The sequence below is a fragment of the Pyrgilauda ruficollis genome, unplaced genomic scaffold, assembly GCF_017590135.1.
Source record: "Pyrgilauda ruficollis isolate IOZ18807 unplaced genomic scaffold, ASM1759013v1 scaffold12, whole genome shotgun sequence".
NCBI classification, from domain to species: Eukaryota; Metazoa; Chordata; class Aves; order Passeriformes; family Passeridae; genus Pyrgilauda; species Pyrgilauda ruficollis.
In genome coordinates this window covers 1663984-1952341 of record NW_024510321.1, presented here as the reverse complement: position 1 = coordinate 1952341, position 288358 = coordinate 1663984, and the positions used below count along the sequence as shown (strand labels likewise).

The window sequence follows — 288358 nt, the reverse complement described above, 5'->3', positions numbered from 1 at the left end:
TAATTAGCAATACATAACATAGGCAAAAGAAATCAGTGAGGAAAGGGGTGCTGGGTAATTTATTTCCCACTTTTATTTCATTCCTGAAAGAAAATCCCTGAGCCAGGGGCGAGGAAGAGGGGACTGGGAGGCAAGGGCTGAGCCAGCCTTGCTGTGTCTGCAGCTTGCAGAAATAGGGCAGAGCTGTGCAAAGATTACTGGAGCAAGAACATCTTGCACAAAACAAAACACAGCAAAAAAAACAGGCTACAAAGCTTTCAGGAAGCAGCAGTCCTCCACCACGTCCTGTTTCCCAGTGAATGGATTCATTCCCAGCTCTCCACGTGGTAGCTTGGTGTGTGTTCATGTTATCATGGTCTGTTATCACCCTGCCTGCTTGGGCTGATGGATTTACCACCAGTGAAACAAATGTAGGGGGTAAAAAGGCCAATTAAAAGGACAGAAATGCTGAAGGGAATCTTCAAAATCAAACAGATCTACTGGGAGAGAATAAAGTGGGGGGATGCAGCATATGGAATCTAGCAAAAATAAGTTTGGTGTCCAGGCATTGTTTTAGGGAGATTATGTGCCGTGCTGCAGCAGGCTGGAAATGGCTTTTTATTTACAATAGTTGTCTTTTTTAATTGCTGTTTTTAGGCAGCTAAACTGAGCTGCTTTGCATTATAAAACCCCAGCAGGCACCTCCGTGTTTTCCATGTGGATGCTTTCACTCTGTGAGCTGAGCCCCTCAGAGCTGGGCAAGGAGAGAATCACAGAATTCATGGGATGTCCTGGGTTGGAGGGGACCTGGCCCTGCACAGGCACCCCCAGGAATCACTCCATGAGCCCTCCTCCTCTCCTCTTCCATGACCTTTTTGTGTGTGGAGCTCAAAACTCTTCACAAAAGGGAAATGTGGTGAGGGAACTGAAAGAGGACATTTGGTGTGACAGTGGCAGAGCCACGTCAGCATCCTCTGCCTGACAGGGTGAGGCAGAGTCCAGGAAAATGGTTCCACCCTGTGAACCCCCAGCTCCCAGGGAAGCCTGTTCCTGGGAGCTCTGGAGCAGCCTGCCTGGATTAGGCTGTGCCTACAAACAGCAGTGCTGATGCCCTCAGAAAGCCACAATAAATCCATGCTCCTGCCAGCCTGACTCAGCTCCTGGAGCATTAGGTGGCTGCTGGACATGTGCTGATTCAGGGCAAAGGGACACCTAAGCCACCTCACTGAAAAAAAAAAAAAAAAATTATATTCCTGTGCACAGCACAATTTTCTCAACTCTCATGCTGAAACTCTTAGCCTGAGCCAGGGCTGGAGGCAGGGATGGGTCCCATGGATGATGCCACCTGGATGATGCCACCTGGATGATGCCACCCCAATGGGGTTCATCTGTGTGGGTGCACGGCAGCTGGGTGCCCTCAGGGCTGGAGAAGTGTCCTTGTTCTGGACACAGCCACTCATCCTGGCTCTTTATCAGCAGCACCTTCCTGTGGCAGCACAGGTCAAAATGCTGGGGACACACTCTCAGAATTAGGAGGTTTTTAAAGAAAATGTTGTTAATTCATTCATTATTAATTAAAAAAATAGCACTGTAAAAAAAGGAGTTCAGTTTGTGTTGGGCACTGCGTATTTCGTGCAGTTTGTGTTTTCTGATTTCACATGTGTGTCACTTAGAAGTCAAACCAATTCCTCCTGATGTCATTATTCAGATTAAATGAGTCCACAACTGCTTCAAAGCATGGGATGGGGGGAACAGAAGGATGAGGGTGTGCCTCTGACATATCTGCTTTTGGGATTTTGTTGAGATCCAATGTTTCCCTTAGTTTTTCCCTTTCCAAAATCAGGCTGAAAAATTATACCTGTCTTTTACAGGAATTTAGCATCCTCAGGGGAAGGAAATACTATTATATTTGAAATCTTGGGAAACTCCAGTTTTCCATTTTTCACTCTGGATCATGGCCTGTCACAGAGGATGTTTTCACATTCTCTCTCTGTTTTGGTTCTGTTGGTTTTTGGTTAAGGATGTGGGGTGACACATTGACAGAGTTTGTTGAAGGAGAAGGCAGGAGAAAGGAGGCCTCAGGCAGAGGAGAAGGGAACAGCTCCCCTGACATCTGTGACCTTGTGCTGCTGCACCAGGTACATTTCCTGGGGATGAAATAATGGAATCACGGAATGGTTTGTGTTGGAAGGGACCTTAAAGCTGGTTGAGGTCACAGATTTTTCTATGGCCTCACTCAGAAGATCTGCAGGGGATGACAGGCCAGCAGCTCTGGAGCTCTGATGGAGCTCTCTCCCCTTGTCTTTGCTCCAGCACAAGAAACCCCTCTGAAGGGACGGGATTGCTTTGGATCAGGAGATGGAGGAGGTGGCTCCAAGCACACCTTGAGCCCCACCTGACCCACGTGGTGCTACCTGGCTGCTTCCCCTTGGCTCTGGATGGGATGAGAGGCAGCCAGGGGGGTGGTGGTGGGCAAATACTCATTCCTCAGAGTCAAATCTGAGCAGGTAAAGCTCCTCTGGAAGTGTGGGATACTCAGTGCTCTGCTGCTCACCCAGCTTTCACCCTGCTCTTCTTCCTCCCCTCACTCCCCATCTCTGGGGACATCGGATTCTCCACAGCCTGGGATTCTCCAAGCAGTTCTCATGGGAACTATCCTGCTCTCAAAGGACAAGTAAACATCCCAAGGCACTTCTGCTGGAGCAGAAGTTTGCTCTGGAGCCAAGGACCCTCTGGTTCCCACCACAGCAGCACCAGTTGTGTCCCACGGAGCACGAGAGGAGCTCTCCTGCTCAAACACTGCCCACCACAGCCTGTGCCCAGCTCCATCTCCATCCAGACAGGCCGTGCTGAATGCTGGAGACAGAACTGATGCTGAAGTCATACCCACAGATTGTCAGTGAGGTGATCCTCGGCCAAATTCCTCCTGAATTCCATGGGAAAAAATGTGCCTAGCTTGTCTCAAGGCAATCCTTACTACAGCGAAAAACCAGATTTCTTTTTAAAAGTCATCAGAGCTTGGATGTCTCTTCATTAACATGACTTTTACTTAGGTTTCACTCCATTGGTTTCAGTTTCACCTGTTCAATTCACTGTAAAACCTGGCCTTGTGGGCATCCTCGGTGACGCTGGGGGGACACGGGGGGCTGCAGGTGCCAGTGGTGTCCACGGCCTGTCCCCTCACCAGGGACGCTCACACTTGTCCCTTAGAGAAACCTCTCACTGCCAACAGCCTTCCAACCATCAGGAATTCTGCCAAAAACCAACAAATCCTTCCACTCAGACCGACGCTGAAAAGAAATTCCCGCTTACTTTCTACCTTTTATTATTTTTTTTTTTCTCATTCTACTCTCCACATCCTCCACATCCAAACTCACCCTTTCCTTCCAGCTCGGCGCTCCCTGGGGCTCAGGGATGAGGGAAGGGAAGAAGTGGGTCCGGGGAGCCTCCGTGTCCCTGCCTCGGCTCGGGGACACGGGCAGGGCTGGTGGCCGAGCGCCCCTCACCTGGGCAGTGCCGCAGGTGTGCGCTGGCATCGCCTCCTCCGGAGCATCCCGGGCCGAGGGGACCCGGCTGGACACGGTGTGGTGGCCGGGCTGACCTAAAGCAAACCTGACCTAAAGAGCAGCGAGAGCTTTGGGACGAAGGGTGAAATCAAACAAAGCAGCACCGGGCAGGGCAAGATGCCCAGGCACCGGCAAGGTGTCGGGGAGAGGAGGGGGATTTGTCCCCGAGGTGTTTTTCTTCTGCTCCGCTGTCTGGGTGGAAAGCTGGAAGGGTCCCCGGCTGGCGCTGCCTCCTGGGAATTGTAGTTCCCCCTCCCTGTGTTATGAGTAAAAAGTTATGTATTTTTTTTAAGGTTGCAGAGTTAAAACAAGTTGAACCAGTTGCTGTTAAGTTAGCTTCATGTTGCAGTCAACTATTGTTGAGAGTTCTTCTTCAATTACCTGTTAATGGTTGGTGATCAGCCTGGCTGGTTGCCAGGGAGTGACACCAAACCCTGCAAGTAGCAGGGGAAGGGTGTGACATCAGAGCTGGTATGCAGATGAGAATGCATTTCACCAAATTTTGCAATTTTCCAGGAAAAAAACCCCTAAAAACGTCGAGCCAACATAGAATTAAAAGACCTAAGTGATGTCTAAAAGTGAGGAACTTAGTCCAGTATCTGCAAGATCCTTTTTACTTCTCACCCTAACCTAAAGAGATGTTAACTAAAGAGAGGACCTGAAATGTTAGACCGAAAAAGTAGAATCTTGTAATGTCCCGTGAGGACAGAAGCCCCAGCTCTGCCTGCAGACCAGCGGACACAGCTGCATCATCATCATCATCATCATCATCATCCTCCGTGCCACTCCAGGGAGCAGCGGTGGTGTGAGAGCGACCCATTGATTTCTCCCCACCTGAGCTGATTCTTTTTAATAATGACATTAAAAAGGAGAAAGATCTCCTGCCCTATTTATTTCACCTGCATCCCGGGTCCCCATCCTGTCCTGCCTTGCCCTGGCAGCCACTGAGGCAGCTTCTGGACGTTTCCCTCTTGAGCGTGTTCCCTTATTTCTTGTTGGTCTGGGAAGGAAAATATCCTGCGGCACTACAAGAATCCTTCTTCCTTCCCAGGCTCCAGGAAGTTTCAGGAGAGGAGAGATGCATTCCAGGGAGTATTTATGTATCCAGAGAGGAAGGATGCATTATTCCAGAGAGTATTGCTGTGCCTGCAGCAGTTTGCAACTCCCCTAGGCAGAGTGGGGAGGGTTTGTGCCCATCAAGGATCCCCTTGATGCTCGGTGGATGTGACAAGGGGGGACAAGAGGAGTTTGGGGTAGTTTTAGCAGAGGGATGAGCACTGGCTGGGAGAGACTGAGCCTCAGCAGGACCCCGTGGAAAGCACCCAAACCATCTTGGGTCTGCCCTGCACAATGAGACTTTGAGGTTCAGTAGGAAGCTCTAGCCCAGGATGCTTCCCTGGGAAGGTTTTAGGAGCATGGGAATGAAGAAAAGCTGCTGCAACACGACTCTTCCCCAGAGCAGAGATTAGGGGCTGTGCCCTGTCTCTGAGGCTGGACAATAACACCCATTCCTGCATGCACCAGCACCTCCAAACCTCTCCTAAATATAATTCAAGGCTGCAAGCATGCTGTTCTTCTCCTCTTGGGAAACTGAGGCAGGAGATGGTGAGGTGTCTGGCTTGGATCACACAGGAAAATTCACAGGTTTTCTGGAGCTCAGGTTTACTCTATACACTGTTCATGCCTGGGCTAAAGTCTGCTGATGTATTTCCTACCCAGTACAACCAGCAGCGTGAGGCAGCAGCACCAGTTTGAGGGTGCACCTCCACTGCAGCTTGTACCCCAGTCCAGTGAAGAGAGAATTCATGCAAGTTCACTCTATGGCAGGACATGCACAGCAGAAGACAAACAGCCCTCATTCAGTTTGGCTTATTCAAACTGTTCTGCTTTGAAGCCCAAGAGTCCCCCAGCAGGTCCTGGACAGGCAGGAGAGACCATGGTGTAGGGCCACAGCAGAGCCCAGGTCATGCTCAGGACTCCTTGGGCAACATTTCCCTTTTCCATCCTTTCTTTTTCCATAATACCTCCCCACAAATCCTGCCTGGTGCCAGCCAGCAGCTCCAGCAGCCCATCTGGCACCATGGAGGGGGAAAGTTGGGACAGGACGTGGACAAGGACTCACCTGGAGCAGCTGAAGGGGTGGAGACTGTCTGTGTGACTTCACAGAATCACAGAATAATGAGGTTGGAAGAGACCTCTAGGATCATCGAGTCCAACCTATGCCCTGACACCTCAACTAGACTATAGCACCAAGTGCCATGTCCAGCCTTTTTAAAAACACATCCAGAGATGGTGATTCCACCACTTCCCTGGGAAGAGCATTCCAGTGCTTTATTATTCTTTCAGCGAAAATTTTTTTCCTGATATCCAATCTATAACTTCCCCGATATTAGCTCGAGACTGTGTCCTCTGTAACTTTGCTTCCAGAAGGTTCTGGAGGAAGGGGCCAGGATTGTGCCATCCCAGCTGTGTCCATTTGTCCACGGAGGCACAATTTAGCTTATTCCAAAGTGAACTCTTTCAGTAGGGCAGAGGACCTGCACCCTCAGAGCTCCTGTTCCTCCCCACTGATGTCTGCATTTCCCCAGCCCCAGCTCAGCCTTTCCTCAAAACAGACAAGATCTGCCTGATGTCCCTTTGGTTTCATGCAAAGCCCCAAAATCCGAGGAAAGAGAGATCAGATATTCCTTGTTATCATCCCAAGGTTTTGTTCCTGTGGTGAAACACAGACTCCAAGCGTTTTATGTTCATGCACAAAGTGTTTCCCACAGAAAACTGTGACAGTTTGACAGAGTTAGACTGTGTCCAAAACCATCTCTTTAAATCCAGTTTGGAAGTGGTGATGCCCCAGCCTGAAGTGTCTCCACTATCCCAGGGAAATCCACTTTGGAAGTGAAGCTGTGCCATCAGCTGCCTCTGCTATGCACCACTAGATGCCAGTGAAAGCCCTGCCTGGCTCTCCCACTTAGAAAACCTCACACTTGGGACAATTTGCTGTTACACTGTGGGGATTTTGTGATTTTTTTTTGGTTGTTTTTGTTGTTGTTTATTTTGTTTGTTGAGGTAATGCTTTGCTTTTGGTCTAATAAAGTCTCTTGAATTTAGACACTATGTATAAATAAATGTGTGAATGTGTTTTGCTCAGATCCTCTCTGTTTCTCTCTCCATTTCTCTCTCTGTTTCCCAAATATATATTATAAACTTGACTTTGTTTGCTCTTATTTAAATGGCAATTATTTTCCAATGTCTTCCCAGACCAGGCTCTCATCCCCAAATTCCTTTCCTCATAAACCCCCCTAATCCTCCAGGACTTTCACCAGCCAAATCCTCTCTCCACTGCATCATGATTTGATGTCCTGATATGAACAGTCATTCCAGGAAACACAGAGGTGCTGGCATGGCATGCCCAAGCCCTACCCTCTTTTGGGAGATCATTCCTCATATCAGGTCAGCAAAAGGCAAGACACAGGTCCAGTTTACTCATCTGGGATTAATAACCTGGAAGAACAGATCTGCACAGAGCTGGGATCAAGGAGTAGAAGCAAGTGGTTGCAGTGGTGCCTGTAACCAGCCTGCAGGTGTTTGGTGGGAAGGTGAAATGAATGAAACCAGGAGAGAAATCCTACATGGAGAAAGGGTAAAAAATAAATCTCACAACACTGTACACCTTGCACCTGCCAGTTCTGTGCTGCACTTCCCTGATGCAGAGATCAGCACAGGACTGAAATGATCTCACATTCTGCCTTACAGTGCCTGGAGTTCTGCACTTTGCAGGAAAGGATCTCTCCCATTTTACCCCCTGACATTTCCACAGGTCTGAACCCTTGAGCAGGCTCCAAGCTCTGAGTGGCTGGGGCTGTCCCATGGGCACTCAGAGTGAGCACAAGGATCAGCAGCTGCCCAGGATGAGGGAGTGTGTCCTGCCACCCTCTGATGGCAGCTCAGGAGCTCCTTTGGGCAGGCTGGGTGTTGGTCCATCCTTCTTCTCCTGTGCACCTCCACTCTCTGGAGCGCCTGGAGCTGGTTGCCATTGGAGACAAGATGCTGGAATTGGTGGAGAAAAGATCTGATCCAGGCTGGAGATTTCTGTGTTGTTTTTTCAGACAACCCCAAGCCCGTGTTTGACCTGCCAGCTGTATCTGACAAGGCTACAAAGGGGAAGTGAGAACTAAATTTAAGCCAAGCTGTCATATGCACCACTGCCTGATTAATTATACAATAGAATAAAAATGAAATTTGGCAAAATGAAGGAGGACGGGTAAACGAAACCTTCGCTTTTTCCTATTTAGAAGGAAATATTGCCACAGGTTTTATTAAAGATGCCACGATTAATCACATCAGGAGGCTTCAGAGCAAGAGGTGGGATGTTGTGCTGGGTACACACAATGCAGGAGGGATGGACAGTTGTGTGTGGGCAGATAAGGCAGCAGGGAGCCCAGTTATTTGTTCAGGTGAGCCTGTGATTGCTCCTGAGATTTGCAAACATGAGAGGTGCCAGCTGAGGCTGAGGGAGCCCCTCTCTGCCTTGTTCCACTAGGGATTGTTGTTGTTAATTTAGGAAACAGCTCTCACAGCAAGGCAAATGTGATGCAAGAGAATAAAGTGTTCAAAATTACAACTAATTTCCTATGCTATTCCAACCTCCTGCTTTTCTTTAATTGCTTTTGAGCATCTGATTAGCAAGGAAATCTCTTCTTTTTTTGGCCTGCATCTTTCAGAGCTTCATTATGCAGCCCAAGCCCACAGTTTCCCCTCCTGCCACAAAGAAAACAACTGCAGTGTCTGTGGCTGCTTCCATATCCATCATATTCATCTGATAAGAGTTCAAAATTAAGAACTGGTGTAAGCACAAATGGCCCCAGTGCTGATTTCTAGCCTGGCCAGATCACAGTGACTTATCTGCTTCCTACAGTCAATGGGCTTCTTGAACCTGAAGCTGGTTTTGTTTTCTTGGGGAGAGCTCCTGGTCACTCTGTCCTGCTCTGCCAGGAGGGAGAAGGAAGGATTCCTTCTCCCTGTGATGCCCCCAAATCAGAAACCCCTCCCACTGACAGATGTGTTTGCTTGGCAGAAAGATTTTTGAATGTAGAATCTGAAGAAGGAATAGAGATGGAAGCAAGTTGTGATATAGAAGAAAAGAATTGCTGAGCCAGTCCTACTGGATAACTAAAAAGGCAAAGGGTATGTGAGTTAGAAGCGGTTTTTATGGCTTAGAGCAGAGGATAAACCCACCTCAAACAAGACGTTTTTACCAAGCAAAAAAATTACACAGGCAAACAAGACTGCTGATGTTACAAGTAGAAAAAAGGTCTCAGAATTTTCCACTGCAAGAAAACTGAAAAACTTCTAGCTTAAACTGTAATTTACTAACTTAGTGATTGGAGAACAGTAACATGGATATGGTAATTATAGTAGTTATGATAGGCTATAGGTAAAAATATAGATTGGTTCTTGTGTATTAAGATGCTCAGCAAAGAAAAGTATATAATGCATTGTAACCAAAATTCAAGGGTCCCCAGGCCTGCCTGCAGCTGCAGCTGACAGCTGTAGGCACAGGCTCTGTCACCCACGACCCTGGACTGCTGTAACATCTTGGATGTAATCAACTGCATTTGGAAGAGCCCCTGGAGTCCTGCATCCCTCACTACAGCTCTGACACCCTCCGTGCCCTGCTCCCCCTGCCCCACGTGCTGGCACCACTGTGGGACTGACCAAACATCTCCAAGAGTTTGAAGTGGAGCAGGGAACTGGGATCCTGCAAGAACCTGGATACTTATCCCTGCACCAGTCACCCTTCATCCCCTGGTCCTGCTGTGGCTGGACCTTTCTACCCCAAAGCAGCTACCCCATTATGAGAAAACATAAAAACCTGCAGCTACCAGTGTCCAAACGACATGCACAAGGCTGAACAGACAGCACAGCCCAGCTGTGAGCAGAGCAGCCTTCCCAGGGCCTTTCCAACACAGCAGCTGCTGCCCAGTGCTCTTCCTTTCCCCGCAGCAAACCCCACAGGTCCTCCTGTGGTGGTTGTGAGGGTCCCCAGGATGAGGGAAGAGATGAATCTGACTCTATGCTCTCAGAAGGCTGATATTATATTATATTATATTATATTATATTATATTATATTATATTATATTATATTATATTATATTATATTATATTATATTATATTATATTATATTATATTATATTATATTACATTACATTACATTACATTACATTACATTATATTATATTATATTATATTATGCTATGCTAAAACTATACTAAACTATATAGAAAGGATACATCAGAAGGCTTAACAAGAATGAATAATAAAAACTTGTGACTGACTCAGACACTCTGACACAGCTGGATCATGATTGGTCATTAAGTAAAAACAATTCACATGGAACCAATCAAAGATGCACCTGCCACATTCCAAAGCAGCAAAACACAGGAGCAGCAATCAGATAATTACTGTTTTCATTCCTCTCTGAGGCTTCTCGGCTTCCCAAGAGAAAATCTTGGGCAAAGAGGATTTTTCAGAAAATATCACAGTGACATCCTCCCTGCCAAAAGCCACCTGCAATGAAGTTGTGGCTACCCAAGCAATGAGTCCTGCCTGTCATCTGCTGCCTTTCAGCCCCCCCATCCCACTGAAAGGCAGCCAAATGTGTATCCCTAGGACTGGCAGGTGTTTTCCAAGTCCAGAGAACGAAAGTGGAGTCTGGGCACGAGCCTGTCCTGTGCTGGTGCCTCAGTTTCCCTTGCTCTCAAAAATCCCTGCAGCCCAGCCAGGCTCCCTGGTAGTGAGAGCAGCTTCTGTTCAGCGCAGGAATTTCAAGGGTGTGAATCATCTGCTCTAAGTGAGACATCTGCCTTTGGCTGGGCTGGATCACACCTCTGCTCCCCTGAGCTGGTTTCTGCAGGCTGGGCTCTGGCTCAGGCAGGGATGTGCAGGAATTGCCATGCAAATCCTGATGTCAGGACCAAACCCCGATGTGCTGCTGCCTCCCCTCTTCTCCTGCCCCTTCCCAGCCCCTTTCCTCCCTGGGATGTGACAGTGGAGAGACTAAAGGCAAGAGACACGTGTGAATTCCCTCTCCAGGAGGCCAGGGAGGTGTTGTGCCCCCTCTGATGTCACAGGAGGGGACACAGCCCTGGGAGAGCTGCTGATCAATGTGTGACCAAATCCCCAGGGCTGCCCTGAGTGCCAGCCCTGCAAGAGAGCTGAGTCTGTGCACATCCCACCCACAGCCCTCATCTCCCTCTCCACACCCTCTGACAGGAAATGTGGTTTGTCCACTTTGGCTTTAAACTGAAACACAGCAGGGTTAGATTGGATATTGGGATGAAATTCTTCCCTGTGACGGTGCTGAGGCCCTGGCACAGAGTGCCCAGAGCAGCTGTGGCTGCCCCTGGATCCCTGGAAGTGTCCAAGGCCAGGCTGGATGGGGCTTGCAGAACCCTGGGAGAGTGGAAGCTGTCCCTGTCTATGGCAGAGAGATGATTTTTAAGGTCCCAATCCAACCTTTTCCATGATTTTGTGAACACCACGTGGGTGTTGCAGAAGGAGCTGTCTGGATGCTCCTTTAAATGGTGCATTCCAGGGATGGGGGAGCTGAGGTGTTTGTGATTGATTTTGTTGAAAAGGGGAATAAAATGCTGCTGGACACTGGGCCAGCTGGGCAAACTGGTGTGTCCAGGCTGCTTCAGGGTGGATCCCCTGCAGGGTATGTCCAGCTCCAGGGCAAGGAGCACTCACTTCTGGACGGGTGATAAAAGGCACTAAAATCTGGTCAAATACAAAGATAAAATCCTAAAGCAGCTCCATAGCCTTGATGCTTTGTGAGTTCTGAGAGATCAGAGAGTGTAAACCTTTGTGTTTGTGGCCAAACCTGCTTATACTGTAACCCTTTAGACACAGATTTTTGACCAAATCTGGGACTAAGCATCTTAGACTTCTCTGAGAAGTTTAGACATTATGGGAATGTCAGAAAAGCTTGTGACTCAACAGGAGGGACCATAACCCAACTTTAATCTGTAATAATCTCTTTAAAATAAAATAATTTGTAATCTAAACTATGTAGAGGATGGGGTAGCTCTTTAGATACTGCACTGGCAATACTTAGGTGCTGCATTAGCAATGAATCCAATGATAATTATCTAGATATGATAATCACTGTGTCCCATTCTCACTCCTGACTGAGGGCCTTCACTTGGCTGCTCTGCTGATCTTTCTCCTGCTTTGCCTTCTAGTGTAAAGAACATTTCCTTCCTCCTTGCTTTACTTCTTAGTTACAGCCTCCTTGTAGTAAAAATACACCCTGGGAGAGAAGCACCACTCACTTCTTTGGACAAAAGAAAAGAGTAACCCCAAGTTAAAACGCTCAGCCTGTGCTGAAAGGACAAGTTTTCTCTGGTGCAGAGCAATTATTGCTTCTTCTTTCAGCTCCTGTTTGGTTTGATCTCCCTGATCCCCTCTGTCACCCTCCTCAAGACTCATCCACTCTCCTCCACTTGAGAAAGGATTCTCAGGATCTCTATGTGTAAAGTCTACAAGACTGAATAAGGATAATAAATTCATTTTAGAGGGTAGAAACACTTACATTTTCAAAGTGGTTTTATCTGTCTGCAGAGGACCAACAAGCTGGTGGAGAAAATAAAACAAGCAAGATTTTTTATCAGTTTTAATGACTTCCTCAAAGGCCTAGAGTGTAGTTCACAGATTTATTTCTTTTAAATTATATGGAAAGCCATCTTTGTCCTTCAAAGCCCAGCTGATCTTATGTTTAGGCTGAGTTTTAGCCAACAAAGCCAGAAAACCCTTTGGATTCCCACCAAGAAGCCTTAAAACCCAAACTTGCAGGTGAAGAAATGGGGTGGAAATCCTTCCAGGAGGACATGGAAGGCAAATGGTTTGGGGAAAAAATGTCTATGAGCCCTTCAGCTCCAGGATATTTGTGGCTGATAATTCTCATGCTGCTGGTGATTCAGCCACCACCCTGAGACACCCAGAGCATGAATGGTCCTTGTGCAACCCCAAAGCTTCACATTGCTCCTGGTTCTGTGAGAGACCCAGCAGGGAAGGCTCTTGAAGCTGTTGATAAATATTTAAATATTTCATAAATACATATCTTGTCCAGGTGAGCAGTCCTGGTGAAGTGCCCACGTTCCCAGAGCTCACCAGCTGGCAGTGTGAGCTTGCAGCAGCCCCAGGGATTTGCTGGGTGTCTGGACTGGCTCAGGAGAGAAGAGATTTTTGACACTTAAAGCCTTGTTGTCTTGCTATCTTAAACTTCCTTTGGAGGTAGAGAAAATAAGTGGTATCCTGGTTCTTGTGTTTTAAACAATACTTCAGAGGAGAGGAAGCTTTAAAGGAGAGAGGACTGGGAATAGAAAAAGCTCCATTTCCCTCTTTTCCACTCAGCCAGGGTGGGTTGTGACATTCTGTCAGGCAGCTGGAGCTCCACATGGTATAAGAAACACCTTCACTCATCTCTTGTGCTTTCCCATTTTCTCTGGAGCATTTTCCTTTTCATTTGAAGCAAACCCTGAAGCAAGCACTGGCCTGCAAAATTAACAAACTCCTGCCACTCAAAACCCATCTTTTTCAAGAGCAGATGTCCTGGGTTAAGTGTGTATTTTACTGGCATCTGTCAGAGCTGGAGCAGTTCTCCTCTGTTCATGGGGCAGGCCCCTTAATGTCAAAATTATAACAATTGGGAGGAAGGGCGTTTACATTTTCCATTTCAAGGGAGGCTCCTGCCTTCCCTAGCAGATTCCTGTCTTTGCAAACCAAAACAGCAGAGTAAATGTGAGAATAGCCCAAGCAGCTTTGTTGTTTGAAGGGGTGATTTAATTTGCTGTGCAATTCAAAACTCTTGGAATCATCTGGTTTGAAACCATCAGAGTGGAGTGAGAAACTTGTTATCATCCAGTAAACAACAAGAGAAATAAGAGGGGCATTAGTGAAATTCTGCAGTGTGAGGCCTCACATTAAACCCACCTCGAATCCTGGGGACAGTTTTGGGACCCTCACAACAAGAAAGACTTTGAGGGGCTGGAGAGTGTCTTCAGAAGGAGAAGCTGGGGAAGGCTCTGGAGAGTGTCCTCAGAGCTGGGGAAGGCTCTGGAGCAGCAGGAGCAGCTGAGAGAACTGGGAAAGGGTCTCAGCCTGGAGAAAATGGGGATCAGGGGGGACAAGAAGGTGAAGCCAGATGGGGGTCAGTCTCTTCTCCTGTGTAACACAAGGTAGGACAAGAGGAAATGTCCTTAAGTCATGCACAGGGAGGTTTAGATCAGATATTTAATAGAATTTATCCACTAAATATGTGGTCAGGCATTGGAACTGACTGCCTATGGAGCTGGTGGAGTCACTGTCCCTGGAGGTGCTGAAGACACATGTGGATGTGGCACCTGGGAACAAGGTTTAGTGGTGGACTTGTCACTGCTGGGTGAATGGCTGGACTCCATGATCTCAGAGGTCTTTTCCAACCTCAGTGATTCCAAGATTTTATTGTAAAGGCACAGCCAGTATCAGCCTTACACTCAGAAAACCAGGATATGACACAAAACTCAGGGCAAGTTCCAGGGGTATTTCTTCTCCCTCTTTGAAGAGAAGCCTTATGGAGCACCTGAGGGCAGCACTGGCACCAGGCTCTGTCTGGCTTCCCTGGGAATCTGGTATTGCTCTGGGTTAGAGCAGAAATTCAGAAAAAATACTTCTTTTCCTACCTCTTCTCTCATTTCTTTCTTAGGCCATACACAGATTTACTTTGGGTCTGCACCCTGGGCTGTCCGTGGTGAGATCAAATTGTTCTCTAGGAAAACTGCATGAAGCCCAGCAGATGGATTATTCCTGTATTTAAAGAGATTTCACAGAGAATCACAGCCTGGCTGAGGCTGGAAGGGACTTCTGGAGGTCACCTGGCCCAACCTTCTGTCAAGCAGGGTCACCTAGAGCTGGTTGCCCAAGACCATGTCCAGCTGACTTTTGAATACCTCCAATTTCTGCAATTTTTAGTCCAAAAAAAATTGCATTTACACTCCAAAAGCTTTCCCAGCTTAAAAAAAAGAAATAAAATCCATTGTATTGTGGACTCCAGAAAGAACTGCTGCAACTCCCTGATACAAATGCTAATTGTGTGACAATAAGTCATTTAAAGTGACCCCAAGCACTCATCTCCCGCTCTGCAGGCTGAGTTAGTGGTTTGTGCTGCAGAGCTGGAAAGAGGAGGACTCTCCAGGCAGGCACAGTGCCTTTGCTGGGAGCCAAATGCCCCATTGTTGTCAGCCAGAGCTGCTCCTGTGCTCTGGGAAGCTGTCAGTCCCCTCTCTGCCCATCCCTGGTTATATAAACACAGCCAGTCGCTGGGGAGCAAAGTGCTGGGAGCAAACCAGGGGATTGCTCTCCTGTTGAAAGGAGCAGATGGTGCTTATTAATGGGAAAAGCACCATAAAAGAAATCTTTGAAGTGCCAGGGCTTTGTTTGTTCTGCTGTTGGAGTCAATGGAACTTGGATATGGGCTCCTGCTGGAGGGGAACCAGGCTCTCTCTGTTCTGAGAGTCTGCTCTTCCAGCCCCCCAAATTTGCTTAGGTCAGAGCTTCTCTGCTCTGGTATTTTGTGGGGTGTCTATGCTGTGTTTCAGGTTAGCACCAGTGTCTGCCCTGCTCCGGGCTGGGTCCTGACCCAGGGCATGGAGAATCCTCCTGCCAGGAACGTGCTCAGCCTCCAGTCCCAGAAAGGAAGGTGCTTCTCTTCCTGCCTGGCCCTGGGAGTGTTCCAGGCCAGGCTGGATGGGAACTGGAGTAACCTGGTCTAGTGGAAGCTGTCCCTGCCCATGGAAGGAGATGAAATTTAAGATTCCTTCCACCCAAACCATTCTGTGATTTTATGGTTCTATGGCCTGGAGTCAGCACAGCACGAGTTGAGCCTGCTTCTGCACGTGCCGTCCTTGGCAGCTGTGTCCGATCTGCTGGTGATGCTTTTAGCTTTTAAATTTTGAAGGGTTTAGCTTTTCTATTTCTCAGATTCTGTGCTGCTTTAGTGTATATTTCTGATCTGTGTATGAGGGGATGGTGAGCTCTCTGCACAGAGCAGAGAGACAAAACAATTCCTGCTCCAGCTGGGCACCAAGGACAAATGATCCAAATCTCAGCCCAAGAGCACAAACCCCGTGGGCTGGAGAGAGAAAAACAAGCAGGATGGGAGTGCGGGGGCTGAGCTGGAATTGGACAATGAAGTTTCCATCCACAATGAAGTTTCCATCCACTTTCCTAGATGGTCAATAAGGGAGGACAGGACATCTAGGCTACAGTGTTTTAATTCACTCTTGGAATGATTTTAAACAAGTTTTTTATTGTTGTTAGTGACCAGCTCTTTCTGAAAAGCTAAACAGAAATCAGTGACTCATCCTGGCTGGAAGCATCCCTCTCTTTTGTGTTCCTTTGGCACAATCCTGCTTAGAAAGCCACTGCATTTCTTCTGCCTGCATGAAGAAAGCTCTATCCAAATGAGCCAAACTTCAAATCCTTCTATGAAATGAAGTGCTCACATTATCCAGGGATGTCTAACACCTGCTTGGAAACCTCCAGGGATGAAGAAGCTCCAGCCTTCTCAGTCAATAAATCCTAGTGTTCATTCCAGAAGGAAGCAGAATTTATGCCACAGTCCTTCTAATGCTGGGTAATGAGCTCTTTGAGAGGGCTGCTGGATTGTGTCTATTTAGTAGAGCGTGTTTCAGCTTTGCAAAGTGGAAACGTGGTGTGTCTGAAACAAATGGGGCTGTTTATCCAACAGCAATCCACAGAGGTGGCACAATCCCAGCCAATCCAATGTGCTTGGAGATGATTTCCAAATTTTGGCTCCATATTTCTCCTGCCTGCTGCCTTGGCTCCTCCTCCCAACCCTGCTGCATCTTGCAGATCCAATTTTGGCTCCATATTTCTCCTGCCTGCTGCCTTGGCTCCTCCTCCCAGCCCTGCTGCATCTTGCAGATCCCAAAACCCTCCCAGCTCTGCTGCATCCTGCTGTGGAGAAGATCCCAAAACCCTCCCAGCTCTGCTGCATTCTGCTGTGGAGCAGATCCCAAAATTCTCCCAGCTCTGCTGCATTTTGCTGTGGAGCAGATCCCGAAAATCCCACCCATGCTGAGCAGGACATTGAGATTCATCTCATCTGAGCTAACTTCAGACATTTGAGGCAGTTTTGCTCGCTGCAGTCCCTCTGTTATCACTAAATGATGGGATTTAGCCCACCCCAAGGAAAAGGGGTGAAGTTGTCCTCTAGAGAATCCTATTTCTGTGGACATCTGCCTTAGATTGGACACCCAGTCCACCAAAAGGAGGGGAGATAAATCCTCTGCTTGGTCTGCAGAGAGTCTCCTTGATATCTGTGAGGTTGGTTTGGAACTGTGAGGTTTGGTTTAGAAATGTGGATTTGGCTCAGTGGATTAAAATAAATATTTCATGACTTCTGAGATGCTCTGCCCCAGCATCTTCCCACTTTTGCCCCAGGGGAGCACACGTCTCTAAAGGCTCTGTTTCATGTCTCTCTTTACTCTGGGGGTTTCAAGGCTGTGCAAAGGCAATAAAAAACTACATTTCAGCAACTAATTGGAATATTCTTCCACATTAGAGCAGGTGAACTTGCACTTGACAAAACCAGGCAAATTCTGTGTGATCCAAATATCCTCACAGATGGATATTTTCACTCAGGAGGCCACTCTGCTCACCAAGGGAGGTGCAGAAAAGAGCATTTCCCTCATCCAAGGGAGCACATTTGTGCTGGAAAGCTGTTTCTTCCAATAACTTGCAGGCTTTGACCTCTTTTTTGAGGAGAAACATCAGTCAGAAATAAAGATACTTGTCAGAATTTAGAATTCTTAGTATATTTTTATCAGTAGATGAAGATTTTTTTTTTCTCCAAAGCAAAGATAACAGGACCTGTGAAATCAGTCAGACTGGAGCTCGTGTCAGCTGTTCCTTAGAGATGCTGGTTGAACATTGCAAAGTTGAAACACTTGAGTTAAAACTCTTTCTAAAATAATGAAATCTGTTAAAAAGGATTTAAGGATAAGGGGGAAAAAAGTTTGCTCTGAATTTCTCTTTTGAAGAAAAAAAGTCTTTTGAAATTTGAGATTCGCTGTAATAATGTGATTTCAAGCAGTGCAACAGTGAGTGAAACAGAATAACTGAGGTTTTCAGAAATATCAGAAGTGTTTAGTCTCTGCACAGAGGAACTGAGTGTCCAGAGAGTGAGAAAAATCAAGGCTCTAGTAAAATAAAGCCAATATATAGGAAACACCTGTCCTTCCTCACAAAGCAGGCAGCTGAGTTAATCACTGTAGAGTAACTTGCTGTAAAAGCGAAAATAGTTTCTTTTACATCATGATTTATCTGGGCTGTTTTAGCTCATGTCTGAGCTGTGCCCACCCCAGACTGATCAGATCTCTGCTGCTTTCAGAAGGTCTGAAGGGGTTAACTCAGATGGAGGCCAGGTATTTATTTTTGACTGAATTTGACAGGTATTTACTGTCCAGATACTTATTTTTGAGTGAATATTCCTCCCTCCAGCTCTCCCAGCCTTTCTGCACTGGACATTTTGCACAGAAGCCCCTCATGTCTCTGCTCCTGACTTTGCAGGTCCCAGTTAACCATATTTGCTTGTTTCTTCTTTTCCTCCTGTTTTTTATTTGACCCACAGTGATTACAGGAATGTGGAAGGAGAATATTGCCAACTCTACTTCTGCCTTGTCTTGGAATCCCTTCGTTCACGTGCTAACAAAGCAAAAGTTGTGTCCCATGGTAATGGACATGTTTGTAAACTGACAGGGAGGAAAATGATGGGAATTTGAAAATTTGAAAATGGTAATTTGAAAATGATTGCTGGAGATGCAGGGAGGAGAGTGCTGTGCTAATCTTTCCAGAGGAGCTGTTCAGGTGATCTGTATTTGGTGATGATCAAGAAATGTGAAGCTTTTCCCCATTCTTTTCTCTGGGGGATGTGTGATCAACAAGGGGACTTTTCTAGCAAAGGGCAGTGCAAAATTCATTTCCACGGCACTAAAAAAAATTAAGAAGCTCCCAAACATGTGACATCTCAGTTCTTCTGGGTTATTTCATTCCATCTGGCCTCCTTCACACACCCTAGGTTCTCCCAGAATGATCCCTACCCAGTTTCCTCCTTCTCATTTCGAGCAGCATATGCCAGGCAGTTTGTGGGGAAAAGGCTGCTTGTGAAACTTGGTGGGTTCATGATCCACACCCCAAAGAGGTGATGATGGCAGCTGACATGCTCAACACAACAGAACCCATGAGGAACAATCCCTCCACAGGCTCCCCCACAAATCTCCAAGGAAATTTCTCAGCGCTGGTGATGTTTCTGCTGAGAGGGGAAGTTTTTTAGGGAAAATGTAGAACCACAGAATTATTAAAGTTGGAAAAGTCCTGTAAGATCGAGTCCATTAGCTAGCATTGCCAAGTCCACCACTAAACCAAGTCCCGAAGTGTAAGTCTTGGTTTGAAAAAACAGGTGTCTGCTAAGGAAGGCAGGAGCCTCCCTTGAAATGGAAAATGTAAACCCCCTCCCTCAAAATTGTTATAATTTTGGCATTAAAGCCTCTCAGGAACTGCCCCACCTCTGGCAGATGGCAATAGAATACACAGCCCCATTTCCAACCTAAGACAGTGCCACATTGGTGCACCTTATGAGCATTTCCAGGGGTGGTGATCCCACCATTTTCCATTCCCATCCACCTGCCAAGCTCTCATCTCCTCCTCTCTTCCTTCCTTAGAGCCCAGGCAGTGTGAGAGGCAAGGCCAGTCCATGGGAAGCTTTGTCGAGAGTAACTCCAGCTGGGCAGAGCAACTTCTGCAGCATCAATCTGTGCCCTAGCACTGGGGATTGCAGGTTGGAGATTAGAATCTCCTGCCAGTATCCAGTTTCAGGGTCTGTTGGGAGCCTCTGGAACGACTCTTGGAGCTTCCCAGCAGTGCCAGCCCTGGGTGACTAGTGCCAAGCAGTGACAGAATTGTGTCCCCTTCTCTGAAGGGTCTTGCCCTGGCCCTCCTTGAAGCTTTGTTAAGAAGGGGGTGAAGAGGAGCCATGAAACAGCTGAATCCCTGTTCCTTTGTCTAGTTGAGAGCTGTTCTTCTGTGCCAGAGCCATCCTCTGGAAGGTAGAAGGGTGTTTGCAGTGTCTGATGGGATTCTGATACTTACTGAGAAAAGTCAGAGAATTGTTCAAGAGAAAATCTGAAGTCCACCAGTCCAGGAGATGCCAGTGCCATAGTCAGCTTTGTGCTACAGGAGGCAGGGAAGAAGGCGTCACCAAGATATATTTTCCAGCAGTGTGGGCAGGCTGGAATATTGGGTCCAAAAAACCAAAGCAGATTTGCACAGTCTAAACACAGTCAGGATGCTCCAGATCCTTCAGCTTTTTCTTTGAATTCACAGAATGACCAGGTTGGAAGAGACCTTCAGGATCATCGAGTCCAACCCAATTATGCTCCGAGACTCTTCACTCCTTGCTTCCTGCAGCCATGCAGAGAAGGAAGTAATTTCATCTGTGCAGACAGCTCGGTGTAGCCAGCGGGAATCCATTCTTTTCTCTGCTGCTCATTGGAAATTAGCATTAATTGACGGTCATCAGCTGAGAAGTGCCTCTAATCAGTCAGCTCTTTACCAAGTTTTACATTCATTCATTCTAGAAATCAGCCTGCCATCGCCCATGGCAGTTGAATAAACAGGAGAATAACATCAAATTCAGCGCCTCTACTGCAAAAATCAAACCCACATCATCAGCTTCAGTTTTTTCTTTTTCTTTTTTTTTTCTTTTTTTTTTTCCAGCTATCCATGGGACTTTGTGGGTTCAGTCTTGAGATTTCATGCAAAGGCTTGACAAAAATCTTGCTTCAGAATGGGCCTTTAAAATGCCTAAAAGTGATGCTCAAATTTAATAGTCTAATTTTAACAGACGCCTTTGTATTAATTATCATCAGGAAATCACCATTTACCAGATTTTTACCACTGCCAAAGTTAAAAAATGTTCACAGGATGAGCTGAGCTCCCCAAACATGAGTTAGTTATCCCACATAATACAGGGAAAGCATGGAAAGCCCACTTTTCCTCTTGCAAAACCCTTGTGGTGTTGTGATAAGACAGAAAACTGCTCATTTTGGCAGGTTTTGCCTGTGAAATCCCCAGACAGAGAACACAACAGGAGCCAATTGACAGTTTCAGCAGGTTGTGTCGGCCTTGGCAGTGATGTTTGCAGAGAGGGTCAATCATTCCAGCTCCCAAACACACAGAAGGAGTTGAAAAACAAAAGAGTCGAAAAAGTGAATGCATTAGAAAGTTGAAAGGTTGAATTTTAGGGATGTTTGCAGTTATATGCAGGTTGTAAGGATCATCAGCCAAAAGTTTATGTGCTGTTCTCTGCAGCCAACAGCCCAATTTATAATTAATAGCAGAGGGTATTATTTAATGTGGTGTTTTTTTAGGGATGTATTTCTATTTTCTCTGATTTAGAAAAGGAAGACATGGTGAGTATAATTGCTTAAAGGGAAAGTTGAGACAAACACTCCCATAGGAAGACAACAAAAATTTAACCAGCTGCTTTCCGAGAAAATTTGAATATTTTGCATTCAGAGATCATTCACATTTCAACAGATGGATCACTGAAGAATTTTTTTTTTGGCAGAAATAAAGAACTCAATTGAAAGAAAAAGGACAGTGCTGCAGACACACTTTGCCTGTGGTTCCTGGTGAGCAGTGGCTCCCAGGCCAGCACATGTTGTTTTGAGGAGCCCTTTTCCTTCTCACCTTTGTCCCTGGGGTTTCCTTGTCCATTGCCTCTATTCCTTTATTCCCCTGGTGTTATTATTTATGTCTCTGCAGCACTCTCAGTTTGTAGATCCCTCTTTGTGAGAAACCATTTGGTTTGATATGTTTTTGGAGGAAGGGGAAAATACAAGTTTTGCTGTTTTGGCAGGGTGCCACTTCACAAGATTTCTTCCTTTTATCACTACTTCTTATTCGTGCCTGAAACGAGTGACAGAAACAGCTCCCTGACAGTAGGAGGGGAAAATTGTTAGGATGGAAACACAGTAAGCTTCTTTAAAAACACTGGTGCCTCTTTTGATATATATTTTACATACAAATGAGATCCACTGCTACAGGATTTACCCAGATGAGAGATCTGTGGTTTTAGGCAAACGGGATGTTTTGATGAAAAATGGAGATATTAAGAAGTGAGGGAGATGAGGAGAGGGGGTGGAATTACTTGGGGAAGGTTCCTGTGTTATCCTTTGAGGAGTCTGTGAGATGAGATGATGTGTTAGATTTCTGTGCCTTTGTAGTGTATTTTCATTATTTGTAGTTTATGACATGTGCCACAGGAAGGGAGGCAGATCTGAGTGGGAAACAATTGCTCTCCTTCCAGGAAGGACAGCTCACATGGGAAAAAAGAGAGAAGAGGAGAAAAGAGAAGAGGAGAGGAGAGGAGAGAAGAGAAGAGAAGAGAAGAGAAGAGAAGAGAAGAGAAGAGAAGAGAAGAGAAGAGAAGAGAAGAGAACTCACCAATATAATGCTGAAGCCATCAAGGGACAGAAGGGGAGCTCTAGCTCCTGGCTGGAGTCTTCTGCTTCCCTCATACCTCCATTTTATGGTGGGGACCTCAGAGTTCTTTCTAAAAAATCCTATTAAATCCCTTTTCCCACAACCCTGACCTGGTGCTGGCTTTTCTCTGGTCACCTCTGAGCCACCTATTCCATGTAGAAACAGAATGGGTTGGAAATCCTGTCTTGTGACCTACAGGTCTCCTGAGCCAAGGAATACTGAATCCTGGATAAAAGAGAGGGTTCTACTGACTCCTGGATAAAACAGAGGATATATAAAATAGATAAAATAGAGAATACTGATTCCTGGATAAAACAGAAAGTTCTGCTCATGAACCCTCCCATTGGGAACAGAAATCTTGGAAGGCTTTTCCTATCATCATCATTTTCCTATCATCCTATCATTGATGATAACTGGGAAGAAGACAAAATATTGTTTTCATGCACCTGGAGACAATCACTCATAAGTTTATATTTTCTGGATTAGAAATTCGTAAGGAGATCTCACTCATCCAAACCCAGGATGGGTAATTTGGGATCTAGAAGAGCCAGTTTCTCTCTGATGACCTCAAATGGGCCTGGAGGTGCCTGACTCAGGTGGTGAGTGGAGGTGGCTGCCTTTGGAGGTGACAGGACAGCTTGTGGGGGAGGCAAAGATATTTCAAAGATATTTCAAAGTCCAAACTCAGTTTATTCATGAATTAGGTGTCCAAGTGCCCATCCCAGGAGTGCAAGGGCTTGATTCGGTCAGCTTAATGAGAGCTGCTGGAGACTTCTAATGGTGTCTGCTGTGACCTCCTGGATCAGCCAGGATATTCTGAATTGTCTCATTTAACACCCAAAAATAAGGTTAGAGAGATCACCCCGAGGTTTCCATGGGCTGGGAAGGTGAACCATGGACATGACCACTGCACTCAGGTGACAGAAATCCATGCTGGTAATGAGCCACTCTGTCACTTTATTCTGCAGACTGTCACAATTTGTTGAGTTTTCCAGAGAAGGCACCATAAATGCTCCAGTGTGCTGGAGGTCATTGCTGGGCTGATCAGAATCTTGGTCATTAAAAGTAAGCAATAAACATAAAATTCACCAGGTTTCACACACATTTCTGCAGTGAGCAAGGGCTGAATGCCTCCCAGCATAATATTTCATCTGAAGAAATGGCACCTGAGTGTTTCTTCTCTTTCTCCTCAGCATCCTGCCTTTGGAATCACATTCTGCCTGGTCAGCCTGTTCCTCTCCTGGGCTTCTGACCAGCTGATCATGTGGAAAGAGTAAAGCTTAATTGCTCTGACCTTGACAAAAGTATAAAAGCACAGGAAGAAAGGGATGAAAAAGGAGCCACGTTCTTCACTTGTTACTGTCAATTCACAATAGTTAAAAATGAGCTGAATTAAATTATTGTATTTAAAATGAGGGTTTTTCTCTCTCAATAGAAACCTAAATGGAAGATATATTATTTTTCTTCTTCTTTTCTTTTTCCTAAAGCAGAGAACAATTTTATTCCTTCCCAAACAAAGAAGTCTTATTGTGCTCAATCCTAACTAGCAGAAAACATCTATTGTGCTACGTGATTGCAGGTATTATCCTTTGTGTTTAAAAGATACAGATATGCTGAAAAAAGCAACAAGCTTCTAATTTAACTCTTTCCTGAAACCAAGATCCTCCATGTCTCTGAAAAAAGGGATGAACATCATCTTGGTGCAGTCTGTTCACAGGCATGATGTGGATGGACATGTCCCACCTCCTGCTGACCTCCAAATGGTGTCTGGGAATTGTGTGGGAAAGGGCAAGCTGACCTGACTGATGGGGAATTGTAACTTGGAGTTTTCCAGGATTTTTCACCCCAGATTTAATTCCTCTGATATGTTCCCAGCTGGTGCTGCTTCTCAGCAAAGACTCTCATGAGTCGTGTGTGGTTTGGTAGAGCTCGTTGTGATTTACCCAAATGTGCTTGGCCAGTTTTGCAGAGGATATTGCCATTGAACTGCACTGTCATGCTCTTGGCAATCTACTCCACTTGGTTAATTTTTTTAAATTGCCTTTTCACATAAATTTAATTGCAACAGCAGGAGAGCAGCCCCAGAGCTGGGACATCCTGTCTCCCCTTCCAACCCAGGCAGTTTCATCCTAAACAGTGACATTGTTGGATTCACTCTTGGTTTTGGCTTGGACAGCCTATGAAGAGCATTTCAAAGAGTAATTTGTGTGCCATTAATATTCTATAAGATGACTCAGAGATGTAGAAGACTCAGCAGACAGCTGGAAACTGCAATTGCCAAGCAAGCAAGCAAGGTGCTTGTCACCTCTGCCAGTGCCAGTGGTGGTACAGTGGGTCCTGGAATCAGGGTTTATTTGGGCTGTGCTGATATTTAGGTTTTCTGAGTGTATTTAGTATAAAAATATCCCCATAAAATATAAATATTTTTGTACGTTCTGAATATATATAACACACTATATGTGGTAAGTAAGAACTAGAGAGACAAATTGTTACCAACACATCCATAAAACAACCAGAAATGATGAACACCTCATTATATCCCTCTTCTGGGATGAGACACGCTGCAGATGCACACTCTGCTGTCTTCTCCTCTGGGTCCCCTGCCCTTTGCAGCCAGAATTTGGAATGTGTGGCTTCCCAGCAGCTCCAGTCCCCTGATCTCTGCTCCCTAGAGGGGACAATTTGTGCAAGATGCACGCCTCACCTGCTCTGTTCTGCTTTTGAGCCTGTCCTCCCAATACAGAGACGTGGATACTGGGCAAATGCTTTTCCAGAGGAGCCTAGAAGCGTCCCTAGGAATTTTTCTCCTAGCAAGGTGACATTCCCTCCAGTTCTCTAAAGCAGCTCTGGAAATGTGAAAAGATAAGTTCTGCTGGGAGTCTTCCAGCAATTTTCCCAAAAGATCCAGCCTTTGGATCCTTTGGATCCCAGCTCCAAAGCCCTGATGGTGTGATGGTCTGAGAGGCAGTGATGACATTGCTACTGTAACACTATTTTTTTTTATTCCTGGAGAAGTTTTATACAGTCAAGTACTGTGTGTCTATAATTTTCCCATTTCACCTCATTTACCCACTTGCAATTTATCAGCTCCTGTCTTGCAGTCTTCCTGCCTCTGGGCTCTCCTCATTCCTGCATGATGCTTTCTTACCACAGCAAAGGAACCTTGGAAGGTGCAAGGGAAATAAATCAATCAATCCATGGCACCACATGGAGCACTCTCCAGTCCTGTGGCCATGTGTGCTGCTCTCACATTTTCACACCAGAGATTAGCACAATGTAAATGTGAGATACAAAAGCCTCATGCACAGTCACAGCTCTGAAAATCCAACCTGTGAACTAATGAACAGCCTGGGTTTTATTTGTCTGACTGGAGTACAATCACTTGAAGCACTAAGCTTGTGAGGGGAAGTACAACAGCATTTTTACTGCAGGGATCACTAATTACCCCACAGAAATGAGTGACCTTCTCTGGAGACCAACCCTTATCACTCTCTGTGTCTGATTAAGGTGAAGCCTGGTAGATGGAAGTGGAACTGGGAGGTCTGACCCAGACATCTGATATGCCAGCTTTAGCCTAATTGCACATGAAGTGATTAATTGAAGAACAGGGATTCCGTTTTACATTAGGGATTAAATTTTACCTAGGGACTTTTTCTTGCCTGCCAAAGAGATGCCTCCACAACCTGTACAAGCAGGTGAACATGGATTTCTTTTTCTCTGGCAAGGGAAATCTATTGCAGGAAGGTGGCAGAACACCTGAAAGCTTTGTGTCTCCAGAGGAGAAAAGAAAGAGACCCTCTAGGTCTGAATCTCAGGTCCCAGGGGCAATATGGGCTCAGCTTTTCCCAGGCTGACTTATTTTCCTTCATAATTCTGACTTTCTGGGTCTGGAGCTCAGGTACACAGATATTCTGGAGCACAGGACTGTGTCCATTTCCATGGATCTCAGTGTAATTGATCAATGTCTTCTTGGTGTTTCAAAGTATGTAAAGAGTGGCTGCAGAGATGGAGGTTCACTTTTTATAGGGAGCCACATGGAAAAGATGAGGGGTGATGGGTACAAGTTACTCCTGGGGAGATCCCAATTGGACACAAGAGGAAACTTTTTCCTAATAAGGACTATCAGCCACTGGAATAATATCTCTCAGGGAAGTGGTGGATTCTCAGCACTGGACACTTTTGTGATTCTTTTGGACAGGGTGCTGGGCTGTCTTATCTGGGTTGTGCTTTTCCCAGGAAATATTGGACCAAATGATCCTTGAGGTGCCTCCCAACCTGGTGTTTTATGATTCTGTCATGTGTAGGTTGGGATGAGCTGCTCAATTGTGGATTTCCTTGCTCTTTCACCCTTGTCCTGGGTGTGTCTAAGCTGTTCAGCCTTGTGCAGAGCTGCCTGGACGTGGCCTTAGTGACCTCTAGGGAGTTTTTGCTTTGTCTTTTCTCCTTTGATGCTTTCCAAGCTGATGGAAGAATCAAGCTAAGAAGAGCTTGTGGGAGATTCTACAGCAAAACAAAGTTCAGTCTAAAAATATCTTCAGCCTAAGGCTGGAGTATTTAATCCAGGTTTCAATGAACTCTCCCTGTGAGTTTCCCAGCCCCAGGCTGGTTTGCAGACAGAAGGGAAAGGGCTTTGTGTCCTCACACCTCCAAATGACTCATGAGACCAGCGACCACACCAGCTTCCCTCAGCACCTGCAGACAAGAGCAGCTCCAGCCATCAGAAAACCTGGTTATTTTTTGTTTGTTTCCCCAAGTTGCTGTTGCCTTCCTTCTGAGTCAACACTGACCCCAGACAAAAATAAACACAAAACATTTTGCTTTCTCCCCATCACTCAGACACATCACACTCCCAGACATCCATCCTTCCTTCCCTGGCAAGCATCCTGAATTCCATATGCACTTGGGACAGCAAGGAAGCCTTGTTTTTCTGCCAGATTTAGCAACTGGTTACAATCTGTGTGATTGCTCAAAATCACGTTGAGTTTTGAATGCTGAGTAGCAGCTTGGAGGCATTTGCTCCTGGAGGAAACATCCTGTGCACCCAACAGTTTGTTTACTTTCTATAGACTCACCAGTTAATTTAATCAAAGTTATTTCTACTTCCAACTCTTTTTTTTTTGGCCTATGAACCTTATTCCTGACAGCCCTTCTGTATTTCCCACTGCTAATTTTAGTCAGTGTTTTCCTAGGAAGGACTGGCTGTGCTAACAGAGGGTCAGCCCAGGCCAGGGACCCCTCACAGTGTCTGAATGCCAGTTTGGGGTTTGGGGGAAGCTCTTTACCTGTCCTAACAGGGTAAAGCCACAGCTCACAGCCCAGGCAATGTGACACCTTAGCTCAACTCAGGTTTAAAAGCTGTTTTGGCCAGAGATTTATTCCTTGATATTCTCCCTGGCTAAAGAGCAGCTATGGCTCCTGGATCTGCCACAAGGATAAAAAACCAGATGTTTGGCTTTGCCTCTTGGATTTTGCTCAGGCTCTGTGCACTGATCCCATGAACCAGCTGTGAACCTGTGGCTGGAGCAGGTTTGTGTAATTTGGTGGATAGAGGGGGAGAAAAAGCAGAAGGAGGTGAAAGAGGGAGGAGTTTGATGGGGTTTATCAACTGATGTGGTGAGCAAGATGGAAAGGGCTTCAGGGTGGCACTTATTTGTGGTCTGGTAAAGGGAAAATCCCTGGGGGTTCTACAGGTTCCAGGATTTTCAGCAATTCAAATGGGAATGTAGGAGGCTGCTCAGAAGGATGGACCCTGTGCATGAAGGGCAGGGGCAGGGAGGTGGTAGAGCAGATATTTGGCACCAAGCTGTGGAGCTCCAGTGAGGGAAAGCAACGCTGCTGTCCCAAATGATTGATGTATGGAGGCATTCTACCATGGCAGATGCACCAAATTCTACCTTTCCCTAAGGGGTCTGGGGTGGGGATATCTCGTGGAAAGCTTTAGGAGTCCCTCTGGCACAGCTGAGTGGTAGGAATTACCCCCAGGCACCAGACAGGGCATTCTGGGGATGCCTTTTACCATCTAGAGTTGAGTGGGGTTTTGTTTCTCCCTGGGACACCTGGCATTTGGAAGAGACTGGGGACCTGGGTGACACACCAGCCACAATCTAGCACCCTGTCTCAAACATGGGTACATTTTTCCAGGATGAAAATACAGGGGGACACATATTCTGAGTGAGGCATCCTATTGAGCTGGTGCTGTGCTAAAATCTGAGATGTATTTAGAGCACAGAGGGATGGGTACAAAGACACTGCTGAGATTTCTGAGAATTCTCTTTGAGAGCACCACCTCCAGACTGCAGGCTTTGGGGTTTTCAGTGGGTTACTCCTATCAAAGCAACCCCAAACCACATCACTCTTTTGATTGCACTTCTTGAGGGCATTTTGCTGCTGTGGAGTCAGCATGGATCTCACACACAGCCAAGGACTGCCAGTGCAAGGATGTGCCCTCTAGGCCTTGCTCAGAAAAGTGACAACAGAGCATTTGGCCAAGGACCAGGTTTTCTAACAAGTCAGAAATGTGCTGACAGCCACGGAGGTGAGACATATGGTCCCCCTTCCCTCCTTGTCTTCTCCAGTGTCACTTGGCTTTCTTGTGTATTATAAAATACTCGTTGCAATAATAAGGTCAGAGATGGGCTTTATGTCAGACTCTCTTCCTCCCCTGGTGCCACTTTTTTTGTTGTTGTTGTTCAAAGCACTTTGTGCTGGAAAATCCAGGGAAGGACAGGTGGAGTTCTCAGTGGCATTTATTTTGGCAGGGAGTTTCTCAGAAGTTTTGCTGCTGGATGGGTGAGAAAGCAATATCCCAGCAGGAGCTTATTAGTGGATTTCAGCTGTGTCAGTGTGAGGAATCACTTTGCTACCAACAGCCATCAAGCCCTGAAGGCTGGGATGGCAACTTTAGAAGTGTTCCTTCGTTGCAGCTGAGCACCCACCTGATTGTTCAGTGTCACAGGGCAGGGTGAGCTGCCAATTTGCTGCAACAATAATTAAAAAATACAAAACAAAACCTTGCAGAAAAGAGTTATGAACAGCATAAGGTTCTGTAAAGCAATGAGGTATTTTTGAGCATCCTTTTTTGAGCTGGTTTGACATTTTTAGTGGGATAACTGGCTCCTGATTGGACAGGGTGTGGGTGAAAGCTGCAGCAGGGATGAGATAATGCATTGCACAGCTTGTCAAATTTCCCCCTGATGCCTGAGTTGAGTCAGGATGGAGGAGTGTGGGGCTTCGTGTTTGGCTGGGCTTGTTTGCAAACACCTACTTGTGCGCTCTGAAACGCAATGAGAAAAACACTGGAGGAATTTTTGGGGGCTGAGAATCCAGGGAGCAGCTTGGATTCTCTTAAAGGGAACGGTGGGAAATGGCTCCAAGGGACACGGCGGCGCCTGTGCGCTCATTCTTGGGAAAGCTGCAGAGAACTGATTTACGAGGGTGTTTTGACATTGCAAACTCCTTGGAGAGCTCCTCAGCAGGCCTGAGAGGACGTGGAGAAGGAAATAGCTCTCTAGAACGGGGAAAAGCTGGAGCCAGCATGACCTGCAGGGGAGCTTGGATTAGGGGAGGGCTTGCAAAGGCAGAGGAGATGTCAGGGCCCAGGGGTGCAGGAGCAGGGACATCACAGCCATGCAGGGTGTACAGAGAGGGGGGACAGACAGACTGACCCTCCCCAGAACCAGCAGTGGCAGCTTCCAACCCACACAGGAAATTTCCCAGTGCTGCTTCGTGGGTAACAACAATCCCTCAGGAGAGCAGCGGGTGGCTCACGGAGCTCTCTAGTCTGCAGAGAGGAAAACTGTCCCCAGAGCTGTGGAATGTTGTCTTGGTGCTTTCTTGGGAATCTGGGGTCTGTTCATGAGTTTTTCAAGGTGTTTGGAGAGGATGCCAACTAAGATTATTCTTAAGGAGGATTTACAGGTGTCTTTTTGGAGAGGCTAAAAGGGGAGATGAGGGCTGGGACCAAGACGACCAATCCCTGCTTGAACTTGCAGAACTTTGGCTTCTATGTCTGCAAGAAAATGGGGAGAGAACAGAAGACTCCAGTCCCCACCAGTCCAATGCATCTGATGGCCCCTTGAGCACAGATTTTGCAAATCCAGCAATGATTTCAGACTCAGAAGTAGAATGGGACCTAGAGAGCTTCTCAGTGGGAATAGAAAGCTTCTCAAAGCTTTCATGGCACAAAACCAACCTGGGTAGGATGGATCTTTTCTCTGATTGCACTTCCTGGATTCTTTGAGCAGCTGCTGTCTCCTGGCAGATGTAAGAGAAGGATCAGGAGAAGAGAACTCTGCAGCACTGTGAGGTGAAACCAGGCTGAGCAGGGATTCCATGATTGTCCTGCTTTGCCCTGGGGTTTTCACAGAGGAAACAAACAGCCCCTGGATGGTGTCAGGAATGTGACATGTTCAGCTTGAGAAAGGGATGCTCATAAGGAATGGCCTGCTCTCACTGAGGCATTTCTGAAAGGACAGAGGAATGGCTGCTTTCTGTACACATCTGTAATTTGTGTTGAGCATTTTGCATTTTCACTTGGTGCTCAGCAGTTCAATGAATTTATTTGGGTCATTTTACCTTGATTCTTTTTAGAACCTGATATATTTTCCATTCTGTAGGTTAGCACTCACTCCAGACAGCTAAATGGATGATGTGTCTGCTGCATAAACCAGAGGAGCCAGTAAACCTTTTCCTCTGAAATTCTTCCTGTCTTTTCATATCTGAACATCAAGACAAACCCAGTCTTTAGCCTCAGTGGTTGACTGCCTCATCCCATTATTTCTACGTGCTTTCATTGGGATCGGCTCCTGGACATCTCTGAGGAAGATCCTTCCCTTGAGATTTCCAGGAAAGCACAACCTTGACTCAATCTTCCCTTGAGATTTCCAGGAAATCACAACCCTGACCCAGTCTTCCCTTGAGATTTCCAGGAAATCACAACCCTGACCCAGTCTTCCCTTGAGATTTCCAGGAAATCACAGCCTTGACCCATTCTTCTCTTCCCTTGAGATTTCCAGGAAAGCACAACCTTGACTCAATCTTCCCTTGAGATTTCCAGGAAATCGCAGCCTTGACCCATTCTTTCTTTGAGATTTCCAGGAGATGTCCATGTTCCTGCTGGGGCTTCAGCTGGTGTCCCAGCCCAGGCTGTTCAAAGGACTAAAGCACAGCACAACTCCTCCATAATTTCCTTTCATGGTCCCTGTTTCCTACCCTGTTCCCATTCACATGGAAGGATAACACATACCCTGTCTATTTTTGTACATCAGAACAAGGTGCTTGAACAAGCAGGATTTTCCACGCTGTGTTGGAGCTATTGCAAGCTACACAAATACTACTTCACTCCAAAAAAGCACTCACAGCTTGGGCAGGGATGGCCCCTGTGGGTGGGGAGTGAGTTTGCTAATTTTGGAAAGCTCCAGTTAAGAGCTACTTGTTGAATCCCAAATGTTTCTGCTGGGATTGCCAAGGGCTTGCCCTGCAAACTGTGGGTGTGCACGTGAGTTATATTGAACCAAAGCTTGCACAAAGTTAATCCTGGGCTGCTGATTCCTCCTCCACAGGGAAAATGTCATGGAAAATGCAGACATCCATCACTGTTGGAAGGTGCAATGGTGCCACTGCTCTGTAGATGTCCCTGAAATGGGTGTTGGGGGCTCTTGGGTTATTTCAGGCACGTTGGCTCTGTCTGCAACAGCTCCTTCCCTTGCAGCGAAGAGGATTCTCTTGTCAAAGCTGTTTGTCTCCTGCTGTTAATGAGTCAGGGAACAGTCTCAGAGGGTGGGATGGGCTTGTGTTGTGGGTTTACTTTTCTGCCTGAAACACAAAGATTAGGCCAGTGCCTATCACAAGGCCCAGGAACACAGATCCAAGATAGACATTCCTCTGTTGCCATGGCTGAGCATGGCTAGCAGACAGAAAGGTTGTTAAATGCTGGAATTAGAGAAATTTCTCTTGCTTTGACTCAGCTAGCAATGTCATATTAAATCCAGAATGGCAATTTGAAGATGGATCAAAGCCTTATGACAGCTACCAGCCTCTGATATAATACTTTTGTTGGAAAAAGTGATGGAAGAAGCACAGCTGGCAGATTGGTGGATAATGGATTTAAAATTGCACATACTGTCAGACCTAAAGAGACTGGGATTTTTGCTGAGAACTCTTGCCCTCTTTGTTTAGATCACAGTGTGTTGATGCTCCAGGGAGAATGTGTTTTCAGGAGCAGTTTCTCAGCTGCATCAAAGCACTCATAAACTGGAGATATTTAGCAGGACCTTTGATGCTTAGAGAGGCTGCCTAGAACGGAGGCTATACAGTGTTAAAGGAATAAAGTAGGGATTTATTAAAAAGGCCTTCAAAGGATACACCTTGGGCAGTACAAGAGCCTGGCCGTGGCTCTACCCAAGATGGACTCCAAGTCACGAGTTTTGGTCCATTTCCATATTGGAGTTAATTGTCCAATTACAGCTTCAGGTTTTGCAGTCCCATCCTCCCAGATTACTCTCCTCAATTCACTGTTTGTACTTTTTGGGCCTGAAGCTGCAGTGGTGTCCTTGGTTCTGGGGCTGGAAAAGGATTGTTTTGTGTGACTGAACTGTGAGGAGAACTTGCTAACACTTCATATGAAGTTCAGTTATACACCAATGCAGTACAGAATCTGGAAAATATGAAAGCTAAAACTTAAGGCATTGCCTTGAACTGTAAAAAAGAAGCCTTCAAGATTATTCTCTACCTTTTTACTGTATCCTGCAGTCAGCAAAACATTTTGATACAAGAAAATTGCTGTTACTCACAATTTTCTGGCTGTCCATGTGTAACAGCTGGGCTGTTTCAGACCAGGCCGTGCTGTGGTGGCGGCTGCTGCTTTTACCACAGGATTGTCCTCAATAAAAGTCTTGGATCCTCAGCTGGGTTTGGGGCAGGTTGTGTGGGCTGGGGAAAAAAAGATCAGGCAAGATTCATCTGACATCCTCAGGAGCCAGGCTGGGAGAGCGGGGAATGTTCAACTGGAGAGGAGAAGGCTCCAGGGGAACCTCAGAGCCTTTCCAGGGCCTAAAGGGAAAGATTTATAGGGACTGGGGACAAGGCATGGAGTGACAGGACAAGGACAACAGCTTCAAATGGAAAGAGGATAGGTTTGAGTAAATATCAGAAAGATTTTTACAGTCAGGGTTGTGAGGCCTTGGCACAGTTGCCCAGGGAAGCTGTGGCTGCCCCATCATCCAAGGCCAGGCCCCTGTGGCCCATTCAAGGCCAGGCTAGATGGGGCTGGATTAACCTGATCTCACTGAAGCTGTCTCTGCTCATTGAGAAGGGGTTGGACTCTGTGACCTTTAAAGGTCCCCTCCATCTCCAGTTATTCTGGCATTCAATGTCTCTGTGTAAACCCAGAGCAGTCCCCCTCAGCTCACTTATTACCATGAGAGAGGAACAGACACTTACAGAGGCCTAAAATTCTCTTTCAAATTCCTATTTTAAATGAGATAAGTCATGCTCTGGCCTCCTGATGGTATTAACTGGCTCTCCATGGGCCACAGAAGGAACACAGGGCAATTTAACAGAAGACACTTCTCTACCTGGGGTCAGTGCCAGAAGCTGGATGGGGTGGATGCTTGTGCAGGATTTCACTGCCAAAATGGACACAGAACTTGTGTCCAGAGTGGTAGAAATGACTGACCTCTGACAGAAAAGAAGCAGCTTTTCCAATTAAACCACTCAAGCTTGATGTCTCAGGTTGCAAGGTGTAGTTGGCTGTGTGTTCTATTTCCCACCTCCCGCCTTCCTTAGCAGACACCTGTCTTTTCAAACCAAGACACTTGATCATGAAAAAGAAGCCTTTTGCTGCTGATTCAGGCAGCCCCAGCCTTTCCCTGCCTGTCAGGGCTGCACGTGGTGCTGCAGCAGCAGGGCTCAGCTGATGGATGGTAACCCTGTGCTCTTTCTCTCAACCCACCTGACCTGCAAGGCAAAACCTGGGTCTGACCAAGCCAACACCCCATGGCTTGGTGTGCCTTGTCTCCAGGACTGGAATTTTATATTATTTTATTTATTTATTTAGTTAGTTAGTCAGTTACTTCTGGGTTTTTTTCTGGTCTTCTCCCAAGTAACACTCTGAGAGAAAACACTATTATCTGGAGAAAACACCATATTTTCTCCAGATAATGAATACCTTAATGTGACCTCACCTCCTTTACCTCCTTCTCACACAGAAATAATTTCTCTCTGTGAGACCAGGGACTGGGAAGTGGAGTGGTTGCAGTGCAGCAGATACTCCCAGACTGCCATGATTTTACATTGCATGGGCAAAATTGCTGTGGTGAAAGTGGGGAGAAGTGACTCTGCAGAAGATCAGCCTTGCTCAGACTCTGTATTTCAGTGTTTCCACACCAAATTCCCTCCATTCCCAGGGAATGCAGTTCTTCACTATTTGGAGTACGTGACTGTGACAGTCCAAAGCAGCGAGTGCCTCATCCAGGCAGAAACAGGTCCTTGAAATGCACAGAGTTCAAAAAACCAGCACAAGCCCCTCTCCTTGGAGAACCATGTTAGAGGTGGTGAGGTGCTTGGGGACAAGGACAAATCACCTAAGATCACAGATCCTACCAGATTTTGGCTCTTTGGGGCTAAGAAGGAAAGAAAAATGCCACGTGGAGGAGACTCAGAACATTTACTGCACGGACTCTGAAGTCCTGATTCAGTTGCCCAGACAGCATCTCCTGCTATTGGAGGTGTTTAAGGACATGGTTTAGCAGTGGACCTGGCACTGATAGGTTTTTTGAACCTCAATTATTCTCCAGTTTGATGATTCTTTGCCTCACCTGGGTTATCCCAGCTGGCTTTACCTGTCCCATCTCCCAGCTCCATGGAGAGATCTCCAGTACCCTGGGGTATTGTGGAAGCCCAGAGCACTGGGAATATTTCTGTGTCTGCTCTGGGGTGCCCTGACCCCCAGGGGAGCACTGACTCTGACCCTCATTCATGGAGAAAGTTTCCTGGACTTCAAGATAGACCAGAACCCACAAAAGTGTGAAATAGATTATAGAGAGCAGTGTGGGTGTGTCACTTGGTGAGACATTTAGGTTTTGGGATTTTTAGTGTGTTGTGGATGGGAGCAAGATGGAGGGCACAGGGTGCTGTCCTGGGCTTCTTCTTCATGCTGCTTCTTCTTCTTCTTCATGGGTTTGGGTGGCATTTTGTAATTGGGCAGAAAAGTCCACATTGGGGCTCTTTGGGATCAGTTATTGGGTTAAAAGGGAAAATAATCTAGGTGTCAGTTCTTAATTGGATAGTTTAGTCTTAAAAGACCTTGGAACAAGAGATTGTGGCCATTTTGTGCCTTCTAATGAAAAGCTGCCAAACTCACAGTAGTGAGACTGTTTTACTGATAAGAAATAATAAACACCTGAGTAAAACATAAAATACTGCCTCAAGTGCCTTCAATCCAGACCCAGAGAAACCAACAACTGGGACCCCAGAGGGTATTTCAGATCCAAAGAGTCTGCAGTTCCAGGAGGGAACTCAGCTCAGGCTAAGTCACCTGCAATACAGAGATCATCTCAGATTTCTCCACAGACACTGCTTTTCTCCAGTAAGACCAGAAATCTCAGAATCCTGGGATGAGGCAGGACACACCTCTAAATCTCAGTGTACTTTCTCTTCTATGACCTCAGTTCCAGTAGAAGCTGCCCTTTGATTAATCTGTCCAAAACATGATCTCTTGGGATGTTTTATTTCTTCATTTTTTATATATATTTTCAAAGAGCCTTGAGCACTCTCTATTTATAGACAGAAAAGTGCCTCAAGCACAAGGTACAGTCTCCAGTGGTGCTTTTTTATTCACAATAAATAACCTGCATTAATCAGAGATGAAATACAAGGTCACCTCTTTGTTCTGACTTTTTCTTCTTTAATTTGGCTTCACTCCACACTCTGTTGCTTCTTTCAAATAAAAAAAAAAGAGAAATATTAAAAAATAAGAGGTGCTTGAGTTTCTGTGGTGCTCACTTGTGTTACGCTTTGTCTCTTCTTGCTCAGGAGAAGGAATTATGCAGAGAGGAATTCCTGCAGTGGTACCTCCATCTCCTTGGCCTCACCAGGAACATTTAAAATCTTAGAATTCCAGAATTATTTGGGTTGGAAGAGACCTTAAGAAACATCCAGTTCCAATGCCCTGCCATGGCCAGGGACACCTTCCACTCTCCCAGGCTGCTCCAAGCCCTGTCCTACCTGGCATTTTCTTATGGCTTTTTCTTATCCCTGTAGGGGAAACCTGTGTGCTCTGTGTTTCATTGGTGCCTCAGGTAGATGGATATGCAGATAAGGGAGGAGGCAGCCCCAAAAGAGCACCAAATTGCTTTGTTTTGCTGGGGCATGGGGTGGAAGTACCAAAAAAAAAAAACCAAAAAAACCCCAAAACAAAACAAAACAAAAAAAAAAAAACAAACCAAGGACAAAGTGAGCATTTTTTTTTTGCTAGATCTCACTCTGGTCCTCTGTGTTCTTTAAATTAGAGCTGATTCCACAACCAAATTCCCCCATGGTTCACACCAGAGATATTTAGAAATAATGCTGTGGGTGTTCAGGGAATGTTTTGGGTGAATGCTGACATAAATCAGAGCAGCAGGACTCACTGGGGTTATAATGGGGTAAAACTGTTGAAGTGAAGAGTAATTATGAGAGTGACATTTGACTCTGGTGGGGACTTCCAGCTCCTGTTACAGTCTGGAAAGGCCTGTTTCACACTGGGAATGGTCCCAGGCACTGTCCAAGGGTCTCATTCCCTTAGCAGCACTCAGGCATCTCCTGTCCTTCAGGATCTCCTGAGGTATTCCTTGGCTGCTTCCTCTGGAAGTGAATGAAAAAGAAACTACAGATAATGAAGATTCTGAGTATTTTCTTTTCTATTGTATTTTGTTTCATATCATCTATCCCTCCAGAAGAAGAGATTTCTCCTCTCTCTTTAGTTAGTGGTTGCTTTACTCTTATTGTTTCCATTGAGGACAGATTTTTAAATTTTGTTTTTTAAAAAAACTTTTCCCCACGTAGAATGTCTGCATAAAATAAATATTGCAGTGTTCAAGTTGGCAAAATGAATTTTGTAGTGACAGTCTGATTCAGGAACTGATTTCCTCTAAAAGGATGATAATGATATCATTAGCAGTTTTCTCCTCCCACTTACACCACTCTGGATCCAAAAGGAGCTCCATGGAAAAAAACAATAGATGTGATTCATCATCACATTAGACCAAAATAAAAGTGAAGCCCCAGTGAAACAATCCAGGTTGGATTTAAGCAGGTTCAGAATGTGGATAATTTCTGTGCTGAGGGAATTCAGCACATATATAAAATAAGAGGGGAATAAAAGGGGAATTCATCTCACCTGTGCCTGGGAGAGGACAGGTGAGTTGTGGCCTCAGTGCCTGTTCCTCTCCCTTTTACTGAGTGAGAAGCTCAAAGGCTCATTCCTACATCCTGGACATCCCACGTGAGCTGGGATGGATCCTTTTATCCAGCACCAGAGGTTGTGTCCTCATTGTACCTTGAGCAGCTGTTGGAGTTTCTCATCTACAGGGCAAGACCTTCTCCAAAAATAACACAAAATGGGGTTAAAGTGACTGATTTTAGTTTATTCTATCCATGAAGTTCAAAAAGAAAGAGGAAATCAAGGCACTTGGGGGGTGGCACTAAGACCTTTTGAATGAAGACAGCAAGATCTGCACTTCAAATTTATTTAGAGTTTTATTTCAATATTAACCAGATTCTCCTGACCAAGCTTTAAATTATGACAGGGCTAATTTACAGAGTAACCATGGATTAAAAATGAGACCTTGAATTTTCTGATCAAACTCTAGAAAGTAGCAAGCACTTGAAAGAAGAACTGACTAATGGAACTCATTAGTTTTGTAAACTCTCAAAGGATAAAAGCTATGAATACCAAAAGTTAATTTGTTGTAACATTCCTGACATTGTCCATTTTTAAAATAAGAGGTGCTTGAGTTTCTGTGGTGCTCACTTGTGTTACGCTTTGTCTCTTCTTGCCCAGGAGAAGGAATTATGCAGAGAGGAATTCCTGCAGTGGTACCTCCATCTCCATGGCCTCACCAGGAACATTTAAAATCCTAGAATTCCAGAATTATTTGGGTTGGAAGAGACCTTAAGAAACATCCAGTTCCAATGCCCTGCCATGGCCAGGGACACCTTCCACTCTCCCAGGCTGCTCCAAGCCCTGTCCTACCTGGCATTTTCTTATGGCTTTTTCTTATCCCTGTAGGGGAAACCTGTGTGCTCTGTGTTTCATTGGTGCCTCAGGTAGATGGATATGCAGATAAGGGAGGAGGCAGCCCCAAAAGAGCACCAAATTGCTTTGGTCCATTTTTGTATGGTTTTATTTTTTTTTTTTCATCTTGAAAATCATTCTTGGTTCCAAAGTTTTTAATATTCATTAAAAACTATAAAAGTGATAAAGGCTTAGAAGAAAAAAAGTGATGAAAGTTTAGAAGACTAATACCAAAAAGAAATTTCTTTTTCCAACAAGTTCATGAACATTTTGCAGAATGTTTTCTTCCACTTTTTCCCTCCCTTTGAGGTGGTCCTGGTGAAGTTCACTTGTGCTATGATGCAATGACAGATTTCCAGTGAACTCTTGATGGACAGAGCTGCTGTAGCCATGGGGAGGGAAAGGATTTCAGGTTTTGTTTTCTCCCTTCTGATGTGGCTGAGAGTGAAATCCACCCTTTGTGGCAGCAGGAATAATTCTGCCATCAGCCTGAAATGATTTGTGTTTGGTCTGGTTCAGCCACAAAGTGGTGCCTGAGAGTGGAAAGGTCTGAATAAAAGCTGCTTGAGAAGATTCATGGTTTTTATCTCAAAGTGTCCACGTTTCTGATCTCTCCCATGTGCTAAGAACAAGGGCTGGAAGAAAATGTCTGAGATCTCATCCAGGGGTGAACTTTTGGCAAAGGAGAACTTTCCATAATAAGGATACACTTTTCAGGAAAAGCAAACATTGCTGGGAGCTTGTTAAAACCCTGGCATGAACTTCCTGCAGGAGCTCAGGTCTCCACAATTCTCACCCAGGCTGCTCCCAGCCTCGGGGATATGGAAGAGCTTTGAGGCTGCTTAAAAATCAAACACTGCTACCTGCACACCCCCTCTGCCAGGAATAGCACAAAGAAAAACAAGTGTGGAAAATGTTATTTCAATTAATGCCTCTTTCATCACTGTCACAGAATCCTGGAATGGTTTGGGTTGAGAGGGATCTCAAAGCTCATCCAGTTCCACCCCTGCCATGGGCAGGGACACCTCCCACTATCCCAGGGTGCTCCAAGCCCTGACCAGCCTGGCCTTGAGCTTCTGTGGGTAGATTATTAGAGTCTGAAAAACCTGCTGATGGATCCATTATATAGATATTTAAACATATATTCCTGATCAGTAGAGAAAGGAAAAAAATCTGGAAAAAGCTGGGATGTGAGGATCCTAGGTCTTTTCCATCTCAGACTTGGTGACCTGCTAAAAGCTCCTGATTGTTGTTTTGAAGTTTGAGAAGTATGAAGTGGCCATGAGTCAGTTACACTCACTGATTTCTCCAAAACACTACAAATAAAACATGCATCTGTGAAAAAGGCAGAAGAGAGGTTTTTAACTTTCCCATGTCTGACTCTAAAATGCCACTGCCTGTGCATTTACTAATTCATGTCAAACCTTGAATAATTCCCTTTTAATTTTATGCTGAGCACTAATGTGAGCAGCTAATTTTCTTTACTTACAGTGAATTTGTGCTGGAAAAATATGAGCTCATAATGGCTCTTGATCCAAGCTGTGTATGAATTAGCTAATAAACCACAACAAAAGACTGGAGATAAATCATGTTTGGCACCACGTGAAACTCTGCTTTGTTTACCTTCTTGTTCATGAAGGAGGCAATTAAATTCACTGAAAACTGCAAGATCTCTTCTGCAGCCTGTGGAAAAATGGCAAAAATTCTCTGGTGAGCCAGGGGATCTCATATGTAAAAGGCATTATTAAAGGGTATTAAAAAAGAATATTCAAAACACTGCCAGCCATGGGCAGGGACACCTTCCACCATCCCAGGGTGCTCCAAGCCCCATCCAGCCTGGCCTTGGACACTTCCAGGGATCCAGGGGCAGCCACAGCTTCTCTGGGAAAGCTGTGCCATGTTCTCCCCACCCTGAGAGGGAAGAATTTGTTCCCAATATCCCATCTAACCCTGCCCTCTGCCAGTTTGAAGCCATTCCCCCTCCTGTCACTACCTGCCCTGTCAGAAGTCCCTCTCTGGGATTCTTGTAACCCCTTCAGGTGATGAAAGGCTGCAGTGAGGTCTCTCCAGAGACTTCTCTTCTCCAGGCTGAACAATTCTGCCACCTTTTCCTCACAGGAGAGGTTTTCCCTGTGTGCAAGCTCTGGCTGGGCAGCCAGGAGCCATCCCCCACCCCCAGATTTCTCGCAGGGCTGAGCTCTCCCAGCACTGCTGGGGATGTCAGCACTGCCTGCTCCCATCTCCATCTCCACAGCAAGGAATTCCTTCCAGCTGCCCACCAGCCACGTGCCTGCCCCAGGGCTTATGGCACATCCCAGTCCCAAAGCTGAGTCAGGAAAGCCTCAGAGTTGCTTTTGATGGATTTTTCTTCCTTCAGCTCTGCAGCCAAGACCTGCAGTTCTGCAGTGAAAAACTCCTCTGTGACTTGGGAATGTTTTCCTTGGCTCTTGTGTGAGTTACAATTATTTTATAGCTTTTGCTGTCTCTATTTTTTTTTTTTCACCCCTCTCAGCTTAATCCTACTAGAAAACAGGGGATGTAGAAAACACACATGGCGATACCTCATCCTGGTTGTCCTTCTCAGTGAGGTGGATCCTGATGGAGAGGAGGGAGCTTCTCCTGCCCTTGGAGAGAGGTAGGAATTGAGGTGTTGGTACCTTCTCCTGCAGCAGATTTGAGATTTTTCCTTAGGGACAGAGGTCCAGGAATCCTGTGGAGGTGTCATAAAGCAAAAAGATATTTGGGAAACCCCCACCTTTTGAAAGCCTGTTTTGAATCCCACACACCAAATGCTCTCTGTGTGGAAACAGCTACATATTTGGCATCATCTCTGCAGAGTTTGAGGCGAGTCTTGCATCTCCCCATGGGATGCTGGAATTTGATCAGCCCTGCAGGGACACTCAGTGGCCATGGACAGCAGAGATCTCCTGGAGGGAGGATTGGCTGTGGGAGAGATAGAGAAAACTGCCCCATTAACAGAGAAGAACTGCCCCACCTCTAACAGGTGGCAATAGAATACACAGCCCCACTAACATCTTTCAACCTAAAAAAGTCTTCCACCTGATTCTGGATGCAGATGTTAATCTGGTCCTGGCAAACAAAATATCCCCATTTCAGCAGTGACACAGATGGGATGTATGTGCCTGCTCCAGTGGTACACACACTGTTGTGCCAATAAAACTGTCTGTGAGCAGCAAAATAACCGAGGTGAGACAGTTTGATTGTTCAGGTTGTTGATTCATTTCTCAACAACTGATGAATAACACCACCCAAAAAGATGCTGATGTGTGAGTGACAGGGAAAAGCATGTGATCCTCAGTTGCTGAACTAGGGACCAGGAGGTCTGATGAGTTTGGTTTTTAATTGGCTCTGACTGCCCAGCGTTTCAGCTCTGTGCTGCAGATGGGGCTGCTGCAATCACTTCCCAAGGAGCCTGTCCCATGTGAACCACAAACATCTCGTGGCTGGGAGCTGCTGTCACTGCAGAACGTGTGAGGAAGTGATTTATGGAAGGAGCTGTGGGGCTGCACAGGCTCAAGGCTTTCCTCCCAATCCCTGGGAGCACAGAGAGTTGGAGAGGCTGCAGATTGGAGCTGTTTGGTTTTACATCCCTGCCTTTATGAGTCCAGCAGGAGAGGGAACTGTGTGGTTCCCGAAGATTTATGATGTTGGCAGCTTTGACAAAATGTTTTTATGCAACTTTTTCTCTTTTTTTTTTGCTTTGCAAGCAACTTCCCAATGCTTGTCAGTGTTGAGCAAAGCAAGTATGTACACATATTGAAAGGCTGTGAACACCAAGAAGGGGAAAACCATGAGGATGAGAGAGGCAGCTGCTGTAAGCAGGTGAAGGTGAGCCTGGAGAACAGCACAAATGTGGAGAAATATTGCTGGGCACAGATATTTCTCAGTGAGTGTGTAAAACATGCAAAATGAGTAATTTTATTAAAAGGAGAAAATGCCCATCAGCAAAGCTGAAACAAAACCTTCAAGCAAACTTAATGGATGCTTGTGTTGAGCTACTTTGTGCAGACAATGCACCTTCATGCACAGGATGTAGCTCAGGACCAGTGAAATCATCACTCTCCTACTCCAAACCTGGGACTGAGCATTTTCCTTCTGGTGGAAGGTGTCCCTGCCCATGGCAGGGGCTGGAATGAGATGATCTATAACGTTCCTTCCAACCCAAACCATTCTGTGCTTCAGCGGATCTGTGATATTTGCAGAAGATATGTCAGAAATATGTCAAAGAAGTTCATATACACTGAAAAGCACACAAGCACGTGTGAGGGTGTTTATAAAGTCAGTTGAGTCTGACATGTTTTCAGCAGAAATCCACGGGTACAGCAGGTTTCAGATGTGGATTGAGTTGTGCAAACCTGTCAGTTTGTCATGGGGTTTTATGCATTTTGGTGTTTCACGTTGCAAAAAGAGCCCACACTGTGTGAGCTGCTCTGTGGACAGGCACTGAGGGACGTGTGCACCCTAAGGGGCAATTCTATGATTTGTGTTTGGGTTTTTTTCTCCAAAAGCTTATGCAGTCCTGTGGGAAATGCAAGCACAGAGAGCTCCCAAGGCCTTGAGCATACAAGCTCAGAGATGGAGATGGAGATAGAGATGGATAGAGATACAGTCTTTGACCTAAGACCTTAGGGAAGGCTTGGAGCTTTAGAATAGACTAGTGAAACAAACAAAATAAGAATAAAGATTGGTAGTTTAAGTTTAGCAAGTAGAAATATGCCTCATATAAGAAAATAAATAGGTTAAGCAAGATAGTATCTATTTATACTTGTACAGAACTATAAATTAATTAATTAATTAAAACAATTATACTTCTATAGAACTCTAGAACCATATAGTTCTATTATTAGACAATTAAAGTCTAACAATAGGACTTGTAGAGTTGGTAAAAAGTAGAAGATACAGCAATAAGTTTCTGTAGAGTTATGATTGGATAGAAAAAGACACATTGCAGCAAATTGTGTAAAATGTAGCAATCAGCAGTTGGTTGTGAAGATGATAGTGAGCTTTGTGGAAGCAGCTGATTGGATAAGAAATTTATACAAGACATTGTAACTAGAATTATGAGGGCTTCTGAAGTGATGGCTTTGGATGTAACAACCTTATAGCCTCACCCTTCCATGAGAGTGATTTTGCAGTAAACTATCTTTTAAATGCCTCATCAGTCGACCCCATCTTTCTGTATCCCAAACACGACGCTTTTGTTACAGAGAAGGATTCTTTAATCCTTAGACTTGACCTTTCTGAAGTGCCTGAGCACAGGTACCTGCTCAGGGCTCTGACCAACCTGACCTGGTTGAAGATGTCCCTGCTCAGTGCAGGGGGTTGGACCAGATCACCTTTAAAGGTCCCTTCCAACCCAAATTATCCTGTGATTCACACAACTGAGGCCAGTCCCTGCCTGGCTGCTGCACAGGAGCAGGGGTTGGAGGGAGACATAAACCCATGGCAACCTCAGATGTCCCCCAGCAGCAGCTGGGCTGCCCTGCTTTGCTGCACTCAGAGCCAGCGTTCCTGTCCTGCTAGGCACAGCAATCCCTGTTTCCCACTGCAGGGGATCCCTGCTGAGCCAGGATCCCTGGGCTGCCACTGCTGATCCATTGGCCCCTGGCTGAACTGCTGGGCTGAAGTCAGCAACCAGCAAAGGTCAGCATGAGTCAACCACCAAATCCCAGGCAAGCCATGCAGGATTTCTACTGTGGAAGTGCACTTTTAGGCTGGCTGTGGCTGGCCAGGGTCGGGATGAGCCGGGTTAACCACTATTCCAGCTCATTAGCACCGTGCCAGTGATGAACAGAGCCCTGCTGGACCCTGAGGGCACCCCTGCAGGGTGCTGGTGCTGCTCCCTGTGCCCCCACTGCAATTTGTCCTGCTGCCACCCCGGCAGGCTGAACCACTGGTTTGACACGTGCCAATCAGCAGAGTGCAATTAATTGGCTCAGCCTCTGACAGGAGCCCTTGCAGCCCTCGAGTGCAGAGGGGAGATGAGTCAGGAGGGTCATTTCACTGCCCCTGGACAGTGCTGAGCACACACAGCCCTCCTGGAGCCTGGCAGGCTCCTTAGCATCTGGGAAACTCATTGAAGCTGGAGGAGTTCTGTCACCCTGTTCTTCTGAGTTCTTCTAAGCCTTCTGATGTTTACATTCTTGTAACGAACTTTTTCACGCACTTTATGTAAATAATGAATTGTTTTGCTTTTTTTTTTCTGGAGGAGGAAGAAATTTGATGGACTGTTGGTTTGTCCAGTGTCATTGGAGAGGTGGCACTGTCACCCTCCAATCCACTGTCACTTTTGAAAATCTATAAATGTTGGAGTGAGAAATTAAACCTCCCTTCTTTTTACCTTAAAGATTCCAGTGTCCACATAATTTTATTTTGTGTCCTATAGCGACAGAGTTCTTCTTTAAAGCTTTGGCCCCTCAGAGCACAAGGTCACTATAGCACTGCTCTTTGGTAATTAAACCAACCAGAAGGATTTGCTTTCTCCTGCACTAATTAGCAAGTGGAGAAACTTAAGAAACCAGTGTAGAACCCAACAGGATTGTCCAGGTGATCCAGGATTTTGTTTTAATTACATATTTTACCATCAGTAAATTTATAGATATGATCTCTTTTCTAAAAGTTTCTCCTGAGATGCTTCCAGCTCTGTGGAAGACGTACATAAGCAAAGGAATGAAGTGAATTATTCTATGAAAATTTGAAGGATTTATGTGAAACCTTCACACTCATGAACCTACAACATCCTTTCCTTTTCCAGTATTCAGAGGATTGTAATCCCAAAATTGCTATTTTTTCTCCCCATGGACTAAGAGAAGAGCCTTGTGGTGGCTGTCTGCAGGAGCAGGTAGCAATGAAACCATGAGTCTGACCAGAGACCAGGGTGGCCAGAGCATGGCCTGTCCCTTCACAACCCCTCTCTGCCCAGCCCCCTGCCCCACACTGTCCTGAGTGACTCCATCTCAGCACTCAAACCACATTTCCCACCCCAGAGCCATTAGGGGTGGAAACACGACGTTCTCTCACTGCAGAGCACATCCCCAGGGGTGTGATGCTGTGCTGGAAGCTGGAGCTGTGGATTCCACACCCCGTGCTCAGGCCCCAGTCCTCTGGCTGTCCTGCACATGTTCAGTGGTGGAACCCAAACCCAATCCTAAACCACTGCATCCCAGTAACTGCAGCACAGCTGGCTCCACTGCAAGCTGGAACTGGGCATTTATTGCAAAGGAGAAGGGGAAAAAAGTATTTAAATAGTGTCAGAGGAAAGCAATTAGGCCAGATCCAAAGTCAGCTTACACTTGTGCCCCACTCCACTTGGCACACACATGATCTGCAGTGCTCAGCACTGCAAACATTTTCCTGGAAGAGCCTTGGAGAGTCTTGTTTCAAGCACTTGAATGCTCATAGTCGTTCATTTCCATAATGACTCACTGAACACGAGCAGCTTTGTTTTCCTCCTGCACAAGAAGCTATAAATCCAGAGTAATTTGATCCACTTTCTTCAAATGCACAGGGGGCCATGGACACACGTGTGCATGAACACACAGACAGACTCACACGTGCACAGATGCTGTCACTCCAACAGATCCACCACCATTTTCCTGGCACTGATGAGCTGAGACTGTTCCTGCTGATCCAAAAGCTGCATCTGAATCATCCCAGACTCGTGCCATAAATTATTATTTTGTTGAAAGGGACACATGGCTTTAAAAGGCATCACAAAGTAAAGAGGAGAGTTTTCCCTAAAGAATGTGACTTTATTCATCTTTGCCTTCCTGCCAGGAGACAGCAAAGGAAGAAGCTTCTTTTGAAGAGAGGAGACATGAGCCTGTTTCCAAAACCTCTGAGGTGCACATGGAAAAAAGGCCAAACTTTGATCATGTTCATTCTTCTCTTGTCTTAGAGGCATGACTGACAATACCAGTACTAGAAGGACAGCATAATCCAGGTTGTAAGGCACTCAGGAGGTCTCCAGTCCAAACCCCCTACTCACAGCAGGCTCAGAATGTTGCTCAGGGCTTTATCCATTTGGGTCTTGAAAAATCCTCAAAGAATCTCCCACCCTCACTGGGAAACCTCTCCCACTGCTTAACTGTCTTTATGAGGACAAACTTCCTCCTTTCTCCATCTTATCTGGCCCTTTTTTGTTACAGTTTGCTTGTTCCTCCTGTCTCAAACTATTGTGAAGGTCTTGGGTGTGTCAGCAACCTTGAGGTACTGGCAGGCTGTTGTTAGCTCCATCCAAAATCCTTTCCTCATTTTGAATCAGGTCCTTTTGCATCTCTGCACATGGAGAGTGCTCCAGACCTGAGCATCTTGGTGTCCCTGTGGCTGATCTTGCTTTAGTTTATTAATATCTCCTGTACTGGGGTCACCAATCTGGGCACAGCAACTGGCTGTGATCTAAGGAGTGCAAAGTAGAAGGGAATAATAATTTCCTTCAAAACATCTTCCATCAAAACAGAGCTTTGCTGCCAGGTCACACGCCTGGTTTGGGTTGATTTCAGCATCCATGAGCTCCCTGGATGCTTTTCCACACTGCTGCTCCTCAGCCAAGTCCTCACCTTCAGGAGAGGCCACACGTGGCCAAGGAACTCCCCTGTGATTTGGGGAACATCTCAGCAGCTCTGCTCACAGGTATCCTGGATAATCATCAAACCACTGATTCACTGTTAAAAGGCAACATCAACATCACTCAGTGCAAATTCAGAAATATTTATTTGTTTTCTTGACATGAAGGTGTGTGACTCACCTCCAGCATTTTTATCAAGGGCTACCCAGGGAAAATCTAAGTTCTTGCTTATCTGTTTTGCTCCCAGGTGTTTTTCTCCTGGGCTGATTTCCAAAGAGCTAAACTCAAATTAATCCATTTCTGAGCAGCCCCATGCCTTGGGATGTCATCAGCAGCTACTTTGGCTGCTGTTCCCAGGAAAGGTGAGCATTGTGTCATCCAGCTTGGATGTGCCAAATGCTGTTGGTGACAGATGTTAGCTGTTCACCTCTGGGACCAGACAGTGCAGCAGAGACAGGAGCAGCACAATTGCTGTCAGGGAAGTGAACTGTGAACTTCTTCCGAAGTCCTGGGGGTGAGAGCTTGCGGAGTCTAAAAGGTTATTTTAATTTTCTTCAAGCTGCAAATTTCCTTGGGTAGGTACCAAGTGCAGTGGGACTTACTAAGTCACAAATCAGATTTAACTGTCTTCACCTATTTATTGTCTTAAATGTTCATGGAATATGATTGTACGTGAAACTAGGGGCATTGCAGCAATAGCCCAAAACACTGGCACAAAGTGGGTGCCCTGGCACTGATACATTCCAGTGGTTCACTGAGGTAAACTCTAACCTCCAAAGGATCCCAAAATTAACCATTAGTTCACTGCTTCAGCTGCCAAGTTTCTTCTCTGCTCAGACCTGCTCCATGTCTGGATGTCTGCTACACTCCTGGCAGCACCAATAACCTGCAATTTCGGACAGAATCTGCTGCTTTGCAAATCCCTTTTTCATCCCAGCACGGCCCAGAGTCAGAGCAAACACAGAGATACTCACTGTACATGTTTCTAACCTGTAGGTGTGTCCCTCCCTTCAAACACAGGATGCCAGGGGCTGTGCATTGCTACTGGGATGAATAAAAGCACTGACCTGCTCCTCTCTCATCAGGCACTCAAATCTCCTTCCTCCCTCTGTTATCTCTTTGAGGCACATGAATCCAAATGAGTTAGAAGAGGGAAAAGTTACAAAATGCTGTTTATTTAAATTTGCTGTTCATTGCCAGCAAGCTCAAAGTTGAATATGACTGAACTGTTAGGACAGACATCCCTCCCCACCCCCCATAAGCAGGGGATTTATAACAGTGTTTTTTCCAAGAGATTTTCCAGCCCCTGAAAACTAGAGCAACATAAATCTGGAGGTTTAAATCAAGCTCGTGCTGAGAAGTCCCATAAAACATCTGAAGAAAATTCAGAGTAAGCTTGATAAAAGTGGAAAGAGCAATTACTCCAGCTCTGTTGAGATGCAGGTAATGGAGAATACATAACACAACATTTTTCTTACTGCCGTGGCAAAGCCCAGTGGAGAGAGTGCAGAGGGACAGGGATCCAGTATAAAACCACGAGCTGAGAAGGGAGGCAATTCTTCCTGCATTTAAATGCCCCCTTGTTAGGATTTTATCACGAGGTTGTTCTTCTTCTTTGCTCATTATCAAACAGGATTTCCTTCCCTGATCTTAGCTGCAAAACCACTCTCAAGACAGGTGTCTTCTTCCTTTCCAGAGTTAAAAAAAAAGATGCCTGGTTTTATTGAAACCAACCCAGAGTAGTGTTTATTATTGAAAATATACAGTATTCTTGAACATCACATAAAAAGCCTGGTAGATACAACTGCTCTATTTCAAAATGCTCAATAGATACCTTTGTGCAGCAGGCAGCATTATCCTTGGAACACAAACATCCTCTTGTCATCCTTATTATCTTTACAGTGCTTCCCTTTTGTGTTTTTTAAACCCAGAAGAGCTGTCCTTCCCCACCCTGATGCTCTGAGCTGAAAACAAATCACTTTCCAAAGGCTTTCCATTTACACTGTTCTGGAAGCGTGGGGCTAAGAGGAATAAGAGTATTTTGTAGAGCTACCTCGAGCTACTCCTGTCCTTTGAAAATCTGTGTAAGAGCAGGGCATGGCACTCACCAGGCAAAGTGCCCTGGTGGAACAGTCCAGTGATGCCGTGACAATTCCCAGTCTGTCCAAGAGGGAAATGGTGAAGGCAGATAATTTCAGGCTTTTCACACCACCTTTCAGGCGCTCTTTTTCTTGCTGCCACAAGTTCTCAAATGACAGTTTTGCACAGAAGAAACTTTTTTACAAAGAAAACAAGAAAAGGATGGGCTATTATACACCAAAACTGTTGAAATAATTGGGAATCAATGTACAAGGTGAGATGGGCAGTGTGTTCAAAATAGTCTTTGTTCACCACAATACAAAAAGGGGAATAAAAACAAAAAAAATGAAAGGAAGGAGAAAAAAAAAATTTAATTATTCCTGCCAGTGTGCTGTTTTAGACTTTGCACTGTGAACTTCCACAGGATGCAGTCAGGGTTGAACCTGTTCTTTCTTTGTTTTACCACCACCAGCTCCAAGAGGCTTTTTCCTGGTTGCCTCCAAGCAGCATCACGGACGTGGGAGATGAGAGACAGGATGGGGCCCTTCACTGGAAAGAGATCAGCGAGGCCAAAGGAGGAGAGTTTGCAGGAAGGGGCTGAGGGGTGGGAGTGAAGACAGGAGGGCTCCGAAGGCCACGGCGTGGTGGTGGTGTCCGTGGGGCGGTCACACGGCCGCGGTCTGTTTGATGCTGTGGAAGCTGATCCGCGTGGGGGACGTGGGGATGGACATGGCCCGTGCCACACGCACCCGCAGGGAGTGGTGGTCCTGCCAGCGGTGCCACCTCTTCCTGGCAGCAGAACGGACCTGGGGAGAAGCACAGGGGGGAAGGTGAAGGCACAATTTTGGGTGTAAAGGGATGCTGGACAGTGCTGGGACAATACTGTCACAGGTGATGCCTTAAGCCTCTAAAGGGGGGGAATGATGCCTTGAATTTTAGCTTTAATATTTCCCAGATTCTGTACTGTATTGGTATATAACTCTGAATTTCATATAGAGTGTTAGCAAGTTCTCTTCACAGTTTAGTCAGTTTTCCAGCCCCAGAACCAAGGACACTGCTGCAGCTTCAGGCCCAAATATACAAACAACTGTGAATTGAGGAGAGCAAACTGGAAGGATGGGACTGCAAAACCTGAAGCTATAATTGGACAATTAACCCCAACATGGAAATGGACCAAAACTTATAAAAGTGTAAAAACTCATGACCTTGCATCCATCTTGGGTCCATCCTGGGTAGAGCCACGGCCAGGCTCTTGTACTGCCCAAGGTGTATCCTTTGAAAGCCTTTTTAATAAATCCCTACTTTATTCCTCCAACTCTGTCTAGCCTCTGTTCCAGGTCAGCTTCTCAAGGCATCACAGGGACTGACTGAGATGCCTGAATGGGAGCTTTTCATTCATGGATATTCTCTTGAGTGCTTGACTCAAGGAAAAACATTTTACCCACCTCATGTCTCGTATCCGGTACCTTAAATACTCCACAGCATTTCAAACAGGCCTAAACATTCACAACTGAATCAAGCCCTCAGGATGGGTGGATGGATGGTGCATCCAAGGTCTGTCCAAGACCTGATGGAATTCTTGGAGAGCCCCATCCCAGGGGCCCCTGCTGCCCTTGTATGTGAAGAAGCACAGGGGATCTAACCAAGCTCTGGCACACCTGAGCCAGCCCTGTGAGCACCTCCAGCAGGCAGTGGAAGTTGCTCCACATCAGCAGAAGGTCAACCTCAAGCAGGTGCTAACCAATAGGTCAGATGAACCTTGAATTTTAGTGTTTTTTTTTTTTTTTTTTTTTTCCCCCGCATGGAGTACAGAAAGAGCCCAGGAACTCTGGCTCAAATATATACATAAACAAGCAAGAGAAAAACAGAAGAAAGGAACCCTAAACCTCAAACACAGTGGGAGGGAAGGCTTGAAATACTCCTAAAATAGACCAAATCCCTGCAAAATCCCTGGCAGGGAAGATTCAAAGTCAGAACCTGGCATGAAGCACTTGGACCAATTTCTGGATATTCTTGTCAATATCTGCTTACTGTAGAGAGGAAACCAATTCAAACCCCTAGCCCAGGGAGATAAATAAGCCTACAAAATTAGGTGAGAGGAATCTGGGCCCAGCTTCCTGGAGAGTCCAAAGTCTGGACTGTTCATGACACTTGGAAAGGATGCTGATGTTCTGCTGCCAACCTGGAATCTGGTGAACTTTGAAAGAAGCATTGTTACATAAAACTTCTATATCAAAGCCTCCTTTACCAAAACCTTTTTTTTTTTTTTACAAAGAGGGGTTACAAATAATGTAATATAGACATTACACCTCAACTACTGACCTATAGACCTCCTTCTGACCAAGAGGGAACCAGTCAGTGTGGTCAAAGGGGATGATTCATCTCCTTCTAAAGCAGGTGCCCAAAATAAGCCAGATATTTGTGGTCAGATGAAAAATACCTATTTCCTTTAATTGGTTATAAAATGAGTCTAGACAACAAGCTCTATTTAAGATGTCTGGATTATAAATTTAGGTAAGTTCACACAATATTGACATCTAACCACAGATATTTTTTAGTCTTTATAATGCACTTATTTTCACTGCATCTCCCCAGAAGTAAAGGATTGTTTTAAGCCCCATATTACCACGGACAAGGGGAACTCTGGGTATTATCAGCAGTGATGCTGTTGTGGAGGAAACCTCAAGGGCACCAGCTGCCATGGCAACTGCACAAGGCCTGGGAGGAGCTTTCAGAGCCTGGGAAGCCCACGCTGGCACAGGTTCTCAGCTCTCAGCACCTGGGTGAGGTCAATCAAAGCCACCCTGGGCCTGTCTGTCACCACCACTGGGGCTGCAGGCAAGGTGGAGTCGAAAAAAAATTGCCCAGAGATGAAGAATCACTGCTTTTCTTAATTTCTTTGAAAGCTTGGGGACTGTCTGCAGGGGCTCTGTGAGGTCTACTCAAAACACAAGGAACACACAGTCTCCAGCCCCACTTCGGAGCAGCTCAGATATTCTTTCTAAGGGTGCTCAGGTAAGTTGAAGAGCTCCAGGATTGGAGATGTTTCCAACCCAAACCACACCCTGTCAGTCCTAGGTGCTCCAGATGAACAGGGTGAAGGCCTGATGGTTAAAACAGAAGAATTCACAAGGAGGACACAGAAAAGGGGAAACTGCTCTCCTTCTCTTGGCTGGTTTAAATTTCCCCATTTCTGGGTGGGCTTTCAGAGCCCTGGGCTGTAGCACTGCCTGTGAGAAACTGAGCAAACAATCCCCTCCCAGCACAGCTTTGTCCGTGGAATACTGCAGCTTTACGAGTACCAGCCTGGAAAACAGTTTTGTAATTGTCTCTTTGTGCCTTTTCGGAGGAATCCTGAACCTGGAAATGTGACTTTTCTATCAGAGCCCTTCTAGAGGCAGAGATTGGGCAAATCAGAGCAGAGGATTTATTTCTTTGGTTGTGTTCTCAGCTACCTGTGATCTGTGCTACTGCCATGGTTGACATGGTGGTTTTAGGTCATAGCTTGGATTCAGTGATCTCAGAGGTCTTTTCCAACCTAACTGATGCTGTGATTCTGTGATTTATGACAAGCAGCTGCAGATTTCTAAGGTAAGGTGAGGAGAAAGCTACTCTGGGTTTCTTCTAATTTTCAATCAATTATTTGTTTCAATATAAGTAATAATGTTTTTTACACTTAGTAGGGGTCCGACAGAACCTAATGAAACAAAGAATATGAGGGAATAGAACTGGAGAAAGAGAAAACACCCAATAAAAGGGGAATTAAAGACAACACTGCCAGGAAGAACATGACCATCATGAATGATTTGGAGATGAGAATGAGAACAATGTGATTAAACAACAGTGCAGAGGATTTCTGGAAGAGCCTCTCATTATGGAGCAGTAGCTACAACACCTCTCCACCAGTTTCATGATGGGGTTTGGTCAGGTTATAAAATTAGTTGAATGGCACAGTTATATGAAACAACAGAGTCAAGATGGATGGACTCAATCACAAACTGCAGCAGCTTGGACTGCTGACCATCATCCCCTTCTCCCCAAATTGACCATCCTGGCTCACTGGGAAAACGGGAGGAACACTGGAAAGCCGTGCCACGGTGTGGTACTTTTCTGGGAATTCACTATTTGCAAACCTACCACGGTTCCACCTGCAGTGGCAGAGGGATCCTTGCCCCTGATTCTGGATGGGAGGGAGGATATAAAACACACCCAGAGGCAAATCCATGTGCCACAGTCCATGCAAGGGGGGCACCTCCCCTGACAGACTCACACCTAATCTTGGCAATTATCACAGAATCACTGAATAATTTGGGCTGGAAAAGACCTTAAAGTTCATTTTATTTCAGCCCCCTGTCACAGACAGGGACACCTTCCACAGGACCAGGGAAAAAGGTGAGAAGGAAGGCATGTTGTGGCAGTTTGGTGTTCCCCCTGGGATGCCCTTTTCAGCTGCAGTGCACCTGGAGCCCTGGGCTTTGTGGTTTTCAAAAGCCTAACCCGAGGCCTAACCCTCGCCCAAGGGTTTGTTCCAAGCCCCATCCAATAATTGGTCCCATTATTAATGCTTCCAGTACAGACAGTGGAGAAAGAGAGACAATTCCCTTGAGGATGGCACTCAGACATGTGGGATGAAAAAGTCCTTGCTCTTCTGGGTACAAACCCAGCCTAACTGAATGCTGGGCACCTCAGACCAAGGTTTACTAAGGTTTAAGTAACACATGAAGTGTCAGACCACTGTCATGGGAAACTGTCCCATGAAGACCTGAGATGCAGAGGGATGTTGCTTCTCAAATGCTCCTTTCTCCCCAGATGTCACCAAATAAGAGATACTGTTAGAGAAAATTTTCCTCCTTTCTTCTGCAGTGAAATTTTGTAGGTTGTTTTTTTTTTTTTTGTTGTTGTTGTTTGGGTTTTTTTTTTTGTTGTTGTTTTTTTCGTGTGTGATTTTTTGTTGTTGTGGGTTTTTTTTTTTTTTTTCCCTGAGCAACCAGTCTGAAGAGATACTTACGCAGCCAGTGAAGCCAGATTAGATTTATCATTTGTGCTTCAAGCCAATCAAGTCAAAAAGAGCCACCTGGAGATAAAGATGTGAGTCTGAACAAGCAGTTGGCTTTTGTGGTATGGTTTGAGACAGGATTAAAAAAAAAAACCAAACAAAAATGCTGTCTTCTTGTACAGCTGGAGCCATTCCTAATGGACTGGGCACATGGAAATGGGCTCTGCACTTTCGAAGGTGAGGGCAAAGCATTTTTTAATGACAGAATAATTAACTGCAATTAGTATGTGACCGGAGTGCAAGCAGAGAAGGTTAAGGTCAAATTTTTATCTTGTACTTGAACTCAGAAACAAGATGCTAGGTTAACTTTAGGGAAGAAAAGAAAAAACTGGCAGTGGCTAAAAGGCACCAAAAAAAGCTATAGCACAGTGGAAGAGTAAAAGAAAAAGAGAATGCAAAAATCAACTATCAAACATTGTTGTTAATCTCTGTAAGAGCAGCCTCCTCTATTTATCAAGCATTTCTAGAGTCAAGACCATGTCCCAGAGTCAGCATTAGCACATTTATGACCTGAAACTGCCCAAGGATGCTCCAGGCTGTCATCAGTGGTTAGAGCTCCACAAGGAATCCTGGGAACACAAATTATCAGCCTCACCTCTGTGCAACTTTATTTGCTTGAGAGGAACAAAATTTCCCTTGCTCTGAGCACACAGTGGGTGCCTGTGTTGACCCTTGGTCTGTCTTTTCCTTGCAAATCCTTTTTCAGAATGACCCTTTTCAGCTCTTTCTGCTTTGTGTAGAGTGAATAATCAGAGTTTCTGAGCTGTGGTCAAATCAGGTTTGCCAACATTATTTGTGCCTGCAGAGTGTGGGCACTGCTTTGGAACAGTCAAGGAAAAGGATTTGGATAATGGGATGAAAGGAAATAAGTGGGTGACTTTTTCTCTTCTGACTGGATCACCTATCCAGGGGGAATTGTCAAACTTTTTGATCATATTAAATAAAAAATATTGTTAAAAACCTTCTTCCTCCTCCTCCACAAAACCAATGAAAGAGATGGAGAGAAGAATGAAAACATTTAGAGCGGGTTTTCTGTTGACAAAATGGACATCAACTTGGTGCTGCTATTACCTGTGCTAGACACTGGCTGCTGGCTAATTTCTTGCAGCCATCAACTGCAAAAAATTTCATTTGCAAGAAATTGCAAGAAACTGCAAGAAACTGCATTTCAACTGGAAATGAGCTGAGAAAAGAGCCTTGAGTAACACTAAAAATCAGATTCTGGAAGAAATGTCGTGTGTCATCAGCAGAGAGGAAGAAGTTTTGACCCACTTACACAGAACAAAGGGGCCCATTCACCTGGGGCTTTTGGGCATAATAATACTAAAATATACTAAAATAGAGTATTTTATATATAGAAAGACACTAAATATAATATATAATATTATATTATTCATTATATAATAAATATTAAATAATACATAATTAAAATATTAATTAATTAATCAATTAATTTAAATAAATAAATAAATAAATAAATATTTATATACACTAAGATATAATAGTTATGTATGTGTCTGGTAGAAAGAGTAGGAATAAATGAGCTGCCACAGCAATGGAAGCTGGAATTAAGGCTACTGGGATGTCACCATCCTCTGTCCCCAGGTGACATCCCTCACCTGGAAGTGTTCACAAGTGAGGGCCAGAAGGACAGCAGGTCCTCCCTTGTTAGAATCCCTAATTGCTAAAAATTGTAACCTTTCTGTACTAACAAATCCCACAAAGAACACTACAATTAACCTAAAAAAGAGAAATCTTCCAAAATTGCATAATAAAACTAAAATTTTAAGTGTGTAGTTTAAATAAAAGTATATCATATCAAATAATAAAAACTTAAAAGTTTAAAAGTTTAAAATATGATAATATAGATGTATAAAACAAAAGTTTTAAAACAGAAATGAATCCTTCTTCTTCATCTTCTTCTTTATGAGTTTAAGTAGTATTATATAATGAAATAAAGATATCCACATGACAAACCACAAGTAATTAATTATTAAGTTAAAAATAAAAAAATTAAATATAATTTCTTAATGAAACCATTTATCCTTAAAAAAAACCTTATTAAAAAAAAAGATACAGCTCCATTTTTAATTTATTAAAGTACTATAGAACTCAGAACTTATAAAACTATAATATAAACTAATAAATCCAAACAAAAAATACCATCTTAAACATTTAATCCCAACGTTAACCCTTATAAAAAATTAAAAAAAAAAAAAACAAAAAAAAACAACACTCTCTGTCTGTAGAATAATCACAGCATAGCAGAATGGTTTGGGTTGGAAGGGACCTTAAAGCTTAAAAATAATCTCATTCCAGCCCCTGCCATGGGCAGGGACACCTTCCACTGTCCCAGGGTGCTCCAAGCCCCATCCAGCCCAGCCTGGGACACTGCCAGGGATCCAGGGGCAGCCACAGCTTCCCTGGGCACCTGTGCCAGGGCCTCACCACCCTCACAGGGAACAATTCCTTCCTCACGTGTCATCTGTATATTCATGGTGTTCAGTGGTCTGTGGCTGATTCAGTTTTTTGCTCAAATGCCACTTTTCATACCCAGAAATCCTGATAGGAAGGCAAATTAATTAAATTAGTAAGGCTTACACACATCTCGATGGGCTTTAAAAAAACTTGATTTTTTCCCTGAAAACAGGTTGCAGTGGTGAATTCAACAACTTCCACCTACATCTAAGCACCTTTTTTGCTGTGTTTCAGATCCTTGTGCTGCAGTTGGAGGTGACTGGAGAGTAACTTTGGACTTTAATTTTGCAAATTGTGGAAGTTTGATGAATTTTATATGGATCTGTTTACAAGCTACAGATGAACTCGAGGGACTTTCAAGCAATGTCCAGACCAGCAAAATGGATCTTTAAATTTCAAAGCACTGCTCTCACTGTGCCTGACTCTGCAGTGAAATTGATTTTCATGAGATTTTGGAAGTCCTGGCCTCTCCCTGCATCCAGCAGAGACTTAGTAAGGTATTGGCAACACCTCATTAAAAAAAAAACAACTGAAATAGGTCTCATTTGTGTAAATCACTGCCCATAAATGAAGCTGGAGGTGAGAAGCTCAGCTGGTTATGTGCATGTATTAAGTGTTTAAGATTTGAGGGGTGGGGAAAATCCCATCCAACACTTAACCTAAATAAATGTAAGGTGATGCCTTAAATGGTACTTTGAAAGTTTTCCAAAGGTTCAGTGTGTTCCTCAGGAAGGAGGGATGGCAAATGCTGTATTTAATAGCAAATGTTGTGTTGGTCAAACCTCTCCAGGCCCTTGGAAGGATTAAGCACAGAATTATTTGAAGCAAAGAAACAGAGTGGCCTCAGCACGGAGACCCCTGGGCTGGCAGACCTTGGATCATCTCCAGGTGAGGAGTTCCAATGTTCCCAGAGACACAGGAGAGTCTTTATCCCTGTTTTGTAAATCAACTGCATCTCTGAGCAACGGCACCTGTGCAAGGCTCCACAGAGCCAACCCCGCAGGCCAAGGGTGCTCATGTTACCATCACAAAAATATTGAACTGAACATCCCCAGAAAGATGCCATTATCAGTATTTAATCCTCCTGAGGTCAGGAAGGGATGTAGTCAAAACAACCTGCAAGGCTCAAAGCTCAAAGACAAAGCTTGGGCAGAATGTTGGCTTTTGTTTCAAGAGGTACCCTACATCACACCACTATTTATGTAATTGTTATTTCTGCCTAAAAAAAATTTATCCTGCTTAATTGGTCTGCAATCCCCCTTTTTTTTTTTTTTTTGTTTGTTTGTTTGTTTTTTCCCAGGGTCTTGGGCAGCAATTCTTTACAATCTGGGGATATTTTCACAGCACCTGCAAGCCTGGGATATCAAAGTTTATTTGTAAGGCCATAGCAGTGCAATTTTGTTATCATAAATAACAGTTCAAGAGGCTGCAACAATTCTGACTAGTCATAAAGATTTGCCACACATTTTTTTGTGGAAACAAATGCTGCTCCTTTCTTCTGGGCCACAAAGGACCAGAACTTCCCACAGCAGAAGGAGGCCAGGGGTGCACCCAGCCCACCCCAAGCCCCTGGGTTTTGTTGTGGGGTGCTCTGGAGTCACCCTCACATCAGCAATGGAGTAATGAGGAAGAAAATGGGATGGGGAAGGACCCTCAGGGCAAAGGGATTAAACTTTAGCCCTCTAGTCCACCTCCATATTCGTATTTATTCAGAGATTTTAAGGAATGCTTAATACACATCCTTTGGGCTCGGGATGAATAATGTGGAGTCTGCCTGGGCTGATGGGCAGGGCATGAGTAACCATTTCAGGGGTGACTCAGAGCTGGCACTTCTAATGAACAGCCTCCCAAGATGATCAGATCAAAGGAAGCCACTTTGAGCTTAACAGATTTTGAGAGACAGATGATGCCTGGCTAAAGGGTCAACAGAAAAAAAAATAAACATATTTATCTTTGCCTCGCACCTTGTTGTGAGAATAATTTACAGTGGCATCTGATCTATTCCTCTCTCATGATGTTTTCTCTCCAAGCCAGCTAATTGCATTTTAAATGTCAATTCATGGATAATTATTGATATTGGTCAGATAATACTGAATCTGAGTCCTGAGCTAAGAATTCAGGCTCTCAAAGGATGTTTTCAGACTCAGGTCTGGCTGGTTATGTATCCATCCCTGATATAGATAGAAATGAAGGAAAAGCACCTTATTATGGACACGGAACTCATGTGTGGCATTCACATTTTCTGGAAAAATCCCTTCACCCAGGATTTTTCTCCTGGGAAGCTGAGAAGCCTCAGAGAAAAAGGAAAAAAATTTTATCTCATTTGTGTTCTCTTCTCCTGTGTTTTGCTCATGTGGAATGTGTTTGGAGATTGCTTATCCGCAGGTTGTTTCATTGGTTTCTGCTGTGAATTATTTTGACTCTTTGGCCAATCAGTGCCAAGCTGTGTTGGGACTCTGGAAAGAGTCACGAGTTTTCATTATTATCTTTTTAGCATTGAGTAAGTATCCTTTCTGTATTCTTTAGCATAGTTTAGTTTAGTATTTTTTAATGTAATATAGTATAATAAAATAATAAATTAGCCTTCTGAGAATATGGAGTCAGATTCATCATTCCTTCCTGCCACGAGGGACCCCGCAAATACAATACTCATGAATTACAGAATGATTAAGGTGGGAAGGGACATCAGAAGGCCTCTGGTCCCATGCCATGATCAGAGCACATCCAGCACAGTGGTTTTATCCAGATTTGACATTATGTCAGGGTCTTATCAAGTCATTTTGAGTACAAACAAGGACAGGGATCTCAAAACACCTTTGAGCCTCTCTTACAGTGCTTAATCATCCTCACTATTATATTTTTACTTCCCTGTTTAATTGTTCCTTGCTCCCTTCATTCAGCTTCAGAGTGGAGCTTCTCTTCCCCGAGCAGCCCCTCATCAAGCACCATCCCTTTGTAGGTTCTTTTCAAACACTGTCACCTCCATTCCCAAGGTCCTGCTCTGGGATGGCTGTGCTGAGCTCTCCCATCATGGCTGGAAAGCTTTGCAAGGATCACTGAACTCTCTGAGGGATCTGGTGGTAACTGGAAATCGCATAAAGCACCTAGGATAAGTGATCTGTGGAGCAGGGATTCTTATTCCTCTATTATCCTCTGGTTTCCATCATCACTGCTGAGGTAGCAGGAGTGCAGCCAGCCCTCTTTGGAAGATGTAACACTTTAAATGCACTCTTTGCCTCTCTCTGAGATGCTTTAGTTTGTCTCAGGAGAAAACCACCACTGTTAAAGTCTGGCTAAAAGGTAGACATGACATCAGTAAGGGAACTGGATGGAAGATCCATCTTCCTTTAAAGAAACTTTGTCTGGAATGAGTGAAAGGTAGAAGAGAAATGTTGGGAGGCAGAAGAGAAATGTTGGGAGGCAGAAGAGAAATCCATCTTCCCCTGTGGATACTGACAGTTTGGTCAGAGAGAGAAAGAGATAAACCTTCCCAGGAACTGTTCTGGTGAGTTTTGAGAAGGCTGAGGGAAAGAATTAAAACAATCTTGCAGCTGGTGTTTTGAGCAGTTGTTTTCTCCTAAGATGTTCACCAAAGGGTGTTTCCTTAATTAGCCAATCATGTGAGGGGTGCTGATTAAAACCACTCAGGTTCTGGGTGAATGGTGTTGGTTAGAAATACAGTAAGATTGTAAAAAAGGAGCTTTTTGCCTCTGAGAATGTACGGAGTCAAGTGTCACCTTTCTTCCCCTTCCTGACTCAACGGTGACATTTCCCTGAGCAGAAGGTGCTCACTCAAGAAAGTAAAAACTGACCTGCAGTGGAAAGGGTCCAGCAGGAGTTGTGTGGGAATTCATCCCTCCAGCCCAGTTTCACACCATTCACAGAATCACTGCATGGCCTGGCTTGGAAGGAACATTAAACCTCATCCAGTCCCACCCCTGTCATGGCAGGGACACCTTGCACTGTCCCAGGCGCTCCAAGCCCCATCCAACCTGGCCTTGGACACTTCCAGGGATCCAGGGGCAGCCACAGCTGCTCTGGGCACCCTGTGCCAGGGCCTCACCACCCTGACAGGGAACAATTTCCTCCTAATATCCAATCTAAACCTGCCCTCTTTCAGTTTGAAGCCATTCCCCCTTGTCCTGTCACTACATGCTCTTCTAGTTAACTCCATCTATCCTTGTTCCAAAAATATCCATCCTAAACCCTTTTTTAAAAATCCAGTGTTATCTGAAATTAAATTCAGTCTTGTGATCTTTGAGTTGACTGAAAAAAGTTTGAGGAGTATCTTGTTTTTTTGCAGTCATTGAAACAGAAGTTCACAAGCTGCATTCAGTCTTCTGAAGTGGCATTCAACACAAATGCATACAGATTTTTCATTATGCCAGTTTTCATAACACCTCAATTTCTCAGAAACCTCTCATTGTCAATTTTCTTGGAAGTCCAGAGATGCTCTTTTCCACTTGGATTAAATGCAATTTGCATATTTTTGCCCTCCAGTGTTTCTCTATGTCCAAAAAAATGTAACTTTTTTTCCATAAAGTCTCCAAACAAATTAGTGAGTCAAGTGCCAACGGCCCCTTGTGCCCACCCATGGCACAGGCACTTCATTCAAAACATCTTCTGAACTTTTCAGAAACAAAAGAACATAAAAAGCTGTAAACTTTTGATCTAAACTGCTTGTCCTCCGTGGATTCACTGCAATAATTGGTGCATAAGGTGTTGGCTTGGAAACAGGGAAGGGAACAGAGCTGGGGAATGGTCTGGAGCACAAATCTGATGTGAAGCAACTGAGGGAGCTGGAAAAGGGCTCAGCCTGGAGAAAAGGAGGCTCAGGGGGCACAACTCCTGACAGGAGGGGACAGCCGGGGGGATTGGGCTCTGCTCCCATGTCAGGGCACAACTCCTGACAGGAGGGGACAGCCGGGGGGATTGGGCTCTGCTCCCATGTCAGAAGTGACAGGACAAGAGGAAATGGCCTCAAATTGCAGCAGGGGAGGTTTAGATTGGATATTTGGAAAATTTTCTTCACTGAAAGGGTGGTCAGGCATTGAAACTGGCTGACAGACAAAATGGTGGAATCCCCATCCCTGGAAGTGTTGAAACGCTGTGGATGGGGTCATGGTTTGGTGGGAGGCTTGGCAGTGTGTGGTGGATGGTTGAACCTAATTGTCTCAGATTGGTTCTTTGATTTACTGATTTGTTTTATCTTCAGCTGAGGGCCTGACAGCCTCTCCCATGCAGCCAACAAAGCCAGTCCAGGAGCTGTGTGAAGCACTGTGTCCTGTGGAAATGAGGGCAGGAGAGGTGGCTGCATGCCCAGGTCAAATGTCCACTCAAAAATTAAGGAAATAAACTCATCTCTTTTGAAATTCTTTGCATGGACTGAATTTTAAAGCTTCACTTTTTCCCTCTGGTGATACCACATTTGTGAGAGAAAATCACTGAAAATCAGGACATTTTATGGTGGTATCAGATGTTACCAAGGTGTCATTTTTGGTTAGATCTCGAGGTATGTTTGTTTAAATCAATGGAAGTTACAGAGGAAAAACTCTCAGCTGTTTCATTTTCCAAACTTCACAGACAGAACTCTGACAAAGGGACAGAAACTTCACAGAATAGAATCCTTGAATCCCAAAATATCTCAGCTTGGAAGGGATCCATAGGGATCATCGAGTCCAACCCTTGCCAACTCTGTAGGCAAACTCTCCTTTGGAACAGCCTCTCACATCCTGAGTGTTTCTAAGATGCTGATTTTGATTTTTGAACCCAGTTTTAGTTGTACAGAGGTTTTGAAGCTCCACAGACTGTGCTGCTCAGACACTGTGGGAACTGGGCTGAAGGGTACAGCATAAAGTTACCAGAGCCAGTAGAATTTTCCTCTTTATTTTTCAGTTCATGCAGGTTTGTCAGGACACATGGTTCCATTTCCTGTGGCTCTATCAAAATGCAGCCTTAAGTAATATTTCTGCCATTTGCTCAGATTCCAGTAACTGCTATTAATGCTTTCCCTGTACCCAAACCAAGTGATTTTCACATCAGATTGAGAAATAGTCTCAACATTCACTAAATCTCACTGCAAAATCTCTACATGCACTTTAAAACACAGGCAGTAAATTCATTGCACAATTTCCTTTCCTCATAAGGGACTGGGGTTAATTGTAGCCTCTCCTTATTCTGAGAATATTAAAATCCAGCACAACTTTGCAAAGGCTGCATCCAATTCCAGCCCTGACAGGGAAGGAATTTTGCATGGGTCCCTCAGTGGCTGCTGAAAACAACATCACCTCTGTTCCTTTATTTCTTATTATTCTACTTCTTCCTCAGAAATACTTCCTGATGAGAAAACTCAGTGAAATCACACACTGAGCCTCAGGAAAAAACCCAAATCAGGGTTTTTAATGTGGTTTCCTAGGGAGTAGAACATCCCTACAGCCATTCTTTCACACCTGAGGAACCTACAATGGTGTTTCCTCTCTGCTCCACTAAATGCAGCAGCTTTTAGTCCAATAGCAAAAAGAAACACATAAATTGTGAAAGGACAAGTCCCCCAGACATGAAGCGCTCTTTGAAGATATTATGAAGGGACTTTTGGGGTTTTTTTTGAGGGCAATCCATAACTTTTGAGCTCTACTACAGACAGTTACTGGCAGTTTGTAAGTACCCAGCAGGATGTGTATCAAACACAGGCTGGGATGGATGGAGCTGAGATCACAGCATTATTAAGGCTTAAATAGATGGATTTTCCAGGCTTTTTGCTTGTGTCATCATTCAGAGCAAGCCTGGCACTGTGGGGTATGAGTAAGCTGATAAAGACCTTTACATGTATTTAAAGAACCCAGCTCTGCTATAACTGGAAAACCTGAAGTATTTAAAACCTTCTGAGACAGCAAGTTATCAACCCATCCACCACAGAGCCAGGAACATCAGGCTCACTGAAGAGATACTAACAAGGCTTCAGTCATTTTTATGAAGCTTTCAGGCTACTGAAAGGCTGTTCCTCATAAGTTTCCCTTTTTTCAACAAAATCTGGTACCTCTGGTCCATCTGGTACATGGGGATTGAGTGGCATTGCCTTCATCACCACTTTTAGTAGGGATGCCTGGCTGGGAGCAGCCCAGCTTTTAAAACAGCGTACTGCAAAATGCAAATCTGTGCTCTGGACAGTGTGATTACACACCCAGAAATCTCTGAAAATTCACTGAGTTTGCTGTTTTCTTTGATGCTGTACAAAACTGAGGCTAGAACAGGAAATTCTATCCTGTAAAAGCTTTATGATATTCCAAAAAATACATTCTCACAGTACATTAAGACAAGCCCAACATTTTGAAATAGACAATATTTAATATTTGGGTGGTTTGGACTTATGGCTCATCTCAAAGAAGCAGTCAGAGAGTTGCCATGGTTTAGTCAGTCAAGTGGAAGTTGCAAATTGGGTGTCAAAAAATGCTACAAGGAAGATTTCCCTCCCAAATTCAGCTTTTGTGGGTACCCACATGGCAGCAGGGTGTCTGGGCATGCAGTGGAGAGCCAGCCCACGCTGGAGCTGCTCAGGTGAGCAGCTGGAGGTGCCTATTGTAAACCAAGCTGATGAAAAGCTTAAAAAGCAAAAAGGTTGTATTGGCTGGCTTGAATTACTGACACAGAGCCAACTGAGGAGCCCCATTGGATCCCACCTGGCTTTCCCACTTTCCAGTCAGATGAGAATCTTCTCCAGATCCTGGATCAGCTGGTAAGAGCCACAGGGATGCCTCAGATCCTCTGCAGCCTCCCCAGCAGCACCAGATATCTGAATTTAGGGAAATGAATCAACATCCCAAGCTGGGTGTCCCAACCTTGGACTGACTCCCTCAGAAATCCCTGTTCCCAGTGTGATACAGTGGAAAACCAGTTCTGGAATCAGTCCAGATTTCCCAGTAGATTGTTCTCAAGGCCTAGAAGTGCATGAGGTGAATCACCCTCCTTAGACAGGCTCGATTATGTCTGAACTCATCAAAGCTGCAGGAGATGGGATGTTGGCTCATGGCTTTGGACAGACAGCTTCAGATTGGTGTAGGGAGGGGGAAGTTTGGATATTTCTCCCAGTAAAAAGAGCTGAAAGAATGCCAGAACAGCCAGAAGAGTGAAAACTTGCTGTGAACAGCCAACAGCTCCAAGTCTGAGTGCCACAAAATGGAAGTGGGGTGACAGAAAATCCTGACTGGCTGTGAGATCACATGGCCTGGGTTCCAGCCCCTGAGGGTCACTGGGATACCAGTGGAAAAAGGAAAAAAGACTTTAAAAAGTCCTGCTGTCTACAGGAAATTCTCCTTCTACTTGAACAGTGCAGACCTGATGAATATGACAAGTATGATACCCAACCCAAACCTCCCCTGACACAGCCTAAATGCAGAGAGGTAAATGCAGCTCTACAGGCACTTGTATTTTGGAGGAAAATTTAAACTCCCTGTTTTTTAAGAGGCAAATGGAATGGTGACAATTTATGGAAGGAAAGTTGGAAAGAGAACAGAGAAATCTGATGCCAGGATATAAAAGTGGCATGTGCTTAACTCAGAAAACTGAGCTGCTTCTTGTTAGCATCACCTCAGAATTAATGAGGAAGAGGGGAAGATACCAGTGTAAAAGAAAGCAAAAGAAATACATTAAAAATAAAATAAATTTGTAAAATTAAAATATTTAAAATAACATACTGCTGTTTTAATGCCATGCCCATTCTTTCTCATAGCCCACAATAAAATTAAGAAGCAGCCCAAACAAAGTTTATACCAATACAGCAGGAATAATGAAATATGGAATTGATTTCTGCAGAGTCTAACATTTTAGCTGGACAAAGATGACACATTTTAATGCAAGTAAATGAGACCCTGACAATGTAAGCAGGGGAAAGATTTAAATCTCTCAGACTTTGGGGTGGAAGTCAAACTTCCTATTCCTTATCACTGAGGGATATCAGTGAAGCATTTCTTGCTTGAATAGCAGTACCTCATATTAATTCTGATTTCATCTGTTTTCAACCCTCTTTTCTGAATGCAACAGGCACTGATCACTCACAGATAGTGACCCACATGGACAAACTCACTAAGCTCAGCATGGCACTGTAAAAATGGGTCACCTGCAGCATATCCTTAATAAGAGTCCAGCTTAGAAGTAATTAGCTATGCCCAGAAATCATATTTTTAATTAATGAGTAACTTCAAAGAAGTCTTAAGATGAAGAACAGAAAATTTATAATCTGACAAAACTTCTTTCCCTCTGCCCTGATCTCACAGGTAGCAGTCTGAAGTTGATAAAGTTTTGAGGACAAGGGCTGGGAAATTCAGGTGCACATTAAGAGCCTTCTACAAGGGACTGATGGGACTGTGACCCCCTGTAAAAACATCTCAGGTCTCTGTAATCAGGCACCCAAACAAAATTCCACCTCCCAAGGGTGAATTACTTACCTCACCATTCAAGAAGCAGTAGAATACTGACACAAAGAAACCCTGGAGAGAAGAGAAAGCAGGCAATTATTAGGGAAACATTTCAACACTGTCACTGACAGAGGGGATTGTCCCTGCAGCTGGGCTAAAACATCTCTGCAGCATCCAATCCCCCTCAGAGGAGCTGCCCCATGGCTGACAGCTCTGGGGGGACAGCCCAGGCACTCACAGGGGGTGTTAAATGGCTTCAGATGGTCCCACGAGGGCAAGTGCATCATCAGATTGCTAAAATTCACCTGAGCTCAAAGGCTCTGTGCAATCTGCTGACAGCAGTGACTGCAAAGGTTGGAATTCCTGAGAGTGGAATTCTGCCCATCTGGGTTTTAGGGCTGTAATTATTATCACCATTAACCACCAGAGACATTAACCAGTCACCAGAGACTCCCTGTGCTTTCTTTCTTACACACATCTTCATAGAACTAAAGAGCAACGCAGCATTTTTTCTGAGACGCTGAGCAACAGCAGGTAAAAAATACAATCAATTTTAGGGAATGAAAAGCATGGAATTACTTCACAGGTAAAGGCTAAACCTGCTTCCTTGACAGGTTAAAAGGGACATTTTTTTATTTTGGATATTAGGCTGTGATTTCTGGTGGGATGCAATCAGTAAGAACAGTACCACAAGCCTAGATTTGCCAGCTGCATGTTTGTATTGATATCCTGGGTATCACAGCACTTGTTCCTGCACACAGGAGATAAAAAACATCAATGTCAAACCAATTCCCACCCTAGTTCAGGAGGTAAAGCTGTAGGACACACCTGGCAGAAAGGAGTGGCTAAAGAGCCTTCAGGGCCTTCAGTTGCTTTTGGGCTTGTGTCAGATTCACAGAGTTGGGGCAATTGCTCACATTCCACTGCCTTTTCCACCCTGCCAGAGCTCCAGTTAATCCAGAGGAGGGAGAAGATGGGGCTGATGGCTCAGGGAGTGCACCAGAGCAGGCTGGGCAACACAGCTCAAGTGTGTCTGAAACACTGTCCCTTTCCTCCCTGTTAAATTACTACCAGAAGTTTGTTCAGTGATTCATCCCTTGAAACACGAATGACCTTTGAATATTAGAAAATATCAGGAATTTCTCTGAAAGCAGCTGGTTAATGTTTTGTTATCTTCCTTTCTTTTTAACCAACTGGTTCTAAACTTATACTCACCATGTCTTTTTTTTTATGAATCAGAGAAAATAGTTAAAATAAAATCCTAACATCCCTTAAAAAAAAATCACCAGAGTTGCCTAACTCTAATATTAATTAAAAGTTGGGCTGCTGCCTGCACAGAACAGCACATCATTATTGCCCTAACAAGGAGCTTATTTTTACTCCCTTTTATTCTTTTCTGGGTGCAATGAGGAACTAGAGGTGAGACTGATGGATTAAATAAACATAAACATGTCTGGAGACTCTTACAACCCAAACAGAGCAGCAAGTCCAACAGACAGGAGCTGTTTCCCTTTGGTTTAGCAACACTGAGTCCAAGTGTGAGCCCAGTGTGTGCCCTGGGAAGAGAGAGGCACCTCAGGAGAGGGACCCCTCATCCCCTCTCAGGCAGGTGGAATGAAACATCTTCTCTCTATTTTATGTGAGGAGCTGAAGTCAGTGCTGAGTTGAGGGAGATGAATCCCTCCAGTCCACACCTGAGAGGATTTCCCTCTCCACATGACACATTTGTACATGTGTTATTCACGTGTGAACTAAGCTGAGCTATTTGCAACTATAATTTCTATCACAGACTTCACTGCCTGAAGTCCCATGGCTGAAAAGGGTGGAGCTGTACAGAGGATAAGCTTTGAGCTGATAGAGCTGCAAGCCTGCTCTCTTACCTGAAAAGACTGAAGGAAGGAATTGAAATAGATGAAAACAATCTGGGAAATGTCATCCTCGCCAGGGTTGACAAAGAAAAGCATGTAGGTGATGCCAAGCAGGGGCAGGAGAACCAGGGTGGCCTTGACTGCCTTCCTGTGGGCAGGGAACAGAAAACAAGTGAACACAGGCAAGGAGGAGCATGGAAGGAGTGAAACCCTCCCTGCCTGAGCAGCCCTGTCCACCTGGGGAAGTGTCCCAGGACAGCCTTTGGATCTGCTGCTTCCCCCCACATTCTGAACTCCACAGGGTGAGTGGGAACCTTATTTATATCCCTCTTTTTCTTCCTCCTTTTCTCCCCTACCAGTGAGGCTTAACCCTTGGGATTCTCTGCAGGTTTGCTGAGTGATTTCTGCCACCTCAGGGAGATGTGATCAGTGCCCAGCTCAGCTGAGACCTGCTCTGTGCCCATCATTTGATGTTGTCTGCAGCGTGAACACGTCCTGCAACACCCAGCTCGACTGCTCAGGGCTGTCTTGGGAACCACAAATCACAAAGCAGGTGGTGAAAGAGTGATCATCAATAATCATCAGTGATTAACAGAATTATTAGGGGCTAATCCTTATTACTGGTGCTGTAACAATGTCACCTGAGAGCAGCATGTCATTGTATGAACACAAAGGCTGAAATTTGGCTAAGTCTGTATAAATCTCTGAATAATGCCAGAACAGGTAGATAAAGACAGGCAGGGGAGCACAAAACCAGTGTCAGGATGTAGTAACAGCCTTAAGGAACCACTGCCACACAATTTAATATCTGCTTAGCAAAGGGTTGCACTGCTCTGCTTTAGAGCATCAAGGCCTGCCCCAGGCTTTGCTGGAATTCTAAAGGTTTCCATTCAGGCTGTGGAAAAGACAATTCCCTCAGAGAGCCTGCAAGGATAAGATCATTGTCATCTGTTCAAGAACAATGGCAGTTGGTGCAGATTGATTCACTCTGATGTCTCTAATGCCTCCCTGCAAGCTGCAGAAGGGATAAAAATGTCCTGAGGTTTGAATCAGGGCTTTTCCGGGACAGTTTTAGTGTTATGGCATGAGGTTTGAGCAAGAAAAAGGGGTGTTTTTCCCTTCATTTCTCAGGAAATGTGCAGAGAAGGGTCTGAACTTCAGACCCCTGCATGAACTTCACTAACAAAACCCTGAGAGGAGCAAAAGGAAGGAATCAGGCAAAACAACAAAGCCCATTACTGCAGCAAAACTGCTTCCAAAGTGCAACCTGATTTGAGGACATCAAGGTGCAACTCAGCTTGATATGCTGAGATTTTATCCAGAAATGAGTTGGAGTGACTGATCCCTCTCCACAAAACCTGGGCCATTTCCTACTGCAAGGACCTGTTAGTCCCTAAGTCCTTCAAATATCTCCAAGATGCTGCAAATGATGAGAAGAGGGCACTCAGCATCTCCTGGTGTGTGAGAATTTGCTTTTAGGCTGTAAAGGCTGATCTAAGCCCACACTGGTGTCTGAAGGGGCCAGGCCACCTTCCCTCCTGACTTTTCCTTCCTGCCATGCCAGTGTTTGTGGGAACTGATTTACCTGAGAAGCCAAAGCCACATAAAGGCACTGATTAGTTGAGGATCAGCTCTGTGATGCAAGCCACTGAGTGGTTACACTAATTCTGGCACCAGCAGGAAGGAAGGGACACAATCACCCCTCATTCCCCTCCCCACATTTTAAATGGAGCACTAAACACCTGTATGCACACATTAATCACAGAATCCCAGGATGGTTTGGGTTGGAAGGTTAAAGATCATCCAGTTCCAGCCCCTGCCATGGAAGGGACACCTTCCACCATCCCAGGCTGCTCCAAGTCCCATCCAACCTGGCCTTGGACACTTCCAGGGATCCAGGGGCAGCCACAGCTTCTCTGGGCACCTGTGCCAGGGCCTGCCCACCCTCACAGGATAGAGATTTTTCCTAATATCCATCCAAACCTGCTCTCTGTCAGTTTGAAGCCATTCCCCCTTGTCCTGTCACTGCAGACCCTTGTCAATGGTCTCTCTCCACCCTCTTGCAGGTTCCCTTCAGGCCAAAATTTGGCCACCCCAAAGCCTTTTCCAGGCTGAGCAATCCCAATTCTCCCATCCCCTCCCCAGAGCAGGGCTGCTCCATCCCTGGGACCATCCTGGTGCCTCCTCTGGACTGGCTCCAGCAGCTCCAGGTCCTTCCTGTGCTGGGGAGCCCAGAGCTGGATGCAGCACTTACTCTACAAACACCTGTGTAAATAAAGAAATGGAGAAATCTGTCCTCACATGAGACCAAATCCTTCAGATTTCAAGGAAAGGAGGGGATTCTGTGTGTGCTGGGGCATGTGTAGGCCTGAAGTGAAATGTTGTGGACAGAAAAAATGCAGGTAGGCTTTTCTGGAGAGCCTCCACAGATAAATAAATACTATGTGCCTGATTTATGAGCTGCACCAACAGTGGCACCTGCAAAGACAAAGATGGGACAAGGGCAGGACAATCAAGGCAGGGCTTTGTTAGCACCAGAAATCACAAGCTGACTTACCTGTACTGGATTGTTTCTGAAGTGGTTGAAGCTCTCAGCTTTGTCATTAAAATTCTAACTATATTAAATAGAAATACAAAATTTATCTGGAAAAGAAGGGAGAGAGAAGAAAAAAAAAATGCAACCAGTCAGTAAAATAATGGCTTACAGAATGTGACACACCTTAAAAAGCACATTTTACAGTTTCAATCTGACTGAAAATAGCCTTTCGGCTTTACCACTGATTGCAACAGACTCAGAAGTTTACTAGAAACACCAGATTATACAGCAAACATCCAACAGCTCTTACTGTTTCCAAAACAGCAGTGAAAATGGAGTACATCATTATTGCCCTGACAAGGAGCTTATTTTTACTCCCTTTTCACCTTTTTTGGGTACAATAAGGAACTGAAGGTGGGATTGATGGATTTGCCACTCCCCTGTTCAATTTGCTGAGCTGGGTAATTATTATTTGTGCAGCAGCCTCCCCACTGAGAGTTGATATTTGCTCTAATTACTGTTGTAGCATCTGCTGGCAACTTTCTTGCATAGCACAGATTAAAAACCCCAACAAACTGAAGAGAGATTGATTTTTAGGCTGTGATCAGTGGAAGGATTTGGCTCTTAGGAGCAGGTTTGGAGTTGCTTTCAGAGCATAAAGCAGGGCAGCTTCCAAGACATGGGTCTGTCCCAAAGTTGTCAGAACTACACAACTGCTGAGGTCCCAGCACAGCTTGGGAGAAAATATTTACCTCACACACAACCCCAGGGGCTCCTGGCATTTTTCAGTCCCTGGATGGAACTATTCTGTGATTGACATCTGAAAATTTACAAACACCCCAGCAGAGCTGCCAACTGAAAGGTGTTCTCAAAATATGCTCCTTTCCCCCCGTGCTATGGGGTATATTTCAATGTTTATAGATCTTGGCATCCATCAGAGCCTTCCCTGTGGCTCCTGTTCCAAGGCTCAGAACAAATGGAGCAATAAAACACCTGAGCAGACTCTGGGAGACTGGCAGCAGTGGGAATTGTGTAAACACCCTATGTGAGACACAAAAATGCTGTTACTAGGAGTTAACACGGCGTTTTTGGAAATTATTTCCTCAGCAGAGCAGGGCCCTGGGGAGTACAAGAAGTAAACAAAGCACTGCAGCCTGTGTGTTTGTTCTTCTCAGATTTTTGTCATATTAAGAGCTTGATACTGGTTCATGCTTTATTTATCAGAGACAAAAGCAGCTCCATATCTGTGGTTTGAGTTGAATCTTAAACTCCTCACACTGGTGACTGATCATTAACACAAAGAAGGATGTTCAGGCAGTCTCTGCTCAGCTGGAGGTGAATGGAGGTGACCTTCACCCACAGAAAGAAAACTTCCCTCTCTACAATTCTGCTGCTGAATCTTGAGGTTCTCTATCAGCTCAGGGCCATGCTTGGGTCATTTCTACCAAGGATGCAGAAAAGGCACCAATCCAAAATTTGCCAGTTTTGCAACTGTAATGAAAAGTGCCAGACTGAATTACAGACTGCAAGGTAAGAGCAAATTCCAAGTATCAGTGGGACTGATCACATGGCATTATAGTGATGAACTGGGCTGAAGAAGGCATTTCAAGTTTCATGAGTCCTGCCTCAATGTGACAGCATCCTGCCATCTGAGATGGAAATTCAAATTGCCACAGCCTGCATCAGAAAATCAGGGATTCTGGCCTTTTGTGAAATTCATTTGCAGAGGTGTGATTCACCAGTCCAGAAGAATTGCTAGCTGAAAATTCTGGGAGTTCTTTCACCAGAAACACTTTCATTCCATAAAAATGTGGTTTTAATTCTCCCAGCTCAGCTGCCCAAGCCCAGAGCAGAGCAGCACCTGAGGCACCCCTGCCTCCCTGGAGCCTGTGAGTGGCACTGGCACGTGTGACACAAAGCTGGTAAGAGACCTCACCTCTCTCCAGGAGCACCAGGAAGGCAGATTCCTCAGTGCTGACTTTTTAAAAACTCCCCAGGTGCCTGAGAAACCCTGCCAGGACATTTTATAGGAGAAGGTAACAGCAGCATTGGCCACTCAAACTGAATTCTCCTCTTGAGGAATCTCAGTCTGAACTTCAGAGTGATTTTCACTCTGCTTCTTCTATCATTGCTGCAGCCTTCTTTTACCACTCTGCCTTTACCTGCAAACCAGATAATTGGTTGGTTCTTTTTTTTTTTTTTTTTTTTTTTTAAGGCTGGTGAATGGGACAGGTGGAAGGAGAGGATCCTGAGCTGGAGGGAAGGTGCTGGAAAAATGGATCTGGTGTGTGTGCCCAGGAGGTGATTGCTTGGATGCCGGGGACCATCAAGTCAGGAGAATCCTCTGGCTTTTTCAGTGCATAAAGGGAGGTTAGAAAAATAATTCACAGCTCCTTCTGCCTTTAGAATCTCCTTTAGACTGTGTGAAGCTCCTTCAAGGCTTGGTTTTCCATTTTCTCCTGAGTTTCTCTGCCCAGCTGTTGCAGCAGCAGATCAGGACATGAGTGCAGCCCTGTTACACACACAGCTCCTGCTGCTGGCTTCATCCCAGTTTCTCCAGGAAAAGGAATAACTGATTCTTCCCCATTCTAGATTTAGTATTTAAGAGAAAAAAGCTAAGTGACTTGGCCTTGGCTATAAATCAATTCCACCCCAGAGTGAGGATCAGAAGAACAAGAGCATAAGGAACTGAGTCGGGTTGGCATCATTTCTTGTCAGATTAAGCAGTTGGTTATCCCAAGATCTATTTATATTCATTGCAAAGAAATGGAATATTTTAAACAGTGGTTCTTTTGACATATTTTAAATGAATGTTTTTGGAATAATAGGGCTTGGACTTGAACCACACACATCTTCCACTGATCCTCAGGACATCCCACAGGAGCTTCAATGAAGTGAATGGGGCTGTGACATTACAGTCTGTGGAAGCTTCAAAATGTTTGAGACACCAACATTTTGTCTCTATTAAGGTTTCTCTGAGAGATCTTTAAGACTTGGATAGGGTCACCCCTACAATGCAGATCTCAGCAAGCAAAAAATCCAAGGGAAAAGATGAAAATGTGGTCACAGCAAAATACTTATTTTTGGTTTTGCCTTCTAGAAGCATGTTTCAGTGTGCTCACTTTTAATGATTTCTCTAAAAAAAACTCCCCACTCTGATGCCTTTTCAGAAAGGCACTCTGAACTCCATTTCAGAAAGACACTTGGCTCAGTAGGGTCTTTTAGCAGCACCCAGAGAGGTCTGAAGAAACTGTTTTAACTATTTTAACTATTTCTGAATTGCTCTGAAGATCAATTTTTAGTGCATAATCAGATGGGGTTTAATTGTCAGCTTGTCCTTGCTGGGCCTGAGACCAAGCTCATGGGGATGATGGGGGCAGTTTGCTCAGGAGAGGGGACACGAGCTGGGAATCAAGCAGGGAGCAGGCTGCTGCACACAGCTGAAGGCTTGGAGATGAAAATGGAGCTGTTTTCTCAGCTGGAGAGAATCCATCCAGCTCTAGTGGCTAGCAGACTGAGCCTGATTTACAGGCAGAGCAGATGAAGCCTCTGCTCTTTGTTCCTCAGCTAGACTGCAGTGTTTCAGAGGGAGAAGGATCTCACTCCACTGCAAAGTGAGTTTTCCTAGAAAAGAGCCTAAGTGCTGTATTGACCGAAGTACACAATTATTTGTCAAGGACTTCTTTGTTATTATGGGAGCTCTGTGTCAACAGATTAATTCCTCAGGGCTGGGCAGCTCTAACAAAACCCACACATCAGTTCCATCAGTGGAGACCCAGGAAAGATCATTTAAGAGAGGTAATGATGAAAGGCAGTGCATCCTTTTTATTTCTCTTTAGGCTCATTTTCTATTTTCATTCATTTCTGTTTATCCATGTTTTCTGCTTCCTAATGGAAAACATAACTAAGGATTTTTACCTTGACATTTTCTGGTAGATAAAATGAATCCAAAGGCAAAGTCTTGGAGATAGAATAAAATGGCTTATTTCTTCTTCTCCTTTATTTATGCTATGCTAAGAATATCATTATTGCTGGAATAAGACCCTTTCCAAGTGCAGATGGGAAAGAAAAAGTTTTCATTTCTTGCCAGCAGTTTAGTCTTTCCATTTCTAAATTGGGATGAAAATTCAGACCCCCAAAATGGAGTTACAAGCCAGTGATCCAGAAAGTATCTGAACCATCTGTTTTGGCACTGTTCTATCATAACCTGAACAAACGAGCCCAGAAACTCTTTTGAATCAAAAGAAACTTTTCAGTAAATTATTTTGGTGGTGAGATTTTTCTCTCATAAAAAGCAAACTCCACTTGAGAGGGAATTTATCTCCCTTATCAAGATGAAATAGCCAAAGTGCACAGAAGAGGCAATGCTGACTCTGAGGGCTTCTTTGCAGTTTTCCCCAAGCCCAGGAGTTTAAAAGGGAGGTCATTAAGCTCTGCTCTTTCTTTTGAGAATTTAATGGACAACTGGCTTTTATTTTGCTCATTTTCTGCTGGGATTTTTATTTCATGCTTCACAGAAAGCCTGTGCTCCTCTGCTTCCTAGAATGTTTGTTCCTCTTCATTCCCAGGAACCATAAAAATTATTCTATTTAGATTTCATATTTTTATGCAGTGCTGTAAAATCATCTCAGGGTTAAGTAACCCAAATTGGGATCAGAGCAGTCCTTCGAGTGGGAGCTCTGGATGCTGCCACCCTGACCTCAGATGAGCACTCTGCCAGTTAATTAATGCTTTGTTTTAATTGTCCTACCATGCTGGCCTGACCTGATCCTCAGACAGAGATTTTCATCAAAAAAGTTTCCTTTTCGAAGGTCACAGGCACCACAATAAGTCCTTTGGGCAAAGGGTTGGAAAACACTTTTATGTACAGTCAGGAATAAGGATTCCTGAAATCCTTATTTGATTAAGAAATCCTTATGTGATTAAGAAGAATGAACATTACACAAACAGAAGTAGAAATTTCAGAAAATTTGTAGAGTGTATGTGGTACTGGACACCTTGCTGAGCACTTACTGACTCCACAACTACAAGATATGAATAGCAAAAAGTCAGTAATAGCAATGGTGGCAAAACTGGAGATAAATTCTGGATGGGCTCTAATCAGAACAGCACATTGTCTTTGTGCTCTGTGCAGCTAGCACAACCTGCATGCAGAACAGTAGAAATGATGATAAAAGTCCTGCAAGAAGAACTCAGGGATGTCAGCAGGTCATGAACTGCAAAGCTGCAGAACTGGAGGAACTGCTCATCTTTAGAGAAAAAGAAATTTTAAAAAATCAATAGGAAAACTAATTTGATCAGCGTTTGAGAAAAAACATAAGCCATTCAGATAGGAAGGAGAAGGGGGAATGAAAAAAAGATATCAATAATAATAATAAAAAAATCTCAGTCTCTGAACAGAACAATACAGAAGTGGAAACAGAAGTATGAAGAGAGTTAGTAGAAACCAAGAAAATATTCAGAGAAGCAATTGTATCAGCAAGGAAGATGCTTATACAGGACTAGGGAATGCTTTTCAGCAAAAGAAACCACAGAAATGAAATGCATACAGCTACATACACAGGTGAGATACTTTACATAAAACAGTGAGTGAGAAAACTTTGAATTCTTTTAGAAGATCAGAAGAACTTCAGCAATGGGACTGTGGTGTTTGAAATGGAGCAGATCAAAAGAAGTGAAGACAGTGACAGGGCAAGGGGGAAGGGCTTCAAACTGAAATAGAGTTGGTTTAGATTGGATATTAGGAGGAATTGTTCCCTGTGAGGATGGTTCCCCACCATGGAACAGGTTGCCCAGGGAAGCTGTGGCTGCCCCTGGATCCCTGGAAGTGCCCAGGTTGGACAGGGCTTGGAGCAAGCCTGCGACAGTGGAAGGATAACTCTCACTTATGAAAAATTCCTTTGTGTCAATAAATCAGCTGATTTTGTTGAAAAGCTTAAGCACCTCCACTCTCTGACGTGACAAACTTTAAAAACACCCTGTCTTTCCACAGCCTTGGTTTTGAAAAACTGAACTAACTCAGGTGTTGAAATTTTTTTCTTGTCAAGGCCTTCCAGAGCATCAGCCAGTGGTTGCTGCATTGAGATACTGATGTTTCCCATAAACTGAAGCTGATCTGGACAAATTCTTTGTGAAGAAGAGAAACAAGGTGTGAAGGGAAGAGTGATATGGTTTGTGAAGTCCTGTGAAAGAGTCAATTAGAGAACAAGGGAGATCCAGCGGACAATCCTCTGAAAGGAATTCAAATTCCAAACTCCAGAGGTTCCCAGAGAAATTTGGCTGTTGCAGGCTTGAAGGGAAGAGCACTATGCATAAGAACCCAAGGAAAGAAGGGCAGGAATACATATATATGTATATATACACATAGGTTATTCTGATTTCTGAGTGGAAAGAGGCTAGCAGCAGATCTGTGCTGTTTCACACCAGTCTCAGTGATCTGTAAAAGGGATTGAAGAACAGGCTGACAGATTTTAAGTGGCATTAAACTGCTCAGAGCAGCCAAGATCAAGACTGATTGCAAAGAGCTGTCCAGGGACTGAGTGATCAGGCAATAACCTGGCACAGAAATCACCTGATGGGAAGGTAACACCACGGGGCAGACAAAACAATCTCAGCTTTACATGGAGAGTTATGAGCTTTGGGAGTTTTCATTCACAAAAGAAATGCTGGAATTACACTCACTGGCTTCCTGAAAACCTCATCCCAGTTCCCAGCAGAAGAAAGGAAATAAAAAGCCCCACCTAGAATTACTGATAAAGAAAAAACCAGGCAAGAGGATGCAGATGTAAAAATCCATTTGTGTGGTCACACCTTGATTACTGGGGCCAGCTTTGAACTTGCCACCACAAAAATGCTGCATTTTAATGAGCAGCACATCATAAAGACCTCTTGGCTATCCTGTGCTCTTCTCTCCTGAGCAAAATTCCACACTGAAATAAGGACCCTTAACTCCTCTACTTGTCATCCAGGAATCTCAAAGCAAGGGAGGATAATTTTTAAATAAATAATTTAAAAATAGATAATCATTAAAGTGGTTTCATACCTGGGGAAGCTGAGCTTTGAGCAGCAATCTAACTTATTCAAAATTAAATAAATTATGAGGGCAGAGGCAGAAGTGAACTCCAGGGCCTCCCCCACCTCATACACCCACTCACTCCAGCAGCTAACTGGTTGTAGGGAATTATTTGCAACCAGGCACAAAAAAAGCCCCAGGGGCTGCAAAATGTTCAGTTCTCAAAAACTGTTCAGCTCTCAAGCACAAGAGGGAAAAAAAAAAAATCTATTAAAGCAGAATGAAAGGTTTTGGGGGAAAAAAATTGATCTGCCTGTTTTTGAAAAATTACAGATTTATACAGTCTTAACTCTGAGAAATATTGCAGAGCAGTTCATAGCTGGGGGCAGCTCACAGCAGAAGTTACTGAGGGAAAAAGCAGCTCAGGTAACTGCCTCTGGTGCCTCTTCTCTGAGACCTGTCCTCTGACCCTGCTCTGTTTTGGTGGTTCACCAGGTTCTTGGCAGTTTTACATCTCAAACTGAACACAAAAAATGTATTTTCCTTAATAAAATCAGGAGGGTTCACTGATTTTATTAAGGAATTCACTTCCCTGGCTTTTTTCCCAACCCACTGCCCCCTTCTTTAGCTTCAGAGAGGGGTGTGTGATTAAAACTCGGTTATGTGACTCTGAGAAAATAATTAAAAAACCCCAATGTGCTCAGTTGAAGAGAAAATACCTAATCGAGTGTGTTTTTCCAGTGCTATCAGAGGTTAAATTTCAAAGCATGCAGTGTGCTCAATTGTTAGTTCTCTTGTGGGATACGTGCAAGTCAAAATCCATTTAGGAATGAAACAAAAAAAAAAGATTATTACCTAAATTTTCTCCCTCAGATGTTTTGTCAATAAAAATACAGGTTTCTTGCCCAATATACAGAATCAGCACTTATATTCAGTTTCCTTTTTTTCTGCAACTGTCTCTAAAATAGTTTCCCTGTTTTCAGCCCAAGTCAATCTCTGAGCTCCTTCTACACAGACAAGTAGAAAATCAATCAATCCATCAATCAATCAATAATCCAACAACTCCACTGCCTCATTCCAGGTTTTGTACCTGAGATATGACACAATAATGTGATCTGGAGATGGATTTGAGGGCTGCTGCCATGATCAAAGGCCTTTTTTAGGCCAGTCTTTATTTCCCAGTGAGGCTTAGAGTTCCTGCATGACCTGTTCCTTGTGTTACACCATCCCGTGCTGCAACAGCTCAATGCTCAGAGGTGAGAAAATGAGAAATCAAAACCAGTGGAAATAATTTTTGACAGAAAAAAAAAATCCTAAAAATAATATTTAAATAGAATTGCATCTTTTGAAGCAAGTTTTATCCCTCTAGGAATATTCAGCACTCCAATCACGTTGCCACTGCTTGGTGCAATGATGCTTCTGGAACACACCAAGATGTGTCCAAGGGGTAACCAAAGCTCACCTGAGCTGTACACTGAGCTCTTGGCTCTCCACTCAGGTGGGTGAAGCCAATTGTAACTTTCCCAGGTGCACAGGAACTGTAATTTCATGGAGTATTTAGAATTTCAGCTTTTAGTGTTAGTTCTCTTTTGGAAATAACACTCATTTCTTCTTGTAACATTTGTGTCTCTTTATTTTTCCAGCAGAGGCCTGGGATAGTTGTCCCACAGAGTTATCATAGAATGGTTTGGGTTGGAAGGGACCTTAAAGACCATCCAGTTCCACCCCCTGCCATGGCAGGGACACCTTCCACCATCCCAGGGTGATCCAAGCCCCATCCAGCCTGGCCTGGGACACTTCCAGGGATCCAGGGGCAGCCACAGCTTCTCTGGGCACCCTGTGCCAGGGCCTCATCACCTCACAGGGAACAATTTCCTCCTCATATTCCATCTTAATCTATTCTCCATCATCTCCAAGCCTTCCCCCTTGTCCCATCAGGCCTGTCCTGTTTTTTCTTTCACAAAACACAGCTGCAGCTCCACTTCAATTCCCCATTAGTTCCAATCCAACTCATGAGCAGTGACTGAAGATGTCACAGAGCTGTGCTCTTTTTGAAATCCCTGTTTTCTACTTGTGGTGGCCACTGTTCACTGGAGGGAAGAGGAAGGCAGCAGTTTGTCTGTGCTAAGGCAGAGCCATAATCCCATTTAGGGCAGACTGTGCTGCCCTGGCTACATGGCACATGTCAAATTTCAGTGCTTTTAATCCAGCACTTTTCACAGCACCCTTGAAAGGGTCACTGACTCCAATAACAGCAAGTGATGCTTCAGTCATTATCTCCAGTTGGAATTTATTCACATAAGGATCAAACAAGTGAGCATGTCAAGTGGCTTTAACATACCGTGGGGCTGTGGATTTTAATTAGAAACACTCCAAAAGTGAACTGACAGTTCAAATAAAAAATAAAAAAAAGCAGGGGATCAGATTTTAGGAATCAGGAGTGTGCTGTAACAGGAGGTTTTAGATTTGCAGTTTAGATTTTGTTTGCAGAGGGACGCTTTCCTCCCCCAGCAGTGCTCTCTGAGGGGAAGAACCCTGAAGTGAGGAGAGGAAGGGCTTGCCCTCAAATTGTATCAGCTCCTTTCCACCCCACAGTGCAATTACTGCTGCTACCTCATTAGTGTTTTAATTAGGGCTCAAGTGCAGGCAGGCCAAGGTAGGAAGGCTCAGTTCAGTGTCAGCTCTGGGCTCATCAGTCACTGGCCCAGTTTAGAGGGGTCTCAAGGCTGTTCCAAATTAGAGGCAGATACAATGACGTGAATAGAAAGTGGCAGCTCCCAACTATACCTCCATCTGTGTGTCTTTGGGGTCTTTAAATATTTACAGTGCTGTTCTGGGGAGAAAAAAAGCCATTTTCATGACTCTATGGTATCTGTCAGAGACGCTACCCAATGATTTCACAGATCCTGTGGACTAAAGAGCTTATGGAAAATTCGGAGTCACAGATTTCCAGGCAATGATGTGAAACCCAAGTGCTCCAAGCATCACAAATCTCCCACCTTGTGTTGTCTACATAGGATTTATTTGTGAGGGGATCTCTGTATCAGTGAGGTCAATTTACTGCGAGGCTACTTATGGTTTTGTGATGGCTCCCTCAGCAACACAAATTATATTCTGTATATCACACCCATTGCTATTTCTCTCCTTAGAACATAAAGAGAAAAATTTTTACATACAAATATACTCTATAATGGGTTTTTTTCTCCTCTTTTCAGGTGATCTTTTTGCTGTATCTTAACAATTAAACAGAAATGAGCTCTCCTGTTGTGAGGAGACACACTCAGATCAGCTGCTGGGCAGAACAGAAACTTTTTTCATGCTGAATCCCATGAACAGGGCACTGACAAGGTGAGAACATGAGGCTCCTTAGCCTTGAGGAAGCTGCCAGTGGTGCCTGTTCAGGAGCATTTGCACCTTCCCTGTGGGGGCTGGAGTCACATAAGGGACAGCTCCAGCAAACCTTGTCCTGGGTTGTAAGTGTGTATTCTACCATCATCTGTCAGAGCTGGGCAGTTCTCCTCTGTCCATGGGCAGTTTTCTTTATCTCTCCCACAGCCAATCCTCCCTCCAGGAGATCTCTGCTGTCCATGGCCACTGAGTGTCCCTGCAGGGCTGATCAAATTCCAGCATCCCATGGGGAGATGCTCCGCCCAGGGCAGGAGCCAAGCATTCCTACCTGGATACAATCTGAGCCTGGAACAGCACAGCAGCCTTTGCCCACTGCATTCCCAGAGGAGCAGCTTTCTCCTGCCCTGCATTGCCAGAGGAAGAGCAGGCCCATCTCCAGCAGCCCTGGAGCTGCAGAGGAAAACTGCAGCCTTGTGCAGGATCCCTGCTCCAGCAGAACCACAGCTGGCACTGCAGGAGGGCTGAGCCCCCATGGGATGGGACTGTGCCACCACCCTGACACACAGGGGTCAGCTCCTGCTCTGGCTCTGGCTTGTTTTTGTTTTCTTTTTTGTACTATTGCATCTGTATTTTAATTTTCCTAGTAAAGAACTGTTATTCCTATCCCCATATCTTTGCCTGAGAGCCGCTTCATTTCAAAACTGTAACAATTCAGAGGGAGGGGGTTTACATTTTCCATTTCAAGGGAGGCTCCTGCCTTCCTAAGCAGACACCTGGCCTTTCAAACCAAGTCACCTTGGTTCCCTAAGAGGGGGAATGCACTGAGCCCTGGGAATTCACTCTTGGTTCATCTGCCTGGAAGAGCAGAATCCTTCTTTCAGCTTTTTCCTTACTAATAACTAACTAATACTTTCCATCCGCACTCAGGCTTTTTTTTTTTTTTTTTTTTTTTTTTTCCTGGGAAAGCACCACTGTGCTTCAGCTGAAGGCTCAAAATGGGTTATGAATGAGCTTCCTTCTCCCTCTGCCTAATCTTGGTTGGCACAAGAGACAGTGTTGGGTAAACAGATAAACAGCCTGGTAAGCGTGGGCAGCACTGGGAAGGAAACTTCACAACAGGAAATCTAGAAACAAACACACGGCAGTGCTGGTGATGGAGGAAATGGAGCTGACAGTGCAAGATGCAATTCCTGACCATGATTATTACTTTTTTCTAAATAATGTGTGTGACAGAATTGCTGTAGTTGTCACCATGAGCCCCAAGTGGATGAGCAGATATTGTATTGCACCCCCTGGCTTTGAACATTTTTTGCTTTCTACCTCTCAAAACCTTGTACAAAGGCAAACAGCACTGCAGAGGGAGGAGGAAAGAATTGCCCAAACCCAAAGGAACAGCCACAACCAAATCACTTCAGTTCTTGCAGTGTTATCTGCTGTGGCCACTTCAGAGAACACCTGAAGATGTTTGGCCTTGTTTGTGTCTTATTTTTCATAAACGCAGATGTGGGACATGACAGATCAAATTTTCTCTCAGTGGGAGATGGCAGTGTCCTCCCACCCACGTAAACACTTACCAGGAGAACAAGAATCACTGGCCCTTGGTAGATGTAGTCAATATATTTCCCTGGCTCTTTTCCAAACCAGCACCTGTGAAAAACAAAACACATAAGAAAACAATTTGTAACGGTAAATTCACTTCTTTTAGACTGCAATATGAAGGACACTATAGAGAGGTGTTCCTTTGCTCACTGCACTGTTTATATATAAATAATCAGCAAGTAATGGCATTTTCTGCTGCATATCACCTGTGGTTGGACACAGATTTGAGCCCCACTTTCCCCTTCCATTAAAACATTCATGTTCCTTCTATGGTTTTGGCTATTGCCTATGTAAATATTTATAAGAAATATGAGAACCTGCTGTAAGAAGGATGCAGGAAATGTCTGAGAAAGGAATTAAAGAAGTATTTTGTGTAAGAGAAAAAACCCCTGTTATCCATTGCAGTGTCCAGAAACACGTTGCATAAAGTAAGGGCTGTTAATTAAAGCAGTGTCTCAAGTTGCATGGAAATGCTGTCTAAATAAAGCACTGAATGGATAAGGAGTCATCTCATTGGCTTTGAACGAATCTGGGGACTCTGGAAGTGCTCAGAAACCAGGCAGATGTGGCATTGGGGACAGGGTTTAGTGGGGGACCTGGCAGTGTTGGTCAGTGGCTGGGCTCCCTGATCTGAGAGGCCTTTTCCAACCCTAGTGATTCCATGGCCACTAAAGCCAGCAGACAGAGCAGAGCCATCATCTGAAGCCACCAAATTCCTGCTCCAACATTCTTTTCCAAACTGTCTGGGACAACCCAAAACAGGCTCTGAAATGGACTCAGGGGAAGAGAAATCACAGGTGAGGTGAGTGGCCTCAGAGCAGAGGAGAGCCTGGATGTGTCACATGTGACCGAGCTCTGGCCTGACTTCCACTAATTCCAAGTGTTTTTCTCCCTGCTGTGTTACACAACAAAAGAACCCCGTGATTTCACAGCAACCCACACTGACACTCACTTCATCCTCCTCCCTGAGGATAATAAATCTGCTCTGTTTATGTTGGTAGATGAATTAGAGACAGGGCTCAGGTCTGAACTCACACCATCCCCTTTTCCTTGGGGTAGTTTTGGTCCAGGCCACAAACTAACCAAGGCCAAAACTATTCCTGGGGAACAAATCTGGAACTAGTAGGAGCCAGAGGACATTCCCAGTAGTCCACAGACTGCAGCTCCCCTGATTTTGGAGGCCAAGAATATTTAATAATAGGGGTGTGAATTACTCTATGCTATTTGGAAGTCGAGCCCTGGAATTAATCCAGGCCCAGCTAATTCAGTATTATAGATACAGCCACAGGGTCTGCATCCAGGATTCCACAAAGCTAAGACAGCTTTGCATGCATAATTCCTTAAGGTTGAGATCATTGGAGCTCCAGATCCCTCAGGAAGTAGATTTTGGAGTTCAAGGGTCTGAGAGTTTTCTTCCCTGTCATGGATACCCCACAACAAATCTATATAGCAAAAGTTATGCCTTCCCCATGTTTGCTTTGTGAAACAGATAATTTAGTGCCACTGGAGCCATGGAAACAGGGATAATTCCTGAGCCAGGGAGACCACAGAGCCACATTTTCACTTTTACAAGCAGCAAGATGTAATAGGTTGCCTCAAAGAGGTTGGAGTCTGTAAAACACGACCGCACGAGTCCAGGGGAAATGAACAGGGATCAGGAAAGCTCTGGTTCAGATGGGATCCTTGTGGATCACACCACGCCCTCAAATCCCCTCTCCAAAACGTGGTGGTTGCTAAAACAGGAGGAGCTGCTTGCCCACTGCAAGATGCTCTGACTGGACAGTTGTGTTGAGGTACGCAGCTGGAATCAGGAACAGTTCAGTACCTCACAATTATTTGCCTTTTCTTGGCTCCATTCCCACATCCTTTAAGTTCCAAATGAATGAAGGAGCTTTGAATGTTTTAGAAATGTGAAAGATGTCTGCTATTCCCTGGTGCACTGAGTGTGAATTGATAATTTTGCAACTCATCTTCTAAAATTCGGGCATGAGAGCAAGACTTGGAATAAGGTACTTCCTCCAGCCAAGTTACCATCCAAGAAGAATCCCCAGGGCAGCCTTAAATGAATGAAACTGTGTTTTTGAATTTTATTTTTTCTTAATGTAGCTGGAAAGACATGAAAAAAAAATTACAAGATATGCCAGGGCAGGAAACAAATTTCTCCAGAACTTGCAAGATCTACATTTGAGAGCAGATTTTGAAGGGTATTTTGGGAGAACTATTTTTTATTGCCTGAAACTCAGAGAACTAAGAGAAGCAAAGAGTTCCTGGGAAGCTGGCTGCCCTAGCAGAGGGACTAATACGAAGCAGACTGAAGCATGTGGCAGAACTTAGTGGGCTAGAAAAAGTCAGCAAAGAATTTGGAACTGAGTTGGTAGAGCACAAATGAGGTTCCAGGGCAAAGGCTGCTCTTGTTGCTCTTTGGAATTTAAATGTTGCTTGGCTCAAAGACCAAAATGCTGAAATTTATTATCTGAAGTCCAGTGTTAGACCAAGGTTGTGCTGAGTGAACAACTAATGTGGATTTATTTCCACACTGAGAAAACAAGGTTGTGGCCAAGGACAGACTCTGCAACACACGACTCTCCAGGGGGGTTGGTGCTCCAAGGCTCCTTTTGTAGGTAGTGGAGAAAAAAATCCCCAACAGCTTCTTTAGGTCTGTGTTCATCTCCTTAGGTTGTAAACCAGATCTGTTACACTGCAATCTCAATATTTCTAATTAAATCAGGTGAGTAATGCTGGGAGGAGACAGTTATCTGCCAGAAACATTATAAGTGTCTGCAATTGATTAGCAATATTTCATATTTAGAGTCTTAACTGTTCCAACTAGGACTTTTAGCTAAGGTATTGCAAACTGTTCTGCCAATCATCTGAACTCTTACTTTAAATCCAACACAAGCCATTATTCTTGCAATAAAATAATTTTCAAAAAGAGAAACTTAAATCACTGACAATTATTTAGTGCATCTCTGATAATTATTTGGTGGATCTGTGTGAAATAAAAGCCATTTAACCACTTTTTATTCTTTTTTTTACCTCTGGAAAGATAAAATAAACACCCCCTGAATATTGAAGAGGAGAATTCAGGAAAACAGTTGTGATAAGACTCAGATATGTAAAACACATTTCTGCTGAATAGCACTACTTAATATTCTTCGGGGTTCTCTGATAGTTCTTTATATAACCAAACCCACCACTGGTTTTATCACTATTGTTAATTAGATCTCACTAATACTCTTCCCCTTAACAAATGCCCATCAATGAAATTACGGCAATAGCCCTTAATAATTTGTGTGTGATTTTTTAAATTGAGATTTAACAGCACTTTTTTTCCTGGAGTTGCCGTATTTTGCTAAAGAAGTGATAAACCCCAAGCAAGATATTTGCCACAGTACCAATTATAGTTGCCTCACTGTGCAGCAAATTATCTCTATTAAACACAAAGATCTCTATTAAATTAATATTAATTTATATTAAAGATCTCTCATATTAAAGATCTCTATTAAATACAAAGATTAAAAAGTCAAGAAGTTGCTTGAAGCATTTTCTTAACATTCTTTCTGTTTTGAGCTTTTAATCTACGACGAGCTACACAACCTGAACCCCAGCTCAACCTCCACACAACTTACATGGATACTCAGACAGAGAAAGAGGAAATTCCCATTTTTCCTGAATTGTGGGCAGTCCCAAAGAGTCTTGGAAGCTGCAGGCAAGTCCATGTTTGCTGCCTGTGTCCATCTGGCTGGGTGTGACCTCCTGGGAGCAGCACATGGCTCCCCCAGGGCTCAGGACAAATGGACAAAAGCTCTGGCAAGGAGCAAAGTCAGGACCCTGCATTTTAGAAGAGGAACTTCCAGCTGTTTGAAGAATCAGGGGATGAGATCCCCCTGGGAACCTGTCCTTAGGGACAGAGGAACTGGGCAGACCTGGCAGCTCTTTAGGGACATTTTTCTTGGGGGAACAAGAGCTCTCCAATGCCACGTGTAAGAAATCAGGCAGGACAGGCAGGGACTGGGAATGGCTGAACAAGGAGCAGCTCAAACTGAGGAAAAAGGATATGCACAGCCAGGGGAAGCAAGAATATGTGACCTGGGATATGGCTTGGATGTGTACTCATTTCCTAATTTGTTTAGAGAGCCACACAAACACAAATATTAACATCACTTACTGCTCATTTTCATAATACAGCTTGCCAATGGCCCAGGCAATGATGATTGGGCAGGGAATACCTGCAGGAGCAAAAAAAATTAGGAGTTAGTCATGGATGGATGGATGTGTCCATGGTACCAAAGTAAATTCAGATTTGTGTGAGGAGAGTCTGAGCTGATGAATGGGAGACTCTAAATAATAGTGGTCCTATCTTGGTGTGCTTGAGACATCACAACTGCTAAGACCTTTTAATTTGAAAATGAAAAAAGATCATCTCAACAAAACTTTAGTACCTGTAAGGAAAGTGAGTAAAAATATTAACAAACACAAATAAATACCTATATTTCCATAGAAGTGACCAGAAGTATTTTGGCTGACTTAAAGCCAGTTTTGGTCCCTTTTCATTTTCCTGCAGCTGATACAGCAGAATCTTAAAAGACAGTACTTGGTGTTTAGGTTTTTATTTCCCAGGCTCCAAAAGGTTTTTATTTCCCAGGCTTCAAGAAGCTTGTAAATATACTGGGATCTCTAGATGAAGTACAGTTTCAAAACTTTCAACAATTTTTTTGAGTTCATTGTTCCTTATGAAACACGATTATGAGAAAGAATAGCTTGAGATCTCGAAGTATCAGAATTCTTGTTTTTTTTCTCTTTCTGAAGGATCCAGCTACTTTTAACTTTGCAGACATCAGTGCACTCCCTAAAAAGGGCTTGGGTTAGGCCTTCCAAACCAGCTGGTTTAAAGGGGATTTGCTGGAGGAGGCACCTGGAAGGAAGTCAGAGTAAATGGAAGTGGCCTCCTGATTCACACTCAGGCAAGGGGATGTCAAAATTCAAAGGGGAGATTTTTCCCTCTCCATTCCCCCTTTAACTTCTCACCTCAGGAAACCCCAAACAAGTCCAGCCTCACCAGCTCCATCCCCCATTCCAAAGTGCAGGTTCATGTCTCAGAAACCACTGAAATCACTGAGGTGAGTGCATGCACAGAGCCCCAGTGACTCTCACAAGTATCTGCAGTGAGAGTAACAGGACTTAAACCCCCATGGAGGAGCAGAGGTGCATTTGTCTCTGACACAAATTTGTCTCTTTTAACCTTCCCACTTTCCATTCCGTGGGAAATGGGGGCTTTGAAGAGATGGAAAGAGAACCACGACACAGAGGGGATGGGGCTGAGTTGCTGAGGGGTCATCTTTAACTTCAGCAAGGAGTAGAGCAGCTCTGATCTCCTGCCCCATCATCCCTGGTAGCTTTCTGTGCCCTTCAGAAAATTGTGTTTTGTTTCATCCTGTTACCACACACTCAAAGGGTCTGGTGCACTCATTTCCCCGTGTTCTTGGGAGGAATGGACAGAGAAAATGGAGCCATGCCCTCTCTCCTGAAGAAAAACATTTTACTTTTCCTTGTTAAGTGAAGGATAGGGATTTGAGAATAAGACTGGTAAAAAAATGTGCACGAGGAGGCAGAGCAGAGCCAAAATGCACCCACAAGGTGGCTGGAAATGTTTATTCAGCTCACAGCACTCCTACATGAGTAATGAGAGACCCAGAGGATTCTGACAGAGGTGGGGAGTGAAAACACCAGGGATCAAACCAGTCTGTGGGTGTGTGAGAGATGTGTAAGCAGCTGATTTTCCAGTTTGCCGAGAGAATTGAAAACTATTGGGGAAAAAATTGAATCAACTCCCCAAATAAACATTTTCTTTCTACTACAACTCCTCTTTCCTCCCATTTGATTTTGGATTGAATGACATATTTTGTTTCAAAGGCTGTTTCTGCCTTCAGAACTGCAATCCAATTACTTCTGCAGAGAGGGAGAGGCACTTCTGAACAAAATGTCATTCTGCTTTCACAAAAGAAAATATTGGTGACTTTTTCCCACCTTTCTTCCTTCAACAGAAAAGAACTGCTAGATTCACTAGTTCTCTTTGACCTTAGACTTTCATTCAAGTGAACAAACTCTCTGCATGGGGCTTGTCCTGCCAAACATCCCCTGGCAGAGTTCAAAACATGGAGATGTTGGTTGGGAAGGACCTCCAAAGGTGTTTGCTCCAATTTCCTGTTCTGAGCAGAACCACCAATACTCACCCACCTCAGCCAGAGCTTAGCCTGGCTGAATTTTTAATAACTCCAAGGTCAGAGGTTTCACAGCTTTTAAGTCACATGTTTCAGTGTTCCACCATCTGCTGGTACATTTTCTGTTTCCTTGACATCCAACTGGAACCTCCCAGTTTATGGGTATTGTCCCATTTTTTTAACTTCTGCTGTTACCAAGCAGAATTTGGCTCCATCATCTTTGTAATTATCTTTCAGATCACTCCTGGTACCAAACAGATCCCTCCTCATCTTCCTCTGTGCCAGATTAAAGCAGCTCAGCTCCTTCAGCCTCACATCACAGCTCGTGTCCTTTAGATCCCTGATCACATTTTCAGAATCTCTCCAGTTTTTTCCACATCCCTTTCTGAGCTCAGGAACCATAACTGACCACAGCATCCCAAAGGCAGCTTTGCCACAGCTGAGTGTTTGAGTAGCCCCAAGGACAGTCCAAAGATGAGGTGTGACTCTTTGCTAAAGGCTGTTTTCTAGGAACAAATCCCTCAGCAGCTGTGGAGCTGGACTGGCAGATAATGAGGCTCTTTTCCAAGTCAGCTCCTCCCTTAGAAGTGTCTGCTCAGACTGAGTGGTCCAGATTTCACCCCAGGGGGATTGATAACATTTATTCTTGCCTCTCTTTGTCTTTAACACTTTAGTTCCAGGTATCACAGAACACCATTTTAACCACAAAGGTCACTTACACCATCCTATGAAGAGAAAGACCCATTTCCTCAGCTTATCAGTGGAGTAGGTCATCACTATAGCAGTGTGTAAGTAGCAGCCTTCCACAAACATCCAGAAGAAGTTGGTCACCACAAAGTAATTGTAGACAGTGGTAATACATCGACACCAGGGCTGAAAAGGGAACAGAAAAAAAATAAATTAAAATCATGGTGAGAATATTTCAAAGATTCTGTATGTTGTTATTCCCTTAAAAAAATCGATGGTAGAATTCATTCATGGGATGCAGATTTATCCTGTGGCTTGGAATCACAATATTTTAGGTGCTGACAGGAACTCACAGATCCATCTGTGACCTGCTGAGGCTGGCTTTGACCATAACATGCAGGATCTGCTGTATCCAAACCTGTCTGGAAATTTCAGGTTCCAGAACAAGCCTCCAAGAGCAGCAGGTCATGTCACCACAGGTGAGCTGTGTCAATGTCATGGTTTTGCTTGGTTTCCACTGAGGGGAAGGAGCACAACTGATATTTAAAGAAAAAAAATACTTTAAAGGCATGTTTTTATCAGCCAGTTTATCCCCTCTGTTGCTGACAATGGTGATTTATTCTGTAAATCACCCCATGCCACCAGTCACCTCTGAATTTTCCCACAACCTCAACAGGAATTTTTTGTAAAATGTTAGAAAATGTGTTTTTCTCTCCAGAATGGCTGTGCAGTGAGAGCACAACTGTGGGAGGCACAATTAGCTCCAGATGGGAACATCCCAGCAATAAATCACAAGGAACTGAGGGTAATTTCCACAGTGCTGCTCACCCAAGTCTGGGAAAACTTCCTTCTTACCAAGCAGACATCGAGTGCATTCCCTGAAGCACAACTCTCATTACCTGGGTTCTCTGCTATCACTGATTTTGGTCGTTTTGATCTCACCATTCTCCAGCCTTTTAACTAACTCTAGTGAAGTATTTCCAACTTTTACCCTCAGTTTATTTTCTTTTAGCCTTCATATGCAGGAGATACTGATGGTCTGCAGGCAGCCAGCAGAGCAGCAGATGCACCACCAAGCCCAGTAAAATTCTGAGGTTTAAGAATTTACTGGGCAAGAAGCACAGTCACAAAATGACAGCCCATCCACAAGTTGTGATCACTACTGTGTATTGAATGGAAATAAAAAGAAGAAATCTTTTGGATGTGTTAACACCTTCATTTCTGTATTATTTCATTAACATTCGAAATTTAGTTTGGCTTCACCCTTAAAGTAGGATTAAAGCCCAAAACAACCCAGAAGCTTAAACATTTTGTTTTCAAATGTTTGTTTAAACCTCCTTTCCTTTCCTTTCCTTTCCTTTCCTTTCCTTTCCTTTCCTTTCCTTTCCTTTCCTTTCCTTTCCTTTCCTTTCCTTTCCTTTCCTTTCCTTTCCTTTCCTTCCCTTCCCTTCCCTTCCCTTCCCTTCCCTTCCCTTCCCTTCCCTTCCCTCCCCTTCCCCTTCCCTTTCCCTTTCCACTGTACAAAAAGAACAAGTCAACATCCAAGTCCATTTTTCCTGTGTCAGAACTAAGAGGAACAGGACGGTGGATTGGGAAGATTCTGATGAATTTTGAGCAAGTCTTTTGTGGATTTATTAAAATTGAATAGAATTGAAAAGAATTGCAGAGCTCATTAGTTCACACCTTTCTGTTTATTTGATGAGGATTCTTGATCCCCACATGTATCCACCATTAGGCTCCAGATAACTTCTTGATTTTTTTTGCAAACATTATAAACTTAATGCAAGATATTTCCACACTGACGTTCTGTATCTGTTATTTAATCTCCACTGATCAGCACAGAAGAGATCACATCAATAGCTACAATAAATGATGTTCCCTTTCATTCTGCTGGTGTTATTTTGACTGACTTATCCCACAATCACATAACAAAGTTATCACCAAGCTTGTATGAAGCACCTTTCCCAAAAAGGCTGCAGAGAAAAGATGAGTTAATGAAAACTGGGGCATGTGATGATCCATCCTTATATTTGGTTTGTATTTTCATTGTCACTTGGTGCTCACATTTTAAGAGGTATTGGAGTCCTGTCTCCAACAGATTTTTATCCTAAATAACTGTAAAAATCTCAATAAAGATTTGCAGCATAATCATGAGGGCAAGTCACACAGCATGGAACTGTTGACCATAAAGCTCCTAAACTCCATCTTCTAGAGTGTGAGACTGCCAGAAGCACAGACAGAGCAAACACTGAATTAACAGAGTTTACATTTTCTCAAAGGGGCATCTGATGAGTAATAACAGAGATTTATGCATGGACACCTTCTTTATGTGGGCACTAATGATTTCTCTATTTGTTTTCCCAAAGCATGGGCTGAAGTTCAGATGTCAAATCTTACATTTGAAGAGCTAATCAAGGATGATGAGTGCCCAGCTGACACTGGAATGAAAGGAAGCATGGAAATCTCTCTGAACATGTGAGTAAGTGTCCCTTGAACTATCCATACAAAGAAACTCAGCACCCTGAGCTCCAGGGCAGGGCCCTGCCACTCCCTGCACTCACCTCATTGCTCTCGTGGATGTTGTGATCTATCATTTGAAGCAGAAACCACATCACATTCCTCAGGATGAACGTGGTGATCAAGTTCCAGTGGATAATATTCCGCAGGCATCTGATACTCCTGAGCAGGGAAACACACTGAAGTGAACATATATAATGAATATATCCACACACACATCAATAACCACACAGAACAAATGAGTAAATGCTGTTCATTGCACAGTTTATCCCCTTGCAATCCCTCTGTTATTATGTGAAACAGGAGGTTTGTGTTTTTGCAAAGCCACGTACAACAATTTGTCTTGACAAGACAATTGAATCAAGTCAAGCAAATGAAACTGCTTGGATCTACTGGAAAAAAAAAAATCAAGCATTCAAACTGTGATTTCATCCTTGGTTATTAGTTTTGCTCCCCTTCCCTCCATCTCTAGAACAACTGGAATTTATAGAAAAGCCTCTGAGCAACCAGGCTGCTCTGGAAGCTGCTGAGTTGCTCACAGGAGGGGATTTAGTGACAAATATTTGTGCTGGAGTGGCAAAGCTGGAATAGTTTACATTTGGGTAATTCTTGAACAGGCTCACCTGTGTGAGTTTGAATTAATGCAACAGGAGAGCATAAACTGCCTGCTTTTCAATCCTGGGCTTAGCTGGCTTAAACTTGTACCTAAAATGAGGCAGAGCTGCACATCCTCCTTCATCAGGAAATATTTGTGTCTGGTTTTAGTCCCTCCCCAACACCCATTCAGGTGCAATGTAAATTATGAGCACAATGTAAAATATGAGCTTCAGTAAGCTGGGACACAGTGCCATAAAACAAAAGAGGGCAACCTGAAATATACTTGCTGCTGGAAATGGCTCCAAGAGGCAGCCAGGGTATGATGCTACTGCCAGAAAACAAAGCATCCCTGAAGCAAGACAGAGTTACTCGTGACAGGTTCAGTCATTTAAGACCAGAACATTTATCTTCTAATTCTTTCTGAACTGGTAAAGGATGGCAAGTGCCAAGTTGCAGCATTGCAGTTACAGAATCTTCAATTTAATGATCTTTTCTCAGCTCAAAGCAAACCCGTCCATTTATGAAAACCACTTCCACAGGGGTTCAAACAGCCAGAGCACTTCCTGGGATTTGGCAGTGGCCATATCAGGCTCCCTGCTTGCCAGGGAAGCTGTCAGATAATGTGGGACAAACACAGAAAGTGGCTCAAAGCTGCTCAGCTGGAAGGGACTGATCTCACCCCAGGGACAATAAAAAGAGAGGCACAATCCAGAAACCAACTTTTTGTTGCCTCAGGTCTTCTGCAAGGCAAACAAGCCACTCTTCTTAACAACAAACACTATTTTCCTACCATAAAACACTCGCTGTACTGTTCTTAGGACTGAATGAGTCAGTCATAGGGCCAGAAGCAATTCTGTGATGTCCTTCAGCCTCACAAATCTCTCAGAGATTTGAACCAATTCAGCAAAAAAACAAACAGAAGACCTCCCACATGTGAGATACTTACAGAGAGACACTCAGAGGTATAACCCTGCTAAGCCAGTGTTAAAATCACCTCTGAGATTAACAAGTCAGGCTGCCAGAATGAAATTGGTATTTGGTTTGAGAGCCTCCGTGACTCATGATGAGTTAATCTGGAGAACAAATCTCCAGCTGCTCAGACCCCTTCTCTTTTATTTAAGCTACAAACTCCAAAACGCTGCTCTCAGACATGTCAGACCCGTCTCACTCTGAGAATTTAACTTTTAACAAAAGGCTGAGGTTCAGGGTTTGGATTTCAAAGAAATGGGGCAACCAAGCTGCCCATGCTGAGCTCCAGGAGAGTACCAGGCTTTGAAACATCCTGCTCAGGGCTGTCTTCTGTGCATCATCCTGCAGCTCTCCTTCACCTACGTGTTCCATTCACTCCCTCCAGGTCAAGGAATAGCAAATGAAAGGATGAGTCTAAAACATTGCTTCTAGGGAGAGAAGGAGGCAGGGGGCTAAAACTAAGGAAATTCAGGTCAAACTGTGAGTTTTTGAGATGAAATTAATTGCTTTTGAGAGCTTTAGCAACAAAACAGATCTGGCACACTTGCCACCTGAATGTATTTCTTGGCAAAGGTAAGATAAAGAAGTGGGGTAAAAAAAAAATACAATCCTTGCTCCAGGCATCCATTTAGATAGAGATATATTTAGATATTTTTTAGTTTAATCATCCCATAAGCTGGAACATCACTAAATCTGGCTAAGGGAAATCTTATTGCCACAAGATTTACAGCAGGACATTGGACTGGACACACAGGCAAACAGGATCAAATAAAGAATTGTAGATGTTTGGATCATAAAAAAGAGATTTCCCCCCAGGAAGATCCCAGTCATCAAAACCACATTGTGTTCTTTGACAAACTCAGTGGACTTGATGATCTCTTCTTTTCCAACCTTAGCAATTCTATGATTCTCTGTTTTTATCTAGTGCCTAGATGATCTTTGCCCTCCTTACTGCTTCTTGGTTCCTATTGGTTTTTATTCTTTGCCCATCACTCTGCATCCTTCAGACTTTTAGTGATGTCTGTGCAGGACCCAGAGCAAGAGGGTCTGGTCCGTGTTGGAGACCCCCAACCTTAACAGATAATTATCAAAACACTCCTTGTTGTCAAAAAGCCCCGTTTGTTGAGGGAAGGTGTGCTCCTGGTGTAAAATTAAGTGTCACATTCATATTTTCTGAAAAATCCCTTTGCCTGTGATTTTCTCCTGGGAAGCTGAGAAGCCTCAGAGAAAAAGCAAAACAATTTTATCTCATTTGCTTCTCCTGTGTTTTGCTGCTTTGGAATGTGTTTGGAGATTGTTTACCCACAGGTGATTGTTTCATTGGTTTCATGTGAATTGTTTTGTCTCATTGCCCAATCAATGCCAAGCTGTGTCAGGACTCTGGAAAGAGTCACGAGTTGTTATTATTTTTATCTCTTTAGCCTTCTGTAAGTATCCTTTCTGTATTCTTTACTATAGTACAGTTTAGTATTCTTTAATATAATATAGTATCATAAAATAACAGATTAACCTTCTGAGAACATGGAGTCAGATTTATCATTCCTTCCCACCACGAGGGCACCCCACAAATACAATAATTAAGTAAATTATAAATGTGGCCAGCAGCTGGAATTGACCAAAATGAAGCTTGAAGCTTTGGCTTTGGACATGGAACAGGGACAGCTGGCTCTCCTGTCCCACTGCCTTGAGCAAAAGCCATATTTTGGGTATGAGTAACCTCACACCACTGCCCCATTCCCTTCTGGAGACACTGGGTGTGTGGCCTGGATGGTAAATAGGTGCTTTCACCTGCTAAAAAACTTCCTATCTTTGGGGCTAACAGAGCCATGAAAGATAATCTGAGACATGTCTGAAAGTGTCACAGACTTCCTCAAATAACTCAGGCAGTGATGTGACCCCAGGCACAGAATGGTTTTAACCTTTTCCTTTTTTTTTGTTTTGATTTGTTTGGTTTTTGTTTTTGTTTCCTCTCATTTTCTTTTAATAAGAGTCCCAGCTGGACATGGAAAGTTTGTTATTGTTCACAATGAGCCCAGAGCTCACGGTTCTGTCTCCTAACTACCACCAGCACAAAAATCAGTGGCAGTAATGCAATTCACAGCCAAGGGCAGGGAAAGCTTGAGAAATAACTGTGTTAGGTTTGCAGTGGGGAGGGAGAATCTGCAGGATAATCAAGTGTGTGGAGGCTGCAGGGCACAGCAGGGCTGCAGTCCACGGAACAGGAACTCTTGGCAGGCACCTGAGAAAGCTACTCTCATTTTCAGGCACTGCTGTGGGTGCAGTTATTGTAATTTAGCAGGTGTAAAGCATCTGGTGGGGTGCTGAGGAAAGGGTGTCCTCATTCCAGGCTTTATTCACGTGAGACTGCTCTGCTGGGCTCAGGAGCTCACCCTGTGCACAAAATTCACTTCTGCAGCCAGGCTGGAGTCTGAGGTGGGCACTGAATGAAGGACATTTCCCAAACTGGGCAACAAAAGTGCTGAACACCAGGAGACCTGCAGCACAGCTGATGTTCGCTGAAAGGACAAAGCTGACCTTGTCACACTCATTCATCTCAAAGCCTGAGGGAAAAAAAACCTCAGAATACTCATAGGAGTCATTTATCCTCCACAGGTCTTTTCCTGGCTCTTTGTAGATAGGAGGTAGCTGAAATTTATGAGCCTTAATTTAAATGTAAATACCCCTGTTATTCATGAAAATTACCTGTCCCATTTTGAAAACTTAAACACTCATATCAGTCTTCTATGAAAATGAGCCCCACAGTTGCTTTCTCCTTGATTAATTATTGGCTTTGCTCTGTGGAGTGGAAAAGTAACCAAACCTGGGCTCCAGGAGCAGCAATAACTGCCCTCACAGGCAGCACAGGAGAAGAATATTCCCATCACTCTGCAACTGGCAGGAGGTGGAATTTAAAACACATTAAGCTGTGATAGAAGTTGGTGAACTGAGCTTTTCTGCAGGCACAGGGGTTGGCATGAATGAATTCCCCCAAAATCCCGAAGCTAAGAAATTCGGAGCTGTTCTTATCTCAGGAGGGGGTATCACAGTCTGGGGGTGGTGGCAGTGGCAACATGAAGAAAATGAGAGCACAGAGAGCAGAGAGCTGTCTCTTAAGAGGGAAAGAATCATGTGAGAGAGGGGAGAAATGGGAGCTGAGGGGACTGGGTGCTGAACTGCTGCTTCACACACAGTTACAGCACTGCTGGCAAGGAATTGTGACTTACAAAGCCATTCAGAGTTCCCCAGCCCAAAGGATCCGATGATGGAAGGTTTCCTATTCCTCTTCATGTCAGGTAACATCACTTATGCCATTTCCACTTGTTTTACAAGGCTTGATGTGTGCAGAATGGAGCAAGAACAGCAGCACAAATCACCACCCCAGAGATCCTGAAGGCTGGCAAATCACAAGACACCACAGACTGAAGCTATGGGCTTCCACCGAGGAGGAATTAATGATTTCCTTCCTACTCTAACCCTTTTCAGACAAAAATCACTGGTCAAAGCTTTGGCTGGATTCTTGTGCTGGCTCTTCCCTGCACAAGATGCATGGGTCTGAGGATGGGTGGAATAAAGAAAGAAATTGAAGCAATTCACTGACCACAAACTTAAAGATTGAAGTCAGAACATAAAGACATAAGAACTTCCATGTTCACCCAGACCAGTGTGTCATTTAGGCTGGGACTCAGTCCCTGTGGGGATCAGTAAAAGTTAATGTGGGAAAGAGCACTGGAAACAGGGGAGTTGAGCAGCAAATTGGTCCTTTCTTTTACCTCCTTGCTCCTGGTAGTCAGAAGATATTCCTGATTCAGAGGCTGCATTTAAATGCATTGAATGACCTCCGTGATGGCCCCAGCTCCTCCCAGGAGTCACTCTGTGGTTTAGGTTCACCGGGGTCAGACCATGGATTACTCCACTAACATGATGGACTGAAGAGCTCATAACTGGTTAAGTACAGTGGAACACCTTTATCTGTGTGAGTTCCTCTTCTCTGCTTGTCTGCCCACTCCCAAGGGCTGGATCAGGAGGCATTTCCTCATAAATGCACCCCTTCCTGTCCTGTGGGAGCTGCAAGGTGAAGGAACAGAAAAAGCCTGGATCTGGACAGCAAGAAACTGCTCGTCCATGGGCTGGGGGAGGAAGTTGGGAGGAGTGCTTGGTGCTGCACCCTGCAGTCACACAGTTCATGCAGCAGTCTCACTCCTGGCTGTGCCTGAGAGCAGATTTTGGGCAGGAAATATCCCCCTGAAATACAGCAGGGTCAGACAGGCACAAGCAAGGGGTGTGTGTCACCCTGAGTGAAGGAGCAGGCAGAAGGAAAAGGATTTCCTTGAGAAAAGGACAGACAGTTTCTGACATGGAGAGAAAAGATATCGCCACTGGAGGCATCTTGGCTTTGTAAACGAAGGGTGGTTTCTTAAGAACCAGTGCTTTCCCTGCTGAAGGGTATCCAGAGACCTCCTCCTGAAAGGGCAGGAGGTTCTGACGAGGGCCTGATGCTCAGGAGTCCTGCTGTGGGTTTAGCAGAGGTGTCCTCATCTCCTCATGTTTTCATGTCCTCATCTCCTCCTGTTTTCATATCTTCACATCTTCATGTTTTCATGTCTTCATGACCCAGAGAACTGGTTAAGAGATAAAAAGCACAAATACCATTCTCTATCCTTCCACTTGGAGGGAATGATGAAGGAAGGAAGAGGAAGAACCAGCAGATCATCAATACCTGGCTCCGAGCATGGTGTCACCAGGAGAATTATGGGTTTTTCTCATCATGGGTTGGTCTACATGACACCAAATCTGTTTCAAAGGCTGATGATGTGAGGCTCTGGGTAGAGAAGTGCAGCAAGTGACAGCACACTCTCATGGGAGACTGAGTTATGAAGTGCCTTGTTTTATATTTGCAGGAATCTGGGGACAGCAGTAGTGGAGCTTGTGCAGAGAAGGGAAACAAAGCTGGGGAAGAATCTGGAGCACAATTCTGATGAGGAGCAACTGAGGAGCTGGAGGTGTTTAGTCTGCAGAAAAGGAGGCTCAGGGGAGACCTTCTCACTCTCTAGAACCCCCTGACAGGAGGGTGCAGCTGAGTAGGGGTCAGGCTCTGCTCCCGGGGGACAGGGACAGGACCAGAGGGAACAGCCTCAAGTTGTATCAGGAAAGGTTTAGATTGAGTATTACGAAAAAATTATTTGCTGAAAGAGTGGTCAGGCATTGGAACAGGCTGCCCAGAGCAGTGGTGGAGTCACCATCCCCGGAATTGTTCAAAAAACATGCAGATGTGACACTTGGGGACAGGGTTTAGTGGTGGACCTGGCAGTGCTGGGGTAATGGCTGGAGTCAGTGATCTTAGGGGTCTACTCCAACCTCAGTGAAACTCCATGGTCTGTAGGAAGATGTGTGTATTCCAGTGAATCCAGAGTGCCAGAGCCTGTCTCTGGCTGTGCTGGCCAAACCAGATGAGATTATCTGGGATCTGGGATGAGCCCCCCCCTCACCACACACACACACAGAGCACTCAGCTCAGCTCTGCAGCAGGTTGGACATGAAGAAGCAATTAAGGTGAAAGCCAACACACTTCTCCTTGGCCTTCCTAATTAGTAAACCAAGGGCCATGTGTATTGTGAGAAATTGCCCACAAGAACCCCTTTATTTGACCTGAGAACAGACCATGTTGTTCCCTGACTCAGTTTCCTACCACCAGCATCCTGAACTACCTCACATGCAGGTGTCAGAGCTGGGCTTCCATGAAGGAAAACAGCAGCAAAGGGGGAAAAAAAGCAAAATTCTCCAGCAGCTGACTGCAACGTGGGTCAGAGGTGGGCAGGAAGAGCTTCTGATTGTTGGTAGAGAGAGGATGTCCTGCTTATTAGTTCCACCAAATGACCTTAATTGTGTGATTTGGTAGAGAAAGCAGAGAAATAGAAACCCCATTCCTTTTGCCTGCAAAATTGTGAGATCTGGAAAGGCAGAAAGAAAATCACATCAATCCTTTCTGTAAAGGTGGCCTCACTGATTCAGAAATGGACATCTATAAATAGCCCTGGTAAAACTGAAAGAAGCTTTCTGTTGATTTACTGGGTTTTTTCTCACTCTATCCATACATGGTATTTTTCCTCTGGGATACACAGAGCCACTATTTTCTGATTCAAAGCATGAGACAAACAATTAACATTAACAATCATAATAATGTGCCAGAGTGGTTGAAAGCTTGCTGAATCAGTTGAATCATCTGCATAGAAAAAACTGCAAATGAAAACTTTATTAAGGAAGCTTGGAAACCTTCTATTAATTCATGTAGTATTCCATTAATAATGATGTTCAATTAAGACTGCTGTCCCAAAGTCTCTCTGGAAACAGCTGATAGGAGAAATAGGAGTGCACTTTGCTGGAGCCCTTCCCATCCCACGATTGGAACACGCCAGAAGGAGAATCATGGACAATACTTAAAAAAATTATTTCCCCTCTTTAGCCTTTTCTAGGGCAGGCAAAGCACATGCACAACCCATAAATGGCACAGAGTGGGAAGAATACCTCACAGCAAGTTATTTCCCAGGCTCTGTGCCTGCCAGGGCCTATTTGCTTTCACCCACATGGAAGCTTCCCCTGAGGTCCCCATGGTTTCTTTCCCTTGTGTGCTCCATCAGCGCACATATTCTGGAACTGCTAATGCTTCCAGATGGGAACAGCAGCTGGAGAGGCTGGCAGAGAAAATCAGCTTCTTGGTGGCAGTGGCCTGGGGGAATGTAAATATTCCCACAGGAAAAGCAAGGGAAGAGTGGAAGCCTGGAAGGAGGTGACAGCGTTATCAGGAGGACAGGAGTGAAATGCTCAGGTGAAGGGGAGAAGCAGCAGCTTCCATGAGTATTTAGGATGTGCAGAGACCCTAAAAATAAACCCACTGTGGAAGCATCTGTGTGTTTGTCTTTTCCAAAGCTTCGCTCTCCTGCCTTCAAGCCAGTTTTTAATTGCAGGACATGGGTCATCCTGCATGCTTTAGACACAAGGGCTTCCAGCACTGATGTTCCTGGGGTTGGAAGGATGCAGCCAGCACAACACACAACAAGCAGGGCACCCCCAGATGGCTGTGCTCACTGCTTAAATAAGGGAGAACTGAAACCCAGCCCTGCAAACTCCACAAACACAACTCCAACCTTGACTGTGCCATCGAGGCATCCACTGGAGAGAATTCCCTATTTTCACAAGAATGATAAAAACACAGATGACTATTTAGTGCAGCTAGGGATTGTGGCTGAAGAAAAATATTTAGAACTCTGCTCTAATTTGTTCTGATAAATGGTAGTCAGACGCCAGTAATTTTTGAACAAAGAGAAAACAGGGCTGCAAAGTATCTCTTTGAGCAGAAAACACCTTGCACCTCAGGTTTTCTGACACAGGTTACAGTTATCAGTCCACACTGGGGAAAGGTAAATGATTTCCATGGAGAGTGGCCACTGCAGTGGGATTGCACAAATCATAGACAGGACTTCAGGAGCCAGTGAGAGCTCAGAGTGGTTGATCTGGCTTACAGATGCTGTTTGGGAAATACAGTGCACAGCATGTCCTCACTCATAATCCCCTTATGGGATTATACAAAGAAAACAAAAAAAATCTGAAACAAAATTAATTTAAATGACCAGCTAGACAACTCAAAAGTTATCTTTTTTTTTTTTTTTTAACTTTTAATACAATTACACAATTAGCAAAGTTTATTACATTATCTACATTTGCAGATACTGTGGTGATAAACCAAGGAGGAAAGTCTGAACTGCTGATGCTGCTGTTCACACTCTCCTTGGCATCATCTACACCAAGACGTGGTATGAAATATTTAATTATTTTGGAGCACTTGGCCAGGAACTCAGGATAGATTGGAAACCTCCCAGATAATAATTCCTGGGCTTGGTCTAAATTCCTCATTCTCATGGTGCTCACTGGGCATTAGGAAATGTGTTCAGGGGCTCAGCCTGGCACATCACATCCCCAGGGAAAGCTGCTGTTCCCATAACAGGCAGAGGCAATCCAGAGCTGCCAGGGGTGTCCATGGACCTTTTAGGGGTGACAGAAATGTCCACCTCTCCCCCCTCACATGCTTTAGCTGACAGAGCAATGTGAAGCAGCAGAATTCACAGAACAATTGTTTAGGTTGGAAAAGACCTCCACGATCATCAAATCCAGCCACTGACCCAGCATCCCTAAACTCTGTCCCCAGGTGCCACATGCACAAGTTTTTTTGAGAATTTACAGGGATGGTGACTCCACCACTGCCCTGGGCAGGCTGTTCCAATGCCTGACCACTCTTTCAATGAAGAAATTTTCCCGAATATCCAACCTAAACTTCTCCTGGCACAACTTGAGGCCATTCCCGCTCCGCCTGTCCCTGTTTCTGGGAGCAGAGCCCGACACCCCCTGCTGTCCCCTCCTGTCAGGAGTTGTGCAGAGCCACAAGGTCCCCCCTGATCCCCCTTTTCTCCAGGCTGAGCCCCTTCCCAGCTCCCTCAGCCTCCCCAGGTGCTCCAGAGCCTTCCCCAGCCCTGTCCCCTTCTCTGGACACACTCCAGCACCAAAATTATCTTTTAGTTTAGGCAGAAGAGAAGGTTCCTGAGTGCTGAACAACTACAGTGGAGTTAGTGAGCAATTGTACGTGTGCAATTCCATGGGTGAAAACTGAAATTGAACCATTTAGCACTTGAACAGCTGCAGGTGCATCTGCAGTTCATAACTCTAAATATCATCTTGAAAACTTATTGTCTGATTTTCCTTCCCAGAGATGACTCAGGATGTGGTTTTTTTTAATAAAATTGCACTCCTGAGCATGATTCATATATAAACTGCAAAGACCCAACTTTGTTTTCCTCCCTTTTCTGAAATCTTGGAAAAGTTGCAATGTTTTCTGCACTGTTCCCAAAACCATTCCATCGTCATCAGGAGTAGAACACAGAAAAGTTTTAGCCTGTCAGTCAACATAGACCTTGTAAGAGCAGTTCTGTAATCAGAATTCAGACAAGTTCATGTCCATCTCCAAAAACTCCCAGCCAAAATCTTGGCAGCGACAGAAACATACCAGCAGTAATATACTTCTAGCACAGGATAGAAAGTGGCCTCCACACCTCAGGTCAAGAAAGGAACTGAGCAAAAGCATTTCAAAAATTCCTGATACTCTAGTTTGACTCAAATTTTTTCCTTTACCACACTGTTCTGGGACACCTCTGCTCTATGGGCTGGGAATCATCCTTTCATACCCACTCACAAATCTGTCTGTAGAGCACCTGTACCCATTTTTCCTTGCACTGACACTGTCCTTGACCATGAGCAGCTCTTCAGCTTCCAGTGTTTATCCCATGGTGATGTATTTATAGGCAGTAACAGCACTCCTCAGTGGCTTTCATTGTGCTAGGTTACAATACCACGATTTCAGATGCAGCTTGTGAAACCTTTCACATTTTAAGAACAGAGCTCTCTGGGCACACTTTTAATTACTGGTATTGTTCCAGGAGCTCATGAGGGCCCTGCTGAATTTTATTTTGTGTAGGGTAGGCTCTACACAATGAGTGTAAAGAACCAGTCCTACAGATGTGAGATGAAGAGGAGACAAGTAAAGGCAGTGGGAAGCAAAGGCAGTGGCCTGGGGTTAATCAATAGGAAAAGTGTTCCTGGCCTTCATCTGAGTTCATTGCAGAGACTCTTCACAGAGATTCAGGCAGTACAAGCACTTCAGATGTTTTGTATTTAAAGATGCCCCCCTCACTGGGTTTGTTCTTATTTACAGAGCTCTATAATTTTCATTCCTGCCTGTGGGAATAGGAAAAACAAAAACTTCCACAGACACTGAAAGATTTGATCTGCAACCTTAGAAGAAGCTTAGACTGATGTAAAAATACAGTACACAGACATTAAGCAGAAAAATCATAAACTTATGTTTCTACAGTTGTAAGTAAGAATATGCCTCAAATAAGTGAAAAATTGTATTAATAAGATAGTGAAAGGTTTATAATGTAAGAGTGTAGCTGTACAGAATAAGTTAAGTGTTTAGAAGTTATAACAGAAGCATCTATGTGCATGTGAGACAGAATCTTAATGAACAAAAGTATCTGCAGTGCAGCAGAAGTAAATAAAAGTGATAGGTTAGAAAAGAAAAATAAACCCTATAGCAACTTTCTATTAAGTTAGAAAGTTCTGTATTACCTTGTAAAAAAGAAACTTGTGACTACTTTGAGCTGTGGCTGACTACTTGCTCCTCCAAAATCTCACAGCCTCTGAGACTGATGCTTATCTAAGCAATAAATCCTTCTTAACCCAAAAGTAGTCCCATCCCTTCATTTTTAGCAATGATACCTGCCTTTCTCTGTGGCCTTCACTGTGGACTATTACAGGGTGGGACAGAGCTGTGCTCAAACCCTCATTGCACCCACCCCAGCCCAGGATTCATGGGGAAGTTTAAAATTGCCACGTGCCTGAATCACGAGTGAAGGCTCTGCTGTCAAAGTGGCAGATGGAACAGACTGAGCTAGGGTGGGAAGGCAGGAGGTGAGGGGGCACGTGGAGCACTGACAGGAACTCTGTCAGGCGATGTCCTGACCTGGGACTTGCTCCTTCCTCTTGCTCCACAAGAAGAAAGGACTGTGCCTTGTGCTCTGCTTTAATCACATCAGAAACCTCGTCCTTTTAAATGCAAACCACAATTAATGATGCAGATCTCCTCCCCACTTGAGATATCCTCAGTCTGCAGGTTCTGAGAGGTGTCACATCACTTTGCTCTATGAAACCTGCTCTGTATTGATGCTCTGCATTTCTTCTGACAGGTTTCTACAAACCATTTCATCAAACTCTTCCATTCTTACAAACAGAGGCCTGCAGCAGCAATCCTGCCAATTCTGCAGCAGACTGAAGAGCAACAGGGTAGTTCAAAGGAGCTTGGAAGAAGAGAGGATAAAGAAAATAGATAGGAGATGGTTAGGGTGAGAAAAAGAATAAAAGAAGTGACTATATTGTTTGAGGAAAAAAAAATGTTCCAGTCTTTTGGGGAGAAATAATATGTGGGATTTAGGAAATCTGTGTGTAATCATAAAAAAGAATGGGGACACTGCCCTAGGCCTATGAGGAAAAAAAAAGTATCAGATGCTTTACTGGGGAAATAGAAAGAGCTAAATTTAAGGGCTACAGGGGAGCAGAATTTCCCTCAAAACCTCAATTTGCTTTCAGTGCCACCACAGTAGTGACAAAAGATGTTATGACAATGTTTGTGGGTTTGGTTGTTTTTAGAGCTGCCTTTATCCAGCAAGGACATGTCATCTTTAATCTCCAGCCTGTCTTCCTGTCAGCACTGTCCTTTATTGGATTTGAAACTCAGGAGGGACGTGGATGCCTCCCAGAACAAATACCTTTCTTCTCCTACTTCTTCTCTGACAACCACTCCACAAATAAAACTTCTTCTGATGGAATCCTCTCAGGCCACTTCTGGCCACTGCCAGCACATTGTTTAATAACAAGTCAGGAGTTTTACAAAGGACTCTTATTCTGTCTCAGAGGATGCCCTAACAGCACAGTGACAAGGGAAAATCCAGGACAAAGCAATTTGGGTTTATCAGCAACAGCAAAGGAAAAATGTGATTCAAAATAAGTATTTCAATCCTTTGGATTCTTTTAAAACTATTTTCTTTTTCTTCAGCTTGATTGGTATTACTGATAAGAGAATTCCTCCTATGGAAAATTTCTGCTTCAGCAGTGCAAGACTTTGATTCAGTGGGACGATGAGGCTGAGTCAGTGAAAGGAGGGAGCAAACCTTGACTATTAATGAGAACAGACTGGGAATCCCAGCAGTGCAGATCCATTCAACAATGCCAAGTGAAGTGCCCTCACCAAATCTCTCCAAGGCCTGTACTGGAGATCAATCTACTTCTACGGCACACTTTGTGCACAAGTCCTTTGTTTTTCCTTCTTGCTGAATTCCTTTCTCTTGGTGAGTTTGTTTGGTTTCGCACGGTACAGACAGAACAGCTCTCAAAATTTTAAGACCACCAGAATTTAGACCTTGAGAAACTGATATTGACTTACTGCCACAGTGACTCACTGGCATTCAACATTCAACTGTGCCAGCAACAATCAAGCCTCTCCTTCACTTTTCATTATTTAGCTGCTAAATGAAATGTTTATTGGCTTGGTTGTCATTGCACAGGTTCAGATGCAACAGAACTGGAGAAAACAAGGCTAAAATGGGTCTTCACAGGAAAAGGGGGCCCTGGCTGAGCTCTCATCCCCTCCCAGGTGTGTTGGGGTCTCATGGACACAAATGGTAGATTATTTCATCACCTGCTGCTACATCTGAGATTCCTGACCCTTAAAACAGGTGTGACTCCTCAGTGTTTAGGGCAACAGGACTTTTCTGCTAAATGGAGGGTGGGCTGTGAATGAAGGATGAAGTTGCTTAAGGAATGGAGGAAGAATGAAGCTGGGTGCAAGGTGACAGGATAAATTTGGAAAAATAGAGTTGAGATCCAGTTCCTTCCCCCTTCCCACTTCAACACAAGTGAGGACTAAGCCCCACTGGGCTGGGGCAGCACCAGTGATGGTGAAGCACATTTCCAAGAGCAGAACACCCTCCTGACCAGCTGAACACCACAGTAACACCTTTTGCCACGCCAGCCAAATATTTCACCTGCTCCTAAAACCCCCAGAGTGAGATCCCAAAGCCTTGCCAGCAGTTCTGCTCCAACAGAGCTCCAGCCTCCCCCTTGAGAAATGGGCTGCCTTTGGGATCCACCTGCACTGACAGAGCAAGGGAAAATTGAGAAGGTTCTGGGGGAGAAGCACAAAAATTTGGAACAGATGTAAAACTTGAATCTTCCTGGAGGTCTCCTCTATTGTCATCCTCAGCAGGGACTCATGGAATGAGGTAGATGGATGGAGTGGGGCAGGAATAAAGAACTGGAAGATTTCTACTTTAGGTCAAGATGAGGATCTATTAGATTGTATTTTTTGGCCAGGAATTACCTAAATTCTCTCATTTCACCCAATTCCATCATACCTTCTTCAATTCAAAATAAAACAGCATTTAAAAAAGCCCCAAATAATAGAAATTGATTATCAAAACGGATTTGTTCTTGGGACATTTTACAGATGTAAATGAGATGAAGACATCCATAACCCAAAATTTGTGTAGGGACAACCCGTAAGGAAACATGAATTTGGGTTGCCTTCACTGAAACATCTCTAGAACTTTGGAAAATGGACGTATATTGACAGACCCTGAGGAATCTCATGCTGGTTAACTCTGGCTGCACACTGGACACATTTTGCATGACACAATGTGAATTTGAAGAGATGGACTATCTTAATTCACAGCATGTACAGGGAAATTCTTAACTGCCACTACTCAGTTGTTGTTTCTAATGCTGAAGCTGACTGCAAAATTTAAACCTTAAAGTCTAAATAACAGAAGAACAATTTAGAAGAATGCAGGTGAGCCACCTCCGTGTTTGAAGCTGGATAACATTTATATCATCCTACCTAATTGTTTTTGTGTTATTTACTCAAGCATTTAGAAAAGACTGAGCATAAAAGCAGGGAATATAGCTCCTGCAATGAATAATTTGCATTCTTTATTCAGTGCAAATTAATTCAGGTCTCCAAGCACTGTGGGAATTAGCTTTATATGCACTGCAGAGGGCTTGAAATGGAAGTTTAAACTGATGCACCATAAAAGTTCCCATTTAATGTTTTAAGGTGCTTTTTTTTTGTTTCCATTAGCATAGATTATTCTGTTTATAGATGCTGGAGTGAGAGAAGATTCTTATTATTATTAGAAAAGGCCTTGTTAGGAATGCTCAGAAGACTTAGCTAAGACTTTGGGGATGCTCTGCTCCAGGAAAACAGTAATTCTTGCACTGAGATCACTGTCAATCATCCTGTTGCACTCCTGGCCAGGGGGAGGATGTCCTCCACCCACAGTTTATCCTCTGCTATTAGAACAGGGTTTTTCTTAAGGATTATCACTGCACAGAACTCAGTGGAGCTGGTTTTAAGGTGAGGTTGAACTCTCCTGGACAGCACAAATTATGCAGAAATGCCAGGCATGGAATCCAAGAAATAACACAGAATTAACCCATCAGTCCACTCCTATGAAAATATATTCCTGTGATTTAGGCTGTGGACATACATGTGATGACTGATCCACATCTACTTGTTTTCCTCTAATTTACCTTTCCTTCTGTCCCTTCTCTTCCCTGTAGCTCTAACTCTGCTTTCTTTGACATCTCCATTTGCCAAACTCCCTTCAGCACCCTGGACCAGATCAGGGCAGGGTTTCTATGCAGTCTCCTTGATTTGCATTCATCATTTCATGAGCACTGCTGGGGATTAAGCTCCACTAATGATGTTCCTCTTTTTATTTAAGAAAACTTCTAAGCCCTTTAATGAAAGAAAAAACAAAATTAACCCAAAGCAAAATGGAAAGATTTTGTTCTGTCTCCTTTGGTTTAGATCTGGGTTTTAGCTGTCAGGGAATGCAAGACATTACCATGTTCTGCCTTTTGAGAAAACAAAATTTGCCCTCAAAACTTGCAACTTGACACACTCAGATCTTGGTCTCCCTTAATGAAGAACAGTGTGCTCACTGAATTTTTTTTGCTGCATCAATAAATCATGTTCAGTTCTTCCCCTGACCCAAAAAGGCTCCAGCTCCTACACTCAGGAGGAGCTCATCCAGCACATTAGTCAGCAAAACCACGGATGTGCTCAGGAATATAAAAGCCATGATCAGTTTCAGGACCATCCACGACTGGACAGAGTCAGGAGAGGGCTGGAGCAACCCAGAAAACGTCACCCAACGGAGTTAGAAACATGCAAACACATTACTCACCTCAAGCACAGGAAAAGCATAAAGGCAACGATGAGGGCCCCTACTGAAATGCAGTGGCCCAGGTAGTTTATGATGAGAGCAATCTTGTAATGGAGCGCATACTTCCTCTGCAGGTAAAGACACAACAGGATTAAATCAGCATCAGTCTCCAAGCACTGGCATTCAGAACAGTTTAGCACTTCAGAAAACAGTCATTACTTTTACTTTTCTCAACTTTATAATGACATAAGAGTACCAGGGCTGATGCCTCTTGTGTAAGGCAAATATATTGCCCAGGCACACAAGTACCAGCTTGGTGTCATTTCAGTTCAGGATTTGTCCATAGTTTCTTACAAATATCTGCAAAAAAAGTTATTTTCTCCCTACTTTTCCCTTTTTTTTTTTTTAAATTATTCTTTTTCCATTTCCTCAGACTTCTTTATTTTAAACCTCTGTCATTTTAGACAACAAACCTACCAAAGACCCATCTTCTCAGAGCTTCAAAAGTTATAAAACGTTATTTTCTTAGGAAACAGCACGGTCTTAATGAGCCAGGTTATGCCATTTTCCTACTCAAATGGCTTGGTTTTCACACAAAAATGTCAGTGAGAATAAATAACAAGCCCTTCCCATACAGGCAGATTTTCCTCTGAGGGACATTCCTTGCAGGCTGTGATCTTTATCCTTCAAACCAAAGCAGACTAAAAGAGCTGGAACCCAGTGGTGTCCCTTCAGTTCTGATAAACCAGGAATCCTGTTGTTTTTAGCAGCAACCCAAATATGTGGTGAAATTTTCTGTATTAGTGTCTATTTCCTTGCGTGTGGGGGAGATTGTTGGCAAGTTCTTGATCCTGTAAACAAAAAATTAAGTACAGAAGTGCTCCCATCTAAATCAGTGAATTTAGGGATTTGGTGATCAAAATTTGGCCTTGCAGAAACATCTTTATTGATGGGCTGCTGTTGGCTTTGGAGAAAGGAGAAGCATCTCCTCTCTTTGCCTGGCTAGGAAGAAGTAGAAAGACACTATTCAGATAAATACTGGAGATGGCTAAAAAGAGGTTTGCTACTGGAAGACTAAATGCCCCTGAAAAATATATTTATTATTAGTTTTGACATTTATTTCTTTTCAAGTTAAGCAGATCTTTGCCCATATTGGGATGTTGCCCTCCTTCAGAAGAACAAGACTCTTAAAAACCAACCACCTACATTTCCTCTCTTGTGATAAAAATATGAAAGTAAAATCTTACAAATGGCATCATTTAAAAAAATTGGGTTAAATTTCTTTTTTTAATTTTTTTTTTCCCTAACAATTTCCCTTAACATTTTACTCCAGTGAAAGGAATTTGTCAGTGAATGAATGTTTGGCTGAAACTACAACCAGCAGCTGTAGCTCATCTGTTCCATTGTTCTGTGAAGATAAGCATCTTCCAGCACGTTGCCAGAGAGCCAGGGAGCTCTCTTGGAATCATTTTTGTGATGAAACCTGCCTGCATCTTCAGCTCACAGAGTAATGTGCTGTTTCTGGACACAACTCAACCACGCAGAGTATTTTTAAGTCTATTATAAAATCCCCTAAAATAAACTTCCCCATCCACGGGCCCATTTTCTGAATTGCCTGGAGGTGAAAGAAAAAAAGCAACAAAACGAAGGTACAGAATGCAAATTCCACACTGTGTTTTATTGATCCTTCAGTGGAGGGGACACCTGAAGAGAACAAAAACTCACTTGACCTGCTGGGCCTACCTGTGCAATGTGGTTTTATTCAATAATGCCCTGGCAAACTGCAGGGCTCATTGACTCTCCTGCTTAATTGACAGAGCCAGAGGATCACAGAACATCTCAAGGGATCCAAAAGGATCATTGAATCCACTGCTTCTCACAGCACTATCAAAACTCAAACCCATCTGACTAAGAACTGTTTTCAGAATTGCTCATTTAGGGCTAGAAATCTCCTGGAAGATGGCAAACTTTGTGTTTTCCCAGCACGAGGTTCCTGCTCTTTAAGGCTGACCCTCCTTTGGCTCCTGACCACCATTTCAACTTCACTCAAATTTTAAGAAGGTGTGGTTCAAAAGATGAGAAAATTAATTGGAAAAATAAAATTATGAAGCTCCTGTTTAATGCAGTGATGCTGAAGGAGAAACAAGCACGATTTTCATATTTTCTGCTTCTGATGCTCACAAGGTTTCCTGAAGGCAAATTCAAACATCACAGAAACAAGAACTGCCTTGGTGCTTAGGAAAACTACGCTGACAGGGTGGCAAGACCACTTTCCACCAGCCTACATGCAATCTACATCTCTCCTGGAATGGAAGGCAACATCTTCAGGGCTGAAAAGCACGTGCCCAGAAAATCATGTGTTTGTTCCCCAAAGCTCAGCTCATGTAAAAGACTTGCACAGCTCTTTTCTGGCTAGCCCTCTTGGCCACCAATACATTTAAAATGTCAACAACCTTCTCCTGTTACCCAATAACCTTCTGCTTTCAGGAAGATTCACTCCACTAAAACAAAGATTTAAATTATATTCAGGATTAGGAGGAGGGTTGCTAGATTGGAAATGAGCTAGAGAAGGAGATCATAGAATCCTGGAAAGGATTGGGTCAGAAGGGACCTTAATGATGATTCCTGCTGCGGCCAGGAGTGCCAACTACTAGACCAGGTTATTCAGAGCCCCTGACCTGGTCCAACCTGACCTGGAACACTTCCATGGATGGGGAATCCAGGGATGGGGAATCCAGGGATGGGGAATCCAGAGACGGTTTTACCCCCTGGCCACAGCAGGTCACACCACTGCAATGCCATTCCATGACATTGGACATGACAATCATGTTACACCATGATTGGCATGAGGTGTCTGCAGAGCTTCTAAACTGAGGAGTGACAGCAGCATGACTTTATCTGCACTGGCTTTGCACATCTGAGGCCTGCTGGGCTCCCCACAGGCAGCCTCCAGGCTAATGGCAGACTCATTCTGTCTAGGGCACTTTTCCCCTTGCTTCAGCTGGGATGTGATTGCTTAACCTGTCCTAAACAATTCAGGGAGTGTTTTGAATCAATAACCACCTAATAACAGCACTCTCAGACCATCTGACAAGGATCTTGCTTCCTCTTACAGAACTTACTGACAGGTCCTGCCAGCGTTTACAGCTCATGTCTCCCTGGGAGGCTCCACACGCCATTGCCAGTCAGTCACTTCCAATTTCCTCCCGGTGCCAGGATGATCTCAGCACCAGCACAGCTTAAGAACACCTCTCCAAAGACTTGCAGAAGCAACTGGGAAGTATCTTTGTCATGCCAGATGACTCTGAGCTCACTGCTTTCCCGTCCTGAGCCAGCTGGGAGCTGCTGTGGCTGAAGTGACCGTGCTCCTATGCAGGATACATTAGTCTGAGCCCAGCGTGGTGCTAACTCAGCTACTCAGCTTGAAGCCACCTCAAAACATCATCAGAAGCAAATTCACATACAGCTGCCACAGACCACAACACCAGAGTTCCTGGTTTATAGCTCTTTTTGGAGGCTAAGATGTCTCTTGTGCTGCCTGAGACGCTCACTTTTCTCTAAGAAGAGCAGAGATTTGTGTCGGATGCAGTGAAGGCCCTTCCAACACAGGAGCTTGTAGGCTGAGGAGAATCTTTCCATTTGTCACACACCGTGCCACCAAACAGCCAGCTGGATCAAAATTATTTCTGTGTCTTGTTCCTGTGCCTGGAGGAGGAGCCAACTATTTGTTCAGAGGGTGACATCAGTCTGACAGGAGGACATCAGCACTTGGGTACCCACCCAAGGCAAGGGTTAGGAGTAGTTGTGCACACACAGGCACCTTCTGTCCCCTGAGGTGCCCTGGGGACATTTGTGATTCCCAGCTGGTCCTGGTGGGACCTCCATGGCTGCTGCTGAATCAGAATTTTTAAGGTTGGAAAAGACCGCTAAGATCATTGACTCCAACCATTCCCTCAGCACCACCCTGTTCACCACTAAACCCTGTCCCCGGGTGCCACATCCACAAGTTTTCTGAACACTTTCAGGGATGGTGACTCTACCACTGTCCTGGGCAGGCTGTTCCAATGTCTGAAAACCCTTTCAGAGAAGAAACTTTCACTAATACCCAGTCTAAACCTCCCGTGACACAACATGAGGCAATTTCCTCTGGTCCTGTCCCTGTTCCCTGGAGCACAGCCCGACCCCCCCGGCTGTCCCCTCCTGTCAGGAGTTGTGCAGAGCCACAAGGTCCCCTCTGATCCCCCTTTTCTCCAGGCTGAACCCCCCCAGCTCTCTCAGCCTCTCCTGGTGCTCCAGCCCCTTCCCCAGCTCTGTTCCCTTCTCTGGACATGATGGACACAGGCATTCCAAAGGACAGTCTGGAGACACTGGGACATTTTAAACTACACACACAACTACATTTAAGGATCTAGGTCTCAGTCAGAGTGGGAATCTAGGAACAAATCAGTCCCAGAGCAGAGTTTTATCAGCTACTGCCTCAACCAAGGCCTCAACCACAAGCAGAGCAATGATGCATTAATATAACCCAGTGAATGGGTGTTACTGAGCTGATGGCCCCCTAAGACTGACCCACAGCTGAAGAAAACCTAAAATTTCTATTGCTACGTTACCAAAACTGTCATAAAACATGGGATGGATGTTGAAAAGTCCTGTTCCTCTCCCCTGTTATCAATCACTGAATTAAAATCATGTGATTCTTTAGCACTCTGCCTGTGAGTGGTCAAGCTTAAAAGCAGTGTTGGTTTTTCTTGGATTAAAAATAAACACAAGTCATAGGGCATTACCCCCAGACTGATGTTTAGCATCAGCTAAACTCAGTAAATAACAATAGACCCATTTGTGTGCCTGAATCTCACCTTTAATCAAAATGGAGCAAATCTGTGGGGATTGTTCCTTGTTTCTATCTCTTTTTTTGAGATCACAAAGTATTCATCTGTAACACTGAGCATTATGAGAGATTTCAAAAATATTCACAAATATTAATATTTGCAAAGCTTGTCACAAATCTTTAAAGATCTAATAAATGAGTTTTTAAGCCTCTGTAAGCAAGGGTGGGGGAACATCTGCACTTTCATCTCTTTAAGAAACATGCTATTTAAGGAGTTTTAAGCTATCACCATAGCTGCAAAGTTTTTAAAAGCAAAAACAGAGTAAAGGGAATAATCCTGTCCTCTAGTCACAACACTTCTCCATCCTCTTAAAATAAAACCCCTCTGTATTTGCTCGTGCACAGACAGCCACTGTTGGGAGCCGTGCAAACACGTAACCAGTGTTATTAAAATGCAGCAGCCTTTTCCTGAGCGGCTGCAGCTCACTGCTCCCAGCTCAAAACCACACCACAGATATCCAGTCTTGGCCCAGCTCTGCTCCCCAATCTCCACATCAGCACTGGCTGCTCACATCCCCTCTCTTGCTCACTTTTAAGACATGGTCAGTCTGTCCCTCCACTCCTGCAACAATGCACTGAGATGCTGTAGGGACCTGATTTATCCAAAAAAAATGACCCAGCAGAAAGTTAGCTTTCCATTTTAAATGGGAATGAGGGGCTGCACTGGGGTGGTCCCAGCTTAGGTTGGCCTAAATTGTCTTGGGAGCCTCTTCACTGTGCTAGAACACCTTGAATGTCCCTCTGGGTGGCAGTCAGGTACTGGCACAACTTCTGTTAATTCCTAGAAGCCTCTAGGCAAAAGAGGGAGGATTAAATTAGCCAGGGGGCAAGAACAGGTTCCTCCTCAGCAGCTGGTGTGTCATTATTTGTTTTGTGATTAACTGGAGAAAACCCAGACTGACCACACTGGATCTTACAGGATGGATGCTGCACTACAGCCAAAGCACATCCTGGCTCTGGGGTGCAGCACCAGCACAGAGAGCCCCTGAGTACTAAATGTGGGATCTCATCTTTCTCCTCTCTGTCCCTGGCATGGCACAGCTGTGAGGACAGAATGAGTTGAATGAATCCCAATGATGCCTCAGGGTTTGGCTTTTATATTTTTCAGATTCTGTGCTGCTTTAGTGTGTGGGTCTGAGCTTCACATCAGGGCATGGTGAGCTCTCTGCACAGAGCAGGGAGACAAAACAATTCCTGCTCTAGCTTCTCTAGCTGGGCACCAAGGACAAATGATCCAAATCTCAAGTCCAAGAGCATAAACAATGTGGAATGAAGAGAGAAAAACAACAAGGATGGGACTTCATGGGCTAAAGCTGGAATTGAACAGTGATGCAAATGGAGCAGAACTGATCAATGTGAGAGACCCCGTGAGCGCTCCTGTATTTTGGGACCATTTTGGTGCATCTTGGGTGCAGCCCTGGCTGGGTTCTTGTGCTGCCCAAGGTGGATCCATTGAGACCTCCTAATAAATCTTTACTTTTCTTCTTTAGCTCTGTCCAGCCTCTGTTCCAGGTTAGCTTTCTCAAGGCATCACCAAAACAAACCAGTCTGAGCTGCTGGGCTCCACCCTGGCTTCTAGAAGGAAAAGCCACTCCTGGCAGAGACAGCACAAAGCCTTTGTGGGGTTGTGTCCCACCACAACACTCAACACAGCAGGAAGAGGAAGAGTATGAAGGGCTTGAAGTCTTAAACTGTGTGAGGGTGACTGCCTATGATGCCTCTGAGACATCTGAAAAGGGCTTTGCATAATTCCTCACAGCCCTTCTGAAGGAACTTAATCCCATATGCTAATTTAAATCTGATAACACTTATACCATGCAAGACTGGTTCAATTTCTTAAAGACAGCTGGGTCCTGAGTCTACTTTTTATGTATTTTTTTCTGTTGCTGCCCCTTAACATATTTGCTTAAGGAGAAATGACATTGAGATCTGTAAAGGTCAGTTGTTGATGAGACCTCAGAATGGGCAGATATGGGGTGGAATCAGCTGGTAGAACTTATTTTTTAGTGCCAAAGAGGCTTTAGGTATTATTGTTATTATTGCTAACATTTACTGTAGCAGCTGTAGGCTCTGAACAAAGCTAGGAAAAATCTGCATAAACACACATCATCAGGGACAGAGCGAGATAAAGCATCCTTTTTAAAAAAACATGTGAGTAGGGGATATGGAGAGAGGATAAGTGATTTGCCTCAATTCACAGGGAGGTTTTGTTGCAGAGACAGAAATGGAATCTCTCTCAGAGGTCCCAAATTAGCACGTTAACCTTAAGTTTAGTTCTGCATTCATTTATGCTGAGAAATGTCATTGAGAAGAATGAAGGGAAAAATACAGACCTTGTCATCCAGAATAGGCTCGCACTGAGAGTAGTTTATCTTGGAAGCCCATGTCCCATTGCCCAGGCATTCTCTGTAGGCATTTCCTGGTACAGACCAAAATAAAAGAGAGATGAACACTCTGTGCTGGACTTGAAACAGCCTAGACATTTCATAGGTTCAAGACAAGACTGACAGAACAGATTATTTACAAGGCAAATCAACTTATCCCACCTCTCTGACGACTGCAGCAACCCACTCAGAAGAGGAGAAATAAATAACAAACACACCTACAGACAATGAGTATTTAAAAGTGGTTATTAATAGTTTTTTCTTATAGAATATGAATTCAGTAGACAGCAAAGGTATGAGAACACTGCAACTGAAATCATTCCTGGTGTCCTCCCAAGGTACCAGTTCTCACAGAAAGTGAAAATCACAAATTACTGAAGCAGAGATTTAATGTCCAAATTCAACATCACCCTGCAGGGCTCTGGGAACTACATGTGGCAATATTGGGGTAAAGAAAGGAGTTCAATTTCTGGCAAGCACTCCCTTCATCCCAAGGAATTCCAAGAGAACACTGCAGTTTTCCTGTACAAACCTTCCTCCACTCCTCAAAGGCACATCCAATTCCAAGCAAGAGGTTCTTTGGTTTTTTCCATTCTTATTTCGAACTGTTTCTTAGAAACAAGAGAAATAAAATAAAACAGGAAATCCAGAAAGATCCCCAAAGGACCAATACAGGCAACTTCCTGATGGACTCTTCATGATGTTGTTGCTGCCCTTTACCCAATTTCTTTTTGGGCCTTTGCCACGGTCATTTAGTGCAGAAAAATCAAATGGTCCTAAATGTGCTGCTGACACCAGCCCTTGAAAAAGGTCAAGAGACTTTTGAAAAGGTGCTTTTGGAAAAGGTAAAAAGACTTTTGAAAAGGTCCTTTTTCTTACTGAGAAGGGAAGTCAACAAATAACAGTCCCTGCAGATGCTCCAGATGACACTGTACCCACAGAAATGACTGAATTTCATATTGGTGGTGTCTAGTTGCACTTTTCCACTGTTCCTTTTTGGAGTGATAAGGCCAAATAAAACAAAACAGTCTGAGTGGGGTTTAGGTGGTAGAATCTGTTTTACATCCCTAAAAGCCCTTGCATTTGTCCCCTCCTTTGGCCAGTGCTGAAGCTCCCTGTGCAGAACTGTTGCTGACTTTGAGCCTCTGTAGCAAACTCCTGACTCTCCAGATGAGCTGATTGCTTAGTCGGATGTTGAGTCCCACTTCCAGGGTACTGCTCATATGAAGCCCTTATTTTATTCATTCAAACCCCTGTTTTACTCATTCTGACTCTTCGTTTTCCCTGGTTGTATCCCTCCAGCTCAGCCGTGGAGAGCACAAACACAATCCACCCTGTGAGGCACTGGGGATGTCCAACCCACGTCAGTGCAGCTCTGAGCTGTCACAGCACATCTCCCACATGGTGAGGGCATGAACAGGAGGGGGGAAAATGAAACTCTGAATTTCTCTTGTCCAGGATGTCCTCCAGTATCAGTCACTTCTCAACACCAGCAGCAAGCAGATCTGGCTTCTGGGAACCTCTCATTCCAAACTCCAGTTGTCATTGCTAATTTGTACGCCACATTAACAGTTTCCCTTTTCCCTTTTCCCTTTTCCCTTTTCCCTTTCCTTTCCTTTCCTTTCCTTTCCTTTCCTTTCCTTTCCTTTTTCCTTTTTCCTTTCCTTCTTCCCCTCCCTCTCTCTTTTTTAATGACAAAATGCAGCTCTTTTAGCCAGTGCTTTAAAGGAGAAACATCTCCTTTATTGAGAGAGGTAAGAGCCTCACAGTAGGCACCTGGAGGGAGCAGCTCTTGTTCATGCACTGTGTGCAGAAACACAGTGGATTAAATTCAGTTTTTCTTCACGATTGCCCCCAAAAAAAAAATAAAAAAAAAAAAAAAAAGACTCATAATGGAGAACTCCACTGTAGAAACAAACAATAAACACCCAAGAAGAAAAGAATACTTACATGACCTTACTAGGATAACAAGAGCTAATAATAAAAAATATAGCTATTAGCACTATTTTTTCCTAGTTGAAAATCAATTGTGTAAAATAAGTATGTCATTTTCCTAGACAAATGACATACTGAAGAACTCAGCATACTTTCTCTTATAATTTCCCCTTCCTGACTTTACTCTCAAGAAGGAATACATCAAATAGAGATTTGGTGGTTACAACAGGTGGTTATTCCTGCTCTGTGTGCACTTGCACTTGTTTATTATATAATAATACATTATTATTGTATAACATAATAATATATTGTTATTGTATAACACAATAATACATTGTTATTGTAAAACACAACTGGACAAGGAGATTCGATGTTCATGCAAATGAATAATGAGCAGTAGATGAGTCAGGATGGCAGAGGCAGCACTCAGCCTTTATGCAAAGAGCTCTTGACACATCATCCAATATTCACTCCTGGGCCTCAGTCTGTGGTGTCTTCTTCCACTTTAAAAATGTTGATTTCCTTTTGCTGTAGATTTGTGGCTCTTGGTTTCTTCTGCCTAATCACCAGTGCAGGAGACAGGCAGGGAGGTAAAAGGGAACTGCCTGAACAGAAAGGAATATCCAGGAGTGCTCAAGGTTTCCAGCTTTCACAGAACGGATTTCAGCCCCTCCAGGCTGCAAATGCATCATCCCCTTTCCCCAAGGGCTGACTCAGGGGTGCTGACCAGAGTCATATTCCACCAGGAAAGCCAAGGACAGCAGGCAGAGCCCAGACACACAGCAGCAGCAGCAGCACCAACATTCACAGCTCTCCTGGACTCTGAGGTGATGCAAAAGGGGTCTCCACCCCAAAAAACCTCATTCCACATCACAAAAAGGTAGGTTAAAAAATCTGAGCATGGCTACAGCAAAGCCTTGGCAGAAATTCAGCTGGGATCCCCAACTCTCCCTGACTCCAGCTCTTGGGAAAGTCCAGCTCAGTCTATTATTTTATGGCTCTTCACAGAATATATCCAGATAAACAATCTAACACCCACAGGAATGTCTCACTTTTATGTATTTATACACACATGCCCACACACCCACACTACAGAGAGCCTGAACTTTATTCTTAGTGGAATAAATATTCTTAGTAGAACCGTTTAAGAGCAAGTGAGAAATTCAAGGTGGAGAGCAAAAGTTCCTTTAATGCAGAAGAAAATTAGTGTTGCATTGTTGGTTTTTGGGGTTTTTTTTTGTTTGTTTCTGTTAAGGTTGGGTTGAAGTGTTTGAGATGATATTTTGTGTTTAGATTTAGATGTTTATTATTTCTTATTTATATTACAGTTTTATAAGTTGTTTTATAGTATTTTATTGTCTGTTATTTTATAACACACAAAATACAAATCCCAAAAAAATACCACTGACACACAACATAATAAAAATCTTAAAACAAACAATAAAAGAGAGTAACTTAAACTCTCCATACTTCAAACAGCTATTAAAGAACAGTATCTACAATTATCTAGTACCTTATGACTACAATAAAATTTTAACAGATTCACAATACATACTATAAAAAGAAAAATAGAGAAAAACTCTTACCACATGAATAAAGTTTTATATTAGAAACCCAAATAGAAACATTGCATTTATCAAAAAAAACCCCAGACTGTTATAATCACAACTCTGTCTGTTTTCAGGGCAAACAGGACTTTTAAGGAGCTCCGGCATATTAGTTGTATCAACAAAAATAAAAAATAGAAAAAGCTGATCAACTCAGATTTGAGCCCGTATATAAATAATAATGGAAAGTGATTTTCATCTGACATGGAAGAACATGAGAGAAACTCACAGACTTATTTATTCACTTGAAGGACTCCTCACACTCTGGTGTTTGGTAAAGGGGGGAGACATCCAAATTCTGTTTCCAGTTTTCCCATAACTCTGGTCATCATCCCTGCCACTCAGCACCACTATTACCAGATTAATTCTGGGAAAACTTGCATGGGATGAGAGCAGTTTTTCACAAATCAGCTCAAGGACCTTTATCTCAAAAAGAAATGTGCCTTTTACACATCTGAACTCATGTAAAATGAATCCCACCTCGATTTATTGCACTTTATTAACAACAGCGCCAGAGACTCTTCTGAGGAGCCCTCAGTGCATGTCAAAACAGAAAATGGAGCAGCAACATCCAGTATTTGTCATCCCAGCTGTGATTTGGCTACTCCTTAGAATCCACTGACATATTTTTGCTGTGAGGGTGACAGAACACTGGAACAGGCTGCCAAGGGAGGTTGTGGAGTCTCCCTTTTTGAAGATAGTTAAAAACTTTTTAAGACATGACCCATGGCATTTGGCTGCAGGTGGATCTCAGCCATCCTGTGGTTCTGTGATTAACTGCATAAAATTATCCTCTGGAACAGCTTTAAAACACAGCTCAGGTACAGTGTTCTACATCAGTTTATGAGATAAAACCTAGCCCTTAATTTCATTTCTGACTGCAGATGATGTTGCATTTCCGAATGGGGTATGCAAAGGGAAATGTTTGATGAGTGGTACTTTTGTGTTTTTCTTTTTTATTGACCCTGTTGAAGAACACAAAGCCTTTCAGGTAGTGGTAACTCAATATGTATGGATTGGCCTGGTGGCAGCCCTGTGTTTAGTCAGTAAAAGTCCATTAAAAGCACGACACAAACAGGAGACAGGAGCACTGGGTGAAGGTAAGTGGATGTCATTCTCAGCAGGAAGTTCACCACTTCCTCCCAGTCATGAGTGAAAGACAATTCCAGACACTGCATGCAAGCACTGCTGTAATGGATCTTGTCCCTGACAACTGGAACTAAGCTGCTTTTGAAAGAGATTTTACTTGTCTTGCCATGTTTCATGTAGATGACTTTTTGAAAAGATTTACATTTCCAGTTATCATTAAAATGGAAATTTGACTTCCCTGGCTATTTATGCCTTTCATCTCTTGAATTCTATAGAGTGGCCATGGAATCTTGAGCCAAGTTCACCAGCTACTGGAGCAAAGGGAGTAAACAGGAAAATGAATAAATAAATAAGCCAGCCTGTTAATCCCTGAGCTGAGGGTATGTGGCTGCTTTGGCAGCTTGCTGATCCACGGTAGCTGTCAGCTGAGCTGAAATGAAGGGTCCATCCATCAGAAAACCAGAACCCCACTGAACACACGCCCTACAACACACAGGGTTTTGGGAAGTGGGGTTAGGGGTGGCTGTGGCACAGACTCACAGATGCAATGAACACCTGGCAAGAGCACAGTGGGTCATGTCATCCACCTCCCTACCCACAGGACTTGTTCAGTCCAGAAAGTGGAAACTCCAGGAATTTTCAGCAATTATTTTGTAAAACTATTACAGACAGACTGGTAAATCTCTCCACTGTGATTCTTTTTCACTGATATCCTATATCTACATTTTTTTTCCTCACTTTTAAGACAACTATTGAACCAGTTTTGCCTCTGATCTAGCTGAGCAATTCGCCATCCTTTTCACGCTAGGTTATTTCTGTGTATTTGCCACAGGTGGATTTCAACTTTGTAATTTTAGAATATCAATGTGCAGCCAGTCTCGTCCACATCTCACCAGTCCTTCCTACTCTGCCTTCAGGGCACAGCCCAGCAGCCCATGGTGCCCCCAGCATGAAGGTGTTTATGCCAGATTTTCCAGTGGAAAATAAGCCCAAGTGAGGTTTTTCCCTTAGATATAAATTAAAATAGTTTCTGTGATGTGCTGCTCTGTAAAAGCAGAAGAGACGGTGGAGAACCCTGCTTTGTCTCAGTGCCATGATTAAAGCTGGATGCCATCTTCTGAGCTGAATAAATGGATTTGGAAATGCACAGTTTTGGGGCAGCAAAAATCACTTGACAGGTTTGGTAAATGTAAGTGTGATCCAGGTTTTACCCCTTGAAGAAAAATTTTAAATACATTCCAAGAATACAGGAGTAAAACAACCCAAAACATCCCAGCGCTGAATGTTGTAGCCCAGGAGTTGCTCATAACGTGGAGTTCAACTTTGGTCTCTTCCACTGCTGGATTTCATGAAGAATTCAAACCCAGTTTAAGGGATTCCCTTTTTTCAGGGGTTTCTAATCACTGGGACATTACAAGATTCTCCCAGTGTCTCCTCCAAACCATTTTTATTCATTTAATGTTCAAGACATTTTGCTTGGTATTAGGCAAAATTTTTTTCTCTTGGGTACTTATCCACCATGATCCCCAGTAAATCCAACAGGAACTGCATGATACAAATTCCTCAGATTGGCTGCCCAGATTTCACAGGAGTCTGATCAAATGAGACAGAAAAAAACCTGTGTTGCATAAGGCACACATCACTTCATGTATAGACTATTCTTAGCCCCTTTTCAAAGTCTCAGAAAAACAGCAAGCTTCTAAAAATAGGGGCTGAATCATGGGACTATAAATTATTTATTCATGTGCCACCCTCCCTCTTTGGTGCTTTATTTTTTTTCTGATTGTTGCAGTGACAACTTGAGCCAGGTAGGATTCACAAAGCATCAGGACAATTGCTTACTATTTCTAGAAATTGTAAGTGACAGCAGCATCCAGGAGACTGGAAAACAAAAATAAAAATAATCTCTCTCCACATATTTTATTTGTGAATGAGGGCTATTCTGACAAAAATAAGGAGAGGCAAGAACAGTTATCCAACTGATGCTCTTTGCTTTGTACATCAGCCAACATCAACTTGAAAGCCAAGAGTTTTTCTCTGGATGTCACAGCTGGATTTTATTTTTTGGTATTTGTACAGAAATGTAATGCACTTATAGGAGAGTCTTGGAAGGCACATAAATCATCATTTAGGCAAGAAATGTTCCCCTAGAAAAATTTCTAAACTCATCTCTGTCTGGCTCAGCTCGATGTGTCCTCAGGCTTTCAAGCACATTAGAAATGTTGATGAGTTTTCTATTGTTTTCCTTTGCCAAGAAATCCTAAAAATGTTTGCAAGAAGCTCGAGCAGCCTAATTATGCTCACTTGCTACATTGATTTCCCATCAGCTGAAGAGCTCAAGTGGCTCACCCAGGTTCCAGAACAGGTCAAAAGCAAAGGCAGGAACAGAACCTTTCAGAAATTTAGAAGTGCTCCAGGCTCCTTCAGAGTTTAGAAAAACATTCTCTGGGTTTCTAGCCCAAGGCACCCTCTGTTGGACCTATAGAGATTGAGGGCACCTGAGGTACTCAGTTCTGTTTGTACAGAGGATCACAGAATACTCTGGGTTGGAAAAGACTTTAAAATGATCCAGTTCCACTCCCTGCCATGGCAAGGACACCTTCCACCAGACCAGGGAGCTCCAAGCCCTGTCCAACCTGGCCTTGAACTCTCCTTGGCCCAGGCTGGGGCTCCTGGCAGCAAGCAGTGGCATTAGAAAGATCCCATAGACTGAGCTGTGCAGAACTGGCAGAAAAGTGGCTCTTTTCAACCTTGTTCAGTGAAATACCTGCTAATTTAAAGCTTCTCACAAAAAATCCCACACACTCTGTTTGCCTTTCTGATCCCCACATGGTTCACCTCAGGAAACACAATTTCTTCGCAATATTTTTCACTCCTTGTTGCTTCCAGGGTTAGCAAAAACTGTTCCATAAAATACAAGTCTTTTTTAGTAAATACTCTGTTTCTTCACAACTTCATTTTGAATTGCTTCAGGATTGAGGTGTGGGCACTAACAGGCACATCCCAAACTTGCCCTTTCCCAAGACAATCACTCCCCAGAAGGATGATTTGGGAATCATCCTGGAAGCTGCCTTCCTCATCCCAAATTGCTTATAGCTCCTGTGATAACCCTCCTCTTAATAACTGAATAATAAAGGAGTTATTATTCAATTATACAATTATTATCCCTATATAACATTAATATCCTTAAGAAATTATTTCCTGATTTGTGATTGAGGAAACTCTTGCTCTGAAATGTCAGGGCTGGGCTGTTACAGAAACAGCTGAGGAACACCCAGAAGACAGGGAGAGAAAACCCAGTGAAGAGGCTCAGCAGCTCTTGACAAATGCTTGGTTAATTCTGCCTTCAGCCTCCCAAGGCTTTGTGCAGTCTGCAGGTAAATCCCTGAGACAGCACAACCCCAGGTGTGAGCACACACAGAACCCAAAGGTTTCCAGCTCAGACCTCCACGTATCTTTTAGAATAAAGATAAAAGAGGGAGATTACAAAGCACAGGTTATTCCTCAGGTTAGCATCTTTTCCCTTCACCTGGTTTTCAGCACAAAAAAAAAAAAAAAAAAAAGCCCAACAAAATATAAAAGTCAAACCAAACTCCTAACCCAAACGTCTTCACTTCTAGCTGAACAGAAATCAGAAATTGTATGGTTCCCCAAAACCCTGTTGCAAAATAAAATTCTGGCATTCAGGCTGGGCTTATTTCCACACCCAGTTATTTAAATTAATCTCTCCTGACAGGCCAGGTGTCACACACAAAAGAAGATGCACAGACATCACTTGTACTTCAGCAAGTCACTGACACTTGGATTGCTGGAAAATACGGGAACACCCAGGGGAGTCTGTGGGAAATGGATTTGTAGAGAATTTTCAAAGTTTAACTGAAAGTTTACATAGCATGAATTTGTATGTAAACTTTGGGATAAGAAATGTTGAATTAGAAGTGTTATGGAATAGGATAGATATTATTGAGAGAACTGGAATTAGAAATAAGTTTTAAAGGATGGTTTTGTAAATAAGATGAGATTTTGGAGAAATAGAACTATGAAAGATGTATTGTAGTAGGACTTATGAGGGGTATTTTTAGATGATTTGTTTTAAAGTATTTACAATGTGGTGTGGTAAAAGTTGATAGGTTAAGAAACGTTTAAAATGTATTGTAATTAAGAAATTGTTGGGTTTTGGTTGTGATGGTCCTACTTGTCCTAGTCTTATATTGCTCTGTACAGAAGAGCTCAAGATTAAGACATTTAAACTCTGATGTCTCGATGCAGATGCTGATGTGTGAGTGAAGGTTCCAATGTCCATGCTGCCACAGAGACATCCAGCACTATTTGGGGTCACCTCAAGGTCACCTCATGGCATCTACTCAACCCAAGCCATTAAACTGTACTAAATCCCCAAATTTAAGCTAATTAATTGATCCCAAGATTGCAGCCAGCACAGCTGAGACAGATTCAGCTGATCCATGACCATTTACTTTATGGAGCAGAGCTGTTCTTCCATTGACCCCACACTGATAACAGGAGGGATTTAATCACCTACAGCAAATAGCAGCATCTTCTCTCCTAAATTTAGGTGCTTGGGGTAAACAAAACACTGGTCTGGATGGGCCTGTATTTGATGTGGAACAATCAGTCTCTGTTTATTTTAAAGACTTCCCTCGTTTCACTCTGGGTAATGCAATTTTTCTTTTACGGACAAGCTATCATCCAAGTTGTGTTTGCACGGATCACGCACAAATTACAAGGAAAGATTCCCCAGCCTAGAACACTTCCATCTGTATGGAGAGGGAGCTTCCACCTACACAGCTCTCTAAAAAACAGAAAGGTGTAGTCTAAGGAAATGTTCCTCCTGCTGGTTAATCCAAGAGGTCATTAATTCTCCCTTTGTTGTGTACTGGCAGGGAATTCCTGCAGAGCACCGGGAGGAGGAAAGGCATCACCCAGGGCTGCAGCACCTTTTGTTTCTGAGTTTGACAGACCAGGAGAGCACAGAGCCATGAAACTCCCTCCCTAACCCCCTCCAGGAAGGCTGGCAGGGCACAGCCTGGTAATGATGTTTCATCTTTATGGTAATTGCTTCTTAGCTGAAATTCAAAATTCAATTAGTCACCTGGCATAATTACTGAATGCACAGAGAGATGGCAATGATAATGAGAGGTGTAACTGTACTTTATTACCTGTAGTAAAGCACTGTGCAACTGAGAAGCACTGATATCTGATTAACACAGGAGAGAGAGGGAGAGGAAAGCAGCTGAAGGGTGAAGTTTTGGACAGATGACTGGAGAAGACAATTTGCACAACCCCTTGAAAGAAAAGGGTGTGTGCAGCCTCCCTCTACTTCAGCTCTTGCCTTAGCAAAGTGGGAATGTGGGAAGCAATTCTCTTCTCACAGAGCTTTCACTGCCTGGAATTTATTCAGGAATTTACAAGCTGCAGTCACAAAAGCAAAGCACAGCAGCTGCAGGAATGGCTCGTGATGGAGCAGAGAGTCAGTGTTCACTGGGAATAATCCTGACCTGCTGTTAGAACTGCAAAAATAATGAGAAAGGTGGCTGAGAAATGGAGGGATGAGAGCAGGTTCCAAAATGCACCCATTCATGTGGTATTTACCTGGTAAGGCTCAAACACCTTTTGACAAGGAATTCATGTGAAGCCTCTGGTCCAGGAGCAGAGGCCGTGAGAGGAAAGCAGCACACAGGAGAGACAAAAAGTAAGAGGAGAGAGAAAATATCACACACAAAACAGGGAATGATTTAGGCTAAAACCCAGGAGGATCTGAAAAACCTGATTATTATCCCTGAGTCAGCATGGGGGGTTTTGCCTACACCACAGGAACCACAACAGTTGCTTGGCCTTACAGAGATTTTCTCTGTTAGTTGGTTTTGGGTTGGTTTATTTTTTTTTTCCCCCTTTTCAAACCATTGTCCAGATCATACAACCAGCATTTTATAAGAATCCTTGCCTTTTAAAAATCCCAGCCCTACAGGATGATTCAGACAGGGCCTGTCACACTTGCACGTCTTGGGACGTCAGGACAAAAACACAACATCCGCTGCTGTCAGCTCGTGCTGTGTGTGGCTGCCAGGAAGCTCCTGTGTCTTCCCCAAGCCTAAATATTCATCAGGAGAAGGCAGGCAAGAAACAGACTGTCTGCAAGACAAAAAAAGCCCTGCAAACATCAGACCAGTGACCACTTGCCAAAGCAGCCCCTGCCAGCTTTCATAGCAAAGCCCAATATAGGAACATAAAAAATTCCAGATGTTTCTTGGCAGATATGAGCCCATTTTGCTGAACCACATTTCCCCTTCTAATAATATAAGTTTAAAAAGAGGATGGGAATGGGCAAGTTCTCCCAATTTCTGTGAAGTGAATCTAAGGTGTCTGAATACAACCCCTTCCATAACCAAACAATTTTACAGGATGAGCAAAATATTCAGCAACATAAAGAGGCTGAATTTTGAGTGTGGCAATTGCAGATGTGGAAGTTATAAATAGCTTCTTTAGGCCATCACAGATTAGGTTTGTTTGAGATGAGAAAGTAAAGTCCCTGCAGATACAGGGAAATACAGTAATTCCAATTCTCCAAAACTTTTTACAGACACTAATAGTGTTACATTTTCTGTGGGCTGTCCCTCCACATAAATTCCTTTTCCTACTGGGTGAAGAATTAAGTTTAAAAACAGCTCTTGCCAGGAGAAAAGCAACACCTACCTCACATCTTCTTTCTTACACAGCCACAACAAGGAACAGGAAACTTTCATTAAATGAATTACAATAAGGAGCACTGGGCTTTTGAGCTCCAGTTTTGCCTCCCTCTCAGTTCTTCTCTTCCCATCCTTGAAAACAGTGCCAAAAAGTTTATTGAATTAATCACCCAGCACAGCACTGCTATGGGGAACTCAGTGTCCAGAGATGCTTTATGCGGTAAGAAGGGCAGCAGGAGATAGCTGAGTTTCTAGATAAGAAATTGCTAGGCTGATAATGATACTTGGATTTAAAAGTTCATCAACTTCTTACCCCCACCAGGCTCCCCTTTCCATACTTTCTATTGCTGCTTCCATCGGTACATTTCTAGACTTTCCCAAAATACAGCATGGACTATGAATCGCGTGCCAGTCCTTCCCTCCAGGACAGCATTTATTGAAACTTTAAGTGAGATCAGAAACCTGAGAGAAATAATATTTCATATAATGTTTGCTAGTGTTATACAGACACCAGGAAATTTGGTTTGCAAGTGATATCAAAAAGGAAGTGAAGAAGTACAAGATTAATTTTGAGAGAGAACTCTGAAGGACCGTATTGTTCTGTAAGGGCTGTTTTTATGCCCACAGCACCTTATCAAGCAGAAAATGCAGATCAGAGATATGCCTTTGGCTCCCTGAGGGTGAGATGGGACTGTCTGCACTGCTCCTGGGCTCTCTGCTCCAGCCCAGCTTCCCAAGACATCTCCCAGCCCCCACACAAATGATCCTCCACAAGAGATTCCCCCATGCACAAGGAGCTGAGTGATCACTTTTTGGCCAGGAAGACTTTGAATAATCTTCTGCAAAAGGCAGCTGGAAAAGAGGTGAAGAGGCTGTTCCCCTGCCATAACCTGATTAACACAATGCATCTCTCATTTGGGAAGCCTGCTGTTATGTGGGAAGGTGCTTTCTTATCACCTGGTAATTATTGTCTCTTTGGGGGTTTGAAATGGCATGGGAGGGAGAAAGGGAACTTTAAAATCTCTTCTAATTTTATAGCACATAAAATGCTGTCAGCACATGCTGTGACAGTCTAAGAAAAGCATTTCACCAGCTTCATTTCTTGGCTAAACTCCCTGACGAATCTTAAGATCCTGAGCTTATTTCAAACAGGAATGATAAGTGGGCCACCTCTGAGCCATCCCATGTGGTTTTGGGTTCCCTGCAGCCTGGCAAACATGGTGTGGCAGCTCCAACATCATCACACACATCTTCTAAAGACCCACACACCTGTGATCTCAGTGCTGCCTGTACCACTCAAACAGCTCTGGGAACTGCAGGAAACAGGGGGATTCATTCTCCATGCAGTTCCATGATGGTAAGGATGTGGATGGAAAGGATAAATCATCTCATGCTGGCAATGAACACTGCACACCTTGCACAGCTTTACATGCAGGACATTAACCTCAGGCTTGTCATAGAAATCTCCTCACAGTACAAGAAAGGACAGAACAGCCCTCTCCTCACCCCCCAAATATTCCAGACCTCTCTCAGAGCACTAAAATGACACCTGCCTGTTGAAATGACTGTTTCAGCTCAGCTCAGTGTTTTCCTCAACATTCTTTCCCTATTCTTCATTTTTTTCCCTTTTTTTTTCTAAAGCTGATATAAAGATCTTCTCTTCATATCCAGAACAGAAGTTTCCAAACCCCAAATTTGCTGGCTTAACCGTGCCACAGATTTATGCACCACCTTCCTGGGACATTGTCCTGACATAAACACTGCCTCCAGGGATTTGGAAACGGCACAATAAATTTGATCTGGACTGAAATTAAACAATAAAAGAGGAAAGCAGGGCAGTCTTCTTATGCCAACACCATCCCTAAAGAAATGCTGCATCCAGCAAGGACATAAGCCAAGAACTGGAGGTGCAGGAAACGTTCCAAGTGTTCCAAGGAGGATAAAAGAGTTGGTGATGCTTCAGCGCTTCCCAGATTTATTTTAATACAGGTAACTGCAGGAAGGGCTGGAAGGGAGGATGCTGCAGAAAGCTCCTGTCATTTAGAGCTGGATTTCCTTGCTCCTTAAATACCTGCTGGCTTCTTGTCATGCTGATGTGGAAGATGGGCACTAAGATTGGTTGTTTACAGTGACAATGCAGGAAGAGTTTTAGAAATTAGACAGAAAAAAGGTCTTAAAAAAGATTTACCATCTCCTTCAACAAAGACAGCAATTAGATCAGGGCAAATATGTTTGGAAGTGCTCATTCACCTCAGAGAAATGTTTAGTGCTCATAATTCACCTCCACTTAGCTGAGACTCTGCCATTTAGACATTTACTGACTTTGGTAACAGATTTTCTCAGATCTTCTCTTATGACAAGAAAAACTACTGAAAACTCATACATTACATCTCTTACTGAGGCAGATTTATCCTCAGTGCCATTTCCTTTTCAACTACAAAACGAGCTCCCCAAGAGCAAATTGGGTGAGCAATATTTAACCACTGGGTAGTCAAGTGAGGACTGCTTAATTGATATTCTCCTTGGTACCAAAACATAAAACCTTAAATCCCAAGCTTGCCACGAACAACTGTGGTGTAGAATACAAAAAAAAAAAAAAGAAAAAAAAAACCAACCTACAAACAACAGGGAAAAAAAGATGCTTGAATGGGCAGATGAACTGCTTTGGACTTCAAAGAACCCAAAGTGCATGAAAAAGTGTCTGAAATGTTAACACTTTTCAAATTAATTCAGCTTTAGACTTCCTCTGCCAAGTAATAACGAGCTACTGGCTTGTATATCAAACGTGGGAAACGTGATATGGTGATACTAGAGCTGTTTTCTTTGATAGACAAATTAAAAGGTAACTTCATGTTTTTTAAAAGGTAGAGTGAAATATTGATTGCATCTGAAGGGCAGTGAATTATGTTTTATGGCAAGAAAAGCCTCCTGTGCACATCATGAATTGGGTACGGCATATTATTTTTGAAAAATATGCTAGTTTGAAAGTTTAGACCTATTTTCAATTTAATGTGAACATGAAAAAATCTTCAGTGCAACATAAAACCTCTGGACAAAAGTGCATCCAAATCCTCAAGCCTCCTCTCTAAGAAAAATAAGCAATTACTTAACAGTTCCACTGGAAATGCTCATTTTGGACCAGTGCCTCAAGGGATGAAGTAAGTGCTGTTCTATTAAGCTCTGTTTGTTCCCTTTTTTACCCCATGAATTTTATTTTAAAACAGTGAAATAGGGAAACCCGGTCTGTGTCCAACTGCTCTGCCACCTCCCATTCCCAGAGCAAAGCCAAATGGCAAAGACCTTCTGGAACACTTGCAGTTCTTCTTTCAGGAATGCATTTGCCATCCCTGAAGGAATGAAATTCCAGAGGTGGGTCAGACCTTATCTCTAGACAAGATAGGAGAAGAAGAATAAAGAAAAGGGGGAACAAAGCTTTTTAAAAATGATGATACAAAAGTCCATAGTACTATATTCTAATTATCTGTTCACAAAATACACCTAAATAATTCTGTAATCTTCCCCGTTTGCTTAGTGCAGTGGTGCCTCTCCAAGCCCATCCAAGAACCCCTTCCATCTTCAAGATGAGATAAAAGGCTTTCCTCACTTGTTTTTAGTCACAGAAACAGTTCAGATGTGGAAACCTCTGGGATTATTGCTAAAGATGGACAGGTTCAGAGGGTGATTTGGTCCCTTCACCTTTCTCTGTTGACCAGATGTGGAGTTGAGAAGGCTGTGAGGAGTCATCTCGTCAGAGATGGCTCAAGTTCAGTGAGATAAAGCCCACCTCATATGGACAAAACCACCCTTATTTTGGATCTTCAGGTTCAGTGCTACAGTTTTCTAGCACTAGGCTTAGATGAATTTTGGCTTAGAAGAATTCTACAGTAATAAAATCTGAATGAAATTGTACATTCTCTCAGGATGGGTTGGTGTGGCAGGGTTACCTGAGATGCACACCATGCAAAAAGCTACAGCCTGAAGAAATGTTAACACTTCCCAAGTCTGGACTTTGATCCCTCCATGATTTTAGCAGGCGTAGTGATGGATTAATTACTCACAAAAGAACATTTTGAGTCTTAGAGTCTTTCTACTCTAATTGCCACTGACCCCCAAGAGAACACTGCATTGACCTGAGGCTGTAGAGAAGCTTCCAAAATGGAATGACAGAACTGGGATTGTGGGTGTGGAGTTTGAATAGAAGTGTGTGACATCACAGGGTGGGAAACTTAAGAGTTTAAGGTTTTAGAATACAGTAATATACATAAAGCAAGATGGATGTTTTGGGATGGAGGCTGGTCCTTCTTCTTTACCTTCTTCTCCATGGTTTGGGTAGTTTTGTGTAATAGGATAAAAAAGTCCACATTGCAGGGAATGAGTGGTTGGTTATTGGGTTAAAAGTAAAAATAATTTAGGTGTCATTTCTTAATTGGACAGTTGATCCTTAAAAAGGATCTACAAAAGGCCTTGTAGAGAGAGAGATGGGCTCCATTTTTAGTTTGTTAGAGTGCAGTGCTGCAGAACTCAGGGTTTGTGAGACTGTGACCATAGATAAGCACTAATAAACATCTGAGTCCCAACAAGAAATACCATCTCACACATTTAATCCTGACCCTGGCAAGAAGAAGTTAAAATTTGACACCTCCTAACTCATATAAAAGAGGGCAGTGAAGATGGTGAAGGGTCTGGAGGGGAAACCATATGAGGAGAGGCTGAGGGCACTTGCCTTGCTCTGGTGGAGAAGAGGAGACTGAAGGGAGACCTCACTGTGGACTTCAACACCCTCCTGAGAGGCAGTGGAAAGGCAGACAGGATCTCTTCTCTATGGTGATCAGCCTGAGGGAATGGCTTGAAGCTGAGTCAGAAGAGGTTTAGGTTGGAGATCAGGAAAAGGTTCTTCCCCAGAGGGTGCTGGCACTGCCCAGCTCCCCAGGGAATGGGCACAGCCCCAAGGCTGCCAGAGCTCCAGGAGTGTTTGGACAACGTTCCCAGGGATGCACAGGGTGGGGTTGTTGGGGTGCAGGGCCAGGAGTTGGACTCGATGATCCTTGTGGGTCCCTTGCAGCTCAGGATATTCTCTGATTCTGTGATTCTGTAAATCCTGTCCATAACAAAACCAGAGATTCCCCATCCCTGGGAGTGTTTCAGGCCAGGCTGGATGGGGCTGTCACCAACCTGGTCTAGTGGAAGGTGTCCCTGCCCACGGCAGAGGGGCTGGAACTGGATGATCTTTAAGGTTCCTTCCAACCCAAACCATTGTGTGATTCTGTGATGAACCTTCATTTCCCCTGCTGTGCCTTATAAAGAGAGACTTCCCTCAGAACAGTTCCCAAATGAAATGTTAGTGAGTAAAAGATGACTTTACTGTTACGCAGCTACAACATCCTGGAGTAGTTCCCAATAATGGCTTTTAAAATTAAATGATTAACAGGATTTTTTTTTCCTTCTCAGCTGTCTGATCTTAATTATATCATATGAAATGAGATCATTTGATGCACCACCCTCAAACTCTTCTCCTCTTAAAATAGAATCTCAATCTTTCTATAGATAGAAGATTCTTTAAGTAATTACACATGAAGTGTTTAGCAGAAAATGTCTCTTCCTTTCCTGTGCACAAGAATTTATCTTTGGATTAATCGATAGAAGGAGGTTAGCAGATTATTCTAATGACAGTACAAAGGTAATTAAAATTTGCTCTTGTTATTTTTGAAACCCAAAGGAGATGCAATATACCTCATGTAACAGTTTCTTCTGGACATCATCTGTGAAATGCAGTTAATCACTGTAATTAGCTGTTACATGACTGCACATCACAAATATGTCAGGAAGAAACATTTAACTTCAGAGAAGTACTTAGGATATAGTTCAGTCTGAGAGAACAATACAGCTCATTATCCCTCTGAACAGATTTACAGTACAAAAAGCATTTGCCAATGACTCCAAGGGCCTCCGTTACCTTTGTACTGAAATAATTTATAAAAACCACTCACAGGATGCTTCAGACTGCAGGAAATGCTGCTTGATTACAAGTGACCACAGCCAGTTTACAAAGTCTCCTTTACATCTGTTTTCTCCTTGTTTTTTTAATTTTTTTTTTTTTTACCATTTTCTTTCCACTTACACTTTCTCCCACCCTGAACTAGTGTTGTTTATGATCTGTTGAAGTGACTGGCCTCAGAACTGAATGAAGCACTGAGTTACACCACAGAACACATTTGTAGGAGGGTTTGGGGAGCCAGAGAGCAGCAGTTTAACAGACAACCCTCCTTGTGATAACTGAGAGGCAATTTGATGTAAAAATGCTGCTGAAATGGCAGAAACTGAAGTTCCTGAAGCTGAATGGAGAGCATTTAGTGGAGGAGAGCTTGGAGGTGTCATGGTACAGCTCCTCAACAATCAGCTGATGGCACCAGACTGGAACCTGAGATCCTCAGCTCTGCAGCCACGACAGAGAAGGCAGAATCTCTCATTACTGTGGGAATTTAAGGACCATGCCAAACAGGGTATGTCATGCCAAATGACATCAGAAACTTCAGGGAAGTTTAAAAATGTTTCTAGGGAATGATGATGCCACGAATCAGGGCCTTTGTTTCAATGAAAAACGACTAATTTTGATATTCTTTGAAGTGAGACAACTGAGAAGGAATTTAATGTAAAAATAGCATCACTTTAGTCTGGTATGTCTGTTTTGGGAAAGGATATCTGTTAAAGGCAGAGAGAATTTCTTCATGACTTCACTGAGAGATAAAAATGAGTCAGCACTCTGAATCCTGACTGTGCTCTGAGACTGAAAAGCAGGGAGTGCATTTAGCTATAAACCACAGGCTGGATTTAAAACATTTCCACCTGGTGTAAAATACAGTCAGAGATGAGACTGAATAAATATTCCAATTTAGAATTCCTATCAAATGCCCCAGTTTGCCTTCTGGAAGCCTCTCCCTGGGTCAGCAGCCTGTGCTCTGCAACATTCAGCCCTCCTAACTGTATTCCCAAGCTTGAAGAATTTTGAAAAAAATATGTCAGGATGAGTTTTCCTGCATTAATTTGATATCCCCCTGGGGTAGGATGACCCTGGCTGACTGCTAGGTGCCCACCACACCTCTTGTTCCCCACCTCTCCTCATCAGGATAGGGGGATAAAGTAAGATGGAAAACTTGTAGCATGAGAAAAAGTTTAGTGAGTAATTAACAGTTTGGCTAATAAATTTGTCTCTGTCAAATGTGGGGACAAACCCTGACCACTTCTCCTCAGAATAACTACTCCTGCATTCCTCTGCTATCAAACCTTTGCCACGTTAACCCAGCCTGGGGAAAATATTTTCCAGAGTTTGTTTAGAGCTTACTAAAAAAAAAAAAAATCTGGTCCTTAAGCCCCACAGTAGTGCCAGCAAAATGAAGCTCATTTTACCATCAATAATCAATAATCTTGTCCACATAGAAAGAAGCAAACAGGAAGTGCTGGTTTAATGGTTGGACTTGATGACCTTAGAGGTCTTTTTCAACCTTAACTATTCTATTATTTTATGAAGAGAAGACTGCAACAAACATCATCACAGCAACAAGCCACAGTGTTGCAGCAAGCAAAAATAATCTTTTGCTTGATCATGCAAATAAAAGATGAAATCAAGTCTTCTGTGAATAATTTATTTGCTTGTATTCATGAAATTCATCTGAGCATTCAGGACACTGCTACTACCGCAGCTGAAATCCACTTATTAAAAAATAAATCTCTGTGGATATATTAGCAATTCCAAAAGAACACAGAAATGTCTGGAGATCTTTTACCCTATCAATGATCTGATGGTCTTATTTAACTCCTTTATGCAAAGTTTCTCCTGCCAGAGCCTCGTGTCAAAGGCAGGTTTGTGTGAACTGTTATTACACAGCACCACTCCTTCATTACAAAATTACATGTATTATGTGCAGCAAAATTGCATAATCTGTGTAATTAGCCCATCTCAGCGAGTGCTGGCAGCGAAAGCAGCTGTGAAGGTTGGGCAGAGGGGAGAGCTGATGACACCCATTCAGGAATAAGGATTGCACCTGGAAAGCTGCCTGCCTCCAGCCCTCTGCCTGCCCCAGAGCACAGCTGGGATCAGCACTGCCTGGGGCACTCAAAAAATGCTGATTTATTGTGCAGGTGGGTGTGTGAGAGCTGGGCTGAGCAGACACAGAAGGCTCAGCCTGTCAGACTCGCTGTGCATCAAACCCCACAATGCACAGCAAAAGCTGATCCCTCTCCTTTCCTGTTCTGTTTTCTTCTTCTTTCCTTCCTTTTCCTGACAGTAGCTTGTTTCTCCTTCCACTACTTGTGAAGTACAAACCCTGATTCTGCACTTTTTGTGTCAGATTAAGCCCTTTTCTGACCCAGAGCTGGGGCAACTGAGAGGTGTTTTAGAGACTTTTATTCCATTTTCAGTCTCATGAGAAGGGTAAGACAATACAAAGATGTTATAATTTACCCTATCACAATCAGAAGCCAACCATTTCTTAATTACAATACACTCTAAGCATTTCTTGATCTATCAGCTTTTGCCATACCATGCTGTAAATGCCTCAAAGCTAATTATCTAAAATTATCCCTCATGGGTCTAATTACAATGTATTTTTCATAGTTCTATTCCTCCAAAGTATCCAGTCTTATTTGTAAGGTTATCTTTTGAAACTTGTTCCTGGTTCAATTTCTCCCTCAGCAATGTCTGTCCATTCCATGGCATTTCTAAGTCAGCATTTCTCATCTCAAGGTTTGCACACAGATGCACACACTGTGTGAGCCTTCTGTCAGGCTTTGAGAATTCTCTGCAAATCCATTTCCCACTTTTTGGACCCAGAATTAAGCTGCTGGTTTCACTATTGCTCCATTTCTTGCGCTTGTGGCTGCTGACCCTGTCACACCCTGCACTGCTCATCACACCCAAAGTGTCCCCTGCACCCGAGGGGTGACACCAAGAAACCTTCAGGGAATCAATACAATGTTATTTAGGTTTTTGCATTTTATTTCGGTTTCAGCACTTTAGAAAAAGGCAATGCAGAGCCTGATCAAAGGCAGCTTCCTCCTCTCCTTGCCTCACATCATTTTGCCTGAGAGTTTGAAATTCCTCTTCAACCGCGCTACAAAGTTGCCTGATGTATTTGAAGTGTGTTTTCGGAAAGAAAAAAAAAAAAAAACAAAAACAAAAAAAATGACAAAAAAAAAACAACCCACCAAAAAACAACAACAACAAAAACAATGACAAAAAAAAACCAACCCACAATGGAAAAAATAAAACTCAGCTTATGGAAAACAAAGCCCAACTCCACTGATAAAGCAGGACAGTTCACTAATTTATCTTCATTGGATCAAGGAATGAAGCCAAATCCACTGGAAGGGATCTGACAACAGGATATGTATTATACCAGGAAATGTAGCCTAGGAAACAACTCTGCATTGCAGAGAAGAGCAGCAAATAGCTGCATAAATGTGATTGTGATAACTGAGCACTTCATCTGGCACACAGAAAACCTGCAGGTGCTACAGATCAGCAGGTCTGCATCAAGACAGCAAGGTATGAAAACAAATACAGAGCTGTGAAATCTTATGGCTAAACTCACAAATATATTGGTGACTGTACCCAGCACTTACACAAATTAAATATCCAAGCTCGTGGATCGTTCTGAAGGTATTAATGAAAGTATCTCTGGTTTTCCCAGACCACACAAAGGTTCTGCAGAAGAAAATGTCAAACCCGAAGTATTTGTCTTGTAAATGAAAAGGGGACATGCATTCAGTTCACATCTCCATATTGAGAAGATTTCTACTACTGAAAAAGAGACCTGGAGAGAACACTATTAAGACACTGAAATACAGCTGCCTGCTTAGCACTTTGTACATCCAAAAGAATTTCTATGAAAACTCTTAAAAACCATTGCAAAACACAGATTGTCTCCTCAAAACTCTCCTGGCTTAGCCCCAAATAAATTAATGACACTGAGGAATAAAGGTGACTTGTTAGCAGGGAACTTCTTGCACTCTAAACCAAAACAAGAAGGAGGACAGAAGTCTTTCCAGAGTTGGAAAGCTTCAGAGTGCCTGAAATATTGGAGTTAATTTACAAAGGGCAGTGTTGAAGGACGGGAACCTGAGCAGGGACCAGCTGCAGGGTATGAACAGGTCCCATCTGCTGCCTGTTCTGACAGAAACAAGCTGGAACCTGCCTCCATCCCTTCCTTCCCAGTGGCACAGCCACAAATGCTGACTCTTGGCTGCAGCAGGGCTCCAGGACAACCCCACCCAGATGGATCTGTGTCAGCTGGGGCCAGGGAAATCCTGGAATTCACTCTGAAGGCAACACAGCCAGAACCAGAGTGGTTCTAATGGGAAGCTGTGGTCCTGTCATGTGCCTGCCCACCAAATCAGGGGACAAGAACATCCTCTGAGAGACAGAAAGAAAAATAATGAAGAAAACCAGTTTATGGGCATCTCTTTCCTGTTGAGACAAGGGAAGAGAGAAGGTACTTAGGCCAAACACACTAAAAATCAAGCTGTATGTCCCCTTTCAATTTACAAGACAAATACTTTGGGTTTGACATTTTCTTCTGAATTTTAGTTTGCTCAGAGGCTCTGGTGGCCCTGCAGTCAGGAATTGTGTCTGTTATGCCTTGGATGTGGGACAATATCACCCTTACTCTTTACATCTGGTATTTAACCCTCAATTCCCTTCTCTCACCTGCTGTTTTTTGGAAGGGCAACTCAGATTTTTGCCTGCTGTGCCACAGCTGGCAGTGAGGCACTGCAGTTCTTCCCCAGAAATGCTTTCTTCATGCTTCCCATAGGTTTGCCCCATCCCTTTGTCCCTTCTCATGGTAGAGATGTCAGATCCAGGTCATCTTAAAGTCCCCTTTCAACTCAAACCATTCTCTGATACTATGATTTGAAACTTCCAGCACTTAAAGTTCATCCCAAGGAAGCTATTTTTATCCAGTGCTTCCACCTCGAGCAGATAACTTCCATGAATGAGCCATCACTGAGTCATTGACATTTCAGGATTAAATCAAAGCAATTAGCCCTGCCTTTTCCAGCTGATTTTCACTGAGGTAACATGGCAACTAGACAAAGGTCAGTGCCCCATGAGTATCACTCAATTCCCCTAAAAGCAAGCAAAGGATGAACTAAACCATTTAATGGTGCAGGAAAAATCACATATTACGCATCAATAGGTAAATGGAATCAAAGAAAGAGCCTGAGACCACTCTCACTCTGATGCACACCTGGTAACACAAGTTCTTCATAGGAAAAAAACACCATCACTAAGTCACAGGTGTCCATGAAAAACAAACAATTGGTGATAGAGGCCACTAATGATCTATCTGAGATCTGCAGGGACATCACAGAACCACAGAAATGCCTGCAGAGTTCATCTGATCCAACTTCCAATGTCCTGTTGCCACACCAGATTTATTTTCACCGAGCAAAGCCAGAGCTTCTTCAGCTCCATGCTCAAAATTCACAGAAGCGCTTCATTTCATAAAGGAAATGAAATAAAATCCCAGTGAAGTTTTCAAAGCTACTCAGGAGCCTAAAGACTCACACACACATAACTTACCTACCACTGATAAATCAATTTCTTTCCCTGGGGTTTCAGGAGGTGAATTTTAGCTCAGGTGCACCAGCAGCTGGGTGCACACACAGCTGATTTTCAGCAGATCCCAGAGCATCAGTGACTCATTCACCTCTACCCCATTCACGCCTCTCTCTGTGCCTGCTCAGGGCCTGGGGAAATGAGAATGGGGCTGGATGAAGAGCCTAGGAGGGATAATGCACTGAAGTCAGCCAGGAGACAGGCAGGTATCTGACCACTCAAAGAAGTGATGAAAAAATAACCCACAGATTCTCTCAAAGCCCTGTAACTGCGGTGAGTGTGGTCATCTGTAGTCTCAGGAACTCAGCCACAGACTTGCAGCTGAGATCTAACAGAGAATCAGTAAAATAGGAATCCCTAGGAAAGACTTTGCCCCTGTTTGCTGAAAAATCCAACTATTGATTAGCATATTTTATTTCTGTCTAGCATATCTAGTTTCAGGAGAGCTTTTTACATATTCCCAGGATAAACTGAATCACACTGCTCTGATGTCTGTGCTCTTCTGACATGCTCACCTCACTGGGTCAGCTCAGAGATCCTTCTGTCCTCCTCAGCATTCATTGAAGGTATAAAGCAAAGTGCTCATGGTGAAGAAAAAAGCTGTTATTTTATTACTTTTGCTGGATTTTTTTCCTAGGAGAAACATGCTGTGAACACAGGAGAAATGAAGGGATTAAAAACAGATTAAGGCAAAAAAAAAACCAATCCAGACTGAGGATGGGTTTGTACGTGGACAAGGATGACTTAACTGTGTGAAAAGATTTTTGTGGGGATCCTTTAGTTCTCCCCAAAAAGGAGTAAGAAGCAGCAAAACCCAGAATTCCCACTGCTACAGCCACTCCCTGGAACTGGGTGATGCAGTGAACCACCACAACTGCACTTGGATTTATCCCTGTCCCTTTTGAGATAGGCTTGGAAACAGAAAGCAGATCCAAGTGGGAATTTGTTCCCTCACTTTCACACCCAACAAAAGCCTTCTAATTTTTGGGCTGCTAAGGAGACTTCCTGAGTCACAGGCATCTCTGGTGGAAATGTGCATTTTCAGACATTAATTTGGTAATTAATGACATAGGGGCAAAGTGGGTGAGTTTATACAGGATAGTTATGTAAAGTGGGAAATTCAGAAGTTTGGATTAGATGGCCAAAATGAACAAAATGTGAACCTATGGGATCCTGTGTTTCTTTAATACAAAGAATTAAATGAAGAGAACCAAAATATGAACCTATGGGATCCTGTGTTTCTTTAATACAAAGTGTTCCCCATGAAGAATGAAAGGGGTTCTCTCTCCTAAGGCCTTGTTAGGGTGCAGCCCTGTCCAAATCCCTGCAGTCCCACCCAAGACACCACCATCCACATCCTGAAAAGAAAAATAAGCCCCTGATGGAAAGGACTTCCCAAAAGGGCTTTCCAAGTCAGGGGTCTCGCTCTCCCCCCCAGAGCTCCTGGAACAGGAAAAATTCCCCTAGGAAGGAACCTGTGAGGAGCTTTCTCTGTGCAAGGCCAACACTGGGAAATCTCCCTGCTTCTCCCTTTTCCCTTCATCCCCAGCTTTTTACTCTATTGTCCTGCAAAGGAATAGGGTGTCCCCTCCTTATGAATCCTAGAAATCCATTTCCAGCACCCAAACTCCCATTTTCCACACTGGCTTCCACACAGAGATCAGAGTTTTCAGTTCAAGTGTGTTAAGATCAGCCCAAAACGAATAGGGTGTCCCCTCCTTATGAATCCTAGAAATCCATTTCCAGCACCCAAACTCCCATTTTCCACATTGGCTTCCACACAGGGATCAGAGTTTTCAGTTGTTCAAGTGCGTTAAGATCAGCCCAAAAAAGAGTTTATTAGATGATTTATTCTGGTCTCCTGCACACCTTTGGTCACCATGTTTTGCTTACTTGGTTCTGCACTTGCTCCAACAGAAAAAAAAAAAAAAAATCTACTAAAAAATCCATTCCTCTTCAATTTCCATGGGAAACCTTATTTCTCATCAACTTCTCAAGCTGCTAAGAATGGCTGTTCTAATCTGGATGTCAAGTCTGGATGTTGGGGTCCAAAACTGAGTAGGAGCTTCCCTTTCCCAGACCAGCAAACCTTGGGCAAAGCCTTGAACGACTGTCAGAGCCCGAGAATTTTATTTGGACGAGGATGAAGCTTGAAGGTCTGTTCTTCCAAGCCACAGAAATTGCAAAGATTCACCATTATACGAACAGCAAAGATACTTCTATGTCACAGCAGAGCACAGAGGGAAACCTAAAGAACCTAAATCTGCCTAATTTATTGATTTAATTGTTCTGCAGAACACAGCAGCAGGCAGGTCAGAGCTGAAGTGGTACTGCCCCACTGGAAACACACCTGTGAGTTATTGCTGTCCAGTGGGAGCACCCGGAGCATCTGCCAGGTACCGAGGGAAAATCCAACAGCTGCTGCCAGGGGACAGCATTGAGACATCAGATGGATGCAAAGGGCAGCAGTGCAGTGATGAACACAGCGTGTCCAGCCACGAGCAATCCCTGCATCTTCCAAGGGCAAATTCTTGCTGCCTGCTCAGGCTCCTCTGATAGCTTTGTTTCTGAACGGCTGCACTGGGCTTTGCACAGCTCCACATCCCAACACACACCTGGGAACAAAGCTTAGCACTGCCCTTCCCGCAGCTTTTCGGAGCAGCCCCGCTGAAACAGGCAGCACCCCGTAGAAGAGGGGACAGGATCCCTCCCAGAACGTCCTTCCCCACGGTGTCCTTGTCCCTGCTCCACCTCAGTGAGGCTCTTTAGCCGTGCAGCAGGATGGGGAGCAGCCCCGGCGCAGGGTCACCCTGCAGCCATCCACCCTGCAGGGGACACTGGCTTTACCTGCACTCTAAGTGACACCCTGTGGCTGGCAGGCGGAATGGCGGGTCACCATGGCCTCAGTGACACTGTCCCCCAGCTTTTGTGACAGCAAACACAGGCTGGAACCCGCCGGGTCACACAGAGTCTCAGGTGAGTCCCAGAGAGTCTCAGGTGTTCAGCACCTGGTGAGAACAGCCCCGTTCCATCTTCGCGGTTTCACCTCAGGCTCCCACTGCTTGTCTGGGTGGAAAATGGGTCATAAGGCACCAGAAAACAAGAAATCCAAACCCACAAGGGACTGTCCACACTGTGTGCAGCTGGCAGGATTTTTCCTTTCATTCTGATATGGTGTGATGAGGATTTGTGATATATTTAATTCTTTCCCTTCCCCGTCTGCTCCTGAGCCATTCCCTCTTCCTCCCCGTGCTCTAGAAGCACACATTTTTGCAAGTATCATCTAATTCCAAATTTGTGGAAAGAAATGGACTTCAGTCCATCTGTTTGCCAGCTGGAAATCACTGCCAGCTTAGACAACAGCAAGTTCCAGAGAGATGGATGGGGCAGCTGCCTTGGGGAAAGAAAGAATCACAAAGAAGCCTCCAAAATAATGTGGGCAACCCTTTGTTTGCTGACCCTCCTGATGTCCCAGGGTTTAAAGTCCTCTCCAAGATGTGCCACTGCTCAGGTCTGACTGACTTTGGTGCAGAATGGCAGCTACTGTTCCAGTTTTGGTGAAGTCTGGGTGAGTTTTGCCCCAAAGCTAAGCCAAAACTGAAGAGAACATAAATTAGGTGCAACAGGACCACAGCAAAGCCATCTGAAGTTATCAGCAAAGAACAAAAGTACAAATCCATGTTTAATTGGCTGGAGAAAAGGTCCTTGAATGTTGACTGAAGTAACATTAACAATCTCCTTATTTTACTACATGCAATTAACTTGTGTCCTGGGCTCAATGAAGAAATCACATGCTTTACATGATGATAGTAGTGGGAGCAAGAAAAATGGATTCTTTTCATTCCTCCTTGTAAATATTTTTTCCAACACTTTTCTTCTAGACTGCAAAATCAGAGCCATCTCATACCACAAATTATGCTTCACAAAGGAAAGAAAAAAAAGAAGAAAAACCTGGGGGGGGGAACAAGTGAAGCCTCTCCCATCTGTGCATGACTGAAATCCAGAGCCTCCCAATGTATTTGTGGAAGATGTGTGTATTTGTGTTTCTCTGCAAAAGCAGCAAGAGAAAATGAACAAAAATGGTTGAAATCTTAATCTGGACACAGAGCTATTGGAGACAAGCTGACCTAATCAGCTGCAGATTTGATCTCCTTAGAGAGAACCTTTACGAGCTTAAAAATGATGTTTTATTTCCTCCCCCAGAATTCCAATTCTGGACTTCTTTTTTTTCCACTTCGATTTTGTTGCATTTCTCATCAGTCTCCTTCCTTTAACTTTCATGTACTCTTGACTTCCTAGCTGAAAATACTGTGTTTTACCCCCCAAGATGGCTGATACATAGCTACTGCAAGGCTGCAGACTTTTTTAACAAAAAAAGTATTTTTCTAGTGACTCCATAACTAAAATTGACTACAAAACATTTATTTTTATCCCAAATCCCCTGTCATTAAACAGTGGGATAAAAGCCTTCTGGACATCTAACAAGGTTGCAGAAGACAGATGAGGTGAGAGTAGTTTTTGGATTTCATAGTAATTTTTTTGAATGTGGAAACACACATGCATGCCCATGATGGGCATTTTATTTCTCTCCAATAATGACGAAAAGCCATCAGAACTTCAGGGCTCTCTGTCATTTACAGCAGGACTTTGCTTTCAAAAACACGGCCTTTAGAAATCAAGCCAGAAAAACCTCTGGGGAACAAGTAAGTCATGTGAATGTGATCAACAGAAGTGGTCAAGACACTAAAATACATGAGATAAAACATAAATGAAAATGTTAATTGAGCCTCTGGGCCAGTCACTTCTAAAAGTGCAAATTTCTGTAATTATCAGGACAGGGCTTGCCCACAAAATATGAACAAGACTCTGAGACCAACGATCTCCTAGCAAGGCTCATGTTTTATATGCAGGCTGGAGCCACATCTCCAACTCTGAACAATAATTAATCAGAAGGAAAAGCAGCAAAGGTTAGATCTCCATAAAAGAACGGGGTTTTAACCTACGAAAATTAGCTCTTTTTAAAAATTGAATCATCCCTTTAAATCCCTTCAAAAGAGGGGAAATGCAAACAAGAAGAGCTATTAATTCACTTCTTCACCCTTCCCTCAGCACACAAGATTATTTCTCTGTCTTCAAGATGAGACAACCAAGAACATTAATTCACTTCTTCACCCTTCCCTCAGCACACAAAAGATTATTTCTCTCTCTTCAGGATGAGACAACCAAGAAGTGCAGGAATTCTTCTCTCAGTGTGGAGCAAGCCCTGCTAACAGGTACAGGTGTGATCCCTGTGCCAGGGGCTCCTTCCCCTATCATGCCCATCCACGTGAACAACAGTTGCTAAGTCACCAACCCTCTCCAAAGCTTTCTCAGCAGGCAGCTGGTTGTAGGGCCAAGGAAAAGGTGGTGCACACCCCCTCAGAACAAGGAGGAAACAAGTCCCCATGAGGGCAAGGTTAGCAGTGATTATGTGCCTGTTCTCAGCTGCAGTCCCCGGAGAAGGTGAGGAGGATGCTTTGTGTGATATCCAAAACACTCCTGTGAAGTGGCTATTTCAGTCAAAGAGCTCCCCTAACTGAGAGAGAGAGAGGGATTTGCAGGCAGGGAGCTGGAGCTACAGAGACCTTTTGTTCCTCTTGATCACAAAAGCAGTTTGATCTCAATCCCCAGGTGTGGGATCACTTCAGCACAACACACGTCCAGGGATGAATTCAGCTGCCTGAACACGGGCATTGGATCATTTGTCACCGAGCATCTGCAACACCTGTGTGGCCTGGGAGATGAAACACAAACCTACAACAAGGCTGAAACAGCAACAAAATACCCCATGGCATATCAAACAGCACTATCATTTCTGCAGGGGCTGCTGAGCTGAGCTGCTTATTTAGGCTGAGCTCAGTAACTCCCTAGGCTTCACTCCTTCTCTCAGTTAGAGCTCTGACTTGTATTAGAGCTTAAATACTTAAATTAGCTGTTGATACTACTTGGAAATACCCAGCTTTGTGGGTTTTAATCTGAAACACCTTCTGAATGCCAGCAGCTCCTGCCTGCAGCCCAGAGCAAAGTGAGCAGCCCGTGATGGACGGGTGTCACTGCAGAACACCCCCTGCCACACCAGGTGCTTGAGACAAACTCAGTTCAGTTGAGGGTACAAAATCCAACACTTTTTGTCCACTAGATGAACATTTAACCCTGGGTTTTTTTTCCCTTTGCATAGGGAAATCTGTAGGGGAAGTGTTAAAGTAGGCATACTTTAGCCTGTAACACGCTCTAACTACATGCTTGAACAGCTGCTTTTTAGCAAGCAGCAAGCCCAGACTCATTACGGGCCATTTGCTGAATTAATCAAGCTTCAGGATATCCTAATAAGTGAATTAATCTGTTTCCTAAAACAAGACTAAAAGCTTCACACTGTCAAAGCATAAACACATCTAGAGGGCAGCAATGATATTGTCATTTTCCACTAAATATAGAACCTGAGCAGAGACAAGTGCACAGTCACACACTGCACCAACACAGACTTTTTTTTTTTCTGTTTCTTTTAATTTTTTTTTCCCCTTTGAGAATAATACATAAAAATTGCAAAGTTGTAAGCGGATGGCATAATTTTCAGATCCTTGGTCAAAGAGCATTTTGCCCATATTCACACCGCAGGGTAACCAGAGCGTGATCTGTCAACATGACTTTACTTCCCAAATAAAGAGGGAGGAAAAAAAAATCCCCAAAACATCACCAAAATAACAAAATGTCAGGGATAAAAAATCCTCACAGACTGACAGACTTTGTTTTACGAATACAGCTGAAACTTATCTGAGTCACTCAGCAGCTCCCAGGAGACACAGAGAAACACAGACCCAGGCACAGAATCACCACGGGAATTTCTTGCAGTTAGGATGGAAATATTTTACACAAACAGTTTATTCTAGTGTTGCAAACAGGAGGGGAGTTTTTTAAGCACAAGTTCCTTTTCTTAAGGAGTTTTTAAAATGCTTTTTGATGGAATTTGCTGGCACTGGCAGGGTTTGATAGCATTCCCCATCTGAGTAAAGACTGAACACCAAAGCTGAGAGGTGACAGGATGGACACAAAGCAGGGGAGGTGCATCCAAAGCCTCTGATGAGCTGATCTGTGGAAGAACCTACCTGTCAGTTTTTGTCTTGAATTCCATCCCCTACACGCACAGAGACTACAGTGAGGTGCAGAAATAGCCCCATCAGTACCAAAACTTGGCCATAGATCAGTGTCTTGTGCTTCTCAGAGCTTTTCAAAAGCTTTTCACAAAGTTTGGGCACTTCCCAGTCTGCATTTGCCAGTGTCTACAATGCAAAAGGGACAGGGAATGCTGCTGGGCTCATTCCCTGCAGCTGATAAGCTGCTTGTGGGAAATTGGAATCTTTGAGAGCCTGATTTCTAAAACTGAAAAATAAATCACTGAAAATTATCCAAATTTTTTACAGGCTTTCAAATGAAAAATATGCTGACAGATACACAAAATATACTCACAGATACACAAAATCAGTGCCAAAAAAGCTCTAGTTCCTAAAAGGTGGCAGCTCATGAACATGGGATACCTGTGATACCTGTGAGTATAATAAATGCTGAATTACAACCTAGAGCTGGATAAGCTCTTAGCAGAAGAAAGGCAGTGCAAGGTGGTTTTTCTAAATTGGTCTGATTTTGCTCTCAAAAAAAAAAATCAGTATAATATAACAAACCATCATTTCTCCCTCTGCCTCATCAAAATGCAAAACAAAATAGAACAAAACTACATGTCCTAGACAGAAATCTTATGTTGATTCAAGCCACCTCCTATCAGACCTTCATTCTGAGCTGTATTATTCACCTCTGAGATTTGCAAGATCCATTTCCCATTCTTTAATCAGTTGTCTCATTTTATCATCTGCATGGGGAACACAGCTGAGGTTTTCAGCACAATCAGCCTCATCACAGATGAGGCAACCCACAAACCAACTTGGTGAAATCATGCAAGTGGTCACAATGTGTTAGTATTTGGTTTTCCTAAATTCTGAACGTGTTCTGCATGCAGTAATTATATTTTTCAAATGCCAAAAGAGATTTGCACCTGTGTATTCAAACCTTCACCTGCTCTCCCACTGCTTCCCCAAGCTTTAATCACTTAACTGCTATTTCCCAAGGAGCTACTGATTCCAAAATTTGACCAAATTTTAATATAATCCTTCCCTCTGTTTTCTGCACTACAGCTTGGAGGAACTACTCACATGGAAGTCTTTAAGATCAACTGGAGGTAACTACTCACATTTTTTGTTGAAAGGAGAAAAATACCCATTTCCTCAGAAAATAACACTTCAACATTTCAGTAACATATTTCCATTAGTCTTTAATTTAATTAACATGCCATTGTTTTAAGAGCAAAGAATTTGAGAAAACTTATTAGCACTGCAATACAAACATCAGCCACCACTGAGAAGGAGAGGAGCAGGGAAGAACTTTAAATCAGGTCATTGATGAACTAGTGAAAGCATCAACAGAGTTTATAGAAAACCAAACTTGGGTATTCAATATTTTTTTTTCTTTCATATACAGGAAAAAACATTTAAATTCTTTCCAATGTGCTCTGCACTGCCCTTAATTCTCAGAATTTTTCTTCTGGTCTCAACTGAGACTTGTCCAAGTAGTGAAGTACCTGCTGTAATCAAAGCCAGCAACACTCAGCCCATTCCAGGTTCCCTGCTGTTTTATTGCAAAGACCCAGGTCTGAGATTACAGGGCTTTAGGATGATTTTGCAGTTCTCTGAGGCAACCTTTTACTGTCAAAGTCTGTCCCTAAGAACAAACCTGGCAGGGGACTTTGTTTCACAGAGCCAACACACCAAACTTTTGGCCAGTTACCTGACCATGATACCTAGAACTGGGGAAGGAATAAAGTCACTTTCTACAAGTTTAAAAATAAGATTAGGGTCACTCTTTTATGGGATGCTGGCCCCATAAAATTAACACTACCTGCAAATGAGATCACCAACACCCAAGCAAAAGTTTAGAGTGAAACATGGAGTGAAATTATCCCTACAGTCAAAACCACACTGAAAAAATGAGTGACAAACAAGTGGGCGCACATATTTGGAATTAATATTTTTAAAAACTCTTAATCAAAGGTCCAAAGGGTATTGACAGATAAGCAAAAGGAAATGAGTGGCTGGGTCCCACAGCCTGAATAATAAATTTGTAGTGAGTCATCATGATTGTTTACCTCGAAGAATAAAGCATCCAGGAGATTTCTAAGGAGCCCCCATGCTCTCTTGCTTTGAATGTTATTTGCCTCCTAATTTCCTCTCCTGGAGCTGATGCAGCTCCAGCCTCAGCAGCCAGTCCCTGATGAAGTTGCTAAAACAGATTGCAGCCCTCAGCCTTCTTTCTGTCTGTTACATCCAACTCCCAGCAGGGTCTGAAGCCCTGCTCACACAGCCAGCCTGGAAAAGGGACTGTCCTTTCAAAATACAGTGTTTAGGTGGTAGGACTAAGTATTCCATGAGCCAAAGGTTGTCTAATTATCCAGGTGGGTGAAGCACTGCTACAAACACACTGAGCTGTAGGCAGCTACACATGCACAAACACACAAAGCACAACAAACCCTCCTCAGACTGCAGAGGATTTTTTTTTTTCTGCCTGGATCTCCCTAAATGTACTTCAGCAAAGAGGAAACAGAGTCCACAAGTCTGCGCTTTTGAGAAATCTGCATCATTCCAGGCAAAAATTTTGAATATACAGGCTGGAATGTGGAGGAAATGTTGATTCCCGAGCAAACTAATTTTTTTTTTTCTTTTATCGTTATTCTTTTTCTTTAATGAAAATAGATTTTGGGTGTCCCCAGGCACCTTCTGAACGCGAGATCCGCGGGAGAGGAAAGGAGTTTGTACTTACTCGTGGTGTTGTACTTGATCCCATTGAAGAACTCGGGGCAGGGTCTCTCCACGAGTTCCCCCGCAGAGGTTCTGGGCCAGCAGGTCCCGATCTGGTCCGTGGTGGCATTGCAGTACGGACCTGGGGTTGGAAAAACGGGACAGAAAGGCAAAAAGAAGCAGTTGAGAAAGCACAAAAGCCACGCACTTTGCATCACAAAACGAACCGAATGTCAGCACTTCTAAAGCTTTTCCCGAGCTCTGCACCAGGTAACAATTCCTACCATCAAAGCCCAGGAAAGGGAGAGAGGAACTCTCTAAAAAAGTCTCGTGCAAACGATCCAGGAGGCTGCAGTTCACATCAAATTCTTCTAAGATGAACTGAGAGATGGTCACATCCATTATTCCCTCTGGGACTGCTGGACTGGAACAGGCTCCTTCACCCCTTTCTGCTTGACTTTTTTTTTTTTTTTTTCCCCTCCTCTCTTCTTTTTTTTCCCTTTCTGGAGCCAAACGAGCATCAAGGCGCGGGCAGCCCGCAGTCTCGTGTGCTCGAGCCTCTGCTGCTCGCAGCGCGCTGGCAACTTGGCGGAGTCCGCGTCTGCCTGTGCAGCTCAGCCCTCCGAGCTGCTCTTCCCTTTAAATCCAGCGGCTCGGGAGCCAATGGCATCGGGCTGAGCCCGGAGTGAGGGGCTCTCGTCTCGCCGGTGTCCCCGGGCTCGCAGATGCCGCCTCACCGTGCCAGACCGCTGTGCTGCTGCATCCCCCTCCCTCCCTCTCCTCCTGCCTCTCCTCCCTCCCTCTGACATACAGAGGCACGGTTTTATTGTTAGCTCCAGGGATGAGAGGCTTTTGCAAAAAAAATACTCGCTGCAAATTAAAGCCAGGGAGAACAGGAAAAGCCATCAGAGGAGGAGAACTCCTGGGTTTTTTTGCGGAGCGAAGCAATTTCTGCCTTTGCTGGTGGAACTGAGGATGAGCAGGGATGCTGGGGCAGGGGGGGAAGGAGGGACCCGGTCCAGGAGCTGCTGTGCAGGCCTTGAGAAAGAATAAAAGCAGGGATGAAGGAGATGATCTGATAGAAGAGAGGCGTTGGAACAAAGGAATCTGGAGTAATCATAGAATCACAAAAGATTCGGGTTAGAAGAGATGTTAAAGGTCATCTCATTCCAACACCCTGCCATGGGCAGGATCACCTTCCCATAGACCAGGTTGCTTCAAGTCCCATCCAGCCTGGTCTGGAATAAAGAAATCTGGAATAATGACCCACAGAAGAGGCAGAGTGGGAGAGTAGGGCCTAGGCACCAAGGGAACACGTCTTTCAGCCCCTCACACTGAGGGGATGGGGTGGACAGCAGAGCAGGGCAGGGCACAGAGAGCTCTGAAGCAAAGGATGGATCATTCAGGAGAAGAGGAAGAAAAGAAATGCCCCTCTCATTTTCCAGCTGTAGGAGAGAGCAAGGTTTTCAGAAAGGATGAGCACCCAGACTGACCAGGAGCAAGAGGAGGAGCCTCTAAACCAGAAAATCCTGGTGTGGGGAGAGAGGGAAGAGCAAAGGGCTTGACAAACTGAGGTCAGTGTGGGACAGCAGGAGAAGGGTCTGGCGAAGGGGAAGGAGGAGAAGTTTGGAAGGAGATGCCCAGAAGGCTGATTATCTTTGGGAAATCAAAACTCAGCAGAGTGGGAACTGGGTGAAGGGCTGCACTCTGGGACATGCTGGAGAGCAGCTCAGACCTCACCAGCCTTTCTGACTTGCTATACCAAGCTATGAGGAAATCCCTAAAAAAAAAAGTGTTGCTGGGGATCATTTATGATCACAGCCTCAGAAGGATTTTGGGAAACAAACAAAAAACTGACTCGAAAGGGAGTATACCAAGATCAGGAGATATGGAAGTGGCAGAGAGGAATGCAGAAACAGAAAGCAAAGACAGCAAAATGAAACATTTCCAGTCTGTTCACAGCTTTAGATCAGACAAGGTGCTTACACTGAGCTCAAAGCAGTGGTACAGAACTTCCTATAACATTTATCACCCACCCTGCAAAGGCCTGGCCTTTCTTTTTATTCATATTTAAGACTGAAGGGCTTTATTCTTCACTTTTGAAGGACCAAAAGAATTGTGGCATCCAGGGAGAGGAAAAGAAAAAATAACTGGGTTAGAACAACAAATAAATTAACAACATACACTGAGGAGAGAACTAGCCAGGATGTTATTCTGCCATCTGGGAATCTGGAGATTTTTTAACATTTTCAGATTGCAATGGCAGAGAGGGGAGGAGTGCCACTGTGGTTTTGGGATAAGTATTTTTATTTGAAATATGTGAAAACCCACGAGAATAACAAGTGTACTAACTCTCTAGACACTGTGATATTCTGAGGCAAGTGAATCTGCTTCTCTCTCCAGAGCCTCGATTTTCTTCCCAAGTGAATGTTTCCAGAACTGCAGCCCTTCTGGAGAAATCTCAATTGCAACAAATTAACTCTTCTCAACATCAACATACCTCTTTGTCTCATGCACCTCTAACCCCAAAAAGGAGGCGAGAAAATTTTTTTAGCATCAGACATGTAACATGACCACGACCAACCTACTGGCTGGCTTTGAGCAGTGCTTTGAGGAGAAAACCCTTTTTCTTCAACTTCCAAGAGTGAGGGATAAAGGGTGCTCTAAACCTTCATCTTCTCCTTCCTGACAGCTCAGTCGAGCTCATAAAATTCCTTTTTGTTCCTCAAGCTGAGCCTCTCAGGGGTGGCTTTGAGACCTTCTCACAGGACAGCACCTGAATGTGCCCAGTGGCCGCTCCCACACAGGCAAGACTGAGCAGTCAGCAGGACACTGGTCCAGGATGTTGTAAGATTATTTTTTTTTCTGCTTCTGCTGCCTCTCTGCAGGAGAAAACTCACATAGCCTGGCCAAAAGTCTTCATTTCTCACCTACTGTCTGCCCTTTCTATTTTTTCATGCTATTTATTCAGCACACTGGAATCAAAATGCTGCTCGAGGGCTTTGGGCACTGGAGTTTCCTGAATATTTTGAGGAATGCATCACTCAATAAATTACAAAAAAAGAATGACAGTTAAAAAAAAAAGTAACTACTTTTAAATTTGGTAAATGTTTTATGTTCCTAATTCTGCCCTGTGTTTTCCAGAATAAACTCTTGGAAGATTTTTCAAATGGTTCAGATATTACAGAGTCGAACACTAAGCTGGATTTCATTTCAATTCTGTTCTTTATACAGTGGTTAACACCTGAAACAACAGCCCTGAATTAAACTAAATATTTTTTCAGGATCAGGAGAATGATTTCTTCATTTAAGTGAGAAGAGCTAGAAAATCTTCAATCTAAACTGATTTTCATCTTTTCAGTTCAAATTTTAGAAAATCTTAAAAGCATTATGTATGGTACAATCCTGTTGTGTTCCATATACTTAATAATAATTTTAAAAACCCACTCCAAAAATAAATATAGAGGGAATGAATGCTGAGGATTAAGTCCGAATGAAGAAAATAATTGATTGTTCCTCAGGTCAGAAATCAGCACCGTTCTTTAATAATCCCAGTTCTGTTGTAACCTCTTGATGAAAAGCTACTTTTGCAGTTATCCCTGGGTACAATTAACCACCAAAGTTTCTCTCTGACTGGATCTAGTGAAATCCTGACTCTGTCAGTTGGACTCATTTGATGTGAAAATGTTGTTCTATATGCAAGAAGCAAATTCAATTAGATGAAAGATTGACAGAAATCCTGCAGCTGCTGACACTTCTGCTTCTCTGCCGATGCCATGGTGCATGTGACACAAATCAGACCTCGCCAGGCAGCAGAGATCTGCCTTAGAAATTCCTCAGCATCCCAAGAAAGCTGGGATTTGGTTCTTGGCAGGCAGAAAAACTTTGCCAGCTTCCAAGCGGGCTCGTTCCTGTGTGCTGCTGTTCACTGGTTGGTTTGGGTGCATGTGCAAGGTTCTGGAAGAGAACAGGACAGACAAATAAACCTGTGCACACACACAGAGCTCAGTAAGACCCTTTAAAGAGGACTTCTTAAAAGGTCACCTGCAGTTCTTCTGGGAAAGGAACGAGCTCTGCTCATAAACGGCAATGGAAACCTCTGTATGTCAGCCCTCACACCACTGCTACACAGCTGCTTTCTTCATCTACAACCCACTCCAAGCCACAGCTGATGGAATTAGCCAGAGCACTGCTTTTAGTTTGCCCCACTAACAGTGAGTAGCAAGGATGAGCTGTGATTACCCAGCAACATCAAAACTCAGCTCCACGCAGACGCAGGCAGTCACTGGAAGTGCTTAGAGAGGGTGGAAGGAGCTCCAGAACCACCTGATGTCTCCTCTGGCATCCAATCTACATAAAACCAAGAAATTCCTGAATTTCCTTGAAGAAATTTCAAGATCCAGGATGATTATTGAGAGGAGGGAAAAAAAAAAAAAAAACAAGGAGGGGGAAAAAAACCCCAGAACACAAGTTCTCTCCTCCTTTCCCTTCTTCAGAGAAAGAAAAGCCACTGTATTCAGCCTCCCACCACAGTGACAGTTTCATCACTCATGTTCTCTGTCTGTCAATGTGAAGAGCTCCTGCTCTCCAGGCACAGCAGTCACCCTGTGCTCTGCTTTGTAACAAGGCTCAGGGCAGGAAATGCACATCATTTGTCCATCTGGTGACACCAATGTCCTCTGTACCTCGGTGCCATTTGGCTTTCAGGAATTTTACCTTATCAGTGTGGAAGTATCACACCGAGTCACGGTGCCAGTGTTGGCTCTTCAGCTCTCCTCCCCTAACCCAGGTGTGTATATCCACATCCAGACCCTTCATCTCATGTATAAACTGCTCTGTTAACTCACTCATGGAGCTGCCACTTCTAAATATGAGGCTGGAGGGTTTCAAATGGCACAATATTTTTTTTTGCTCATCTCCTTTTCCTCTCTGAAAAGTGTCCTTCAGTAATCCTGTGTTATTGCAATGACCTTCCAGCATCAAACTTTCAAGTTACTGGGACTTTTCAGCTTGGTAAGGAATGCAGAACTTTGAGGAAGGTACTAATTTACCCAAGTGGCTTCTGGGCCACAGCACTCAGGGCCCTCCTTCTCAAGCTTCACTGTAAAACTGCTCTGACTGCACAACTCAAATGCAGTGACAGCATGGCCCTGGGCTCGCAGAACATTTATCTTCCCATTCCAGGTGGATAAATGCAATTTTCAGAGTGGGAGCACATTCAGACCACAGGGAGCAATGGAATTCTAGCAGCAAGAGATTGAGGAGAGCTTAGAGTTCTCCACAGACACCTCTAGAACTGCCACGGATGTGTCACATGTGGCTGACTTCTCTGCCACACCACACCCTGGCTCCTCACAATGAATTCCACTCTGCTGCAGGAGTAGACTGCTAAAGAAAGCCCCTTCTCAAACTGAGAGCTACACTTTTAATCAAAATCTGGTTCTTTCTGCATCTACTTGAGACCTATGCTGAAAGTTGAGAGTTTAAAATTGTATGTGGAGAGGAAGATAAGACATAGATACATAGAGATCTTTGTTTGAGCTGATAGACTCATTTGTTAGAAACAGGAGACATCCTTTATTGCTAGAAATGAAGTATGACTCCACTGAGCAAAGATAAAATTAATAAATGCAGGTCTGTGGTGATGAATCTTCACAGCTTCATTGATGCTAGAAAATATTTACTGGGGGTGTAAAAAGACCCAACAGTGTAAATAATAAATTGCTTGTAGCCATTTATTATTTATGCTGTCAAATCAATATATTTCAATACAGTATCAATATATTTCTTTTGGTATATTAATACACTTGTCATTCTCTACAGCTATAAAACCTGTGTGAGTGAATCATGTTACATGAGACAAACGATGAGACACTGCAGGGAGATTACAAGAACACAAAACACACAAAAGAACCAACCTTGACACAGTAATAAACTGCCAGAGCTATTTTTCTTGAAGTGAGCTGTTTTAGATGAATGTACAGAACATCACCTACTGCATAAGAGCACAGCAGCATTCCAGAATAACTTTGAATTTATACAGGGTCAAATTCAGAGTCAGCGCTTCACAGACACACACGAAAACACAAAGGAGCCCATCTGATATATTTATCTATGCCTGGCAATGGCCTGGTGCCCTGTTTACAGCATAAGCACAAAAGATAGCAAAAATTAAGAGGGTTAAGTCCCATCTGAACAAATGATGACCATGAGGATGTGTGCCATTAGTCCCACTCTTTCTGTTATGTACAATGGGACCACTGCCAGAAAGGATGTAAAGATTCAGGGGTCTTGTCCTGTTCTCCTCCTCAGCACACATCAGCCACAAAATTCCTTGTAGCTTAATTCAGGATATGCCAAACTTTTGCTCTCCCTGCCTCTCACTCTGCTTTGTTGTGCTGCCTTTCAGTGCATGCTGGGAAGATCTGAGTAGTCTTCCCATGCATCATAAGCTGGGAAGATGTACAGCAATAAAAGACACCAAAATGTTCCGAAGTCAATCCCTCATTTCCTCTGGAAACTCACAGGCACTGCACGGTGCCTGATTTTGAAACATCAGGTAGCTCAGAAAGCACAAAGAGAGACAAATAACACATGATCATGCTGTTCAATATCCCAGTTCTAAAAATGACCCAAATCAGATGCCACCATGTCTTAGGTTGCAAATTCAAGATGTGGCTGGGGGTGTGTATTTTATTTCCATCTGCCAGAGGTAAAACTTTTGCAATGAGATTCACCTGATGAGATTGATTTTGTCCTCAGCTCTAACTATACCCTGAGTAGATCTTTGGTGTCTATAAGAGGAACCAGCTTGGATTGATGTAAATGTCTGCATTGATCAGATAAATCCCATTCCAGATGCCCTGAACAAAGATCAAATTTTTTGCTGAGTTTTTCCCCACTGGCCCACCTTGTCTCCCTGGAGGGTTTGGCAGCTGTAATCCTGTAACTTTTGTCCTATCACTTCATGGGAGAGCAAACAAAACTATATGAAATTAAACACATCAGGAATAAATATGAGAAGAAAAATGTCCTGTTAGGACAGGACTATCACAATGCCAGCAGCATTATATCTACAGATTCCATGTCTTAGATTTAATGGAATTATTTACCAGAGGAAATCAATACAACACAAACACTGTGTAATAGATTTGCATCTCCCTGCCAGCCACCACTCAGCAAACACCAGAGAAAATGCCTGGAAATGAAGTGGCAGGAATCATGAGCAGAATACTGACTTTGAGAATTGAGACAGTGGTTCTCAAACACATCATCTTCACCAGACAGTGAGGAGGATCCAGTCACACCAGACACCAGCTGGGATGATCAGGCATGAAAATGGATTATCATAATATTATTATGGCCATGATAACTGAGGAAAAAGAATGTAATAATTGCCTGATCTGTGATTTTTAAACCGCTGCTGCACACGTTTGCAGCCCCAGAAGAACAGGGAGGACGTCAGAACATGAATTCTGTTGTAATAGCTTGTGCCTGTGTCTGGAATCAGTGATCTCACATAATTTTGATACCTTCTTGGATAAAAAAATCTCTCTCCAGATCTCCTCCCTAGCCTGGCTTACTACCCCTTGATATTTTCACCCTCAGGGCCAGTATTTCTGATTCTGCAGCACAGGGTACTTCAGGTCTTGCATGGTTTAGGGTATTTGAGAGGTTCATAGAGGCAGAAGGATTCATCTCACCTAATTCCAGCCACCTAAAATTTGGGTGTCGCGACTAAATCAGGTTCTCTAACAGTCTCCAGGGAAATGGACACTTTCAGAGAATGAAATGATTCATTTAATTTGGAGACAAATACCTTCTTCAAATTTACAACTCTTAGATATTCTGCTTAGTAGGATGTTATTCATCCCAAGATATATTTGTACTTTGGCAAGAGCTGTCACCTGCCAACACATCACATATCTGAGGTGGGTATTGGAGTTTTACTTACATGTCTGACGGAAATGAAAAGCTAGGACTTCATGCTGCTTTGAAATGCACACATATTTATTTAAATACAGTGTTTTTATTTGAATTTTAATGATCTTGTGTAAAACTTATAGAATCCTGTTATTTTAAATCATACAGTTTGAGCCACCTGTAAATTGTCTGCATCCATTTTGTGGCTAAGAACTTTCAGAATAAGAATAAACCTTGGAAAATAGTTTAAAGCCTCAAAACCCAAGTTTCTTCTGTTCTTATCAAGACATTGGATATGCAGATATCAATCTGTAACTGGTTCCACCAGCATTAGTTATAGTAGATTTTTACAAAAGTCATGGATCAATCCACAAGAATTCAAAGCAAAACAGCTGAAAACTGAAATAAGCACCACATTGAAACAGATTTATTTCAGCATAGATGTAAAACATGGGTCAATGTAATCAAGTAGCTGATAGTGGGATAGAGATTTTAATAACAGGTGCAGCAACAAATTAATCCTGGGAAGTGTGGCACTCCCAATCTGCTTGACAGCACAGCTGGGTTTCTTTCCCCAGGATGTGTTAATGTGGTTTTTATTTGGAAAACTGCACGTCTCAGCCCAATGAATATTAAAGAATGAGTTTGGGGAAAACATGTAACATTCTGATTAAACATTTTGTCACTCACATGCTCTCACACTCAATTGCAAAGGCAAGACAACAACATCTTATTGCTAAGCAAGTGATTCTTCTCTTCTGAACTCACCAGATCTCCTTGTTAACTTTCCAAAATCTCCCACCACTTCCCAGAGTGCCCATCCATGATGTTGCTAACTGCCAGTTATCATAAGCAGATGTCAAAATCTGTGACTGATGCCTAGAAAAAATTATTTTTCAACATTTCTTCCCTTTCTCAATTAATAAGATCATCAGAATCATCTCTTACTGCAATATTTTAGGCAACAAGGACCTGCTCATCACGGCTTTACCTTTGGGGACTACAAAATGAAGGAATAATAATTATTAATTTTCTTCTGAAGAGATTTTTTTTGGGCAATTATTGCATTCTGAATACTAAGAATTACCTTTGTGAGGACCAAGTTTGTTTTCATTTTCAATTCCTGTAAAGTTATTAAGTATAAAAACTATCAGTTTATCCCTAAAGTTTATCCCCTTCACACAAACAACCATTTTTTAGACAGAAATAACAAAGGAATTCCCATATATTATTTCACTCACAGATTTTTTTCAGGTACTGTGGGATTCCTCTGGATCAAAGAACTAATGTAAGCAGGGTATAAACCATCCCTAACAGGGCTGGAAGTTCCTACCTCTGAAATACGCTGCAGTTATTTCTGCCCCTGGTTTCCAGGCTGGTCTGGCTCCCTGCCAGAGCTCATCCCTTTCCCTCGGCCACTGGAGGGCTCTCCTAATTCTTTATTACTGCAAAGGAAACGTCTGATTGAGGACAGAAACACTGCAAAAGAAAACCTGCTTGCAGTTACCTGAATGCAAAATCAGCAGCTATCAAAACAGGAAGAGTTCACTGCTTCATCCAGAGATCCACATGTGGAAAAAGATGCATTTTACTGTCCTGCCTTTGGCAGCAAAAAGCATTGTTACAGTAAGAGATGAATTTCCCTGAAGAGAAAACTTCCTTTTCCACACAAGTTTATGAACTGGACAAGAGATTATGGGTTTAAGATGGCCAGCAGTGCTTGCCTTCATCACCCATTCCTCCCCACGCTGCATCGCTTCACTCTGAAATCACAACTCAATTCCTTTTCCAGCTAAGTGTGATTTCAGCCTTCTGCCAGCTCATTTCGAACTTATTTCCTACCCCAATACCAATTTCCCAGGCTGGTTCAATTTGCTCTTGATGGATCAATCATCAAACATCAGACCATTGCCAAATGAAAATTTCTGATTGTTTCTTTTTCTCCTGCTTCTTTTGGAACAAAAGAGCTGAGTTAGTTAAACCTAAATTGTTTTGTGGAAACAGAACAATTTTTTCTGTCTTTTCTTAAGGCCATATTGAGTACCAGAATAAAAGACAAGTAGCTTTGATCACCCCAGAATAATAATTTGGGATGAACTTTACATCTCTGTCACGCACTGCTCACCCAAACTCTTGGGTATAACCTGAATCAAAATCAGTTTTGTCCCCACCAGCCAGGGAGGGATGTGGATTTTAACATTATCCTGGTATGACTTCTCTGATTTACCTTGAGTAATTTTAATTCTAACTGAGACACAAGCCAGCCAGCGCATCAGGCATGGCAGAAAATACTTTATTTTCCATGAATTAGAAGTAGCTTTGAATAAAGAGCTGTGGTCATTTTATCCTAAATCCTCTGAGACAGTCTAACACAGATAGAAAAAAATGCCAGTGATAATGGACAAATGGATTTTCTTGGCCTTTGCTTCTGTCTTTGAATATAAAATTAGCTAGAGTTGGGCTGAAACATCCTAGGGGTCATTTAAGTTACACCTTAATTATTTAGTCTGAATTGTACTGGAGTTTTAGCTTGCCAGGTGACAGAAAATGTAGACAGAAGAACAAAGGTGTAAAATTTTGAGCAGGAATTTACATCACTTTCCCAGATTTTTTGAAATCTGCAGCTTCCCAAATGAAAGAAATGGTTGGGATCCTTAAATTTTAGATGCTGATAAGTGTTCAAGGCCAGGTTGGTCCTGTTGGAGACCTGTTCCAACACTTGCAATTTCCTAGAAGTGGAGTCTGAGGTGTCTGACTTAACTGTGGTTGTCTACATTATCTATATTAAACTTTTTCTACGTTACATATATTAAACTTTTTCAAGCTTTCTCCACCTCTATTTTTTATTTTTGATATTTTTATTTATATATTTTATTATTATTATTATTATTATTGTTATCACATTGGAACTAAATTAACTTTAAAGTCCCTTGCAATCCATTCTATGATTATAAGTAAGTTATTTCTCCAACACAGTCCTGTGAGTTTAACATTAAAATTCCACTCTCCACAGAAATCAATAGCTGAGTGTTCCCCCACACCAAGAAAGCCATGGTTTCATTTAAATTAATTTATTGCTTTATGGACACAAAAGAACAGCCCAATTTACCCTCTTCAAATTAAAAAAAAAAAATCATCTCCTTATAAAAAACCTCTTATGTAAGAATAAGCAATTTATGGTTTTTAGAAGAAAACACCACCCCTCTTCAGCAGAATTATACTGGTTTTTATGGATTATGTTCCCTAAAAGTCTTTGCTGGAGGCAAAACCTGCAGAAAATATAAACTAAGCAGTCCATAAAAAATTGATGGATGGGCACTGCTCATGGCAGCACTCCTGTGAGCTGCAGCTGATGTGGCTGGGATCATTTGTCTCAGTTTATGGTCTGCAGAGGAGCTGCAGGGGCAGAGAAGTCTCCAGGTTCCCATAAAACTCAAGAGGGATCCACTCTGTGAAGTCAGTGGATTCTCTGGGATGATTTCTGTCACCATAAAGGAGACACTTAAATTATCTTTAGAAGATAAATTGTCTTCTAAAAGTGTGCCTCTTTCTCACCATTAACAATAAAAACAAAAAAACCTGGGCTGACCTGCTCCCTGGGACATGTCTGTGCTGTAAATGCCCAGACTGAGGGACAGGAATTCCATCTGCAGGGAAAATAGCACTGAAATCAGGCCTGGAAGATCTTTCCTGTAGAAACAGTCTCACTTTGTGCGGAGTTGAATGCTTCCACTGAGGCTTTGCTTTGGCTTTTGTTTTTTTGTACAATTTTCCATGATGATTTTATTTTGGCTACGTAGGAATCCTGCTCCTAACCATGATGTCCTGTGTCCAAGCTTGGGGTCCCCAGCACAGGAAGGACATGGAGCTGTTGGAGTGAGTGCAGAGGAGGCACCAGGGTGATCAGAGGGATGGAGCAGCTCTGCTGGGAGGAAAGGCTGGGAGAATTGTGTTTTTTCAGCCTGGAAAAGAGAAGCTTTGGTGTGACCCAGTTATGGCCTTCAAATGCCTGAAGGAGCCAACAATAAAGATGGAGAGAGACTCTTTACAAGGGGGAATGGCTTCCCACTGCCAGAGAGAAGCTTTAGATTGGATATTAGGAAAAAAATCTTCCCTGTGAGGGTGGGAACCTGGCACAGGGTGATCGGAGAAGCTGCGGCTGCCCCTGGATCTCTGGAAGTGTCCAAGGCCAGCCTGGACAGGGCTTGGAGCAGCCTGGAATAGTGGAAGATGTCCCTGCCCATGGCAGGGGCAGAACTAAATTGTCTTTAAGATCCCTTCCAACCCAAACCATTCTATGACTCTACAATTTGTTTTTACCAACCAATAGCACCAACTAAGAGGAAAGTGAAGAAATAATTAGAAGTAATGAGCTGTATCCTGTAACTGCACCTGCTGACTTCACAGATCCATGGTATGTATTGAAGCATGGGGGAGGATGTAACAAACAACCAGCTAAGCTACAGAACTAAACCAACTCATTTTGCCCCATTTTCTGGACCCAGTAGGAGTTGAACTGCTCAGGACCAAGAACTCAACATCGCCAGGTCCCTACAAAGCACTAAAAAAATACCCAGCTACTGCAAAGTGCTGACTTGGGGGATTTTCTGCTGAGTATCTTCCATTTGCATAACAAAGAGATTTTAATTTTTCAGCATTTACACTTGTACTTTTAATACAGCCCATCAGTTTGGGACTGATGTAATTTTAAGAGCAGCAGTTAAGAGAAGAAAAATCTCATTGAAGCACATCATTTCCAGAATAAATACAGAGGGAAGGAAGGAGACAAACAAGCAACTATAAACTTTTACTGTTTAAAGGATAAAATTCTCTTCCACTCTGATTATGTTGAGATCTGCAGTGTTTATCCCAAGAGACATGCTGATCTGGTTTAGCTTCTAGATCCTATCCTAATGAGAAAATGAATCCTAACAATAAAAGTATGATTTATAACCACAAGACAGATTTGGAATTTCCATCTCTGAGATTAGAAGTGCCCCAGAAAATGAGAACTCATTGGTCTCCTAAAAGCTTTCATTAATGGGCTGAAACAGTAAAAACAAAGGAAAAACTATTAAAATAGAAAGCAGCTGGGAATCCATGAATGCAGAGTTTACATGGATTTGCAAAGAACCAGGTATAGAAAATTAAGTTTTCCAAGAAGAGCTGGTAACCTTCCAGCAAGGAATACAAATGCCTTCATGAATCAATTTATTTTATCCTGTGATTTGCTCCTAGCAGGAGCCATCCCTCTGGAGATGCCTCTTTCTGCACACTGACTGTAAATCAGCAAAGACCTGCGGCTGGTTCAGAGGCAGGCAGACACTTGGGTGACCTGGCCCTCTCCAGAAAGACAAAATATTGAGGTTGAAGCATGAACAGGCCAGAAACAGACTCTGCATCTTTTTTATCCTTGTTCCCTTGCCTTTGGACATGATGTGTCCTCCTCTTGGCTTTATCACCTGGCTCAAATTGTCCCTCTTGCTACTGACAAAAATTTTTTTGAAAAGTTTATAAATAATTCTGCCTGCCCTTTAACAACCACTCCAGTTCTAAGGAGCCAAAAGTCTGAACAGCCCCATCCTTTACGTTTCTGAACTACATCATCTACACCCAAATGTGCTGATGACACAAAAAATGGTGTTATTTCAGCATTAAAGTAGATTCCTTCATTATGAATCACCAAAAATGCTCTTCAGTGGCACCCAAATTGTGGAAGCAGAAGCCCACAGCAATGGAAAAGAAATGTTATATGGCAAACAGCAAGTGATAGGACAAGAGGAAACGGCCTCCAGCTGCACCAGGGGAGGTTTAGATTGGATATTAGGAAAAAAATTCCTCATCAAAAGAGCTGCAAGCACTGAGCCAGGCCGCTCAGGGAAGGGTGGAGTCACTGTAGATGTGGCACTTGGGGACATTGTTGAGTGCTGGTCTTGGCAATGCAGGATTTATAGCTAGACTTGATGATTGTAAAGGACTTTTCCACACAAATGATTCCAATGATTCTAGGATCATTCTTCAAAATGAACTTGCTGCTTTCCCTAATTGAACCCCTGTTGTTCAGAACAGCAATTTCCTTGGATATTTACTATTCAGTTTATTGGAGAAACACATAAAAAATGCAAGCCAAGGGCTGAAAAATGTTGATGATACCTTAATGGCACTAAAATGAATGTAAGCAGAAAACAGGAGGATAAAAATGAGGGGCAGAATTATTCTCTCCTAATTTTAGGCATCCACAGTAGAGAGTGAGTTTTATCTTCATTATTTTAAAGTGTGGAAATCTCTGCATTTACTCAGACAAGCCTCTAACTTTCTAACAATTTTCTAATCATTTTCTGATTAGACATAATGGGCAGAAATTGATTTTAAGGATATTTTTTCCTGTATGGATTTAGTATGATTTTTTTTTTTAATAAATGGATTTTCCAAGCTTGTAAAAATTTTTCCCTTGTTAAAGGAAAACATTTGCACTTACGGAAATCAGAATTTTTTATATATATTTTTTTTAATCTCTAGCGGTAATTGTTGAAAATGAAACACATTCCTAAATCTGCATGATTTGGAGTTTCCTAAAGGTAAAATTTGGTTTACTCTCACTTAGGCAATGACTAGACCAGAAATATTAAGCTTTTAAGCAGATTTTTAAAAGTTTTTTTTTTACCTATGGGAAAATTTATATTGTCATTGCCATTGTGTTGGAAATTCCTAACCAGAAAGGAACAGCAATCACTCTGGCTGCAATTGTATTTTCTCCTTGGGAATACCTCAGTACATCAGGGGAGCTGATTTTTTTTTTTTAATATCCTGCGGCAGCTGCTTCTCCATTCAGGCTTAAACCCCTGAGCTTGTGCAGAAAAGGCAGCAGGAGAAGAAAACCCTAAAAAGTCCCAGTTATCCTGATTTTCAGAGCAAGTCCAGCTCTAGATCCTGCTCCACCTCATCTCCGCCATCCCCATCTTCCCAACAGCCCAGCAGGGTCTGTAGGATGAATAAGGACTGGTGGGGACACCTAAAAATCTGCAACAAGATGTAGATGAGGACATGAAGGTCCGAAGAGGAAGATGGAGTGAGAGATGGATGTCTTACATCTCAGGAATTTGTGGAGGAGCAGGAAGGAAGAGGAAGAAGAGCACAGGAAAAGTCTGGAGAAGAGGGGAAGGACACACTCAGCTGTGCCCCAGCTGCTCAGCCCCTCCCCAGCCAGTGAAATTCCCAAATGAGCACTGAATCTTTACTGTCTCAGGAACAGGGTATAGAAGGCGAAGGAAAACACTGACTCAGACAGCACTGACATGAAGAGAAATAAAAGAAGAGTTTTGGCATGAAGCACTTCTGCTGCTTTTTCATGGGCAGTCTGAGAGATTCCAGGTAGAGAAGTGCTGGATAGACCAAAGGCTGTCATGGTAACAAGGTTAGCAGCACTTCTGTCACACCTTAAACCCTGTAACTGCGCGTGCTGAGGTGTTTGGGCAAATTCTCTTTGAGGTAAATCCCACAGCTGACCCCTCCTAGGCCTTGTGCCAGAATATTCCGCAATATTCAGTGAGGTCTGCCAGTACCAACGTGACTCAAGAGCTTGCTTTAACTCACTTGGACTGTGCTTCAGTTTCCTTGTCAGGTTTGACCACGTGTTTGGGACTTTGCAGCTACTGCTCAGATCACACAAAGGCTGGACGTGATCAGGTATGACTTTTGCCTTGCCCACATCCCTATCCTCTCCCACGACAGCCTTGCCCACTTTGCCTATTAATTAATTAATATAAACACAACCACAGCATCCCCCATTAACGTTTCCCTATCAATAACCAGCTGCATCCATATCACAGATAAAGAGGACAGATGTTTTTCTAATGCTGATCACCTTCCCCATGCTCCATAAAACCTTTTAAATACCATGTTTTGTAGGGCATAAAGGTGTTTCTGCAGCACAAAACACACTGACCACTGTCAGTGTCTTAACATTTATATCCTATTTTCTGCACATCAAAATATATTAAGTGGCACATTTCATACAGGAAGAGAGTGGCTGTTAGAGCACTGGGCAGAGACAGGAATTTCAAACCCAGTTCCAGCTAATGCTGGGATGTTGGACAAGTTATCTCCACTGCCCTTACTTGAGCTTTTAGCAGTCACTGCATTATTCATTGTGAACACCTCTGCACTCCCTTCTCCAGTGTCGTTACTTCTGTTCCCTGGAACTTCCCAACAGCCACCAAAAATTCAAATGGAATCCATTCTTTTAGCGTGGATTGTAACGATGAGCTTCACCTCTGAGGAAGATCAAATGAACAGACCAACACTTGAGAGACTCAGCTAAAAGCAAGAGCAGTTGCACCAATCAGTTAGAAAGCTCTCAGGTTGTGTGTAGGCTTTCCAGGCTACCACGGAATATTTAAAACTTTTGCAATGCAAAAATGTCAGCTGCTTGCTTTTAATTGCTCTGGGTTCAGGCACAACCAAGTACTGCAGGCAGCCTGCAGAGCGAGAACGCCTCAAGTTCTGATATTCCTCTGCTGACTGCCTTTGAATTCTTGGCAAATAATTTCATTTTTCATCTTTCACCATACATAGAGGTAAAAATATCTACCCCTCAGCTTCCACGGATTCTGCTTTTACTATGAGTTTTTAAAGTTTTAATCTCCACAAAGTTAACCAGCACAAGGTATTCCTGTTTATTGTAACACTGGAGGCAGGAACTGCAAAATTGTGGACTTCGCATAACACACCACAGTCAGGGCCCCTGGAATGAGATAAAGAGTGACAAAGTGCTCTGAAATCTGCAATGCAGATCAAAAATCAAGTATTCTTTGCTTGTTCCATCTGTGGACTATGGGACTGCAGAAAAACAAGGTTACAGATACCACATAATGCTGCATAGGTTTTTCCTTTACTGTGTATTTTCCCCAATCAAACAGACACGTTTATTTCATTGTCTTGTGGATGCTGATAAAATTCTGATGATTTTAACAGAAAAATAGAAGACATAACAATTTTTACTGTGCATGTTTCAAGTGCTGCCCCTGAGCTCTCTGTCTCCCTGTAGCAAACGGTCATAAAAATCTTATCCTTCAGGTAGGGGAAATAATAGCCAAAAATTTAATAACATGTATGGCTACATTAATTTTCACAGTCATCGTGTAAAAAATAATTCCTTTTTAAAAAAGTAGATCTACAGGGTGAATTTCTGTATTACTTACATCAGAGATTTGTAGCACAACAAGCTATTTTATAGCAACCTAAAAAAAAAACCTGTATTTTTTCTGCTAGTAACAATTTTACATTTGGATCTGAGAAGGTTTCATACGAAATTAAATAAAAGAAGACCAGTAATCCATCAAAACAACGTGAGAGAACAGCAGCCACATCTGAGTGAACTGGGCACTCACCCAAGCAGAAGTGACAAGCACTTTAGGTGGCAAGAGTGGCATTGAAATAGCATTTCCCTCCTCTGAAAATCAAGAACTTTTAAAACCTCAAAGAGTAAGAGGGGGAAAAAAATTGGTGAGCATCCTGCATAAATAAATGTGTAAACTGAGTTTATTTATCCATGAAGAAAATGGAGATCTGTGCAAAGTTTAAAATTAACTCAAGAGAATAGATACATTTTTGTAGAGAGAAGACAGCAAAAAATACTGATCATACTCCTAAATCCTAGAACTGAGTTTACCCAGTTACTGAGTTACTGGAAGGACAGTTTCAGCACAATGATACTTTTGATTTCTAAAATAATCAGATATTGATACATACTTATATGTGTGTATTTTTATACATATAAAGGTATATGTATATTTAACAACCCACAATTTGCTCAGATAAGAAGCTGCTCATCTTAGTCAGAAATCTGGTGTTTAGCTGATACAAATTTCAAAGAGCTGATGCCCACTGAGGTATGGCTCCACACTGAGGATTCATTTAAAGATTTCACACCCACGTCCACAGGGATGAACTCACCAGCACTCTCCTTGAACAGATTAACAGCAAAATTGCAAATACATCTCACTTCTGATATTAACTCTTTCCCCTTTATTTACACAGGAGGCAGTGAGTAATATTCTCCCACCTGCTGTGCAATTACCTCCAGGATACTCTCAAAGAAAGAGCAGGTTCTCAGGGGAATGATTAATTTCCTGTAACTCTGGATATTGCAAAGTAGGCACCTACAGCTGAGCAGGCCTCAGGCTGCCTTTAAACTCAATAAATAAAAAAAACCCAGGCTTCTTCAAAAATACCAGAGCAGCCCTTTTGGTTCTGCCTGAGGCTCTACCTACTACGTCTTCCAGTCTCCAGCAGTGGATATTTAGGGAACAACACGGAGACAGGAGATAAATGAACACTCTCCCAGCTCCCATGTTCATCCCAGAGGATTTCTTGATACAGGACCAGGTTTCTCTGGCATGGTAATAACTCCCTGTGTATTTCACAGTGACAGCAGGCAAGAGATCAGCTTCTAAATGCTTGGTCTGATGTACCAGGGATATCTGCACAAGCTGGAGAGTCCAGAGGGTGAGGAGGGAGCCTTGAAATCAGACTGCCGTTCTACATCAGTGGAGCTGAGACCACCCAACATTTTATACCCTTAGCAATCTGTTTCTCATTTGTGTCACCTCTTAGCTAATGGTATGTGCAACTTGAAATACCTGCATCCATAAACAACCCTTTTGTCTGACCATTTATGCACAGCAGTAGCACGACAAAGAGAATGAATCTGCTACGAAAAAAGACGCACAGGGCGTGAAGCGTTGAACAGTTCAAGTCCAAGTGGCTTACATAAACCATGTTAACATTTTCCATTATCTCTTTCTTATACAGCCAGTGTCCACCCTCTGACAGTTTAACGAGTAAGATGAATGCCTGGAGGGGAGAAAAATAACCCTTCTAGTTCTTATTTGGTAATGGAACAAGAAAGCCGAGCAATGTAGAGCTGGAGCTTTACAGGTTGCTTTGCACTTTGACAAGCTTTAGTGCTTAACTATTATTTTTGTGTACGTGGGACACTGGGCTGCCCAGGGAAATGGCTGAGTCACTATTTAAAAGGTGTAAATGTGGCACTTGGGCAGGGTTTAGTGATGGACTGGGCACTGCTGGGTTAAGGGCTGGAATCAGTGATTTTAAAGGTCTTACGCAATTCTGTTGTTCTATGGTTCTATGATTATAACATGTTCTTATCTCAGAGCCAATTAAATCCCTGCATAACAGCATTTATTCATGAGTGTTCAACCAAGTGATGCAACTCAAGAGTTAAACAAGGAGCTGCCAGCTACAACTTTACAGCAGGTGATTTCTTCAAGCTGAATCCCTGATGCATTTTCTGTGTTCAAATTCTAGTCCAGGGTAAGCCAGAACAGCACCTGCAAGTAGGAAGCATCCTTTCCCTTCCTCTTCCTCAAAGCAGCCACTGGGTTCTCAAACAGCTTTGGGCACATCTTGAGGACACCAAGAACAGAGGGTGGAAGGTCACCCTCTTTTTTTGCTGTCAGTAGTTGGTAGTGAAGGAAGGCAGCACTGGCAGGCACGATTTTATACACAGAGGCACAAGACACACAGAGTTTATCCTCACAGGGAAACAGAGCTCAGCCTCACCTTGGTCTTGCTTTGTGGTGAATCTGGCTCTGAGTGTGGTCAGGACACCCCTCCAAAAGAAGCATGGAAACATTGGCTTTGTCCAAAGCAGGGAGACAAAGGTGAGACCACAACTGCATGTCAACAAGAGCACGTCTAGAGGCTCACTGCTAACCTGGAGAGTCAACTCAGTCATGGGTTCATGGGTGTTGGACTAAGCTCTTTTCTGTCCCAGAACATCACAATCACATCAGAAGCCAACTATTTCCTAATTACAATACACTATAAGTGTTTCTTGACTTATTAGCTTTTGCCACATCGTGCTGTAAATGCTTTAAATCCAATCATCTAAAATTACCCCTCGTGGGTCCTATTAAAATGCACCTTTCATAGTTTTATTTCTCCAAAGTATCAGTCTTATTTGTAAGGCCACTCTTTGAAGCTTGTTTCTAGTTCAATTTATCTTAATTTTTGTCCTATTCCATGGCATTTCTAGGTCAGCATTTCTCATCTCAAGGTTTGCATACAGATGCACACACTGTGTAAGCCTTGTGTCAGGCTTAAATTTGAGAATTTTCTATAAATCCATTTTCCACATTTGGGCACTAAACTGACATCAGAAACAACAACAAAAAAATTGCCTATTCCACACAATCTCTCCCATTTCTTAATAATAGGGATCTTGCAGCTCAGCAGATGTTGGACATCCTCTGAACCACCCATCCTTCAGAACAGTGTCCTCTAGTACCACTCTGGTGAGTTTACTCTTAGATTGGCCATGGTGTTATTTCAACCCTTGAGGGCTCATCATCCCCCAAAACCAGAGAGAAATGCTGATTTAAAGGAGAGGGGGTGTTTTCATTTAGGAGCAGACACTGAGATGATTCTGTGTGAACAGAAAAGGCACTCCATCTGTTCTGTGGACCTTGACAAAATGAAAGGTCCTACAGTGTGTATTATTATTTATCAGGTGTGCAAAAAATGCTATCTAATTGAGAAACCACTTTCAGCAAATGGTGTTTATTGTAGCAACTGTATAAATTCAAAGATTTGGTATATTTGGTGGAGTGGGGCATTGTAACAGTCACTACTGAGGGGCTGCTGAGAATGCACCAGACAGAAGTGACAGAGCCAGGACTGAGGCGTGCCACTCTTCTGAAATATGAAAAAAACCTCAGTGTCTGTTCCCAGGGTCTTCACATTTCTGTGTAATGTAAAATCAGAGGGCAGATTACTTCCTTTGGTTCTTTACTGAGGTTCTACAAAAACTTTTCCATGGAGTCAAGACACTGGGACAACTTCTTACTGAAATATGTTTCATGCTGTGCATTTTACAGCCTTTACACAGATTAGAGATTTGTTGTAGATTTGGAAGAACTCATGTGGGATAAAAGTGGGAACTTCTAGATGTGTTTACCTATCTCAACCATAAAACATTTACCCAAAAAATAAAACCCCAAACCCCTCATAAATATTTTATTTCTACAGCAAATTTAGAAATTAGATGTGGTGCTTAGGGACATGGTTTGGTGGTGGATTGGGTAGGGCTGTGTTAGTGGTTGGACTGGATGATCCTAAGGGCTTTTTCCAACCTAAATCACAGAATAATTTGATGTGGAAGGGACTTACAAGAATTATCAAGTCCAACTCTTAAATGAATGGGCCATACAGGGATCAAACCCACAACCCTGGCACTATTAAATTTTTCTATTACTCTAATAATTAATCCTCTCTAGTGGACCACAAAACTTGCTGGACTGACTACAGTTTCCTAATACACAAAGGATTTCCATACCCTCAGTTTGGAACTGCACCAGACTCAAAAAAAAAAAAAAAAAAAAAAAAAGGCAACTTTTTTTAAATTATAAGGGCAGTAATACAAATTGTTCAACAACACCCAGCACTGTCAACTTTATTTTGGGAAGCACAAGCAAGCAGAGCTAGACTGCCTGGTATGTCATTTGGGGCAGTGGGAAAGTAAACCAACATCATCACCTCTATTTAAATAGTGCTGTTGCAACATCTGAAAATAGGAAGCGCTGGGAAGGTAGCTGGTGCCCAGCTGGAGAGGTGATGGTGCAAACATTGATGTGTGAGGTTATCTTTCTGCCTGGGAGCAGTGACTGGGTGCTGTGGATGTGACCCTGTCCTCCAGGCAGCTGCAGGAGCAGCGTGGGGAGCTGCAGCCAGCAGGCTGACGCCAAGGGAGTGAAAGCATCTGTGAAAATAAATCGCCCATCCAAGGCTCATTCTGAATGGAACTGCTCATTGGTGTGGCCTGCTGGGAAAATCAGGAGGGAAGCAGCAAGAATACCATTACTCTGGAGGGATAGTTAGGGATGTAATGATGCCAAATCTTCTGTTTCCAGGAAACAGAATAGTGTGATGTACAGAAATAAATAACCCCTGGAGCAGAGAGGGGCTCACCTTCGCAGTTCGGGATGGAAAATAAATTGCCAAATATGCCTGTGTGTCATAAAACTTTCATCCACTGAAAGGATCATTGATTCAAGAATTATTGGAATTGATTATTTAAAACTAACAAGCCAGCCAAGAACAATACTATTCAGATATTCCCAGTTCTGTGAGGAGCCTCTAGAATAAAACACTGTTCCAGCAACTGGGAAAATGATGGCAAACTCCAAGTGATGTCAGGTTGGCTGGAGACTTGATGAGCATCTTTGATGAGTTGTGGATCCATCCCTGGATACATTCCTCCCACATCCACCAACACTTTCATTAAACCACAGCTTCCCCAGAGACTTGGAAAACACAGGAAACACCACAGGAGTAGTGTAAGCCTGGATTTGTACCGGTGGAATCCTGCACCACTCAGAATCGGGATGTTTCCACCATTTCTGGGAGACAACAGCCTTTCACTACAAAGTGACCAGAGTGAGGGCAAGGAACCAGCCCCCAGCTCAAGAGGATCCAGTCACAAGGAGGAACAAATAATTTTTCCATTCAGTAAATCCCAGGATTTCTTGAAATGAAATGCATGACATCTGATTTACTGCCTCTCCTTTACTGGGTTGACTGAATACACTTAAACACCATAAATGCCAACTGCAACCTTCAAACTGACTGAAAGGGAAGAAAGAGAAGAAAAACAGAGAATATAATTTGTATACTGATAAGGCACAGTAGCATTGGCCATCCACATGTTGGTTTGTTTTTTTTGGACAAAATTCCTGTTTTCAGATGAACTGTATTTTGACAAGGTCTTAAAGACCTTGTGTGGTCAAATGTGTCAATGGAACAAATAGGGGGATCAAAAGATTTCCATGCAGATCAAAATTAAAAAGGGTCAGATGCAAGCCAAGACTTGCAGTCTCCTTTGGAAACACATTAGATGGGAAACTCAAGGGATGTGAGGGGAATAATGCAAAAACATTCTACAATGCATGGAATATCAGTGTGAACTGAGGACCTCTGTCCTCTAAGTTCCTATAAAAATTCAAGCTGTAACTCAGTGCCTGTATCACACAGATATATAGAATTATAGCCACCTGCTCATCCTGGAAATCACTAATTCTAGTCAAACCAGACCAGGAAATTACAACATCAGAAACATCTTAAGCTGAGTCCTCTAAAAAAAAAAAAAAAAATCTGCTATTTCTTATATATGAAAGCGAAGTAATAATTAAATACAATTTTTTTCTTCAGGTTCACAAACACAAAAACACTTTCCATTTGGTGTAGTGCATTTCCCCCATGACCCAGATCTCTTCTGGATTGTTTTATGATCCCAGGAATTCCTGCTAGGCCATGGCCTTTGTGAAATGAGTTTGATGGTGAAGTGTCCCTTGACCCCATACCAAAGCCTTTTGTGTGTCCAGGGTGGGAGCAGAGACCATGTTGGGTGGGGAGCAACAGTGGGAATATTCAGTCATTCCCTGACAGCCTTGGAACATTCCTTACCTTCCACTGTTACTGGAATTTTTAAAATTCCAGTAATTACTTACCCAGATTGTGGCCAGGATGGAAATTTAGATACCTACTGAAAGTGTAGTATGAATGTTGCCATCTTATCTCTGTGATTGACTATTGTAGTTGTAATAAATTCTACTGACAGCCTCTGTAAATGCTAAATTAGTCAGTGATTAGGAACTGCTAAAAAAATCTTGTAATCCACTGTTGGTGTTTGGTTTCTTTTCTACCTCTGTTAATGTTCGGATTGAAACCCTCGAGACGATATTTCGTGTTTAGACTTAGATGTTTATTATTCCTTATCTCTATTACAGTCTTACAAGGTGTGAGTTTTGCAATATTTCACTAATAAAGTACAAAATGGCTAACTATTTTTCTTCATAAGGTCTTTTAAGGATAAACTATCTAATTAAGAAATGACACTTAAATTATTTTTACTTTTAACCCAATAACTAACCACTTGTGTCCTGCAATGTGGACTTTTCTGTCTAATTAAAAAATACCACCCAAACCCATGAAGAAGAAGGTGAAGAAGAAGGACCAACTACTGCCTTAAAACTTCTATTTTGCTTCACATATATTACTATTTTCTAAAACTTTAAGCTTTAAGTTTCCCACCCTGTGATATCACACACTTCTATTCAAACTCCACACCCACAATCCCAGTTCTGTCATTCCATTTTGGAAGCTTCTCCATGGCCTCAGGTCAATGCAGTGTTCTCTTGGGGGTCAGAGTATGTCAGCACAGAAAGTCTGAAATTCTCAGCATCCAGAGTTCCAACAATCCACCTACAAACTGTGAACAAACCTCAGACTGGTTCAGACGGCTGCTGGTTCAGAAGCCGTGTAAAAATTCCATCTGTGGTAAATTGGTGTTTTTACAACATCCTATTAAGATCACCTTTTGCTGGGATACATTTGATGGTGGTGCTTTAGGTGATGCTGATTAATTACACGTGTAAACCTTGAGATATAAACCATTCACCAGGTCTGGGATTAAGATTGGACTGAGCTGCACCTAAGCTCTGTAGCTAGTTTAACAAGCAAGAGAAGTCTGCTCTGACCCTCATGAATCAACAGAAGGGCCCCTTTTATCCTTGTGCATTTTTCATCTCTGTGTTAATCAGTCTATCTCAATTCTAACTTGAATTTCCTCTGTGTGATTCATCCATGTAAAAAGTGATAGAGCGGACCTTGACACTGAACTTTGCTAACTCACAATTTTAGAAATTCATGCTAAACATACTTCTGCTAATGGCTTTGATGGTGATTTTGTAATGACCTAAACCACTCATTGACAACACCATCACGCTCAGGAACTGAATCCAAGCAATCCTGAAGGTGCCATCTAGGGATTTTTCAAGGAAAAAATGTCCAAAAGAGAAAATGAGTCATGTTGCTTTCCAACTCTGAAAAAGTATTTCTTGGTTTAAATTGTTTCAGAATGAATTTACAATGTCATTCTCTCAGCCATCCTGTGAAACTACCCATGCATTACATTCTCAAAAGCATTTTATGCCATCTGTTTGGGATACTTAGTGTGAACATATTTGGGGGTGAAATTAGTAATTATGAGAGGAGGAAATTAACATATTGGACTAATTAACAGCATCTTCTGGAAAAGAAACAGGGAAGATAACGAATTACAAAGCTTAACGTTTACTGTTCTCCCAGCTAAATAAAGATTGTTCAATATGGCTCTCCTTGGGTTTCTTTTCTTGATTTTTTTCTCCCCTTCTAAAATATGATATCTGCACTGTGTCAAAGAACAGGAGCCAGAGAAAAGACTCACACACTGCAAGCTCTGTGGTCTGGTTCACTCCATCCATGCTGCTAAATGGAGCTCACCAGTGTTCCCATGTGACACATCCTTGTCATTATCAGGTTCAAAATGAGGGCTGCAACACAACTCACCTCATTTTGGACATTGAAATATTAGAGCAGACTTAGTTACAGAAGCTCATTATGCTTGGACCCCAATAAAGAAAAAGCATTTTCTGCTCCATTTTATATTTTAATTTAGGATTAAATCATGCTTTGGTCTTTAACTGTACTAATAGAGCTCTACTGACCATGAAGAGGTGGTGATTATATTGCAGACCTCCATTTATAATGAGAAAGCTCATAGCTGAATAGTCCAGACTGTTTGGAAGATCTACTTTTCATGGAGCACAAAAACAACAGGTCATGGGAACCACCATGCTCCTGTTGATGACCCACCACACTGAGAAAAGAACATTGGTCCATGCTAAGCAAAAAAGTGAATTTTTGTCCCTAGGATGTCCCAAAGTTCACCTCATGCTTGTACCTGAGGCTGACCATGGAGCAGATCTGGGGTTTACTATATTTTACTACATTTGGGGTTTATTACCTGTATAAAGCCACTCTCAAAGCACAGTACAGGTTCACAGGATTTTAAAGCATCATAGAAAGTTTGTTCTATAAAAGCTGCGTGTTAGACTGATTATCAAAATCAACTTCCATTAATTTCAGAGCATTGCTTTACCTCTGATCAGTGATACCTCACAAAGATACTGGACTAGAAGAGAGGCTTCTGTAGCTTCACTCTTCCCTTTTCCCATTAAAATTCTGTTCCAGTAGCCACACTCCACTGGAGAATATGCCGTGTGTTCATGCATCACATAAACAACCCAGAAAATTATGTTTTGTCAACAACTGAAAAATAAATTGTTTGCTGACTTCTAAGACAGCCTGGCATGAAATTTGTGTTTTTTTTCTAAACTAGAAGCTGTGCACAAGGAAAAACACTTCACGAATAAGTGGCAAGTTTTACGATAATATTTACAAACACATTCAAAAGGCAAAGAACACCTAAAAGAAAGGTCCAAATACAGAACCTCATTTATCTTCCCTTTGTTTCAAGCCAAGGAATGGAATAGATGGTCATTAAACTGATATAAACAAATCTGCTACAGGAGGCAGAGCTGCTCCCTGGAACACAATGGCACCAAGGGGCAGAGCTTGGGGCAGGTTCATAATACAGGTCAACACACCCATTTATATGCAAATTGAGAGGCAGTTCAGGCACCACAACTTTCACACTTCAGTCTGATATCTAGATCTGCTTATTGTCCTTAAGGAATTAAGTCAGAATAAAACATCATTGATCCAACATATTTTACAGAAAGATCTTTAATTCCCTGAGCCTCATTTCCTTTGCTGTTTCCCAGGGATGGAGAACTGGCTGAATGATAATATGTACATTATATTTTAGACTCCTCCCTCCACCAGGGAGGAGAAATGGGAGAAAGAAAGTGAAGAGGTAGGGAAGAAATGTAGTTTTTCCCCCAGAAGCACCATTCATTGCATCACACACCCCCAAGTCATGCTGCAGAGGAGTGGCTCTGAGCATGCTTCTCCCACATCTGAAACAAAGCTGGATCCAGTTTCACATCTCTTACAGCATCATTTTTGTGCTGGTGTATTTTAGCCAAGAGACAAGTGCTTTTCCCTGCTTCTAAAAACTGGTCTGGATAGATGGAGAAGACACTTCAACTATATTAATCTTCACCTATCATATCAGTCAGTAAGTACAGCTAATTCAACAGATTAAACTGTGAGAAGGAGCTGTCAGTAGTTCCCCTGAAGGGAACTACTCCAGGTGTGTAGAATTCTCCAGCTGAATAGAATTCCAAGTTCCCCTTCCTTGTCACACCACTGCACATTGCCACCAAGGAAAAGCCAAGGCTAGAGACAGTATGTTTACCTCAGCAGGAAAAGATGTTCCTGGAGCAAGGACACTTTGAAAATGGATCCTCCAGTAACAAGAAGCCACCAAGAAGTGGAGGAATAAATACCTGTGACATTGGTGCGGGCTGACAAAGCTTCGCAGTACTTTTCCAGCAGCACAGACAAGGGCAGGTTCACAGAGGATTCACAGTGGAGAACTATCTGGATAAACAGAAAGAAACCAAGCAGGTAAAGCAGCAACCTAGAACAGATTTCTTCATTCATGAGTACAACAAGCCCCTGCAGTCTCAGAGCCGTTCCCATTCATGATTTACTCAGGTACAGACACCCCCTGACATAGAAGGTTTGTGGTTGTACTTGCTTGGCTCCAGGGCATGACATGGAATTCACCTGACTAATGCAGAAAACTGAAAATTAACCACCTATTCTGGATCTCTCCTTGTGGGAGCTGCTCAATGCCTTTAACAAAGCTCAGGATCCACTCTGTCTCACCTGAAAGTAGATGCCTGAATTAGCAGAGCTGAATCACATCCCATTAAAGATCATGTGTTGACTTTTTTCAGTGAACTTTTAATTGCTATGTGGGTGCCAAAGATCCTTGCACATTCCAGACAGCAACTGGCAAAGGGCAGTTCAGAGGGCTTGAATAAGGTGTTTCCATGGAATATATAGGATAATTTGGCATCCCTGTAAGGTGTCCTGTGGCTCTTTTTAGCCAATGGAAGGCCCACAAGTTTCTGACCCTCAGCATTCAGGGCTGAGCCTTCTACTGAGGGCAATAACAGTGAGAAAGAGCAGTAATGCCAACACGGGCACTTTGAGAAAGCTGCAGGTTCAGTACAAGGTAACAGTACACCCCCAAGTAAAATTTAGGGAATAGAGTTGAAAATCGATGGGGATATTTTAATTTTCACACTCAAAATAAAGCAACCAGTGCAGACAGAGGAGAGAAGCCCACACCAAAATATAGAGCCAAGTTGGGATGCTGCTTGGAGCAAGAGAAGCTCTTGGAAAGTCCTTTAAGAAATGCAGAACAAAACGTGGCAGGAAGATTCAGGAGTGACAAATCCATGACAGAAAATTCCATTTTCAATCTATGAAACAAAATCTTTCTGACTGAAAGTCTTTCTGAGGGGGATATAAAGCCATGGTAACACATAAAATGCCTTCCCTTTTCTCTTTACACAGAATGACTCCAACACAATTCAGCAGCTTTTACTCAGGGAAACAACCCTACTCCTTGAAGGTTGATATTATATTTCAGTGCTCTAAGGTGTGTTAAGTGATTGAGGAACCCATTTTATGTCACTGAATTCTCTGTCACCTAATAAAAAGGAGGGTAAATGCTCATGACAATAGAATCCATCAGCAATGTTATGTTGGTGTCTAAAGAACAACTGCTCTTTGTACAGCACCTTTTTCTACCAATTTCTCTCTTTGCTGTTATTTTATAAAATAGGAAGTATTGAAGTACAAACAGAAAGCCTTTCCCAGACTTCATTCTTTACACACAAACTCCATTAAGGGGCTGTTTTCTCCTCCAGGTGTGAGGGTTTGTGAAGAATTTTGTATGAGTTAGAGACGGGACTTCTAAGTTGTTTCAGATAATGTGATTTATTTTTCTTATGTTTTACATAGGTAGGAAAGGTGAGCACAGATAACATCTTCACCACATAACTCAAAAAGTCCCAAGACTTCTAGTTACAAGATCTTTTAAAGATTATTAATATAACACTGTTAACAAAGATATTTATAGTTTTGACCCAATTCTTAAATATTTTGTTTTATAGAGTCATACTACAGTGTAAGTTTTTTTTTAATTAATCATGTTATAAAACACAAACTTACAGTACTGTACTCTAAAACTTTAATCTTTCTTCTACTTAACAGATCTCTGCTTTAAACGACAAATCTGCATTTTTATTTCTAGCATCTAAGTTTGGAAGTCTTTTCTAAAGTCTAAATCTTGTGTTTAAGCCTAAAATTTGGCTTACAGGCCCAAAGTTCTGAGAGTTTCCTGCATTTCAAATTCCAACATCCAGGGAGGCTCAAAACTCCTGCCTTCCATAGCAAACCCTCCATGCATGGTCAGGTCACGGAGATAAAGCCAGGTACAGATTCCACCTCCCGAGGCACAGAGCTCCCAAAACTCAGACTCTGTCTCATGTCAGACCCAGGCACGTGAGTTGACACAGCAGAGGTATTTCTTCCCCTCCATCCCTCACCCCTGTGCCATTCCCAGGCCAAAGCACTGCCTCACTTCAAAGAAGAAACTCAAGCCATCGCCCTGTACTGTAAATACGCCGCGTGTTCAGCTGTGCCCTCCCCAGGACGATGGGAAAGAACAGACAGAGGTCAAGCTCAGCACAGCTTGGGCAGGAATAGGAAAGGTTAAATGTCACATTTGCCTTAGGGTCAGCCCAGGTTAATTTGGCTGGGGGGAAAAGTGCCTTCCACATATTATGTTACTTTTGGTTTCATTTTCTCTCCGCTAACCACGGTCAACTGCCTTGCTGTGCACGAAAACTTTATTTTTTTTTTTAAATTGTATTTAAAGCAGACAAACTCAAACGATGCCTCAGGTTTTAGCTTTTATATTTTCAGATTCTGTGCTGCTTTAGTGTGTGGGTCTGAGCTTCACATCAGGGCATGGTGAGTTCTATGCACAGAGCAGGGAGACAAAACAATTCCTGCTCCAGCTGGGCACCAAGGACAAATGATCCAAATCTCAGCCCAAGAGCACAAACCCCGTGGGCTGGAGAGAGAAAAACAAGCAGGATGGGAGTGCAGGGGCTGAGCTGGAATTGGACAATGAACTCCAAGATACAAAAGGAGCAGAACTGATCAACGTGAGAGACCCCGTGAGCACTCGTGCATTTTGGGACCATTTGGGTTCATCTTGGGTGCAGCCCTGGCTGGGTTCTTGTGCTGCCCAAGGTGGATCCATGGAGGAGATCCTTTGAATCAATCCCTGCTTTATTCCTTAGCTCTGTCCAGTCTCTGTTCTAGTTCAGCCTTGAAAAACCCCTCTTACAATGATAAAAACCAGCAAAACAAAGAAAGAGAAACATTTCAGTGATGTAGAATTGCAAAGATAAATAATTGGGCCCGTGACTGCACAGAAATTATATCTGAAGAACTGAAATAATTGCTTTGGGTCACTAATGCATGACTTTACTCAAACTGCATTTCTCTTAAAACAGCTATTCCATAACCTCTGCCCATCAAATCAGTTCTTTTTTGTCCTGAAAATTTACCTAAGTCGTGCACAGAAATGTCCAACTTAATTCCTCTGAGCCACTGTGAACATTCATGAACAAATAAAACTTATGTGCTGAAACAAAGATTGAGGTGGAAATGAATCTTTTACTTTCCAAAGCAGGGACACCAACCAAGAGCAGGCCAGCTCTGAGTCTTCCAAAAATAAAAAAAAATTACACAGCCTTTGGCCAACTTCCCATTCACATCTGAGAGGACTTTGGGAAAAGGATGAGTTGCTCTGGTGTGGCACTGTCTGCCTCTCTAATGGGCATTTTACTGGGCATTTCCCCTTGGACACAGTCACTGCTCTTCATTAATTCATGAAAGATCTTTATCTCTGTCAGAGGACATAACTAGGAGACACAAGAGTTGCCTACTCACAGTTCCCACCAGCATTTGTGGTTATTTCATCCAGCTTAGAGAGGATTTTTAACTTCATTTTAAGAAGAATTAACAAAGAGTCCTAGTTTGAAGTACTGAGTTCCACTATGGAGCAATATAGAAATGTAAAACCAAATGAATACCAGTGCTGTAAAATTCACCTGCATGGGAGAAGTTGTTTTCTCCTCTCAAACATAGAAGAAGTGGCTACAGGAATACAAAGGAATGGCTTTGGAATATAAACCAGCCCCCAAAACGATAGATAGGATCCAAAAATGTCAACACAAGCATGGGGCTACCACAGAGACACAATGGAGCATCTGGTAAATTTAAATACCTCACAGAAGGTAGCAGTAAATAACCTCACAGTAGGTAGTAGGTAGGTAAATTTAAATACCTCAGAGTAGGTGAAGTCAGCAGGAATGCAAGCTGAAGAGAAGGACTGAAGAGGAAATGATGGCCCACGACAGTGGAACACCCCTTGCCAAGGTGGAGGTGAGTTTGGAGGCAGCGGGTGCTGCCACACATGGACAGATGCACACACTCCCCTTTCCCATCCTCACACAAGAATTCCCAGATGCCATACTGCAGAGCTCTAATAAAAAACCAGTTGTTAGGCCTCCCTGTCAAACATCTGCTGGTGACATGCTGAGAGGTGCTGACATCTGACACAGCCTCAAAGCAACAGAGCAAAAACTCTTTTAAAAAAAAATGTAGTTTCTAGTACTCCCAAGGTCCCAGAGAAATCCATCCCATGGAAGTGCAACAGCAGCTCAGCAGAAAGCCACTCCCAGAAAAGCAGTGGGATTTGTATTGAATAGCTTAGACTTCAAAACAGAGAGCAGCAGCTGAGCTGATCACACAGGGATTCCTTTGGAATTCAGGAAGAGAACAGGAATTTTCCAGATGCAGTTCATCTGCGTTATTTTAAATCTTTTAATTGGAACGACCTCCACTGACTGGGTCTTCTGCACTATAAGGACAGTGTCACTTAGATGCATCCTTCCTACATTTTCTTTACACTACATACAAAAGGAGAGGTCAAAACATTCCTAGAGATGATGGCTGCAGAAGTCACGAGCACATCAACATCTTATTTAATCATCTGAGCCCTTTCTTTTACTGAGCAAGATGAAGTGACCTTCCAACGTGGGAAAATGTGGAGTTATTAACACAAAATGTGCTCAGTCCACGGCTGACAGGAGAAGGGTCCATCTCATGTCTTCTTTGCCACACAAAGTCTCACCCTGCACTATCCACTGTGCTCTCTTAAAGCCAGAGCATTTTCCACTCCTGGGAAACCACCTCTGGCAGTGGCATGGATCAGGTCAGGAGGATGCTTCTTCCTACCCTTCATCTCTGGGAGCCTCCACTGCTCTTAAGACTCCAGCTTTTCCCATGTGTTTCTTTAAAATACCTGAGGCTGAAAGTGCTACCTCGTTTCAACATCAAAACTGCAGCAGAACTTTCTTCAGCACACAGAAAAGCTGCTGCTTAGCAGCTTTGCCTCAGAACTCAGGGGAAAAAAAGAAAAAAAAAAAGAGTGTGAGAGAAAAGGGAAACCTGCATTTAATTTTTAGTTCTTCAGTTAGGCAATGCAAATAAATTCACTCCATCTCCACAATGAGACTGAGTTCTCACCCCAGCTTCTGGAATGGACATGCTCCTTGCAGAACAGAGTAGAACAGTGGCCCAATTAAAAGCAAAAAATTTTAGTCTGTGTGCAGAGAAGCTCATTTTAGGGATACACAGGCATCTAACTTCACAATGAAAATGTAATTAGTTAAAGAGCTCAACTCAGCAAAATCAAAGTGAATCTTACATTTCCTTGACAAAATCCATCCTCTCTTTGAACAGTTTCCAGGGCAGGTGGGCATCTGGCAAGTTCTACATCACCAGTGTGGGGAAACAGAAGCTTTGGGGGAAAAAACACCAGATATTCCTTGGAATGCTCTTCTAAAAAATGCCAGCGTTCATCTGAGAAGCTCTTTCCTTCTAAGAGAGGGCAACACATGGGAGAGAATGAGGAGAGCTGGAATATTTGCTGACTACTAATCACCTGAAGTAATATGTACAATCAGAAGAGTGAAAGCTGCTACTTCCAGAACAAAAACAGAGATTAGCACAGGAGAGGAGGGGAAAGTCATCCTCAAAAGTGGCCAGGATGGATTTATATCCACTGCCATGTGGTTACTTCATCCTCAACATGCATCTGAAAGAGATGCTTATTAAAGAACAGTAGTCAGAGGGCCAGTGTGTTGGAAATAATTTGTTTTTTGGAGAACCAAAAAGGTCAGCCCTCCGCATCAAGATGCTTTTGGCCTTTCTCAACAGTAACTTAAAATTGCTCGTGCAGCAGCACTTGGCAGTGTACAATTGTTTGGCTTGGCTTCACCAGAAAAATAATTTCCATTTGGGATAGAAAGTCTAAATACAAGTTTTCACAGGAGCCTGCAATCTGAAACCTGAGCCAGCTAAGGTTACAGTAAAGGGAAAGACTCTGAGCACAGTTCAAGAAAAATAGGCTCCTTTTCAAGTCATCCTTCAGCTCTTTAAACTCCCCCTGAGTTAGTCCAAGTGGCCACATAAAACATTGCTACTTTCTAGAGAACACTGAATGCTCCAGGAGACACTGCTCCATGATCTTAGAGGCCAGATGTATTCTGCAGCTCTTCCAGGAAGTCTGGAAAAAGAGACTAAAAGTCTGCATGGAATGGGAATTAGGACCCAAGTTCAATAAAGCAATTGAACACATGCTCAGTTTTAAGGCATGAAATTAAATCAATCTTTATGCAAAAATAAATTAAAAAAAAAAAACAACCCTTAAGCACCTGCTACACTGAACCCACTACTGAACTTCACTGTTGTGTTTGAAACTTGGAGATCTGCCTTCAGCGAGCACTGCCTACATGCTCTGCTGAATCAGCTTTTAGAGGGGAAAACTGAAAGCATGCAGGTGCTGAGGGATTTTCTGAGTCATGAGATACAAACCAAACCTGGCTCAGGCCACCCATGGGCTGGACTTGTCCAACCAGGTCTCCAAGCCCTTCCAAAGCAACCTGAGATGTTAAAAATGAGGACAACCGCATTTGAATCGCAAGCTCTCCTGAAATAAAATTGTTTAATGGAAGGACTTTTCAATTTCACATCCTTGAAGAGTTTTGTTGGTCATTCCCCACACCTGTAGGTATCAGATTCATGGCCTGGAAGGGGAGCAAGCCTCTCAGGGCACTTCTTCCTTCATGTCTGCCCTCTCCTTAGGTCTGTGAGTTATTTTTTTCCCACCCTATTCCCATTCCTGTGAATCCTCTCAGCAGCTCCAGTGTGATTCACCTCACCCCCCTATTCCAGCAGCCTTTGCTCAGTGGAAGAAGGAACCCCTGTCAAGGACCAATCCATCACCTGTGCTTTAAACATGGACTCCAGGGTGAGATAATCATGCACTGGAGACAAAACACTCAGGGAATCCAGAGCAGCTCAAGTTTAAAAGTCATATTTACCCAAGTGAATGCCAATACCTCCCTCAACTAACCTTTATCTACATGCAGAGCCTCTGCAAGGATCATCACCCATGCATTGTCACCACTGCCACTACACTTCCAAAGACACCCCTCGCAAGTTCTCCCAGCTTCAGCTCAACAAATCTGAGCTCCTAATCTTTGTTTTTCAGGTCTCTGCCACCTGAAAAAGATAAAAAAATCCATTTGGATCAAGACTTTATCAGCTGAAGATATCTGCTCAGTTTCCCATGGAATGTCAACTCTGTATCCTCCACAAAATGTTCCTCAGACCCAAGATTTCCTGACAGGGATTTAAAAATGAACCAGTGAGGTGGCACTGGGTATCAGCAATGAACTTTCTCTTTATCCTTCCTTAAACTGCTAATTCTTGGGCTGGAGCCCACTTCTAGATTTGAAAACCAAGTATCACAGTGAAATTTAACTCCAAGTCTGGAATTATCTTTCACTACCTGAAGGGGAATCACAGGCTCTTCTCTGAGGAGTCAGATTCCACTCAGGAGCTGACAGCAGAGCATCAAGACAGGCATCATTCACAAATCGAAGTGAGGGAAAATCTCATAGAACATAAAGAAAAAATTTTGCACCATGACAACGACTGAGCATCAGAAAAGAAATGTTATAAAAAGACATTCCAGAGATGTTGTGAGAGCTCCATCTTTGCAGATTTTCACAGCTGAACTGGATGAGAATGTTTTGGTTTTGGAATTAACCCTGCCTTCTGGCAATCCCTTCCAGCATAAATTATTTTTTCATTCTTTGATTCTATATGATCTACAGCCCCTATGACAAAAAGAATCACAGATAACAATTGTTCCCCAAACCTTTCAATGGGCAATGTAGTAAACAGCTTACAGACCATATCTTGAACAATAATCAGCAATCCAGAGGCTTTCAGGTTTCTCTCACTGAAGTTTCTAAGATTTTTTACTGTGTTCACATAAATATAATTGAAATATTACACCAAATACTATGAAAAGACATTTTTAAATTATTACTGTATTTAAAGATAAAATTTTCTTAATTTTCTTTTAATCCTTTTTTTTTTTTTTTTTTTGTGAAGGAAAGAAATACTGCAAGTCTGACAAGACTTCAAAATCCTCATGAAGATACTTCTTTTGATAAAGTAGGGGATTCTTACACTTTGGAAGGTGTCTCAAGTTCAAGATAGACTGAACAGCTGATCTCCCAGCAGGTGAGTTTTGAGGCAGGATGAGGAAAGATCCTCAGTGCATCTGACTGGAAGCACACCTGGTCAAAATACTTCCCTGAGCTTTGAGACATCATTCTCAGCAGCCAGAGGGACACCCCGGGCTCCCTCTCTGCTTTGAAAGAGCCAACTGATGGCAGAAGGAGCAGCCTGGTCCCTGGCAGGGATGTCTGCTCACAAAGCAAGGAAGCAGCAAGGGAAGAGCTGTGATGGCCACAGTGCCCAGCACAGCCCTGGCGTGGCTCAGGAGCCTCTGCTGGCGTGAGCCCCCTGAAACCCAAGCCATGCCCTGGCCTGGGATCTGCTCCTGCCACTCAAAGGGAATCGATACCTCAGCGAGCAGAGCCTGGCTGGCAGCCCCACAGGAAACCTGTCCAGGCCCGTCAGCACACTTCCTTCCCTTCCCTTTTGCCTCCTTTCCTCCTTCCTTTGAGCTGGAAAAGCCAGAGCACAGCACCTCCCAAACCATGGCAGTGCGGAGATAACAGCACTGAGCAGCTCTCCCACATCCCAGGGACTTGGGGAACAGCAACAGGGATTATCCCCCAGCCCTCGGAAGCAGCAGCTCCTCTCCAGCCCTCTGGCACTTCAGCTACTATTACCAGGGCAAGGGTTTAGCATTGCAGTGAGGACAGCTAATGTATTTTAATCTCCATCTGCATTACTCACTATTTACTCTCCTGGCATACACAAGTCAGAGTGGACAATTACTCAGCCAGCATTATGCAAAAGTTTATAGAGCTTTAATTGGCTTCGTTTAATTAGCTTCATTTCCTTATAGCTCTGTGGAAGAAGTACTTTTCAGCTCTTGAATTATCCAATGGATTTTCCTTCTTATTTAGTGAAAACATGCTGAGTTTCTGTGCGGGCACATGAGGCTTAAGGGATGTTTGGAGAGGCAGATTCCAAGTTCTCCACACCAGAGCTGGGGAAGGAGCAGCACACTCCCAGCATCTGGCTCTCAACATTCCCTCCTCTGCACAGCAAGGAGGGATTTAGGAGTCAGAGGTCAGAACAGGACATTGGAATTCATCTCTGTGAGGTGCTTTTCTCTCTCCCTTCCACAGCCAGATGGACCAGCCTTTGAGAAGATCCAGCAGAACATCTGCTCGTGAAAGCCAAAGCAGATGAGCCCAGGGCCAGGGAGCTGAGCAGTGCTTACCACAGAACATGCTCCTTGTCAAAGAGCATTGCAGGGAGCATCCCACAAACATCCCCACGCTGCCACCATGAACTGGAAATGAAATTTTCATGTATTTGGATGTGACTGATGAGATTCAAGCAGACAGTCACCTGAAGGACTGCTCTGTCTGTTGACTGATCTACTTTCTATTTGTCTTCTCTTGTAGCAAGGACCAAAGACAAATTTATACAACTTCTCAGAGAAGAAAATTAAAATACTTTACCCAACACTTGCCAATTTAAATCAAATACAGCTACCTTCAAATGTGTTAAGATTAAAAGCATTATTAGCAGTAAAACAAAGCATTTCTGTATAAAGAAATAGTTTGATAAAGCAAAGCAACATAAAGAATTTAGTTGTCATGAACAGAATGATAAGGAGTCAAAGACAATGTTTATACAATGCTTTAACACAGGCCACTGAGTATCCACATGAGGCAGGGAGGTGAGAGGGGATCGCTGGACAGCTCCAGCTTCACATCCAACAATTAATGTTTGCACTTTAAGGAAGAGCAGACTACATTTGGGATTAAAAGTGGTGTAAATTACAAGAGATAAGGACATGGGCATGATCTGTTGCAATTTATAGACATGGTGTGGAAAAGACAATTCCTGCAAAAAAGTCATCTGCTGGATAAACTTTTAATCTAGAGTAAATCAGCTTTCCCCTAAATCTCCTTTTTGGGTTTGCAGTGCTGCAAAACCTGAAAGTGATATAAACTACAAAGGAACAGATTCAGCAGCATGTGCAGCTTGTTGTTACCACCCACACTTCCTCACCTCCCCCTCTTCCCAAAAAATAAGATCTGCAGAACTATTAAAAGAATCTAGAAATGTGCAAATGTTTGTTCTAATACAATATTTTTAAAATATTTGGTTTACTAATATATAGGGCAAAATGAAAATAAAAAGAAAACAGGAAAACGCATCCTTAATAAGTACATATCATCCGCTACCCCGTTTTTCTCGTGGTGGATCTCTCAGTTCAGCACATCAGCAGCAGGAACTCGCAGGAATCCCTGACACAAAGAGAACTGATCACCAAACTCAAAGCAATGAAGAGGTGGCCTTAGAGGAAGACCCCTCCCTGGGGTGAGCCCAGAGCCATGGCAGCACAACACTTTCCATCTAAGCCAATAAATCAAGCAGTGCAAAGGTCTGTTCTAAGTCCTTAATCACTTCGACTGTTCAATTTTTAGAATGGCTGCTGGCACACTGCTGTCCCAAGCAATCTGGTGGGATCTCACACAGTTCCTGGGAATGATGTGGGAGCTAGAGAGCACCATGGACCAGCTCCATGCACAGTCTGCACAGCACGTCCCTGGTTTAGATGCTGAAGGAGCTCAGTCACATGAGCACAAGTGGCATTTTTTTCTGAAGGCTGGAGAGCTTTCTTGAAGATATTGATGTAGCAGTGGAGTTAGAACCTGTGAGGCTGAAATTAAAATTCTGCACCTGATAAAGCACAGGCTGCAAAGAGATCCCAGCTCTCTCTTCCTCCACAACCACGCTCTGGTTTGGAATATGAAGGTCACAGAGTTTAGAAGACTTGATCATAGCTTTTCCTCTGCTCTTGACAGACTAATAATATGTAAGCAGATGCCTTATATGCACAAAAGCTAAAGCTGCTTTCTTGCTGGCTAAGGGCAGGGATGAACATCATCACTGAAATGTTTTACGGCAAAACTACAGCCAGCCAACACCAGGACACAGCCACCTCCCTCCAACATCCAATAATTGCCATGGGATGGTTACAAACTAAACCCTGACAAAGTACTGCCCCAGGAAAGGCTTCTCCTGATGAGATGTTTATGCTGCATTAATTCACAATAGGGCTGAATTTTGGCAGCCTCAGACCAGGAACACTATTTAACTTGTCATCACTGGCTGATACACTCACACTGCCCCGGCTCTTTTAACAGCTCCAGGAGAACAAATAAATGATAGCAAGGTTTGCTTTTGGTTTTGATGAATAATCCCCCCCTTTCCAAATTACGTGAACTTAGCAAGGACTTTATATAAAAATGTCATAAGACTCATTTGCCTTCGTTTTATGGTTTGTTTTTTGTTTCCCACATTCAGTTAAATGTGTTTTCAAGTGCATCATACATCCAGAACTCCTTTAAGAGAACATAAATCTCAGTTCAAGTCTTCACCTTTTTGCTGACCAGCCCTGTGAAATCTGTCAGGTCATTTGCACCAGCATTTTCATGTGGCAGATCTAATTCTGTACCAGAAAGTTGCCTCATCTCGTGGGCGTTGCAAACCTGCAGCTCCCATAAAACACAATTGCTCGGCTGCTGTGAACTTAAACTCCCTTAACTGGGTAAGGGCCTGCTCCCACAAGCAGCTATTTTCCTCAAATCCACAAACGTGGATAAAGTCACTGACTTTGAGTCCACTTTCGAGTGTCTTCAAGTTAAACAAGAACTTAAGAGCTTTGGCTTTGAGCCCAAGTTTTAAAACACTGCTCTTAAGCTTCTTGGTGCAAAGTTCCCTCCAGCTGGAAAGCAGAGATCCAGATTTATTGACAATATTCAGGGATTAAAACACTCCCCAAAGGAGCAGCAAAAGCTTCTGCTACAGCTGGAGCAACCAGAGCTGTTCTGAAGATTCAAAATATTATTTCCCACACAGGTATACAAGAGCCCCTGTCAGTCACCAGCATGTTCCACCCAAACAAGCTCCTCTGTAAAAACACACAGAATACACTCAGAGTTCACATTTCTTGGACTAAACACATTTTATGGAAACTTCACTTTTTGATCCTTAATCTACCTTTTCTCCTTTCTTTCTTCTGAGGCAGTTTTGTTTTTAAAGCTGCGGCGCAACTACCGAAATTTGCAGAAATAATTCAAATGCAAAGTTGCAGCAGAACTGGAAACCTGGAAAATACACAAATTATATCCACAGAGGAAACACATAACATTTCTTGATTCACTGAGAATGGATTAGTCTGGCTAAATACTCAGTACCTGAGTACTTCTGATAACCTCACTGACAAGTCACACACTAAAGACAAACTGAGATATTTTTATGGACCAAAATAAATCAGTAAGAGAAAACACAGACTGGGAGGAAAAAAGAGACTAAGAAACAAATATCAGGAAGAACTGGTTTGGGGTTGAAAACAGCAAGTGTGTAGACCCATGCCACTGTGATCCCATGTGCACTGATCTCTTCCTTCTTTTGAGGATAAAAAAAAACCCTGACACTGACAGAGGTGAGAAAGTATTCTCTCACTTCTAAGAAAGCTACTGTGGAAAATAAAAAAGAAATTAAATTGTTGCTTGTCTCTGAAGCCTGTTGTTGACCTGGCTTTTCTTTTTCTTTCTAAAATAGAAAAACCAAAAAAAAAAACCAACCAAACAAACCCCCAAAATAAACAAACAAAACCCCACAAACAAACAAAACCCAAACCAAACCAAAATAGACAGAACTTAGGGAAACAGAACAGATTTTCTTTCTTTATCTAAGGAAATGTTAAAGATAGACCAATTACACTGCGGTTCAGAAGGGTCACTGCCACTTTTTTAAAGCTGTGGGAACAGCCTTTACAAATTCTGCACAGGTTCAAAGCTGCTTAACCTCTCACGTTTTCTTTTCAAGTCTGGCTTAACCACACTTGAAACCGTCTCTCAAAACAAGCAAACCACCAAAAAGCACCGGGAAAGCTTTTGAAGTCCAGTCCGATAAAGGCCAACCTGATTTCCACCTCATCCCAGCGTCTCCCAGGGGGATGCTGGTGATGGAGAAGGACCACGCGGAAAAGCTTCCTGCGGGTTTCACTCGGAGAAACTCGGAGCAAGTGCTCGGCTGTGTGCGTGGGCTGAGCCCTGCCCATCGCCAGCCCTGACTGCGATCGCTGCTGGAGCACATGGTGCCAGGAGAGACACCGGGACAGAGGCCGGGGACAGCGGGCACCGCCAGGGAGCGAGGAGATGGCCGGGAAAACCCCTTCCCGCTGGGGCAAGGAGCTGCCACCCCAGTGGGTCCCTGTGCTGGGACCTCTTCTGGCGAGGCAAGGTGGCTGCTTCACAGGGCAGGGGGCACTAGAAAGGGCGCAGAACTCGCTCCAGAGGTGAGCGGGCAGAGGGTGTCTCAGAGCACCTGTGATGGAGCAGGAAAGGGCCACGGGGACGGACGGATCCCCGGGCAGCAGCTGGCAGGGAGCAGTGCCCGCCCGAGGTGCCCCAGAGCCGGGGACGCACCTGCGAGGGCGCGGGGCACGGTCCCCGCACGGAGCCCCGAGCGCCCGCGGCTGCCCCGCTGCGTTCCCCGCGGCCGTGGGGCGTCCCCCCCGCTCCCTCCCTGTCCCTGTCCCGGTCTCGGTCCCTGTCCCTGTCCCGCACCCCCCGCCCCGTTCCCGTCCCCGGCACTTACGGGCAGGAGCAGGAGCGCGGCGGCCGCTGCCGCGGGGAGGCTGCGCTGAGGCGCTGGCCCCGCCATGAGGGCTCGGGGGGTGCCCGGGGCTCAGCCGGACCCTCGGCGCTGCCCCGGCGCCGGCATCGCCCCCCGCCTGCTGCCCTTGACCCCTGCCCGCCGTCCCGGAGCCGAGCACGGCGCTGCCGCCGCGTCCCAGAGCAAACCCCCGGCAGGGAGGGAGGGAGAAGGGGGAGCCGAGCCCGCCCTCCGCCCAGGATTCCTCGGGGATGGAGGCGGCGGGGGGCCCCCGGGGGAGCGCGACCCTCACGGGCTCCAGCAGCGAGGGGGACCGTGCAGTGGCCCGGCTCCGAGCGGCAGAGGGGCTCCCCCCTCCAGCGGGCGCCGGCCGGGAGCGGGGCCGCACCGCCCGCACCCGGGCAGCAGCCGTGGGGAGCCCCCTCCCCGAGCGCTGAGTGATGGAGAGCCCTCTTCCCCCAGCGATGGGGACGCCTCCAACACCAGCTTCCTGAAATAACGGGGATCCTCCTCCACCTTCCCGTACGCTGGAAATTCCACTGCCTCCAAAGTGTCCAGGAGCAAGAGGATTCTCTCTGCCCAGGCTCTGGGTGCAGTGGGGATCATTTTCCAAAATTAGTATGCGATGGATACACCCCCTACAGCCCCCCAGGAACATTAATAATCCCTTCACTAGCACTCCATTCTGCCAGGAATTAGGTAAAATGTTAACTCCACTGCCTGAAAACTTTAAGGAGCAACAGGCTTCCCCCACTGCCCAGGTACATTGTGTGCACAGTGTGCAGAGGTGTTTTATAAAAAGAGGAAGAGCAACTCTTTGCTTGAGCACATAGCAATAGGATGCTTTTTAAACTAAAAGTTTAGATCAGATACTAGGAAGAAATCCTTCCCTGTGAGGGTGATGAGGCCCTGGCACAGGTTGCCCAGAGAAGCTGTGGCTGCTCCATCCCTGGATGTGTCCAAGGCCAGGTTGGACAGGGCTTGGAACAACGTGGGATAGTGGAAGGTGTCCCTGCACATGGCAGGATGGTTGCAACAGGATGATCTTTAAGATTCATTCCAACCCAAGTCTTTTTATGATTCTGTGTCAGCCTACAAGCTTGGGAAGAAAGGAAGAATCCTTCCTTACATTGTGCACTCTGAACCACCTGCCTATCCTCCAAGACTAACAGGACATCCCTCAAGCCCAACATGCAGCATTACCAGGTGTGATGAGGATCTCCACCTCAAAGATAATGAGAAGCAAATCTCCCATCTCTCTCTGTACCCTAAGGCAAAAAGGTTCTGGCTTATTGGTCACGAAATTCATCAGCACACCTTACCCAAAGGTCTGGGGACCTCCTCTGCTATTCCCAGCTGCCATGAGAAGCCCTTTTTCCCCCAAGCCTTTTAGGACTCCCCGATGCATGTACACTCTTCTATCCAGGCAACCCCACACCTGCCTGTTTGGCTGACCCTTGTGCACTTGGTTTCTGAAACAAAAGACATTTGTCCTGCTCTTATCTACAGATACTTGGCTAGACCAGTCTAGACCAGTCCATACCAGGCTAGACCCCTGTGCAGAGCGAGGTTACCCCTCATCTTCCTTCTGATTTGCCCAAAGAGCCTCTGGCCCTCTGGTTGCTCTGGGGTGGATGTTGATGATCAGGAAACTGGAATCTTACAGATTTGGATGCCTGGCCCTGTTGGAGCCCAGTTCCTGTGTCTAGCAGAGTTATCACTCCCTGCTCTCCATGTCCACTTGGCCTCTCCATATAATGGATGTGTCTGTGGCATTGTTAGGTGTGGACATCGGGCCAAGCCCTGGGATTCCCTGTGCCAGCAATGAGCCTAATAAGATTATTTTCCCCTCTGCTCCACCCCATCTGCCCAGAGGACAGCCATCTGTGTGTGAATCACAGTCAGAACCTTCCCCCAGCTGCAGCTGGGACTGTCCCCAAAAGGCCAGCTGTGTCCTGAGGCACACAGCTCTCAGTCACAGTTCTGGGGCAGGAGCAGACAGGACCAGCTCCCTCCCAGCCCAGCTGGATTTCCTCAGGGAGCAGTACCATACCCTGCCTGTGTAGTCACCTGTTGCCAGCTGTTTTCTTCAGGGAGATGGATACTTTTCTTCTTTTTCCCCCAAGACAGTGCCTTTCTACAACCCTCCTTGTCATTTGCTGGAGTTTTTTTCATCAAAATCAATTGGCGTAAAGGCCATAGTGGCACAGAGGAAAGACTTCCAGCAAATTCTCAGGGTTTGCAAAATCTTAGCAAGCCTTACTCAGATGCAGAAATTCCTGGACATCTTCCTTTAAGGCCTTGCTGAATTATTTTGCTTTTTGTCATTTGCTCAGAAAGGCATAAAACAGCCTCTGACCCTCTCTAAAACACCTACAACAACACTCACATTCCTAATTTCCTCCAGGAATCCCTTTTAGGACAGCATGAACATCACAGCAAGGAGATGGGCACTTATATACACTAGAAAACTTGGTATCCTTCTAAGAGACTGACAAAAGCTCTCACAAAGCAGCATTATTTTCCCTTTTCCTCTGGTTATTCAACAGTTTGAATACATGTAAATATTTAAGCTTGCCTAGTTTTCCCTTTTCTTTCTGTTGCACACCAGCATTTGTTTCCTTTCATTATTAAAAGAAAACAAAGCCATATCCCAAAGTTGCATGCTTCCAATTAAGATGAGTTTGTTCATGAAAATGCAAAAGGGAAGAATAAATCCAGCCCAATTTTTTATTGCATTTAAACATCCACCTCTGGGACTGGAAACTCACACGCGACAGGATTCCATGAACTCATGGGAATGGGTAAAAGAGGCCTGGAGCTGCCTGTGCACACACATCAAGTGCCCTGGAACCAGGAAGGTTTTCCATGACTTTCTTTTCTGATTTATCTGTGTTTATTGTGCTGTCCAGAGCCTCGTGATCTTAAAAGTTGTATTGAAACAGAGCAAAACAACCCCAAAACTGTGACTATCTAAGGACTAAACAAATCATTCCCACAGTCTCGTGCCCGAGGCTTTTCCCCTTGCAGCTGAGTTGCAAAGTCCTACCAAAGATTTTTGTTGTCTGGGTTGCTTATAAGGTCACTCCCCTTTGGACACTCTTTTAGGGTAGAGCTCATGTTGCAGCTTTTCCTTCATTCTGGGGATTCTGGGGACTCTTCTCCGAGTCACGTCATTTTCTTAGGATCATGAATCCCACTGGCTGGATTTATGGGTGAGGTTGGTCAAGTGTAACATGGAAACAGAGATGTACAGACACAGATTGGTCAAGGTTAACATGGAAACAGAGATGTACAGACATAGATATCCACACAGCCATGTGTGGATACGGCATGAGAAATGTAAGCCTCGTTCTTCCAGGGATCACACCCAGACCCCTGAGATCAATACTCGGAGATGGAGTGAGTCTCCACATGGGATCATGGCAAGGATCCAGTTGCTCAGTTCTTGCCCAGATGACTTTCAGACATAGCTTGCAGTCATGCCCATACAAGGATAACCCCCTTTTGCTTGTTTGGTGGTGATTTTTATTCCTCTTTAAAGCTCCTGAAAGAACTTCAAGTGTCAGTATCCCCACTGCTCTCAGTGGTGAAGCTGTACAGAACAAATCCTCACTGGAGGAAAGGCATGTTCAGCTCTTGGTGTCACATCTAACACAGCAAGGTCCTTGCTGTGTCCATAACCCTGAGAATTTCTAAAATGTAATGAAATTACTTGAAAAGGAGTTTTAATAATAACCACAAGCATCACACAAGACATCAGTAACCAAAGGGTGAAATTGGGCTGAATCAGGTGCCAGCTTTGTCTCTCTGAAACACTGGAGGACCTCTCAGGGGGATGAGATGTCTTTCAGTTAAAAGGAAAGATCAGAAGATACCAAGTACATCCCTCCAGGTGAGTTCCAGATCCCTCTTCTATGTGTCCCCACCTGGGGACAAATTGGGTCCCCATTTGGAACTTGAATAGGTTTTAAGCCTCTTGTGCAGGATGTGAGTAAATCCAATTTTAACTATATATCAGATGTTTTATTCATCCTCTAACTGAATAAAGTTAGAGCCCTTTCAGAGATGTGACAGCTCAGAACAGCTACAATTCTCTGAAGTGTTGTGCTGCCCTGTTCCCTCCTGGCTGCATCTCAGCTCTGTTTCAGAGTGGCAGGGGAATTGATCTGGATGTGCCAGACCTGGAAAAGGCCAAGCTGGGAGAAGGAATGGGAGGAGATCCCCCTGATTTTTGCAGAATGAGTGAATGCCACGATGACATTTGAAATCAGAATAATTTCTGCAAGGGAGGCAAGTTAGCTGGAGGGTTCTTATTAATTATGAATGTGATGGTTTCCTGAAATAATGGTGGGTCAGAGGGGGTAACGAGCATGGCTCAGGAAAACAGGAAAACTCTTACAAAGCAAAGGCACAAAGCTTCTTCCTCTTCAGTAGGTCAGTACTTGCAATGGCACTGGAAGGAGGGATGTAAGTAGGATGGAGGAAAAAATGGTGATATTTAAAGAAAGTTCCATTGTCTGAAATGGTCCCTAATAGTGAAGTCTCTGGGGTGCAGTATAAACCTTGGGAGTGGGGAGAAAGAAGGAAAATTAGCTGAAAGCATCACCCCTTCAGCATAAAATAGATTTTCTGGCTTTCTTTACTGTGGAACTCATGTGGCCACTGTATTCTCATGGAATAACACAGGGCTTTTCCTGGTGCTCTGTGTTTGGCACATCCTATTGCCAAGGAGATGCAATTGGCTCTTCACTTCCCAAGGGCACCGCAAACCTCAGGGAGCACCGAGTCCAAATGGGCTGGGAGAATTCTTCTGGTGGCTGCAGGCCCTGCCAGGTGTTCCCCTTTGCCAGCCAGCTGTGGGACAGCAAAGCTGCCACATCTGGGGATGCTGAATTGCATACTTGGGGCTTTCAGGTGCCTTGTTCCAGGCCGGGAAGGACAATTGGCAACCTGGACACTGTTCAAAGTTCCCTGGCAAAGCAGTTTCAGAGATAAATTTTAAAAATATGGTGAAAAGTATTATCAAGAGATGTTTCACCTTAAAAATGGGGGAGAAGGGAAATGTGTCATGAGAGGAATCACCTAATTTGGATTCAGAATTTCAAGCCACACTGAGTAAGTAGAGCCACACCTCTAAATAGATATGACATTTTGGTGGATTCTTGGTACAACTTGATTATTTCCAAATAACTTTCAAGTCACTTCTGTGGAAATAAAATTTGGATTTCCAAATAGCAGAGAGAAATGCATGATTCAGCCTCTCTCTTTCACTCTTTTTTCAGAAATGTCTTCTGCATTTTGCATTTAGTTTGCAGTGTTCACCTGTATTTTACCACACTGAAGGAGATCTGGCACTAAACAATCAAATGAAGACTGAGACAGTTCCTGCATCCAGCTTTAATCCACTGTGATTACACTAAAATCTGACCCATGGTGTTTCTGCTGAAGTTCTTTCTTCAGGATGTAGTTTTTAGGATTCTTTCCTAAATTTTATATTTGTTTTCCCCCTTGACAGGCAACGTCTTCATGCAATGCTCACTCTTCAAGGGGTGATTTTTTTATAGCAGCAGTTTTAAAATAAATGACACAACTTAAGGGCTAAACCCCCAGTCCTTTTAGCTTGAAATAATTTATAGCTTAGCGTTGAGGCCTCAATGTAAAGAACTTTTATTACAATACTTTTGGTAATGTAAAGCAAAACTGGAAGATTTACTGCTTTGCAAAGAAATTCATCAAACTTATTCCTGTCCTCTTCCATTTCCCTTCCTCTCTGAATCTTTCTGGTTCAATATTATGTCTGGATTTTTGGGCTCAAATAAGCCCAAAAATTAATTGAGCTTTAATTTTCAGCTTGCCATGTCCCCTTACATGCTAGAGTAGCATTCATTCTGTCTTGAGGCTCAGACATCCAATCTAGTCCTGCAATTTAAATGTTACTATGGTCAGGATTTCTTGTGGACTGAGATAAATAACTGTAGGTGCCTCAATATTTTAATGCTGAGCTCATATTGTAATCACTGGAGATCTAGGGAACCCAATGAAACAAAAAAAAAGTGGTTTTTCTGGCAAATAAAAATGTCTCTTGGGGCTCACTCTCATTTCTGACAAGCTTTATCATTGCCTTAGAAACTTCCCTGCTGAAGTGCAGCTTCACCAGGCAAAGTTTTGGGAGGATCCTTCCCTTGACAGGCTGCTCTGAATTCCTTGAGGTCTCAGTTATTTTACCAGCTGAGCTATCAGCAATTTCTATCTCCATATCTGCCAAGTCACTTTAGGATTTCCTTGTGGGGGGTTATCACTCAGCATGTCAGGAATTTCCTTGGAAAAAGTTTTTTTTTGCCAGTGCAATGTTTGTTTTATTTCTTGCCATCATCAGGCAATGCTGTTCACTTACTTTTTCTAGTGAAAGGTTTGAAAATCACTTATTTTTCTCTTTTTTCTCCCAAGGACTGTTTGCAGGCTCTCTGGAATCTCACAGCATGGCAAACAACCAAAAAAATTCAAGATATTTCTTGTCATTTTTGCCTGACATTGTCAGTGTTAGTGGATAGGACTGGAAATTTGACTCAGTAGTTGGCAGGTGAATGAATCAGAAGCAGTTTTACAAATATTCATTTGTCAGCCACAGCAATAATACTCCAATTTTACACTCTGCAGCCATGTAGGTTTCAGTGAATCCACACTGGAGGTACACACAGGAGAAGAACCAGGCTTAGCAAGTGGAAGAATGCGTGAAATGGGGATTTTCTACATCCACTTGTCTGGAATTTAGCTGTCAACATAATTTATCTCTCTTCATCTCTAGCCTAATGGAGCTGTGTCATCCCTGAAGAAAAGCATCACTCTTCCCAGGAATAGCTGCCTTCTATTTTGGATCGTGCTTGCTGCAGGTTTTTTTTCTATTCTGAGTGGCTGGAGTGACTCAAAGCATGGAGGCAAATGCATTTGTGTTACTTCAGACTTAAAACTAAAGATCACAGAATCCCAGAATGGTTTGAGTTTGAAGGGACCTTAAAGCTCATCTCATTCCACCCCATGCCATGGGCAGGGACAGCTTCCACTAAACCAGTCCATCCAGCCTGGCTTTGGACACTTCCAGAGATGGAGCAGCTCCTCTGGGCAACCTGTGGTAGTGCAGCACGTTCTAAAAAAATGAGAATTAGGCATCCCTGTGAGTTAGGACTCTCAGGTTGGACACAGATATAACATCCTGAATGCAACCATAGAGTTTGCTTTTTGCAATTTTCCACTGGTATACAAACTGCTTGCAAAAATCTTGCTGCCACAACACTGATAAATAAACAAATAACTTATTTATCTTCTGGTAGAAAGGAGAAACAAGGGACTTGTACATCATTATTTTTTTTCCTTTTACTTCTTGCCCTTCAGCTGTCTCAGTGTTGCCAGTCACTGGAGCCAGCAGCAGCACAAAGCTCCATGTGCTAAACAGTGGGTCTGGAAATGATGTTGATAAATAGAAATAAATGCAAGCACACAGATTGAATACTAAGCAGAGGTTCCTGTTTGCATTTCAGTCTCCACATAAGACATCCACAAGATGTCCAGTGTGGGACCCTAAACTTTTAACAGGGACGTAGGAAATGAGATGTCAGTTCCCAAGACAAATTTGTTATAACAAATTACCATCATAGGTAGGACTGGGCTTAAAAAAGACATTATTTATAGGGTGTCTTATAGGGTATTCTCCATTCCCCCTTTTCAGTCAGTGGAGATCTGGGCAACACAGTCAGGGCAGCCCAGCTTCCCTCCACAACACCCCAAACTCAGTGTCTGTGGCCCATCTGAGCACTCACATCCCACTTTTGTCTGTTTCTTCCCTTGTCTGTGAAAGAAGCTGAAAACAGTGAGTTCAGACGGGGATTGGAGATAACTGAAATTACGAGAATCCCACAAATCCACCCAACCTTTAGCTACAGAAGAAATCACCCTGCAAATGTTACAGCTTGCCGTACACTTTGCTGTTCCTCATTGCCACAGGATTAGGACAGTTCACAGTGACTGATGCTCTGGCCCCACACCTTTAAATCCTCACTGAGAGGCACCAGCTTTAGGCATGAGAGCGTTTGATTTCTGAAGCCTGTCTTGTTCACAGCAATTAATTAGTGCCACCTTTGGCAACACTTGCCTGTGATGAACATCTGGCTCCCAGAGTGTGAATCAAAGCTGTTTGTGCTGCCTTGTTGTACGTGAGAGCTCTTCCAGGCAGGAGAGCTGGAGGACCTGTTAGTCACTCGTGTTAATACTCTTCTAAATATTGCAGCAATCAGCCTCAGCAGTTTCAAAGGGTCTGAAATTTTACAGAATAATGCTTCACTCAGGCACTACCTAATTAAAACACATGCCGGTGGGCCTGCTGTGGCTCAGTCAGGATTGTTTGTCTTATTTCCTCTGGTCTGGCTGACTATCAGTCAAAATCCCTTTCCAGAGCAGCTCTCTGCATCAGATTTCTTTAGCTCACAACTTCTTTTAGGCAGAAATAATGACCTTGTTCACACTGCCTTAGATTAGGATGTCTCAGCCTTTTCCAGGCTGAATTTTACCGGAATCCTCTGTAAGGATTGGAACGTCTCACCTGAAGGGTCAGATGAAGTTAGCAGGGGATCCCCCACTGCCAATAAAAACAATTTGGTTATTTGGACCCACAAAATTAATTTCTAGCTTTACCCCAGTGTTTCCATGGACACTGCAGAGAAGGTGGCAAAGTGGGTGGACTCAGTCTGTGGATAAACCAGGAAAATATCTCATAAAAATATAAAGACACTCCTCTAAAATTCCACCACTTATTCATCTTAGCAGAGCTGAAGCTACCCAAGCACTTAAGTTCCTTCCAGCACTTTAAGGAAAAGATTTTTATGTTGTTTGCTCACCACTTTGCATTTCTAAACCATCTTTTCATCCATCTACTCTCCTGTTTTTCTGGTCCAGTCTGTACTGAGCTGCTGTGTCAGCACCCTTTGCAAGCAGCATTTTTGCGAGTTATGGTATCAGGAAGGCGATGAATCATTTCATGTTTATTTATCAGAGATATGGTAATAAAGAATTTCCTTTTGCTCCGAAATGGAGTTTTCTGAGTACTGCTTGTTTGTCAATAAATGCTGCTTTACATCCCGAGGCATGAAAAGGAAAGGAAGAGATTATTGTCAGTGCTGGGGCAATTTACCCTCTAATGAAAACAGAGGTAGAGATGTTAAGCTAAAGACACTTGCAGTTGAAATGCTTCAGGGTGTGTAATTTTTGTCTTGTGTTCTTTTTTTAGGTGGAAAGCAAGCCAGACACTCTCTTTCCAGATAAGTTGACAGGAGCACTTGACTGAATTTTGAGTTTCATCCCAGAAAAAAAAAAAACAAAAAAAAAAAACCAACAACAAAACCCAAACCAAAAAAACCCAACAAAAACACAAGAAAAAACCCAAACACACAACAAGACAAGTTCTAGTCTGTATAAGACCGAAATTTTATGTCTAAAATGGTTTAACTTCCTTTTGACTCCAATAGCAGGTACAGAAGGTGCTTGACAGACTTAACAAAGGCTTCATTGAGTGTCATTTGAAATCTTTAAAACTGCTGGGTAAAGCACTTAGGGATGGACAGAATAATATTCCCCAAATACCTGCAGCTGTCAGTATGAGTGGCTGAATGGCAGACAGACCCCACAGACCTTTCTTTCCAGACACAGGAAGAAATTCAGGATGCTGCTGAGAGGTACAGATACAACTCCTGTCCTGAGAACAGTGGCTCCTGCACACCAGCATGGGAATCTCTGATGGGTGTGAGCACAAAATTCAGCTGGGCTGCAAAACCACATCATCCTTATAGGGCTTGAATTAAAATTTGGATATTTGGATATTTTTTGAATTAAAATTTGTGCAGGTGCTCCACAAGAATTCCAAGTCTTTCAGTATTCCATAAAATGGAATTCCCCTACATGGAGGCAGAAAGAACCAGCAGTAATCAATGAAACCAGCATTCTCTTACTATGCTAGCACATCTCTTCTGATCCAAACTGGGAAGAGCTCCAATGTATTCTACATTATTTAAGGAAAAGAGATTCAAAAAGTTCCTATCAGTGCCACAGGGAACTAATGTATTTAAAAACTGAGTTTGGGGATTTTCTGTACCTCATTGGAAAAATCCCTGAGCCTGACTGGGAGGTCAGCCCTGCTTTGAGCAGAAGGAGAGTCGACATCTCCAGAGGTTTCTTCCAGCCCAGGTTTATCTATGATTTTGTATTTCATTGCAGTTTATTTTACAGTTCTCCTTTGGGAAAAGTCATTGTAGAAATCCTGATGGGGCAAAAAGTGAAGTGTGATTATCATCAGTAGATTGTGGTCCTTGTCAGGTCATGCTCTACCTGTGTGATTTACACCAGGAGCCAGGTGTAGCATGGGCTTGATATCCTGCTTCCTCAAACACCTGGATTTGCTTTTCACACACCTCCCTCCCAAGGATGGTGTCAATGAAATGGAGCCAGAGAAAGCAGAGTGATTTTTTAAATTTTACCTGATTAAAATTAGGGAGAAGACAGAGCCACAGAGTGAAACACAGACAAAACCACTTGTACTGAAAGACAGGAAAAGGTATTTATGACACAGGGGCTTTCCCAGAGCTGAGTTTCCAGATGACACTGCCTGCTTTGGAGGATTCATCCCCTTTCCTGGCATGGAACCACACCTGACTTCTAATTACTTCTATAAACAAAAACCAAGTGATCACTTGATCCCTCTGTCCAGGGGAATGATGTTCTCCTACTTCAAGCAGCAACCAGGATTAAAACAGGCAGCAGGCTTTATCCTCGTGAATCCAGTGGGGAAAGCCTTTACAGAACAGAACTGCAGGGTACACAAGTAAAACTTAAAGCCAAGAAAAGGCAAATTTAGATACACCTGGCATCAGCCACTGTGGTGGTGAGTGCAGCAGAGGAGCCCTCCCACCAGTGCCTCTACCCCTGTGGTGCTGCCTTCAAAAAGCGCTCGTTTTTGACAGAATTTCTCCTCACTGATATCCAAGGGGACTCAGAGAAATATGTAGGAATGCCCATTTCTCCTCCCTTTGTTCGTAAGCCTATGACTTGGCAGTGCTGGATTAGTGGTCGGACTCGATGTTCTTAGAGGTCTTTCCTCATTTAAACGATTCTATGATTCTGATAGGTGATTTTCAAAATGTAAATGGTAGATTATATCAAATTTTCCAGAGATTAGGATATAATACTCTGCATTCTCACATAATGTCAGTCTCTCTGTGCAGGAAGCTCATTGATTGCCATCCTCCCCTCACCTCTCTCTTCCCAAAAAACAGGACTTAGGTGACTTTCTAGAACATGCAGGTCCCATAATCATCAGAAACTAAAAAAGGAGCAGGTATCTTAATTCTTCGATTAAAAAAAAAAAAAAAGAAAACAAACCCCCCAAAAAAACCCCCAAAACATAAAATGAAGGAAGGACCACCTTGTTTTAATGTCAAGGGCACAAGAGCCAGGGATTCAAATCTCACACATTCCACTGCTGACATGTTGTGTTTTAAGCTAAGTCTCTCTTCTTTGCTTTCCCTACTTACAAAGTTGGAAAGAGCCAAAATGCTTCTGTTGTCACCATGAAATTCAGCATTGGTTTGCAAAGCATGGGATTTGTGGTGTTTACATCCACAAACAATATTTTTGTGCTTGGAAGGCAGGCAAGAAGCTGCCTTCTACTTCATGGTGGGTGCACCAGGTACTGAATTTATTGGAGGTGAACTAAAGGCAGCTCTGTGTGCCTCAGCTACACAATAATTGAATCTTGAAAGCACAGGATGCTGGCTCCTCACTTCGTCTGACCTGTGGACAACACTGTGACACTAAAAGGGCCGTGGGGGGGCAATTCTTGCTTTTCTTTCAGCATGGAGAAGAGACAACTCCAGGCAGATGTGAGGGCACTTTCCAGTACCTAAAAAGGCTGCAGGAAGGCTGGAGAAGGACTTCTTACAATGGTATGGAGTGACAGGGCAAGGGGTAACAGCTTTAAACTGAAGAAGGGTTGATTTGGATTAAACATCAGAAAGAACTGTTGTATGAGAGTGGCAGAACAGTGGCACAAATGATCCATCCATAGAATTACTCAGTGTCAGGTTGGATTGGGCACTGAGCAGTTTGATGTGGTTGAACATGCCCCTGCTTATTGCAGGGGGGTTGTTCCAGATGACCTTTAAAAAGTCACTTCCAAACCAAACTATTCTGTCATTCTTTTTCTTTCAGTCCCACCTTTGAATTTGCCGTTTCCTCTATTCTTACAGCCAATGTGTTACAATAACTCCTGTGAGTCAGGACCACTGGCATAAGGCCACCAGGATTAATGTAACCAAGTAATCCAATCTTAATGAGGTTTAAAAAGGAGCTTGACAGTAGTTCCAAAGCACTTTTTAGATGTATGGCTTGTCTGTGATTATTGAAGCATGCAAAGAATGTTATTAATAGGTCTGCAGTCAGGTGAATAGGTCTGGATTAATTTCATGTAGCAACAGGCAGTAGTGGTTTAAGTTAGTGGAAACTTCAATGACAAACATGCTGATAAACTTTCCAGGAGCTTGAGGAAACACAGCCATGGAAAATCGATCAGGGTGGATGTGTTTAGTAAAGGTTTGTATCTCAGATTCATCCTCTGAGCAGATCTGCTCTGCTCATCTCAGCAGCACAACCCCCCCCGGCAAACATCCTCCCTGAAATCTGAAATTATGTACCTGGCTGCTCAGCTGGAAGAAATAAATGGTTATGAAACCAAATTGTCTGCAGTGAACACAAAATGCAGATGTCACTGATTCCTGGACAGGTCTGTGTGAGCTCAAGGCAGTGACCCTTGGTAGTTTTGTTTTACAGTTCTTGGTTCTTCAAGGCAAGAAACAGTAAAATATTCCCTGACCACCTTCTCCAAATCCTTCAGACTCTAAGTCTTTCAGACACCACTATGTTTGCAATATAGTCCATTTTAAAGCCACAGAATACAACTGAGAAACGAAAACAGAATAACCTAGCAAATATCCCCTTGGTTTTGTATTTGCCATGCCCTTTTTTTAGTCCACTGGCTAACAGACTGTCCTGTCCTCTGATAGTTCAAGGTCCAAGATCAATAATTCTGGTTGTCTCAGAATTGAGGACATAATGACTGCCAGGTTCATGCATCTGAGTCAAAAGTTCAATGGCTAAAGAGTGGTTGTGAGTACAAGCAATATCACAAACAGTCATTTTGTAGAGGACATAAAAGCACACAGGTTGGGTTTGGTATTTTTTAAAATAATGAGAAAAATACAGGCCTTTGCGTGAACATCATCTAAAGCAGAAGAGAGATAATGTGCTATTGCTGAAGCAAGCCAGCTTTGCTGGAATTATTCTGCTTTCATAGCCAGTGAGAATATGGCTTCAGACTTTTAAAATACTCGAACTACTGAGCCAGATCTGGCCCTCACTGCATGCAAAAAAGGCAGGAATTCTCATCAGCCTCAGTGGGGAAGCTCTGCTTAAAAGCTGAGTCCCAATCCTGCTCATTTGTTTTCAAGGAATAAATGCCTCTCAGTCTGTGTATTTTACACTGATAGTAAATTCTGCCTTCTCAATGTCTGAGCTTAAATCTGGAGACTTAAGCAATTAATGAGGGAACGCTCATCAAGAGCCAAGGCATTAAGTGTCACATTAAGGATTTTGTACAGCATCTGTGCTCTCATGATAAAGAGGCACCAGGTCAGCTGCTCCTTTAAGCCCTGTAATTTATTTATGGATTCATTAAGGCAGGACACAAAATGCAGTGATCAGTCTGCTCCCAACTCCCCCACCAGAATTATTATAACTCTTTTCAGCATCCCACAAGTGGTGCCTTTACTTTTAGAACTGCTGATCATCTGAAAGAACCCATCAGAAACATTCCTATGGAATTTCCCACGAGGAAATGTCAACCTGTCAAAAGAAAATTGTATCATGGAAATATGTCAAGTTGATAAAACACTGTGTTGAAAAATCAGAATAGAACACTTCCATAGAAATATTCTCCTGTCAGTCTTTCAGGGGCAGCAGGGTGTGATTTCCATTTTAAACCCTCTTTTATTTTTACTTTATTTCCCATGGAAAAAAAAAAAAAAAAAAAGAGAGAGCAGAAATCATAGAATCATAGATCATGGAATTTTGGGAAGGCTTGGGTTGGAAGGGACCTTAAAGATAGGCACAGATCCCTTTCACTATCTCAGGTTACTCAGAGCCACATCCAGCCTGGCCTTGAACACTCCCAGGGATGGGGCAATCATAATTATAAATTTTTAATTCTCACCCAAAAAACGACATCCATTGCAATTGTTGATTTAATTTTATGGGGATCTTTTTTTCTGTAGTACTCATTGAAAAATCGAATTTTTTTTCCCCCGTTCAGAATTTCAAGTGAAAAAGAAAATCTATCTCCCTCTCAGGTTTTAATTAAAACATGCATTTCCCAAATCAGAAGTGGAATGGTTAAAGTGCATGGTGGGAGGTGCTGAGGACTCAGTGTGTAGCTGTGGCAAGATATCCTAATTTAAGAAAAGGGGAAGATGATTCAAATTCTCCTTTGCTGTTAAACTGGGAACAACAGAAAAAAATGTGTATTTTTCACCATAATTAGGTGCTTCCAGAAAGAGAAAGGAAAATGTAGAAAACACAGAAATATTTAGATTTAATAAGGAAAATCAGAATATGTATTGCACTAGCAAGGGCAAATTCTTAGAAGAAAAAATTTGTGAAGGGATTTAAGATACAAAGACATGTAAATACCAGCTGACCTTTGGATTCTGGGTGACTGCACAAAAATCTCCATGGACACGAACACCTTCACGTTATCAGACATGGGCTGCTACCAGAGCTACTCCAGAGGAATAGCCAGCATAAAATCAGGTTGATTTTAGCAATGAAACAAGAACACAAGATTTAATCCTTGTGCAATTTGGCATATTTTACATCTGGGACTGGTTTGCTTTACCCATCATTGTCCCCTGGTATGAGCCCTCCTTTCTGTGGATGACAGTCATGGAAACTCATCGTGTCCCAGGCCACATCCCTCTCCATGGGAGCAGGGATGGGTCAGCAGGAAAGGCTAATTAATCTGAGTGGAACATCCTACTAACACAACTATATTGTTTCCATGTCCAGAATTAGCTTAGTTGAGACTAGACTGAATATCTCAGCCTTGGCAGAACGTAGTTATTTCCCAGGAGACAGATCCATAATCTATCTGCTGTCAGCTATCACAAAAATATGTTATTGCTTTCCATATAGGATCAGGAGCAACAGCAGTATTCCACAGATTCTCTGGCATTTCTCCTGCCCAGATTCAGAGTGTATTTAAGGCTACGCTGCTTTTTTGGCTTAGTTATTTTGTTTTGTGGTGGTGAGGGAAAGTGTGGGAGAAATTCAAAATGGAAGAGATCTCCTCCAAGATTGAGAGGCTGGAATCTTTCAGAAAGAAAACCAGGGAATGGAGCTGCTGGAACTTCTTGAGCAGATTGTCGCACAGAAAAAGATGGATGGCACACAGAAATTTATCCTGGGATTTTACATACAAGCTTGATTTGGGAAACACTGAATTGACAGAGCCCTGGGGAAACAAATAGTCATGTTCTTTACAGCTGCTGTCCAGGTGACTGTGAGAGAGTCACCACAGCACACCCTGAAGGAGATAAATGCATGGATTCCTGAGGTTTAGCAAGAGAAAAATACAGCAATCATTAGAAAAGATGCAGTACACAATAAGAAAGTCTGGTTTTTCCAAGACTTAGGAGTCAAACTATTCAAGAAGGCTTCATGCCACCTTCCTAAATAATGCCTGCTATTCTTTTCAGGGATACATATTCTCCAAATCCCTGAGGTGAGCAATCCCACCAGCCAAAACCTCATCAGTGGGGAGAGAGAGGCTCTTTTAAATGAAGGAAATAAAAACTATCTTGTGCTAGCAGTGGTCACAAAATTGTGGAGCAGTTGGAGAGGAGCATATATTCAATGACTAATTAGAAATTCCCCTCTGAAGTACTTTTATAAATCTCACTGATAAACTTTTGATCTTTAAGCCAAGCGTTACTCTACCAGTAGGTTAAACTAGGAGTATAACAAATTGCTGTTATTAACAGGTATTTTCCTCCCTCTCTTTCTTCAGCCAGGAGACATTACCTGAATAAACTCAGGCTGATCACACTTGGATATCCTTATACAGGCAGCAAATGCAAGAAGTCAGTTTGAGAGGAGACCATAATTCCTTTATTCCAAGAAACAGCTGTTTAGTTCTGTAATAGGATGAATGAAACTTGAATTTCTTGGCACTTACTGGAAGAAGAGATTATGGTCTCTAATTGGTTTGTTTTTTGTTTGTTTGTTTTTTTTTTTTTCCTTTAAATGCCAAGCTGATGATAAGGCCAAAGAATATTTGCCAAATCAGCCTGAACCATGGCAGCAAGTAGTATTTTCCAGGTTAAATCCCAGAACATTTAAAGTCTATGGTGAAAAAATCCATTTACATCAGCTTCTTGAAAGCAGTGCACCTGAGGAGATTGTAGGTGATATTTTGGACACGTGAAGTGGCAGAAACAGGCAGAAAAATGTTTACCTGTGTTGGTTGTTTTTTTCTCCACCCCAGTTGATTTAGGGATCTTGTTTGTTGAGTTTGTTGAGTTGTAACAGCTCCACGAGAATGCAGCTGAACTGATATGAGGAAGTGAAAAGTGAGGGAGCACAAAGCATCCTTGCTGCTACAGAAAATGCTATATGGAACCAGGACTTCTGTTCGGATGAAACAGCCACACCTCCAAATTAATGATCACAATGAGGGTTACTGAGGACCCAGCAGGTAATGAGACAATTAAAAAAAAAAAAGAAAAAAAAGAAAAAAAAAGTAGATTGTTTTTAGGGGCTTTTTCTTCCTTCTTCCATTGTGTATCATAAATCAGGCTTTGCATTCCTTTTTAAAAGACTTTAAAAATAACCTAAACCAAGCCCCCAAAAAATATACTCCACTGCCAAGTCTTATTCATTAGGCTAATCTAATCTTGACTCTAATTATTGAGATCTAATGAAAAGTTATCCAAGAACTATTATTATTATTGTTATTGTTATTGGGCACAGCAGGCTAAACCAGCCCTGTGCTTTAACACTTTCTGTTTCTTAGGCAGTTTCTGGTAAATACCCAGAAGATCAGAAGGGATTTTAAAAATTGATCTTGCCAGTGCCAAATTTTCTAAAATCATGAAAAGTCTTCCAAATGGCAGGGTTTGAAGCAGCTTATTTACAACTTTCTCCGTGTATCTATAGAGAATTTCTGGTTTTCTGGCACCAAGACCAAGTATTCAGAACTCTTTCCATAACCAATCAGAGTAAAAAAAAAAAAATAAAAAAAATTAAAATTGGTGGGCTCTGAGGGTTTTCTTCGCTAATTTTCTTTCCAGTGGTATTGTTACAGAATCAGGAGAAACAGGTGAACTAGTTGGGTACTCATAGTGCAGGGTGTGAGTTGACAGCACTGAATTGTGGTGTGGCATAAAATTCATGTCTGAATTAATGAAATTTATGCCCCTCTTCCCCAGGGGTAGGTAGCACAGAGTTACCAGAGAATTTCTGTAATAAATTATGAGCCACCGATGGCTTCCTACAATGTCCCAGCCAGGGAGAAGCAGAAAGCTTATTTGATCAGGTTTTCAGAGTTTGTAATGGAAATATAATAGCCATGAAAATTTGAGGAGATTTAGGGATTGTTTTTTGATTTTTTTTACATCCAGGATATTCGTGCCTTGACTTGATGCTGCTCTTCTCTCCTGACAACCCTTTCCAGCTTGGTGTCCTGTGCCTACTGTCTCTCCATTTCAAAAATAATGATTAATACCATCTTCCTGCTTGCCCAGCTAGCAGAACACACATTCACACTTCCTGTTTGAGACTGCAGCACTAAGTCATCTGTTTCATAAGACAGCTCTCCTTTAAAAATAGCAGTGTGTGTTTGGGAACACTGCCTGCCTGTCCCTGCCACAGGATCCTCCCTCACCATTGCGTTTCCCATTGTGTCAGCACGAGGCTCTTTGACCCTGAAGGTGGAGCCAAACTTTCAAATTCTTCCTTGAAATCCCAGCAGCTGCAGGACCCTCATGGTGAGTGCTTTAGTCGGGTTATTTTTAGAAAGGCAGCTTTAAACAGGCTAAATTTGTCCTCCTTGCCCAGGAGCAGCTCGAGGTAAATTCTGCGAAGTAAAAGAAGCTGAAGACACTAAACCAGAGTGTGCAGCAGCAGGTCCAGGCATCACAGCTCCTTTCCAGCTCAAGTCAGAGTCAGATATTGCTTTTCCTGCTGATTTTGTGCAGAGGATGTTTCACCACTGTGGCGACAAAATAAAACGGACAATATAAAAATTACTGCTTTTGCATTGGTTTCACCAGGAGTGAAGTCAGGCTGTTTTCAGCTGAGCATCAGGAGAGAGCCCCCACACAAGGAATGAGCTCTCTGAGGAGCCAGGATGGTTCAAGCACACAGCTGTGCCCCAGATGTTGCTCCAATTACCTTACAAGCCAAGCACTGTGCAAAGCTTGAAGTGGAAACCTTAATAGACCTTGAAGTCAGGGGAAAATTTTTTTAGCTCCTGGATATTTAATGCAAATTGTAGAAACAATCCAAGCGGAGTATTCCTCTGCCTCTCCTTGCCATATGAGATTCAGACATCCACCCCCAGGGATCCTCTGGGTTCTGAACCCTATTTTTGTGGCAATATTTAACTACTACCCAAAAGTGCTTGAATCAAGAAGAGAAAGCGTTTCTGCCATGTTCTTCTCTTCAGCATTTCCTGTTGGTCAGACAATGGTGCCAGGTTTGAATAATCTCAATGCCCCAACACTTTTCCCAACTTTGAATCTGTCCCTTAATCACTAAATTATGCCCTGTACCAGTAGGTTGATCTTTTAAACTAAACAAACTTCCCAATCCTATGGATTAAAAAATGTGTGAGATCTTTCTAGATTCTTTCATAGTTTCATAACGGTTCTTCAGCTCTAAATTAGGCAGATTAAATCAGGATATTTGTTTGTACTTGCTAAACCACAAAGCTCACTGTCAGCTCAGAATGCTCAGTTTGAAAGTCTAATCAAGCCTGATGTTTTTACAAGACACTTCACACAAGATTCTTGGAAAGGCGTTCCTCAATCCAGTGGATTATTGAATTAATTGTCAGGAGCAATGCCATTGCCCTGCACAGATGGGAAAGGGAAAGCAAAACAGCTCAGTGACTTGGAACCCAGACAGACCCCTGAGGATATTAATGTCACCAAGTCCATGAAGGGATTATATGGATCAATAAAAATAGAAACAGCCAATGTCGTGTTGAAAAAGACAAAGAAGGTCAAGCATAACTTGATCAGGGCAATACGGGGAAAGAGAGCATGAAGGGAATTGTAACACATTCATCAACAGTGAACAAATACCCTTAGATGAGTGATTTATTCTCCAGTTTCTCTTTGTAAATTGCCCCGTTATTTCTCATTTCTCTTCTCCCCTTTCCACCTCCCCGAAATTCCTATCAAAACGCTTCAGAAAGTAACGCGCAGCCTTCGACCTGCACCCCAGCAGTTTGTGCCGGAATGTAATGTATGACATGGAGGAACCAGCCTGCTCTGAGAGGCTGTGGCAGGTTTCTGTGTCCCCCTTGGAAGAGAATGACTCTTCAGATGAGTTATCCTTGGATTGCAAAGAGCCATGTTTGCAAGCTGAAAGGAGCAGTTAGCAGTAAATAGTCTTTTCTGAATAAACTGAGGAACAAGCAGTTGTTTTCTGCTCCAAGCTACCAGAGCCTGCTGGAGAGGGAGGTGTTCTTGTGTGTGATGTTTTCTGCCATTTATTGTGAGATGTGCTGGGTTTACTTGTCCCTCACTAATCGCAGAATCACAGAATGCTTTGGGTTCAAAGGGTTTGACTGGCTTCTTACATTTGCTGCCTATATAAGGATATCAAAACGTAAAAGATCAGGCAGTTCCAACCCCTCTGCCATGGGCAGGAACACCAGGATGGTTCTTTTTTTGTCAGGGCTGTTTTGCAATATTCATAAAAATGAGCTGGCCAACACTTTTTTAGTTATTGACACTGCTCTGGGCATCAGAGGGGGAAAGCAAATAGCCCTGCTCAGGCACCTGTAGATAATCCCCTGTTCTATACCTGTAGATAATCCCCTGCAGCACTGGGTTCCATCAGTAGAGTGCTGTGTCTGTGGTGGTATCCACACTTGCTGTGTGTCTTAGGTCACAAGATGTGGCTGGGGGCGTGTGTTCTATTTATATTCTGTCAGAGATGGGGCAGTTCTCCTCTGTCCATGGGGCAGTTTTCTTTATCTCTCCCACAGCCAATCCTCCCTCCAGGAGATCTCTGCTGTCCATGGCCACTGAGTGTCCCTGCAGGGCTGATCAAATTCCAGCATCCCATGGGGAGATGCTCCGCCCAGGGCAGGAGCCAAGCATTCCTACCTGGATACAATCTGAGCCTGGAACAGCACAGCAGCCTTTGCCCACTGCATTCCCAGAGGAGCAGCTTTCTCCTGCCCTGCATTCCCAGAGAAGCAGCTTTCTCCTGCCCTGCATTCCCAGAGGAAGAGCAGGCCCATCCACAGCAGCCCTGGAGCTTCAGAGGAAAACTCCAGCCTTGTGCAGGATCCCTGCTCCAGCAGAAGCACAGCTGGCACTGCAGGAGGGCTGAGCCCCCATGGGATGGGACTGTGCCACCACCCTGACACACAGGCGGTCAGCTCCTCTTCTGACTCTGACAGTAGTTATTTTGTACTATTGCATTTGTATTTTTAAATTTTCCTAATAAAGAGCTGTTATTCCTATTCCTATATCTTTGCCTGAGAGCCCCTTAATTTCAAAATTACAATAATTCAGAGGGAGGGGGTTTACATTTTCCATTTCAAGGGAGGCTCCTGCCTTCCTTAGCAGACACCTGTCTTTTCAAACCAAGGCACTGTAGCATCCAGAGGGCTCCATGGTTGCTGACCAGCACTGAATGAAGAATTTGGACCAGCAATGACCCCAAGCCGACCCCAGACAGGAGATTTTGCTCTGCTGTAGCCACTCCTTGTCCTGCCCCACAGGCTTTTGTGGAGAGTAAATGCTCACAGCAATCCCAGAGGAGCTGCAGCTCCCAGCTCCCATCCTGCTGTGGTTTCCCTGCTCTCAGAAAGGCAGGAATGTCATCCAGTTTAAAGAGTGGCAGTTCTTGGCCTCGTTGGACAGGCCAGAGTGGCTGCTAATCAAACCTGAGCCTGGTGCAGGATTATTGCAGCAGATCTCCTGACAAATTTCCCCCCAGGGTGCTGGCAGGGTCCTGCAGTGATAATACCAACAACAGCAGCCTGTCCGTGTGTGAGTGCCTATGGCAGCCTCATTCTGCCTCCTCCCAGAGAGCTTTTTCCCTGTTGTGAATGTGTTTATGAAACCAGGATTTTGTTTCCTGGGTATTGAGTCTTTATATTTCCAAGAGCTGTGACTGACTGGGAGAAGAGCTGTCATTTCTCTGTTTCTGCCAGCCTGTTCAGGCACACACATCCCCAAACAATCCTCTCTCCTGGGCAGTGGTACAGCTGTTCTTTTATGTGTGATAATTGTTTTATTATTGTTATTCAGCTAACATGAAAACTGTGTGGCTGAAAATAAGCAGAAAGCTAAAGCAGAGAGAGTCTGTAGGACAGTGAGTGGATGGCAGAAAAAAGAATTATTTTACTAAATTGTTCTTAGATGGTGTTTACTGATAAAAGGATAAATCAGCACCAGCATGCCTTGGTGACACAGGAGTGTGAGTACAAGTCCCTGGCCTAAATCTTACAGGAGAGTGATTTGAATTGCAGTCCCAAAGCTCCTGGGATGAACACTGAACTATTGCTCCTTCAGTCAGACCCTCACTTGACCAGACATTACAGCCCTGTTGAAATGCTGTGCTCATTTCCATAAAACACTGATAGTTTTGAAGGGAAAATTAAATTGCCAGGATTTTTTTTTTTATCAAACCTGCTTAGTCTCTTTCAGAGCAAACATTAGTCTCTTTCAGAGCAATCAATTCCATGGCCATTTCTCAATCTAATTTATTTTCTGGTGTTATTTACCAAATAAGAAGGGTTCTGATATGATTTCTTGTATATAAATATTATCAAAGCTGCAGCACAACCCAGAGCCCTGCAAATAGATATGTAAATATACCTGAAATGGCTTCTTTCCTGCAGTTGAGAGGTAATAACTTACAATTCATCACTCTCTCCTCATTGAACTTCTGACAGGTTAACAAAACTTCTGGGACACCATGGAATGCAGACAGAAGATAGTGAAATAAAACAGTTTTTAAAGTGGCCAAAGGAGCACAAATCTGATGAGGAGCAGCTGAGGGAACTGAGAGGGCTCATCCTGGAGAAAAGGAGGCTCAGGAGAGACCTTGTAGTTGTCTAAAACTCCCTGACAGGAGGTCTCTTCTCCCAGATAATCAGTAATAGGATGAGAGGAAACAGCCTCAAGTTGTGCCACGAGAGGTTTACGTTGGATCTAAGGAAAAAATTCTTCACAAAAAGGATTGTCAAGAACTGGAAGAGGCTGCCCAGGGGAGTGATGGAGTCACCAACACTGAAAGTGTTCCAAAGAGGTGTGGATGTGGCACGTGAAGATATGGTTTAGAGCTGAACATGGTTAAAGCTTGGACTTGGTGAATTTAGAGGCCTTTTCCACCCAAATGACTCCACAAATCATGAGGCTGATGCTTTCTGGGACAGCACCATCCCACTGTGTGTGGGGTGATCCCTGCCACAAACCCAAAGGCATTTATTCACCCAATCAAAAATACACCAGAGTCCATACTAAAAAAAAAAAAAAAAAAAAACAATCTAAATAAAATCTAAATACTAAAAAACCTAAATACTAAGAAGATCTAATGAAGGAGAAGTTGGAGTTCTTGCAACTTCTGTGTGTGCAGCCATGGCCTGTGGCCTGAGAGGACATCGCCTTCTCCTGAAATCTGGGGAATCTTGTGCCACTGAACTGCAGTGCTAAAGGGTTGTTTTCCTCCCTGTTCCTCACTTTAAAAAGTGGATGTGGGAGACAGCTGGCTCAGATTGCACACCCACCCACAACAGTAGCATTTTGCTGCCTCAGTGTCAACAGTTGACAAGCCTAAATTGTGAAGTGCTTCAGGAATGGTAAAAAAGTTGAGATTGTTATGCTGAGAAAAACCTTTATTCCCCTGCAGGAATAATGCATGAGCTAAAGGTTAGAATATTTTAATTTAGGGTGTACAGAGAACATGGAAATCAGGTTTTTAGCAATACTAAAAATAAGTAGACTTATTAATAAGGAGAATCTTTAAACAGCAGAGCAGATAGAGTACATATGGTTTTTATTTTTGATCCTTTTATCTACGAAAATGCAAGAGATGTTCAGCAAATATTTACTCCTGGTTTTAAATAAACCCTGGCTTATCCTGATATTCCTGCCATGTTTGCTTTGTGCAAACAGTCCAGAGAATGAATCTATTTGTCAGATCACATCTGTGAGAGATTCTAAGTCTGCACTTTCTGTACAGGCATTTTTTTCCATAGGTTTGAACACGGGCATCAGAGTTCAGGATGTCTTGGGGAGCTGCTCTGCATTTCGGTTCCTTGCACAGGGAACAGAGCTTTTAGCATGTCTTTTCCTCAGGGAATAATTCTGTTTACACATTTCAAATATGCTCTCTGCAAACACACTTGAGCACTAACCCAAATTGTTTTGTTCCCACAAGCACAGCAGATGATTTTATTTTTCCCTTTGACATTGGACTGTCCAATTAGCCCCTCCTTTTTCACAGCTACTCTATGTTACCTCACCACCTCCTCACAGCAGACAGTTATAGAAACAAGAAATGGTTCATTACATGGCATCTGACACAGACAGAGACTACAGAACATGGAAAACACTATAAAAAATATTCCAGGTTAGTAATTCCGACTGTTCAGATCAATCAAATTGCAATTTATCTCACAAAGAAAAATTGCCACAAACTTCAAGCTGGATCTCCTGCTCGCCAGGCACTCTGTACTTCAAACCAGGCTTAATCACAGCTTCTCTTGCCCTCTGTACAGCACTGCCACTATGGCAAATTGGATATTTAAATCAGCTTCACCTGGCAAAAATAGCTAGGACTGGACTGAATTTCAAAAGTTGCCTGCCCACAGGCATTGGGAGACTTCTCTACTCATTGCCAGAAGGACCAGCAAGATCCTTTGGAAGATTTCAAGTTCCCAAGGGGGTATTTGAGGCATAAAGACAGGTTTTGAAGAACTGACCTAAATGTCATCATTTTCTAAGGTTTGTGGACATCAGGCAATAGGATGGACAAGGTAAGAGGGCTCCTCAGAGGACAATACAGTCTGGGTGCTAAAATTTAATTAACATTTATCACCAGAGACACAGTTTAATGGGACACTGAATTGACCACGTTCTTTCCTTGAGAGGAATAGTGGAAGAGAAGGCCCCAAAGATACTTTCTGTCCATGATGCAAAATTGTCTGTTGTTACAAAAGAACCAGCACTGCTCAACCAGATATTGGCTGTTCCCATCAGGGAATCAGCCTGCACTCTGTACCACTCTGGTAAGGGCTTGGACTGCATTCCTGGCATCCACTTTTGGGAAAAAATGAAGGAAATGAGCCAAATATCCTCTCCATGTCCTCATCTCAGATGTGGAATGTGGTCAATGTGTAGACCACAGGCATGGGCATGGAAAGGAAGATCATTTTCTGTTACAAGCATCAAAAGGAAAAGTCTGGGTACTGCTGTCCTGCCTTCATCTGTCCTCACTGTCACACATAATTTTATCTGTACCCAAAAAGTGGCAGGAAATCTTCAACAGCACCAGGATCAACACAAATTCCTGAAAAACTTCACAAATATCCTACATAATAACAATCCTTTACTTACTGACATTTCCAAATTCTGGCATTTAACCTGTTCTTCGTTTTGACATATGTCCCTTAGGTACTTTTTTCTATCAGAATGTCACTTAGAATCCACTTAGGGCCCTGAAATCTGTTGATTATACCACATGGCTGTATTTATAAACCAAACCTGGAACAGTAACTTGATAGAGAAACCATGGAGATTGTCTACCCAGTCCTTGCTGGTGTATTAACTCTTAGCACAGGCAGTGTGTGACACCTCTTTTTCTCCTCTTTGTTTGCAAGTTGAAATGTCAGACACTCAATTAAGATGATTTAAAAAGTGACAGTGGGTGAGATTCATCAGGCCAGACGACCACAGTGCCATTTGAGCTTTTTGCCTGGTTTCTCTGCAGAGATAATGGGAAGGAAGAGCTTCTTGGTGGGCATTATTCATCTTGCCCTAAATAGACTTTTCAAACCTGACAGGTGCCTTGTGCCCTAAGAACTCCCATTTCTCTGCAATGACAGATGAAGCACCAGGTAATGTTCTCAGCTGTGGATATCCACAGCCTTGCCCATTTTAGCTCTGTGGTTACAGTGTGTGCTTACAGCCCCTGGGCTGGAGGACCTCATTTATTTTGGTGTGTGGCTGCCAATGAAGGGAGTCTGGAATAATTTGTGTCTCCTGCCATTTGCCCTGGGATAAGAACAAATGCACAGACATCTCAGATGACTCTGATAACCTATTAAGCCTCAACAAGTTGATGGCATTTTTAAGTCCTCAGGGCAGTCATAAGAAGGGAATGTGAGGAAAGGTCTTGTGTTCTGTATTCTGTTCAACGAGGCTGTCTGAGCTGAGGGGAACAAAAGTACAGCCAGCCAGCGAGATAAAAGAACACTTTTGCAGCTGTTATTCCTTGCCCCAAATCACACACCAAGTGAAAAACATATTTGGCCTTTCTCCACAAAATAACAACATTCTCTCCTGATAAATCCTGACTAGGGAGATATGTTGATGTGTACTGGAGATAAAAAGCAGTTATAGTGACAGTTCCATGGGCTGTAAAGGTGCTGTGTGAGCTGAGAGCTGGGCTCCTTCACAGAAGGTTTTCGTTGGACAGGAGGCAGTGAGGATGGTTCTGTTCTGACCTCCAGGCTCTCAGGAAAATACATTTGTGAGGTTTCCCAGGAATTTCTTGTATGAATCTTGAGGTGCTGAACACCATTTTCCTAGGAATATCTCACCATGTGTAGTGTGCAAACTAAAATTTAGGCAATGAACAGGGGAAGGAAAGATTCAGTGAATTTCGCAATGATTGTTGAGTGGGAGATAGGTTTATAAAATGTCATGAACTTCTGCTGCTTTGATCCTCTCCTCCCTGCCTGGAAGGAGCCTCTGTATGCCTCCAGCCTGACCTCCTGCTTGAAGCAAGCAAACCCACAAACCTGAGATTGATTCAGGTGCGGTGAGTCTTGGATGCTGGGCCAAGGATGGAAATCTGACAGCTTCTCTGTGTCTTAAAGTTAGAAATAAAGGTGTGTATTCTCTTGCCATCTGTCAGAGCTGGGGCAGTTCTCCTCTGTTCATGGGGCAGTTTTCTTTATCTCTCCCACAGCCAATCCTCCCTCCAGGAAAATTCCATCATCCCACTGGGAGATGCTCTGCCCAGGGGAGGAGCCAAGCATTCCTACCTGGATACAATCTGAGCCTGGAACAGCACAGCAGCCTTTGCCCACTGCATTCCCAGAGGAGCAGCTTTCTCCTGCCCTGCATTCCCAGAGGAAGAGCAGGCCCATCTGCAGCAGCCCTGGAGCTGCAGAGGAAAACTGCAGCCTTGTGCAGGATCCCTGCTCCAGCAGAACCACAGCTGGCACTGCAGGAGGGCTGAGCCCCCATGGGATGGGACTGTGCCACCACCCTGACCACAGGGGTCAGCTCCTGCTCTGGCTCTGGCAGTAGTTCTGGCTTTTTTCTAAAATACTACTGCATTTGTATTTTTAAATTTTCCCTAATAAAGAACTGTTATTCCTATTCCCACATCTTTGCCTGAGAGCCCCTTAATTTCAAAATTATAACCATTCAGAGGGAGGACGTTTACATTTTCCATTTCAAAGAGGGCTCCTGCCTTCCTTAGCAAACACCAACTCCTCTGCTCCCTCCCCTGCTGATGGAAACCTCACATTCTGTGTCCAGCCTCAGCTGCCCAAGCTGCAACTTGTGGTTGTTGCCCTTTGTGGTCTCCATTGCCAGTGGTGGGAAGAACTTGACTCTTATATCTCATTTTCAGTGTCAGAGCTCACCTCCTAATTTCTTTTTTGCTGCCGTCCACAGCACCTCAAGTTCCTTGCACACTCCTCCACCAGGGATAGCTGGAGGATGTGATACTGATGAGGGGAGTGATCCTGTGCCAACAGCAAACCTAATGTGGATTATTAACAAATAACAAATTAAAAAAAGTTGAAATTTAAATTTATAAACAATTAAAAATAATTAAGTTGTCAGTCAGCTGGACAAAGCCTTGTTGGTCTAAGAAACTGCATTGTGAGGAGGACTTGGACTTGCTGTGCAGGAGCTGGAATAACCCTTCAGCAAGAGACCAGGTGAAGTTCTCAATTTAATGTTTTGAGAAGAAAATTATTAATTTAAATGCCAGACCTTTAAAAATCTATTTCAGTGCTATCCTCTCTTTATTCTTGTAATTTTAAGTAATCTTTACCAAAAGTCACCTCAGATTGTGAGAGCTGATGTTACTCAATATCCATATCCTACTCTGTTCTTGCAGGAATATCCCAGCTACAACTTAAATTTCCTTGGAGTTGCACCATATGTACTCTACATCCCATCAACAACAAATGATCTCTGTCTGCAAGTCCTGGGCTCATTCCCACAATATTTTTCAGTCTCCTGATGGAATCTCCCTACACTTGTGCATCCTCCTCTCCAGATTTACTCTATTAAAGCCTAATGGGTCCAAAGATGATGGGATTTCATGTGCTGATCACATCCACTTCACGGGAGTCCCTGCTGTTCTACTTTGCAGGATTTATGTCCCTCTCTGCTTCTTATCACTTAATTTCTTTTTAAGAGAGGCACACCTGCCAGGAACAAGGAGGTGAGATGCCATTAGATTCACAGAATGCCCTCTGCTGATATAACAGGTTACTCAGTAATTACCGACTGAAATTTCCACCAAAAATTAAAAGCCATGTGGACACTCGATAATGGGCTTTTCTGGAGTCAGTTCTTTGTTTGTTGGTTTGTTTTTCTTTTTTACCCTGTTATACCAATATGATCTCATGGAAACTTTCCTGAGAAATCAGATTTTCAACCCAGCAGCTGTTAATTTTTCAACAGCACTCTCAGGAATGGGAAACAGAACCCACTCCCATAAACTTCTTTCAGCTGCACACTTCCACAAAGACATTCCCATGCAAAGTTTGCTCCAGCAAGCCAAGAATGACAGTGTCCCTGCTTAGGAATAATCCATGTGTTTTCTAAGACCCATAGGTGGGGAAAGGTGACCAGAGACAGCTGTTGCCTTTGACAGGGTTTCCTTGGAGTCATCCACATTGTACTTACCTGAGCCCTGCAGCCAACACCAGCCTGTGTGGCTCCAGCTTCCCTGTCCACCTCAGGGCCTGGAGTGGGTGTGGGTGAACAAGAAATTGATGTTTTGTCCTGATTAATCATCTCCAGGGACAGGACTGCTGCTTGGGAGCTGGGGGAGAAAATCAAGCACTTGGTCTGTGCAAGCAAAATGAAACATCTGTTCGTTGTTCCTTGAGGTTGCTGTCCCAAAGGAATTTTTCTCCTCTGGTAGCCTTTCCCAGGTCACTCACCTTCGCTCTCCATGAGCACCAGGCAGTCTCTCAATGAAGAACTTTGCCAAGTCCCGTTCATTCCCTGCTGTTCTGATTCCCACACCTTGCTAAAACCAGCTGGCCAGTCACCCTTGATGCACACCAGAGTATTTCAGATCCACTGAATCCCCCAAATCAGGGCAAACTGATACCACAACACCCTGGTGTGATGCAGGGCTAGACAGGAAGCCCCTGCTCTGAGCAGATGTTCCAGGAATAACCAAGAGGAGCCAAATGTTCTCTGGAGCTGAGCAGTGAACAGATGCTGGTGACGACAGGAGAGTCAGCTGGGAGCTCCTGGTGTCTGTGTCACACAAATGCTGCTGGGTGGAAAATTTCCTCTCTAAGAACAAAAAGATCTCTGGGCAAAAGTCTTTTTTGCCACTGCCCACAGGAGAACAGAAGGGTTCTGGTTGCTGAACACCTCCAGTGTCATGTGAAGTTTGATGGTGATGGGCACAGCTCACTTGAGCACCCATCTGAAGCACTGACTGGAAAAATTAGGAAGGCAGAATCTTTTTACTCTTGGTTTTACTGCCCAATGAGACCACCTGCAAAATAAACTTAGCACTGAAGTTCAGTGAAGGAAGAATAGGCCTTTAAAATCTCAGATCTTTGCTTGTGACTGAAAAACACACTAGTATCAATTAAAGGAATAGTAGGAAAGAAGGAAAAATACAAATCTGTTGTTGCTTTTTTGCATCTGGGCTTCAGAGGCTTCATGGATGTTTTTTTTTCTAGCAGGTAAAACAAGGAGACAGGAAACCTGGTCCATTTTTAACTCTTAAAAAAGCATCACCAGCACACACAACTTGCATCCCTACCACTGTCACAAGGTGGAATCCACCCCAGAGCTCCCCAGCCACAAGCTTGCTTAAATATTACCTGGCCCAAACCCTTAAATACCTCTCTGTAGTCTTTAAAAAAATCCCCTCAAACCTTTAAATCCACAGCATTACAAACAAAACCTGAGGATAAAGAGGGGCATTACAGTCAAGACTTTCTTCCTGGAGTCCGGCATTCCTTCCCTCATTGCTGTTCATCCTCCAGGAGGGCTGAAGGGCTCTAAGGAGGCGCTGGAACCTTTCTCAAGAGCACTGCAGGGATTTTGTAAAGGCAGCTGTGACCCAAGACAGCCAAAACAGGCATGGAAGGGGTAAGGAAACATTCCTAAGTGAGTGAGAGATTTTATTCTGCTCCTGTACTTGAGACTGAGTCTCTTGATTTTCTGCAGTTTTCCTCCAGCACCACCACTTCACATGGACCCATGGCCCTCTTCTCATTTTTAGTGTTTTCGTGTTTATCTTCAGGCAAAGGCAGATATTTGTAGAGGGAAGAGAAAAGCAATCATCCCTGCAGAGGTGTGTGCTTGCTCACCCATTTGGATAGAATTTTAACAGCACAGGCTGTGCTTGTAGCTGGGGATGTCGAGCAGCAGCCACAGGTTACATCTCCCTGAGAGCAGGAGCAGATTCATTTCCTCCTGGTGCCAAGATCACAAAAGTTTGTGGCACAGGAGCAACTGAATCTGCCCTGTTTGTTGTTGGAAGACAGCTGGGCCTGTCACGCTCAGAAAGGCACCATCAGTAGAGCAAATATTTTTTTAATTAATGAGTGTTCTATGAAAATACCCTGTTAGAAAAAACCTGAAACATTCCAAGATGCTAGATTGATTTATCAAAAATATTGTGATTTTTTGGTTTTGTTTTGGGGTTTTTTTTCCCCAGAAGACTACAGAGAAGAAAAGGTGCTTTAACATTGTGGAAACCTCTTGTTGTAGCATTTTTTTAAAATTAAATGTTTGCTAGTTTTGGTTCGTGATTATTTACATTTCCATATATATATATATATATGAGACTTTTTTTTGGCCAGATTCCAGTTATAGGGATAATTTTAAAGCACCCATCCACATTTCCATTGAGAAATCTGGGAAAAACTGTGTGAAGTGACAGGATGTTCCTCAGTGACTGACACTTCCTTGTGCATTAAATCAGTGAATTAAATAGCTTCAGAAAACAGTACTTTATGAAGGAAGACAAGAAAATGAGGAGGGGAAGATAAAATAAATTAAGGGAAATGTGTCCCCCATTTCCAAATGTATTGGGTCAGACTGGGATGGAGTTAGCCATCACATACACAGATCAATATTGTGTGTATTCCAGTTTAATGGATTAATAAAGTTATAAAATTTCCCAGATTTCATTATAAGCCTTCATAAAATGATCAGAAATGTCAAAAAATGTAATAAAATATAGAATATAAATTGACCAGGGACTCATAAGGATTTATAATAATTCAGACTGAAAATTAACCTCTGATGCCTCCAGTGCAATGACCCACTGAAAGCAGGTTGGGTTCAAAGTTAGGGGAGACTGCCCAAAACATTTCCCAGCTGAGTTTTGAATATCTCAAGGATGGTAATTTTCCTGTTTCATTTCCAGCTGTCTCCTTTCCCTCCCAGCAGGTGCCTGATACTCCTGATTTCCAAGGCAGGGATTTATCAATGCCATGTTTGACCCAGGCAACAGAAACTTTGGGCACTCAGGTGTGGGCAAGCCTTGGTCTCAGAGGTGGAACAGTTCATGCCCCTGAATGTTATTGAGCTTCTCTTAGTTTTTTTTCCTCCAAAGGTCTCCAAACACTCCACTGATACGCAGGCTATAAACACAGATTTCTCCAGGTTGTTTAGCCTGGAGAAAAGGAGACTCAGGGGTGCCCTCCTCACTCTGCACAGCTCCTGAAAGGTGCCTGTGCTCAGCTGGGGCTGGGCTCTTTCTCCAGCAGCACTGACACAACCAGAGCACACAGCCTCCAGCTGCACCAAGGGAAATACAGGCTGGATAGCAGGAAAAAGTTTTTACAGAAAGGGTGATAAAGTTCTGGAATGGCTGCCCAGGGAGGTGGTGCAGTCACCATCCCTGGGTGTGTTTAACAAAGCCTGGATGTGGCACTGGGGGCCAGGGTTCAGTTGAGCTGTTGGGGCTGGCTTGGACTCGATGGCCTTGAAGGTCTCATCCAACCTGGTCATTCTGGGAATTCTGTGAGTTCTGTAAATTCACTGCAATATAATTATCATTCAGTTTTCAAGGAAAATTTGGACCCACTCTTAGACTGCTGTGTAACCAGACATGGCTCTCCTTGGAAAGAATTCCCATTTCGTTCCCTGTTTCCTTAGCAGGAATCAGAAGACAAAATTAATCTACCAAAAGTTGCTCATAACCTCAGAATTCCCATTTAGTATTTTTGACTCTCGGTTTGCTGTCCCTATCTCCAGACAGCATTTCCCTTATAAAAGACCTAAAACAGACCTAAATCCAATATATTAAGACACTTAAAGAAGAGCTTAAAACCATTGTTTAATCAGAAATGGTAACCTGAAATAATACATAAAATAGTCTGCCCACGCTGGTAGATTAAAGAAATGGATCCTGCCTCATTGTGTGGAATTTGGACTTACCTACCAGTCAGTTAAGCTTATTTTATGATAAGAACATGAAAAATATGACAGAAAAGCTCAGTGATGCAGTGTGAAATTATAAATGGTTTTGCTTCATAAAAAAAATAGTGGAAAAGAAAGCAAACCATAGTGATAATAAATTCTTCATTTAAAAGCCCCATTCCCAGCAAAGAGCATTAGTTTTCAGGAATGAAATTAGGCAGAGACAGCCAGATAAATATCTGCCTGTATAATTCCTTCCTGAGCCATGTCTGACTCCAAATCTCAAAATGACCCTGAAAAATTGCAGATGCATTTTCAGGGGTCAGAAAAAGTAATTTTTGTCTCAGGTGCTGGGGAGTTATGTCAGGTTATTGTTTAGAACTTCCTCTGGATCAAACAAGCAAACAGTTTTTGGAGGATCAGGAAATAATCCAGAGATACCTGGGTCACTCATGTGACATTTCTGAGTGGGCTCTCCCTGCAGGGTGGGGACTAGCAGCTGGAGACAAGGTAGTGTTGTTGAGATGGTTCGAGGGAGCTGAAAGTCGATTTTAATCCCAAAGGACAACATTGGGTGATGAAAATTGGAGAATGTGACAGTGGAAAGGCAAAGCAGGAAAAAAATCTAAAAATCTTTCTAAAAATCTTCTTACCTCTGCTATTTCCCACGAAGAGCAATCGCTCTGGTGAGTGAAAGGGAATTTCAAGAGCAAGATGATTCCTACAGCAATAAATAAAATATAGATCCCTCCAGGAAGTGGCCTTGGACCCTGCCCATAAGTGTTGGAACCCTGGCTGCTGAGAATTTCAGACTTTCTGTGCTGCCAGGCACTGACCCCCAAGAGAACACTGCACTGACCTGAGGCCCTGGAGAAGCTTCCAAAATGGAATGACAGAACTGGGATTGTGGGTGTGGAGTTTGAATAAAAGTGTGTGACATCACAGCGTGGGAAACTCAGAGTTTAAGGGTTTAGAATACAGTAATATAGATAAAGCAAGATGGAGGTTTTAGGGTGGAGGCTGGTCCTTCTTCTCCACCTTCTCCATGGTTTGGGTAGTTTTGTGTAATTGAATAAAAAAGTCCCCATTGCAGGCACAGGTTGTTGGGTTAAAAGTAAAAATAATTTAGGTGTCATAATGGGACAGTTTATCCTTAAAAGGCCTTGCAGAGATAGACATGGGGCCATTTTGTAGTGCAATGCTGTAGAACTCAGGGTTTGTGAGACTGTGACATAGATAAGAAGTAATAAACATTTGAGTCCCAAGAAGAAATACCGTCTTGAGTGCTTTCAATCCTGACCCTGACCAAGGCAGCCAAAGAAGATAAAGAATTGACACAAAAGGAAGCAAAGAAATCTCTCAGCAGACCCCCAGACCTCATGGTCTCTCTGGCTTGGAGTTCTTTGTCCTCCAGCAGCCAACTCAGCAGTCTTGCCTCTCCCGTTTCCAGCCCAGACTTTTGTCCATCCCAACATCTGCCTTCCAAGTCTCTTATCTCCCTGACCTGTCCCTTCATCCCACTGTTTTCCCATGCTGGTTCCTCCCCAAACCAGCCAAAATACTCCTTTCCCCTCTAACTGGTCCCCCCAACATCCTGCAAGGAGCCTCTTGTCTCCATCTTCTCTCACCCGACTCGTGGGGTTGAAGCTCTCCTGGGAGCCCTGGGACCACCAGGGTCCTGGGATTGCTCCTCCGTGGAGGTACTGGGGTCTGTCACCCCCCACAATGTTTCTCTGTGCTCCTCTGTGTGCAGGGTAAAAGCCTTTAACCACAGGGCCTAAAAAGTCTCCTTAAAATCGATTGTGTCCCTATCTGCCCTCAGTTACTTCAAATGACACTCCTGGCTCTTCAGATCTGTGGGGTTTTTTCCAACAATGAAATTTCTCTGTGTCTCTCCCTCCCATTTTATTGACTGCCAGAGAAACACACATTAAGCTCAGTTCAATTTCACATGAGGGCTTAGATCCTTGAGATATCTGTATTGCAGACTTCTCTGGGCAAATTGCCTGCAAGCTGCTTCAAAAACCAAAACCACCCCGCTAAAAAACCCAACTACCCAATACCCAGACCTCCTGCTCTCAGAAACATTATTATTTTTTATATATTCTCCTTGGTCTGCAGACAAGCACCACACAGATGTTCAATTCCTTCATGTTGCCATCCATGTTTAGAGAAAGCTGCTTTCCTGATGAGGCTATAAATTATTTTATTCTTCAGCAAATGCTTATTTATTGACTTGCCTTTCTCATGCATCAGAAATCCCCCCCAGTCTCTCCCTGGAGAAACAGACATCTCCTGCTTGTCATCATAGTGATTCCTTTTTAGGAAACCTTTTTAGATTTCAGCAGCCCCAAACTCTCATCCCCCTTGGCCCTAAATGCCCACTTGTTCTTGCACACGCTGCTGCCAGTGGGAAGAAGCTGGGGAATGTATGATTAATCTCACATCCCACATCTCACACAGAAATCAAGATGGTGTTGTTGCTGCCCACAGTCCTCTCTGGTGGAGTCAGACTGTGGCAACCAGCAAATAAAGTGGGGGACTGAGGCCACGTGCAGAAAAGTGGCTGGGGATGGCCATGACAGGGGGCCTAAGTCACAACTGAGGCCAAATGTCCGAGGAAATCCTTGACTCTTTCCTCTGGAAATGCAGTAGCTCTTCTAAAAAAATAAAAATCTCTTATTTGGAAAAAAAAAATATTGAAAAAAATCCCCAGCAGGATTTGAGCATTAGCTTTGGGTAGAGAACATGTAACCAAGTTTTAAGTACTTTTATCTGTGATAGCTTTGAGGTTTTAAATTTTTTTCGAATTTTTACCTGCATACTAGAACCTGGTGATGTATTTTAAAAGTTCAACCAGTGTAGGATAACTTGTAGCCTTTCAAGAAGAAAAGAGACACAGCCAAATAATCACCCATTTAACTAAATCCTCATTAAATGCTTGCTGCCCCTGGGCCTCAATGAGATTCTAACATCACCCAAGCAGGAATCAGTGGATAAGGGAACAAAAACCAATTCTATTTTTAAATTGATAATTGAAATAAGGCATCTCAGGTGGTTTGGAGTGTTTTGAGAGGATTTGATATAAAACCTTTCCTCCTGCTGGTTACCCACAGCTCCACAGTCCCACCAGCTACCTAAGAGATGAACTTGGGTGTAAATCCTGGGTTGTGTTTATATCAAGGGGAGTAATAAATAAAAATGAACTGACTGGTAGGACTTACGGGGAATCTGCTTGAGCTTTTCAACCTTTTTTCACCTGGCTCCTACTTATTGCCCATCAAATGCAACCAAACCCCAAATGTCTCTAATTCCAGAGGATACAAATTGCCAGGATTTAGTGTTTTCATTTTGCAGCATACAGATCCCCATTGCCTTTGATTTGCCTCCTCTCTGCACTTCTCTCCTTCACTCTGCTGTCGACCCCGTGCCAGACTAATGCAGACGTGGTTGGAATTTATTCCTTCTGCATAAATTCTGAAACCCATCTGGGCTCAGCCTGTGCCTCCACTGCTGACTTTCTGTGAGGGCTTGGCAGATCTCTCAGCTTTCCTTTATCAGCTTCCCCCTGTCAGGGCTGCTGGCCACGATCACGAGCCCAGTGAGATGGGAGACATCTCTCGCTGCATTTCAGCCCCACATGGGACTGTGACCCTGAGAAGAAACTTTTGGAGGGCACAAAATATGTTTTTTACACCAGTGAAAGCTGGTGACTGGTGGCCTAAGGGTGCAGGTATTCTCCTCAGCTTGAATGACTCAAACCATTTTCCTTGGGTCATTTATCTCCTTTGGGGATGATGTAACACAGGACAGGAAGAAAAAGTAATTTTGGGTTTTTTCTTGCAACAGGGGAGGGTTTGGATGGGATATTTGTGCTGCTACTTCTTCAGAGGGAATTGTGAGTGCTGTTCATTTTCCATGGGACCACAGATGCTCTGAGTTTAGGATTGCCAAGAGAGTTTGTATGAGCTGTGTACTCATTACATTCCCAGTATTATTAAATTTGTGGGTTCTAGGGAAGTGTCTCAGCCAGGTTTGAAAGACCTTGGCTTGACAGTGAGAGCTGACACCACTCACAGGGGAGCACATCAACCTCCCCCACCACAACACTGCACCCTTTCACTTTTCTTAAACCACTGAGTTTAATTAAAACCTGTCTTAAAGCTCTATAATTTATGAGGTTTGTCTCCTTCAACTGCTGACACACGAAACCTGAGGATGAAGCCTGGGAGAAGTCATGAAGCAGGGAAAGGAACAATCTAGGAAACAGCAGGGCTTTTTCTGCTGTAGATGCAACAAAACCACAGATAAATCATAACACATATTTGCAGATATATTGCAGATGTTGGCAAAGTGTGCACATTCTTACAGCTTCATTGAGTTGCAGATGGACACCAGCCTGAGTTGCTTTTCTCCATTAAAACACAAAGCCTGTATTTTACACTCCTTTATTTTGCCTTTCTCACTCTGTTACACAGTCAAATTAGCATCTTCTTTACTATTCTGAGTTGCATTCACCACTTCAAGTTTAAAATATATGGGATAGCTGTGTGTTAAGTAGATGTCTGTGCATACAGATATATATTATTATGGGAGACTCCTATTTTTCAGCTTCACTTTGCAAGCACTAAAATCAGCTGTGCATTCCTCGTTCCTTAATTTGCATGTTTACTTGCAGTCTTACATCTTTTTTATTGAAATTTACTTCCAGATCACAGAACATTGGTGAATCACCAAGCTGCTTGTACTTAATAAATCATCCCAACCTCTAACTGGAGATGTGTTTTTTAAAGCAGATTTTAGCCTCAGTATTGAAGTTTGTCTAATTAGCTGAATTCCAGTGTTTTTAAAAGGAATGGAGTAGAAGACAAGAGGAAATGGCCTCAAGTTGTGCCAGGGGAGGTCCAGAATGGATATTAGGAAAAATCTTCTTTACTGAAAGGGTGGTCAGGGATTGGAACAGGGAAGTGATGGAATCAGCAGCCCTGGAAATGTTGAAAACTTGTGTAAGTTTAGCACTTGGGGACATGGTTCAGTGGTGGACTTGGCAGTGCTGGGTTAATTTTTGGAGTTGGTGATCTTAGAGGGCTTCTCCAATCCAAACAAGTCTTTGATTCTGTGAACGGTGGAGTTTTAACTTTGAACTTAAGAAAACGAGGGTTGAGCTGAGCTGATCTTTTTAGTCCAGAGGTTGTTTTTTAGGGCTGGCACTGAGATTACCAAACCCTTTCCCCTTCACACAGGTGCACACGAGGCCTGATCCTGCACCCAGGTGAGCTGTTCAGACCTCAGAAAAAGCATTTTTCCAGAGGTCTGTAACTTCCCTTCTGCAGAGAGCTGCTGGGCTTGAGGAGGTTTATTGTAAACCTTCCCTTCCTTCTTCTCCAACAGCCAATAATTCTCTTTCACTGTGGATGGAAGCTTAACATTAGGGGGCTAAAAAGATTAATGTTAATTTTTGAAACAAATCCACCTCTGATGTGGAGTGAGGCCAGCATATGCCTCACACTCTTGGTGCAGAGTTACCACTCACACCACTTCCCTGAAATTCCCTCATATTTAGACTTTCTCTTGCTCCTGTTTTCTTTTTGTTTTGGTTTGGGGGATTTTTGGGTTTTTTAAAGTTTTTGTGTGTGTGTGTGTTTTTGTTTTGTTGTTGTTGTTTATTTTTTTTTTTGTTTGGTTTTTGGGGTTTTCTCTTTGTTTTGGGTTGGTTTTGGTGGTTTTCTTTTTTTTTTTTACATGCCTGTTCTCCTGCCTTTTCCTTTCAGGACACATGTTAACCTGAGAAGCAATACAAGGAAGGAAAAAAGGAATTTAAGAAAATACTGAATTCCAAAGCTTGCATGAAAGAACACCCTGCTACAGGAGTAATTTTTGCTAAACAGATGCAGTTGGGAAATGAGGCCTTATTATAAGGGAACACAGTTATTCCCTGCACAGTTTAGCAGCCACATTTGCCTTGACCTGATATTTCACATTTTATCCACATCGTGCTGGGAATTCAGAAAAAAGGGTGAGGGGGGAGAAATCCCTCTCCATGTTCGCAGTTCATTATACATTCAAAATTCCTTTGAAAGCCTCTCACACTGAATAATAAGTTGCAAAGCTCTCCCAGTGCTCCCTGTCTCTGAGGCCACAGTACAAATCGTTTCCCAGTAATTATGGAGGGAAAAAAAAAAAAGAAATTAATTATACCAATTTGAAAACTCCAGAATGACCTTGCAAAAACTTCAAAGGTCAGCCAGGATGGTCTCCTTGTTGTCCTAGACTGGATCCCACCTTTGTTATTCCTCAGAGGAATAGCTCAGTCTTTCCCCCAGGGTTTCTTATGAAGATGGAGCTGAAGAATTTGGTTATTTGGGTTTGGTTATTTAGCATATAACAAAGAGAATATACAGGATGTAATGGGAGAGTGGAGGAGTTTCTGGGGAGGATCATCTCCCACATGGATGGGTCCTTTCTCTGCTCCTGACCTACAAATTTCCACCCACCCACTGCTGCCTTCACAGGAGGGCTGTGTGATCTGCTTTGGCAGAACAAAAACCCCACACAAGAAACAGAGCTGATTTCCAGGATCAGCATGGTCCCATCCAGGCAGAGCCACAAGATCCTCCTCGAGTTTTGGGGCTTACCAGAGGACAGGGGTTAAATTCACCTGGGACATCCCAAATCTGCTTGAGCGTGTCCAGAGAAGGGAATGGAGCTGGGAATGCTCTGGAGCACCAGGAGTGGCTGAGGGAGCTGGGAAGGGGCTCAGCCTGGAGAAAAGAGGGATCAGAGGGGACCTTGTGGCTCTGCACAACTCCTGACAGGAGGGGACAGCCGGGGGAGTCGGGCTCTGCTCCAGGGAACAGGGACAGGACGAGATGAAGTGGCCTCATGTTGTGCAAGGGGAGGTTTAGGTTGGACATTAGGGAAAATTTCTTCCTGCAAGGATGGTCAGGCATTGGAAGAGGCTGCCCAGGGCAGTGGTGGAGCCGCCATCCCTGGAGGTGTTTAAAAGCTGTGTAGATGTGGCACTTGGGGACAGGGTTTAATGAAGGGCTTGGCAGTGCTGAGGGAATGTTGCACTCAGTGATCTCAGACAGCTTTTCCAACCTAAATGATTCTGTGAGCCCATGCTTCTAAATGATTGCTCTTGTAGTTTGAAGGCAGAAGTTTTCCTTTGTTTCCTGGGTGTTTCTCAAGGCAGGAGGACTCTTTGCTCCAGCCCCTAGAATGGGCACAGGGTATTTTCACACAAAAAGATCCATCCCTGTGATAAATCCCTGGTAATGTCAGTAGATCTCCATAGCCAGACATGAACTGTCAAATGAAAAACTTGAATACTGGCCAGCACAAAACTGTCTTGTCTCCTGTTGTGGGTGAGAGATGAACTGTACATGAGATAACCAAAATGACACACCTGAAGGTGACAGAAAGGACCAATTTTCCATTTGGTGAACATGTAGGTGCAGGAAACCAGTTGCAACAGGGAAACACAGACCAGGAATAAAGGAAGATTTAGGGAGGCATATGGGATATCTTGAAACATGACAGCTGTTGCATGTTTTTTTAAGCTGATACAGCAAATTAGAGGTTGGGATAATGAGGATGTGGGAATATCTGACATCCCAGGACAAGCCCTGGGCCCTGCTCACAAGACAACTGGTGATGGTGCTTGGAAGAGGATTCTGTAGCTGGGATCCCAGCTCACAGCCCAGAATACTCAATATTCCCTACCTGTGACCCCGGGGTCCCCAAGGCAGAGCTCCCTTCCATGCTCACATTTGTGGTGCCAAGAGCTGAGCAAAGGCAGAAGCTCCTCCAGAAATCCAAGGAGCTCTTGGGACACCACTGCAATTCTGGGGCTCCTCTGCCAGGGTTGCTGTGGTGTCTCTCAGAACCCTCAGGAGCCACTGGGGTGCTGAGCAGACTCACTGAGGTCACAGAACCTGAAATGGTTCAAAATTCAGCTGTCAGTCGCAGCAGGCGGCTCAGGGGGAGGGAAATGCCCATTGTCACAGGGACATAAAGCTGGAAACTCAAGGCAGAGGCTGTACCAAAGCAGAGGCAAAGAGGACATCCAGCACCTCCTGCTTTTCCAGGCAACTCTCACTCCTAATATTCCACCTTCACTGTTTCCCCCACCATCTCATTTTGAGCTGCTATGTGTGACATCCTTTCTGATGATTTGACATCCTTCCTGGTGATTGATTTGAGCTATTCTTATTTTATCAAATTAAAGGAGACAGAGAATACAACAAGAATTAACCATGGCTCCTTGCAGAAGGCTAAAAGAGGCTTCCTGCAGAAACCTATGGAAAATAAGTGTATAAAGTCACTAAAATGGGACATAAGACACGTGGTGATTGACAAAGGGCTTTTGTTCTCTTTGGTACAACAAAGCCTTTCATTTTTTAAGCACAGAATAGTCAAATACTTCAAAAATGTCAGCAGTGTTAAATTAATCTTTTGTTGTTTCCTTTCTTAATGTAGCTGCTGCTTTTTCAGGCCCAGGTGGCTCTGCCTTTTCCACACTTTTAGATAAAACAAGAATCAACCGGATGAAGCCACCAGGTTTTGGAGATGAGGGGCAGGGCAGAGTTCAGTTTAAAGATAAAAACAATGCCACATTATTTGTCTTCAAGGAGAAAGAACAGTCTTGGCTCTGCTTAGCCTGGGCCCCCCACTTCCAGTCAGGTGGAAATTGGTCCTTGGTTCTTCCCATGGCCAAGCTCACAGCAGCCCCTTGGTTTTCTCTCACCACTGCAAGGAATCCCACATTTCTCATCCTGACCATCCATTTTCAAGCCTTGTGCTGACTTTCAAGCACCTAAAGGAGAAAGTTTAAAATTTTTTGACATTTTTTACGTCAAGGTTGAGAGGTGGAGAGGGACTGGAGTTTGGTGTGTGGCACAAGAACAACCCATGACCTTCCAGCTTGTTTGATAGCACCAATTACTTTCTTTTTTTTTCCTCCCTGGAATGATCTATTTTACTCAGCAAATTGCTTCAGAGTACTTATTTTCCAGAAATCTTGTGAGTAAGTCTTATTTTTTAAAAGTCAGACAGGCATTTATGGACCTGAGTTCCACTGAATATCAAAGAGATATGAGACTAACTTCAGCACACTTTAATGTTTAAGTTTAAAGTGATATTTTATGGTATTAATTCCACCACTGAGATTCTTGGAGTTGTGTCTTGCTCTGGGAGCATTCCCAGCAAGACCCAGTGGTTACAGAGGCAGTGATGAATTATTTTCTGTGATGTAAATGGCACAGAATTGGGCTGCATGTGTCCAAATTCATGTTTTTTTGTAAAAATCCAAGTCCATTACTGACATCCAAGTATTACAGTAATCATCAAGCATAGCAGGAAAGAGAAAAAATCATAGATTCAGTACAAAGAATCCATAAACAGCAAACTAATAATATTGTGGCATTATTTAAACTAAGTACCAGAGTGAAAAAGTACAGTAAATGTGTTTTGACCTTCGTCATGCATCGTTCAGTCCAAAAGGAAACATTTGAAGAGTTTATGTGTTAAATTTCACTTCTCCCTGGTGAGGGAAACAAAAATGCCAGCCAATAAAATACTCCATAAATCGTGCTTCCAGAAGGCTGTTTTTAATAGGATAAATCATTAAATTTTCAAAGTAAAAGCTTGAATTACCTTAATTTTACTCTTCATTTGGCTCAGTAAGAATAAATCAGGTACCAAGTGATAGATGAAAGCCAAGCAGCACCAACAATAGTTTTGCAAGGACCTACATATTCTAAGTGTAAGATCCAGGGGCTGAGGCTGTGCACGAGCATGAAGCAACCATAAAGGATCATCTCCCACCTCCAGCTGCCATTAATCACCTACACTTTTTGCATCTCCTCACCCACCCACTCATTCCAGGACAGGGCTAAGCCATGGGAGATGCCTTCAGGAGGTGCCTCTCTCTCTCAAGCTGGCCTCAGAGAGCCTGAAGGGGCAGATCAGCCCCTAGTCCTGGAATTACAGGGTGCTAGCCCACAATATCCTGCTGTAAATTCATATTTTTTTCTGCTGTTGTAATTTCTCAGCCTCTTCCACTGATGCTCTGGATCAGACCTTGCAGTGCTCCTCATTCCATCCCAGGAAAACCTGGCTGGTTACATCTGGAATTCTCTAATGCAAAGCTGGCAGTGCGGATGGTTCAGCTCAGGGGATAAGCACTGATGCAGGATTTTAATTTATTTTCCCCCAACTATCTGAAATGAAGAAGTGAAGAGGAAGTCAAAATTAATTTGAGCTAATTTTGAATCATTTCATTTGAACTGAAATTAAATGTTCCATGAATGTAAGGGGATTAAACCAATTATTTTTGGGGTCATTTTTCAATCTAAAGCACTGCTCTCAAAATGAAATAGCAGAATATTTTGTTTAGCAAATATGAGGGCAACACTTTGCTCCTCATGGTCTTTTTCAAGATTTTTTTCAGTCCAAAGTAATTCACCAAATTTGGCCAAGAGCCAGACATAGCTTTAGTCTCTCTAAACTTTATTTTCCAGTAAATTCACTACCTAGTTTACTGAAATATTTGCAAGACCTAAAGCCACTTCTCTCTTTCCTAACGTTCACATAATTACGGCTCGTACAGAGCGTTACTAGAGCACTTAGAACTTGTTTATGAATACGTAAATGAGTTGTAAATTCACTGGATGCAGTGGCTTGGGAAAAGTGAAATAGCACTGAAACAGCTCAGTGTTAACGCTCAGCATCCTCTGATGAATGTTAACTCACAACCAACCTGCTCCACCTCCTGTTTCCTCGGGCAGAAAGTGTGAGCAGACCTTTTTTGCTCCTACACTTGGTGTTCTCGAGGGCTATAAAATTGCAATTTATCTCTGGAATAAACCCAATCACTGAAAAAAAAAAAAAGATTTCTTAGTCACTTCTTTATCCCAGTTATTAATACTTCTTACTAAGCTGTCAGCTGCAGCCTGCTGAGCAATCAATAATTACGGCTCTCTTTACACATTCAACAAAAAGCCTCCATAATGAATGGCAGTAGCAAAGGTTGCTGTCACTTGAGAACTCCCCACAGAATTGGGTTTAAATATCATAATTCCATCTGCTCCTTCTCCTGCTTTTGCATTTCTGTGGCTCAGGGCGGTGTGCTGGAATCCAGGCAGTGACTTGTTATTGATGAGAGCAATTATGGAGAGGGAAAATATATTTCAATTCCTTTCTGAAATGCTTTAATGAGCACCAATGCAGGCAGAAGGAAAAAGCTGTCCTAGTGTTTTCATGAAGGCTCGAAAGGAAATAGAAATGGTGCCTAAATTAGACAGTTGCCCATGGAGGTTATCCTAATTAATACCAGTGATTTGTCCCAAATCCGCTCACACAGTAATTGCTGCTGAGTCCGGAAAGCCAAAGGGATTGCTCAGGGCTGAGCAATGCACAGGTGATTTCAACCTCCAGGAGATTTGAGTCGTTCCTCCCCGCACTGAAATCAAATCTTTTCACAGAAAGAGGAGCACCTGTCTCAAGCTCAGGGGCTGGAGAAGGCACTGGGATGTCTGGATTCCTGATATCCATCCCTTCACAGAGTGCTCTGAAGGCAATACCTGCCCGTGAATGGCATTCTCTACCATCACTGTTCTCCTGATGCCAGCAAGTGAAAACTGACAGCTACAACCACTAAATAAAAAATCAGTCCACAGCTATAGGGGAGTTAAAAGTGCTGCCTGAAGTCACATCGTAATGGCTTTTCCTAACTGGGAAAAATGCTCTGCAAAATCACTTTGTTCTGGGTGACATTTGCACTGATCATTATTCATGAAAAAAAGGAGCATCTCTCTCTATTTTCTGTTTTGTTCAGTACCACTTGTTTCCTACTTTGCTCCAAGAAAGACCTTCAGGCACCTGTCTCACACTGCCTCGTGTGGGGTCTGACCAGCCAAGAGCAGACAGGGCTCTTCCAAACACATGGGAGAGGTCTGTGCCTTTGCCTTTCGAGCACCCTGCCTCCCTGTTTTTCATGTCATATGGAGCTGATTCTAAATTAAACCTCTGAAGATTTCTTGTCTGAGAGAGGAGTGAAGCTTGTCTGTGTCATCAGAGAGCAGCACAGACAAATGGAACTACATGGTTTGGCCTCAGAAATGGTGGAACTGTGTTGAAATTCCCTGCTCCAATGTAAATGCTATTGTCTTGGTTTGAAAAGACAGGTGTCTGCTAAGGAGACAGACCTGTCTTTTCTCTCTTTGCCCCACCTCTGACAGATGGGGATAGATTACAAACCCTCATTTGCAGCTACCCAAACTGAACCCATGCTCACCTGTGGTGAGACCAAACCCTGGGAGAGGGGCAGCGAAAGGAGCAATCTGTTTTGCAGGCCAGCCCTGGGTAAAGCCCTGAAAACTCTTTAAAACAATGGCATAGTGTTGGAAATGGACATGTGCTCTCTGAACCATGCAACTCCTTTATGGAAATAAGGATAATGATTTTCTTATCCATTTTAAAGCAGGTGTGTAGAGTGATGCACCCAGAGGGAATGGGTACATTCCCTGTAGTGATCCATCAAGGGAATACACTCAGGGAAGGAAATTAAGCCAAAGAGTGACAAGGATGAGCAATGAAATGAAATCTCTTCCAAAGAGCTCTTCCCCCTGAGTCACTGCCACATCACCTGGCATGTTCCACAGCCCCAGTGCCATGGAGCCATGGCAGTGCCTGTGGAGTGACAGCAGAGAAATGGGGTGGTGGGGACAGAATCACAGAGTCACAGAGTCACAGAATAGTTGGGGTTGGAAAGGACCTTAATGATCATCTAGTTCCAACGCCCTGCCATGGGCAGGGACACCTTCCACTGGACCAGAGTGACCACTCACTCAGAGTCCCATGAACTTGTCCTTGAAGGCTACCAGGGATGGGGAATCCACAGCCTTTCTGTACAACCTGTTCCCAGACCATTTGACTGGCACAAGGGTGGCTCCATGGGGTCCTGTAGGTCAGCCAAGCCTCAGTCAAAGTGGGTTAGTAAGAGCTGAAAACTTCAGCATTGTCTTCTTGTAGCAATTAAATCTGTAGTGAGAAGCAACTGCAGTAAAATAGGGCAGGATAAAGGATTTAAAAGCCATATTTTGCTCACACAGCTTAGCTTGAATACATTTACACTTCCAGAATTAAAGGCTTTTCATTTCTTGCCTAAGTTTTAGCATGTTTTCTGTAGTGAATTTATGGCTGTGAGATTGCCTCAGCTAAGAATTGCTGGGAGTGAAAAGCAAAGCTCTCTATCCAGCCAGTGCCATGAATAATATGTGCATGTGCTCTCACATAAACCCATGTGTGTTGCTGTCATTTTTGTACATTCCGGGGTTTATGGAATGCAAAATGCAATCTCTGAATTCTGGCAGTCCTCACCAAGAATAAAATTCAAGAGTGAAAAATATATGGGAATGTCAAAGAACAGAAAGATCTTTATCAGGAAACATGCTCAGGAAATACAAGTCGCTCACCTCTGAGGAGGTTTCATTTTAGGAAGCCAGAATCATCAATCATCTGTCATCCTTAGAATTTGCCTCTTTTTTCCCTGGTGAAAATGAGAGCACACAGACACACACTCACACACAAAATCACAGAACTTGTTTAAGGGAGGATTTCAAAAAAAAAAAAAAACACCATAAAGCAAGCTTTTGCTACCATCTTTGGTACCCAGTTACTTCCTAATCCTTTTGGGGACCTGAAGTGCCTAATCCTGCACAATGGAAGTGGCCTCATGTTTTCCACAATTCCTGTTCTTAATATAAATGTTGTGTACTTACAAATGAGAGGTGCATGAGAATGAAATGTCACATTTAGTGGAGCTGAGATGTGGTATTCACTGACAGCTGGTTGAAAAACAAGAGAATTAAGTAAAGAATATGGAGAGATTCTGAGTTATCCTCTTGTCTTCAGAGTCAGGTCAAAGCAAAACTCTTCCCCATAATCTGTAATCTCAGACAAATAATTTGATTTCTCTGTATGCTACTTCTGAATAATTTCTTAACCCTACTGCTCTCTGTCTAGACATTTATGAAACAGCAATTTTCAATCTGTAGAACAGAGAGAGGGGTCGTTCCATCTTCCACAGTGTCTTGGACACACAAAAACCGTGACAGCAGAGAAATGGGGTGGTGGGGACAGAATCACAGAGTCACAGAGTCACAGAATAGTTGGGGTTGGAAAGGACCTTAAAGATCATCTAGTTCCAACGCCCTGTCATGGGCAGGGACACCTTCCACTGGACCAGAGCCCCATGAACTTGTCCTTGAAGGCTACCAGGAATGGGGAATCCACAGCCTCTCTGTACAACCTGTTCCCAGAACATTTGACTGGCACAAGGGTGGCTCCATGGGGTCCTGTAGGTCAGCCAAGCCTCAGTCAAAGTGGGTTAGTAAGAGCTGAAAACTTCAGCATTGTCTTCTTGTAGCAATTAAATCTGTAGTGAGAAGCAACTGCAGTAAAATAGGGCAGGGTAAAGGATTTAAAAGCCATATTTTGCTCACACAGCTTAGCTTGAATACATTTACACTTCCAGAATTAAAGGCTTTTCATTTCTTGCCTAAGTTTTAGCATGTTTTCTGTAGTGAATTTATGGCTGTGAGATTGCCTCAGCTAAGAATTGCTGGGAGTGAAAAGCAAAGCTCTCTATCCAGCCAGTGCCATGAATAATATGTGCATGTGCTCTCACATAAACCCATGTGTGTTGCTGTCATTTTTGTACATTCCGGGGTTTATGGAATGCAAAATGCAATCTCTGAATTCTGGCAGTCCTCACCAAGAATAAAATTCAAGAGTGAAAAATATATGGGAATGTCAAAGAACAGAAAGATCTTTATCAGGAAACATGCTCAGGAAATACAAGTCGCTCACCTCTGAGGAGGTTTCATTTTAGGAAGCCAGAATCATCAATCATCTGTCATCCTTAGAATTTGCCTCTTTTTTCCCTGGTGAAAATGAGAGCACACAGACACACACTCACACACAAAATCACAGAACTTCTTTAAGGGAGGATTTCCAAAAAAAACCACCATAAAGCAAGCTTTTGCTACCATCTTTGGTACCCAGTTACTTCCTAATCCTTTTGGGGACCTGAAGTGCCTAATCCTGCACAATGGAAGTGGCCTCATGTTTGCCACAATTCCTGTTCTTAATATAAATGTTGTGTACTTACAAATGAGAGGTGCATGAGAATGAAATGTCACATTTAGTGGAGCTGAGATGTGGTATTCACTGACAGCTGGTTGAAAAACAAGAGAATTAAGTAAAGAATATGGAGAGATTCTGAGTTATCCTCTTGTCTTCAGAGTCAGGTCAAAGCAAAACTCTTCCCCATAATCTGTAATCTCAGACAAATAATTTGATTTCTCTGTATGCTACTTCTGAATAATTTCTTAACCCTACTGCTCTCTGTCTAGACATTTATGAAACAGCAATTTTCAATCTGTAGAACAGAGAGAGGGGTCGTTCCATCTTCCACAGTGTCTTGGACACACAAAAACCACCCCAAAAAAAAAACAAAACAAAAAAAAAACAAAAAAACCAAAACCACTCAAGCTCTCAGTTCCCAGTCAGGACCTCTCTCTAAGGATCTGCCAGGCTGAGGTTTGAGGCTGCAGTCATCTGAGGCTGAACAATGGGGATGCTCCTTCAGCAACAGGATCCAGCTCTTGGGTAAGGACAAGAGGATTGGGATTGGATGGTCTGTAAGGTTCTTCACAGCCCCAACCACTCTGATTCTGTGACATGGCCAGAATAGGAGCAAACCACAATGGGAAGGGATTTCCTTCCTTTCTAGATTTTCTCTATCTGTGCTAATGTGTGAAATCTTTCTACAAAAGGGAACATGGTTCAGTCTGTAGAGACTGTGGGAAAAATCAAATGGGAAACACCAAGCATCATATCCAGGGAAAAGGCATACTGGGCTAAATCTTAGTTACACATCTCAGCTATTCTTGGTCACATCACAGTGTCTGACAGGAGAGATGCAAGGCAGCAATTTTTTTTTTTTTCTTTAAGCCAGCAGCTTTCAAATTTCTGTGGAGAAACAACCAAGAGCTGCAAAGGTGATGTATTTTAACAACTCTTGATGAGGACATCAATTAAGGCAGAGCAGTGTTACAATTATATTTAACTATAAAGCCCAAAAAAAGCATAATCCCAGTCAATCACAATTTAATTTCAAATACACACATTTCCTAGTAAAGAGATGCCTGTTTTCTTCAAAGACCTATTTCATGTTTGTCCCATGCATAGCTTGAGTTGTTAGGCTAAACTTGGGGCCAAATGTTTGATATTTGAGTTCCTAAAGTTAAATGGATTAATTAAAACTAAGTATTTGATTCACCACTGGAGCTCATGGTTGCTTGAGGCATCCAGTCTTTCATATTTAAGTAAGTTTTTACTAGTGTGAGACAGTTACATATTAAAATGCAAAGAAATATTTAAAAGTGATGCTCCTTTTCCCATCTCCCATCTCTCAGCCCTCCATTCTGAGTCCAATCTCAGATCCTCCAGTACTGGATCCTCACCTCCTGCTCCAATCCCTAATCCTACAATATCACAGATTTTCCATCCAGCCAACACCTTTAATCAGCCTTCTAAAATTATCAAAAGGACCTTTAAAATAGGAAGATGTTAAATTCTGGCAACTAACACAACCTGTCCTTCTTTCAGTAGGCAAAGACTTCCTGAAGTAGCTGCTTCTTCCAAGGAAAACAAGAGAGCCATGGACAGAGTTTTACACCTGTCTTGGTTTGAAAAGCAGGTGTCTGCTAAGGAAGGCAGGAGCCTCCCTTGAAATGGAAAATGTAAAACCCCTCCCTCCGAATTATTATAATTTTGAAATTAAGGGGATCGCTCTGACAGATGGTGATAGAATGCACACATATTTTACAAGCCAGGACAACACCCATCTCCAGCTCCTGGCCCCCAAGCTCTCCAAATCAATGATGTTTGCTAATCTAGCAACATCAGTGTTTCATATTCCTGGTGAAATCTGTCACTGCTTCAGCCTGAAAATAGCATGACCCAGTTTGCTGGAACAGTTCTGAAGAGGATTTCAATGTTTCTTTAAATTTGCTGGATTTTTTCCCTCTTTAACTCGTTGAGTATTTTATGAGAGAGGGGCAGGATACTTGTTTATTAGCATGTAGATTGCCATCTTTTGAGGGTTTTTAAATAAAAGATCTCTTTTTAGAGCTAATAATAGCTTAGGTTTTTTACAGTCATGCTTGTCACTGTGCTGAACAAAATCTTTAAGAATAATGTAATTTGTGTACGTGCGTGTGTGTGTGTGTGATTTCAAAACATTGAGGGAAGCCTTACCACAAAGAGCTGCTAACTCTGTATTTAAATTGTACTTTTCTGTACTGTATTTAAATTGTACTTTTCATAATGTCCTGGAACCTCTACCAGCAGATAATCATGAACTGCTTCTTGCATGGGATATCCTTTATATTTACCAATCTGAAGCACTACTATTTTAGTTTCTTTGAAAGAAGGAAAATAGCCAGAAACACTCCAAACTATTTAGAAATAAAAATATCATTTCGCTACCAGACCCTGAAGGGCAGTATAAGGGACTTCAGAAAAATCATACAGGTGACCTGGAGGATGTCATCATAATTTATTTCTAGTCCATGCTTAGGGGGTGAGTGAACAGCAGGTCTTGTCCTGCACCAAGAATATCCTGAGCAAACAGGACAGAGCCCCAGAGGAAATGCCAACACGAGCTCCAGGACAAGCATGGGGCTTGAAGAAGAAGAATTTACTAAAAATTGAGATGAGAGAGCACCCAGGGACTGTGTGGGATCTCAGTCCTGGCGCACAGCAAAAGCAGAGTGAGCTCAGCTCAGCAGCATCTTCTGCCCAAGTTTTTATCGCTGTTGTCCCAAAGTCATCTCGTTTTGCCAGCAAACTTTGCAGCCAGCCCTAGGCAGGTTACAGAGGATGATTCAGAGCCTGGTGAACCCAGCAGAGAGGTAATATTTAATTCTGGGAGTGGTGGTGGTGAGGGAGGGAGCACCACAGGGGCTGGGCTGGGGCTTGCTGGGAAAAGCAGCAGCTCCACGCTGCTCTGTGTGAATAAATCTCCGTTCCTGATGAATTTAGCACCAGCCCTGCCTGCCTACACAGTTCAGATCTTTTTACCTGAGATGGAAATTAATGATTCCACACTCCCTGTTTATTGCCAACAGCCCCTTGTGCTGCCAGTGGACTCAGTCTGTAAGAACATGAGGTCACAAGGAAGGCTGTGGGTGTATTGCTCTGAGCAAGCATCAAGCACAGCAACCCCCAGAGCACAGAAATGAGGAGCCTTGACGAAAAAGATTGAAACAGAAGAAGGAGAATATAGAGAAATTCCACTTTACCTCTACAGATGCAAAAAAACCTGTTGATATGAAGCAAAGAAAATAATACCCAAGTGAAAACTTAATTATTTCTCATCTAACATTTCTAAATTTATATATTTTTTTTTTATATTCCTGTCATACCCGATCTTAATTAACAGAAAATACTGTGCAGGCAGGTGTAGGGGGGCAGTGGCAAGTGTTCAATTCCCAGGTGCCAATAACAAACTTTTAGTCACAGCCCATCCTACCCATTGAGCACCTTGGTTTTAAAGTCCTGTTTAGCCCAAGACAGCAAACCACAGCCCTCAGCAAAATGTCAAGAAAAAAACCCACAGGATTAGCAAGAAGTCAAGAAAAATGTGCCCCAATTGGAAATGTTCCAGCCCTGAGTGATGAGAATAAGCAGAGAGGCAAAGACATGGGCATAAGGGAAAAACAAAGGAATTGCAGGTGTTGGTTAAACGGAAAAATAAATTGAAAGGGTTCAAAATAACAGATAAAATAGTTACTCTGATAAGTTGCCCACAGCTTGGCCTCACTTCTCCAAATGTTGTATTCTGCCTTACTGCATGTCTGATGTAGTTCAGCCTGTCTCCTTCTTTAAGAACTGTCCCCAAAGATGATAAAAAATAACCCACAAATTGAGTATAATCTGGCTCTTCCCCTCTCCATCCGACAAGTCAAAAACCTCCTGCCTGGGACTTCTACTCACTTGGAGATCCATTTTAAACATTCTGGTCTCATCCCTCAGGACTAGATTGGGTCACTGTGCTTTGTTTCAGGGGTTCTGCACAGTTTGTGCTCTAAAAGCTCCCCTTCCAGCTGAAGTTTGTGATCTATACTTTATTTGCATTGTAGAACTGACTTTTAATTAGTGATTTAAATGCTCTTCATAATTTTATGACTTTTGCCAGCTCGTCCTTAAAATCTTCAGTGGTCTTTGTTCCTGAGAGCTGCTTTCACAACGCTTAACATGAAACCATTTTCCAGTCACACCACGTGGGACTCTGCATCTCTTCAGAATCAATGTCTTCATCTTTAAACTTGAATCCTTGTCCATTTTCCCCCAAAAAAGTCCAGTAAAAGAAGCCTTTTTTCCTTGCTTACCTCAGAGGACTCTGGCCAAACATTTCCCCAATACTGTAATGTTGTTTTTGGTCTCCAGCACAAGCCAGGATGACTGGAGAAGGAGCTCTTCATTTTCCTGCTCAACCCATGAGGCTCTCCTGCAGACTTTTACAAAATATTCCAGATGCCTTTTGTCTCCTGAGATATTCAATCATTTTGAGGCATATGAGGCAGTGATTTAGAAATGCACCAATTCCTTTCCAACCCCCAAAATGACCTTTACATTTAATGTTTCACTTTGTCGTGTGCATTAGCAGCAAATTATTTCCTCCCACTGCACAACAGTCCTTGGCCCTCTAAAATATCCTTAATGCCTTCTTTAACCTCACTCTGGCAATGCAGAGGGAAGAGCAGACACCAGACAAGCTGTCAGATTTTTAATTCATGCTGAAAAGTGCTAAGTGGGAGCTGGAAGCATCAATTCCACAGACTGGAAGAATGAAATTGAAACGAACCCATGCTGATAAACCATAAACCAGAAGTGACCTGAAAAGGGATTATTTTCAACTAAATATCAGGTCTGACCTTCAACTTGACAAATTTTGTGTGCTTTTGCCCCTCATCATCACTTTGCCCTCCACTCTGCACCACTTGCTCAAGGATGGGCATTTCAGCTCACTGCCAAACCTCTACCCACTGCCTTCTCAAGAAACTGAGCAGCCCCAGGGTGTGCAGGAGCTGCTTCTGCCTCCTGAAATCAGCAGCATCATTTCCAAAAGTTGTTCTGCTTTTCGAGGCAGCTTTGTTCCTCTGGCAGCCTCTTTGATGGGCAGATGTCCTGCGAAGGAAAATCAAGAAGTGGCATCTGAGAAGCCCAAGTTCCTCCAGATCTGCAGGCTGGTTTCTCTCCCACCAGCCCACCAGAGCCCACCAGAACCCAGCCAGTCCTCCCCCACAGCCCCCAGGCTGCAGGGACTCCAGAGTGACACACGTGCCAGCTGGAAAGACACAGACACTGAAAATAAAGTGAGAACTTTATTTTCAGCTGAGAACTTCCTGCTTTTTTTTTTATCTTCAGTGACCACTGATTTGGGTTCTCCAAGGTGCTGCTTTTTGTAATATTGCTAAGAAATTCTCTGGATTTTTTGGGGTTTTTTTTTGTTGTTTTTTTTTTTTTTTTTTTTTAATTCAAAAGTAGTTGGATGGAAGTGAACAGGTGGACACAGAACCTTAAGAAGCTGAGTTTTCTTAATGACTCAGCTGAAATAGCATTTTCTCTCTGCTCACCCAAAATCTGTTGAATTTAGATGATGACAAAGTCTGAAATTGCAGCACATTTGAACAAGTCTGCCTGAAACTGAACAGTCTCAAAACCATTTTGGCTTTGGAATTTGGCCTTTACCTGACCCATGTGCCAGTTTGGAAAACTTGGCTGCAGCAGAAGGGAAGGCAAATCCACTGAACCAAAAAAAAAAAAAAGGAAGGAAAATGCCATGTAAACATTTAAATTTGACTCAAATAAAAGCTTTCAAGGGTAAATGGCACTGAGGAGAAAGGGAGGCCTTTCACAGCTGGGCAAACATGTCAGGGATGCTCCTGTGAGTTTGGTCCAGCTCAGTGTGCAGGGCTGGGGTCACAGGACAGGGTGGTCACTGCCACCCTCATTTCACCAGCTCCAGGTTTCAGATGCAGCTGCTCAGTTTCCCTTTCCACACTCCTGTGTTTGTATCAGCTCTTCCCTCTTTTCTCTGTTGAATCTGTGCCATCCTTGGATATCAAAACCATGTCCTGTCCTCATTTCCATGCTTCTCAGCTGCATATCCTTAATCTGTTAATGCTCTCTTCTGCTGCACCCTGGTGCTGGGAACATCCACTGTTCTTCCCCATAAGACAGAGATCTCTTTTATTGGGTTTTTCTCCATGCATGATCAAAAGATATCTCAGCCTTCCCTTCTGCTGCACCCATTCAAACTCTCCTTTTCAGACCTGCTGCACTGGAGGCTTCCCTCCTGCCACGTCCTGCACAAGTAACATCTCCTGGGGAGTTGAAAGGTTCAGTTTGACCCTTGGTGCTGGGCTTAGAGGACACACAGCATGAATTGAGCAGATCAGCCCGTATGACCCATCTTTATTAGCAATCAAGGAAACCAGGAGCTTCAACATTTTCAAGCAAAAGTCTCAAACATTTTTTGACATTAGTGCTGCGGAAAGCCAGGTTTAAGCTTATGCCCTGAGCAAGGGGTTGTTTCTGGTAATATAAAATCTCTGGTGTAATTAAAATGACTGTAATGTGACCAAAAATCAATTCTAGTAAGGTTTGGGCTTGAAGGGCCCTAAAGATCATCCATTTCGAACTCCTGCATGTGCAGGGACAACCTTCCACTATCCCAAGCCCCTCCAACCTGGCCTTGGACACTTCCAGGGAAGGGGAGCCCACAACTTCTCTGGAATCAAAAGGTTTTGTGCTTCTTATTCATGCATTGGCTTGGATTTTGTTCTTCCCTGTTTTACCTCTGTTAAGCACAGCCAGCTGGGAACAGCTCATGTTGCTGCAGAAGTGCCCAACACCTCAGAGTGCCTGAGCTGATGTGGTAATTAATTTTTCTGGCGTTGTTGTCACGGATTTACTTTCTTTCCCCCCCCCCCCCCCCCGGTGCTTTGATTGTATTCTGCGTACAGCTGCAATTACTGCACTGTTGAGCCTCAAATGGTAGACTGTAAGATTCAAATCCTACTTACAGACAATTTAAATTACAGGGTTTTAAAGTCGCAATTTGTTCTCATGGTTAAGCTGTCATCATAACTTGTAAGTCACTTTGGGGCTGAGTTTATGCAGTTTGGTTTAAGTAGCATGTGCAAGTGAGGGCCTTTATATCAAAAATAGTGGCTGTCAGGGAGAACTTTGTTGCCTCTGACTCTGGTAGGATGGAAATACTGTTGGAATACCATGGGGGAGAAAACTGTGAATTGAGTTTTCCTGCAAAACAGCCCAGTGGGATTTGTCTGTGGGAGCAGGAAGGGAACTGTGTCTCACCACCACTTGTGCACAGAGCAACACTGCCAGGCAAACACCACAGGAAGAAAGCAGGAAAGAGAAGAGCAAAATGAATGAAAATATCATAAACAAACAAAAACCCATTCTGCAGAGACCAGATCATATGTGGGTGATGAAACACCAAATGCAGTCACCTGGCAGAGGTGAGGCTGCCAAAGCTGCAGATCCTGCCTGCAGTGAGGCTGAGCCTGATTCCCCATGAGAGCACACCCAGACACAGGGATGTCACAGGAATTCACAGGGGGACACAGAGAGCACAGCCCTCACTCACTGAGAGCAGCTTGGGCTCACCTTGGTGCTCCTCTCACCAAACTCTCCAGGGGAGAGTCAGGCTGGAGACCAGGTGAAGATCACTTCTTCTTGCCCAGGCTCTCAGGGAATGGTCACAGCCCCACTCAAGGCTGCCAGAGCTCCAGGAGTGTTTGGACAACACTCCCAGGGATGCACAGGGTGGGATTCTTGGGGTGTCTGTGCAGGGACAGGAGTTGGACTGGGTGATCCTTATGTGTCCCTTCCCAGTCAGAATGCTCTGTGATTCTATGATTCTGTGATTCTAATCAGGATGGCAGTCTGTTTGTATAATGTATTCAAACAGAAATATATACATAAAAATAGACAAGTGTGTATATATATATATATTTATATATACATATATCTCTCTCTATATATATTCATGGATTTGTTTTGTTAGTAGAGCACACACACAAAACGTGAATTCCTCCAGTGGCAGGGCTCAGACACAAAGTCTATCCAGGATGCCAGTTTACCCTGTTGCTGTTACCTTGATGTAAGTACAACTAAAGAAGTGTTATCATAGTCTCCCACAATGGTTTGGGTTGGAAGGGACCTTAAAGCTCATCCAGTTCCAGCCCTGCCATGGCAGGGACACCTTCCACTATCCCAGGCTGCTCCAAGCCCTGTCCAACCTGGCCTTGTTATGACCATAAAATCACACTGGTACCAGATGTTCCCAAAATTGAAAGCTGCTTCTTTGTCTTTTCTTAGGACCTCCTCCCCTTCTGAGACACTGATAGAAAAGTGTCCTGATCAGCAATTTTCACAACAGGGAACAGGAACTTTATCCCCATTCCTACTAAAGATGGATGCAATGCACATCCATAAAGGTGTCAGAATGCACAACCTTTTCTTTGCCACCTCAGCTTTTGCTGTGCTGTGATGAATGGGAGAATTGAGAAGGTTTTATTTGTTCATGTCACCAAATTTTCCTAAGGAGACAGAGCCTGCTTAGGTGTCTGCTGATGGTGGGATGTAGGTGCTGCCACATCCTGAGCTGTGTAAAATCAGGTGGGTTTTTGACTAACCTCTTGATGTGCTGAGCTCTCTTGGGTGCTACAGCTGGACCCTAAGCCAGGGAAGTTCTTTCTGCTTGAGGTGGCAAATTCAGCCTGGAAGAGGTGCTGCCACTTGCCCCACATGTGCTGCACAGCTGGGATGTCTGCAAGGCTTGGCTTTGGACACAGTGGGGACAGAGCTGCCTCCCTTGTTCTGAAGTCTCTTTCTGCAACCTTGTGTGAGTACCATCACTCACAAGTAACTCACGGATTTTTCTGTTGTCTTGCAAATCAGGGAGGTATTAATCCCTAGAGAGGTGCTGGGGTGTCCTGGATTGTAAGACATGGTTTGGGGCCAAATTTTAATAATTCAGAGGGAGGGGGTTTACATTTTCCATTTTACGGTGTGCTCCTGCCTTCCTCAGCAGACACCTGTCTTTTCCAACCAAGACATGCAGTAAGGCTGTGATTGCTCTGGAAAGGTGGAAGGGAATATTTGGCATTTATCTGGATACTACAATGTCACACTGAACTCCTCAGGGGTGGTGGGAGAATCTCCTTGACACAGGCCTGAAAAGCAAAGAAAAATCTGTACAGACACCTGATCTGTCACTAGCCTCCTGCCTGTCCTAAACACACAACAGGGCCAAACCCCTCTCACTCCTCGTGCTGACAGGGCTCTGAGCAGCTTGCAGGATGGAGACCTTAAATATAATGTCCTTAAATTTGAGACCTTAAATGTCCTGGTCCTCTAGGGAGAGGCTCTGCTTATGCAACAGGACTGTGCCCTCCCCTTGCTTCCATGGAAAGGGAAGGAGAAGAGCACAGGAGGCAGGAGGTACTGCTGGGATATATTCTGCAGGCACCTGTTGGTTGTAAGGGTGTCAGGAACACCTCCACTGCTCCATCTGCCACCGAGTTTCAAGAATCTGATGTATCCCTTATCCCAGGAGGGACATCAGAGGGGAAATGGCCTCTGAGTAGAACGGTTTTAAAAGCTGGATTTTAAACACATACAGAACCTGCAGACAGCTCAGTGTTTCATGCTTGGCTTTGTGCTTGAAAGCAGCCCACCCTGGGAGTGAATTTATTCCATATTGCCCATTCCTGGTGTTTGATCTCTAGCAGAGTTCTTCAAACCAGCTCGTGCACCAGGATTTACTAATCCTTCTTTAGCCTGCTGTGCCAAATGCTGACAGTTCATTAAAAATATCTGGTCCATGGAGGGCACAGGGCATTCCAGGAAGCCACGAAGGTAACTTTTATACCAAGCCCTCAGCACAGGAGCAGCAAATACCTGCTGCCAGAGCCCCACTGAGAGTGCTGCATTAGAGCTCCTCAGCATCTCCTGCACGTTCCTTCCTGCAACAAAACTTGGGAACGGTGCAAAAAGTGCTTAAATTCTATGTCAGCAGTCCCACAGATGGTCTCTGTCAGACCACAGGCTGCCCACAGGGTGTTTGCCTCTCACCTGCTCCGTGGCAGCGAGACAGAGATGCTGCAGCTACAGGGAGGCTCTTGCTTTTCAATCAGGGTACCATATGAGCTCAGCAAACACAGCACAGATGGAAAAGGCTCTGCAGCATTCCTGCTCTGAAGGGAATGTTTCCACAAAGCCTCTCCAGCCCGAGGACAGCATCCTGAACACAAATAATCTGATATACATTCCCTGGGAGAAGGGAACAGGTTTTATAGAGTCAACAAAAGTAAGAGGGCACAACAGGAGGAAATGGCCTCAAGCTGCACCAGAGGAGGTTTAGAATCTAAGGAATAGATTCTTCACTGAATGGGGAGTCAGGCATTCGAACTTTTCCTGGGAAACTGGCGGAATTGCCGTCCATAGGAGCGTTCAAAAGCTGTGTGGCACTTGGGGACGTGGCTTAGTGGTGGACTTGCAGTGCTGGGTTAACATTTGGACTCAGTGATCTGAGAGGTCTTTTCCAGCCTTAATGATTCCATGATTAATGGAATGCCAAGAAAAATGGCCCAGCTCACATAAAGCACCTCCAGCAATGATAACCTGGGACCTGTGTTGATGCAGTTTAGATGCAAGAGCAACAGGATGCACAGGTCTAAGGCAAGGACTGATAGATTTTTATCTAAATTTCCAGCACACAGACCCAGCACAGACCTGGCTTGATGGGGTTCTCAGACAGGAACCATTTATCATGGTTGTGTCCATCCAGGTTGTAACACTGGGCAGATTTTTATCAGTTTCCTCTTGCCACGTGCTTTGCTTTTGGTCACAGCAAATATTCTGCACTCCTTTCCCACTTTAGGATTTCCAGCCAGTCTGCAGAGACAGAGGAGACCAAGGATAACTGAACCCAAGGTGTGCCATGCACAGATCAGGGAACTGGGATGGCACATCTGGCTGCAGCTGCTGCTGTTTGATCCTTTTCCCTATAAACATACTTCTGGATATGGGAATAAATAGGGCAATTCAGTATTTTTATTAGATTCTGCTGTTTTTAGAGGACTTGAGTGTGGGTCCCAGCAACTCTGTCCACGATAATCCAGCAGCTCTGGAGCCTCCCTGTTCTCCCCTCATAGCAGCTCCTGTGTGGTGAACAATATACACTTTATATACAATATATATATGGGCAGATCCACAGACCAAATCCCTCTCACAAAGATGCCAAAAATTTTCATTCAAGGGGAATTGAACCAATAGAAACTCAGAGCCAGCAATCTGATCTCTTTATGGGCTAGAGTTGAGGTGCTTTAATCACTAATGATTTTTATATAAAGGATAAAGTAGAAAAAAAAAACCCCAAAATTCACTGAGTGTGGATGGGAGCACACAGAGGACGCAGAAACGGAAAGGCAAATGTGAGTCTGGAGGGAAGCACGAGACAGTGGTCATGGGTTTTAGATCTCAGAGACCACAGAGTCAATAAATCCAAGAAGGAAAGGAGCCAGGAGCTCCAGAAAGTGTGAGCAGAGCAGACAGGATTGACTGGGACGCGGGGTCTGTCTGGGATTCGTGCAGAATGAGGGTTTGAGTGAGGGATGCCACAGCAGCTGCTCACTTCAGGGAAGGACACAAATAGCCCCAGAGCTGCCTGGCATTAGCACCAGCCTTTACAAATGAGCAATCCAAGCACTCTGCTGAAAGCCCAGCACTCCCTGGAATTCCGGTCCCTGTCCGTGCCAACAGCCTGCCTTGCCTCTGGCTCTGAATGTGCAGGACTCAGGGGACCAGGTAACACATGGAAAATGAGCTGTGTCAGCCCTGGGACAGAGAGAGCAGCCAGTGCCATTTTCACCACTCTGCTGTTGAGTGTTCCCAAGGGATTTGTCCTTGCATGAATCCCTCCAGTCCCACGGGAGCAGCAGCCTCTTGGGAAGATCAGCACTGGGGGTTTCACATGAATGAGCTGTGTTTGTTGGGAACAATGCAAGAACAGAGTGTGATGTCAGCCCTGACAGCCACTTTTCCATCTGCATCAGCAGAGTGTGTCACTCCAGGTCCCTCTGCAGCCCTAAGGATGTGTTGGAAAGATTCCTCCCTCTGCCTTGGCACTGGAACAGGGAGAAGGAAAACACCAGGAGGGAGGTGAGCACGGGGGAGCTGGGACAGCAGCTGGCTCCAGTTTGACAGCAGCACCCCACTGCTCTGTGACAACTCATTTTGCTGAGGTCATTTTCCATTGCACACACATCCAAAGGCAGATCCTTGCTCCAGCCTCCTCCAGAGCTGCCTGGATCTGCAGTTATGGTGAGCCTGAAATGGCACAGAGAAAACACCAGTGTCCTCAGGAATAGAACCCAGTCTAACCCATGCAAAATTGTGCATTATGCTGCCTTCCCTCTCAGCCCTGTGTGTGTGCTCTCATAATTTCACATTGTTCACCTTTTCGAGACAAGAGCTGGAAAGGCTGGAACCAAAATTGTCAGGCTGAGGGGAAAAACATGTTTCCCATGTTGTCAGCACCTAAAATAGTCTGGATTGGGATTTATGCAATGGCAGCAACAACTAAAAATGTGTGTGTAGTCACATGCAGCACGTGCAGTCACCACACACCATGGCAGCTCGAGGAGATGGAGATTTATTTAAAAAGTATTGGGAAAATGTGCTCAGCTTTGGATTTCTTGTACACAACTGGAGCCACAGGAGGCTGTGGCCTTTTAGAAGCTGAGAAGATGCACATCAGCTCCAGATGTTGCTGCAAGTCTGAGCTATAACCTGAACTTACAGGATAGCCTGGAATTTCAGGATACTCTGGAATACTGAAATAAGAATTGCAGACTTGGCTTTGTCTCATGTGGTGTCATGGGCTTGATGAGAATATCACAAGTGGAGTCAAACAGCTCAGCTCTATCCCTGCAGCACGTCTGAATTTAAAGACAGATGTATTTTTGCCAGAACACTTTTTTTTTTTTTTTTTTATTTGGAACGTGCCTTTTCTAAAGGAGTCAAACAGCTCAGCTCTATCCCTGCAGCACGTCTGAATTTAAAGACAGATGTATTTTTGCCAGAACACTTTTTTTTTTTTTTTTTTTTTTGGAACGTGCCTTTTCTAATTAATTTTTATTTCATCATACCTTACTAAGCTCCAGCTTAATTGCCTTTTGGTACTGACAGTTTGCAAAGACAATTTGGAAGTACATAAATCTCTTGCAGTTGGTTCTGAAACTAAGAAACAAGAAATAACTTTAAGTCAATTTTAGATTTGAACAACTTTAGAAATGAATGATTACTACAGATGAGACTTTTATTGTGGAGCAGAGGATTTGTGAACTCAGATGATTCTTACTGTTTCTTCCTTGAATATATATATATATAACCTTCAGTGACATTTTTATGGCTTGGTATTTGCTGGAAGAGAATCAACTGACACAGTTACATGTATTCCAAAGAGCCTCTTTAGGACACATTCCCTTCCCTGCACAATTTTAATGACACCATAACCGTGGTATTTCACTGCTGTGTCCATGCAATCTGGATCAGGAACTGGATTTTCTGACATCAGCAAGACCCCTCTGGGGAGTTTTTGGTGGAAATCAGTCCTGCTTGATGGGATGGGCAGGAGGATAAAGCTGACAGACAGAATGACTGGAAGCAACCAAACTTTTGAGAGGAGTTACTGATGTAGGAGCGGGGGCAGGATATTGGGTCCATCCTGTCCTGACCCCAGAGCCACTCTCAGTGCTGAGACAGGATAATTCATCATTAAAATAAATCCTCATACAAAAATCCTCCTCATATTATCCTAAATGGGCACATTCTGATGGAACAGGAGGGGAAAAAACCCTGAGCACACACAACACACTTGGATCATCTCATGGAAGCTCAAGGATTCCAGGTCTGTATAAGAAATCTGGGTTTTCCTTGCACGAAGATATATCCTGTACCAACAGACAGATTCTGAGATAGCTTCCTCCAGCTCTCCATGTGAAGGAGGTTGTCCTGGCTCTTCTTTGCTGCTGGAATTGTTTATATAAGGGCACTTGGCACTTGGGAGATGTGGCCACTATTCCTCAAGTTACTGGCAGCTGCCTCAGAGACAACACTTCTGTGGCATTCACATTCTCTGAAAAATCCCTTTGCCCAGGCTTTTGCTCCTGGGAAGCTGAGAAGCCTCAGAGAAGAAGGAAAACAATAATTATCTGATTTGCTTCTCCTGTGTTTTGCTCATGTGGAATGTGTTTGGAGATTGTTTACCCACAGGTGATTGTTTCATTGGATTCTGGTGTGAGTTGTTTTCACTCTTTGGCCAACCAGTGCCAAGCTGTGTTGGGACTCTGGAGAGAGTCACAAGTTTTCACTTTTATCTTTTTAGCCTCCTGTAAGTATCTTTTCTGTATTCTTTAGTATAGTACAGTATTTAATACAGATAATACAGTATATAATACAGATATAGTATCTGTATTATTTAGTATAGTATTCTTTAATATAATATCGATCATAAAATAATAAATTAGCCTTCTGAGAACATGGAGTCAGATTCATCATTCCTCCCTGCCATGGGGCACCACCCAAATACAATACACTTCCACTGGCACTCCAGACTCTCAAACTAAAATTCACCTTTGGGTAAACAAAACCCTCCTCTCCTCCTGTCAGTGTGACCACGCACCAAAACTGAGAGAGCTGACATGGAAATGTCTTTCACAAGGTCTGCTTCTCCCTTCTTTGAGGGTGGAAGAGGCACGTGGGTGCTTTGCCAGCTATCCACACGGGCAAATGTCCCCTGTGGAGCTCTGCCTAGATCCCACATTTCTTCCACAATATTTGGGAATTTGTGTCAAATACCCTGCAGCAAGACTTAGCACATCATTCCTAGAAGGTAAGGTGTGGATATCTGGGGTTGGAGTGAGCACTGCCACAGGCTGACACTTCAGGGAAGTGCCAAGAGCAGGCACATTGCCCAAAACATTATTAATTTTGCAGCCAATCAGTTTTCAATGTAATTCTTTCCTGCTGAACTGTAATTTATTTGTGATAACAACAACTTCATTTTGCTGAATGGCTTTTTAATGCTCCTAACTATAAAAAATAATTAATTTTACCACGTGTCACCCTCATTGTCAGCTCAGCAGTGGATTATCCTGACTTGGACTTATTCCTCCAGGGCCTAAGTGTGGATAGGGGATAATGACCAGATGGTTTACCTGAACAATAGAGATTTACTAGAATAAAGGGAGAGGATTACGTCCCTGTGTGCTTTCAGTTATCTGCAGGATTGAGGACTTTTTTGCCACAGCATCCATCACTGACAGGCACCAGAGAGCTGGAAATGAAGCACATGGAAATAATAATCACAGAGTAATGGTCTCCTGGCTGGGCTGAGCATCTGCTTTGCTTCCAGCTCAGCTGGTGAAAACTCTCTGCTCTGAAACAGGAATTCATCTGACTGAACACAGGCATCTCTCAGGGAGTGGTGCCTCTGAGTTTGTCCTCCTGCCTCCCCAAACAGCAGAGTTTTGGGGCTGCTCATGGATCTCTGTGTCCAGGGACTCTGGTTGCCTCTGATCTGGAATATTCCCAGGTGTTCCTCAGTGAGGCAACTCCTGGCGTGGCCCACGAAGGATAAACAAGGGCTCCCCTGGACTCCTGTCCCAATCCAGACACCCCAGTGATGTGACTGTGCTTTCTGGTGTTGCTCTCCTGCCCCTGAGAAAACCTTTCCCTACTCAAGAGCTGTGGTGGGATAAACCCAGAATGAGCAGCCTTTATCTGGGAATTGCAGGTAAGGGGAGGAGCCCCAAAGCCCTGCAAAGCCCTGCTCAGCCTTGCTGCAGATAGAATCACAGAACCAGCTAGGTTGGAAAAGGGTTTTGGGATCGCTGAGTCCAACCTGTGACCTAAACCCACCTTGTCAACCAGACCACGGCACTGAGTGCCACATTCAGTCTTTCCTTAAACACACCAGTGATGGTGACTCCACCACATCCCTAGGAAGCTCATTCCAATATCTAATGGCCCCTTCTGTGAAGAAACTCTTCCTGACATCCAACCTAAACTTCCCCTGGCACAGTTTAAGACTGTGTCCTCTTGTCCTGTCTCTGGTGACCTGGGAGAAGAGACAACCCTGACCTGGCTGCATCCTCCTGTCAGGGATTTGTAGAGAGTGACAAGATCACCCCTGAGCATCCTTTCCTCCAGGATGAGCCCGCCCAACTCCTTCAGCCTCTCTTTCCCAGACTAATCCATCCATTCATGCCTTTTTATCCAGTTCCTCCCTCAAAATTACTCTTTATTTACTGTAGTTCTCCTGTCAGTAGGTGCTGTTCCAGGAACACTCTTCCCTTGGTTTCCAGTCCCAGCAACAGAAAAAAACCACTGTCTACACTGCTTCTTCTCACCCATTTTTGGCAGTGGAGTACTCGGGTCTAACCACTCAGAATAACTGGGCATCTCTGCCAGCTGCAGAATGGGCGAAATAAAAATAAAATTAACTGGGATTTGCCACCACATGGGCAGGTCACACCCTGAATGCTCCAGGTGCTCCTAAAGCACTGTCCAGGTAGACTCAGGTGATGTCAAGCACTGCAGATGTGCTCCCAGAAATCCAGTTCTTCTCCTTTTTCTAAAAGCAGGGCTGTTCTTTCTCCCCTGTATCCCTCAGATATTCCTGTCTGAGATGTATGCAATTAAAACCGCAGACATCAACAAAAACATCTGCTTTGGCTTACACTCAGCAGCAAAGCACTAAGTGTAATTAAACATTAATGCTTTCCTTATAAATCCCCCCATATAAAAATTAATTTACTTAACAGGGAGATTAGAAGCTTCAAGAAAGTACAGGTTGTTATTAGTCCTGATTCTTGTGTTTCCCTTATCTTCTCTTTGCACAGCAGATGAAAATGGCTGAAAATTAACCTTGCAAGGCTTGTCTGGTCCTTCCCAGGCCAAGAGATTGCCTTTCATTTTGGTCCCAGGCATGGAGCCAGACTGTGATCATTTTTAAAGGCTGTTTAACCGAGATAAGTCATGTTTCTGAGTCGTTACATTTTCAAAAGACTTATGTTCTATAAGACCTTAAATCAAATTTTCACTTGTGGCTTACGAGCGTGGGAGTGGAACATCAATTTACAACAATGTCCCTGGTCCCCAAAATCGAATTCAATCAGTAGGAGTCGAGTCCCTTTGAAGATCTGGGTCCTGCACTCACTGATATTCCAAGGATTTCACCCAGCAGCAAGATCCTGCACACTGCCTGCCCTGCCTGGGTGTTTATGTCCCTGAGCACAGCACTGGGGAGTAAAGAGAAGGCAGTTTATCCCTCAGGAAAGGAGAAATTCAAACCACCTCCTGTTTGCTATCAGTGTCTCCTGGGAGGCAAAGACAAGCTCTCAGACAGGTGTGGAGCAGCTGATGGAGAAGAGCATTTGCATGGGAGCCTTCAGGCTCCCAAGGGACGGTGTCATAATTAAAACCAAGATGCTTGCTATTCCTCACAATTATTTATTCAAGGTTTGAATGCATTTATCATACTGATTTGGTGGGAATGGTTTTAAAACATTTCACAAATGGTTGATGTGTACTGTGGGCCAGATTAATTTCTGTGCTGTGGCAATTTACATTGAGAAAACTTTCTCAGCAAACTTTGCTGCATCCCCTCTTGTTTCACTATTGTTTCTCTTTTGCCTGCTTGATTAAATTAAATCACATCTTCTACAAAAACGTAGACGAGAAAAGTACACCATGAGTCATTTGAGGAGACAAGTTAATTATTTCAAATATTTATGGTCAGCTTGAGAGTCTAGAGATGCAGTTGTGTGAATTGGGAAGGACTAGAGAATTCACCTCTGTGGTCCAGGTCTCCCATGGTGGAACGTAAACATCTTTTCCTTTGCTTAGAGGGCAAAATTTGGATTTTAAAACCACAAGTTGCTCCTGCTAATGTGAGTCAATAAGTCCCATAGTGCATAATAACCAAGCTAGTGGGTGGAATTCCTCAAGAGTTTGACAAATTTGCTGCATCTGCAGTGCCAGACTGTCGGGAGGATGTGTTGACATCAGGTGACTTCACCAAGGTAATTTTTCATGCTCCTCTGTGGGGATACTGGGGAAATTGAGACTTTAATTAGGCCAGATGTGAAAAGCTCTGGTAGTTTAAGGCCTCCCATTCTTGTTTGAATCATAAAACTCTACAATGGTTTGGGTTGGAAGGGACCTTAAAGATCATCCAGTTCCACCTCCACTGCCATGGCAGGGACACTTTCCATTGTCCCAGGCTGCTCCAAGCCCCATCCAGCCTGGCCTTGGACACTTCCAGGGATCCAGGGGCTTCTCTGGGCTGTTCCAGAGGTCTCAAATATCTGGTGCATTTCAGGTCTTCATTGAGAACCCTGGTGTCCATTGAAGGAAATATCTGGAGGATTCTTTGCGTTATTTCTGAAAAGAATTAACATGGAAGTTCAAGATGTGGGACACTCCAAGGCCTTGCTGTAAAGCCCTGAGGCAAAAACAGAGTCAGACTACAAGAACACTGCTGTGACCTTTCTCTGGAAAACAGCAGGAAAAATCCAGATCTCTTTTCATACCTTTCTTATATGTTTTGCATTTATTCTTATAAACTGAGCCACAGGCTTTAAAAAGTTTTTCTGTTGTCCTGCCAGTACTTGCAAAACAGATCAATTCTACACTAGGGATTGCAATTTTGGCCCTGCTGGATGACAAATAAAGACATGTCCCTCTTTCATGTGTTTATCAGATAGACTGGCTGAAAGATTAGCACTTTTTAATAGGGTTTTTTTTTTTTTTTTTTTGCTCTTGCCTCAGATCACAAGCACTTTGGGAAAAGAGAGTAAAACACTTCATGGCAGGGACTGGAAAAAAAATCCCTGCCACTCCCCTTCCTCTTCAAAACCACAAAGAGACCACGCAGGCAAAGCTGAGTATTTTATTTGTTTGTTTGTTTTTGCCTAAAATGGAAAAGCCAGAGTATCCCTGCAGTCCAGTAATGACTTTTCTATGGAACAGCTGGGAGCCAGAGGGCAGTGATGCAATGGGCACTGGAAGGATCAGGTCAGCAGCTGGAGCACTGACACCTCTGGTGAGTGGCAAGACAAATGCAAATGTGATTGCTCTTCCCCCTGACTGTCTGAGGCAGTGTGTAATGCAGGAGCCTGGCTGTTTTAACCCAGAGCCTTGCCCTTTTCTGGGTTATCACAGTCAAACTTACAGCTCCCAAGGCAGCACCCCCAGGCTTCCTGGCTTTGGGATTTACTGCTTGAGACAGCACTTGCCAGGTTGGGGAAAAAACAGCTTTTTCCAAATCTCTGTGTGATTCCTCATTTTATGGGCCTGGAGTAGAGCTGCTGCAGCGTCAGTGGCTTTGTGTTTTAGTTATCACTGGGTTTTATGGGTGCAGAATGTTTTTATCATTTATTGGATGCTCTGCCTGGAATGCAGTGATGGATTCTTTATTGAGCACAGCAGCACGCCCCCTGCTACTGCTGGTGTGGTGTCTGTGCAGGGATGGGCCCCAGCTGTGTCCCTCCATGCAAAGCAGCCCCAGCCCCTGGAGGAATCCTTCTCTTTTTCAGGATATACAGAACTGTCAGCATATCACTGACCTCTGCACTTCACTTCTCAGATTGGAAATAAGGGCCCATTTCACCGCTCAGGTTTGGAAAGCAGCTCACAGAGCAATGGCTGAGCCACTCACAGAACACTAAGGTTGGGAAACACCTCCAAGATGATCAAGTCCAGCCTTCCATTGAATTCCACAGTCCCCAATAATCCAAACCACAAAGTGACACATCCACTTGTTTCTTCAACACTTCCAGAGATGGTGACTGCCCCACTTCCCTGGAGAGCCTGCTCCAAAGCATAACCTCTCCTTCAGTGAAGTGACAGTACAATATTCACCTCTCTGATGGCAAACCAGGAGCTTCAGCTCCTGTTCCTACTCACATCTTTCATCACCTGGGTCACGAACTTCTCAAACCAGCATTTTGGCTCTGCTTCCAAAATCCAATTAACTCAGCCCATTCCTGGGGCACATTTATCCACATGGGTTGTAAGATCTGTGTGTGTTCTCTTTGCCATCTGTCAGAGCTGGGGCAGTTCTCTCTGTCCATGGGGCAGTTTTCTTTATCTCTCCCACAGCCAATCCTCCCTCCAGGAGATCTCTGCTGTCCATGGCCACTGAGTGTCCCTGCAGGGCTGATCAAATTCCAGCATCCCATGGGGAGATGCTCCGCCCAGGGCAGGAGCCAAGCATTCCTACCTGGATACAATCTGAGCCTGGAACAGCACAGCAGCCTTTGCCCACTGCATTCCCAGAGGAGCAGCTTTCTCCTGCCCTGCATTCCCAGAGGAAGAGCAGGCCCATCTCCAGCAGCCCTGGAGCTGCAGAGGAAAACTGCAGCCTTGTGCAGGATCCCTGCTCCAGCAGAAGCACAGCTGGCACTGCAGGAGGGCTGAGCCCCCATGGGATGGGACTGTGCCACCACCCTGACACACAGGGCTCAGCTCCTGCTCTCACTCTGGCAGTGGTGTTTTGGGGTTTTTTTTGTTTATACTATTGCATTTGTATGTTTAATTTTCCTAGTAAAGAACTGCTATTCCTATTTCCATATCTTTGCCTGAGAGCCTTTTAATTTCAAAATTATAATAATTTGGAGGGATTTACATTTTCAATTTTACGGGGTGCTCCTGCCTTCCTTAGCAGTCGCTTGTATTTTCAAACCAAGACTCGTACATAAGATGGAATTTTAGGGACACCAAAGTTTCCTTTCAAAAAAAAGGGCATTGTTCTAAGCCAATCCCAGTGCAACTACCAATTTCCAAAAATTAGATGACACTGAAGTCTCTTTTCTCAAGCAATCCTTTCCCAGCTACAACAGCAGGGCCTTCGCTGCTGAGCTGGGGTTTTTTCCCCTTTAATTGGCCTACCTAGGGGTTGAATAATCTGTCGTCTTGTATTTCCTGTACTCAAATTCTGCTGAGGGGGAGAAAGCAGCTATTTTACAATGCATTCTGTCTTGCTCCTGGACTATCTGATAAGTATTTGAAGATCCTCAAGCACACTGGGGAGCCAGCTCACCTTGTATGATGACAAAGAAAGAACAATTACCTCCAACTCGAGCTGCAGGCAGGAGTGAAAAATAAATACAGAATACAGAAAACATGCCAAGCAACCCACAGAGCCCATGGAAAACTTTTTTTTTTTTTTTTAAATGAACAGATTGGTTATAAATCATCATCTCCCTCCAGTGCTAAAAGAAAGAGAGAGCATAGCTTGAGGTTTGAAATTCCTTTTGCGGAAAAAAACCCCAAACAAACATCCACCTTTTAATTGGGATAAAACAGAATGGCACACTGTGGGTTTCTGCTCTGTGATTGCTGCAGGAGAAATGATGAAAAAATCACTTCCATGACCCCAGCAGAGCCTTCCCTTGCACACAGACAATGTGTGGGAATGGCAAAGATGGATTCCATCCTATGGGATGGAAACCTGCCCATGGACTGCCTGGGAATGGCTGAGCCAGAGCAATCTGGGCTTTTCAGAGCTACCAATTCACCTGCTGGAAAGTGAATCCTTACCTCAGAGTAAGGACTTTTGTTATGGTATGGCTGGACACAGCTCCTGGGATGGAGGTTGTTGTTTTTTCCATGCTTTTTTCCCAGCAGGATTGGATACCAGCAAGTCTCCCAGGGCACAAATACCCTGGAGTCCCCACAGAGCAGAAGCCTGGAGGGCTCATTTCTTGGCACAGTTGTGTTTCTGCTGGCAATTCCATTGGGAACATGTTCCACCCTTGGGTGAATTGGCTCCCACTGGCTCTTCAACCATTCACATAAGCAAAGGCCACAGCTCTGAAGAAGCTGGATGTGGTATTAATATTCCTTAAGGAGGGAATTAGAACAGTTATTTTCCTTGGAAAGTGATTAAAAAGCATAGCCAGGTGGGGATTGGTCTCTACTCCCAGATAACAAGTGACAGGGTGAGAGGACAAGTGACAGGGTGAGAGGAGATAGCCAAGCAAGTTGTGCCTGGATATTAGGAAAGGTTGATTTAGGTTGGATATTAGGGAAATTTCTTCCCTGAAAAGAGAGAGATTTAGGTTGGATTTTAGGAAAAGTCTCTTCCCTGAAAGGGTGGTCTGGCATTGAAAGAGGCTGCCCAGGGCAGGGTGGAGTCACCATCCCTGGAGATGCTCAAAAGCTGTGTGGTTGTGGCACCTGGGGACAGGGTTTAGTGGTGAACATGGTGGTGTTTGGGTAATGCTTGGACTGAATGATTTTTAGAGTCTTCTCCAACCCTAACGACTCTTATGATTCTGAGATTTTGGGGGCACGGATCCAGCCCAGCTGGGACCTCAGGAGCACATTGTCACACAGATAAATTGCAGTGATATCAGCAGAGTCAGTTGATCAGAACATGGTGCTGATGCCACCAAGGTCACAGATTCCATCCCCACATGGGCCATTCTATGAAGAGTTGGACTTGACGATCCTTTGGGATCCTTCCAACTCTGAAAAATCTGTGAAATCTGTGGAAAATTTGCTGTGAGACTTCTGACCTCTCTGTCCAGGTACTGGGATGACATCTCTGGTGAGCAAAGTTTAAATGGATGATATGGACAGGCCCTGGACTCCCTGACACTGCAAAGGTGTTTTATCCACCAATATCCAAGACAGAATTAAACCTTCTGAAATGCAACATTTTCTTGCTGTCCCTTTTTTTTTTTTTTTTTTTTTTTTTTTTTTTTTTTTTTTTTTTTTTTTTTTTTTTTCTTTTTTTCCCCCCAGAAACCAGCAAGGCTGACTACATTTTCAGGTGAGCTCAGGGCAATTTCTCTCAGTGTCCAGAGTTCAGCAAGTGTTTAGGTAATGCTATCAGGATGAGATTGTTGGGGTGTCCTGTGCAGGGCCATGAGCTGGACTCAGTGATCCTTGTGGGTCCCTTCCAACTCCGGATACCCTGTGCTTCTGTGATTTTCTATGTCTCTCACCACATCCAGGTTGAACAGAATGGATTCTGCCAAGTGAACATGGAAAATTCCCGTAATATCCCAGAGACTAAAGGGGTGTTTCTGTACCTGCAGCCTCCAGGTGTGCTCTGAGGGCAGCACCCAGGAGCAGCAGGGGAAGAACCAGGCTGACTTGGTGCCACGAGGCAGCAGAAGGAGATTGCTTACCTTGAAGCAGTGTGAAATCACATTTCCTGGGCTGAGTTTCACACCCAGCAAAGTGCAGCACAGATGGCAAGGCCTGTGTCTCTCAAGGCAGATTGATAAATTATGACCTCTTGGCTCGTTAGAACTGCCTGGTAATTCTGCTGCCCTCTTCGTCTCTGCCAAGGGAAATAGACGTTAGGGATGTAAAACATGCAAAACACTTTCTCTTTCTGCAATTGCTGAGCAATAAATATTTCATCTGCTGGAGGGGAAAAAAAGGTAGGAAGAAATCTGTGGAATTCTCCTGTTTTGGATGGTTAAGGCCCAGGCTTTTGGTGCTCTTCATCAGATTTCTGATACTCACTGTGACCACGTTCTCTTTGTGAGCTCAGACACAGAGAGCAGAGGGGGATGAGTTTGTTTGTAGGTATTTCTTGTGTGACAGAAATAGAATGTCTGACATGCTACCTCTGGGCAAGCTTCCCAGATAGCATCAATTAGCCAGACTGGGTGCCACAAAATAAAATTAAACCTTTTAATTCACTCCGTGTTGGCAAAAAAAATGGAAGTATGTACATCACTGTGTAATTATTCTGACTTAGTGTCTATAGTTCACTGTAACCAAGCAGAGAAATGATCAGTTCTTAAAAAGGCAGATTTTTTATATGCTGAAGATGGCCTTTCACTGAAGAAATTTAATCCTTTCCAGCAGCTTGAGGTGGAAAGAGATTCCCATCGGTAAGAAGTTATGGAAGTTCACCAGCATTAAAGGCTGGATGGAGGATGTGGGTCCCCTATAAATAGTGCAGGACGTAGGACTGAACTTGCCATTTCCTGCAGTGGAAAGAACTTTTCTTTCTCAATGCACCACTGAAAACAGTTCAGCCCACTAATTTAATTAGAAGGGAATTTACAGGCAATTTTAGGTCTAAGATGAAATCCTGGCCCTGCTGAAGTCAATGGGAATTTTGCCACTAATTGCACAAGGATTTTACTCCATGGCTTTGTGCAGAGATGCAGGGAAAGGGAAAAGAGGGAGAGAAAATTAGTGAAGTCTTTGTTGGGCTTTATAGGAATTTAGCTTGGTAACTGAGCCTGAGTGAGCAGGGTGTGAGGACAGCTCTTAAACAGGGAGGAATTTTTCCACTGAAAGGCTGGGCTGGCATTGCCACAGGCTGCCCAGGGGGGTGGCGGGGTCATTATCCCTGGAAGTGTTCAAAAACATGGATGTGGCACCTGGGGACAGGGTTTAGGGGTGAGCACAGTGGTGCTGGGTTAAAGGTTGGAGGATCTTGGAGGTTTTTTCCACCCCTAAGGATTCCATGCCTCTGTGATTCTAAAGTGTCCCCAAGGCCTGTGCCTGCTCCTCAACATCCCTCCCAAGAGAAAGGAATGTCAGAAAGTGCAACAGGCTTTGTTAATATTTAAGTTGAGAGAAAAAAGCCTCCAAACCCTGGTTATAGCTCTACTGATCAAAGCCTCAGTGTGTGGCAATTTCAGAGGGGCACAGGAGGTCCCACCCTGCCAATGCTGCCTCTCAGGAGACAAAAAATGAGACTGTCTCTGCGAATTCTGCTCCTGTCACGCAGCACAAACAAAAGATTTTATTTTTACTTCCCTGCAGGAGAGCTCTGATTTAAATAAATTATAGGTGTACACTAAAAGAAAGAACACCCCCTCCTGTTCCTCACCTACAGAAAATTTGCTTAAATAACAAATCTGAATAAAATTAGGAGATGCTGTCATGCCTGATAGATGATCATGGGACAGCCCAATTGCATTACCAGGAAGACAGTAAACATTCTTGCTCTCCTTTTAAAAATAAATTACGCCCTGTTAATACATGTTTTGCTTCCATAATAATGCCCAAAAAAATGAAATTACTGGTCCTGCATCAAAACACGTCAGAGCTAAATGTACTGATTTTGCCTTGCAGCTGTTGGATGCTCCCAGCCCTTCAAAGACCATTTCCTGGGACTTCTTGAGAGCCTCTTCACAGTGAGTCACCAACAATAATCTTGCTTCATTGGAGATGTCTGCTGGAAAGCAGAATTTTGGGGAAGCTGCTGAGCTGAGGGAAGTTTTCACAGCTTCCTCACAGACCTACTGGTGTTATTCCCCCCCAGGCTTTGAAATAAAAATGCACCACAAAGACCATGAGAGGATGGGGCCAGCAGAGCCTCTCTGTGGCCTCTGTGAGCTCAAGATTAGTAGAAATCATGGAAAATAAAGTAACTGATGAGTTATAAATTTTAAAGATGGCTTAGCGAGACAAATTCTCTGAGTTTTTCCTGTGTGCAGCCCAAAAAACTCTAGGGTGAAGGGGAGCCTGCTGTGTGCAGCCCCTTACAGTGAAAAAACCCAATGGAAGCTGTTCATGTACCTGCTCTGTCAGGTGACCAAAGGGTTCTTTGAGGCTGTAAAGACCAAAAGCCCATTTCACAACTATTTTAAGGCAATTGAACAGCAATTCTGCAGGCTCAAGAGCTGAGCCTTGGGGATGTTTGAGCACTGATGCTGATTATCAGGCAGTGCTACAGGAGACAGTCAAGGTCAAAAAATAGCCAGGAAAAAATCGTGCAAACACAAATAACAGATCACTTCTCTTTAGGCTTTGTTCCTGTCAGTGGGGCAGCTCAGAACTGCAAGCCAGATGTAAAACACAAGATAATAAAATATATATGTGAAAAGGAACTAAGCACTTCTCTGGAGGAGGTTGGAAAACTGGAGTTGGCAGCTCTATGGTTGCCCTGGTCCTTTCTTTTTCCAGAAAGAGGACATGAAAACAAGAAGTGACTTCCAAGATGGAAGTAATCTCAGGAAAACTGAGAAGGATTTGAAGACTTTTAAACAAAATTTCAGCCACTGCCAAGCCATGGTGTCACTGGGGTTCGTTATCTGCAATATTGGATCACAAATCTAATCACAAACCAAAGATGGCAAAGGCCCACAGAAGAGCAGTCCTATGCAACAAAAAATAATCAATCTTTGGACAAAAAAGCAGTCTGGATCATGTTTCTATGATACAGCAAGAGCCTTGGATGCTAAGCTGTGGGAATAAGTGAAATAAACCAATAAAAAATGAGAGCTCCAGTAATTTTCTTCTGGCCCACTTTGAATTTGCATGACAAGCAGAGGGGGTGGGGATGAGAGAGATGAAGGGATAGTTACACCACCCCTTCCTAATTCTCTGAGCCACTCCATTCAAGTGACAGTGGGAGCAGTTGTGGGATTCAAGCAGAAGCCATTTGGGTCACAGAGCTCTGTTGTCTCATGGCACCTCCCAACTGCTGTGGTCCCAGTGGTGCATTAGTTGTGATGGTCACCAGCAGGACACTCCTTTCTGACACCTTCCATTGAACAGTGCTCCAGCATTTCCCAATCTATAGGAAATATGGTTACAAGATTGTTCTTTGCCATGAAACATTTGATTTCTTCCCAAATACACTGCAAGGGCAGGTGACAAACTGTGCACCATGCCAGCCCAGAGCAGGGGGAAGGAGAACAGAGGTCGTTGCAAGATGGGAGAGGCAATTTCAGGTGCACAGAGCTGTTATTTGGGGGTTTTAGCTGCCCCTGTGGGTAAATACTGAAAAACCACCGCAGTTGCATGTGTTGGCATTTTTGCATCCAATGGGATGATTTATTGGTCTAATTAATTAAGATGTAATCAATAAGATGAACTGGAAAATGAAGACTGAGTCATATTTCAGATTCAATGGGTGATGCAGCCAGGGGCTCAGATTTGCTGTGTGCAGGAGGTGAAGCAGTTTGGAGCTGCAGTTACTGGCAGTGGGAAAATTCTGGATCTTTCTCCACAGGATGATTCGGAATCATGAAAAAATAAGGTTAATGGGAAGATAACACAAAGTCAAAGGCTGTGGGTGGGAAAAAAACCCTGTTATTTCTGATTCAGTGTATTCCAGCATAAAATGATGCCTCAGGTTTCAGGTTTTATATTTTCAGGTTCTGTGCTGCTTTAGTGTGTGGGTCTGGGCTTCACATCAGGGCATGGTGAGCTCTGTGCACAGAGCAGGGAGACAAAACAATTCCTGCTCCAGCTGGGCACCAAGGACAAATGATCCAAATCTCAGCCCAAGAGCACAAACCCCGTGGGCTGGAGAGAGAAAAACAAGCAGGATGGGAGTGCAGGGGCTGAGCTGGAATTGGACACTGAACTGCAATGTGCACATGGAGCAGAGCTGATCCCAGGGAGAGACCCCGCGAGCGCTCGTGCATTTTGGGACCATTTTAAGTTATACTACCCAAGATAAATCTATTAAAGCCTCTTAATAAATCCCTACTTTATTCTTTAACTCCATCTAGTCTCTGTTTTAAGTCAGCCTCCACAAGGCATCAAAAATAACCCCAAAATTCAATTCCCAGGGGAAGCAGTGGCTGGAGTGTAACATCCCCTCGGAGGGACACAGATCTGTGCAGGTGTCCCCCTTCATGAAGAGCACACAGGAGTGGTGGCAGCTCATTTCCTTCACCCTGAGCTTTCCTGGCTGCATTTTATTGCTGTCCCTGCACCTGAAGCATTTGCAAATGCAAATGAGTGGCTCGGGAAGCTCCAGCCCTGGGGCAGGTGAACCCACTTCACCCTGACATCAGGAAGCAATGAGGATGGTTCTCTCCGAGCACAGGAACAGATTTCTTTCACCAGAAAGGCCTCACCCCCTCTAGAGAGAGATGCCTTCATTAGCTGGCTCTGCTCAGCTTGACACTCACATTTCTAACAGCCCAGAAAAAGCCAAAAGGACAAGGAGCTTCCAGCTACAGGGTCTCAGCTGGTGTTTGATACTCAAAGCATGTAAGTAATAATCAAGCTGTGCTAATTTCCAGCAGCCAAAGGGTTGACCTTAGCAAGGCATTTTTAGGACTGTTTGCTGTTTCTCATGTGGACAGGACTCTTTGCATGATGGCCAGGAGCTGCAATTAGGTCTTTTTTGCTTAGAAGTGGTGAGAATTTGGACTGGACGTGATGAAATCTTTCTTACTGATTGTGCGAAGCCTCTGCAGAGCTTCAAAGACAGTTTGCAAAAATCCCACCAGGCATCAATAAAAGTTCAGGGCAACAACTTCAAGAGTAGCTCACAGCCTTCTTAGAGTGCTGCAACTTTCTCCACAGGACTGGGGAGAAGTTTATCCCAAAAGGAAGGACTTGATGATCTCAGAGGCCTTTGCCAAAATTAATGAGCCTGTGGTTCTATGATTCTATCCTATGAGCCTAGATACTTAAGCCTGAACTAGTAGCAGGAATTTAATTAGTAATTTAAGCACGAAGCAGAGCCCTTCTTCCTCCAGGGTAATTCTTACACTGGCTCACCTCAAGGTACCATTCCCAAATCTGGTCACTGAGGAATCAAGAGCAATGAGCTGATCAGTGAAAACCCACTGGGTATTAGAGGCTGGTGTCCCACTGCAGAGCCATGTCTGGGGAAATTTAATTTACTCCTGTGGAAAGATGGGTCTGAGGAAGGACAGGTTTACTTTAGATATTGGGAAAGAATTGTTCCCTGTGAGGATGGGAACCTGGCACAGGGTGCCCAAGGAAGCTGTGGCTGCCCCTGGATCCCTGGAAATCCAAGACCAGGCTGGACAGGGCTTGGAACAACCTGGGATAGTGGATAGGTGGATAGGTGTCCCTGCTCATGGCAGGGAGTGGAACTGAATGATCTTTAAGGTCTTTTCCAACCCAAACCATTCTGGGATTCTATAATTCTGAAGTAAATATTTTACTTTGAAAATTAAGTCATGAATTCTGCAAGTGAAAAGAGACAACTCTGGTATTCCAGTATCCAACATGTGACAATATCCAGCGCCTGACGATGTCCCTGAGAGCTGAGCTGGGCTGCAGGGCCAGCCTGGGAGAACTGCAAGGAACAAAATTGATCCTTTTCCTGCCTTACAGCTTTGATAAATCACCTTAACATTGACTCTTGCTTAACCAGACACGATTAAGAAGGTGTGAATGTCACCTTTGAGGAATGAGGGGATAACTGAGAGTGGTTAAATTGAAAGAGTCAGCCCAGAAATGAGTCTGAGTGCACATTGAAATGTGCTAATCACACCATCCTCAGTGCCTGGCTGTGGCGTTTCTCTCTGAATTAGTTTTGTGTTTCAGATGGATCCTTTACTCAATTACAGCAGCACTCCTGATGAGTTTGTTGACATATTTGCTAATTTTCCCGTGGCAGTGTGTTTTGGAGGGTGCACATACATTATTAATGAACTGAAATTGGCTGCTATTCCATCAGTTGTCTTTTACCCAGGTGCTGATACCACACAGAATCAGACTCCATTCCTGAATGGAATTTCCCCTTTGTTTTGCCACTGACTTGTTTCCATTACATGATCCTGGCATGTTAAAACATACATAAATAATTAAATCAATACATTAATAGAGAAATAAACCCCCCAACCTACTCTCTAATTTCCATTCTCCAGACTAAAATTGCCATGGCCAAGATATTTCTAAGAGTTTTGATCACGCTCTGTGTACAAGTTGGGCTGATTTTCAAGCAGAAATAAAGTGCATTGGATTGCAGGAGGCAAGAGTTTCACTCCTTCCCCTGCCACTGCCTCCCTGGAAAACCCTGGTCAAGTCACTTAGAAGATATTTATCTACCCTAAGTTTAGACTTTGGCCTAAATGACTTTCCCAGGCAATGGGAAGAGGCAGCTTTCTCCAAGCAGGGGTTCAGTTGATGCTAAAATGGGAGGGAGAAGAATTAATCACCCACTGGAAGAGTCTCTCTGCCTCTAATTAACACTCACAACAAATAAAAGAAACAAGACAAACAAGCTGGGTGAGGTAGAACAGGTGGCAGAGCTGCCACCTCACTTCCAGAGAATTACAGATGAGTCACAGAGTTATGAGTGAAAATCAGATTTGGTCAAGTTTTAACCATGAAATATCCTCATTCTGGGATTTGATTTGATCCTACTGATATCTTTAAAAAGACAGACCCAAAAACAAACCTGGAAAAAACTCTCCAGTGTAAACTGGAGATATTTAAAATATGCTCCCAAACATCTTTGTTCCCAGCCAGATCCAGTTACAGGCTCTGAAAATAAATCTCACTGTTAGGGGATGAAGAAAGGAAAATTTGGCTGCACGAGCTCTGCAAGAGCAAATAAAGAGAAAAGATGAGATGGGAGGGAAAAAACCTTTTCAGAAAGGTTTTAATAGGAAGATGTGGGAATGTGCAGCTCCCAGTTCAGCACCTACTGTAATCTCAGGCACTGTGGGTGAGTCCTGCCCAGCCCCAGGAGCCTCTGTGCTGCTCCTAAATCCTGTCACCTCTCTGGTGGCCACCCACAGGTCCCTGATGTGCCACCAGATTTCTCCATTCAGGCAACTGAGTCCAGCCCTGGAGCTCAGGGAATTCAGCTCCTTCAGTTAAATGGGGATTATTTAAGGACTGCCTGAGCATTCTGGGACACCCATATCTCAACAAACTTTTAGCAAGTTGCAAGAGTCTGTGGGAACATGGGAAGTATTTTAAGCAGGAGAAGGAACTCTCGGTGCCAAAGGCAGAGGGAAGCATCTGGGCCCTGGAGCAGATTGTGAATTTTCACTCCGAGCTGAGTCGAGGCTGAGAGTTGTGCAAATCTCACAACATTTTGGTCCAAAGTGATGGAAACAGGCATTGCAAAGCTATCTCTAATTGGCACACTGATAAATTGTTAAATCTTTCCCTGAGCTCAAACACATCCAAGTGCAGTCCAGGTGGAATAGACCAAATTAGGTCAGAGCCTTGAATTCTCTGCTTCTCTCTGGCACATTTAAGACACTGATCAGACTAAGCCCAGATAAGCCTATCAGCACTTACAGAACTTGGCTAGACTTCAGCATTTATCATACTCTCCCCAGAGTGACTAATAAAATCAGATTATTCCATCACGACATTCATATTCACCAGGTAAATAGAGATCTTGTATGTAGGGCTTGTTGCAGCATTCTAATTTTCATTCAAGTTATCATTAAAAGGCATGAATGAGGTCGCTGAAAATTAGGATTTTTCATCCTAAGGAAAACATTTTTAAATTCCTTCTCAGGTTGCACTGGTGCCAGCTATTTCACTCTGACAAAACCCAATGTTATTGTTTGGATTTTGCTATTAGCCAGCAGGAAATGTCAGTGTCAAAGAAAAGCTGTTAATTTATTTTGTGAGTGCTTCATCCAAGAGATACATTTCTGCTGGCTACCAGCAACATGTTTAACTTAACTGATATTGTCTCAGGTTTAAAACACACAAATTATGAATAATAAGGCATCTTCAGCAGACTGGGCACACTCATCATCACCTCTTGACATCAGCCCATTAACTGTGGACTTGCAAACAGTTGGGGCGCATTTAAATTGGAGATTTAAATTGCAGCAGGCATTTTCTTTGTTGTCACCTTACCTTGCATCCACATTTTGTCCTGGCAGTAAACATTTCTACCTGAGATAGGTGAAATTCTGTTTTTTTTTCTAAGTGGAGCCAAAACCAAATATGCACACCATGGCACTGGGATGGGCCCACATGCAGTGTGGGTTCATACCTCCTTTAGGACAAACCAGGGGGTCTCCCTTATAAAAACCTTATTAGAGAGAGGCTGAACATCTCTGGAAAGGGCACAGAAGGTGGCAGGGTGCAGAGATCTCCTGTGCCAGGACCAGATTCTCTTGGAGAAACAACCAGTGCCACATGAAATAGACACAATGGCTCTTAACAGAGTGATGCTCCTCATCAGAAACTGAGCTCCAGGAGCTGTCTGCCCATCACCACCTTCCTCTTGTGCAGGTGGATGAAGCTGTTTGGATCCATGGACACAGCAAGATGTGGAGATTGCCTTGACCTCCCCTGGTTTGGTTTGAGACAGCCCTGAAGCACCTGGGAGCACCGCCAGCACAGGCCGTGCAAGGCCTCTGTGACAAGCACAACAGGATCCCCAAAGAACTCAGAATTTAGGAGCTTTTATCAGCATCCAGGGTCAGTTCATAATTCCAAGAGAAACAGATTTTGATTTCTTTCCCTTCTTTCCGACTCTAAACACATTTGTGCTCCTGTTGGAGCCCTGGCTGCTGAGAATTCCAGACTTTCTGTGCTGCCAGGCACTGACCCCCAAGAGAACACTGCACTGACCTGAGGCCTGGAGAAGCTTCCAAAATGGAATGACAGAACTGGGATTGTGGGTGTGGAGTTTGAATAGAAGTGTGTGATATCACAGGGTGGGAAACTCAGAGTTTAAGGGTTTAGAATACAGTAATATAGATAAAGCAAGATGGAGGTTTTGGGGTGGAGGCTGGTCCTTCTTCTTCACATTCTTCTCCACGGGTTTGGGTAGTTTTGTGTAATTGGATAAAAAAGTCCCCATTGCAGCCATGGGTGGTTGGTTATTGGGTTAAAAGTAAGAATAATTTAGGTGTCATTTCTTAATTGGACAGTTGATCCTTAACAGGCCTTGTAGAGAGAGACGGAGATCCAATTTTAGTTTGTCAGAGTGCAGTGCTGCAGAACTCAGGGTTTGTGAGACTGTGACAGAGATAAGAAGTGATAAACATCTGAGTCCCAACAAGAAATACCATCTCACACATTTAATCCTGACCCTGGCAGAGAAAAGTGGCAAAAGAATCAATTTGTTCCTCAGCCAGGTGATATTCTAGATGGGGAGAAGGGGAGTCAGCTTCACTCATATTTGCAAATATATCCCAACTCTAATATTAACAATAGCAATTTCAGTTTTGATAGACCTTACAATTCTATCCAAGCTCCATCATTATGCATTTGCTGAGTGATTTGCTCATTGCAAGCACTTTGAGGTGGAAGTTACCCACATTTGTGGAGTTTTTACGAGAATCACCACAAGCCATTTTGTTCAAGCTCTTTGGTCTTGTGCTGGGTTTCACATCTATAAAATCTGACTGTAATAAATTGACTGGAAGATGCATGTGCAAAGCACAGAACTTCAGAGAGGTCAGAAAGTGAGAAAGGACCCATATGGCATCTTTTTATGCCTCTACAGAGCACAGATTTCAGGCATAATGGGTGTTGGACTAAATTATCTCTTGGTCAAGTCAGTGGAATAAAAAGAAGAAAAACAGCAAACAGGATCAAGTCACCATTTGTCCCTTTGGGTGTTAATTTCAGAAAGCCACAGTGGGAGGATCAGAGTGTTTGGGTGCTCTAACCCCTCAAGACAACACCTTTAATTTTAAATAAAAGCTCTTCCTTCTCTGGCATCCAACCCACAGTTACATTGTACTTACCCCGATGGGAAATTCACTTACCATCAGCTCCATGAAAACAACCTGCCTTTTTCCTCACAAGTGTGTCCTGCAGGAAAATAACATTTGTACTCATAGATTTATCATCAAAAGCCACACCTGAAGTTCTTCTGGAATTTTCTTTTCTTGTCAAGACATGCCAGCATCAGAAATCTCTTGTGAAAATGAAGAGTTAATTAGTTAATTAGTTAACCCCATTACAAAAGAGTGGTTCTTGTGGAGGTACCACTGCTCCAGCTTGAGTTGTGTTTTCTTATTCCTTCCTGTCCCAAAGGTGTGTTATCCTGAGATTCCTTAATATCTTCCACATAATTATTGCTGCTGGAATAACAAGAAACCAACTCAACAGTGCAAAAGAAAGAGAATCTGGGAGAGAAACAGCTTTTAAAGTACAAACAAAACACCGCCCAGCCCTATCAAGGCCACATCAAAGGGGCAAACCCAGCATTAGGGCAGGTGACCATAAAACAGCACTGTGAATTCACAGAATTCTCAGAATGTGAGGGGTGTTACAGGGCACTGCTCAGCTCCCTTCCACAGCCAGTGCTTTCCCCCAGAGTTTTGGCACACAGCAGGTAAGGAAGGGCAGAGCATCAATCTCTGTGTGCAGTGAGAGCTCAGGGAATTTAGGAGTGGCAGTACTGAGAGGAGGAAAAACCAGTGCAAGAATCGAAGCAGTTCAGCTCCCTGTCGCTGCTCAGATCTTTCAGTTGTCACTTGGATAAGCACAGAGCTGCCTCATCCTCATCCTCCCTTATCCCCACGAGTGGAAGGTGGTGCCATGCAAATGGACACTTGTATGAGAGCTGGACCAGAGGCACCAGTGAGTCCAGACTTGAATTTAGCAGGTGTTGACCTGCTAAAAGGGATGTGTTGGACTGCTAAAAGGCATCCCTGACCCTCAAGTGGTCCTTATGCAGTCCTCTGAAATCCCTTAAAGAGGTTTGCTTCAGGATTAAAAGGCATTAGGCATGTAGATTAGAGAGAGGTGTTTGATCCATTTCCTCTTTGTCTCCACTCCTAAAGATTTTTCAGTGCCCCTCAGGTTGCCCTAACTCGTGTTTGAGCTTGGGTTGTGCTGACTGTAATGGAATTGATCTCACTGAACCTGCAGCCCTGTTCAGCTCACCCCAAACCAGATCTTTAAACCTGGTCAGCTGAACTGCCAAACCATGGTGGGTGGGGTGGAACTGGATGATCTTTAAGGTACTTTCTGACCCAAAACATTCCACAGTCCTCTGATTCTCTGACATCCTTCCCAGAGTTATTATGGACTGTGGGGCTTGCGCTGAACCCGGAGTTGCTGTGATGGAAAAAGGCTCTGTTGCAGCCTTGAGGCTGCTGAGATCCCCCTGCAGCACTCCTGGAAGTGCCAGGGACAGAACAAAACCTCCAGAGGCTGCTGGATTTGCTGGTGTGAGGTCAAGCTCAGCACTTTTCTGCCTGCCAGTCTCCAGCACTGGAGACAAAGAGAGAGGGCTGTGAGCGAGAGGACAAGGCTGCTGTCTTTGTCTCTGAGAGCTGAGCTTCCACCTCAGAGGGAGAACAGCCAGAGCCTGGCAAAGAGCTGTTTAAAAACACAGCACAAAACCAATTAAAGAGAAGAGTCCCAGCTGATCAGTCCTTGAAGTACCTCAGCACTGAGTGCTCTGATAGCTTCAAGTACTCTGAATTGCAGCATCCACTGGCAGTGGCAGGAGGAGCAGCAGGGAACACAGATGAGATGCTGGATGTGGCTGCTATTGCCCACCAGTGACCCCCTGCAACATCTTTCTTTAGCAAACAAGGACCCTCAGGGTTTGATGGGGCCCTGATCAAGCCCAGGTTTCACTGGAGATGCCCTGATTTTCTTCCTGTGCTGGCTGAATGGAATGTGAGGCTTTGTCCCAGCTGAGGATTTGTTGATGCTGAGTGCAACCAGAAATGTTGGCTCTGTCTACAACAGGTGAGAATTAAACCAAATCCTTCCTGAAAATGTCAGACTTCCCACATTACGTGTTGGCCTGCCACAAACACTCCAGCTGACACCAACCCAGAGGATTTAACACACCAGACTCAGAATTAACTCCCAGACCTGACACAGATTTTTGTCTGAGACCCTGGGAGGCTTCACTTCATCTCTGTGTGCCCTCTATCCCAACAAAGGAAATGCCACCTCTGGTGCCTTGAACCATCTGGAAATAGTTGTCAGCCCTCTGTATTGCCCAGAATATAATTTCCTTGAACTGTTAAACACATTTTACTGTAGTGGATTCATAAATAATATTATGAAATAGTCAAACCACTAAAAGCTTTGGATCCCAAAGTTAAAAGCAGGAAGTCTGGACTATGTAAGTTGTAGTTACTCTCACCTGCTTTGGTGTTACCACTTTCTTTGATTTTTAGAACAAAAAAAATTTACTAGGATTTCCTTTAGAGATAGGTTTCCAAAAAGTAATGTTAATAAGAATCATGAACTTTCTGTTGAGCTCCAGTTTTTTGCAAACCTGTTGAACAGCCGAGGTGTGCTTCAAATTGGTTGCAGCTTTCTCAGGAAAGGTCACGAACCTTGGTAATACCTTTATAACCATCCCAGCTTTAGAAAGATTTCTGGGGAAAATTAAGTGCCTAAAGGCTAAACTATATCCTGTCTCAGAGCTCCCACGTTAAGGTCATATTTAGAGGGTATAAATTAGCTGTGTCTGTTAGTAGCTCTCTGACCTTAAGCCTTCAATGTAAAATCCTGTAGTTTTTGGCTTAAAGTGAATTAGAAAAACACAAAGCAGGTAGTTAAGTGGATAAAATGACAGAGCAGCAACAGCACACAGATGTTGTTATGTTCCTGCAAAGACTGTCCTTTGCACCCTCCAAGCTGTCTTTTCTGCTCATTCTCCAAAATATGCATTATATTTAACATTAAAATGAGAGCTGGTAGCGCCGGGTATCTTTGCCCATCTGTTTCTCCTCTGAAGTGCTCAGTATTTTAGGAAACTAATAAAAATAACAGAGTGGTAAGAGCCAAGTTTTTGCTGAGGGGACTCGTTGTTTTGGAGCTGTGCTGGGAGAACTGGCCCCTTCCCAACGAGGTGCACATAAAAGTCCACCCTGGGCTGGGTTGTGACAATGCCCCAGCCTTGCCTGTGAACTGTAGGGGCAATAAAGCTGCTGGATCAGCCTGCAGAGAGCTTGGGGCCAAAGCTGTGTGCAATGAGCTCCTCCTGAATGCCGCTCTTTGAAGTCTTTGCAGATGATGTGTCTCTAAAAATGTCTCTGGGACTGATCCACTGAAATCACTCAGGGCTTTTTCCATTTCCTCCATCCTCTTTTTTAAGCTGTAAACACATGGCCCAGTGTCTCCCTGGGGGATGGAGGGAAGGGTTTGGTCCCTTCTGAACTGTTACTGTCCTCTCACCTCCAAACTTGGAGGTGCCTGTGACAGAGGGTTCAACTGCTGACTGAGGTTGTTTCTGCTCCAGGCTAAAACCTTGGATGTTCTCAATTGTGGTTCTTCTCCCTGGCTTCTCCCTGAACTTCTGATCCTGGCTCTGCTGCTTCCCTCCCCTCTCCACTCAGAGCTGTGATATTGCCTCACTGACTTCTTCCCAACCCTGGCAAATTCGTCCTCTAAGCACCAAGAGGAGGAGAGCAGATGAGGAGGATGGAGGTGATGACAGGATGGCATCAACTGGCTCCCTGGATGCCTGTGAGGAGCAGCAGACACCATCAAGGATGTCCTGCTCACTGTCCTCTTGCAGTTCTCTCCAAACCCATGTTTAAGACCTTGACTCAGCCCTGTCTGTAATTTCCTCCTGAGGAGGAGGAGGGGCAGGCACTGATTTCTTTCTGGTGACAATGACAGGACCCAAGGGAATGGCCTGGAGCTGTGTCAGGGGAGTTTTGGGTTGGATTTCAGGAAAAGGCTCTTCCTCCAGAGGGCACTGAACAGGCTCCCCAGGGAATGGTCCCAGCCCCAAGGCTGCCAGAGCTCCAGGAGCATTTGGACAGAACTCCCAGGGATGCACAGGGCAGGATTATTGGAGTGTCCTGGGCAGGGCCAGGAGCTGGGCTTGACCTTCTGGCCCCCTTCCAGCTCAGGATTCCACGATTCTGTGCTATCTCCAGCACAAAAAAGCACAGCCTTCACCCTCCATGACCTGGAGCAGGTTATGTTTGCTGGTGGAGCTGTTCCCAGTGGCCTTCAGGGGAGCAGAGGTGCACTTGAGTGGATGCTTCAAATACCTGATTAACCTGCAGGAATGTAGGACTCAGCCTCAGCACAGTCTCATCCAAAGGTCACCAGAGCCACTGGAAAGTCTGACCTGAACCACAGCTGGGGGGAGTTTTGCCAAAAGCCAGAGTTGTGCAGCAAATAAAGATGGCTTATGCTGATTTCTGCCATTCCCATCTTGCTGCTTCCATTAACACTATTTCCTCCCCTCCTTTCCCCACTCCTTCCTCTCCTCTTTCAGGATAAAAACGAGCCTGCCAGACAATGCATTCACAAGTTAACACAGTGCAACAGACTGTGACTACATTAAGAGCAGCTCACAGGCAGCTTTTACATCCAGGCTCCGGGGAAGGAGCAATGAAATAGGAGGATGGAGCTTGGCACTGCTGTGAAGCTGAGCAGCTTCGGCTATAAAAAGAAGCCTTTTACACAGATATATAAAATGAAATAGCATCTGAAAACCTCTCTGCTTTTGGAGAGAAGATGAAGCAGCAGCACACGAGCACCAAGCTGGGGAGAGAGCACCTGGATTGGACATGTGCAGAAGAAAGATGTCCAGAGGCCAGGGCTGCAGTGCTGTGCCCCAAACCAGCCCTGCAGAGGGTGCACTCAGGCTCCTTGGGGGTTTATCTGGCCAAGAGGGGTCCCAGATCTGGCTTGCTCCTTGTGGGCAGGTGCTTCACACGTGGCTTTCCCCCTGTGTGGGTCTGGAAGCTGTTTCAGGATGAACTGTGACCCTATAACTGTCTACTGCACTCCTCTCAGCAATTTAATGACCTGTGGAAACTCTTTGTACAAGCTCCAGCTCCAGCACTGGTGACATTGCCCAAAACCATTAATTTTCTCTTAGGATCCTGGGCCAGGGCTTCAAGTGCAGAGGCTCTGGAAGTGTGAACAGCAGACAGGGCTTGTCACCCATCAGCCATCACCCGTCACTGCCGAGCATCTGTCACTTCACTGCTGCCCTGGGTCACAGCCCAGCAGCTCCTGGGAGCAGCATCTCTCACACAGAGTGTCTGGAGTTTGTTTTGAGACTTCAGGAGGTCAACCCCTCAGCTCCTTGGCTGCAATGATGTTTTTTTTTTTTTTTTTTTTTTTGTTTTTTTTTTTTTGGTTTTTTTTTTTTGTTTGTTTGTTTGTTTTTTTTTTTTGTTTTTTTGGGGGTTTTTTTGGTTTTTTTGTTCTGGGGTAAAACACCAGGGGCCTTGCTGCCTGAGTTTTTCTCTTCCATCCAATACTTGATCTTGCTATTTTGTGTTAGTTTAAATAACCTCTTAAAGACTTTGCTCTTTCTTTTGGGACTTGTAGTTCTGGGTTGCAATCAGGTCACCTCTCAATCATCTTTCTGACAAACTGAAGAGATTGAGCTCATTAAATCACTTACCAAAAGTGCTTTCCCCAGCCTCTAATAATCCTGTGTATTGCTTCTCTTCCCTGATTAGTTTATCCATATGCTGACACCAAAAGATATCATGTGGGTCTGACCAGTGCTCCCAGTTAAGGGCTTTTTTTACCCAACTGCTCCTCTCCCCAAACACCTAAAAAATCAAACACCCCCCTCCAAAGCACACAAACAACTCCCAGTCTGTGACTACCAGGGCAGACTGAGCTGCTCGGATTTATACCAACAAGATTGTCTTCAGAGTCATTGTTTTCAAAACACTTTCTATTCTCCAAGAATTACCTGCATTCTTAGAGGCAGCAGATTGCATTTGTCTGCAATAAAAAGACCATTTGCACAAGCCTCCCTGACAAGCAGGCAGAATTGCCCCTCTCTAAATGTCTTGTCTTCATTATTATTTATAGGTGCTTCATCATTTTGACACCCAGAAATTTTATAGGCTGTGATTGCATATTTACTTTGGGATCATTAATGACCCTGTTGATAGTGCTGGGCTCAGAGCCAATCTTGTAAAGTGCCAGTAAAGTATCTCAAAAAAGTCATTTCATTAGCTACAGGAATGCTGTTGCCCTTGTTCTTAATCATTTGAAAGTGTTTCTATGGATAAGAATATCTATTCACATGATCTATGGCTCATTATTGCCCAAAATATTGCTCAATATTAATTAAAAGCATTTGAAAGATGCTTTGGAGTATTTAGACACAAATCTTTCCAATTTCCCTTGATCAAGTGTCCAACAGACCCATGTTCAATAAAGCCACGCTGGCACATGGGATAATTGCATTGTGCCTTCATTAATCAAATCCTGTATCAGCTTTTCCATAATTCTGCCCAGGGCTGGAAATCCAATAAACTGGTGTGTAGTTAACCAGATTATTTGATACTTAAACTTCTAAAATTAGGTCCTTGCTGAGTTCTCAAAAAAATCCTGTGACACATCCCATTGAATCCCCCAAAAATGTGACATTTCCAATTGTTTGGGCTTAATCCACTCTCAGAGATGCTCTGACACAGGGGCTCTGTCCAACTGAGCTGCAGTGGAGCTGCTGAGATGGAATAAATAATGAATAATTGAATAAAAGATGCTCCCAGCTCCTCAGCCACTTAAACACCTTAACACAAACCTAACTTTGTTTATCTACCTATATAATTCTATAATCTGCTCATCACCATGGCAACCAGAAGAGGATACCCTCAGAATACCACAGGTAACTGCATTTGGAAGGAATCTTTCCTCTAGAAATGTCCCTGCTTAGCTTTGCATTAATCCCCACGGCCACTCACCTCACACTAACACTGCAAGCTCAAGGAAGCACAAATGTGTGAACTCACAGCCACAGAAGAGGTTTCAGGAAATATCTGATGCTTACCACTTGAATTTATGGATGAGTTAGCCCGCTTCTCTCACTGTGAACAGTTTTGTCTCACAGCTTTAGGGAGCTCTGCTCACAGCCCAGGATTTACACACTCCCTCTCATGAGAGCAGAAACACGTCTTGGGAAATTAGAAGTGTTTGTGACCTCCTTTCTTGATTGGTTTTTGGTGGGTTTTCTTTTTTTTTTTTTTTGTGTGGGTGTTTTTTTTTTTTTTTTTTAACAGAGAAATTTCATCTCTGCAGATAAAGTCCAGAGCTAGAGACAGTACCAAAAAAAAGAGTAATTCTACTATGATTGAATTCCACTCTCCTTAAATCCAGGCTTTCTAATGTATTAGGGTCCTGGACTCTGCTATTTCATGGCCATTATTGCCAAGATTGTCACAGAATAATTTGGGTTGAAAGGGACCTGAAAAATCATCCAGTTCCAAAACCCTTCTGTGGGGGTTGGTTCACTATCCCAGGTGGCTCCAAACCCTGTCCAACCTGACCTTGGACATTTCCAGGGATCCAGGGGCAGCCACAGCTTCTGTGGGAAACCTGTGCCAGGGCGTCACCATCTTCTGGGCAAAGAACTTCTTCCTAAAATCCAACTACATTTCTTCTCTTTTAGTTTAAAACTGTTCCCCCTCATCCTATCATTATCTGTCTCTGTAAAAAGCTGCTCTTCTGCTTTTTTATGAGCCCTTTTTAGTACTGGGAGGCCACAATAATCTCTCCCAGGAGCCTTCTCTTCTCCAGGCAGAACCACCTCAACTCTCTGAGCCTCTCAGTGCTCCAGCTCTGAGAGCATCACAAGGACTGAGCCTCCTCAGAAGCCACTACCCCCCAAAACCCAGATGAAAACCAAGAGTGGCTAAAAGTCAAGGCTCAGGAAAAAGGAAAGAGGGAGGAAAAAAATTGGAACATATTATTTCTAAACCTCTTCATTCAAACTGCAGTTTTTAATGTGGCCTCTGGCTAATTTAAGAGGAGAGTGCAAAAAGCAGCAGATAACCTTTCAGTGACTCTAAAGGGAGGCAGACAGCACACATTGCTGGGGTCACAACCCAGGTGGGAAGGCTCATTTAGGCCCTACACTCTATCAAACATTAAGAAATGCATTTGATCCTGCATAAAGAGGCAGAACTGAAAGCCATCCTCTCATCTCTCCCCAGTCTAGACAGAGCTGGCACAGCCACATCCACCAGGAGGAGAAGACAAATCCTCAGCTAAGCCCAAACACTGCACCAAGACTTCTCAGCCAAGGTATTTCGTGGTAGAATTTCAGTCTCTGAAGTCTGTAAAATCTGGATAAAGGGCCTCACACACTGTGTGCCAAAGCTGTGAGGATTAGGCAAGCTCTGAGCCATGCCCTGCAGACATCATCCCCTTGCTCCAGAGCTCACTGTACATAGCCTTTGGTCCTGCTTTCTGTACCTCTACAGCTAGCACTTGTATAAATACATGTCAGGCTGCATGACTGCAAAATTGTACAGAGCAGGAAAAAGGCACAAAAGCCCTCAGAACAGACAGTTTAAATAATTTGTATTAGCTGTATTGAGTGCAGTGAAATATTAAACTGAAAGAAGTGGCCTTCAGAAGTTGTAATCTTACTCTTTGTGCCAGTCCCTGTGGGTAAGAACACACTGTGCCCTGGTCTGGATTTTGATTTCTGGGCAAACTGCTGGTTCTCCAACCCAGCCCAGGCCAGTGACCTCCTCTCAGTTGTGGTCCAGGAAACAGCAGGTCTTGGAAAAGGGCAGATCTTTGTGCAGTTCAGAAATCCAGATTGACAGCTGGCTTAAAGCTTGGTTCATAGAATCACAGAATGGTCTGGGCTGGGGATGACCTTAAAGGTGATCTCATTCCAACCCCCCAACTGAAAATGTGACCCCAACATTGTTTTGTAGGTTTTGAATAACTGTAAACATGGCTTAGAGTTCTGAGCACTGTAACTATGGCCAAAATGAGACATCCACCACCATGTGGCATCATTTGGTCAGGAAAGTTACTTCAGGTCTTTATTCCTCAGCTTGAAAAGAGAGTTCTACACCTGCCGTATTGTGACCCCATTTTTTCCAGCACATTTTTCCCTCAACAACGTTTATAATCCTTTGTTGTTACAACTGTTCTACACTACAAAGGGAAATAATGGGAAAATAAGAGAAGTTTAGGGAATAAAGGATGAAAAAGATGGCTGTTAAAGAAGAGGGCTTGCAAGAAGAGTTCCAGATGAGATATGCACAGAAAGCAGAGGGATAAGGTGAGGACAGGAGGTCAGAGCTGCTCTGGGGAGGGGACCAGCTGAGGCTCTGGCACAAGACCGACTGTTGACATGTGTCAGCATTAACAACCACTTTGTAGAACAAACACCAAAGGGCATCTCCTGGCTTCTGACTTGTTCATTCCCATCAGCAGGGCACTTTTCCTGTCAGTGTTTCTGTCTATAACAGCCAAACCCTTCTGCTTAATTAGTTCCATGTAGCACCACCATGGACAGAGCCACCTGCCCCCCTGGCTGTGGCCCAGCTGGGTGAGAGCTGATTTCACTGCGGGCACATTTCCATGCCAGCACTGACACCCTCCTCCTAACGCTGTTTTCTGTGGCAGTCATATTCTCTGGAAAAATCCCCTTGCCCAGGGTTTTTCTCCTGGGAAGCTGAGAAGCCTCAGAGAAAAAGGAAAACAATTTTATGTCATTTGCTTCTCCTGTGTTTTGCTGCTTTGGAATGTGGTTGGAGATTGTTTATCCAACAGCTGATTATTTAATTGGTTTCATGTGAGTTGTTTTGACTTAATGGCTAGTCAGGGTCAAGCTGTGTCGAGGCTCTGGAGAGAGCCACAAGTTTTTATTATTATTTTATTATTATTATCTTTTTTATTTTTATTTTATTTTTATTTTTATTATTATTATCTTTTTAGCCTTCTGTCTGTATCCTTTCTGTGTTCTTTAGTATAGTATTCTTTAATACTATATAGATCATAAAATAATAAATTAGCCTTCTGAGAACATGGAATCAGATGCATCATTCCTTCCTTCATCTGGGATGCAACTCTTGCAAATACAAGAGTTTTCCACTCAGAGACTGCCAGCTTCCTCTGCCAGTGGTCATTCCCACTGCCACCTGCCAGAGGCTGATGTCCCCTCTGGCTCCTTCGGGACAGGTGGTTCCATCAGAGCAGCTCTCCATCCCAAAATAACACATTTGATGGTGATGTGAGCAGCTTGGCACAGGAGGCACTTGGTGGCTGTTCTTCAAAGCTGGCAGCCACTGTCTGTCAGGTACCTGTTGCTGATTCCTCGACTTCTGGGTCTCAGGCTGGGCCCTCCCTGGGGCTGCCCTGTCAGGGAAGATCCTCCTGGAGCGTGTCAGGAAAGAGAGATGCACTGGATTTTTTCAGTCTTCAGGTTCTTGTTCATTATTATCCTATCTAAAGTTTTGCACGCTGTCCACCCCAGGCTCAGCGCACTGGAAAAGCAAAAATCGCCAACAATCTCTTGTTCCAAGGTCTTTGAGACTAAACTATCCAATTAAGAACTGACACCTAGATTATTTTCCCTTTTAACCCAATAACTGATCCCAAAGAGCCCCCAGTGTGGACTTTTCTGCCCAACTACAAAATGCCACCCAAACCCAGGAAGAAGAAGGAAGAAGCAGCATGAAGAAGAAACCCAGGACAACACCCTGTGCCCTCCATCTTGCTCCCATCCACAACATACTAAAAATCCCAAACCCTAAATTTCTCACCGAGTGACACACCTACACTGCTCTCCATAACCTATTTCACACTTTTGTGGGTTCTGGTCTATCTTGAAGTCTAGGAAACTTTCTCCATGGATGAGGGTCAGAGTCAGTGCTCCCCTGGGGGGTCAGGGCACCCCAGAGCAGACAGAGAAATATTCCCAGTGCTCTGGGTTTCCACAACTATCCACTCCTCCAAACCTGCTCCTGCAGGCAGACACCACCCCTGTCCAAACCAGCTCGGGGGCTGTCCCCAGCAGTGCCACTGTGTCACACGTGGCTGGGATGGCTGAGCACCTCTTCCCCCTGTAGCAACAGCAGGGTCTATTTTGTGTTTATTTCCTGGCTCAAATCTTTCCCTTTGTTAGGTTTGGCTCGATGCCACGCTCAGCTGAGGAGCCAAAAAGCCAAGGGCAGAGGGCTGCTGTTTCACCTCTGATAGATGGGAACTGAGGTTACCCCTGGCAGCTGAATTGAGGCTGCTGGAAACTAAAAAATGGGACCTGGTTGCCACAAGGCAGTGCTCTGCAGGTTCTGCTAGTGGGGTTAATTGGGATTACCTGAGCTTGGCTTTAATCAGCACCAGGAACATATTGTTTTCAGGATTATTTTGCTGAAGTGTATTTAGAAATGTCCTGGTGGGTTTTGATTATGGTCAGAGCAACTATGGGCTCCTTAAAGAGTTAAAAAAACCCTGGACAACAATGAAACCATCTGATCTCTTCAATGTCATCTCACATTTTCACTGGAAGTACAGTACTGCACAAAATACACAAGTCTGATGTAAGAAGAGAGTCTGACATAGTCAGGGATTTTAAATCGTTTGGAGTTTTTTAATTCCAAGAGCTCTAGTCCCCAGAGTTGATCAGTGTTTTACTGTCTCTTGTATAAATTTCAGAAAACACAGCAAGTGTTTAAGGTACACATGCAACAGTCACATGTTGAAGTTTTGTAGGTGTTCACACGATATGAGAAAGAAATAACAATGTAATTTAATTTTTATAAGCTGTCTTTTTATCAGGAGACCTCAAAGACAGCCCTCAAGCAAAGGGCACCGTCTTTTGATTTACACAGATCAGAAACTGCAGCACCATTGGTTTGTGCAGCATCTCCCACCTTGCTCCTAGAAGAGCCACAAACACAAAGGGTGACTGTGGGGTTGAATTTATTGCTTTAACCATCACCCAACGTGGCCCCTCAGACACCTCCTGCTACAAAACCTGTACCCCGGCCTCTATCAAACCTGATTTGGATCTTAGCTGATGGAAGCAGCTCCCCAAAACCCAGTGGAGCCGTATCTAGGTTTGCCAGATGAAGATCAGCTCCTCTATATTTCATGTTAATGTATCCCTGCAATTCACCATGTCTGTTCTAAGTGTTTCTTAATCTTTTATTATTTCTGCGTCAAGGACTGAAGAATTTTCTGGCTTTGTATAATTTCTCAGACATCTGAGAACACCAAAACATTCAGTTTTAATTCCTCTTTCTAATGGATAAGTATTTAAAGCTGTTCCTAATCAGTTAGCTTTACTTTGAGGGCCAATCTCTGAATAAGGAGACTGTGACAGGAGCGAGCTCTGCCATCTAAGTGCCACAGATGCCTCTGGGCAGATTTAGACTTAATGACAGACAAACCCAGCTCCAGCCAAATCCATGGCAGGCTGTTTTCATCTCAGCACTCAGCAGGAATGAAATCCCACTGGAATCTGGGGTGGGGGTGGATTTTTTTTTTTTTTTAACTCATAAGAAGAAGAAAGAGGTGAAAAGTCCAGAATATTGAAGTCACTTGGGAGTTAAGGCCTACCTTCCAGCAGGTATCTTTATGATCTTTCCCCCACAAGTTCTAGGTCTAAAACTCTGGTGTGGAAGTGGCAGAGCCTGGGACAGATGGCAGGGACTTGTGTCAGTATGCAGAGGAGATGTGGGGGGAGAATAAATGATCTTCAGTCCCTCAGATACCTTGTTAATCCTGGGCTCCACATTAATGTTGGAAAAGAGCCACTGACCCCAGCAGGTCCTTAGGTGTCAGAAAATCCTCGTGTGACCCCAAGAGCCTGAACCACACAGGCAGCCCTGTCAGAACCTGCTTGCCCACAGCTGCAGACTGTCCATAATTCAGGGGGGTGTTTTCAGTGTTAGTTTTGCAATTTTATTCTGGTATATTGGCCCAGAGGGCTGATCTAACTTCTACGTGATGGACACCCTGAAGGAAGCACGGTCCTGAGGGGACACAGGCAGAAAACAGGATTAAAAATGTGATTTTCATGAGGTCCCCATTTCCCCTGCACATAGCAAATTATGCAATATTGCAGGAATTACTCACATTTCAAAATTCAACAAATTTGATGAATTTTGAAATTGTCAGTCTTCTCCTCAGTGCTTTGATTTATGATTAATGGCATTAAAGCCCCATGATATGGGGGTTGGAACCAGATCCACCCTGGCTAATGAAAGTGTACCATGATCCACTGGGTTTTAGCATCCTGATTTATCCTCCAGGTTGTCTTGATCACTCCACAAATTCCACGTTCAGTCAAGGCACTGGGCAGCAGTTGCCAGAGGAAGCCTGTGCTTATCAACCCACTCTTCCATGAGCTCAGCAGATATTGTTTCCAGTTGGAAAAATCTGAATTGTTTCCAAACATTTTCCTTCCTGCAATACCAGAAGCAATAGAAAACATTTACTTAGCTGGGCAAGCTTGGCTTTCTCAAATCTATCCATTTCCCTTCTGCAGGTCTTCCATCTCTCTCACAGGACAAGAAAGCTTAACCCAGAAAGCAGATTCACCCCAGGCCAAGTGGGCTGTGGGAGCAACTGGGAGGTGTAGGTAAAAAATGATGAGTGGTTCAGGTGTGCACAGTAGAAATGAGCATTGTGATACAGCCAAATAAACAACAACAATAATAATAACAACAAATGATAAATAATAACAATAATGAAATAACTCAATAAATTACTCTTCCTTCTCCTGCAGATGTTTTACAAACGAGCTTGCCTGTAGCTGGAAGCAATTTCCCTCTATCTCTGATTCCTCATGCCAACATTTCATCCAGGTTTTCCGGATATATTGGATTTTCTACCAGCTGTCACAGGACAGCATCAGGATTTTGCCTTGGGCTGCACATGTGTGTTAGGTAAACCCTGCAGGCCCAGAGAGATGCCAGAGTGATGGAGGAGAAACTGGACCCAGCCCAGCATCAGTTATTCCTTTGGAGATGGAGCTGGAGATTGATTTCACCTCGCTTCAGCCACCTTTGAACTCACATCTCAGGATTTGGTAGGCACAGTGATAGCAAATGATGCTCAGGTAAAATGCTGCCTGATTTGGGAAGGCTGTGCAAAGTTATTCCTTTCCATGTGGCACACAACTTCTGGAACGCTGTGTGTGTCCTCCTGCACAAGGAAGATGTTGAGAAATTTGAGTGAGGGACATGAAGGTGGTTTGGAGTCTACCAGCCTGGGGGATGTGATGCCTGAGGAGAGCCTGGAAGAGTTTTTTCAGCCTGGAGAAGGCCAAGGGGGGCCTAAATGAATTCCTTTAACTCTCAAGTTGGGGAAAATAGAGATGAGGAGCCAGACTGCAGAGCAGGGCACAGCAGATGGACACGAAACAGCAGCTAAAGGGTGAAGGGAGGCAAACTCCCAGCTGAAAAATGAAAACTGGTTTTGCCATGACGGTGGTGGAGCATGGGAACAGAGCCACTGAGAGGCTGTGAAACCCCACAGAATCATGGACTGATTTGGACTAGCAGGGATTTCTCAAGACCTTCTAGCCCTTTTTTTTTTCAAAGCAGTGACAACAGGTTGCCCAGGACCATGTCCAGATGGGTTTTGAATATTTCCAAAGACAGATGCTTCACAACCTCTTGAGCCACCGTGTTCCAATGTTCAACCACAATGTTCAACCGACAATCCGTTACTGGAGATTTTCAGGACTGCACTAAAACCTTGAGCAGCCTGGTCTGGGACAGAAGCCAGCACTGCTCTGGGCAAGATTTTGGGAACAGACACTCTAAGGGTCACTTCCAACCCAAAGAGTTTCATAATTTTCCAAATGATGACCACAGATGTGTCAAGGCTCCAGCTTTATGAATTCAAAAATCCATTAGATAAGACAGACTCCAGCTAAAATAAAATAAGGCTGTTTTTATTGCTATGAAAAACCACAAAATGCAGAGTTAGGGGGTTCCTCTACACTCATTCCTGGCAGCAACAGATCAAGAATTAGCTCAGTTTCCCAAATTTCACTCCAGCAACTTCCCCATCATCACCTTGAATCTTAACTTTCCATCCTACTTTTTGTATCAGCTCAAGTTCATGAACTCCAACTTCCCATGTGCCTTTCAGCCATAAGTGCACGGTATTATTTTTTAAAAACCAGAAATGGATGAGAAACATGTGCAAAGTAAGAGAATAATGCAGAGCAGACAGCTGGGATCCTGCATCTGACGTGTGTCCCACTGTGAGGAACCACCTGGAGGGGAGCACAACCTTAAATTTGTGCATGGAACCAGGGTAAGGTTGGGTGAACATCTGGATTCGGACTCACCATGACCCAAAACCACTGTAAAATGGGATTGCTGGGAAAGATTATGGTGAGTCTTAACCGTGAAAAAGCTTAACTGCTACTTAAAAGCTCTTAATTTTGTCCCTGCTGCCAGCTGCTCTTGGAGGAGTGGCCCAGGTGGCCCACAGCTGTCTTGTTTGTGTCAGTACCAGGGCATTTCCCTGGAAACACTGAACTTGAAGTTAGTTCACACTAACTTGAACTAACTCCAAGTTAGTTGTTGAAGAACAACCCAACTTCCCTGGGTTGGAAGGTTAAAGACTCACTTGTTCCACCCCCTGCCATGGGCAGGGACAGCTTCCACTATCCCAGGCTGCTCCAAGCCCTGTCCAACCTGGCCTTGGACACTGCCAGGGATCCAGGGGCAGCCACAGCTTCCCTGGGTAGCCTGTGCCAGGGTCTTATCACCCTCACACTTAGGAATTTCCTCCCAATGCCTCATCTAAACCTCTCCTCTTTCAGTTTGAAGCCATTCCCTCTTATCCCATCATTCCATGTCCTTGTCCCAAGTCCCTCTCCAGCTCTCCTGAAGCCCCTTTAAGAACTGAAAAGAGCTCCAAGGTCTCCCTGGAGGCTTCTGTTCCTCAGGCTGAACCACCCCAACTCTCTCAGCCTGTCCTTGTAGAAAGGTGGGGCTAATATTCCATTTTTTCAGAGTTATTTTAAAACAAGGACAAGAAATTATACTGACCCCACACGTTGTTAGAGCCCTCAATGCACTCACTCCCCAAGAATAAGCAATTTTAAAAAGACATATTTAGGTAGCTACTTAGGAGAGAATAGAAATTAAATTCAGAGAAGCTCATTATCACAAGTATCTTGACAGTAAGGCAGAATTATACACATCTGCTGAAGACCAAGCCACTGCATTGATTCTTTTTCCATTTTCTAGGTATTTAGCAGCTATTTAACCCTCCTTGCTGTGAAGATGATACCTGGAATTTGCATCATTTCTGTGTCTGTCCAGTACAGTTTGTGGTGGGACTGATATTTCAGCACCAAGAGCACTGAGGTAACACCAGGCCTTCAATAAGTGCTTCAACAGCTGCTCTTAGAGCTACTTAGAAATTTCTGTGCAATAAATAGCACATTTTCCCTGAAAGCAAAAGCCTCATCATTTCCATGCTCATTCAGCCTGAAGGTTTTCCACCCATGCTGGTCAGTTTTACACCCAGCACTGGGTGGCCTGAGTTTCCTGGCAAAACCTCTTTTGAAGCAAAAAAGTTGGTAACAACTGATATAATTAAAAAGATACCAAAAAACAAACAAAACAAAAAACCAAACCAACCAATGCTGGAGATACCAAAAAAAAAAAAAAAAAACCACAAAAAACCAAACCAACCAATGCTGGCTGAAGGTCCCTTCCAAAGTGTGCTGCAAAATTAAACACTTCCAGGGAAGGATGAAAATATCCAATAATTCTCTTAATTATGTCAGCATCAGGGGTCCTGCTGAGATGGGGCTTTGTTGCTCAGGTTGCTGTAGCATCCTTTGGAGATGGTGCCAAAATAAAAGAGTGAATGGGAGCAAGATAGGGACAGTTATTCTTGTTTTATACTGGGAGACTCAAGGGGCAAAATGATTAAAAGGCTTCCGCAAAGGATCACCAAAAAATCTTTCAGGCTGAGAACAGAGTCCAGACGACTTTGGTCTCTTCAGAGCACAGCTACAGGCTGTTTGTCCTTGGCACCAATCTGGCAAAGCTTTTTTTACTCTATTTTTGCTCAAGTCAGACAGAAAATTCCCTCTTTTACAGCCTGAATCCTCCATATAATAGGTGGAAGTGTCTGACAGCAGCCACAACACACAGACTGCTCCCCATCATCACCCCAGTGCTGCTTCACACACTAGCCACAGCCTCATCTCAAAGTCCTCTGCAGGAAAAATCAGCTTTGCACCCACCCTGTGACCCTCTGGGCTTTTAAGAGGTCTGGAAGAGCAGAGGAAGGGTTTGTAGCTGATTTTGTGCTAATCCCACCCTTAAATGTGAGCTTCAATTGAATTAGTGCTGGCGATTTCCTCTCCTCTTTGTAGATACTGTTCTCCACGCAGCCTGGAATTTGATCTTCCAAATTCAATCAGAAATTGGCCACCAATTCATACATGCAAAAACTACTGGATTCCCCCCCCCCCTCCTTTTTTTTATTTTTCTTTTAATGAAACCTGAGAGCTATCTCACCTCACAGCAGCAAAATTGGACTGAAATTTGAGTTATAACAACCAATTTCCTCAGAACTGTACTAAAAATTTGATTATTTCTCCTTCACCAGAATGGTTTGAGCAACTATATTCAGAAAAATACCTAATGTGTCCCTCAATGCAAACCCAGGCATTCATTTTCTGCATCTACTCAAAAGTGACACAGCAGCCCTAGAGCAGAATGAGGGCTCTTGTGGCACCAAGAAAACTCTGTTTGGCCAAATTAACATCTCACTTGACCACATCCCACCACAAACAGGATTGTTTGAAAGTGATACCACAAGTAGTTCCTATTTATTATGTGGGCATGATAACACTCAAACTGAGATATAAAATATTCACACACATTTCTCAAACAGAAATGTCAGACTTGGGGACGAAACAGTTGAAGGAATTGAAGAAATGAGACATGTTAAGGAGCCTGTGAAAAACACCAATCACTTGTTTTAAAATTTTAAAAGTTTAATAGTAATAAAATAGCTATTAAAAATGAATAAAAATTAGAGCAATAAGAATTTGGACAATCAGAGTTAGGACAATAAAGGACAATAAAAAGCAAAGAATTACACAGAAACACATTTTGCTAACAAAGGATTAACCCTTAAAAGCAACAGCCTGTTGCATATTCATATATCTCATGCATG

General features: G+C 43.7%; 1 protein-coding gene across 1 annotated transcript; it reads right to left on the bottom strand.

Annotated features, from left to right (window-relative positions):
- Window positions 1-48168: 48168 nt before the first annotated feature.
- On the bottom strand, window positions 48169-189571 carry CRHR2 (corticotropin releasing hormone receptor 2). Its single transcript, XM_041490118.1, has 13 exons — window positions 189372-189571; window positions 175544-175637; window positions 148333-148452; window positions 115433-115518; window positions 108233-108339; window positions 91865-91982; window positions 89336-89489; window positions 86564-86624; window positions 82371-82443; window positions 70458-70543; window positions 67913-68048; window positions 66063-66104; window positions 48169-49894 (listed from the first exon to the last, which is right to left on the bottom strand). The coding sequence occupies exons 1-13, from the start codon at window positions 189435-189437 to the stop codon at window positions 49754-49756; spliced, it is 1284 nt and encodes a 427-aa protein (XP_041346052.1). The 5' UTR covers window positions 189438-189571; the 3' UTR covers window positions 48169-49753.
- Between the last annotated feature and the right edge of the window lie 98787 nt (window positions 189572-288358).

What these genes read in the sequence shown, in the direction of transcription:
- CRHR2 (XM_041490118.1), bottom strand. Translation starts at nt 189,437, where the DNA reads ATGGCGGGGCCAGCGCCTCAGCGCAGCCTCCCCGCGGCAGCGGCCGCC. An exon ending in AGCCCGCACCAATGTCACAG is followed by an intron (nt 148,453 to 175,543) that starts GTATTTATTCCT and finishes TTCCAACCCCAG; the next exon opens with GTCCGTACTGCAATGCCACC. An exon ending in CTTTCTCTTCATAGGATGGT is followed by an intron (nt 86,625 to 89,335) that starts GTAAGTGACCTT and finishes TTGCTCCTGCAG; the next exon opens with GTATTCCCTGCCCAATCATC.